This window comes from Nomascus leucogenys, chromosome 17 (assembly GCF_006542625.1).
Source record: "Nomascus leucogenys isolate Asia chromosome 17, Asia_NLE_v1, whole genome shotgun sequence".
In the NCBI taxonomy this organism is placed as follows: Eukaryota; Metazoa; Chordata; class Mammalia; order Primates; family Hylobatidae; genus Nomascus; species Nomascus leucogenys.
Genome location: NC_044397.1, coordinates 81,668,104 through 81,929,080, shown reverse-complemented (window position 1 = coordinate 81,929,080; position 260,977 = coordinate 81,668,104). Strand labels below are relative to the sequence as shown.

At 42.9% G+C, this 260,977-nt stretch overlaps 3 protein-coding genes, 2 non-coding genes and 2 pseudogenes across 13 annotated transcripts; 5 read left to right on the top strand and 2 right to left on the bottom strand.

Annotated features, from left to right (window-relative positions):
* Positions 1-24,786: 24,786 nt before the first annotated feature.
* MALSU1 (mitochondrial assembly of ribosomal large subunit 1) lies at positions 24,787-36,091 on the top strand. Its single transcript, XM_003270402.3, has 4 exons — positions 24,787-25,195; positions 26,416-26,594; positions 34,056-34,137; positions 35,539-36,091. Exons 1-4 carry the CDS (start codon positions 24,940-24,942, stop codon positions 35,727-35,729), a joined length of 708 nt encoding a protein of 235 aa, XP_003270450.1. The 5' UTR covers positions 24,787-24,939; the 3' UTR covers positions 35,730-36,091.
* A 300-nt stretch (positions 36,092-36,391) lies between these two features.
* Positions 36,392-196,365, bottom strand: IGF2BP3 (insulin like growth factor 2 mRNA binding protein 3). 2 transcript variants are annotated; one of them, XM_030796215.1, is made up of 15 exons: positions 195,811-196,365; positions 194,356-194,416; positions 143,896-143,944; positions 87,205-87,256; positions 87,049-87,112; positions 74,869-75,150; positions 71,131-71,265; positions 69,475-69,597; positions 63,796-63,931; positions 62,166-62,291; positions 45,593-45,709; positions 43,785-43,859; positions 39,695-39,826; positions 38,908-39,021; positions 36,392-38,633 (listed from the first exon to the last, which is right to left on the bottom strand). In XM_030796215.1, exons 1-15 carry the CDS (start codon positions 195,983-195,985, stop codon positions 38,535-38,537), a joined length of 1,740 nt encoding a protein of 579 aa, XP_030652075.1. In that variant the 5' UTR covers positions 195,986-196,365; the 3' UTR covers positions 36,392-38,534. The 2 variants fall into 2 exon arrangements, with proteins under 2 accessions (XP_030652075.1, XP_030652076.1); XM_030796216.1 differs by lacking the exons at positions 71,131-71,265; positions 74,869-75,150 and having other exon boundaries at positions 38,293-38,633; positions 195,811-195,985.
* On the top strand, positions 123,043-123,113 carry LOC115831065. Its single transcript, XR_004026612.1, has one exon. It is a non-coding gene; the product is annotated as a small nucleolar RNA SNORD65 (small nucleolar RNA).
* On the top strand, positions 175,713-175,777 carry LOC115831034. The gene has a single exon (XR_004026584.1). It is a non-coding gene; the product is annotated as a U7 small nuclear RNA (small nuclear RNA).
* Positions 196,366-206,536: 10,171 nt separating the features above from the next.
* LOC100592900 lies at positions 206,537-206,850 on the top strand (annotated as a pseudogene). Its single transcript, XR_001113437.2, has one exon. The product of XR_001113437.2 is annotated as a neuronal regeneration-related protein pseudogene (transcript).
* Positions 206,851-216,350: 9,500 nt separating this feature from the next.
* LOC100593232 lies at positions 216,351-217,199 on the top strand (annotated as a pseudogene).
* A 13,598-nt stretch (positions 217,200-230,797) lies between these two features.
* On the bottom strand, positions 230,798-260,758 carry TRA2A (transformer 2 alpha homolog). 7 transcript variants are annotated; one of them, XM_012496812.2, is made up of 9 exons: positions 260,506-260,758; positions 259,898-259,987; positions 250,120-250,253; positions 244,726-244,891; positions 240,677-240,865; positions 235,223-235,338; positions 232,115-232,243; positions 231,735-231,802; positions 230,798-231,565 (listed from the first exon to the last, which is right to left on the bottom strand). In XM_012496812.2, the coding sequence occupies exons 4-9, from the start codon at positions 244,756-244,758 to the stop codon at positions 231,555-231,557; spliced, it is 546 nt and encodes a 181-aa protein (XP_012352266.1). In that variant the 5' UTR covers positions 244,759-244,891; positions 250,120-250,253; positions 259,898-259,987; positions 260,506-260,758; the 3' UTR covers positions 230,798-231,554. The 7 variants fall into 7 exon arrangements, with proteins under 7 accessions (XP_012352266.1, XP_012352267.1, XP_030651981.1 ...); XM_012496813.2 differs by lacking the exon at positions 259,898-259,987 and adding an exon at positions 250,545-250,845; XM_030796121.1 differs by lacking the exon at positions 259,898-259,987 and adding an exon at positions 250,534-250,845 and having other exon boundaries at positions 260,506-260,743.
* Between the last annotated feature and the right edge of the window lie 219 nt (positions 260,759-260,977).

Genomic DNA, 260,977 nt, shown 5'->3' with positions numbered 1-260,977 from the left:
TCCAAGTAGCTGGGACTACAGGCGCCCGCCACCACGCCCGGCTAATTTTTTTGTATGTTTAGTAGAGACAGGGTTTCACCGTGGTCTTGATCTCCTGACCTCGGGATCCGCCCGCCTCGGCCTCCCAAAGTGCTGGGATTACAAGCGTGAGCCACCGCGCCTGGCCTAGTTAGTGCTTTTATATACCAGGCATGATGCTGAGTGACACTCTTGTGTATATTTCCAAATTTTTGTACAGTCGCTGTACATATTTGAAATCACATATTATGACTTTCCAAAGGATGAGGTCCCTGGTTTTTCATGGCAACTTGATCAGTAAGGATTTCACCTCTGTTTGTAACTAAAACCATCTACTATATGTTAGACATGACATTCTTTTTCTCTCCTTCCTGAAAAATAAAGTGTGGGAAGAGACAAGACCTTGGTATTGTAATTATTTTTCTGATTCATCATTTGCTTTTCAATTTCACTTACAGTTGTTTCCTTTTTTAGATGAAGGTCTCCCTATATTGTCCAAGCTGGTCTCAGACTCCTGGCCTCAAAGGATCCTCCTGCCTCAGCATCCCAAAGCACTGGGATTACAGGAATGAGCCACTGTACCCAGCCTATTTCATTTATAGTTTTTGACAAGTAAAAAGTTGTTTAACAATGTCTCATAGAGCATTGATAATCTCATAAATATTTTTTACCTAACTACATGTATATATATAGGGCTAAGCACAGTGGCTCACACCTATAATCCCAGCACTTTGGGAGGCTGAGGCAGGCAGATTGCTTAAGCTCAGTAGTTTGAGACCAGCCTGGGCAACATGATGAAACCCCATCTCTACAAAAAATACAAAAATTAGCCGGGCCTGATGGTACATGCCTGTAGTTCCAGCTACTCAGGAGGCCAAGGTGGGAGGATCACTTGAGCCCGGGAGGTCAAGGCTGCAGTGAGCCGAGATGGTGCCACTGCACTCCAGCCTAGGAAACAGAGCCAGATTCTGTCTCAAAAAAAAAAAAAAGATATATATATATATATATATATATATATATGTATGTGTGTGTACATATATATATATATCTTTCAAATATCTATATATACACACAATCACATCATATGTGAAACTTCAAATAAAAGTTTAATGTGTTAATGTATATAATCAGATCAATCTAAAATAAGAGATTTTCTATAAGCAATTGTCCTGGACTCTTTGAGTAAACAGTATCATATTAAAAATAAAGGCATGGGGTGGAATTCTAGGTCACAGTTTAGTAAACTTTTTCCATAAAGGGTTGGGTACTAAATCTCTTAGGCTTTATGGGCCACACAGTCTCGATCACAACTACTCAACTCTCTCATTGTAGCGTGAAAACAACCATAGACATTACATAAATTAAAAAGCCTGGCTGTGTTCCAGCAAAAATATGTTTACAAAAACAGGTGGTAGGCCAGATTTGGCCCATGGGACATAGTTTGCCTGTTTTACACTAATAGAGACAAAATAGACATAGCAACCAAACGCAATTTGAGAACCTACATTGGATCCTAGCTTGAGGAAAAAACAGCGATGAAAGATATTCGTGGGACAACTGGGGAAACTTGAGTACACACTGGATACCAGATGATATTATAGAATTGTTAATTTTCTTAAGGAATGGTAAACGTATTGTGGGGATTAACATTTAGTCTAGGTTCTTCATTTCCTGGATGACCTAGAGGCCAAAAAAAAATACAGCTATTTGTTCTAAAATCACTTCCAAAGAGTGTAAAATTTGCAGAACAAGAATTGAGATTTCTCCCCATTTACATGATGACTGTAGGGCCATGGTTCTCAATCAGGGGTGATTTTGCCCCCAGAGGACATTTGGCAATGTTTGGAGACATTTGTGGTTGTCACAACTAGGGTGGGATACAACTGGCATCCCGTGGTTAGAGGCCAGTAATGTTGCCCAACATCCTACAATCTACAAGACAACCACCACAACAAAGAATTATCTGGCCCGTGGAGGGCACAGTGGATCCTGCCTGTAATCCCAGCACTTTGGGAGGCTGAGGAAGGTGAATCACCTGAGCTTAGAAGTTTGAGACCAGCCTGGTCAACACAGCAAAAACCCCGTCTTTACTAAAAATACAAAAATCAGCCAGATGTGGTGCCGCATACCAGTAATTCCTGCTACTCAGGAGGCTAAGGCATGAGAATCACTTGAACCCAGGAGGCAGAGGTTGCAATGAGCTGAGATCGCACCACTGCATTCCAGCCTGGGAGACAGAAGGAGACTCTATCTCAAAAAAAAAAAAAAAAAAAAATTATCTGGCCCTGAATGTAGAACCACCCTGCTTTGTAGTGACTACTGAAGCTCTGGGCATGGATGTGAAGACAGAAGGCTTTATTTGAATCCAGTCCTGCCACTGAAGTCTGAGTAACTCTGGGCAAGTTGTTTGCCCCTTCCTGAGCCTCTCCTTTCTCAGTCTCCTCATCTGTAAAGTGGGTATGTCTGCCCTCCTTGGCTACTTCACAGGGCTGTGGTACATCCATCTGCCCGAATGAGTAGGCATGGAAGCACCCTGTTTATGGCATCGTGGTGTGTACTCCATGTGAGGCCTGAGGATGGAAGCAGTGTGGAGAGGCTGTATCATCTTTATAATGACTAGGAGGCCAAGACATTAGTACCTAAAGCAGAAAAGTAATTTCAAATTGCAGCAGAATCACCTGAAGTTTGGTTAAAACACATATTGCTGGGCCCACCCCCAGAGCTTCGAATTCACTTTTCTGGGGTGAGGCCCCTTAATGCTTTCTAACAAGTTTCCAGATAATCCTGCTGCTGCTGGGTGGAAGGAATTAACGTTGAGAAGTTTGGTCTTGAAATCCACTCTTCCCTTCCCTTATCAACAGGGGGTAGCAGAGAGCAGCAAATAGACAGTCATTCGTTGAGGAAGCAGGTCAAAATCCTCATCAAACCTCCCTCAGTTTCAATCTAACAAGTGGCAGGAGAGAGGGCTGAAATAGTGAATTATTTAGATTTATATTATCCCTATGACCCCAGCAACAAGTCATTTAACTTGTGCTGAATCACAATTTGTGAAACGGGGGAAACAACCTAAAAGATAGTGAGATGACTTTGATTAATGTTTGTTGAGAGAACTTCCAAAGAAAATTGAAATGTGTAGGTAATAAATTATTCTGGGAATTTCTTATTCTTGGGACTTTTTCTAAGTGTCTGCATTTTAAACACTTCTGACTCATTTATAAACATTTGTTGCCCTCATTGAATTTTCAATTGTTTAATAGTTTACAGGGCAATACGTTCAATGCACTCATTACATCCAGAATGTATAGCAACTTCAAACCGGAGTGACAGTGTAAGGGCAGATGAGAAGATGGTCATCCAGGGGTGATGGTGACCACATTCTGATGGGGCTTTTGGTGGTGGAAAATCCTTTAAGGTTTTTTAAAAGAATGGTTCCAAAGCTGCCGGAATAGTTATCTTAAAAAATCAGAGTTCAGGCTGGGCGCAGTGGCTCACACCTGTAATCCCAGCACTTTGGGAGGCCAAGGCGGGCAGATCACCTGAGGTCAGGAGTTCAAGACCAGCCTGGCCAACATGGTGAAACCCCGTCTCTACTAAAATTACAAAAATTAGCTGGGTATGGTGGCAGGTGGGTGTCACCCCAGCTACTTGGGAGGCTTGAGAATCGCTTGAGCCCAGGAGAAGGAGGTTGCAATGAGCTGAGAGTACACCATTGCACTACAGCCTGGGTAACAGAGTGAGGCCCTGTCTCAAAAAAAAAAAAAAAAAAAATCAGAGTTCAGCTCCCAGGAATCACCCCTTGCAGACTGATTTCAATTATTCAACTATCATTAACTGGGCACCAGTATGTCCCAAGCTCTTGTCTAAGAGAGGACTCAATAGTGACAAGAGAGACAAGGACTCTGTTCTCATAGCGCTTGGATTCCAGACTAATGTAACATGTCACCGCACAAGTGTCACTGCAGGGAAAGCGCTAAGCTCTGACCCGGAGTCCCCCATCTTGGTCAACCCCACTGGCCTCAGCTTAATCTGCAGGGACAGTTCCTCTGCTGCTTAGAACTGAACAGCCATTCCTATTGTCCTTGAAATTCTGGAATAAATTTTTTCTTTGGAGCTCTCCCATAGGCATTTTGGAATTTGGGTGCTTTAATGGTATGTTAGTATTTAACCAATTTTCATTCTATGTATAATTTTCTCACAAATGTCATGTCATCTCACTAATGAAAATGTTTCTCCAGTTTACAATGTAATTGCCATTATTAATTTCACTGTATGGGTGTGTTGTTTTGTTTTATTTTGGTTTTGAGACAGGGTCTCACTCTGTCACTCAGGCTGGAGTACAGCGGTGCGATCTCAGCTCACTACAACTTCCGCCTCCTGGGCTCAAGCGATTCTCCCACCTCAGCACCCCAGAGTAGCTAGGACCACAGGTGTGCACCACCACACCAGACTAATTTTTGTATTTTTAGTAGAGATGGGATTTTGCCATATTGGTCAGGTTGGTCTCAGACTCCTGAGCTTAAGTGATCCACCTGCCTCAACCTCCCAAAGTGCTGGGATTACAGGGATGAGCCACAATGCCTGACCCATTGTACAGGTTTTAATGATGCAAATTAAGTATCAAGATTTGGGCTTATTGAGTCCTTAATTTTAAAATGTTTATTTTTTATTTTATTTTTTGAGACAGAGTTTTGGTCTTGTCACCCAGGCTGGAGTGCAATGGCACAATCTCGGCTCACTGCAACCTCCGCCTCCCGGGTTCAAGTGATTCTCCTGCCTCAGCCTCCTGACTAGCTGGGATTACAGGTGCCTGCCACCACACCCAGCTAATTTTTGTATTTTTAGCAGACGCGGGGTTCCACCATGTTGGCCAGGCAGGTCTCGAATTCCTGACTTCAAGTGATCCACCCACCTCGGCCTCCCAAAGTGGTGGGATTACAGGCATAAGCCACCACGCCCAGCTAAAATGTTTATGAAAATAAATTCCTTTAGAGCAAAAAAAGATTAGCCATTGATGAGAATGTGGAAGAAGGATTTTGTGGCTGTGGATATGGTTTCAAAATTTGATTTTTGGAATTGAGTAGAGGAAGATAACTAGGACTTACATTGAGAGACCTGAGCCGCAGCAAGATGTCTTAGCTAGGTGACCTGAAACCAGTCATTCTCCCTTTTCTCTACTGCAGCCTCCTCATCTGCAAATTGGAGGCAAGAAGGTGGAGAGGGAAATTTAACGGGGTGAACTCTAAAGTCTCTCCAGTTTCTAATGTTCTACTGTGCAAAATGGGGAGGATAATATTACTCAGTTTCCTTATAGAGATGTCAGGAGGATTATATTCTAAATCAGGGGTTGGCAAACTGCAGTTTACCGGCCAAAGCCAGCCCTCTGCCTATTTTTGTATGGCATACAAGCTAAATATAGTTTTCATGTTTTTTAATGGTTTGAGGAAAAAATCAAAAGAAGGATACCATTTTGTGACACATAAAAATGACATAAAATTCAAATTTTGGTGTCCATAAATGAAGTTTTATTGGAACACAGCCATGTTTATTCATTACATATTGTCTCAGCTCTGCTTCTGCATTGCAACAGCAGAGCTGAGTAGTGTGACAGAGACTGCATGGCCTGGGAGCCCTAAAAATATTTACTATCTGGCTCTTTACAGAATGAGTTTGCTCATCTGTGTTCTAAAGCATGCTGGACTCCGCTTAGAACTGAATTGGGCAAACAAGATTTATTCAGAGAACTTCAATTGTGGGAGACATAATTTCCTTTCTTTTTAGATTTAAAAAAAAAAATTTTTTTTTAGGGGTTTCACCACACTGCCCAGGCTGGTCTTGAACTCCTGGGCTCAAGTGATCCACCCACTTTGGCCCTCCCAAAGTGCTGGGATTACAGGTGTGAGCCACTGCACCAGGCCAATTTTCATAATAGAGCACTTTGATCTCTTACCCTCAATTTCATGTCACATTCATTATTCTGAAGTGATGACAAATGTTGTATTATGTGCCATAGTAAGCTAAGTGTACATTGCTAATGAATTGCCATCCTGGGATGTCATAAAAGACCTTTCTGAAGAAAAAAAATTCTAAGAATCCTCTCAAGAGCTTATACAAATAGGAGAATTATAACACGAGGAAGCAAGTGATTTGGAGAGAATTTCACACATCCCCAAAAGCACCAACCATAAAGAAAAAGATTGATATATCTGATTATGTCATCATTTAAAAGTATACAAAGGGCCAGGCGCTGTGGCTCACACCTGTAATCCCAGCACTTTGGGAGGCCAAGGCGGGCGGATTGCCTGAGCTCAGGAGTTCGAGACCAGCCTGGCCAACATGGTGAAACCCTGTCTCTACTAAAATACCAAAAATTAGCCAGGTGTGGTGGTGCATGCCTGTAGTCCCAGCTACTTGGGAGGCTGAGGCAGGAGAATGGCATGAACCCGGGAGGCAGAGCTGGCAGTGAGCTGAGATCGCGCCACTGCACTCCAGCCTGGGCGACAGAGTGAGATTCCGTCTCAACCAATAATAATAATAATAAATAAAATAAAAGTATATGAAAAAGACATTACAAACTTCTTGTTTGAAGAAAAGAACCACAGAATTCTCATTCACTGCTGGTGGAAATGCAACATGGAACAACCACTTTGGAACAGTTCAGCAGTTTATAAGGTTAAATATACACATACCATAACTCCTAGGTATTTACCCAAGAGAAATAAGATATACGTTCATACAATGACCTGTACTCAAATGTTGACAATAGTGTTATTTCTAATAGCCACAAACTAGAAACAATCTTAAGTTTCCACCAACTGGAGAATAGATAAATAAATTGTGGTATATCCGTATACTGAAATACAGTCACGCTCTGCATAAGGACATTACATATATGCAACAGTGGTCCCATAAGATTATAATGGAGCTGAAAAATTCCTATTGCCTAGTATTTACAATATTATACTTTGTATCATTTATTTTAGAGTGTAGAGTGTATCACCTATTTTATAAGTAAAGTCCTTCTACTTATTAAAAAAAAAAAGTTAACTGTACACCAGCCTCAGGCAGGTCCTTCAGGAGGTATTTCAGAAGAAGGCATTGTTATTAAAACAGATGACAGTCCAGTGGGTGTTATTGCCCCTGAAGACCACCCACTGGGACAAGATGTGGAGGTGGAAGACAGTGATACCAATGACCCTGACCCTGTGTAGGCCTAGGCTAATGTGTGTGTTTGTGTCTTAGTTTTTAATAAAAAGTTTATTAAGGTCTCTTGGCATTGTGTTTTGTTTTTGTTTTTGAAATGGAGTCTCTGTTGCCCAGGCTGGAGTGCAGTGGCATGATCTTGGCTCACTGCAGCCTCCACTTCCCAGGTTCAAGTGATTCTCTTGCCTCAGCCTCCCAAGTAGCTGGGACTACAGGTATGGGCACCACACTCAGCTAATCTTTGTATTTTTAGTAGAGATGAGGTTTTGCCATGTTGGCCAGGCTGGTCTCGAACTCCTGGCCTAAAGTGATCTGCCCACCACGGCCTCCCAAAGTGCTGGGATTGTAAGTGTGAGCACTGTGCCCAGCCGCTTGATGTTGTTTTAAAAAAGTTTAAAAATAAAAAAATAAAAATCTTTAAATAGAAAAAAGCTTATAGAATAAGAATAGACTTTTATAATATTGTAATATTATTTTACAATACTTACAATATCGTAATAATTTTATTATTACAAAAGAGTCAAAAAGGACCAGTTGTGGTGGCTCATGCCTATAATCCCAGCACTTTGGGAGGCTGAGACAGGCAGATTGTTTGAGCCCAGGAATTTGAGACAAACCTGGGCAACATGGTGAGACCACATCTGTATAAAAAATACAAAAATTAGCCAGGCATGGTGACATATGCCTGTAGTCCCAGCTACTCAGGAGGCTGAGGTGGGAGGATCGATTGAGCCAAGGATGGAGAGGCTGTGCTGAGCTGTGATCACACCACTGCACTCCAGCCTGGACAACAGAGTGAGACTCTGTCTCAAAAAAAGAAAAAAAAAAAACTGTTAAGAACTGTTCTTTGGGAGGCTGAGGCAGGTGGATCACGAGGTCAGGATTTCCAGACCAGCCTGGCCACGATGGTGAAACCCCATCTCTACTAAAAATACAAAAATGAGCCGGGTGTGGTGGTGGGCACCTGTAATCCCAGCTACTCAGAGGCTGAGGCAGAGAATTGATTGAACTCAGGAGGCAGAGGTTGCAGGGGGCCAGGCTCATGCCGGTAATCCCAGCACTCTGGGAGGCCGAGGCGGGTGGATCACCTGAGGTCAGGAGTTCGAAACAAGCCTGACCAACATGGTGAAATCCCGTCTCTACTAAAAATACAAAAATTAGCTAGGTGTGGTTGTGGACACCTGTAATCCCAGCTACTCGGGAGGCTGAGACAGGAGAATCACTTGAACCCAGGAGGCGGAGTTTGCAGTGAGCCGAGATCATGCCACTGCACTCCAGCCTGGGTAATAGAGTGGGACTCTGTCTCAAAAAAAGAAAAGAAAAGAACTGTTAGGGAAATGCAAACTACCATACAATGAGACATCATTTCACACCCACCAGATTGCCAAAGATGAAAAAATATCTGACAAAATCAAGTGTTGAAAGAAAGTGCAACTTTGCTGTTGGGATTTTAAATTGAAACAATGGCTCTGGAAAACAATCTGGCATCATCTGGTGAAACTGAAGATGCACATGCCTAGGATCCAGCAATCTCACTCCTAGGTAGGTAATGCCCCCAGAGAAACCCTTGCACATGTGTTCCAGGGGACACACATAAGAATACTCAGAGCAGTAGGAGGAATAACCCAAATGTCCATCAACAGCAGAATGGGTAAATCAGTTGTGATATGCAATGGAATATGTTTTGTTTTGTTTTGTTTTTTTGAGACAGAGTCTTGCTCTGTCACCCAGGCTAGAGTGCAGTGGCGCCATCTCAGCTCACTGCAACCTCCACCTCCCGGGTTCAAGCGATTCTCCTGCCTCAGCCTCCCAAGTAGCTGGGATTACAGGCATGCACCACCACGCCTGGCTAATTTTTGTATTTTTAGTAGAGATGGGGTTTTACCATGTTGGCTAGGCTGGTCTTGAACTCCTGACCTCAAGTAATCTGCCTGCCTCAGCTCCCAAAGTGCTGGAATTACAGGCGCCCAGGTGATATGCAATGGAATATGAAGACATATTTTAGTAAAAACGAATGAGATGACAGCTATAAGCACCAAGAGAGAAGACACTCACCAACATAATGTAGACAGAAAAAAGCAAGTTGCAAAAGAATGCATACAACATGATACCATTTATATAAAGTTTTCAAACCCCAGGCTGGAGTGCAGTGGTATGATCTTGGCTCACTGCAATCTCTGCCTCCCGGGGTCAAGTGATTCTCATGCCTCAGCCTCCAGAGCAGCTGGGATTACAGGTGCCCGTCACGACACCCAGCTAATTTTTGTATTTTTAGTAGAGACAGAGTTTCACCACATTGATCAGGCTGGTCTTGAACTCCTGACCTCAAGTGATCCACCCACCTCGGCCTCCCAAACTGCTGGGATTACAGGCGTAAGCCACCCCACCTGGCCTCTGTAACATTTTATTTCTAAAGGATAAAGTAATTAACATAAAAATTCGCTGGGCTGAATTTTTAATAATTTTTTAAAAGAACAAGTTAATGACTATCTTTTCATTCCTTGTGAGTCTAAACAACCTAATATGAATAAAACGTAAACAATTCCATTCAAGGCCGAGCATAGTGGCTCATGCCCATAATCCCTGCACTTTGGGCAGCCTAGGTGGGTGGATCACCTGAGGTCAGGAGTTCGAGACCAGCCTGGTCAACATAGTGAAACCCCATCTCCACTAAAAATACAAAAATTAGCCTGGTGTAGTGGCACATGCCTCTAGTCCCAGCTACTCGGGAGGCTGAGGCAGGAGAATCGCTTGAACCCAGGAGGCAGAGGTTGCAGCGAGCCAAGATCGCACGACAAAGCGAGACTCTTTCTCAAAAAAAAAAGAAAGAAACAGTTCCATTCAAGACTGTCTAGACCTTCTTGGCCTTTTCCTGTAAAATCTACCTTCCAACTTAATGACGTTATTTCTGGTTGGTGACTGTTGGTGGCTGACTCAGAAAATTTACTTGGCCTCATCTCTAAAATGAGAAGACTGGACTTCTGCAACCCTGAAAGCTCCTAACAAGAGGTAGCCGAGAACATTTTGCACTTATGGGCTACTCGGAGGGCTACAGCAGCAAGCTTTGCTTTGGCAACAGAAGGCTGCTTCAGCAGGTGAGCTGCGTTTCAAAGCTCCCAGCTGCTGCCTTCCTTCATTTTAATGCTGTATGAAAATAGCTGCTAACCCATTGGTCCTGGGCCCCATAGATATCAAACATGTCCTGAGGGAACATTTGGCTCAAAAGCCAGTGACATTTTGATTCCACTCCCAGCCTAAGTCTTCCCTAAGCAACTCATAAGGTTATTGAGGAGAAAAATGCAAATATGTTCACCAATACCATTTCATCCCCCGAGGACTGGGTTAAAAATGCTCTTAAATCAAACTTGTCCAATCCGTGGCCCACGGGCCACCTGTGACCCAGGACAGCTTTGAATGCACCCCAACACAAATTTGTAAACTTTCTTAAAACATTTGACTTTTTTTGTGATTTTTTTAAAACTCAGCTATCATTACTGTTAGTGTATTTTATGTGTGGCCTAAGACAGTTCTTTTTCGAATGTGGCCCAGGAAAGTCAAAAGACTGGACACCCCTGTCTTAAATGATGGATTCTTACGAGACCTTTAGGTAATAAGTCCCTGTATGTTGTGTTTTTCTTAACAAAATCTCTTTTCTCGACAACATTCTTCCATAAGGCTATCAATCCAGATCTGGATTATATAGTAATGAGGCAGGAGAACAGGGAATTAGGGTAACCAAGGGTTAAGGTAGAAGCAAAAGACCAGCAGGTGCAGCCAGTTCTAGGCAAGATTGGGCAGCAGACAGGCCACATCCTCACTCCTGTGATGAGACAGAAGTTCCCGCTTCGGCCTCTGATTAAGCGCGGATGAATCTCCATTTTAGCCTCTGATTGGTCACGGGCCAATCCTTCATAGCGTGTAACCAATTGGAGCCCTCTAATGGGCACCTAGGGGTGTTACCAAATACTTTTAGCTTAATAAAAACCCTGGAAGAAGGCCGGGCGCGGTGGCTCATGCTTGTAATCCCAGCGCTTTGAGGGGCCGAGGCGGGTGGATCACGAGGTCAGGAGATCGAGACCACGGTGAAACCCCGTCTCTACTAAAAATACAATAGCCGGGCGTGGTGGCGGGTGCCTGTAGTCCCAGCTACTCGGAGAGGCTGAGGCAGGAGAATGGCGTGAACCCGGGAGGCGGAGCTTGCAGTGAGCCGAGATTGTGCCACTGCACTCCAGCCTGGGTGACAGAGCGAGACTCCGTCTCAAAAAAAAAAAAAAAAAAACCCTTGAAGAACATCATAACGGCAACTCTTCGGCCGCTTGCTCTAACCTGCTTCCGTTCTGTGAGTTGTACTTTTGCTCCAATAAGTCTGTGCTTTTCTGACCTCGTTGTTTTGTTTGTCTTTTGTTGCTTTGTGCGTTTTGTTCAACTCTGTCCAAGACACCAAGAACCTGGACCATTCACAGTCAAGACCTTCCATCCAGTAAAAGTAACGTCCTGCAAATGGTTTTCCGAACTCCCTCTCTCTCCACCCCCTCTTCCCCTCTCTCCCGCTCCGTCCCCTCTCTCCTCTCTCCGTCCCCTCTCTCTCTCCTCCCTCCTTTCCCCTCTCTCTCTCCTCCCTCCTTCCCCTCTCTCTCTCTCCTCCCTCCTTCTCCTCCCTCCCCTCCCTCCCCTCCCTCCTTCTGCTCCCTCCCCTCCCTCCTTCTCCTCTCCACTCCCTTCTCCACCCCCCTCTCCCTCTCCCTCCATCTCCTGCTCATTGCTTTCAAGGCCATCTTTTTGTTGTTGTTTTTGGACAGAGTGTCTCACTCTATCGCCCAGACTGGAGTGCAGTGGCGTGATCTCGGTTCACTGCAACCTCTGCCTTCCGGGTTCAAGTGATTCTTCTGTCTCAGCCTCTGAAATAGCTAGGACTACAGGCACGTGCCACCATACCTGGCTAATTTTTATTTTTAAAATTTATTTAGAGATGGGGTTTTGCCATGTTGCCCAGGCTAGTCTCGAACTCTTGAGCTCAGGCAATCTGCCCACCTTAGCTTCCTGAAGTGCTAGGATTATAGGCATGGGCCACTGTGCCCGGCTCAAGGCCATCTTTTTTATTTTTTTATTTTTATTTTTGAGACAGAGTCTCTTTCTGTCGCCCAGCCTGGAGTGCAATGGCGCAATCTCAGCTCACCGCAACCTCCGCCTCCCGGCTTCAAGTGATTCTCTTGTCTCAGCTCCCCGGGTAGCTGGAATTACAGGCGCACGCTACCATGCCCGGCTACTTTTTGTATTTCTTTTTTTTTTTGTAGAGATGGGGTTTCACCATGTTAGCCAGGCTGCTCTTGAACCCCTGATCTAAGGTGATATGCCCACCTCGGACTCCCAAAGTGTTGGGATTACAGGCATGAAGCCGCCGCGCCCTGCCAAGGCCATCTTTTAAAAGGTAACTTTGGAGGCTGGGCATGGTGGCTCACGCCTATAATCCCAGCACTTTGGAAGACCGAGGCGGGCAGATCACGAGGTCAAATGTTCGAGGCCAGCCTGGCCAACATGGTGAAACCCCGTTTCTTCTAAAAATACAAAAATTAGCTGGGCATGGTGGCGCATGCCTGTAATCCCAACTACTCTAGAGGCTGAGGCAGGAGAATCGCTTGAACCCAGGAGGCAGAGGTTGCAGTGAACCAAGATCACGCCACTGCACTCCAGTCTGGCTGATAGAGCTGTCTCAAAAAAAAAAGTAGCTTTGGAATTGTTGAGCCACTATTAAGAAGCCTTCAGTGCTCCCCCATCACCTACAGGGAAAATCCAAACTCTTCAGTGTGGCCTCCATGGCTGTCTGCGGTGGCGGTTGGGAAGTGCGACCTCTGTAAATACCGAGTGCCTTCGTTCATATGAGGATTTAAGTTTTGCCCTAAATCCTTCCTTACTTTGTAATGCGCCTAGAGCAACAGGAGACAGGTGTTGCAACAAAGGCCCGGGGCCCTGTACTAGGGATCACACCCTGTGTATGATGCACGTGGCTGTGTGTGGCAAGGCTGAAAAGGGTCTACAGTCCCTCTTCATCTGTGCCACCCTCCCTCTCCACCCTCAAGCCCCACCACTTCCTGTCGGAACCCTGTCATCTGGCCATTTTGATTCACTCTGTCTTGCACCGAACATGTCCCCTTCCTGCCTCCAGTCTTGGGGCTCTCACTGTTCTCTCCACGCTCCTTCTCTCCCGCCTGGCACCAAGTGCTTTCTCCTGTTTTCAACAAAATGCCTGTTGAATACCTGCTTTGTGCTGGAATCTCCAATCTTTTTGCGCACAATTGGAACAGGTTTTTTTTTTTAATTTGGGTGGTTCCCAGTGACTATGGCTGCATAACAAACATCCCCAACTTAGTGGTATAAACAACTGCTTTATTATGCTCACAGGTTCTGTGGGTGGAGGATTGGGACAGGGCACAACAGGGATGGCCCGTTTCTCCTCTACAATGTCTGAGGCCTCAGCTGAGAAAACTCAAAGCTGGGGGCTAGAATTATCCAGAAGCTTCTACACTCATGTAGAACTGGGATGAATCAAAGGCTGGGCTCGGCTGGGACTTGACCACAGCATGCATGTGGCCTCTCATACTTGTACTTCTCACTTGATGTGTTCTGAGAGTGTCCCCAGAGGGATGACTAGAGAGATCTAAGTGGGGCTGGGCATGGTGGCTCACGCCTGTAATCCCAACACTTTGGGAGGCCAAGGTGGGTGGATCCCTTGAGCCCAGGAGTTTGAGACCAGCCTGGGCAACATGATGAAACCCCATCTCTACAAAAAACTTAAACTAGTCGGGCTTGGTGGTGCAGACCTGTGGTGCCAGCTCCCAGGGAGGCTGAGGTGGAAGGATGGCTTGAGCCTGGGAGGTTGAGGCTGCTGCCGCACAGCCTTTGCAAATCTAGCCTTGGATGCCATGTAGTGTCACTTAAGCCATGTTTTATTGGTGGGAACACTCCTGAGTCCATTCAGATGTAAGGAGAGGAGACCTAGACCCCCACCCCTCAATGGGCAAAAGTGTCAAAGAATTAGGAGTTATGCTTTTAAATGGCCACAAGGCATCATTCTACTGTGGTATACACTGTTACTTAAATCCCTTATTTTTCTCCTTCAAACGTTCGTGTCGCCTTCTACGTGGTAAGCCCAGTGAAGCCAAAGCCTGGGTATTCCTGGAGTACCTACCTGGTCAGTCCCTTTCTGGGACAGAAAACCCTTCGAAGCCATCTAATTCAATTCCATCATTAAATGGTGGCTCCAAGGCAACTTGCTGATTGACTGCTATTTAAAGGCAATAAATACAAACTTTATTTTTTATTTATTTATTTTTTTGGAGATGGAGTCTCTGTTGCCCAGGCCAGAGTGCCGTGTTGTGATCTTGGCTCACCCAGGTTCAAGCGATTCTCCTGCCTCAGCCTCTTGAGTAGTTGGGACTACAGGTGTCTGCCACCACGCCCGGCTAATATTTTTATATTTTTAGTAGAGACAGGGTTTCAGCATGTTGGCCAGGCTGGTCTCAAACTCCTGACCTCAGGTGATCCGCCCGCCTTGGCCTCCCAAAGTGCTGGGATTACAGGCGTGAGCCACTGTGCCCGGCCAAACTTTAGATCTTTAGCTAAGATTTTCTTACCTGATTTACTGCTGCAAGTGGAATAGCTGTTCTAGTTAAAACTCCTGACACCCAAACCCGTCGCAGCTTCTGCAGAAGCAGATCTTGTAATCAAGTGGGTGGGGAACCTCGGACAAGCATGGCTCAAGAGCCCCAAACTGGGCTGGGCGTGGAGGCTCACGCCTGTAATCCCAGCACTTTGGGAGGCTGAGGCGGGCAGATCACGAGGCCAGGAGTTCGAGACCAGCTTGACCAACATGGTGAAACCCCATCTCTACTAAAAAAAAAAAAAAAAAAATTACAAAATTAGCTGAGCCTTGTGGCACATGCCTGTAATCGCAGAGGCAGAAGAAGAACGGCATGAACCTGGGAGGTGGAGTTTGCAGTGAGCCAAGATCGTGCCACTGCACTCCAGCCTGGGTGACAGAGCGAGACCCCGTCTCAAAAAAAAAAAAAAAAGCCCCACACTTAAACCCTGATGCTACTGGAGGATCTACTTTTGATGTGGTAACCTAGCAGAGAAGAGCAGAACCAGTGTGAAAACGAAGGCAAAGCAATGCAGAGTTCAAGTCACATTTGTGTTCTAGCAAGGCAAAAGCCTCTGCATTCGCTTTTTTTTTTTTTTTTTTTTTTTTGTAGACGGAATCTCGCTTTTTTGCCCAGGCCAGACTGCAGTGGCCTGATCTCAGCTCACTGCAAGCTCTGCCTCCTGGGTTCACGCCATTCTCCTGCCACAGCCTCCCGAGTAGCTGGGACTACAGGCATCCGTCACCATGTCCGACTAATTTTTTGTATTTTTAGTAGAGACGGGATTTCACCGTGTTAGCCAGGATGGTCTTGATCTCCTGACCCCGTGATCCACCCTCCTCGGACTCCCAAAGTGCTGGGATTACAGGCGTGAGCCACCGCGCCCGGCCTGCATTGGCTTTTTAGTCAGCTGAAAACGTATTTTCTGGAATGTTTTCCCACCGTCATTACCTGTACAGCCTAGAGCCTGAACACTTCTGGGAACACAAATTCTAGACAGAGAAAACTTGAGGAAGGGAGTTGTCCTTGAAAGAAAACACTGGCTTAGAATTCTTCTCAATTGAGGATTTTAAAAAACAGGATGACCTTGAATTGAACATCTTACAATCAGTGCAGGCCACTCTGATTCGTTCCAAACTTGGAGGTCTCATTCACAGCAGTCTCTTGGTGGGGCACATAGCAAAAATGTTGTAACAGCGGTTGTTGCTATAACATCCCCCCAGAGACTGTTTGGGTCTTAATTAGATCATAACATATTATTTCCAAACTCTAAATAGAGAACAAATAGCTTTCTTCCACATCCTTGCCAACTTTCGTCTTTTTGATATTAGCCATTCTAACAGGATGAGGGGCCGTCCCATTGTGTGGTTGTGGTTTTTTTTCCTAATTGACATAGTGTTCTGTCATTTTCCCCCAAATTGTTATTGTAGTTCTAATTTGCATTTCCCTAATGATTAGTGATGCTGAGCAGTTTTGCATGAACCTGTTGGCCATTTGTATGTCCTTTGCCCATTTTAAAAATCAAGTTTTCTTGCTATTGAGTTGCATGAGTTCCTTAAAGGGTTAATATACAAAACGCTTAGGAGATGTGTGGTTTGCAAATATTTTTCCTACTCTGTGGAGTATCTTTTCACTTTAATTATTTTGCTGTACAAAAGCTTTTTAGTTTTATGCAACCCCATTTGCCTATTTTTGCTTTTGTTGTTTGAGCATTCAAGGTCATAGCCAAAAAAGAAGAAAAAAAAAAAATCCTTGACTAGATCAGTGTTGTAGAGCAAGCTTATCCAGCTTGTGGCCCACAGGTCACATGCGGCCCAGGATGGCTTTGAATGACGCTCAACACAAATACGTAAATGATCTTAAAACATTACGAGATTTTTTAGGCCAGGCATGGTGGCTCATGTACTTTGGGAGGCCGAGGTAGGCAGATCACCTGAGGTCAGGAGTTTGAGACCAGCCTGGCCAACATGGCGAAACCCCGTGTCTACTAAAAATACAAAAATTAGCCAGGTGTGGTGGTGTGTACCTGTAGTCCCAAATAGTTGGTAGGGGCGAGATCACGCCACTGCACTCCAGCCTGGGCAACAGAGCAAGACTCTGTCTCAAAACAAACAAACAAAAAAACAAAAAAACCTGAGGTTTCTTTGTTTTTTTTTTTTTTTTAGCTCATCAGCTATCATTGGTGTTAGTGTATTGTATGTATGGCCCAAGACAATTCTTCTTCCAGTGTGGCCCTGAGAAGCCAAAAGATTGGACACCTTGTTGTAAGAGCTTTTCCACTAGGTTTTCTTGTAGCAGTTTTACAGTTTCAGGTCTTACTTCTTAAGTCTTTAACCTCTTTTAAGATTTTTTTTTCCAAGGTATAAGATAAGGGATCTGTACTTCTGATATTGTCACCTTGTTCCTGACAGTAGTAGCAGCTGTAAGCGCCAAATAATAACATAGCCTGACAGAAATGGAGTGTCCTGGCCGGGCGCAGTGGCTCACACCTGTAATCCCAGCACTTTGGGAGGCCGAGATGGGTGGATCACACGGTCAGGATTTTGAGACCAGCCTGGCCAAGATGGTGAAACCCTGTTTCTACTAAAAATACAAAAATTAGCCAGGCACGGTGGCAGGTGCCTGCAATCCCACCCTCTCGGGAGGCGGAGGCAGGAGAATCACTTGAACCTGGGAGGCGGAGGTTGCAGTGAGCCGAGATCACGCCACGGCATTCCAGCCTGGGCGACAGAGCAAGACTCTTTCTTGAAAGAAAGAAAGGAAAAGGAAAGAAAAGGAAAGAAAAAAGAACAGGAAAGAAAAAAAGGAACAGGAAAGAAAGGAAAAGGAAAGGAAAGAAAAAGGAAAGAAAGGAAAAGAAAGGCTTGTCCTTGGAAGCCACTCACACCTCACTAGGACTCAGGCTCAGACCTTTTCCCAGGGAGCTAAGGCAGCCTCTTGATATTTTAATAAGGCTGAATATGGATCAGCCTGTAGTGTTCCTGAACTCATTAGCTACACTTCTCAGAATTTCCTTGCAGTTTGGATTTGTGAAACCACCAGGCAGACAGGAGAATTGATTGGCCGCAACTGTTTTGGAATGAATGTCTATTGTCAGATGCTCTCCTGCGGTGTGACCAAAAAGTTTGGAGTAGTAAAGTCCAAGGCCAAAGTTCCAGCTTGACCTGCTCTGTGAGGTGTTCCCTCACCCCCCTAGGTGGAATTAATCACTCTCACCTACCTTCCCAGACCTTGGGGCTCCCTACTGTGGTGGAAGTGTTCCTTCAAGGGACTTGACCCCAAACCACAAGCTCCCCAAAACGCACTGGCAGAGGAGGCAGGCTTTTGTTTCTTTCCACCAACCCTCCAGAGTTCAGCAGCCAGAGGTTCCCCTCACCTGTTAATCACAATGACTCAAATCTCACAATAATTTCAAAATGGAGGAACCTCATAAAACTGGGATAAGAAAATGAAAAGCAGAAGTTTTACTGGATTGTTAGCAGAGCTGATCAAAAGAAATTGGAGACCCGTTAGAAATCAGGTTTTGGCAGAAAGAAAACAACCCAAGGTCTTATCTTATGACATAGTGGGGAGTGAGGCCGTGTCGCACCTGTGAATCAATATTTAATATCACAGTTCAGCTCCGGGGACAAAACACTTCACAGGCTGTGGTAGATATGGCAGTAAAAACCCACGGGCTTCTCCAGGGGTTGATACCGTCACTGTGGTATTCCCCTGGCCTGGTACATCACCCCACAGCACCTCCAAGTTGCATCCCTTTAGGGGTTTCCATTCCCCCCAAGTCCATTGTGAAAGGGGCCCCCTGAAGTTGGCTAATTTGGGGCCCTGTAGTCCACTCTCCTTAGCTCTGCCTCAAGACCCAAGTCTGTTCAAATAGCACCTCCCTGCAGAGACTTTCCCAGCTCGGGGGGAGAATTGCTGCTGTGTACCACAGTATGTGGGCTCTCCTCTTTCAAACACAATTACACAGTATTGATGACATTTAATCATTATCTCTCCTACTCTCTGGGAGCTCCTTGGGTACAGATACTATGTTTTGTTTTTTTATTTGTTTGTTGCCCAGGCTGGAATGCAATGGTGCCATCTCAGCTCACTGCAACCTCCGCCTCCTGGGTTCAAGTGTTTCTTTTGCCTCAACCTCTTGAGTAGCTGGGATCACAGGCACCCGCCACCATGCCTGGCTAATTTTTTGTATTTTTAGTATTGGCCAGGCAGGTCTCCAACTCCTGACCTCAAGTGATCCACCCACCTCGGCCTCCCAAGGTGCTGGGATTATAGGCATGAGCCACCACGCCCAGCTGAGACAATGTTTTATTCACCTTCCCTCTCTCTGGCCTTAGTCCAGCGCCTGGCACAGAATGTTTGTTCGCTTGAACCTTGGTGAGGCTCCTTGGGAGGGTGAGTCACAAGTCTACGCAGAGTGACCCACAACCTGCAAAGCCCACCTACCAACATCGGGTTGATGAGAGGGGACCCCAATACCAATTCCTGAGGCTGTGGGAAAAACAGTCTGGCTCTGTGACAGGGCCCAGTAATCCAAGGGGCCAATGTGAGTGTTTAGAGGCACAGCTTCAGAACACACAACGGCTGTGAAAGCTGAGGAAATGCTGCAAGGGGTGGGAGTCGCAGCCTGCACTTTGGTTCCACAAATAGACTGGAGAAATGGTGGAGGAGGGGCCTCCTCACGTGGGAACCTCCTACGGGAGAGGCTGCAAGCAGTGCTTTGGGATGCTCGCAAACCACAGGCTCGGGGCCCTGAGAAGCCAACAGCTCATCGCAGGCCTCGGTGCCCACCCCAGGCTGCTGTCCCTGCCGTTACAAGCCCAGAAGACATGCCTGGCAAACCCACACAGAACATCTGAGTGGACAGACAATACGAACCCCACAGTCCCAGGGGAGTTTGGGGTGCAGAGAGCTAGTACCTTACTCCTAGGTTTATAAAATACAAAGTCCTGTTTGTCTTCTCTTTAAAAGGATTTTGTCCTCCTTCCAATGAGATTGACAAAGTGGGGGACAAAATAATTTTGAAAATATAAATATGCAAATCCATAGTATTTATAACAGATTATAAGAGAGGTCATTTTAATCCTGGCCCTTCCTTCTGCACGGTCTCTGGAGGGCAGAACCAGTATAAAGGCAGTGGAAATCCAGGAAAAAGGATTAAGTTTACATGAGGTGGGAAGAATATTCACCAACAGCTACAGCTGCCCAGTGGTGGAATGAGCTGTTCTATGATGATGGGAAGGGTAAGCTGAGGCTGTAGGGTGAGCAGTGATTCCAACATTTTAGTTATAATGAACTTTTGTCGTAAAATGTATGGCTCTTTAAATGTCTGTTATTGAGCTGGGCATGGTGCCTGTAATCCCAGTGCTTTGGGAGGCCAAGGCAGGAGGATTCCTTGAGGACAGGAGTTTGAGACCAGCCTGGGCAACATAGCAAGGCTGTGACTCTACAAAAAGTTAAAAATTAGCCAGGCATGGTGGCATATGCCTGTAGTCCCAGCTGCTCAGGAAGCTGAGGCAGGAGAATCGCTTGAGCCCAGGAGTTCAAAGTTATAGTGAGCTATGATCATTCCACTGCCCTCCAGCCTGGGTGACAAAGAGATCCTGTCTCAAAAAAAAAAAATCATTCAGTACATGCATGACAAAGAGCTACTTGAAACTAAGCCACACTTTTAAATTTTTATTGAATTGCAATACCATCTACACCTATTTGCTGTGAGGGACATGTTTATTTGGCCCAAAGACAATGTTTGATTCACATGTGGATTTGAGGGTCCTCTGCTGTCAAAAGGGGGTTCATGGTCCACAGCTTAAGAAACACAGATGCATAATTCATGCATGGAGTAAGCAGAGGTCGGAGTGAAAAGCTTCCCAGTATCAAAACTATATAAATTTAGTCATTTATACATTATGTGCCAGTCCCGTAATGTGTGATGTTAAGGGCCCGATGGTCCAGTATGGGCACATCAGGAAGCTTGTGCAACCTCTTTCTAGTTTAGCCCTTGGGCCTTTGGCCCAGCCTGCTCTGTACTTACTCTCTGTTCTCTCTGAAGCAAGATCCTGAGGTCTGTGTGGTGTCATCTCCCAAAGTAGGCCCCTGTCTTCTCCCCAGCCCCTGGGGCTAGCTTCAGGGAAAGTGTTTGTGACTGTAGCTTCTCACCTTCCCATGAAGCCCCAGGACACACATTTGGGAACCTTTTGGCTCTGCTGCTAACACAGCAAACAAGAGGTTCCCAAATTACCACACCAGGGATGTAATTAGGGTCTGTAATCAGGAAGTCCTTGTACTAATGGACTGTAGTTAATTTACAATTCCTGACTCTCTCAGGAAGTTGCTTTTGGCTTCAATCCTCTGGCTCAGTACCCCAAAGGTAGTGATTATCAAACCCCCGCCCCCCTTCCCGTCTGATTCTGCCTTTACTAAGCAACCAAGTTCTGAAAACAACGTCCAAGCCCATGAGTAGATGGCAGTTTTGGGGGAAAGAGGGGCATTTTGCATTTCTGAGAACCTCTCTAATTCTCCTCAGGTAGGAAATATGACCTGTAAAAATGATTTTGGTCATTAACATTAAGGACATACATAGTGCTGGCAAACCTTGTCTCTGAAATCACAGATGATGAGAAACTGTTGTTTGGAATCATTTCAGTAAGAATGGAACGTCCCGGTCTTGCCTGAAGACTCGACATGGGGGTCATTTCACATCATTCCACACAAAGACACAACTTCAGCATCAATCCTCCCCGAGGGCCAGCACTCCACATTTATCTTAACTTGTATAGTTCTAAGGAACAAGGACCCTGAGTCTGTTTCTCAGCCCTGCTGCTAATCAGAATGTGATGTTCGTAGTGAAGCCTAAAATAATGTTTTTAATAGGACATGATTCTCCCCAGACCACACGACTCTTGTGAGTGACTGACCAATGACATCTCCAGCCCCTGTGAGCATTCTCCTGTCTCCTGAGCAAAGATTACTGAGAAAATTCCTAAACTTCCTTTGCTTCAGGACAGCACCCAATCCACAGCTGATACCACTTCGTTTGGTAGCTCCTTAGACTCACTGAGCATAAGCACGAGCCCTAAACAAAGCCCCTTCTAGTCCCTCTTCCTGAGCTGCTCCTCTGTCCTCCATAGCATGCAGTCTCCCTTGCTACAGCAAGTTAATAAAACTAACTTTGGACCAGGTGTGGTGGCTCACACCTGTAATCTCAGCACTTTGGGAGGCCGAGGTGGGAGGATCACGAGGTCAGGAGTTCGAGCCTAGCCTGGTCAACATGGTGAAACCCTGTCTCTATTAAAAATACAAAAAAATTAGCCGGGTGTGGTGGTGCATGCCTGTAATCTTAGCTATTCAGGAGGCTGAGACAGAAGACTTGCTTGAACCCGGGAGGCAGAGGTTGCAGTGAGCTGAGATTGCACCACTGCACTCCAGCCTCGGTGACAGAGCAAGACTCCGTCTCAGAAAAAAAACTTTGACCACACATGTGTTCCTGGTTGTCTTTTTCTGATGGGCTTTATCATAATGACTGGGTTCAAGCCATTTCCTCTCCATGAGGTCAATTGGTAGACAGATACTAATTTCCATATGATTACTACATGCCAAGCACTATGGTATATAATTTGTGCTGCATATTTTATTCAATTTTTCGAGACTCTGTGAAGAAGGTATCATTCCCTCATTTTACAGATGAGGAAACTAAGGCTCAGATTAAGAACTTCAATAGTACACTGCTAATAAACAGAAGAGGTGGAATTAAATCTAAGTCTTTTCTAGTGGGGTATCATTCAATCAAACATAATAAATGTTAAAGACATTTATGAACAAAGGGATGAGGGGTTTCTGAGGGACCATCTGAGAGAGTAGGGGGAGATACCTTAATGCTTAAGGTATGTCTTACAGAGTGAGTCTGAGTTTGTCCTATGAAAAAATGGGAAAAGGTGCTCTATAAAGAGTAGTGGCCAAGCGTGGTGGCTCACACCTGTAATCCCAACACTTTGGGAGGCTGAGGCGGGTGGATCACTTGAGATCAGGAGTTCGAGACCAGCCTGGCCAACATGGCGAAACCCCGTCTCTACTAAAAATACACAAATTAGCTGGGGGTGGTGGCACGTGCCTGTAATCACAGTTATTCGGGAGGCCGAGGCAGGAGAATTGCTTGAACCCAGGAGGCAAAGGTTGCAGTGAGCTGAGATGGTGTCACTGCACTCCAGTCTGGGTGACAGAGTGAGACTCCATCTCAAAAAAAAAGTATATGCAAAGCTTGGCATTGAAACGATATGGTGAGGTTGCCAGGCATGGTGGCTTGTGCCTGTACTCACAGCTACAGTGGGGTAGATTGCTTAAGGCCAGCAGTTTGAAACCAGCCTGGGCAACATAGAGATCCTGTCTTTAAAAAAATTAAAAACAAAAATTAGCTGGCCATGGTTCCACATGTCTGTAGTCCTAGCTAATTGGGAGGCTAAGGCAGGAGCACCACTTGAGCCCAGGAGTTTGAGGATGTAGTTAGCTATGATTGTGTGATTGTACTCCAGTCTGGGTGACAAGAGTAAGACCCCATCTCTTCAAAAAAAAAAAAAAAAAAAAAAAAGGGTATGGTGAGTTTGAAAAATAGCAAAAAGCAGATGAAGCGAAAATGATTCTAGTTGACAGAAAGGCAGCATGGAGGATGAAAAGAGTAGAAACAGACTGGAGACAGGAAAGCCAGATAGGAGGCAGTCTCTGTAATTAGGCAAGAACGAATGAGGGTTTGGACTAAGGAAGAAACAGTGGAAATGAAGACAAGAAGCTGGACTCACAGAAACATTTTGGAGGTAACATAAGCAGGATTTTGACAACAGATTCGTTTGTTGTATGAAGATCCTGGACTGAATGAAGTCCAGGGTTTGGGAGATTTGAAGGGATAATGACCCATTAAATGAGCTGGCAAATACAGGTGGTAAAGCTGGTCTGGGATGTTCAGAGAAGGGTGGGAACACGGAATGGATGCCAAAAGCTGGGAGAAACGCCAAGTTCATGCCTATGGAAAAATGGAATTGAGGATGGGGCTAAAACTGGACAGAGGAAACTTAATCTGTAATGTTTTTCTTTTTTTCAAAAATAACTTGAAGTGATTGTACATATCTGGTGTGATATACACAAATGCTTAATTTCTGTATTTTTAAAAAACTTCCCAAAATTAGTGCTTGGAATTATTTAAAATAATGTAGCAAACATTTTTGGAGTGCCTGCTATGTGTCTGGCACTGTTTCAGGCATTTGAAATATTTGCTCTCTATGAAGCCTTCCTTTCAGCAGTTAGCAGGCCTGGAGTTCAGAAGTCTGATTCTGACGTGGTCCGTAAGTGTATGACCCGGGCAAGTTGCTTCCCTGCCGCGCCCCACAACCCCCCCATCCCTCACCCGCGCCAGGGATCTATCGGAGTTCTCAAGTCCTGTGACTTAATACCGCAGCTGGCACCTCAGAATTCCTTATTCTTACAGAGCTGGTCCCCATAGTGCCGCCCCTGGGCGTAAACTCCTCCATACAGGGAGTGTCGATGATGGGCTGACCTAAGAACGGTTTCCAAATGGTCTTTACACCTCTGCCTCCCATCCCAGTCTAGTCCAGGATAACAGATTTTCCTCGTGCGATTTCAAATTTGCAAGGGAATCTTGAATATTTTTTAGTAATGAGAGAGGGTAGATTATATGTCCTAATCCCAGCCTAATCAGATTAACAGCAACTTCTGGACATTCAGTACCAGGAACTGTTTTAGGTGCTGTGGAGAGAAGAGTTAAAAATGAAACAAAAATTATTGCCTTCATGAGGCTTACATTAGTGGGCAGAGTCCAAAAAAAAAAAAGTGACAACGTAATGCGCCACTGCGACACAAAGCAAAGCAAGGTGGTCAAGCAACACCAGTTCTTTATTCCCGCACGCCCTAATCCCCAAGTAGCTCTTCCGGGTCACTGCTGTCTTCACGGGCTCCAGACTCCGCCCATGGCCCGTCCTTCAAGCCTTGACTCCGCCCACGCATCGACGTAGAATTTCCGAGCCGGGCTCCGTGAAGTGCTACCCACCCGCGACGCCGACGCGAGGCTGCTGCTATGGGGCCGGGCGGCCGTGTGGCGCGGCTGCTTGCGCCACTAATGTGGCGCAGGGCGGTTTCCTCGGTGGCGGGGCCCGCGGTTGGAGCCGAGCCCGGGCTTCGGCTGCTGGCCGTGCAGCGGCTTCCCGTAGGAGCAGCGTTCTGCCGGGCTTGCCAGACCGCAAGCTTTGTCCGCGGCCTGCACAGCGAGCCTGGGCTGGAGGAGCGGGCGGAGGGGACGGACAACGAGGGACGCCCAGAATCGGACGCGGCAGGTACGGGCGTGGAGGAGAACGAAGGCGACCCTCTCCGGGCAGTCTGGAGTCAGGTCCCAGCCAAGGTGGCTCTGGGTTCCCCTCTGTGCATTTCTCTTGGAGTCACAAAACTCCTGCACATCCAGAGCTGGAAGGGACTTCAAAGGTTGTTGGCGCCAACCTTCCTGTTTCACAGTGAAGAAACTGAGGGCAAGAGATGAACTGCAAAATCCCAGCCTCCCGGACGGCCACCTCCCACCCTTGGCATCACAGTCTCACCGTCCTCACTTCCTTTTACGCTCTTCCTAGAATCCTGGGAAATGGGTTTGTGGGGACTGTTAGGGCTTGAGGATTCTGAGGAGCCAGGGTCTGGGTGCGAAGGGGTGCGTAGGAAGCGCCAGTAGGAGATGGGTCCAAGTTAATATCCTCTAGTTATTGCTGACGTTTTTAGAAACTTAAGAATGGTAAACAGATCACATCTAAGAATGTAGAGTATGAAAGGGAGAGGCCTTAGTGGGCTTAGCTACTAGGTCCTTTGGAGTCGGCTTTAGAACTTGGGCGAGCTTTAAATTTACAGCCTGTAATACTCCAAGCTGAAGATCAGAATATCTAAATCTTTACGGGAAAAAAAATTAGATTTTTCACAGGTAACAGTTGTTAATAACCCAGTGGTTTTATATGAAAACTTGAAGGTTCAAAATAATAATTACTTAAAAATGTAGCTCTTTCAGTGACTGATCTTAGGCCACAGTAATTCTGCTAGGCCTCAGTTTCTTCATCTCAATTGAAGGTTGTGGACCAGATACTACCTAAGAGCCCTTCCAGCTCACAATTCTGTGACCCGTTATAACTGAGATTCAATTTAATATGCTCCAGGATATCATCTCCTACCCAATTTGTGGTGCTGTTTTTCTTTGCACAGCATTTCTGTGATTGTGGTGTATAAGTATTAGTCAATAGAAAGTCATTTGTCACTGATGTCTGGTTCTATTTGCATATGGTTAATAGCGAAGGATGTATAGTGGCTCTGCGTAATCTGAGCACCCTGACCATAAAAGTTGAGCGGTGCTATGATACTACTGCCCAGGTTCAGCTTCCAGGAGGCCTTTGCCCTGCTATCTGTAAAAGCACGTTGGATCTAAACACCTTCATGGAGGAACAGTCAGCTGCCAGCATCTCTGGGTGCATACAGGTCTATCTGTTTGGCCGTCCTGATACAAACAACTATTTGTGCATTTCAGATCATACTGGTCCCAAGTTTGACATCGACATGATGGTTTCACTTCTGAGGCAAGAAAATGCAAGAGACATTTGTGTGATCCAGGTTCCTCCAGAAATGAGATATACAGATTACTTTGTGATTGGTAGTGGAACTTCTACCCGACACTTACATGCCATGGCCTTCTACCTTGTGAAAATGGTAGGATGCTTTCTTTTCTCTTTTGGACCATTAACTGAGTGGAATAGTGACAGTGCATCAGGCCAAGGAGCAACACTTAGAGAGTAAACCCATCATACAAAGTTACAGAAGAAGCCCAAATTTTCAGAATTTGCATGAATTCATTTTATGTTCTCTGATAGTGAAAGATATGGGAACAAATATCCAGCGCTATTGAGTTAGGATATTTCTAATTCTTTTCTCTTGTGACCGCAAGGAAGATTTTTTTTTTTTTTTTAATTGAGATGGAGTTTTGCTCTTGTTGCCCAGGCTGGAGTGCAATGGCACGATCTCGGCTCACTGCAACCTCCGCCTCCCAGGTTCAAGTGATTCTCCTGCTTCGTCCTCCTGAGTAGCTGGGATTACAGGCATGCACCACTACGCCCAGAAAATTTTGTATTTTTAGTAGAGACAGGTTTCTCCAAGTCGGTCAGGCTGGTCTCAAACTCCTGACTTCAGGGGATCCGCCTGCCTAAAGTGCTAGGATTACTGGCATGAGCCACCACACCCAGCCGGAAGATAATATTTTATAACCTGAGGCAAGCTAGAAGACAGTATAACCAGAGGGATTTCTAGAGGCACTATCCATTGCGGTAGCCACTAGCTACATGTGCCTATTTAATTATAAATTAAAATGTAAATTCAGCCAGGTGTGGTGGCTCAAGCCTGTAATCCCAGCACTTTGGGAGGCCAAGGTGGGTGGATCACAAGGTCAAAAGATCAAGACTATCCTGGCCAACATGGTGAAATGCCGTCTCTACTAAAAATACAAAAATTAGCTGGGCGTGGTGGCATGTGCCTGTAATTCCAGCTACTCGGGGGGCTGAGGCAAGAGAATCACTTGAACCCGGGAGGTGGAGGTTGCAGTGAGCCGAGATCATGCCACTGCACTCCAACCTGGTGACAGATCCAGACTCTGTCTCAAAAAAAATAAAAATAAGATATAAATTCAGTTCTGCAGTTATATTAGCTATATTTCAAATGCTCAGTAGCCACGTGTGGCTAATGGCTACCATATGGGACGGCCATAAAGCATTTTCATAATTGTAAAACGTTCTATTAGACAGTGCTGGCCTGGAGTTTCATTCAAAGATTTGAGCATGTCCAGTGTTCCCAGGCACTGTACGGGGTATCGGGAAGGTAAGAACAAAAAAGATGTAGTCCTTGCCCTTACAGGTCTAGTTGAGGAAAGAAAGGGGGATTGTTTTCCGGTTGCACTGAATATGGATCAGTATGAGGAAGAAAGTGTACTTGGAAGCCTCTAGCTGACTCTGGTACCATTTCACAGGGCCATCATACCTTTCTTAGTCTTAGTCTGTTGAGAATTGGTCATAGAGGAGGCACTTAAGACCAAAAGAGTAGCCGAGATTGTATAGAGAAGGGTTGTAAAACAAAAAGGTGGGGCCTGTACACAAAACGCTGGTACAACATGACAGAGCAGAAGAAGATGCCAAAAACGGGGTAATTGGAGAGATAGGAAGAGAACTAGGAAAGCATAAAGGAGATATAAAGACAGCATACCAGGGTCTCTATCAGATGTAATAGTGGAATGGAGTAAGACTTAGTGACCACTGGACTTGCGGATATAAAAAGAACAGGAGGTTTTACAGAGAAGTTTCTGTGAAAGAATAAAGAAATAGAAATTGCCTTTACGAAGATTTTAGATGAGAGAAATGCAAAGGCAAGAAAGTTTTGTTGTTTGTGGTAAAATACATATAATGTAAAACCTACCATTTAATCTTTTTTTTTTTTTTTTTTGAGAGAGTCTTGCTCTGTCGCCCAGGCTGGAGTGCAGTGGCTCGATCTCAGCTCACTGCAAACTCCGCCTCCCAGGTTCAAGTGATTCTCCAGCCTAAGCCTCCTGAGTAGAGATTATAGGCACCCACCACCACGCTAGGCTGATTTTTCTATTTTTAGTAGAGATGGGGTTTCACCATGTTGGTCAGGCTGGTCTCAAACTCCTGACCACCTCGGCCTCCCAAAGTGCTGGGATTACAGGCATGAGCCACTGTGCCCAGCCCATTTAATAATTTTAAAATGTATTGTTCAGTAGCTTTAAGTACCTTCACATTGATGTGCAATCATTACCACCATCCATCCCAGAACTCTTTTCATTTTGCAAAACCGAAACTCTGAATTCATTGAACAATAACTCCCCATTTCTCCTTCCCTAGGCAGCTACCATTCTACTGCCTGTCTCTATGAATTTGACTACTTTTCAGTATCTCATAAAAGTAGAATCATAAATTTGTGACCGACTTATCTGACTTGGCATAATGTCTTCAAGGTTCATCCATGTAGTAGCATGTGCCAGAATTTCCTTCTTTCTTAAGGCTGAGTAATACTCTATCTTACGTATATACCACATTTTGTTTATCCATTTATTCATTGATGGACACTTAGATTGCCTCCACCTTTTGGCTATTGTGAATAATGTTGGTATAAATATGGGTATAGAAATACTGTTCATGAGGCTGGGCGCAGTGGCTCATGCCTGTAATCCCAGCATCTTGAGAGGCCAAGGTGGGCAGATTGCTTGAGCTCAGAAGTTTGAAACCAGCCTGGGCAACATGGTGAAACCCCATCTCTACATAAAAGACAAAAAATAAAATAAAAAATTGGCCGGGCTTGGTGGTGTGTGCCTGTAGTCCCAGCTACTCGGAATGCTGAGGTGGAGGATTGCTGGAGCCCAGGAGCTTGAGGCTGCAGTGAGCCGGGATTGTACCACTGCACTCCACCCTGGGTGACGGAGCAAGATGCTGTCTCAAAAAAAAAAACAACAAAAAAGACCAAAAAAAAAACCAAAAAACAAACCAAAAAAAGGCTGGGTTCACGCTTGTAATCCCAGCACTTTGGGAGGCCAAGGCGGGTAGTTCACCTGAGGTTAGGAGTTCAAGACCAGCCTGGCCAAAATGGTGAAACCCTGTCTCTATTAAAAATACAGTAATTAGCTGGGTGTGGTGGAGGGTGCCTGTAATCCCAGCTACTTGGGAGGCTGAGGCACGAGAATCGCTTGAACCTGGGAGGTGGAGGTTGCAGTGAGCTGAGATTGTGCCGCTGCTCTCCAGCCTGGGCAATAAGAGCGAAACTCAGTCTCAGAAAAAAAAAAAAATGTTTATGTCCTTGCTTTTAATGCTTTGAGGTATGTGCAAAGGAATGGGATTGCTGGATCATATAGTGATTCTGTTTTTAATTTTTTTTTTTCGTTCACCAGCCTAGCACAAAGCTGAATGTTTTTAATTTTTTGAGGAGCTCCTGTATTCTTTCATAGTGGCTGCACCACTTTACATTTCCTCTAGCAGTGCAGAGTTTCCAGTCTTCACATCCTCATCAACACTTCTTTTCTGGTTTTGGTAATAGCCATCCTAATGGGCCTGAAGTGACATCTCATTGTGGTTTTTATTTGTATTTCCCTAAGGATTAGTGATGTTGAGCATATTTTCTTTTGCTTATTGGCCATTTGTATATATTCTTTGAAGAAAAGTCCTTTGCTTTTTTGTTTGTTTTAAAGAGACAGTGTCTCACTTTGTTGCCCAGGCTTCAGTGCAGTGGTGTGGTCATAGCTCACTGCAGCCTGGAACTTCTGGGCTCAAGTGATCCTCTCACCTCAGCTTCCCAAGTTGCTAGGACTAGAGGAGTAGGAGTAGTCAAATTCATAGAGACAGAAAGTAGAATGGTAGGAGTTACTCCACAATGCCCAGCTAATTTATTTTTTGTAGAGACAGGGTCTCACTATATTGCCCAGACTCTTTGCCTATTTAAAATCAGGTTGTTTGTTGTTTTGTCGTTGAGTTGTAGGAGCTCTCTTTATATTCTGGATTTTTTTTTTTTTTTTTTTTTTTGAGACGGGGTCTCGCTCTTTTACCCAGGCTGGAGTGCAGTGGCGCGATCTCGGCTCACTGCAGGCTCCACCCCCCGGGGTTCACGCCATTCTCCTGCCTCAGCCTCCCGCGTAGCTGGGACTACAGGCGCCCACCACCACGCCCGGCTAATTTTTTGTATTTTTTAGTAGAGATGGGGTTTCACCGTGTTAGCCAGGATGGTCTCGATCTCCTGACCTCGTGATCTGCCCGCCTTGGCCTCCCAAAGTGCTGGGATTGCAGGCGTGAGCCACCGCGCCCGGCCTATATTCTGGATATTAACCCCTTATCAAATATGTGATTTGCAGATGTTTTCTGCCATTCTGTGGGTTGCCTTTTTACTCTTTTTAGAGTGTCCTTTGATGCATGAAAGTATTTAATTTTGGTGAAGTCCAATTTATTTTTTCTTCTGTTGCCTATGTCTTTGGTATTATATCCAATAAATAATTGCCAAACCAGTATCATGTTTTCCCTGTTTTCCTCTAAGAGTTTTATAGTTTTAGGTCTCCTGTTTAGATATTTAACCCATTTTGAGTTAGTTTTTGGAGGCGGTAAGGTTTTCCATGTGGACATTTCCTCAGCACCATTTGTTGGAAGGACTGTCCTTTGTGCATTGAATGTTCTTGGCTCCCTTGTTGAAAATCATTTGACCATATGCACAAGGGTTTATTTCTGGGCTCTGAATTCTGTTTCATCGGTCTGTATGTCTGTCTTTTTGCCAGTTTCAGACTGTTTTGTTTACTATAGCTTTGTTCTTTTTTTTTTTTTGAGACGGAGTCTCACTCTGTCGCCCAGGCTGGAGTGCAGTGGCGCCATCTCGGCTCACTGCAAGCTCCGCCTCCCAGGTTCACGCCATTCTCCTGCCTCAGCCACTCTGAGTAGCTGGGACTATAGGCGCCTGCCACTACGCCTGGCTAATTTTTTTGTATTTTTTAGTAGAGACAGGGTTTCACCGTGGTCTGGATCTCCTGACCTCGTGATCCGCCCGCCTCGGCCTCCCAAAGTGCTGGGATTACAAGTGTGAGCCACCGCGCCCAGCCCTATAGCTTTGTTCTAAGTTTTGAAATCAAGAAATACGAGACTCCAACTTTGTTCTTTTACAAGATTGTTTTGGCTATTTGGGGTTCCTTGAGAGTCCATATAACTTTTTTTTTTTTTTTGAGATGGAGTTTCGCTCTTGTTGCCCAGGCTGTAGTACAGTGACACAATCTCGGCTCACAGATTCAAGCAATTCTCCTGCCTCAGCCTCCCACGTAGCTGAGGTTACAGGCGCCCACCACCATGCCCAGCTAATTTTTTGTATTTTTAGTAGAGATGAGGTTTCACCATTTTGGCTAGGCTGGTCTTAAACTCCTAACCTCAGGTGATCCACCCGCCTTGGCCTCCCACAGTGCTGGGATTACAGGTGTGAGCCACCGTGCCCAGCCCCACATAAATTTTAGGTTGGATTTTTCTGTTTCTTCAAAAAATATTGTGATCTTGATACAAATTGCACTGAATCTGTAGACTGCATTGGGTAGTATTGGCATCTTTACAATATTGTCTTCCCATCCGTGAATATGAAGTATCTTTCCATTTACTGGCATCTTTAAGTTCTTTCAGCAGTGTTTTGTAGTCTTCAGTGTACAAGTCTTTTGCTCCTGTGGTTAAGATTATTCTGCTAGGCTGGTCACGGTGGCTCATGTCTGTAATCCCAGCACTTTGGGAGGCTGAGGCAGGCAGATCACCTGAGATCGGGAGTTCGAGACCAGCCTCACCAACATGGAGAAACCCCATCTCTACTAAAAATACAAAATTAGCCGGGCGTGGTGGTGCATGCCTGTAATCCCAGCTACTTGGGAGGCTGAGGCAGGAGAATCGCTTGAACTCAGGATGCGGAGGTTGCTGTGAGCTGAGATCACGCCATTGCACTCCAGCCTGGGCAACAAGAGCGAAACTCAAAACAAGAACGTCTCAAAGGATTATTCTGCTATCGTAAATGGAATCTTAAAAACTTTGTTTTCAGGTTGCTCATTGTTAGTGTATAGAAATACGATGGATTTTTGTGTGCTGAATTTGTTTAGTAGCCCTAACTGGGTTTTTTTTGTGGAATCTTTGGGGTTTTCTACATATGAAGTTGTATTGTCTTCAGAGATAATTTTACTTCTTCCTTTCCAATTTGGATACCTTTTTTTTTTTATTGACGAATTGCTCTGACTAGAACTTCCAATACTGTGTTGAATAGAAGTAGCAAAAGCAGACATACTTAGTCTTGTTCCTGATCTTACAGGAAAGCTTTCAGTCTCACCATTGAATATGTTAGCTGTGTGCTTTTCTTCTTACATGGCCTTTATTATGTTGAGGTAATTTCCTTTTATGCCTACTTTGTTGAGTGCTTTATTGTGAAAGCGTATTGAATTTTGTTAAATGCTTTTTCTGCGTCAGTTCAGATTATCATATAGATTTTTTCTTCATTCTGTTAATGTGGTGTTATTGCATTGATCCGTTTTTACATGTTGAACCACCTTGCATTCCAGGGATAAATCTCACTTGGTCATGGTCTATAATCCTTTTAATATGGTGCTGAGTTTGGTTTGCTAGTATTTTTGTTGAGGATTTTTGCATCAAATGTTCATCAGGGGTATTGGTCTTATGGAATGAGTTAGGAAGTGTTCCCTGCTTTTCAATTTTTGGGGGAGAATTTGAGTACTGCATTCTTGTTTAAATATTTGGTAAAACTCATCAGGGAAGCCATCTGGTCTAGGACTTTTGTTGGGAGATTTTTGATTACTGATCCAGTCCTCATACTAGTTATGGTCTGTTGAAACTTTATATTTCTTCATGATTCAGTCGGTAGGTTGTGTTTCTAGAAATCTTGCTATTTCATCTAGGTTACCCAGTTGTTTGGTGTACAGTTGCTCATAGTACTCTTACAATCCCATTTCTCTAAAATCAGTAGTGTCACTTCTTTCATTTCAGATTTTAGTTCTTTTTTCTTAGTCATTCTAAGAACCAAATCCTAGTTTCATTGATTTTGTCTTTTTCCTGCCCTAATTATCGTTTCCTTTGATTTTGGGGTGATGTATATGAGATGTCCTTTGTCTCTTGTAGCAGTTTTTACTTAATTGCCATCTTGTTTGGTATTAGTATATCTGTTTTAACAAAAGAACTGAGCACATTTATAGGATGATGGGGTCCCATTAACATGTCATGAAGGCAGATGAGGTGAAATCAGTGGCACTGAAACAACCTGGCTTTATAAACAGAAGGTAGTATCTGCAGTCTCTAAAGGTGAAGGGAAGCTGGGACGAACACAAGTGATGGATGTAGGTGGGTACCAAATGCTGACTGAGCTTAGCTTTTTCAGCCTCAGAGGCATAGTGAATGAATGGGGTGACCATCTCAGAAGGGCTGGGGCAGGAGAATTCAGGAGAGAGGTGAAGGTGAGTAAGATTTAGAGGGAGAGATAGTTTCCCTAAGTTAGTCATCACAGGGCAAAGTATAGCAATGAGAAATGAGTAAGATTAAAAAAAAAAAAGACCTTCAGCAAGAACAGGCTTCCCCCATCCCCTCTCCCTTTAATAAACCACCTGGCTTTTTTCAGTACAAACACCTGAAATGTAAACGTGACCCTCATGTTAAGATAGAAGGGAAGGACACTGATGACTGGCTGTGCGTGGATTTTGGTAAGTTATTCTGGCGTATTTTACAGGTTAACTGTTGTTACTACGCTAATCTTGAATTGTTTTCAGTTGCAAAAGGATTGAGATCAAATTGATGAATGTATTTCCAGGTAAGATTTTTGAAGTGTGTTTAAGGTAACAAAAGTTTTTTTAGTTATAATCCAGGTGGTCTTATTCACATGTAGAATTTTCACCTAAGCAAACCAAAGTACCCTAGATAATGCGCTCCCGGAGGAAGATATATACTACATGGTGTCTATCTACTAGCCACCAGATCAGGAAGATGGTGGACAACCGGATAACATAGTAGAGGCGGGAGAGATTCCTTAGTAGTGGTAGAGGAAAGTCTGGGGGCTGCGGTGCATAAATGAGATGAGGATGAGGTTATTCCAGGCACAAGAAAGGACTAGAGCAGAGGACTAGAATTTCGAAAAGATCTAACAACTTTGGGAATTAATGTGTACATAATTTCAAAGCACCTCCCAACAAGATAATATTTACAAAGGGGAAAACATAACTGTATGTCAAGAACTGAGGAATCTGAGATTTTATTCTGCTTGTAAGCTAATACGTTGTCCTGCCAGTTTTCATGGATATTGGTAAAAGACAAGACTATTAGAGAGTTAGAGACAAAGAACAGTTTATTACCACAGCAGTAGCCAGCATCCATTTTGCACTGGTTTCGTGAGCTCTGGATTCCATAGGGCAACACGGGCCAGATGACACCAGCACACAGTTGTAAAACTGGAACTCAGATGAGGGTGTCTAGGTTTTTTATAACTAGCAGAAAGCAGGCCTACTTTTGCTCTGATGGTTTCTCACTTTTGTCGCTATTAACGTTTTGGACCAGGTAATTTTGCACGTGGGGGAGGGGTGTCTCTTGTGCACGGTAGGATGTTTAGCAGCATCCTCCGTTCTCCAATTGTGACAATCAAAAATGACTCTAAACATTACCATTATTACCTAATTGAGAAATGCTGCTGTAAGCAAAGCTGCCCTTTGCCCTGGAGGGAGGCAGTATCTATCTGTTAAGAATATTCACGATACATTCTTGGATAGTCAAAACAAAAGGCAGTCAGTGTTTTTTGCACAAAAGATGTGCAGAAGTGTGTTACCCATGGAGAATTGTCACCAAAGAGAATCCTGACACCTTTAGTCCCTTCGATAAAGTTACTATCACCAGCAGTGTTATATATTGATATATGCCTCCTATAGGTACACTGAGAAAGGCATAGCATCACTTCTGTGGTATTTTTGCTGGGATGGGGTCCACAGTGATGCTAATCTGGGAACCACACTTCAGAACCACTGCTCTATTCCTAGAGTTAGCCAGTGTGTGTTGTAAGGTAAGAATAAAAGGAAATGAACTATTCCTTCATTGTATCTCTTATCTGTCCCTGATAGGCAGCATGGTGATTCATTTGATGCTTCCAGAAACCAGAGAAATCTATGAATTAGAGAAATTATGGACCCTACGTTCTTATGATGACCAGTTAGCTCAGATAGCACCTGAGACAGTACCTGAAGACTTCATTCTTGGAATAGAAGAAGATGATACTTCATCTGTGACTCCAGTGGAGTTAAAATGTGAATAAAATATTTTATGCACTGCGTTAGTCATTTCAGATTTGGATTGAGTCACTTATTGGAAAATACAGCTCCTAAAGCCCGTCTCCTTGGTTAGGCTGCTCTTAGGACAAGGCTTGTGTACCTCATGGGCACTCCTGCTAACTGGCATGCAGAGACTGTAGATAAGTGAGCTAATACCTGCAACCAAAAATCAGTACACTCTACCCAAAACTTATGACACACTGCCTTTATCCTGGAAATGTCATCAGAATTTCCTGGAGTTAGCACTGGCTCCTGTGCTTGAGTTCTCTGCTCAGATTTTTATTAATTTAGCTTAAATGTAAATCTTAACCCTGCTTAATGGAATGGCAAAAATTTTAAAAAATAATATAAAACATAGCCCACTGGTCCTATTTTTATACTTTTTCTTTGAGGTGATAATATTCTTCTAGGAGGACTTCTGTAACCCTTCCAGAATACTCCAGTAACAGAAGAAAGTAAACAAAGTGTGAGGAAAAACTCTGAAAGCTCTAGTTCTTAGTTCATATGCAAGAGTATTATCAAGGTTCACATTAAGTACCGTGGCTGGACATGGTATAACAGAAATCTGCCTAGAGTTTGAAAAACTCAAATTCAGAACATTCACATTCAACTGAAAACCAAAAATAAAACATACTACACAACAAGCTGCACCTTAATGATGAAAAAATTTATTCTGCGTCAAGGTATCTGGAAAATGAAGCTGCATTTGGGGCACATTATACATGAGGAATGATCCATATATGGTGAGTACAAAACTCAATTATAGATTTCTTAGCTAGTACCAGATACTCCAAATTACAAATGCTTAAGTAAAAGTAAAATATGATTTGCCATACTAAAAGGCTAGAAGTGAAATATGACAGAATTTAAACCAGCAGATATAAATGCAGCACCTATGTGTATATTTTTAAAAAATCAAATATTGGGGAAAAAAATCAAATACTGAGAAAAGCTCTGGCCTTAAACACATCTTACCTGAAATCCAACCAGAAAGCCAGTCCATGATTTTAGCAATTTTAATTCATTGTATGAAAAAAAAAATTATGAATGCTAGGAGAATCCAGTGACAAAAAGGGCACTTTTTTGGTTAAAACTACAAAAGAAACTTGTTTTCTGAGAACATTAAGGAAAACACTTTAAATCATTTTCAAAATGTCTAATTGATATGATCTTCAGAAAAACATCTAGTCTGTATAGAAATTCATCTTGAAATAAGAATGAGGCAGAATGATTTTTTTTAAAGGGTTATATATATAAGTCCTTTAGGTCAGTGTAACATGACTGTGATCATCCTACAAACAAAACTCAAAATCAATTCAGAGAGCAGCGTGGCCTTGGAGACCACCCACACCCAACACAATTGTACATACTGGGCTTTGCTGTCAAGGAGTGAGCAAATGAGTTCGGTATCAAAGGTCATATGTTTTCACAGTCATTCAAATTATATCCCAAAAACTTCTCTTGTATTCTCTATCTTTTGACTTTTTTTTTCAAAGAACTGATTGCACAGTATACAGAAATCCTGTTATACTTTACTAAAGGTGGTCTTTTTTTTTTTTTTTAATTTATCAGTGCTTAAAAATCTTCAAAATAGCTTAGTGAGGCTCATGACAGTGCTGGCCCCATGGAAATGTAGCCTTTTGTTGCCTTTAAACACTGTCACACCATCTATGACTGTCCCATTGGTCTGAAGTGTACTGTCAAACTAAGCATCCTGTAAGACAAGCTAAAGCTTGCTTTTTGCCAGTCAGTTGAAAGTCCTGCATCTCTTCATTGATGCACTTTCTTTAGGTATTGATAGTCAAAAGCACAAAGCATTTATTATGCATTCAATCATGTAGCTAAACAAAAAACTGAAGTCTCCTGAAGCCATTTAAACCAGCCGTTCCAAAATCTCCTGCGACCACTTTGTTAGTACCATCAAAAACTTTCCCAACTATAAATGAAAGAATAAATGATAGTGCTGCTCTCCAGATATTAGGCACTGCTCCGTATCTTTGAACATTTGATTTTACTAATAACTGTGTCAAAAGCCTCAAAAAACCCTGAAATTAATTTTCCAGCTTTACTGTCACCAGCCAGAAGTAAAATTCTTAATTTGCCTGTTAGCTGATTGCTGTTAAATTTTAAATTTATTTTTTAAAAAACGGTTGGACTTCTATCATTATAAAGTATATAAAATTTTCAAAAAAAAGGAACAATTTTGCTTTTCATTGTATTACTGAATACCTGAGGTAGTTGAGTAAAAATGCACGTTTAATACCCCTGCCAACACCATTCAGCACTTCCCTTAGGTTACTCATGTTAGTGTTAGATAAAAATAAAACTGAGAACAGTTTTTCTATGCTAATGGCTTAACATTTAAGTTCCTGTGATAATTATTCTGATCCAATTTTAACAATTGGATTTAGGAGCCATCTATTTGATGAATTTAGTGAAAGCATCATTAAGCCAATTTCTGGCATTACGGGGGAATATTAAGAAGAATTAGAATATCTGTTATACTGTGAGACTACAACAAAGGGAAGTGCAGAGCTCTTCTCTTTCCCTCCCTCCCCCACCCTTTTTTTGTTTGTTTGTTTTAAAGCTGGGTGTCATACATTTCAGAGAGCATAAAGTATACATTCTCACAGAGACAGGAGTTCAAAAGTTGCCTGGTCCTCAGAAACAACTGGCTAGGTAAAAACTTGTGCATGTGATTCTGGATAGGGGGTCGGCGCCCGTCTGTTGGTTAAGCAATCTGTCTTTGGTTTGGCATCTGCCTCTGTGGTGGGCTGTTTCCTGAGCCTTTACTTCCGTCTTGACTGAGGTGGTCCACTTTGCAGAGCCTTCTGTTGTTGGTGCTGCTTTACCTGAGTCAGAATTTCCTGAATTTTTCTCTGGGCAACCTAGAAAAGGACAGAGCTTTGAAATTCCACTTGATCAAAAGCTACTAAAAGTTATTGTACTCCTTCATTTCAACAATTTCAAATAGAAATCCATTTGATGATTAAAGATACATACTAGTCAGTTTGCTAGTAGTCTCTGAAATCACCTGCTAAAAGGGAGATGAAAAGTCTTAAGCATCAAACAACCTTAACTAATTCTATCAGGTAGGAGCACCTGAGGGAGAATTGTTTCCATGTGAGAAAGATACAAAAGCTTATTTTAGAGCCCACTTGCCTGGCAAGCATAGAAGTGACCAGTTATTTTGACAACCACTTGGTCATTCTCATCAGGTGTCTGGTCACGAGGGACAACAACTTCTGCACTTGACAAATTCTGAAGTTCATTCACCTGAAAGAGATAAATATAAATCACATTAAGTTGCGGTTTTAAAAACTTACTTCCTAAGTACTTACTGTTCGCCAGACACTGAGCTATGTATGGCTTTACAAATTTCATTTAATCCAGTGGTAATTCCATGAGGTTATTAGAATTATCCCCACTTCAAGATGATTAAGGCTCATCCAAAGAAATTGATTTGTCCAGTTATACAAGTGAATGGCAAAACCAGATTCAAATCTTGAGTCTGATTCCAAAGTGTATGTACTCAATCACTTCAAAATTATAAATAGCTTTGAAACCCACTTACAAGTTATATGTATTAAAGACTAGAAACAGTTTGCTTTTTTTCCATTACAGATGTAACGAGCTGTAGATGAAATTTTTAAAATTCCTGTTAAGTGTCTGTTCAATAAAAAGCTAAAGTTTTATCAGGAGAACGTTAAATGCCCTTTATAAATATAGGACAATCCTCTCACACAAAGTGATCTGAAAGAGATGCATTACTTTCACTAATAGCTGGCACCAACACTCAGACAGGAAACAAAAGGCAATCTTCTCCAAACCTTGGTCAAGATGGTCCTGCTTTTTATAAATTAGCCAAAATTCGGGGACTTGGAACTCCTAAGTACCTTTCAACGCTTTCCCTTTCATACCACTGCACAGGTTTTGCTGAAGTACTTGCCGTTTTGCCTCCTTTTCCAATAACTCTGCCAGCAGCAAAGGATGGCACTCTGATATGAGCTTCAAGTTTCACCTCTTCTTTAGGACTAACAAAGTTTTCTTCTTTAATTTTTCCATAAATTCTTCCCTGAGCCTACAGATGAAAACACATCCTATTAGTGTAATTCATGTATGAAATGGAAAAGGTCAGTTAACTTGAAAGATGGCCCAAATCCAAGTGGGATAGCCCTTTGCAGTGATACATCTACATTTCATAGATTGTTGAAAATAACATAGAAGAGAGCAGTTGGAAGTCCTAAAAGGTTGACAATAACTACTGCCCATCACAGTAGAGGCAACTGAATGCTTGGTGAAAGGATAAGCCATATTCTTCTGATAAAAACAGTTAAAGGCAATTAATAACCTAATAAAAATTTTTGTGGGCAAATGGCCATTTGTATTAAAATTGTGATAGGTAAAACTTCTCATGCTGGCCATGAGACATTAATTGCATTTTTCTTTCCCTTTTTTTGGAGACAGGGTCCTTCTTTGTTGTCCAGGCTGGAGTGCAATGGTGCAATCATAGCTCACTGCTGCTTCAACCTCCTGGGCTCAAGCGATCCTCCTACCTCAGCCTCCTGAGTAGCAGCTGGGACTATAGGCATGCGACACCACACCTAACTTTTTTTTTTTTTTTTTGAGACAGAGTCTTACTTTGTTGCCCAGGCTGGAGTGCAGTGGCATGATCTTGGGTCACTGCAACCCCCGCCTCCCAGGTTCAAGTGATTCCCCTGCCTCAGCCTCCTGAGTAGCTAGGACTACAGGCGCTCACCACCACACCTGGCTAATTATTTTTGCATTTTTAGTAGGCGTGGGGTTTCACCATGTTGGTAAGGCTGGTCTCGAACTCCTGACCTCAAGTGATTTGCCCACCTCAGCCTTCCAAAGTGCTAGAATTACAGGTGTGAGCCACCACGCCACTAATTTTTATAGAGATGGGGGTCTTGCTATATTGCCAGACTCATCACAAACTCCTGGGCTCAAGAGTCCTGCCTTGGCCTCCCAAAGTGTTGGTATTACCAGTGCAAACCACCACACCTGGTCACATTTTTTTTGAGCAAAACAGACAGAACTGCAGAGTCAGCTATGCCAAGCTAACTAAAAGTCAAGCTCACGTCTACATGGGCCAGTTAGAAACCTGCTGAGAAAAATGTTTTCAATTTAAATGTGTTTCATACTCTTAGAAAGGTGGTTTTTCCTTTGAGTATTTTAAAGAGGCTACAACATCAAGATAAGAACTTTTTTCTTTTTTGAGACAGAGTCTTACCCTGTCATCCAGGCTGGAGTGCAATGGTGTGATTTTGGCTTACTGCAACCTCCGACCCCTGGGTTCAAGCAATTCTCCTGCCTCAGCCTCCCGAACTAGCTGGGATTACAGGTGCCCGCCACCACACCCAGCTAATTTTTTGTTGTTATTTTAGTTGAGACAGGGATTCACCATATTGGCCAGGCTGGTCTTGAACTCCTGACCTCAGGTGATCCACCCACCTTGGCCTCGCAAAGTGCTGGGATTACGGGCATGAGCCACTCACTGTGAGCCACTCACTGTGCCCTGCCTTTTTTTTTTTTTTAAGAGACAGTCTCTTTCTCTGTGGTGTGATCTCAGCACACTGCAACCTCTGCCCCCTGGGTTCAAGTGACTCTCCTGCCTCAGCCTCCTAAGTAGCTGGGATTACAGGCACCCACAACCATGCCCGGCTAATTTTTTTATTTTTAGTAGAGATGGAGTTTTGCCATGTTGGCCAGGCTGGTCTCGAACTCCTGGACTCAAGTGATCTACCCACCTAGGCCTCTCAAAGTGCTGGGATAGCAGGCGTGGGCCACCACACCTGGCCAAGACACTTCTGATATTTAGAGTCAATACATCCTATCACCTACTGCATGCAACTATATAAACAACCTATTACATACAACCATTAGTCAGCAAAGGAGAAAGGAGCCCGAGAGTTGGTTTGACAAGCTGCCAGGGTAAACCACAAAACGCAATAGTATCCAACACATGTTCACTGATTCAGAAAGCTGAGCTCATTTTAGGGCACTACAGACAAAACAAAATTCATCTTGATACCCTATATTCCATTGATCCTTAATGCCCCAGGCCTATGATGTAGATATTACTATTACTTAACACAGTAAAAAAGACACTAGGGATATACACTATCCTCCAAAACTGAAGCTCTTGAATTTGTAAGAAAAAATATGGGGAGGAGGTTTACCATTCCTTAGATCTCTAAAATAAAACATTCATTTAGCATTGTCACCAATCACATAAATGAAATTTAACTACTATGGCTTAAGTGTTATATTTAAGTTAACTATAAAACATGAGTTTTATTAGAGAATACAGGGAAAGAACTTTGAAGTTCCTATCATATATGCATCATAGGAGTTACAGGACAGTAATTCCACTTATAAGACTAAAAGCTCAGCACCAAGGAAAGACATGTTTGTATTTATCTTTTAAGATTTCAAACTAAAAGTGACCCTGAAGGTTTGGGATAGGAAGCAGTTTTCAAAAATTCTGAGTTAAGATTTGAACTGCCTGGATCACAAGGCTGCTGTGAAGGAATAAATTTCTTCGCATGATTTTCTTTCTTCATCTAACCACCCACATCTCAAAGCACCTCCTTCATTTCCCATTCTTCCCATAAATGAAGTGAAAGCAGCTTTGGGTTTTTAGTGAAAAAATGGCCCAGAGAAAATAGAAGTCAAAGAAAGTGATTTTTTTTTGTTTGATTTAAGGGAGAGAGGTGGGGTGGGGAGAGAACTGTATGCACTGTTACTAGTTACTGTTACACTTTAAGGCTAAGAAAACTAAGGCTTGGCCAGGAGCACAGTGGCTCATGCCTGTAATCCCAGCACTTTGGGAGGCCAAGGTGGGCGGATCACTTGAGGTCAGGAGTTTGAGACCAGCATGGCCAACATGGTGAAACCCCATCTCTACTAAAAATAAATTGGCTGGGCGTGGTGGCACATGCCTGTAATTCCAGCTACTCGGGAGGCTGAGGCAGGAGAATCGCTTGAACCCAGGAGGTGGAGTTTGCAGTGAGCTGAGATCACGCCACTGCAGTCCAGCGTGGGCAAGAGAGTGAGACCCTGTCTCAAAAACAAAAAAAAAAACTACAGCTTAAGGTTAAATGGTTGTCTTCTTACACAGTCACTAAATGTTCTAAGACAAGACACCCATACTAAATTTTATGGGAGAAATCATACACGAAAGGGAATATATTTATGAATTTGGCATGGTCTTAGTCTAATTTATCCATAGTCCGTTGAATACCCCCAGCACGCTAACTTTGTGCTACCCATGTGTTAGGCACTTTTCTAAACATTTCATATATTGTGTAAACCTTAAACTACCTTAGTATGTAGGTGCTCTTATCCCTGGTTTTACAGAAAAAGGTTAAGTAACTTGCCCAATGTCATACAAGGCAAATGGCAGAGGCAGGATTTGAACTAGCAGCCTGGCTGCCAAGTCTCTGCTCTACCACTTCTCAGTAGACATTGAAAGGCACACTGCAGCCCCAAAGACCTCAAATCCCAATAAACGTGCAATGGTTCATACCAGGAAAAATGCTACAAGAGCTCCTGCCATTCCTACCTCTAAGATCCCAGGGATTAGAGAGATTTGTAGAGTCTATGGGCAGGGTCTAACGGAGATAATCCAAGGGTAAGAGGAAAAACGGGGCATTTTAATTCAAGTCTAGGCAATCTCAGGGACAGGAGGGAAAACATCTGAAAACAAGTTTCCAAGGCATATTAACCTGGCAGGTTTGTAAATTTTAAGGTCTCACCTTAGCATAGGATTACAAGCCATTGAGCAAAATTCACCTTCGAGAGACAGGTAAACCCAGCAACCAGTACAGAACTCTCAAAATTAAAGACTTTGGTTAATTCTGAAATACAATTTTGAGTGTGATTCTACTCTGCTCTTAGATAAGAATTTCCATTGACTCTTTCTGAGATTTAGACATATTTAAGGGAGACGCCAGGTTATGGACTACCTGTGCATTTGTTACCTGTGGACATAGCACATACTCTAGCGCATATACCTTGAACTGAGCCTCTGGTGGTCCAGTGATAATCACCATCCTCACTTTAGCATCTGGTGCTTCCGCTGGAGCAATCTGTAACAGACCCAACAAGAAGTTATGATACTTTCAGGTATCACTGATAGGCATCTTAGGCCAACCAGCCTAACATTTGCGTGTGACTGGCTGAAATGCAGAATTAAAGCCTTCGTGAAGGAAATTAGGGAGAGGCAGCAATTCCTGTGGGTTCACCATTTAGGCCTCCCTCCTGCATATACTATAACTTTTTTTTTTTTTTTTTTTGAGGCGGAGTCTCGCTCTGCCGCCCAGGCTGGAGTGCAGTGGCGTGATCTCGGCTCACTGCAAGCTCCGCCTCCCGGGTTCACGCCATTCTCCTGCCTCAGCCTCTCTGAGTAGCTGGGACTACAGGCGCCCGCCACCACGCCCGGCTGATTTTTTTTTTTATATTTTTAGTAGAGACAGGGTTTCACCGTGGTCTCGATCTCCTGACCTCGTGATCCGCCCGCCTCGGCCTCCCAAAGTGCTGGGATTACAAGCGTGAGCCACCGCGCCCGGCCTATACTATAACTTAAAACTCTGTGCCGGGCCCTAATGGAGACCTCCACGTGCTGTCTCTCAGCTAATCCTCACCACATCCTGATGAAGTATTACCTCCACTTCACAAACGCGGAAATGGAAGGCTGGAGAAGTTGAGTTATCTGGACCATGATCACACAGCTAACAGAGCTAGAGGGAGAGCTGGGTCTGCCTCCATTGCCTGTGTTCACTACACCAGTGGTGCTCAAAGTATGGTCCTTGGCCCACTTGCATCAGAGCTCCTTGGGCTTCCTGTGTATGCAACACACTCTAGGAGTCTCTGTACCCTAAGTTTCAAGGATACTGCACACCACATGCCTTTGTTTGTCTGAGGCAGGGTCTTACTCTGTGGCCTAGGCTGGAGTGCAGTGGTGTGATCATAGCTCACTGCAGCCTCAACCACCCAAGCTCAAGTGTTCCTCCCACCTCAGCCTCCCAAGTAGCTGGGACACAGGTGCATGCCACCATGCCTGGCTAATTAAAAAAAAAATTTTTTTTTTTTTTGTAGATATGGGGTCTCACCATGTTACACAGTCTGGTCTTCAACTCCTGGGGTCAAGCAATTTGCCTGCTTTGGCCTCCCAAAGTGCTGGGATTACAGGTGTGAGCCACCGCACCTGGCCAACCTTTATTTTCCTTAAATAAGGCATCAAAATACAGAATCTTCAGAACATACAGTTATCTATTATGGGAGACACCATTAGTTGTCCTCTGGTATGTTACCTTCTGTAGTTACAAAATGTTTAGCTGACTGTGCATAGCCTGTATTTTGCCCCTTCAACTTCTTCTGGCCAACTTCTGGGCAATGGAATATAGTTAGAAATATCCCACAGTAGCTAACAAGAAACTTCCGTAGGAGAAAAGCTCTTTATTGTGTTCTCCTCTCCTATTGGCTGGGCAACAGACCTGATTCTTGGAGCATGAATGGTGTCAATCTGGAACCATGAGGGACCAAGGCCGTACCTGGGGAAGGTGGCTTGGAAGGAACTTAGGTCCAAGGACTTGGTGGGGGCGGAGCCAACACCCAGCCCAGATGTTCACCTCCAAACTGTTTTCTGCACAGAGAAGTTAGCCTCCTTGGTGTAAGCCACTGTTGTTTGGGGTTTTCTTCATATCCTTATGTAACGCTAATAGTGTCTTCTACATTTGATTCAAATTATAAAGTGGCAAGAAGATTCATATTTCTGTAACTTACTTAAAGAACCAGAGAACCACAGCTGGTAGAACAGTACCTTAATTGAAGCTCCAGCAAAGCGAGAAAGCTGCTTGATGTGCTGGCCCTGCTTGCCGATGATGGCACCGACTGATAGAGCCGGGATAAACAGATGAACAGTCTCCGTTTCTGATTGCTGTTAGAAAAGAAAGCCAGGACACGCGTGTTTATTTGCTACAAATCAGGCTTTTGTTAACATGAGCTTTAGGATGGACACCTGCTCATGCAGTAGGACTACCAGGAAGGTTTAAGGAAAAGCTACCATAAGAAGTTGACAAGAGCTTACCTAATAGGTCAAGAAGATCTCATACAGTCATCCTGAAAACAGTGGTATTTAAAATTTCACTTTTCTCTACTGTTGCCTTAAACTTTAAAATGTCACTGAGTTATGGATTTAAAAGATATGTAGATGTCGTAAAGTTTAATCATATTAGAATAGCGAGACATGCTTGCATTAAAAATTAAGTAAGATCCCCCTGCCACTCTCAAGGTAGATTCTTAACAAGTAAATGAAATTCTGGGCTACATATCAAACACAACAGAACTCAAGGACGCCAGCTCCACACCTTATCTATGTAGGTTTCACTCCTTAAACACATACATAGTGAAGTGTTTAAGAGAAAAGCTGAATTTTGTTACGTATGACTAAACTGTATGAAACCTTACCACTGTCATTCAATAGTTATCACATGCAAGCATAGGACAGGATTAGGAGAGAGCTAGTTCACTTTAGTGGTAAGATGCCATAAGATGCTTTCCCACAGAATTCCTAATTTCTTCGTGTATAAAATGCAAAGGGGGCTGGGCACAGTGGTTCACGCCTGTAATCCCAGCACTTTGGGAGGCCAAGGCAGGTGGATCATTTGAGGTCAGGAGTTCAAGACCAGCCTGGCCAACATGGTGAAACCCTATCTCTACTAAAAAAAAAAATTAGAAAATATTTTGTAGGCTAACTCCTGAAAGGTCATTCATAAATGGATTTCATCTATGTACCTCATTCCTTCACTACTTCCCACTTCAAGCCAGTTGTGCCCTTCCTGAGTCTCTTTTCAAATACTCCTTGCAGGGATAAAGGACACATTTACTCAAGAGTTCATAGTGACTGGGCTCCTAAAAAGGCCAATTCAAGGTTCAAGGTTCAGTAATGTTACCAGTCAACTAACAGTTCTAAAGTACAGAAGCAGTACACATAATTTATGCATTTTCCACTTCGTTTACCTTCTAACAATATAGTAAGAAAAACACTTCCAAGGATAAGCTAGTTCCAAGACACATATTACAAGAAATAGTTATTGAAATGAGCCACAACTGAAGAAGCCAGTAATATGCTTTTGTTTAAAAAAAAAAAAAAAAAAAAAAAAAAAAAAAAGCCAGGCACAGTAGTTCATGCCTGTAATCCCAGCACTTTGGGAGGCCAAGGTGGGTGGATTGCTTGAGCCCAGGAGTTTGAGACCAGCCTGGGCAACATGGCAAAACCCCATCTCTTCAAAAATTACAAAAATTAGCCAGGCATGGTAGCGCTTGCCTGTGGTCCCAGATACTCAGGGGAGGCTGAGATGGGAGGATCACTTGAGCCCAGGTGGTTCAGGATGCAGTGAGCTGAGATCACACCACTGCTCTCCAACCTGGGTGAGAGTGAAACTCTGTCTCAAAAAAAAAAAAAAAGGAAAGAAGGAAAAAACCCAGTATGTATATCCAATCAGCGAATGCTTCTAGAAATATCAGAAGATATTTTGTCTTACACAACTTAGACATGAACTACTTGATAAAAACACTTTCTTGGGATTCTCTTGAATCTTAGATTCCTACTGCATAATACTATAAATTCAGCTCCCAAGTACTCAAGTTAACCCATCAGTACTGTAGTATGTATACACACAGCCATAAGACAGCTCCTAATTTCTAATTTTTTAACCTAAACACTTTTCTGAAATTCTTTTCTTTTATTGAGACAGAGTCTTGCTCTGTTGCCCAGGCTGGAGGGCAGTGGCACAATCTTGGCTCAGTGCAAGCTCTGCCTCTCAGGTTCAAGCGATTCTCCTGCCTCAGCCTCCTGAGTAGCTGGGATTACAAGTGTGTACCACCATGCCCGGCTAATTTTTGTATTTTTAGTAGAGACAGGGTTTCAACATGTTGGTCAGCCTGGTTTCAAACTCCTGACCTGGTATCTGCCCGCCTCGGCCTCCCAAAGTGCTGGGATTACAGGCGTGAGCCACCGCGCCCATCCTGAAATTCTTAAAAAGTCTCAAACAACTGCAGAGCAACAGTTTTGCTTTCAAAAATCTAGAAACTAGGTAGAAATCTTTAAAATTGTAAGCCGTTTTCAAAAATCAGCCAAAGAAAACTAACACTGGGCTCTGACAGCTTTACTAGATGTAGAAACCAATTTGTGCCATTTAATGTCAGACTACCAAATGACATCACTCTTCCCACATGGAGATCACTAGTGACACTAATGGTTCCACCTTTTTCCTGTGAGCCCAGAGCAGAGGCAAAGAGCAGAGCACTAAGCACCATAAATCCATGGAGAGATACTGATCACCAACGGCAGAACCCCACATCAGACACACAGGCCGTGCCACTCGCTTGTCCCCCAGTGCAGACTTACCAGGAGGCCATTCCGTAGGTCACAGCTTACTCGCCCTGTTTGGTAGGGATTTTAATCGTGTTTATTTAAATCTGAGAGTCTCTTTGTCTCTCTAGACTCCCACCTATGACACAGGTGAAAAATCAATCCCACTCAAAAGTAGTTGGGCTGTATCCTTTCTGCTACCTCATTTGTTTACATTTTTCAAGAAAAATCTCAACTACTATCCTCTTAAATCTTTAAAGGAAAAATCCAGTTAATTGTTTACCTTTTTTTTTTTTTTTTTTTTTGAGACAGAGTCTTGCTCTGTCTCCCAGGCTGGAGTGCAGTAGCGCAATCTTGGCTCACTGCAACCTCCACCTCCTGGGTTCAAGCGATTCTTCTGCTTCAGCCTCCTGAGTAGCTGGGATTACAGGTGTGTGCCACCATGCCCAGCTAACTTTTGTCTTTTTAGTAAAATTGGGTTTCACCATATTGGTCAGGCTGGTTTCCAACTCCTGACCTCAGGTGATCGATCCACTGCGCCTGGCCCTTAACTACTTTTTTAAAACAACTTTAAGCCTTTGGTTTCCTCTGAAGAAAATATTTTTAACAAAAACACTCCAGAAATAACAAAAGGGCTGGTTCTTTGAATATAAGTAATAACTTTTGCCTATTTTCCAATAAAATTGAAATGGGAAAGGATACCTAGATAAGAGAAAAATTAAAGTACAACAGTGTGCTAACAAATCTGAAAATATCAAGAATTCGTCTAGGAATTAGCAAGGTTAATCACAAAAACTTATACATGACCAAGTAATTTAGACCTCTACAATCAACTACCTACCTAAAGTAAGTGCTATACCCAAACAGCTTCAGTAGTTAGTTCTTTCAAGCCAAATGCTCAAGAAGAATGACAGAAGCCCAGTGAAAAGACAGACATGGAAAACCAGAAAGGTCAGGCAGACATATTCCATGAGTAAAAAAAAAATGTAGTAAAAATTTAAAACAAGAGCCGCGTGCAGTGGCTCATGCCTGTAATCCCAGCACTTTGGGAGGCCGAGGCAGGCGGATCACGAGGTCAGGTGATCGAGACCATCCTGGCTAACACAGTGAAACCCTGTCTCTACTAAAAAAACACAAAAATTAGCTGGGCATGGTGGCGGGCGCCTGTAGTCCCAGCTACTTGGGAGGCTGAGGCAGGAGAATGGCGTGAACCCCAGAGGCGGAGCTTGCAGTGAGCGGAGATCACACCATTGCACTCCAGCCTGGGCGACAGAGCAAGAGACTGTCTCAAAAAAAAAAATTAAAACAAGAAATGGCTACAATAAATAACATCCTAATTTGCTTTTTTACCTTAACTTGGATATCTTATATCACTCAAACATCCCTACTGCATTTTGACAAGAGTATTCCCTCAAATAGATATACCACAGCTGATTTCTCTCACCTACAGTGTGTGTGCAAAGTTTCCAACTTCAATGTTTCAATAAAATCTTTGTACATAAAATTTGTGTCCTGTTTGAATACCTCTATTGCAACATGTTCTTAGAAGTAGAACTGCTGAGTCAAAAAGGCCTGAACATTTAAAATTGGTAAATATTATTAAATTCCCATACAAAAAGCCCCTGCTTAGTCTACAGAATTCCAGTTATTCCATTCCAGTAGGACTCCAGTTAAGACATTTATGATACCTTTGAATATTGCCTTTGTTTTCACACAAGAGTAGTGGAGATGGGTAAAAAGCATGCTGAGATAAAAATTCAGGTTGAGGCAAAAATAACTGACAAGGGTGAGTGTATGCAGCAGCCATGTGGCAAAATCAGTTTGGGTCTCCTCTGTGTGAGGTGCTGTGCATGACCTCATTTGTACCCCACAACAGATCCAATTTCTAGAAACTAACAACATACTCATTTTAGAATTGAAAAAACTGAGCCAGAGAGGTTAAGTTATTTGCCTGAAGTCACACACCACCTGGTGGAGCCAGGATTCAAACCCGGGTTTCTCTATCTCCTAAGCCGGATTCATAAACCAGTATGAAGCTCTCAACGGGTACAAATATGCTTTAAAATATAGCCAGAGCTGCCAGGCATGGTGGCTCATGCCTGTAATCCCAGCACTTTGGGAGGGCCGAGGTGGGCGGATCACAAGGTCAGGAGTTCGAGACCAGCCTGGCCAACATAGTGAAACCCCATCTCTACTGAAAATACAAAAAATAAGCCAGGCATGGTGGCAGGCACCTGTAATCCCAGCTACTCGAGCGGCTGAGGCAGAAGAATTGCTTGAACCTCGAGGCGAAGGCTGCAGGAGCAGAGATCACACCATTGCACTCCAGCCCGGGTGACAGTACAAGACTCTGTCTCAAAAAATATATATATATAATATTTATATATTTTTATTTCTCTAGAGCTGTCAAAAATATACATGAAAGCTCTAAAGAAAAGTGCCCACTAGAACTGTCACTCGAGGGGCTGCCTTCCCCTGTCCTCTCACAAGGCCCCTGATTGGCCTTGGTATGACTTCCTGTGAGTCAAAAGAAATTTATTGCGTAGGTGGCAAAAGCTTAAACCTTTGATCATCAAAATGCTAAAAAGGGCATCCAGAGACAGTCTGCTATTTTTATTTTGAAAAATAGGGGTGGACCGAAGATTAAGAACTGAAAGCAACAACTGAAAGCAAGCAATGTTGGCCAGGCTGGTCTTGAACTCCTGACCTCAGGTGATCCGCCCGCCTTGGCCTCCCAGAGTGCTGGAATTACTCAGGTAGTTCTTTATAGCGGTGTGAAAATGGACTAATATATACTAGACATACGGTCTAGAATCATACATTGCTTTTTCTTGTTTTTTTTTGAGACGGAGTCTTGCTCTTTTGCCCAGGCTGGAGTGCAGTGGCACAATCTCGGCTCACCGCAACTGCAACCTCCGCCTCCCAAGTTCAAGCTATTCTCCTGCCTCAGCCTCCCGGATAGCTGGAATTACAGGTGCACGCCACCATGCCCGACTAATTTTTGTATTTTTTAGTAGAGATGGGGTTTCACCATGTTGGCCAGGCTGGTCTCAAACACCTGACCTCAAGTGATCCGCCCCTCAGCCTCCCAAAGGCTGCTTTATTTTTCATAAAAGTGAAAGGCATGATTTATATTAAGATGATTTCTTCCTTTCTTTAATAAATTTATTGACCATAAAATACATGTACTACCATGATGATTTGGTACCATGATGATTTGGAACTGTCTGTCAATTTTAAAAGTTTGTGCTCTTTGACTCAGAAGTTCTATTACATAAATTCTTAGAAGTATTTGTACCAAGGGACAGAAGTTTATGTTTAAAGATTTGATTGCATCATTACATGAATTGGTGAAAAATGGAAAACTGAACTTTCTGAAAATCTTTATAAAAGCACCTTCAGATATAGCAAAATAACTGTCAGGTGAAGATAAAGGAATTGAAACTTTTAAGTTTTAAGTTGCAAAGTATCTTAAACGTGCATGAGATGGGTGTGTACAGATGAGACAGAGTGAGACTCTGTCTCAAAAACAAAAACAAAAAACAAACAAACAAAGAACTACCCAAGAATGGGTAATTTATAAAGAAAAGGAGTTTAGACTCATGCCTGTAATCCTAGCACTTTGGGAGGCCAAGGTGGCTGGATCACCTGAGGTCAGGAGTTCGAGACCAAACTGGGCAACATGGTGAAACCCCGTCTCTACTGAAAATACAAAAATTAGCTGGGCATGGTGGCGTGTGCCCGTAGTCCCAGCTACTCGGGAGGCTGAGGCAGGAGAACTGCTTGAACCTGGGAGGCAGAGGTTGCAGTGCGCTGAGATTGTGCCACTGCACTCCAGCCTGGGCGACAGAGCGAAACTGTCTCAGAAAAAAAAAAGGAGTTTAATTGACTCAGTTGGCTGGGGAGGCCTCAAAAAACTTACAATCGTGGCGGAAGACAAACGGGAAACAAGGCACGTCTTACTCGGCGGCAGGAGGGAGAGAGAGAGAGAGTAAGGGATGGGGCAAGTGTCACACTTTTAAACCCTTAGATTTCATGAGAACTCAATATCACAAGAACAGCAAGGGGGAAATCTGCCCCCATGATCCAATCACCTCCCACTGACAAGTGGGAATTACAATTCAAGATGAGATTTGGGTGGGGACACAGCCAAACCATATCAACTAGTTTCCTACAAATGAAAATCACTTAAACTCTATTGTCTCTTCCTTTATATCTTCAATCCTCATCATGTACCTCTTATTTATGTAAGAGTTAACCCAAAATTCAATTCATCATCTCTAATCACCCACCCATCTCTAATCACTTGTTTCTTCAGCACCTGTATAAACAGATGTACTAAATTTGTACCATATTGTTTACAACTTGGCAAAGTTCTCTGGCATACTCCATGTTTTCTAGGATAATGTAACACACTGCAAGTATTAATATAGCTGTTAGCTAAATGAAATCTCCCTTGTGGCTATTCAGCATTTTTAGAACACATTCATCAGAAGAGGACTTGCCTTCCTACTAAACTATTATGTGGAGATTTGTGTTAGGGGCCCGTCCTGCACGGCTTGGCCAGATCACTTCTGTTTCTCTTCACCAACAAAGAACACAAAATAAAATTATTTCATTCTTCACTATTTAAGTCAGAAGAACAGCATCTCTCTTTGGAAGATACTATATAACTCACAACCCCCAGTGTGTCACACAATTACCATGTGTCATTTATCCCTTTATGGCCTTTTATATAACTGGATAGACCAACTGAATTAATGCCAACACTGACTATAAACTGTGCTCAATGTTAGCATTACTTCATCATTCTGGTCCTTGTATCAAGACCATTAAGTTAATCTTGACCATTTTTTTAAAAATTAAGGGTGGGATCTAAATATTTTATCTCACTAAGAATGTCCATATTATGTTCTTCTGAACAAAATACTTGGGGGAGGCTGGTGGTGATAAAGACCTTTTCAATGGTCAAACTAAACCTAATGTGTAACTTTCCCAGATTTACCCCACAGTATTTCGTCACAACTGTGTAATTATTTGTTTCCTGGGCTTTGTTCCAAAAAGAATTTTATGCTGCTTATAAAATACACATAATCTGGAAAGATAAAACAAAGGAGGTGAAGAAATAAGAGCATAGGGACCTGAGCACTCAAGATAAGATGAAGCCAAAAATGCTGTTATACAAATCTGGCTTTAAGCTTCCTCGCAGCTAATTTTTTAAAAAGTTAGTTGCATGATTTCCCATGACTATGAGAGAAAAACTATTCATTTACTTATTAAAAAATGACTATTCCTGGTACTGGTTTCAGAGAGCAATTCCTAAATATCCCCAGAGAACACTAATGTAGCAGCATCCTCCTCAGAGTGAAAGCCTGGCCTGAACATGCATGTGTCTTAGCCTGGAACACGTCCAAGACTGCTGCTGTGAGAAACAAAAACAAAGTTATCTTTCTGACATAGTGATGAAGGGCTGTCCATGTTCTTGTTTTGCTGATGAGAAACAACAAACCCAAAATGAAGATTAAGCATAAACTTAAGAGAAATGTTATGTGAAGCTTTGGAAAAGGAATGGTGGCCAGTAGATAAGGGTCAAAAGGACCAAAATTTAACAGAAAAAAAGGGCACATACATGAAGAATCAGTGTGTAGACTTTAAAATGTCCTATCCTAGAATGAAAACAGAAGCAACAGAACTTGTCAAATAGAAGCAGCAGAGTTAGAAGCAAACTAAGTGTTTTTCCACACCAGGAGATGCTGCCCTAGAATGACAGACAATGATGTGTACTGTTGGCAATCATGTCTTAAAGAAAAGTTGACTCATCATATGTCTGAGGCTTGGTGAAGACATTTCTGAACGTTGTCCAATTCCCTTTGCTCCAATTTCCTATCCACGAAGCATCTTCTTAACCAAAGATTACTTTTCAAGAAAATTTTCCTCTGGGAATGTAAGGCAGCTCACATAAATATGCTGTCAACTTTTGCCAATCATTAAATTGGCTCTCTGGTACACTTCATTCTTATATGGGATTCAGAATAAGCCATGAGCCGGGCGCCGTGGCTCACGCCTGTAATCCCAGCACTTTCGAAGGCTGAGGCAGGTGGATCCCTTGAGGTCAGGAGTTCGAGACCAGCTGGGCTGATATGATGAAAACCCGTCTCTACTAAAAGTACAAAAATTAGCTGGGCACGTGCCTGTAATTCCAGCTACTCAGGAGGCTGAGGCAGGAGAATCGCTTGAATCTGGGAGGTGGAGGTTACAGTGAGCCAAGATCATGACACTGCACTCCAGCCTGGGCAACAGAGCTAGACTCTGTCTCAAAAAAATAAAAAAGAAATCGAGACTAGAATAAGCCTATGCTAGAACAAACCTGTGTCAGGATTTGGACACCCCAAATAGGCAGATAATTTAAATTTTTACTTGCAAAACTCAGCAGGCAGAGCAAAAGTTATAAGCCTTTTTCACCTGAATTTAAGTCTATGAGACCTAGGTCGGAAAAGGCCCATTAGCATTACCCAGTCTTGTTACATGTTCCTTCCATTTAAGTTAAGGTCTAGTTGCGTTGTCTGAACCTTTTCTTGGATACATTCTTTGGGACTGAAGGATGTTCACAGGACATAAGCTGCTTCCCAATGGATTTCTGCCAGATGCCTATCGGCAAAACTTCCTTTGGACTTCTTGGTAGACTCTAAACTATGGCTTGAAATAACAGAAGAACAAAGCTGCTCAACTGAAAGTTTGCATAACTGGTGAAGTCTGCCAATGAGTAATTCCTAATCATCTATCGTGAAGACATACAAGTATGAGCAAACAGTAAGGTTAAGTGTATTTACTTTGTGGGGGACAAAATCTAAGACATCACAAAGGCATGGAGACATGCATGCCAGCCAACACGATCAGCCTCCAGGAACCTGGAAGGATGCCAGGGTTTCCCTTTGGCTTGTAAAATAGATACTCCTGGGTTTTTTTTTTTTTTTTTAAATGGATTTTGGTCTGGAACTGAAACTAAGTTTACTCAACTCCATGACCTGAACAAAATATTGAAGTCTTTAACGTTAAAAAAAAAAAAGGCAAAGAAAGTTTTTTGCCATAACTAGATAACCAAGGATTCTCAGAGATAATAAATGTGCACAGTGAGTTACTAACTTAGAAACTGTTTACCAACAAAAGAGTTGCACCCACCATGAGAAATCTTATGTAGGAAGACTAAGAGACTCCCTGAAACAGTCATCTGATTTTAAAAAATCCTTCCAACTCAATTTTTTTTTTTTTTGGACAGGATCTCACTCTGTCACCCAGGCTAGAGTGCAGTGGCTCAATCACAGATCACTGCAGCCTTGACCTCCCTGGGCTCAGGTGATCTTCCTACTTTAGCCTCCCAAGTAGCTGGGATAGGCAAAGGCCACCACCCCTAGCTAATCTAAAAAAGTTTTTTTTTTTTTTTTTTTTTTGGTAGAGACAGTCTCCCTATGTTGCCCAGCCTGATCTCAAGCAATCCTCTCACCTTGGCCTCCCAAAGTGCTGGGATTACAGGCATAAGCCACTGCGCCTGGCCCTTTGTTTCTTAGAGTACCTTAAGCCTAAAAAAGTGCTCATCTCTCTTGCCTCTTTCATAAGCAGAAAGCTAGCCATTTTAAGGTTACACTATCATTTTGGAGACTTCTGAGAAGACGAGGCTATCAAAACTGAAGGCAGCAGCCCTTGGGATTACTTCTGCCAACCCCACTGCATGCTGCCAAGACCATCCAGCTAAGGCGACACGCACTATGCCAATTCCAGCTCTTGCTCTGCTTCACTAGCTGCCAATTCCTTCTTCCCTACTGTTTGAGCATTTCTGAAAGGCGCGTTTCCTGTCATTTATAAACTCGAAGTTTGCCAGTTAAGTACTGCATGAGCCAGCTGCTAGGCAGGAACTAGAGACTTTTTGTCTGTTGGAAGAACCAACTCTTTGGCTCTGGGGAGACTCAACCTGGCAGGTTCTGGGAAGAAGAGAATATTGTGGGGGAATTAGTAGGCAAAGTTCTAGAATGGAATAGAGCCAAGGGATTTATCCAAAGAAGAGATGCATCATTTCTACTTTCATGCTACAAAGCAGGAATGAGAAAACATGAGTAGAGAAATGAAACAATTCTAAAAGAAAAAGGAAGTATTATATATTAAAAAAAAAAACAGATTCTTTGAAACATTTAGCCATCGAAACCTACTTCTTGACAGGCAATATACATTTAAAATAAAAGCAGAAGTTCACTGTTAACCTACTACAAGACATCAAGGATAAACGTGATCTTAGTGCGTAATCTGTGATAGCTTCAAAGGAACAGCAAGCTTCTCATCAGCAAGTATAGATACCACAATGCAGTTCAGGAACAGTTTAAAAGTGCTCAGAGCAAAATGCCTGTTGATCTTTAACTTTCTAACCCAGTTTTGTTTTTTGTTTTGTTTTTTTTAATATCATAGACCCTCACAAACATAAAATTGTATGTTGTTTTTTTTTTGTTTGTTTTTTTTTTTTTTTTTTTTGGAGACAGAGTCTTGCTTAGCCACCCAGGCAGGAGTGCAGTGGCACGATCTCGGCTCATTGCAACCTCCACCTCCTCGGCTCATCGCAACGCCTGGTCGTTATCATTGCTTCTTTTTGGCTTCACTTTTCTTGCTAAAGAATAGGCCGGCTGCAGTGGCTCACATCTGTAATCCCAGCACTTTGGGAGGCCGAGGTGGGCGGATCACTTGAGGTCAGGAATTCGAGACCAGCCTGGCAAACATGGTAAAACGCTGTCTCTACTAAAAATACAAAAATTAACCAGGCATGGTGCTGCGCGCTTCTAATCCCACCTACTCAGGAGGCTGAGGTACGAGAATCCCTTGAACCCAGGATGTGGAGTTTGCAGTGAACCGAGATTGCGCCACCACATTCCACCCTGGGTGACAGAGCAAGACTCTGTCTCCAAAAGAAAAAAAAAAAAAAAGCAATGATAAGCAAAGAAACTGGTAAAGCTTTGGGAAATTTACTGCCTTTAAAAACAATAGTTTATTTGTATTTCAAAAAGTGGTGACCACTAGGTACACAAAATAGTTAAGTATTAGTGATTTGGGTTTAGAAAAAGAACAAAGTCTAAAAATAGTGAAGGCAAAGCTATTCCAACTGAGTACTTGCAACCACCCCCCACCCCCTGCAACTTGAAGTTATATACTCAAACAACACTTGTTAAAGAATTGTTCCCCTGAACATTAAGCCAGAAGATAGCCTGACAGCTGTTTGAAAGTGGAATTTACACTAATTGTATCCAGGGACAATCTGATTTTCTGAATAATGGTGTTTTCTCTTTATTTAGATGAAAATAACCACAGGAATGAGAATCTGGAATATGGAATTTTCTCCTCCAGAATTTAGATTCTGCTTTTTGAGAGAACTTAAAAGCTTGCTTCCTCTCTCCCAGGCTCTGGGAGGCTCCTTTAACAGGCAATAGTGCCAAATCCAGTGAAGCAGACAAATAGCTGTCTCCAACATGTATTTTCCTTTTAGTAACAGACCCTGTGTTTAATGGGCACATTGCTGCCCCCACATAGGGATTGTCTCCCAGCTTCTCTTGCAGCTAGACACAGCCAGTGGTATGTTCTGGCCAACATGAGGCAAACAGAAGTATGAAAAGCTATCCTCAGGCAGTGTCCTTAAATAAGGATGCTGCCAATTTTGATCCTTTATCCTTTTTTCAGTTTGAAATGAGGTCTCACACCATGTTGCCCAGGCTGGACTGAGATTCCTGGGCTCAAGCAATCCTCCCACCTCAGCCTCCTCAGTACCTGGGACTACAGGTGTCTGTCACCACACCCAGCAATCCTTTATCCTTCTTGTTGGCTGGAAACAGACCCAACAGTTGGAGCTTGAGCAGTTATCCTGGGCCAGAGAATGGCACACAAGGCAGATAGAAGCACCAGTCCTGAAGGATATGGTGGAACCACTTCCAGCCTTGGATTGTCTACCCTTGAACTCTTCTCATGAAAAAGGAAAACTAATTTAAGCCATTTTTTTCTTCTTGTAACAATACATACCCAAACCTAATCCTGATACATGTAGTATGCCAAAATAGAGTTAGAAGGGTAAAAACAGACATATGGCAACATCCCACAGAGGTTTTTGGCATGATATTTCCTACGAGTTGGGATGGCAGGTGGTCCAGAGAGAAAGAGGTGAGTTTTTTTCACTCTTCAAAGCATAGAACAAGGTAGAAAAAGGGATATACACAACTAGTATGTATTTGTGCTTATCCTGAACTTTTTCTCCCTTGCAATTGGTACTGATAGAAAATGTTCTTTTCAACATTGAAGCGCCCCTCCAAAGACTAGTAAACATTCTTTGTAGAACAGAAGTTCTTAGCTGGACGTGATAGTGTGTGCCTGTAGTCCTAGCTACTTGGGAGTCGGAGGTGGGAGGATCACTTGCACCCAGGAGTTCAAGTCCAGCCTGGGCAACATAGTGAGTCCCCATCTCTTGAAAAGAACAGTTCCTGACAATAAACGGGTAGCAAAAAACTCCTGATGACCTTTATGAAACTACACATTTCTGAGCTTCCACCTGCTCCCACTGAGATTTTTATTTATTTAAGTGGAACATAAGTTCTTAACTAATTAAACAGTTGTTGTTAGCCTTGGCTACACGTTGGAGTCATCTAGGGAGCTTTCAAAATTGATACCTTTGCCTTACCCCTACCCCCGGGGATTTTAATTCAAATTGTCTGGGGTAATTATAATTATGGGAAAAACATTTTTTTTTTCCCCTTAAGGCAGGGAATAATTAATGCTGAACTTTACAGATTGTCAATGAATGTAAAATAAGAAATAAAAGCAGTAATATATGATTTAGGGAAATATATGATTTGGGTAAATGATTTAGGAAAATATTCAGTTATAAAGTTGAGAACTCCATTGTATCACTGCCTGGAATACACGTAGAATAAAATATCCACTGGGATTCTGCAAAGAACACAGATTGTTAAGACTGTCCATGTTGTATTCCTTTTAAGAATGTGAATTTCCTTTGCCTGTCCTTGAAACCACCAGACTGTTACATGTTTGCAGCTCTTGCCCTGTGGCAGTGTTTTTACTGTTGGCAGCTTCTGCAACTTCTGTTCTCATTTGCTCCTTCTAATTGCACCTATTTGATTTAGCTTAAATGACAGGAGAAGCAAGATGACCTATTCCAGTGACATCTTCCTTACATTTACTCTTGGCTCAACTTTTATTTAAGTAAACATCGCTGACCTCCTCCTGCCATTCTTAAAACAAAACTGCCACTGATTTAAGTCATTCAGACATTTAAGACTGTAGAAGTGCTGGAGAAATATAAGTTCTTAATATAATCTCACTTCTCTCAAAGCATTCTTAATTTTTCTAACATAGGAACCTGATACACAGAACTATACCTTAAGTCAGAAAAATGACTAAATCCAAAGAATATGCAGTCTTATCTATATATTTTAAAAATAGTTACCTACAAGTTCACTTTAGGAATTTTGGCTACTGAAGCATCCATGTAAGTGTAAAAGACTGATGTCCAAGAATGTTCTATTCTGTGACCACTTGTAATGTGAAAAGCTTTGTTGATTGGAACATGTCACCAGTATGGAGAGAAAAAAAGAGTTAAAGGGACACCTCAGTTTACAAACTGAGAATGAAACAGAGAGGTTAAGCAACCCACCCAGAGAGAAAGCTAATTTAGGGGAACCAGCAGAAATGTGGGTTAGATGCGAGCTTTCCTAGCACGGAGTTACTTCACATGATCAGCTCATTGTACCTTTTAGTAAGTGTCATTTTATACAGAAGTGTTGGGGACACACCTGCCCTAAACCAATCCTATGACACACACATAAACTAGTGGACATGTTCAAAGTTAAGTCCCTAGATGTACTCTCAGATTCCTATTTTAGGCTTATTCTCCCCTATTCCTCCTTAAACCTTTCATATTATTTAATTCTATAGAAACTAGAAATGTGTGACCTTAAAGTCTTTAGACAAAATTCTTATAGTTCAGGTTTTTTTTTTATTATACAGGTGAGAAAACAAATCCGGACCCAAGGAGTCTGACCTTCAGTGACACAAAATTGTGTCAGAGGCAGTGGGCCAGACCTGCGCTCTGACTCCAGGGTTCTTTCCACCAGTCCCCTTTAGCATCAAGGTACAAACATGCCAGCCACTTCAGGGGGCGCGTAATGAATCTATGCACATTTCTCCTGTAGCTGAAATTGTGATGGCTATCTTTCTATCTGTTACATGATTTCCAGGCCAAAACATACTAGAAATGGCAGGTGAATTGCCGGGGAGACAAGATGCTGCTGACAGTAAAGGCAGAAACACATACGGCAAGAGGGCAACTGCTTAGAACCCCTATCAGTTTGGTGGGTTCAAGGACGGGAAAAGGAAATTTTCATTTTTAAAGGGATAAAAGGGGGACAACCTGAGCCATCTGTATTTTCTGTACAATTTCAATGTCATTTTACTCTACATATTTATTCTAGGTAGTAATACAATGGAATCCCCGACCTATTCCCACCTGGACATTTCCCTAAATTGGTGTAAGAGGTATCACTCAAAATATTAAGTAAGAGAGCCAAACAAAAAGGGAGAGATGTCAAAACAAATTCATGAAGATCCTAAAATGTCACATGAATACCTCCAATTATCGATAATGCAACTGAATTATTAACTACTTTCAAAATAATTTATTCCATCAGGTGTCTGCTGTGCTGCGATTATTTTCATACCATCACTAGTCTCCTATTTCTGACCTCAAGGAAACTGCTATTCTTAAAAAGCAAGTATAAATTTTTTTTTTTTTTTCCAGACGGAGTTTCACTCTGTCGCCCAGGCTAGAGTGCAATGGCACAATCTCGGCTCACTACAACCTCTGCCTCCCAGGTTCAAGCGATTCTCCTGCCTCAGCCTCCCAAGTAGCTGGGATTACAAGCACCTGCCACCACTCCGGCTCATTTTTTGTATTTTTAGTAGAGATGGGGTTTCACCATGTTGGCCAGGCTGGTCTTGAACTCCTGACCTCGGGTGATCCTCCCGCCTCGGCCTCCCAAAGTGCTGGGATTACAGGTGTGAGCCATGGCACTTGGCCTAAGCTTTATTTCTTATATAACCTACCTCTTTACAAAATAAACATCTGCTTAATGTATGCACACGCACACACAATGTAATTGTGCACAAAACTATCTTATCTCTTTGGCTTAAAAATGTACACTCAACATGGAAAACACACATAGTCACTCCTGACCTTTCAAAGCCATTGACTTCAGGTGACAAAGATGAAAGAAGCCTTTAAAAAATCTTTTCCTTTAGTATTTAATAATTACTGGCCAGGTAATAGCTCACGCCTGTAACCCCAGCACTTTGAGAGGCCGAGGCAGGCAGACCACTGGAGGCCAGGAGTTTGAGATCAGCCTGAACAACATGGCGAAACCCTGTCTCTACTAAAAATACAAAAAAAGTAGCCGGGTGTGGTGTGGCACACACCTGTAATCCCAGTTACTCAGGAGACTGAGGCATGAGAATCATTTGAACCTGGGAGGTGAAGGTTGCAATGAGTCAAGATTGTACCACTGCATTCCAGCCTGGGCGAAAGAGTGGGACTGTGTTTCCAAAAAATTTTAAATAACCACCATGGCACATGTATACCTATGTAACAAACCTGCACATTCTGCACATGTATCCCAGAACTTAGAATAAAAAAAAAGAAAAAAGAAAAAACATTTTTTTAAATAAGAAAAACAATTACTAAGTTTCTTCCCCTGCCACCTCAAACTCCCAAACTTTTCTTGTGATGTTTGAAAACACATGTTGACAATACTGCTATCCAAAAACTGAAAAATAATCCCATGTCTACTCCACAAAGGTCCAAATAAGAAGGCTCCATCAGCAAGAACTGGAGAGCATATGATGGCATCTAAACAGATGATCACGCGGGGACCAGGTTTACATTAAGATTTTGCCCAATCACAAAGAAAGCCAAGGCCAGTTATCTTACCTCAAACTGCGGGTAGGGAGGAGTCATGGCTGAAGGGGGCCCTGAGGTGGGAGGTGGCATCCCTGAAGTGGGTGGGAACAGACCCAAGGCGTTCAGGTTTAATCCAGGAATTAAATGTGCTTGAAGCTGCAACAGTAAAAAGGCCCCTTAATTTGACAATTAAAAGAATCAAGGGAAAGTGAGCATTTTTAAGTGACAATATTCAAACTGATCTCTTGTCTAATAAATAAATGATCGTATAACTCAAAGCAGATGTTCCATGGGACTTTACTTGAGTACATTGTTTACATCTGTTTATATCCCTTGGTATTTTAAAATCTGTGTGCTTGTTTGCCCCCTCCTTGGTCCACAGCTGCATTAAGATATCTCAAGGGAAGCTTTTCTTTCCCTTATGACTAGCCCACAGGACTTAAGACAAAACTGTATTCTGCATGCTGTGGGCAAACTAAATATAGACTAAAAGTCATGTATCAGAGGTGAAGAGGTAATCAAGTAAGATTGGTTCATTGAAAAGCAAACCAGCTATTAAGAGATCTTTAGTCGTGGGGTAAAACTTAGCAACCATGGGTCTAGAGGCCTCAAAGTTGAGCCCTCTGGAAATCAGGACCCATCCCCATGTAACTACTGCAAGTAAACCTATCATTAGAATGGATATAGGAGCCAGAAAGGGGATTTTAATTTGTTTAATTTTGTAAGGGTTGAGGATGTAATGTAGACGGTGGAAGGGAGATTTGAGCGTACTTAAAAATCTTTTTAAAAGGCCTAAGGGGGTTAGATTTAATCCCAATTGATTCCAGAACATTTGAAGCAGGTTGGCAAGAAGTCATGTGGGGTGTAAAATGGCTAGCATTCTAGGCTCTTCTCACAAACACAGTATTTGCACATTTCCCTCGTCTCAGGTTTTGTGTTTCAGATGACTGGCCCAATTGAAAAAAAATTATTTTTTAAAGCCATTTACTTTAAAATTTAAGACAGGCTTTTGAAGTGTTCCATTTTCAGCACCATTTCACTGATTAAGGAATGTCAGCAATTTGCTTTAATAGCCTCAGATGCACAACACAGACTGTTTTATCAATTGAAATTCTTGTATCTCCAAGGTTTATATGGGTAACCAAGTTTTAAACCTGTAATCTTAACATTAACTTTTATATGCATTATATCTATTGTAATCCTAATAAGAATGCAAGGTAGGCAGTAGTCCCATTTTACAGATGAGTAAACTGAGGCTCAGAGAGACTGAGTAAATCATCTAAGAGAATAGAGTTGCAGCTCATAAATGGCTCAGCTGTGATTCAAATCCAGTTCATGTAACATTTCTTCTATATTAAACCCTCTCAAATTAACATTGCAAGAGAGGTACTATATTAACCTTTGTAGGTAGACACTAGCCTTACTTCAGAGAGAAGGAAGCTAAGGCTCAAATACTAAATAATTTGCTAAAGTCACAGAGACAGCAAAGCTTAATGTCAAAGTCAGTATCTTCCCTACTATCCCAGGGTACTTGTTGAGGTGCTAAAAATCAACTAGAACTACTGCTAGTGATAATGCCACAAAAGAATTCAATATTAATGCAGTTAGAAACACTGTTTTAACTATTTGTTAAAGACATGCCCTTCATAACAAAACTAACATTCATAGAAGCAATATCATTTTCATAAGACTCCCTGATTTTCTTCATGATCTCCTCCTCAGCTTTGGCACATGTCTCAACACTGCCTTTAACTGTAATGGTGCGTTCTGGATTATACAGCGTCAATTCCTGCAATCTGCAGAATGAAAAAGAAGGGAAAGAAAAAGAATGAAAATTGGAGGAAGACAGCTAATAATTCAGCCACAGATGGCAATTAAAAACAAACTGTGGAGCCTGGTAATATGTAAAAGTGAGTGGTGAAACATGATGGGAAATGAGTAAGCCCCAAAAGACGTAAATCCAAAACTGTAAAGCTGCAAGAGAGAAGAAAATACTTGCCCTCCTATTTCCTCAACTAAAGATTACTGGGTACATATAGTTCAATCAAGTCCATATTTTAAATAAAGCTTACTTCTCAACCGCTTAGAGTTGAACTATTTTCACAATTGAACAGAGAATTGAAAAATGACTGGAAAGATGTATAGTTTTTGAGGAAACCAAATACCCTAAGTACATAACCTTTCATAAGTATGTTCCTAGTCTGTATTAACCAATTCTAGGCATAATTGGCATTCTCGTGCAATTGCATTTTCTGGGTCACCAAGCAAGGAGAAAGCATGGAAATATTCCAAAAACACAAGCCAGAATTCATGTGTCTAAACTTAGTTTTTTACCAGTTTTTTTAGAATTTAGATTGAAGTAGGCTGGAAGAATATCAATCCATCTTTTTTTTTTTTTTTTTTTTTTTTTTTTGCTTTTATGTATAGTTTTATTACACACACACACACATACACACATATATATATATATATATTCCTAGACTGTGTATTTAGTTTTATATGTTGTTGAACTTTATATGCTGTTATTATACTAGTGGTGTTATACCAAAGGCATGTATATTGAAGGTATGTATCCTTCAATGACTTGCTTGCTTTTTCAATGGCTTAACATGTTTTTGAGACTCACTCATGTTGATACACATAAAGCTGTATAGTTCATTCATAGTTTTCTCTTTTGTATAGTTAGTATTCCATTATATGATATTCCACAATGAAATTATCTGTTAGATTGACAGACATTTAGGTTATTTACAGTTTTTGTTACTATAGATCATACTGCTATGATAGTCATGTCTCACAGCTGCACATTTCCAGTTTCTCCACATCTTTGCCAACACTTGTTATTTCCTGTGGTTTTTAAAATAGTAGCCATCCCAATGGGTGTGAAGTGGTATCTGTGATTTGTTTTTTGTTTTTTTTTTTTATTTTTATTTTTTTTGCATATCAAACATATTAGGAAGGTTACACATGGGAAGTCGGGGAATAGAAATGGGGGGTGGGAGTTAAAATAAGGTAGAGAGGGACTTTATGTGGATCAGTGATAGTAATTCAATCCTCTATTTGACAAAGAAGAGGGAGAAGGAAGAGGAAGAAAAAGAAAGTGGGATAAAGGATCAGAAAGGGAGGAAAATAGAAAAAATTAGAGTATGACTCCAGGGTAGACCTGTTTTGTTGTCACTGAGTTGGTTGGTTGGTTTGTCTGTTGTATTTTTCATGTTTTGCCAAGTTGGCCAGACTGGTCTCGAACTCCTAGCCCGAAGTGATCAACCCGCCTCGCCCCCCAGAGTGCCGGGACCACAGGCGTGAGCCACCACGTCCAGCCCCCACATTGCTTCTGGCCTCCATTGTAGACCTCCCAGACGGAGCGGCCGGGCAGAGGCGCTCCTCACTTCTTCCCAGACACGGGGCGGCCGGGCAGAGGCGCTCCTCACTTCCCAGACGGGGCGGCCGGGCAGAGGCGCTCCTCACTTCTTCCCGGATGGGGCGGCCGGGCAGAGGCGCTCCTCACTTCTTCCCGGACGGGGCGGCCGGGCAGAGGCGCTCCTCATTTCTTCCCGGACGGGGCGGCCGGGCAGAGGCGCTCCTCACCTCCCAGACGATAGGTGGCCGGGCAGAGGCGCTCCTCACTTCCCAGACGGGGTGGCCGGGCAGAGGCGCTCCTCACTTCCCAGACGGTGGGTGGCCGGGCAGAGGCGCTCCTCACTTCCCAGACGGTGGGTGGCCGGGCAGAGGCGCTCCTCACTTCCCAGACGGTGGGTGGCCGGGCAGAGGCGCTCCTCACTTCCCAGACGGGGCGGCCGGGCAGAGGCGCTCCTCACTTCCCAGACAGGGCGGCCGGGCAGAGGCGCTCCTCACTTCTTCCCGGATGGGGCGGCCGGGCAGAGGCGCTCCTCACTTCTTCCCGGACGGGGCGGCCGGGCAGAGGCGCTCCTCACTTCCCAGACGGGGCAGCCGGGCAGAGGCGCTCCTCACTTCTTCCCGGACGGGGCGGCCGGGCAGAGGCGCTCCTCACTTCTTCCCGGACGGGGCGGCCGGGCAGAGGCGCTCCTCACTTCTTCCTGGACGGGGCGGCCGGGCAGAGGCGCTCCTCACCTCCCAGACGATAGGTGGCTGGGCAGAGGCGCTCCTCATTTCACAGATGAGGTGGCCGGGCAGAGGCGCTCCTCACTTCCCAGACGGTGGGTGGCCGGGCAGAGGCGCTCCTCACTTCCCTGACGGGGCGGCCGGGCAGAGGCGCTCCTCACTTCCCAGACGGTGGGTGGCCGGGCAGAGGCGCTCCTCACTTCCCAGACGATGGGTGGCCGGGCAGAGGCGCTCCTCACATCCCAGACGGGGTGGCCGGGCAGAGGCGCTCCTCACTTCCCAGACAGTGGGTGGCCGGGCAGAGGCGCTCCTCACTTCCCAGACGGTGGGTGGCCGGGCAGAGGCGCTCCTCACTTCCCAGACGGTGGGTGGCCGGGCAGAGGCGCTCCTCACTTCCCAGACGGGGCGGCCGGGCAGAGGCGCTCCTCACTTCTTCCCGGACGGGGCGGCCGGGCAGAGGCGCTCCTCACTTCTTCCCGGACGGGGCGGCCGGGCAGAGGCGCTCCTCACTTCTTCCCGGACGGGGCGGCCGGGCAGAGGCGCTCCTCACTTCTTCCCGGACGGGGCGGCCGGGCAGAGGCGCTCCTCACTTCTTTCCGGATGGGGCGGCCGGGCAGGGGCGCTCCTCACTTCTTCCCAGACGGTGGGTGGCCGGGCAGAGGCGCTCCTCACTTCCCAGACGGTGGGTGGCCGGGCAGAGGCGCTCCTCACTTCCCAGACGGTGGGTGGCCGGGCAGAGGCGCTCCTCACTTCCCAGACGGTGGGTGGCCGGGCAGAGGCGCTCCTCACTTCCCAGACGGTGGGTGGCCGGGCAGAGGCGCTCCTCACTTCCCAGACGGTGGGTGGCCGGGCAGAGGCGCTCCTCACCTCCCAGACGATGGGTGGCTGGGCAGAGGTTCTCCTCAGCTCCCAGACGGGGCAGCCGGGCAGAGGCGCTCCTCACTTCTTCCCGGACGGGGCGGCCGGGCAGAGGCGCTCCTCACTTCTTCCCGGACGGGGCGGCCGGGCAGAGGCGCTCCTCACTTCTTCCCGGACGGGGCGGCCGGGCGGAGGCACTCCTCACTTCCCAGACGGGGCGGCCGGGCAGAGGTGCTCCTCACTTCCCAGACGGGGCGGCCGGGCAGAGGTACCCCTCACCTCTTCCCAGACGGGGCGGCCGGGCAGAGGCACCCCTCACCTCTTCCCAGACGGGGCGGCCGGGCAGAGGCGCTCCTCACTTCTTCCCGGATGGGGCGGCCGGGCAGAGGTGCTCCTCACTTCCCAGACGGGGCGGCCGGGCAGAGGTACCCCTCACCTCTTCCCAGACGGGGCGGCCGGGCAGAGGCACCCCTCACCTCTTCCCAGACGGGGCGGCCGGGCAGAGGCGCTCCTCACTTCTTCCCGGATGGGGCGGCCGGGCAGAGGCGCTCCCCACGTCCCAGACGGGGCGGTGGCCGGGCAGGGGCTCGGGAGGCTGAGGCGGGCAGAGCACTCGGCGTCAGGAGCTGGTGAGCAGCGTGGCCAACATGGCGACCGCGCGCCAGCAGCCAAACGAGAAAAAGCAGGCAGCGGTGGCGTGCGGCAGCAGTCCCAGGCAGTCCGCGGCGCGGGCAGCAGCGAGCTGAGTAGATTGCAGCCTGGGCCACAGAGGGAAAGAAAGAAAGAAGAAAGAAAGAAAGAAAGAAAGGAAGGAAGGAAGGAAGGAGGGAGGGAGGGAGGGAAGGAAGGAAGGAAGCCAATCCATCTTGACTAAAATTTAAAATGGTTCACCGATGGCCATTTAGATAACAAAAACGTTAGATAGTGGCAGCAATATTCAGAAACTCCCTGCGGGACCTAGGTCCTGCTGAACCTTCAAAAGCCACTGAAAATCATACCTGAAAACACTTAAGCCTATGCTGGTCAACAGCCTTGAGAGGAAAAGCAATGGGAGACATGTGCCATGGAAAACAGAACTAAGTACATAAATTGAGAGGATACGGATTATTGGTACAAATCTCCTTCATCTTCCTGAAGTTCTCATTTTCACTACTAGTAAAATGTCACAGGCTAACCTTGAGCCAGATGAATGGGAAGTTATTCCTTAATATTTTCCTCAAACTTGCTAAAAATGTAAACATTTATATAATGAAGACTATTTCTCTTAGGCTACTTTAAAAAGAAGTCTATAATTCTAATTCAGTCTCAACCTGGCCCTGCCAAGCATTTTGTATTACAGTTTTAAAAATAGCTGCTTCTAGAATAACTTTTAAGATTTTTTTCTTTTAAAACTCTCCCCTTTCTGGGGGTAAATTTAAGACAAAGTAGTATTACTTATTGTATTTACCAGTTTGTGGGGTTTTTTTCCCCCTTTCTTTACCACCAAACAGAAGTTTCCTGCTTCCTTACTACCTCCTTTGAAAACTCCTTGTACACAGACACTGTGCAGTCTTTCCCCTACCACTCTTCCTCAGTTCATCAATCTTTTCCCACATTTTTGAGTACTCTGATTGTAACTAAGAATGGCCACCCTCAGAAAAACCTTTCCATGTAATTTCAGAGCATCCACAATTCTAAGCGTGGTAGCCTGCCTCCAAGGTGATTCCCGTCACCCAGTTATCTGTAGTCCCACACATACATACCGAATAGGGCTGACTTGTGTAAACAACATTAGAAAAATGATAGAGTATAACTTCTGAGACTATGTCATAAAAGACATTGCAGTTTCCATCTTGTCAGCTGCCATGTCTTGAGAACACTCAAGCAGCTCTGCGGAGAAGCCCATGTAGGAGGAACCGAGGCCTTCTGCCAACAGCCAGCATCAACTTGTCAGCAGCATTGTGAGACCCCAAGCCAGAACCACCCAGCTAAGCTGCTCCTGCATTCCTAACCCACAAAAACTAGCTGAGCAATTAATGTTCACATTGTGTTAAGCTGTCAAATGTTGGGATAATGCATTACACGACAATGGATAATAAACTGGGTTACATAGTCCAACTTTGGGAATAAATGTCATAAAACATAGTTAAGATTGCATTTAGAAAACATGAACATAAAGCATTTGGTTCCTCCTGCCAGAAGCAGATAATGCTTTCAATACGGGTCAGAAACCTAACAGGCAGCAAGCTGTATTCGAGAAACCAGGTGTAAGCCAGGTGTAACCAGGTGTAACCAGGTGTAAGCCTGTGCCAGCACAGGCTAGCTGAAGCAGCTGTAAAGTGGGAAGCGAAGCCCAATACACAACATGCAGCTTACAGTGTTGGAAAGTTTTCTTATTCAAAAGCAAAGGGGCACTCACGGAGATATCGTGATTTTAGTGTCTGTGTCTTGCTCAATTTTTTTAAGATTTCTTCCTTCTTTACCAATAAGACGGCCAACAAAGTTATTATGAGCTAAAATCTTCAAGGGGATCTCTTCTGTGCTGTAAATAGAAAAGTGGTCATAAAATTAGGATAAGTAAACCTATTCTTGGGTAAAAAGATAATATTCACTCATTAAACATTTACTTCCTACCTACCATCTGGGAAGCACTGTGTTAGGTACAGCTTAAAACTTGCTGACAATTGGCCAGCATTCTAGCAATGCATGAATAGAAGGGGAAAAAAAATACAGAAGTTAACTTCTAAAATAGTTCTTATTTTATTCACTTCAGGAAGTATCTTCAGTGATGGAGTCTCTTACTCAAAACCATATTCCTAAACCCCTACTACCAAAACACAATGTACAAATAAAAAACAGTACCATCCAGTACAAATATATACCTGGAGATATGTGCATAATTTATAGAAGGAAACAGAAGAAACAACAGTGGTTACACTTTGGAGGAAGGGCATAAGAACAGGAAGGGGAGCTTTCACTTTTCATTTTGTAGCTTTCTGAATTTCCCAGTCATATATATATAAAACTGTTTAAAATGTCATTGCGGTTAACAGATGGTGGGCTTTTCCTTTTTTTCTTTTTTTTGAGACAGTCTCCCTCTGGAACCAGGCTGGAGTGCAGTAGTGGGATCTCGGCTCACTGCAACCTCCGCCTCCCGGGTTCAAGCCATTCTCCTGCCTCAGCCTCCCAAGTGGCTGGGACTACAGGCACGTGCCACCACGCCCAGCTAATTCTTGTATTTTTAGTAGAGATGGGGTTACACCATGTTGGCCAGGATGGTCTTGATCTCTTGACCTCATGATCCACCTGCCTCAGCCTCCCAAAGTGCTGGGATTACAGGCATGAGCCGCCGCACCGGGCCTATTTTTCTCTATACTAAAATAATTCTTTTTAAAGAATTTTTACTTTAATAATTACATTCTTATAATATGGTACCCACATATAATATTACTACAACATATTTAAAGTTCTCTACAAATTAAGGTTGGTAATGAGGTCCCCACATTAACTCCAGTGCCTTACTCTGGATTCTACTTCCAGTGCAGTGCTGTTCTGTACACTAAACGTGGTACAGAACCCAACTTTCACTCAAAGTTCCTGTGGAAGAAATAGTTAGAGTTCCCACCTGCGTTACCCAGATAAATCTCTAGTTTGCCTTAGAAGAGACTTAGGCACTTCCCCACCTCCACACTCCCTGTTGCTCCAAGATGGGGCCAGGCAGAGGACAAGAACAGAGCTCCAGTGAGCTCTGAGTAAAGGATGAGTCAAGATTTGGGGCTCCTGTCTTGGGTTAATCCAGGATACCTCCTGGTCCTAGGTTCCCCAAGTTGCCTTCTTCTATAGCTGCACTTCTCTTCCCCGTTATCACCACTCGTCTATGTTCAAATGTGAATGAAAATATTTAAATATTAAAAGACATACACTTCACGACCAAATCAACAGTGCCAACCACTGTAGCTCATCAGGATATCATTTCCCTTTGTTTGTTGGCAATTCCCAAGAATTGTGTCAGAGATATCAAAAATACAAGAGCACAAATATCAACCTCTTTCACAGGACAATCTTCTTTACTCACAATTTTATATCTTGAGCTTCCTTATGCATAATCTCCAGAATAGACTTACAAGCCGCAGAGGTGCCTTCAGGAGTAGAGAGGATAGTAATCGACTTCTCAGCAGCCCCTGCATTTTCTTTACGGTGGACATCGATTCTGATAGTGGGCACAAGCAGCGAGGAAAACGAGAGCAGTAAGCGTGTATTCACAGTGGAGTCTGTAATTACCAACTGCAAAGTCATAGGGCTTCAGGGCAAAGCAGATGACTCACTTCCCTCAAGAGCATAAACTTTCAATAAGCTGTCAACATTAATGCCTTAAGAGGCAAATTTTAATTCTAGGAACACTCCCTTTCTCATTCCTCAATCCAACCAAGCAGGGACATCTTTTCATTCTACCCAAGCTGTTTGTGCTTACAGCTTCCTTTCAGATGCCACAGAACAAATGTCTCATGACAAAGAGCCTGGATTCAATCTGCTCTAAAACAAATAGGAACTGGAGGGCATGCCAAGAGACGAGTTGGAATCCCATAAGCCAAGTTGAACTGCTTATTCTGCACAGTACATCATTCTTCATTCATTGGATGAGCAGATTTCACCAATCTGCTTCCCCTTTGCAAGGTTCTTCCCACATTTTGCCTCCTTGATAGAGGAAAGTCTGCAACGAACAGTGATAGGAATGGAACCTGGACAGATGGCAATTCTACTTCAAGAAAAGCAAGTGGCCAATAAACTCAAAATGATGTTTAATTTCACTAGTAATTATATGTCTGCCAGTTAAAAGAATGTCATTTTCTTCTAGACTTGCAAAAATTGAGATAGGAAAAATTAAATATGGGCAAGATGATCGGTAACAAGGCACACTCAACACTTTTAGTAGGAGTATAGAGCAAAACTGGTCAGCAAAATGCTGAGCACCTTGTGACTCAAGAATGGTACTTCTTGTAACATCTACTCCTGGTAACATCTACAGATATAGTCTCATACATGGGCCAAGAGTGATGTTTCTTACCCTTGGCACTACTGACTTTTTGGGCCAGATTCTTTGCTGTGGGTGGGGTGTCTTGTGCATTGTAGGAAATTTACTAACATCCCTGGCCTCTACCTACTAGATGCCAGTAGCATGCCTCTCTCTCAACTCTAACAGCCAAAAATGTCTCCAGACATTGCCAAATGTCTACGGGGGTTGGGGCAGAGAGATGATCATTTGTGGTTGAGAACCACTGGCATGGTAAAGTTCCGTTTCTAACAGATAGAAAATTAGAATTATCTAATTGCAGGAAGAGATGGTTAAATGCAGGAAGAGATGGTTAAATAACAGTATATTCCTATCATACAGATGTTTTTGAAAATGTGGTAAAATTACAGGTACCAACATAGTAAAAAGTCCTTAAGTGAAATAATGCAATTCACATCATGACATGGTTTCTTTTTTAAAGTCACAAGTTAGTAGATACAGGCAACAAATCCTATAGAGATATATCCCCAACTTACCAATAGCTACCCAGGTGAGATGAATGGTAACTTTTTAATTTACATATTTATACATTTTGAATTAAACATAAATAAGCCTGCCATTATTTAAAAAGTACAAGAAAAAAATTAGCTATTCAAAAATATGTGTTTTTGGGAAAATTAAGTATTTGTTGAGTTCCTTTGGCCACTCAAACACTTAAAGAGCTAAATAACTCATGGCCATGAGAATGACCACTTGATCATGCCAATAAAATCAAGATTTGGCTTTCATTTCCCTAAATGTTTGGTTGAAATCTGAAGATTTACCTCAAGAGTAAAAGATAAAACTAAAAATAAGGGCATGAAACAAATTAAGGGCTACCTAAAAATAACTAATAAAAAAATAGTGTCTTAGATAACAGTCCCAATCTTAGGAGTCATCTTCCCAGCTGCTGTTTCAATCCCCAGTCACTTTCAGGGATGCTTGTCTTCCAGCAACACATTAGCATCCCTCTTTGCAGTTTATTTTCACCCTTTCACTGTGCTAAGGATTACTAAGCTCCGATCCCTTGAGAGAAGGGAATGGGGCTTTGGAGATTAGACTGGCCCTCTGAGACCATTCCAGAAACAGAGGTTCTGATAATGACTAATTTCAATGTCAAGAGTTAATTAAATCCACTGGCAGAGCTCTGCAAATGAATCATCGGATATAACAAAAATTGCTTCCCTTCCCCTATCCCCATCTTCCTGCCTTAAGTAAAACAAACAGTTCAATTTAAGTCACAGCTCTTTCATCTGACAGGGAAATGAGTAGCTCGAAAAGGAACAATTCTAATCTGCTACATGACAAGGAAGGGAAGCCATATAATGAATTTCTGCAGGTAACGGTGGATCAAGGGAAGCAAGAAGCCCTTAAATTTTAAGATTAAAGCCAGGCCGACTGACTAGGTTATGGTCCAGTTGTCTTTCCCACTCCTACGTGATGAGGTCAGGGCGATTAATCTTGCATTCAGGTAACCAGCACCCAACATCTCCTGCTTCAAAGCAGGGGAAGGCAGGATCAGATGCCACTGCAGGGAGCAGGTGGGTACGGACCACCACTCAGTGCAGTTCTTTTTGGTTCTGCATGAGAAATGGGTCAGCTAGTCCAATGCAGGCATGGTGCCTATGATGAATATGCATGTCCTCTTAGGCCTGCTGGAACAAACACATAAAGTATACACAGCAGTGTAGTTCTAACTTTTAGAGAAAGATTAAGCTTATTTCCTTGGATCACATTAAAAAAAAGAATTCTCCTTTCTAAATTTAAAAGGCAAAATAATCTTGTCATTTCTGTAGCTGGCCCAAGGCTTGCACAATGGTATTTTTGGATACAACTTCTTCTTCCCAGCACACTCACAGGTTCTTCAGGGAATACGGTAGTAACAGGCTCAGAGATGTGCCTTGTAGCACATTACAGAGCTAAGTATGAGGGGAAGAGTTTGTCACCAAGCTTCTTTGGGTCAAAAAATATCCACATACTGTACAACAATATGGTTTCTAAAGCAAAACAACATATAATGCATGAGAATTGAGAATTATCTTAGACACACATGAAAGGCTTCAAACATAATTCACATATAGTCATTTTAGTCATTTGACAAATAAAAGTTCCTTCTATGTAGCAGGGCCCTGGCCTTGGCCCTGGAGCTACAGTAGTAAATAAAAACAAATAGTTCCTGCTTTCTGCTCCTGATAATTAGCTCCAACATTTGAATGGGAATATTCCAATCCCTTAAACCCCACCAATTAAAACCATCAAAAAATATCCAGAAGAAAAAGCCATTCTAATTACATGGCTTAATCACAGGAAACATTTGGACAAATAAGATGAGCAATTCTTTATTCCAGTAAGGCAAGACTGAAAAACCATCTCTGTATGGAAGCCACAAATAAAATGGACTGGACCCAGAAAATTACTTTCAAAAGCAATGAGGGCAGGTGGGGGGTAAGGGGTGGGACAGAGAACAACCTAGAAGCTGCCTTTCTGTCTTCCAGAGCCTCCCCAACCAGAAGAAGATTAGGTATCATTTGTTTTCCATTCATGTGTGAAAATCTGACGTTCCCTTTGAGACGGAGGATTAGCTCCAGATTTATATGAAATGAACACCAAGATATTGCAAGATTTTTATACACATTCCCAAGTACTGTACAAGGAGGCCTCATGGCTGTGTTCAGAAGGGCACCAAGTACCAGAACGACACACTGTTACTAAGATTCCAAGGGGAATTCTCATGAACACCCACCACACACTCAGCATACTCACTTAGACTGGGTCTGTTTGGTGATGTTCCGAATGGTAGCACCTTCTTTTCCTATGATGGCTCCAACAAATTGGGTGGGAACCAGCAGGCGCAGAGGCAAATCACATGGTTTCTGCTTGGACAGGGATCCTGGAGACCCCTGCCTTGAGGAGCCCCTCTGCCCAAGCCCCCGGCGACCTCGGGGCTGCTGCAAGGGGTTTTGCTGGGCAGCCATTTCATCAGGGATATAGGCTACTTTCAAGGTGAAATTCTCTAACTGAAATCCATTCAGTTTGTCTAGTGCTCTGAAAGTTGAAAAGCGGCAGGGGTGGGAAAAGGAATCAGTCTATATGACACATCTTTTAGCAAAGCAACACCCATCTCTTCTACTCAGCATTACTAGCTCTAAACTTCTGAGGGAAGCCCCAGCACAAGCAGTAAACCCGCAACACACATAATCCTCCCCTCCCCCACCCCGCACCACCACCACCCACACACATTTTCCTTTGAGACAGGCACAGTGGGGAAAAAGGCCACAAGTTTCCAAAGGGAACTTATGTGCCATCTCCTAATGAAAAATAGAAAAACAAAAAACATTTTGTCAAACTGTTGGTTAAGTTTAACCCATAAGGTTATTAACGGTTTAGGAATAGCTAAGCAGCAAGAGAGAAGCAAGTGGGCTTCTTGCCTTGGCAAATGTTTCCAAATCACAGTGGAAGGACATCAGAAATATATACCTCCTTCACTACACACTCTAAAATATGAAGTATTTAAAACCATTTTAAGAACCAGTGGACAAATCTCTCTAAACCATTCACAAGAGACTATCCTGAGTATTAAATTCTACCAATAACACTCAGTACCTATTATGAGCCAGTCCCTGACTTTGTGGTTTATGATCTGATTTGGGGCAAAGAGGCAGGGGTGGTGATAAACCAAAAAAAGAGTGTGCCCATTCTACCACACTATTTGGGGGAGAGTTTTTCTTTTTTTCTTTTTTTTGGAGACAGAGTCTTGCTCTGCAAAGGAGCTGTGTCACCCAGGCTGGAGTGCAGTGGAGCCATCTTGGCTCACTGCAACCTCTGCCTCCGGGGTTCAAGCGATTCTTGTGCCTCAGCCTCCTGAGTAGCTGGGATTATAGGCGTGCACCATCACGCTTGGCTAATTTTTGTATTTTCAGTAGAGATGGGGTTTCACCATGTTGGCCAGGCTGGTTTTGAACTCCTGACCTCAAGTGATCTGCTGCATTGGCCTCCCAAAGTGCTAGGATTACAGGCATGAGCTACTGTACCCAGCTTCTTTTTCATTCTTGATCTTTATTTTAACACGCAAGGAAAAGTGCCCAAATCTTGAGCATAAATCTCAGTGAATTTTCACAAGGTGAACACACACATCCAGATCCAGAACTAGAACACATCAGGGCCCCAGGAGCCCCACCAGTACCTGCTTCTGGTAGTCACTGCCCCCCTCCCCCTTGCAGACTTCTAATACCATAGATTAATTCTGCCTATTTCAAAATTTTATGTAAGTATATATGAGTATACATGATATGTATTCTCTCATATCTGGAAACTTTTAATTTATTGTAATATTCATCCAAATTGTTGTTTTCTATTTTCTGGGGTTTTTTTTTGTTTTGTTTTGTTTTGTATTCTTTTTTAGTGTGTGTGTTCTGTTTTCAGAAGGGAAAATAATAAACTGGTAGAGAGGAGATAGCCCAGATTTCATAAACATACATCTAACAATACATCCCTTTCTGACTCCACAGTGCACAACAAAATGAAAAACAAAAACAAAGAAGTCCCCACACTTCCCAGTGTCACTCAGGTTCTTTGCTCAGATTCTGTTCCAATGGCCCTGAGTTCACCTGAGGTGGGAAAGAAAAACAGGCATAAAATGGTCTCTTTCTAGTTGCTTGGTGTGGTCGTTTCCGGCTTATACACTGCTTTATTTGCAAATCTACTCTCAATTCTTACTTAAACAGAAAAAAGGGGGTGGAGTGGGAGACAGTTCTAGCACCAAAAAGGTCACTGAGGGCTAGGACCTTGAAGGCAGACCTGGGCAAGCAGACAGAGGACTCGCTGACATTCTCCGGCCCAGAATGATTCTCAGTTTCTCACTTCAGTCTTCTATCACCGTCCTGCCTTCTCTGGCACATGAATGAACTCTTATTGTAAAAGATCAGTCATGCAGAAAATAGCAAGAGGTTGCTCTGGCACCATCACCAACCCTCCAAGGCCCTTCCCAGAACTGCTGCTCACTGCAGTACTTCTACAAATGGACCAGTCCTTTCTATATGTTTACAAACACATGTATTCACGTTCAGTTCCTTCGTTAAAAGCATAATTGGGGTTGTGATGTACACTGCTCTGTGGCTTATTTTTAAACACAATGTCTTGGGATATTTCCATGTGATTTCTATGTCAGAGGGCATTCTTTTCATAAGCTTCAGAGGATGATAGCTGACACATGCCACACTTATTTTGCCAATGCCTTGATGACAGCACCTTAAGTTAATGCTGTACTTTCCTCCTGTCCCCTTTTTCTCTTAAGGGAATGTGGATTAAGGGCCCTAAAATATTTTGGTTATTTCTAAAGGAAGACAACAGCTGATATATTTTATTATTTATGGTGTATATTTGTTATAAAAAGTTGGAGTTGCAGAAGAGTCAACCAACTACAGATTCTTTCAAAACAGTTTTAATTTTTTTTTTGAAATGGACTTTTGCTCTTGTTGCCCAGGCTGGAGTGCAGTGGTGAGATCTTGGCTCACTGCAACCTCCACCTCCTGGGTTCAAGCAATTCTCCTGCCTCGGCCTCCTGAATAGCTGGGATTACAGGCGCACGCCGCCACCACCCCCAGCTAATTTTTGTATTTTCAGTAGAGATGAGTTTTGCTATGTTGGCCAGGCTGGTCTGAACTCTTGACGTCAGGTGATCCACCCACCTCGGCCTCCCAAAGTGCTGGGATTACAGGCGTGAGCCACCACACTTGGCCTTAAATGTTTTTAAAGTTGGGAATAAACAGATCACTGAAGGTTCTTTCAAAAAATCAGGAAACTTGAACCTACTGAAGGCATCAATTACATCTAGGCATAAAAGGTAGTCTAGGCTTTTTCATTATAAATGGCATATTGCCAGCTTCAGAAGAGAGTAAGTATATTTTGACTAGTAAATTAAGTCATTAGTGTTACAAAAATGGTAGATAACTTTCTTCTTGAGTGAGATAGACATATACAGATATGATTCTCCCTGGGGTAAAAGGTACACACGTCAGTTACCAGATGCTTCTATATTCTAGAACCATCTAAATAGTCACATGTATCACAAGAAACAACTTTATAACTTGGCAAAAACTAACTTCTAACTTTTATTGTGCTGCTTTAAAAAGATTTTTCTTTGTGGGGAAAAGAAAAGATTCTCTCACTGAAGAGGTCAGGTAGCCTGGGGCTCTAGTCCCCAGTGTACCTTCTGGGCCCCAGTGGCTCTAAACTCAGGCTGTTCCAGGCAGAATGCAGACAGCCACTACTGTGTGCACCTGACTGCCTAATTGCCATCTAAGCAGAGTTCCTAACCCCTCAAACCACAGTGCTCCATCCACACTCAGACACAGCTGAAAAGGTACAGGAGGAACTTAACATGTAGAATGGTGGCTTTCTCATGATTGCAGCTCCTAAATTACTGAATTTAAGTCAACTACTAGAACCTTTCTAGGCACAAAGTTTATTATTCAGCTATGTCATATGGTGATCTGCTGAGTTCATGGGGAAAAAAATTTTAGTATTTTCACCAAACCCACCATAGATGCAAGACATGAGATGAACGACTATCATAATTATTTGACACATATGTGTTCAGTTAAACAGAACTTAAAGATGTTTATCCAACATGTATATTACTCAGGATCCTGGTTTTGTTTTTTTTTTTTTTTTTTTTTTTTTTTTTTTGAGACAGAGTCTCACTTTTTTGCCCAGGCTGGAGTGCAATGACACGATCTCGGCTCACTGCTGCAACCTCCGCCTCCTTGGTTTGAGCAATTCTCCTTCCTCCTTCCAAGTAGCTGGGATTACAGGTGTGTACCACCACACCCAGCTAATTTTGTATTTTTTTTTTTTTTAAACTAGAGACGGGGTTTCACCATGTTGGTCAGGCTGGTCTCAAACTCCTGACCTCAAGTGATCCACCCGCCTCAGCCTCCCAAAGTGCTTGGATTACAAGCGTGAGCCACAGCGCCAGACCAGGATCCTGTCATCATTACTTAACTCTTTGCTCTTGGTGCTATTTTAAGGGTCGCTGAGAAGATGCTGAGTAATTTTGCCAGTTGGTAGAATTTAAATGTATTGATAAGAAGTTTACTGGGGCCAGGTGCAGTGGCTCATGCCTGTAATCTCAACACTTTGGGAGACCAAGGTGGGTGGATCACTTGAGGTCAGGAGCTCAAGACCAGCTTGGACAATATGACAAAACTCTGTCTCTACTAAAAGTACAAAAATTAGCCAGGCATGGTGGCGTGAGCCTATTAATTCCAGCTACTTGGGAGGCTGAGGCATGAGAATTGCTTGAATCTGGGAGGCAGAGGTTGCAGTGAGCCAAGATTGCCCCACTGCACCCCAGCCTAGGTGATGGAATGAGACTTTGTCTCCAAATAAAAAAAAAAAAAAAAAAAAAAAATTATTCATTGGGGTAGACCACAATTTAGAGCTAAATGGACCTCAATAGAGACAATAAGCAGTTCAACTTGAGGAAGGGGGGAAAGAGAAAGAAAAAAGGAGAAGAAATGAGACCCAGACAAGTTAAACGTACCCAAGAGTCCACACATACAGAGCTGAATAGTGGAAAAAGAATACAGACTAGAGACCAGAATTCTAGTCCAGCTTGAACATTAAATAACCACGTTATCCTCCAAAGGTCATTTTCCTGTTTGGCATTAGCCATCTCCCTATAAAACTAAAAGATTAGATTCATGGTCCTTTTCAGCTCTAAAATTTCATGCCTGGCTGGGTGCAGGAGCTCACACCTCTAATTATAGCACTCTGGAAGGCCAAGGAGGGAGGATCACTTGAGCCCAGCAGTTTGAGATCAGCCTGGGCAACATAGTGAAACCCTGTCTCTACAAAAAAAAAAAAAATTAGCTGGGTGTAGTGGCACATGCCTGTAGTCCCAGCTACTTGGGAGGCTGAGGTGGGAGGACTGCTTGAGCCCAGGAGGTTGAGGCTACATTAAGCCATGATTGTGCCACTGCACTTCCAAGTCTGCCTGGGCAACAGAATGAGAACCTGTCTCATAAAATAAAATAAATAAAATTCCATGTCTAAAAATCTCTTCTTTTTTATTCCCAGATGTCACCCTGTATATAATACAGGGTCCTCACAAAATGAGGTTTAACCCATTATTGAAAAGTCATAAATTCAATTATCTCCTTGTATGAAGAATAAGAGGTTGACAACTCAGCAATCATTATTGAAAGCCTGGGTAATATGATTTTAAGGATGTACCTTAATGAAATAAATATAGATGAAGCCCAAATGTAAGGCTTCATGACTAAATTGGTTCTAAAAACAAAACAAAACGGTATGAGCAAATACCCTAGATGATGCACAACAGAAGACGGTATAGGAAACTGTGGTGAGGATCCAACACTATGCAGAGATTAGAATCAGTATAAATACACTGAATGAAAAACCCACAAAACTCTGCAGAATGATCTTTGTAATTCTGAAAGTTATAATGCATGGGACAAAGTCTACAAAACTCTATGGCAAATTTAACAGTGGTTATCCCTGAATGGCAAAAAAATCCTTTGTCTCACTGCTTTATTTCTTTTTCCAAAATAAATCTTTTATTTATGTAATTGTTAAAGTTTAAATGGGAATTTTCTTACCTTTAGCCACTGGCCAAGTTGCTTCAAACACTTCTAAACATAACCATATTTACCTTATACAGATCTTCACAGTGATACAAAGGAACTGCAATGATAGTTTCTTTCTTTTTTTTTTTTTGAGACGGAGTCTTGCTCTGTCGCCCAGGCTGGAGTGCAGTGGCGCGATCTCGGCTCACTGCAAGCTCCGCCTCCCGGGTTCACGCCATTCTCCTGCCTCAGCCTCCAGAGTAGCTGGGACTACAGGCGCCCACCACCACGCCTGGCTAATTTTTTGTATTTTTAGTAGAGATGGGGTTTCACCATGTTAGCCAGGATGGTCTCAATCTCCTGACCTCGTGATCCACCCGCCTCGGCCTCACCAAAGTGCTGGGATTACAGGCGTGAGCCACCGTGCCCAGCCTTTTTTTTTTTTTTTTGAGATGGAGTTTTGCTCTTGTTGCCCAGGCTGGAGTGCAGTGGCACGATCTCGGCTCACTGCAACCTCTACCTCCCAGGTTCAAGCAATTCTCCTGCCTCAGAATGATAGTTTCAAAGTATGAATAAACATTCTTTTTCCCTAACAAAAATAAACATCAGAATAACCCCAAACAAAAGAAAGTATAAGAACTCAATGTCTACACATTTTCTAGGGGGTTATTTCTTTGTCACACATGACAAATCCTCTCATGAGTAATGTCTGTCCTTGACTGGCTTATCTCAACATCTCTGGAAGAGGGAAGGAAATAAGTGAGCCTCTCTTGCTCTGAGGAACAAGAAAAGGTGCATTCACTAAACACATACTTCCATTTTTAATGAAACTAATGAAATTTAAACTTGTCAAATTTTTATTTTAATAATTCAAGACTTAAGCCTAAAATGAACACATGTATTAATATTTTCTATAATATGTGTGCTATTAACCTTTGATTTATTTTAGCCACAAGGTGGCAGGAATTTCCACGTTAAATTGTGTCTTAAAGACATAGCCATATTTGAGGACTCCTCTTAAGTGACATTCATAGAGCTTTAAGTAACAGAGGCAGCTACAACCACGTTAAAACTAGCTCCCTGGCTCCTCAGCATCAGTGACCAGCCATCACTGGAAATGAAGTATACCAAACAATAACGGGGGGCAGAAGCAGCAATCAAACATGTTGGAAAAATACATAACAGCTGCTAACTTTTGAGCTCTACCTTATAGGTATTATGAAACATGTTTTGGAGGCATTATCTTAGTTTTTCTCAGTAGCCTCATTAGCTAAAGACTACAGTTATTCCCATTTTAGAAATGGGGCTGAACCGTAATAGATTAACTTGACCAAAGTCAGCTAGAAAAGTGGTGGCACACAGTCTATTCCATGCAACTGGGCTCTGGAATTGAACTCTTAACCTCCAAGCTCACTCATACTTTCACAAGTACATCAGGGTCACATAGCCTTCCAAACAACAGATGTTACAAAGAGAAAATTGAGAATTATCAGCATAGCCCTTTTACCTAAAGATTGAGCTTTGGGTGGCCTACCAAGGAAGGCATGGAGAAATGACACCAGATTGGTTTAGGCAGCAGGCTGTCATGTTTGGAGCCCATGGAGCAGGCCTACAGGGTTCATTGGAAGTCCTGGAAAGTCTGGTCCTGGAAGGCTCAAACCACTTCAAACTGCTCCAAGCAGCCCAGAACCAGTGGGTTAAACTATAAATACACGCATATATGCACAAATATTTGTTTCTCTTTAATCTTCACTTTGTAGCTGAGAAAACCAAAGCTCGGAAGTCAAGGTTACTAAGTCAGGGCTACCTGACTTTGGTGTTTACACTTTCTCTACTACACCCAATGCCTCTCAAATAAAATTAATTCTCCTCACAGAATGAAAACATATTCCATATCCCTTTTAAAAGCTTATTAAAAAACTCTGATAACAATTTTTTTAAAACTGTAACACAAAACTGAGTTTTCCACTCCTTAGATTAACTTTTTAAAATACCTCATTGCTTTCTAATTCTCTCAATCTTTGAATTCTTACAGAGGGAGTGAGAACAATATTCTTATAAGGCCACTTGACAGGCAGGAACTAAAATTAGGCAGTCCCTCTCCAAATATTCTTATTGGCAACTTTTGGTCAGTATTTAGTATTTAATAAATGTTAACTGACTGAATATTAGAACAAAGGATATGAAGACTACTTCCCTAATCAAAATGCCTAATTTATTTAAGTTACCTAATTACTAAATTACACAATTCTTAACAGCCTTTTCCTTCCTCCTTGGGATCAACGGAAGCCTACCAATCTCTTAACAACTAAGATAAAGAAATTTGAGAACACCAGTGTGTCTACATTCAGTTTGCTGTCATGGTTAGGATTCTTTTCAGCAATAATTCTACCTTGACTAGCCAGTCTACCTTTCCTGTGCTTGCAGTCTTAATGCTTTTTTTGTTGTTGTTCTTAAAGGAGGAAGGCTAAATGTCAATTACTTTATCCTTACCAAAGTTCATCTTATGCCTCTTCAAAGCTATATAGCTTATGTCTCCAACTTATGTTCTCCCATTCAACTCATTAACTATTAAATAAGCATTTTGTTTCCCTTTAGCTAATTTAAGTTTTCAAATAAGGCCACAACAACAGGCCTCTGACAATCTCCAAATATCCTTGGGTTTATCACATCATCGCATATTTTCCAACAGGGACTTGGCTCTACCAAGTATTCAGTATAAATCTTTGTAAAGTAAAACATGGCCGGGTGCAGCGGCTCACACCTGTAATCCCAGCATTTTGGGAGGCTGAGGTGGGCAGATCACTTGAGCCCACGAGTTCAAGACCAGCCTGGGCAACATGGTGAAACCCCATGTCTACAAAAAAGTACAAAAAAAAAAGACTGGCAGTCTCATAACCCAGCCTCAAAATAAATAAAAATTAAAACAATATGGCCTGCCTGCCTTCCTTCCTTCCAGTCTCATAACCCAGCCTCAAAATAAATAAAAATTAAAACAATATTTCCTTCCTTCCTTCCTTTCCTTTCTTCTCTCTCTCTCTCTCTCTCTCTCTCTCTCTCTCTCTTTCTTTCTTTCCTTCTGTGGCCCAGGCTGCAATCTACTCGACTCACTGCTGCCCGCGCCGCGGACTGACTGGGACAGCCGGCGCGCGCCACCGCTGCCTGCTTTTTCTCCTTTGACTGCAGGCGCGCGTTCGCCACGTTGGCCACGCTAGTCGCCAGCTCCTGACGCCGAGTGCTCTGCCCGCCTCAGCCTCCCGAGGTTCTGGGACTGCAGATGGAGTCTCGCTCACCCGGTGCTCGGTGTTGCCCGGGCTGGAGTGCGGTGGCGTGGTCTGGGCTCGCGGCAGCCTCTGCCTCCCAGCCGCCTGCCTTGGCCTACCAGGGTGCTGGGATTGCAGCCCCTGCCCGGCCGCCGCCCCGTCTGGGAGGTGGGGAGCGTCTCTGCCCGGCCGCCCCTCTGCCCGGCCTCCCCATCTGGGAAGTGGGGAGCGCCTCTGCCCGGCCACCCATCGTCTGGGAGGTGAGGAGCGCCTCTGCCCGGCCAACCATCGTCTGGGAATTGAGGAGCGCTTCTGCCCGGCCACCCATCGTCTGGGAGGTGAGGAGCGCCTCTGCCTGGCCGCCCCGTCTGGGAAGAAGTGAGGAGCGCCTCTGCCCGGCCACCCATCGTCTGGGAAGTGAGAAGCGCCTCTGCCCGGCCACCCATCGTCTGGGAAGTGAGGAGCGCCTCTGCCAGGCCGCCCCGTCTGGGAAGTGAGGAGCGCCTCTGCCCGGCCACCCATCGTCTGGGAAGTGAGGAGCGCCTCTGCCTGGCCACCCATCGTCTGGGAAGTGAGGAGCGCCTCTGCCCGGCCACCCATCGTCTGGGAAGTGAGGAGCGCCTCTGCCCGGCCACCTATCATCTGGGAAGAAGTGAGGAGCGTCTCTGCCTGGCCGCCCCGTGTCTGGGAAGAAGTGAGGAGCGCCTCTGCCCGGCCACCCCGTGTCTGGGAAGAAGTGAGGAGCGCCTCTGCCCGGCCGCCCCGTGTCTGGGAAGAAGTGAGGAGCGCCTCTGCCCGGCCACTCCGTCTGGGAGGTCTACCACGGAGGCCAGAAGCAATGTGGGGGCTGGACGTGGTGGCTCACGCCTGTGGTCCCGGCACTCTGGGGGGCGAGGCGGGTTGATCACTTCGGGCTAGGAGTTCGAGACCAGTCTGGCCAACTTGGTGAAACATGAAAAATACAACAGACAAACCAACCAACCAACTCAGTGACAACAAAACAGGTCTACCCTGGAGTCATACTCTAATTTTTTCTATTTTCCTCCCTTTCTGATCCTTTATCCCACTTTCTTTTTCTTCCTTTTCCTTCTCCCTCTTCTTTGTCAAATAGAGGATTGAGTTATTATCACTGATCCATATAAAGTCCCTCTCTCATTTATTTTAACTCCCACCCCCCATTTCTATTCCCCGACTTCCCATGTGTAACCTTCCTAATATGTTTGATACGCATCTTTTTGTTTGTATGTATTTTTAGAAAATGTTTATTGTTTTTGTGTGCAAAAAAAATTAATTCAAAAAAAAAAAAACCAATATGGAGCCTCTGCTTTCTCACTGCCCTCACTTTTATCCCCCATTCTAGTGAGGGTATAAAAGGTAAAATTTTCCTGGTCTTCTTACATGATACAACTAAAGAACAAAATTAGTCAAAAAAAGAAGAGAAAGAAAAATCAATTTGTTTTATGACTCATACCACAATTTCCATAATGTCCGAGACCTTATATAAATTGCCAAAAAATTTTACATTAACAAAGGATACAAACAGATGAAATACAGAATGTGTTTAAACATATTAAAAGCCTCCAGTCTCACTTATGGGAAAAGTGAAAATTAACATGAGATATCACTTTCACATACCAGATTGTCAAAGTTTGATAAAGTCCTGTGTTAGGGAGAATTGGAGAAAGATTTTCCCCCACAATGCTGATGGAAATTTAAACTATCTCAAGCTCTACAACACAATTTAAAGTGCAGTTTTACTTCTGGGAATTTATCATCTAGATACATGCTTACATACACACGACATGCAAAAACAGATTCACTACAATATTGTTCATAACTGCAAGAGACTGGAAACAACCTAAATATCCAAATTGCGATTAATCAAAGTCATGCCATATCTGTATAATCAAATACTATGTAACTATAAAAAATATATTTATATACACAAAACATTCAAATGTTATGGTATCATTTGTGTAAAAGGAGGAATACATACATGTAGCATTTGTTTTCCACATGGTTATCTCCCAAGACATGAGGTAGTTAGGGAATAATACTGGGAGGAAGATTTGTACTATGTGCATCTTCAAATCTTTTATATTTTGAACCATGTGAGTGTTATTGATTTTACAAATAAAGTTCCATTTACCTTATACACATTTCCATCTTCTTCTCAGTCTTATCTTTCCTTTCATAGTCCCTCCCGAGTGAGTACTGCCTTTAGTAACCTAGCTGAGCTCCTACTCTTGCAGCTCGTTTTACCTTTCCCCTTCAGGGCTCAGAGTCAGCCAGTGTGGTCTTTTCTTTCACCTTTCTGACACAGAGGACAGTCAGCCTGCTCCTGCCAGTATGGTATCTGGAGGTAGGTAGTTCAGGCTTCCATAGTCAGCTAACAGCCAGTGCTGTGCTACTGAGTACTTTGTATGCCATTCTTTCATGTTCATATTCTGAGCAGATCTGTTAAAGGCCATATTTGTGGGACCCCCATTTCTCTCTCTAGGGCTTAGTTTATTAGATCATTTTGGGCCTACAGAATTATCTTTTGCTAGGGGAGACTGTTTGATCTGTAAAGTATTGCCTGTTTACTGCACTGGAATATATTTTTTTCCATAAATCTAAGAGCAAATTACATTGATCCAACGTCTGCACGTTCCTAAATGACAATGGTAATCAGGTAATCAGTGAGTAAGAAGACTTAACATTTAACACTTGTTTAACACATGATCCAACTTACCAGCTTCAGATGAAATAGCAATAATATATGTGTCATACAAGAGGGGGAGAGACTTTATGTTATTTGGCAACAATACCAAGGCCCAGAGCTTCTGCAAATAGGGTGTGATTCAGTTTCATACTAGACCACTCTATTATTGGCATTAAAGATATACTGAAAATGTAATACAACTTTAACCAATGTAGATTTTTACTAGACATTCAAACTTAAAAAGAAAGGCACGATTACAGGGTCAAATTTTGTAAAATAAAGTTTCTCTCTGCCACCCACCAGCCCTTCTCAACTGAGAAATCCGCAAAATATGTTACTGTACTTAACTTAGTTATTATATATAGATTAAAAATTTCAAGCTGCTTACTGTCTAGCTTGGTCCTTACTGGAATAGGTTACATTTACAACTGCAGTTTCCGAGTCAGTGTTCACTAGAGGAAGAGAAAAACGAAGAGAATAAAAGTTAGTTTTCTTTCTACTTCCTTCCTTTTACAAATTTGAAAGCAATTCAGAAGACATGTACCTTGCTCACAGCTCTCCACCACTCCATACTGGACTAGTAAACTATCCAGCACCTATCAGGAGGGGGAGAGAAAATTATAAATTTTGAGTTTCCCAAGTTATTATCAAGGGCAGGAATATGTCTTAAAATCACTAAGTAATTGTGATGGAAAAGAGCCAAAAAAATATCAGGGGCTTTGGACTGCAGAACTAAGGGATGGATACCACAAATATCACACTCAGACTTGTCTCTTCTGCCCTCTCCTAGATCCCTGGCATTAATCTCATTTCCTATGGCTAACCAAGAACTGGCTCAGCAAAGTATGCAAAGCCACAGCCGCCTGGTTCCTGAGGCTGAAGGAGAAGGAGCATTTATTTCTCATACATACACAAACACATCATCATACTTTCTCCTTGTATACAAAGTCACTAAGACAAGGGACCAAGTTAAAAACTAAAGTTTAACGGTGCGGTGGCTCACACCTGTAATCCTAGTACTTTGGGAGGCCAAGATGGGAGCACTGCTTGAGGCCAGGAGTTCGAGACCAGCCTGGTCAATACAGTGAGAACCCTATCTCTAAAAAATAACATAAAATAAAAAGAGAAAAAAACTAAAGTTTTATCTATAAGATGTTCTTTTCCAAAGGACTTCCTTTACAGCTCTAATGGTTCTTACAGAACAAATTGCTCAAGGCAGGCTAGAAAAATGAAGACAGCACAGTGCATACTTTACCTGGAGTCGAATTTAAAGCCCAACATAAATACATAGACAGCAAAAGTGTGAAATGAAGCAAACATTTGTAAGTCTACATGGGGTTGGGAAATGTACAGTTTGAAGCTGTCTATGTTTTTACCATCTTTCCTGTAGCTGTATTATTATACTATATGCATGTTATCCAAATGGAGAGGCTGTTAGAACAGTAACTATAAGTTTATTATAATATCAACTGCAGATGTATGTCTCATCAATATAAACCAAATTCAGGTGTCCTTAGCTTCTAAGAGCTATAGCAAAACAAAGTAAGTTTCTGTAAATTATAGCAAACTACTTACTCATCAGTTTAACTACAAATTTTCTTATTTATTTATTTATTTATTTATGAGACAGGGTCTTGCTATGTCACCCAGGCTGGAGTGCAATGGCATGATCACAGCTCAGGGCAGCCTCAACCTTCTGAGTTTAAGTGATCTTCTCACCTCAGCCATCCAAGCAGCTGGCACTACAGGTGCATGCCGCCACCCTCAGCTAATTTTTAAAATTTTCTGTAGAGATGAGGTCTTACTATGTTGCCCAGGCTGGTCTCAAACTCCTGAGCTCGAGGGATCCTCCTGCCTTGGCCTCCCAAAGTGCCGGGATTACAGATGTGAGCCACTTAGCCCTAGCCTAACTGCAAAGTTAAAAAGGCGGTTCCTTGACAATGTTTTTCAGGCGCCAGGAAATAGAAAACCAATTTTATGGTAATTTACTACTAAACTTAAGCACTTTCTTTTAAAGGAAGGTTTATCTTATGTGTTACATTTTAGGCTTTTGTCTACTGTTTCCAGTTTGAAACATATAACAAGGTTTGTCTGGCGTGAGCTTTTGTTTTTAGTTTTGGGACAGGGTCTCACTGTCACCTATGCTGGACTGCAGTGGCACGACCATAGCTCACTGTAGCCTCAACCACTGGGCTCAAGCAATCCTCCCACCCCAGCTTTCTGAGTAGCCGGCACTACTGGTGCATGCCACCACACCTGGCTAATTTTTAAGTTTTTCGTAGAGATGGCGGTCTCGTTATGTTGCCCAGGCTGGTCTCAAACTCCCAGATTCAAGGGATCATCCCAGCTGGGCCTCCCCAAGTGCTGAGATTACAGGCGTGACCCAGCGCCTGGCTTGGTTTTTCTTTTAAATAAGGTTAATACCTATTTATGAGTGAAATGCCCTTTCATTTATTTTTATTTGGCAAATTTCCTTTGCATGAGGTAAATTTAATTTTTATTTGGTAAATTTCTTTTGCATGAAGTATACACACCAGAAGCATGTTAATCTTTGTCTCCGATTATAGCTATTCTTAAATCACAAAAAGACATTCAAGTATTTCATGAGTGAAGTGAATACTTCACAGGAGGAAATCCTGGTATATCTTATAGGAAGGGTACTCTGTAAAAGTGCTTGTCTGTTTTATAGGTGAATTTGCCATGTGATGTTGATCACAGACGCATTTTATAAAAGCCAAAAATTAAGAAACCTCTCACACTGCCATTCAAAGAGAAAATATACAACACATAATTCCTTAAATTAAAAACAAGGGTGGCCGGGCACAGTGGCTCATGCCTGTAATCCCAGCACTTTGGGAAGCCATGGCGGGTGGATCACCTGAGGTCAGGAGTTCGAGACCAGCCTGGCCAACATGGCAAAACCTTGTCTCTATTAAAAATACAAAAATATTGGCAGGGCACGGTGGCTCACACCTGTAATCCCAGCACTTTGGGAGGCTGAGGCGGGTGGATCACGAGGTGAGGAGTTCGAGAGCAGCCTCATCAACATGGTGAAGCCCCGTCTCTACTAAAAATAGGAAAACTAGGTGCGCATGGTGGTACACGCTTGTAGTCCCAGCTACTCAGGAGGCTGAAGCAGGAGAACTGCTTGAACCCAGGAGGCAGAGGTTGCAATGGGCTGAGATCGTGCCACTGCACTCTAGCCTGGGTGACAAAGCAAGACTCCATCTAAAAAAACAAAAGAAAAAACACAAAAAATTAGCTGGGTGTGGTGGCAGGTGCCTGTAATACCAGTTACTCGGGAGGCCAAGGCAGGAGAATTACTTGAACCTGGGAGGCGGAGATTGCAGTGAGCTGAGAGCATACCACTGCATTCTAGCCTGGGAAACAAAGCAAGACTTTGTATCCAAAAAAAAAAAAAAAAAAAGGCGGTGGGGGGAGGGGGAGCAGTGGGCAACCTACTTATTTTCTAAACAAAAATGAAATTTTTCAATACGAAAAATGTTTTACTTCATACTTAAGTCAGAATTCTAACAAATTCATTCCACCTTCACTAATGAAGTCAGGAGGAAAAGTATGTCTACCATTAAAATTTAGCTTTTAAATGAAAGCCACACTAATAGTAGAGCTTTATAGCAACTTGGATGGAGGCAGGGGTAGAGGAGGGGCTCAGGGAGTAGGAGGTAGTTGCCAATTTAATATGTTTAATTAAATAAACATCCTTCTTAATTCTTCCGAAAAGCAATTTGTTCAGTAATTAAGTATATTAGTCTCCACACAGATTACCTTATGCCACCTTAACTTTTATTACTCTTAGAGATAACACCACAAAAAATAACTTTTATTACTCTTAGAGATAAACACCTGTGATCTATAAACAATACTGACCAAACCTACGATAATGCCAAGGCAACAAATGTTCTTCAAAAGCTACAGTGCCAAAGTGATAAATATTTATATACACACACATAAAATGATAAAGGTAAATTTTTTAACTTAAAAAAAATTGGGGGACAATCCTTTCACGCTCTTCCTTTCCAAGTTAGGCCTGGTAGAATGGCTTCTACGAAGAAGGGTTGTGAGAAGAAGGGCCGCTCTGCCACCAACAAGGTGATGACCTGAGAATGCATCATCATTTACAAGGGTATCCATGGAGTGGGCTTCAAGAAGACTGCCCCTGAGCATTCAAAGAGATCTGGAAATTTGCTATGAAGGAGACGTGTTCACTGACACGAGGCTCAACAAAGTTGTCTGGGCCAAAGGAATAAGGAATGTCCTATACCATAATCTGTGAGCAGCTGTCCAGGAAATGTAATGAAAATGAAGATTCACCAAACGAGCTGTATATTTTGATTACCTATGTACCTGTTACCACTTTCAAAAATCTACAGTCAGTCAATGCTGATGAGAACTAGCCACCGATCATCAAATATGTTAAAGTTATAAAACCACACACACACACACACACACACACACACACACACACACGAAGAAATATACATTAAAATTTTCACTGCATATATTCAAAACAAAATTGCTTGTATAGTTAAACATTCTATTCCTAAGAATAGATAAATGCTATTGGTTGTCAACTTCCGTGTAAGTCTTTTTTTTTTTTTTTTTTTTTAGACAGTCTCACTCTATCACCCAGGCTGGAGTGCAATGGTGCAATCTTGGCTCACTGCAACCTCTGCCTCCCAGGTTCAAGCGATTCTCCTGCCTCAGCCTCCCAAGTAGCTGGGATTACAGGCACATGCCACTACGCCCAGCTAATTTTTGTATTTTTAGTAGAGACGGGGTTTCACCACGTTGCCCAGGCTGGTCTCGAACTCCTGACCACAAGTGATCCACCCGCCTCGGCCTCCCATAGTGATGGGATTACAGGTGTGAGCCACCACACCCGGCCCTGTGAAGTCTTTAGAAAGGTAACTAGAAACTACAATCCTGTGCACTTTTTTTAAATGGTGAGTTTTATTGTCTGTAAGTAATACTTCAACAAGCATGGCTTTAAAACAAACTATAAAAGAAAAAAAAGAAAAACCACAAACAAAAAAACCCCTCTAATCCTTAGAAGAAACAGGTGCAGAATCTATCTTGGTACCTAGCTGTGAACAAATTTAACAACACAACTTAGGAGATTTTACATAGGCCCCATAGATGGATTTCAGTGTATCTTTGATGTCTTACTCAAAGTTTCATGTACAAGGCTTGGAAGTAATGACAACAGAATAGGCAAAGGGCTGTCAATAGCCTAATAAGATTCCCAAATCTCAAAAGGATTTCCAACCCCCAAAACGACTTGCAACTGTACTATAGTAATCCCATCAATCTTAAGGCAGGCTATTATCTGAATATGCTCTTTTATATCAAGGGCTACCAAATGGTATCATGCCACTCCAGCCCACTGAACTCTCAAAGAATAAATACAACTTACGCTTGATAAGGCAAAATGTCATTTTTTTTTTTTTTTTTTTTTAAAGACAGAGTCTTACTGGAGTGCAGTGACACGATCTTGGCTCACTGCAACCTCCGCCTCCCAGGCTCAAGCCATTCTTGTGCCTCAGCTTCCTGAGTAGCTGGGATTACATGTGTGTGCCACCATGCCTGGCTACTTTTTGTATTACAGTAGAGACAAAGTTTTGCCATGTTGGCCAGGCTAGTCCTGAACTCCTGAGCTCAAGTGATTTGCCTGCCTCAGCCTCCCAAAGTGCTGGGATTACAAGTGTGAGCCACAGTGTCCGGCCGCATTTTCCTTAATTCTGCATTAAACAGGAATATAAGACAGTGTTCCTGTTACCTGTCACATAACTACTTATGTACCTGTTTTTGTCTCCTAGATTCTTGTCCCCTCTCAGTACTGCTAATCCTTCTATGTCAGCCACAAATATTTCTTTTAAACAGTCTTATTTAAAGGCAAAAAAAAAAAAAAAAAAAACCACACACACACACACAAAAAGCTTTCCACTCTATATTTCCAACACTTTCACAAGTTCCCATACCTAAATAAAATCTTAAACCAGAAAGGAAACATTTATCTATGCTTAGGTAAGTTTAAATTCCAATGACAGGGGAGGGAGGAAGGGGTATAAATGCAAAGTAAAGCCTCACAGAAAATGTCTTTCTAGAATTCCCCCCATTATGTATTTAGGACGTGAAAGCCTCAAATGTTCAGCCTTTTTTAAAAAAATGTTCATCCACGGCTGGGCGCGGTGGCTCACACCTGTAATCGCAGCACTGTGGGTGGCCGAGGTGGGTGGATCACTTGAGGTCAGGAGTTTGAGACCAGCCGGGCCAACATGGTGAAACTCCATCTCTACTAAATATGCAAAAATTAGCTGGGCATGGTGGCATGCACCTGTAGTCCCTGCTACGCGGGAGGCTGAGGCAGAAGAATCCTTGAACCCGGGAGGCAGAGGTTGCAGTGAGCTGAGATTGTACCACTGCACTCCAGCCTAGGCAACAGATAGAGACTCCATCTATTAAAAAAAAAAAAAGTTCATTCAAATGTATAAACAGTACAGAAAGAATAACATGAAAAATGCAAAGATTATCACTTCCTGAGTGTAGTGGTACAAAATTAAGATCACTCATAATAGTCTGAAGTAGAAACAACCCAAATGAATGCTTACTGACTGATGAATGGAAACAAAATGTGGTATATTTGTACAATGGAATATTATTCAACCATAAAAGGGAGGTACTTATACATGCTGCAACAGACAGACCTTGAAAGTATTATGGTTACCTTGTTAGTATAATGAAGAAAGAAAGAGAGAGAGAGAGAGAGAAAAGAAAGCATTATGCTAAGTGAAAAAAGTCACAAAAAACTACTTATTATATGATTTCATTTGTATGAAATGTCCAGAGTAGGGAACTCTACAATAGACAGAAAGTAGATTAGTGGTTTCTATGGGCTGAGGAAAGTGAAAGTGGAGGGTGACAGTTAAATGTTTCTTTTTGAGGTGATGAAGGTGTCCTAAAAATGTGGTGATGGTTGCACGTACCTATTAACATACTAGGCTGGGCGCGGTGGCTCACACCTGTAATCCCAGCACTTTGGGAGGCCAAAGCGGGCGGATCACCTGAGGTCAGGAGTTTGAGACCAGCCTGACCAACATGGAGAAGCCTTGCACCTCCTAAAAATACAAAATTAGCCGGGCATGGTTGCTCATGCCTGTAATCCCAGCTACTCGGGACACTGAGGCAGGAGAATCACTTGAACTCAGGAGGCACAGGTTGTGGTGAGCTGAGATGGCGCCATTGCACTCCAGCCTGGGCCACGAGAGTAAAACTTCGTCTCAAAAAAAAAAAAAAAAAGAAACTTAAAAAAAATTGAATTGTACACTTTAAATGGTGAATTGCATACTATGTGAATAATATCTCAATAAAGCTGTTAAAAAAATACTAAAAGCAACTTTACTAGGTAATGGCCTAGTTTTGCCTTTTAAACTTTGAAGTATTATTGATCACTTCTTGGCCTTTTGGCCAAGCATCATCCACAGAACCAGCCTAGTCTGGTTCAGCTTTGTGTGACAAAATGGTGATTTGTTCTTCAGTTGTCATGCATCCCCAGGTTGCAAGTTCTGTAACCTGAGCCTGTCCAGATGAACCACGCATGCAACCACAAGCAGAACCTAAGTGCCTGGACCGAGACAGGACCAAATTAAGAAGTGGACACCACATGACATGATCCATAATCCAATCAGATTGAGCCCTGGTATCACCTCCTGGTATGATCCAGTCAGATCACACCTCTTGGCATCACATCACTGTAAGATTCAATCAGATCATACCTCATTACCCTCTGTCTATAAAATATGTCCCAGCCCCTAGCTGGGGGAGACAGATTTGAACCTGACTGTCTCCTTGCTTGACAGTCTTACCATGAACTTTTCTCTTTACAAAAGAACCTATGCTTTGGTGTCTGGCTTTCCATTGCACATGGACAAACAGAACCAGTTTGGTTCAGTAACAGTATCATTGAAATACAGAATAAACTGCAAGAAATTTGATTCACTTTGACATTATGTATACACTCACTAAACTATCACCATCATGACAAGTTTCTTCATGCCTCTCTTCAATCTAGTAGCCTAGTTTATTGACGCATACAGAGATCACTGTATTGACCTGCAATGTGATCAGATTTTCTCAGCCACACACCAGATATATCCCCACCTCCCTCACAAAACCGGCTGTATTTCAGCTGATACCACTATGGGCGTGAGGTAGATAATTTATGTTCTGCAGATAAGCCTTCTGCTGACTGCTTATTCTTCATACCCACTGCTCAAGTCCCATCACTCCTGGGCTATCCGAACCGAGTCTGATTAGCATGCTTGCCTGTAGCCTAACACTCCATGACTATATCCTCCTGCCAGCAGTTACTATCCTTCTGTGGTTTCAAATTGCCAGTATAACTTGTCCAAACTTCAACATGGCATAAGAGGTTGTCAGTTACCTGGTACTACTTCTCTCTTCCATATATCCAATGTACTTCCCACACCTATGCTCCAGTCACGCCCTCAAAACTGGGTAAAGTGCCTCTCTTGTCATCTCCCTAATACCCGTTCTTGGAAATGAAAGCAATGTCACTTTATAATCTCTTTCCTGATCTTTATTTTCCCACTAGACTAGTGATTATTAACCATAGTGAGGTGATTGTCAGGTGTGTCACAGTAATCTAGTTTTCAGAGTCACACTACTTCCATGCTTAAGCTGGCAGGTAATTTATAATACATACGATCTTAGATTCCAAATCTTTTTTATTTGACTGTTACATTTGCCTTATGTGTTTCAGAAGATGGAACAACAATGGTGGGCATTATAGTCTGCACACCAATCTATATCCTGAAACTCTCTCTGGAAATGGGTTACTCCTTTAATGTGGCTCTAAAACAAAGCTGCACTATCCCATAAACCTCATAAGGGAAGGGGCCATGTCTTAACCTTTGAACCCAGTGCTCAGGATCTGTGATGAACAATAAAAGGTTAAAAAGGAGTCACATTATTTTTTTGTTCTACAGGGCAAAGGAAGCTAGTTCTAGGTTTTTGTTTTGTTTTTTTTTTTAAAGACAGAGTCTCGCTCTCTCGCCCAGGCTGGTGTGCAGCAGTGTGATCTCAGCTCACTGCAACCTCCACTTCCTGGGCTCAAGCCATTCTCCCACCTCAGCCTCCCGAGAAGCTGGGATTACAGGCGTGTGCCACCACGCCCAGCTAATTTTTTGTAGTTTTAGTAGAGATAGAGTTTTGCCATGCTGGCCAGGCTGGTCTCGAACTCCTGACCTCAAGTGATGTGCCCACCTCGGCCTCCCAAAATGCTGGGATTACAGGCGTGAGTCACCGCGCCCAGCCAGTTCTAGGTGTCTTTAAAAGTCCATAATAATATAAGCAAACAGATATTTGTCAGGAATTCATACAAAAGATATAGAAGTGGAACAAGCATTACAAAAATCACAGTGAGATTAAAGTATTAATAAAATGTAAAGCGGGATATTTAATGCTCACTTGCCCCAACAAACACCTTGCCAACACACACACACACGCACACAGACACACACACACACACACAGACACACACACAGACACACACCCTTCCAAGCACCAAAGCCAATGTCAGTCATTGGGGAGGGGTTTCTAGAAAGGAGTCACCTTGACTACTACTCATTGCAGCAAGAAAGGCAAAAAGTCTCCATAGAATCACCCTTAGGGATATGGAGATGAAGGGAACATCCTTCAAACAGCTCAGCACATTTTATACAAACACGAACTACTTATCTGTTATGGGCAAGATCATCTCAGGAACTGTTCTTTTACATCTATTTGTGAGAAATGGCTATATTACAAAATGAAGAACAATCTGTATTGCAGGTTCCAAATAATCATTTCCAGTTAAATATTGATATATAATTCTAAAACAAAATAAAGAAATATTCACCTTAATGTATATTTCTCTAAAATGTTAGCATCGTAATTACTTGGATAACACTCAAACCATTCCTCACACTGGTGTGAAAATGACTATCAAGTTAAGAAAGCCAGCACCACAGACCAGACCATTAATAAGATTGTAAACCATGCTGCATATCCCCTTTATCATTGAAAAGCCCCAGAGGGAAGCTCAGCCTCCATCATACCACACGGAGCAAAGCCTCCCAACTTTCTAGCCACTTTCAATGTTCACAGGTTAGATCCTCTAACATGGGAAGGAGATGGTGCTTTAGGACTCCTAGGAGTCATGTGATCAAAGCCTCAGAGAGAACAGTCCAAGTTACAATCCGGCCACACTGAAGTCACATGGAAAAACTGAATCCAGAGCTTAAGGGGCTTACATTATGTTTCTCTTCGGCAGTGCTGAGCTAGACTGATTATTTTTAATTTATTTTTTATTTTAATAGGTTTTTGGAGAATGGGTGGTATTCGTTACATGAATAAGTCTTTTTTTTTTTTTTTTTTTTTTTTTTTTGAGATGGAGTCTCACTCTGTCACCCAGGCTGGAGTGCAGTGGCACGATCTCGGCTCACCACAACCTCCGCCACCCAGGGTTCAAACTATTCTTCTGCCTCAGCCACCCAAGTAGCTGGGACTACAGGCACGTGCCACCACCCCCAGCTGATTTTTGTATTTTTAGTAGAGACGGGGTTTCGCTATGTTGGCCAGGCTGGCCTCAAACTCCTGACCTCGTGATCTGCCCGCCTTGGCCTCCCAAAGTGCTGAGATTACAGGTGTGAGCCACTGTGTCCGGCTCACATGAATAAGTTCTTTAGTGGTGATTTCTGAGATTTTGGTGTACCCATCACCCAGGTAGTGTACACTGTACCCAACGTGTACTCTTTTATACCTCACCCTCCTCCCACCCTTTCCCCCAAGCACCCAAAGTCCATTGTATCATTCTTATGCCTTCACATCCTCATAGCTTAGCTCCCACTTATGAGTGAGGGCATATGACGTTTGGTTTTCCCATTCCTGAGTTACTTCACTTAGAATAATACGGAACTAGACTGATTTTAAAAGCTGAGCAGAACAAGTCACACCTTACTATAAACTCTAAGAGACCCCTAATAAATGCCCTGAAGGCCCTGTGTTCCACTCATCCTTTAAGGCCATTCTCTCTTCTTTCCAACCACACCAGCCTTCGTTCAGTCATGAATCAGGGCTGCTAAAATTTGAATGCTTTCTGGCAGCAGCACTGTCCCAAATGCTTTATCTACTTTAACTCAAATCCACACAATCCCATGAAGCAACATTATTCCACGTTATAGATGGGTAAACTGCAGCACAGAAAAGTTCACAGTGTCAGAACTTGGACAGATAAATGCTGGAGAAATGATTCAAACTCCAGCTCACAGATTCCAGAGCCCATACTCTTAATCACTTGGTCTAATAAGTTGCCTCATTCCCTATGCAATTTAAATAAAATATAAATACACAGACAGAAATCAGTTCAATCCTTACTCGGCCATCACCTGCACCGGAAAATCAAATCTGTCCATTGGCAGGTTAAGAGCTTTATTAACTCCCATGTATCCATAGCTCATGTTCCAAGTACTAAATACTATACTTCTATACATCTCAGTCAGAAGAAGGTATTAGCCAGCATTAACTTGTGCTACATTTTACTCACAGAAATGCTCATAAAAACATTCAAAATAGTTCAACGTTAGGTGGTTTTTGAACCACCTGCTTTCAAAACAGGGACTTCCCCCCACCCCTAGAAGAAACCACTGTCGGTTTGGTGGGGTCTTTCCAGGTGTTTTTAGAAGTGTGTGTGTCACATGAAAAGACGCTCTGCACCATTAGTCATTAGGAAAATGTAAATCAAAACCACAAGGAGATACCACTTCACCTCCATTAGAATGGCTATAATTTTTTAAAAAGAAGGAAAATATGACTCAAGGGGCATCATAAAAAGAAAAAGGAAAATAAGGAGTGTTGACACGGATGTGGAAAAATCAAAACCCTCATACATTGCTGGATAAAATGGTGCAGCTGCTATGAAAAACAGTACAGCAGTTCCTCAAAAAAAATTAAAAATAGACCTACCGTATGATCCAGCAATTCCACTTCTGGGTATTGATATGGTTTGAACATTGTGTCTTCTTCGAATCTCATGCTGAAATTCGATCCCCAGTGTTAGGGATGGGGCAAGGTGGGAGGTGTTAGGGTCATGGGGGCGGACCCTTCATAAATGGCTTGGTGCCATCCTTGAGGTAACAAGTGAGTTATTGCTCTGTTAGCTCACATGAGATCTGGTTGTTTTGAAAGAGGCTGGAACTTCCTTTTCTCTCTTGCTCCCTCTCATGCCATGTGACATGTCCACTCCACTTTACCTTTCACCATGAGTAAATGCTTTCTGGGCCTCGCCAGAAGCTGAGCAGACGCTGGAGCCATGCTTGTACAGCCTGAGGAACTGTGAGCCAAATAAACCTATTTTCTTTACAAACTACCCAGCCTCAGGTATTCCTTTACAGCAACACAAATGGACTAACCAACTATACATCCAAAAGAACTGAACACAGGGACTCAAAGAAGTACTTCTACACCCATGTTCACGGGAGCATTATTCACAATAGCCAATAATTGAAAGGTGAAAGCAACCCAAGTATCCTCTGACTAATGAATGGATAAAACAAAACATGGTACATATAAACAGTCATCCCTCGGTATCTGTGAGGGATTGGTTTCAGCAGCCCCCTACCTTGGATACCAAAATTCATAGATGCTCAAGTCCCTTATATAAAAAGAGTATAGTAGAGGCTGGGCATGGTGGCTCACACCCATAATCCCAGCGCTTTGGGAGGCCAAGTTATCACTTGAAGCAAGGGATCATTTGAGGCCAAGAGTTTGAGACCAGCCTGGGCAACATAGGAAGACCCCATCTCTACAAAAATAAAAATAAGTAGCCAGATGTGGTGGTGAGTGCTTGTACTCCCAGCTACTCAGGAGGCTGAGGTGGTAGGACTGCGTGAACCCAGAGTTAGGAGGATGCAATGAGCTATGGTGATGCCACTGCACTCCACCCTGGGTGACAGAGTGAGACTCTGTCTCCAATAATGATGATGATGATAAATAAGTAAAAGTATGAAAAGAAAATGATTTGATATCAGGGGAAATTCACCCCCAATATTTCACATAGGTTCTTTTCTATATTCCCTAAGTGTCGGCCGGTCTGAGAAATAAAGGGACAGAGTACAAAAGAGAGAAATTTTAAAGCTAGGTGTCCGGGAGGAGACATCACATGTCAGCAGTTTCCGTGACAAATGTCCATGAAATCTTCACAATTTATGTTCTTCTGCCAAGGCTTCAGCCGGTCTCCCCGTTCGGGGTCCCTGACTTCCCGCAACAATTTTATATTGTGTGAATTTCTCAATTTTTAAAAAGGTATGTGTATATGCTCATATATTCACATACAAAGAGCAATATTTGTTGAGTTTTAAATTTTCACACTAGAGTGTCAAATACTGTTTTAAACATTTTACATAATCCATCTTATTTATGCCTCAGAATGTAGCAATTATCCCCATTTCATATATGAATTAACTGAGGTGGACTTTAAGTAACGTGCTTCAGTGTGACATTCCTCATCTTGCAACCCTCCCCCACCACCCCAATCTGTCATCTTGGTGATCCATCCGTCTTGGTAAATGCAAACCTTTGGAACTGCCACGTGGAACTATCTTTCTTTCATTCCACCCCCTTCAGGCATAGGGTCCCCCAACATGCCACACAGTCTGGGGGAGTCAAGCAAAGAACTAGGACAGCACTGACTGCCCAGGCCCCCTTCTAGGCTTTTCGCCTCTAAAACAAAACGCAAAGGCCAGAGAATCCTAGAAGCAAACACCAGATTTAGTAACTAGCTTACTCCTTTAGCAGAAAGGCAGGAATACCACTCCAAACAGCTACAAATTACAAGACAAAAAGGGAAAGACAGCAATTCAGAACAAAGCCTGATTACAACTCCAACATAATTCTGGTAAAATCACAGAATAAGAAGTGAATTTTCTAAATGAGGTGATAAATGTCCAAGATTGTATGGTCTCCAAAAGCAGTAGCAGACCATCCCAGATGCTGGCATTTTACCCACTACCCCTATTTAAAGTTTATTTTAAAAGTAAGAATAAAAGCAACTGGAGGAGGAGAAGAGGTAAATTCCAAAGTCAATAATGATAGGAATGTTTCCTATAAGAATTAGTCCTTCAGGTGTGCAGCAATTATCCTTCTGGCTCTGTGGGGCCTTATAATAAAATTCCTAGACTAGTTCAATAAAGGGAAAAAAGAAAACTCAGAATCTCTCACTACCGACTTACGCTATAGAATTGAATTTAGCATGAGCAATTCTCAACATCCCATCAATAGGTGCAGTTAAGAATACCAGAATACGGCTGGAGGCGCAGTTTCGCCATGTTGGCCGGGCTGGTCTCCGGCTCCTGACCTCGAGTGGTCTGCCCGCCTCGGTCTCCCAAGGTGCTGGGACTGCAGACGGAGTCTCGCTCACTCGGTGCTCGGTGCTGCCCGGGCTGGAATGCGGTGGCGTGGTCTTGGCTCGCTGCAGCCTCCACCTCCCAGCCGCCTGCCTTGGCCTCCCAGGGTGCTGGGATTGCAGCCTCTGCCCAGCCGCCACCCCGTCTAGGAAGTGAGGAGTGTCTCTGCCTGGCCGCCCATCGTCTGGGATGTGAGGAGCGCCTCTGCCCGGCCGCCCATCGTCTGGGAAGTGAGGAGCGCCTCTGCCCGGCCGCCACCCCGTCTAGGAAGTGAGGAGCGCCTCTGCCCGGCCGCCACCCCGTCTAGGAAGTGAGGAGCGCCTCTGCCCGGCCGCCAACCCGTCTAGGAAGTGAGGAGCGCCTCTGCCTGGCTGCCCCGTCTGGGAAGAAGTGAGGAGCGTCTCTGCCCGGCCGCCCCGTCTGGGAAGTGAGGAGCGCCTCTGCCAGGCCGCCCATCATCTGGGAAGTGAGGAGCGCCTCTGCCCGGCCTCCCCGTCTGGGAAGTGAGGAGCACCTCTGCCCGGCCACCCTGTCTGGGAAGAAGTGAGGAGCTCCTCTGCCCGGCCACCCCGTCTGGGAAGAAGTGAGGAGCGCCTCTGCCCAGCCGCCCCGTCTGGGAAGTGAGGAGCGCCTCTGCCCGGCCGCCCCGTCTGGGAAGTGAGGAGCGCCTCTGCCCGGCCGCCCCGTCTGGGAGGTGAGGAGTATGTCAGCCTGGCCGCCCATCGTCTGGGAGGTGAGGAGCGCCTCTGCCCGGCCGCCCATCGTCTGGGAAGCAAGGAGCGCCTCTGCCCGGCCGCCCCGTCTGGGAAGTGAGGAGTGCCTCTGCCCGGCCGCCCCGTCTGGGATGTGGGGAGTGCCTCTGCCCAGCCGCCCCATCTGGGAGGTCTACCACGGAGGCCAGAAGCAATGTGGGGGCTGGACGTGGTGGCTCACGCCTGTAGTCCCAGCACTCTGGGAGGCCGAGGCGGGTTGATCACTTGAGGCTAGGAGTTCGAGACCAGCCTGGCCAACATGGCGAAACATATGAAAAATACAACAGACAAACCAACCAACCAACCCAGCGACAACAAAACAGGTCTACCCTGGAGTCATACTCTAATTTTTTCTATTTTCCTCCCTTTCTGATCCTTTATCCCACTTTCTTATTCTTCCTCTTCCTTCTCCTCCTTCTTTGTCAAATAGAGGATTGAGTTATTATCATTGATCCATACAAAGTCCCTCTCTTATTTATTTTAATTCCCACCCCCCATTTCTATTCCCCGTCTTCCCATGTGCAACCTTCCTAATATGTTTGATATGCATCTTTTTGTTTGTATGTATTTTTAGAAAACGTTTGTTTTGTGTGCAAAAAAAAAATTAATAATAATAATAAAATGCTGTTTTCCCATTAAACAAAAAAAAGAATACCAGAATACATGAAAACACATGATTTGGTAAAACTGACTAAAATACACAAATAATTTTGGGAAAACACAGCAGCTCCACTTGCAAAAGGGCAAAGGAATCACAGCTAACAGATGCTAATATCAACATACAGCACTAACAAGGGATCTCTGGAAGAAGTCTTAAACTCTGCTGGGAGGAGTGTTACTTGAGATATTTCTCAAAATAAATTTAGCAATTAAAAAAAGCCTTGAGGCCAGGCGCACGCCTGTAATCCCAGCACTTTGAGACGCCAAGGCAGGCAGATCACCTGAGGTCCGGAGTTCGGGGCCAGCCTGGGCAACATGGTGAAACCCCATCTCTACTAAAAGTACAAAAGTTAGCCGGGCATGATGGCGGGCACTTGTAATCCCAGCTTCTCAGGTAGCTGAGGCAGGAGAATGGCTTGAACCTGGAAGGCAAAACTTGCAGTGAGCCAAGATCACACCACTGCACTTTAGCCTGGGCAACAGAGTAAGGCTCCATCTCCCAAAAAAAAAAAAAAAAGAAAGAAAGAAAGAAAGAAAGAGCCTTGAGGCTGGGCACGGTGGCTCACACCTATAATCCCAACACTTTGGGAGGCCGAGGCAGGTGGATCACTTGAGTCCAGCAATTCAAGACCATTTTGGGCAACATGGCAAGACCCCATCTCTACAAAAAATTACCTAGGAATGGTGGTGCATGCCTGTAGTCCCAGCTACATGAGAGGCTGAGGCAGGAGGATGGCTTGGCCCAGAAGGTGGAGGCTGCAATGAGCCAAGATCAGCCTGGGCAACACAGTGAAACCCCATCTCAAAGACCAAAATTAACTAATTAAATAAATAAAAAAGCCTTGAAGGCCGGGCGCGGTGGCTCACGCTTGTAATCCCAGCACTTTGGGAGGCCGAGGCGGGTGGATCACGAGGTCAGGAGATCGAGACCACGGTGAAACCCCGTCTCTACTAAAAAAATACAAAAAAAAAAAATTAGCCATTATAAACTTAAGGAGTCCAATTACATAATGCTTATGACAAAATTAAAAAAAAAACTGTGCTAAAAAGAAAAGAACAAAAAAATAAAACCTTTGTGCTTCAAAGAACACTATCAAGAAAGTGCAAAGACATAGATAATGGGAGAAAATATTTGCAAATCATATATCTGATAAGGGACTTATATCTAGAATATACAAAGAACTCTTATAACTCAACACTAAAAGGCCAAATAACCCATTTTTTATGCACAGAGGAAGTGAACAGACATTTCCTCAAAGAAGATATACAGATGACTAATAAGCACATGAAACAATGCCCGACATCATTCATCAGTAGGGTAACAGAAATCAAACTAAAGTGACTTATTTCTTCACACCCACTAGGATGGCTATAATTGAAAAGACAAATAATAACAAGTGTTTAGGCAAAGGATATAGAGAAACCAGAACCCTCAGACATTGTTGGTGGGAATGTAAAATGGTGCAGCCTCTTTGGAAAACTGTCTGGTTGTTCTTCAAAAAGTTACCATATGATCCAGCAATTCCATTCCTGGGTATACACTCAAAAGAACTGAAATTCTATGTTTACACAAAAACATGTACACCAGTGTTCAGAGCAGCATCATTCAACTGAAACAACCTAAATGTCCATCAACTGATGGATGGATAAACAGTAAGTGGTATATTCACACAATAATTATTACCCAGCCATAAAAAGGAATAAAGTACCTACTAAAATCTGGCTGCACCTTGAAAATATTATGCTAAGTGAAGGAAGCCAGACATAAAAGGCCACATAGTATATGATTCCTTTTATATTAAATGTCCATAACAGGCAAATCTAGAGACTCAGAAAGTAGATCAGTGGTTTCTAGGGCCTGGGACGAGACTGGAAGATAGGAGGGGCAAGTGACTGTTAATGGCTATAGGGTTACTTTTGGGAGTAATTAAAATGTCTTAAGATTAGTGGTGATACTTCCAAACCTTTAGAATATACTAAAAACCACTGAATTGTATGCTTCAGAAAGGTGAATTTTATGACATCAAATATAGTTCGATTTTTTTTTAAAATTAAAAGTGTTTAAAACAGGATATAAATTATACATCCAAGACCCAACCACGTTGAAAAATGTGTAATCATTAAACTGAACTATTAGTCATGGAATAATGTTGCCATTGGGAGAAAGACTTTTTCTTTTCACTTTTCAAGTTTTCTACAAGGAGTATATAATTTTAGAATCAGGAAGAAAATGAAAACAAACATCAAATCTGAATTATATTGGCCTTTAGATGGTTTCCAAAAAAAAAAAAAAAATGCCAGGAAAATAGACATTTCTCGTTTTTTTTTTTTTTTTTTTTTTTTTTTTTGAGACAGAGTCTCGCTCTGTCTCCCAGGCTGGAGTGCAGTGGTGTCATCTTGGCTCACTGTAACCTCTGCCTCCCAAGTTCAAGCAATTCTCCTGCCTCAGCCTCCTAAGAAGCTGGGATTACGGGCGTGCACCACCATGTCAGGCTAATTTTTGCCTTTTTTTTTTTTTTTTTTGAGACAGAGTCTCACTCTGTCACCAGGCTGGAGTGCAGTGGCATGATCTTGGCTTACTGCCACCTCCGCCTCCTGGGTTCAAGCCATTCTCCTGCCTCAGCCTCCCGAGTAGCTGGGACTACAGGTGCATGCCACCATGCCCAGCTAATTTTTGTATTTTTAGTAGAGACGGGGTTTCACCATGTTGACCAGGATGGTCTCCATCTCTTGACCTCGTGATTCACCCACCATGGCCTCCCAAAGTGCTGGGATTACAGGTGTGAGCCACCGTGCCTGGCCTTCTCTTCTATTCGTAAGGCTCCCCCGGGAGAGTACTGGAGAAATACAATTGAATGAGCAGAGCCAAATGTATGAATTATTTGGAGACCAGGCAGAGGAAAAAAAGATGCTTACCACACCAACTCATTGTGGCATATTGAACACACTGCTAGGACAAGGTCAGAGTTCTATGGTAGAGAGCAGACTAGTGGAGTCCCACCCTCCATTAGCATTTGTTTCCTATGATGGACATGTGTTTCATAGTAAGTTCAGCTGCTTTTGAACAATGGGTGGGCAAATTATCAGTGTTACAAATGTCCTTGAAATTCTCTCCTTCTGAAATTTATTGGTGGGGTGGAGCAGGTAGTTCTACAAGGCAAACCAAGGTTTCCCCACACCCAGTGTTGCTCTGTTTCAGCTAGTGTGTATTCAAGATAAAGGCATTTTTTGATCCCAGCCATGTTCTCTTATATCTGCTGTACTTAAAAAACTGCTTAAGTCCACAAGTACTGCTTTTGGTCCAAAATTCTATTAATCCAACTTTTCACTCAGATCCTACCCCTCAGATGTGATCCCACTTCATGTTGTTTAGAAAAGATTTGGGTACCAATTTGGATAGCACCTAGTATGAACTGGGACTAGAAGCAGGCATTCTCAAGTAATTTTAAAGGTTTTAATGAGTAACAGGGGTCCATTAATAATCAAGGAGAAGTTATGGTTGTCAGAAGACAGTTTAGTTAACTGCAAATCTTTTAGGAAATCAATTCTACAAAACAGTCAATTGCCCTCACAGAAGGTCTATTCACCAACCAAGTTCACCTGGAGTTTAAAGATATTACAAAACAAAATCTCAATTTTCTAGTCTTCAAACTGCTCCTCCCCATGTGCCTGCTTCTGTCCTCAACAGCAGGATTCCCAGAGTTGTGTCTGCAACTCGCCACTCCCAGTCCATACTTGGTTTGAAACCTATATGCTCTTATAGCTTGTATTTGGTCCCTACAAAATCTACATCCATGCATTGGCAATACATGGGGCAATTCCGTACATCTCTTATTGTTAACAAGTGAAGTCTTACACAGGTGCACTTGAGAGGTCAAGCCATGGTCAGCTAACTGGTGAGGGGTCAGGGGATGCAGAGAATTTGAATGTCAACTTCTAAGATGGGTTGGGAAAGTCTTAACTTGGTAATGTCTTTAAATATAAAAAGGCTATTTCAAAATTAATGTTCAGCCATGAATACAAAAGAATACCCACTGCATTGTGAATTTTGAGGTAAAAACCGTGGAGACTGCCCGCTATGCTTTTTTTTTTTTTTTTTTTTTTTTTTTTTTTTTTTTTTGAGATGGAGTCTCGCTCTGTCGCCCAGGCTGGAGTACAGTGGCACGATCTCAGCTCACTACAACCTCTGCCTCCCGGGTTCACGCCATTCTCCTGCCTCAGCCTCGTGAGTACTGGGACTATAAGTCCCTGCCACCACACCCAGCTAATTTTTTGTATTTTTTAGTAGAGACGGGGTTTCACTGTGCTAGCCAGGATGGTCTCGATCTCCTGACCTCATGATCCACCCGCTTCGGCCTCCCAAAGTGCTGGGATTACAGGCATGAGCCACTGTGCCCGGCCTACTGCCCACCATGCTTCTTGGGCGATGAGTGGCATCCACGCAATTTAATATGGTTCAAGACTGTCATACATTACTCTCATCCACTCCCAACTGATTCCCTACTAACTACCTTTAAACTAGAACACACTATGTCTTCTTACTTCAGGGACACAATCCCTGATCACCCCAGTGTTAGTTAACTCCCTGTACTGGGATGAATAGCACTCTTTAAAAATTCACCAGTACCTGTGAATATAGCTCTAAATCCAATGACTAATATCCTTTTAAGAGGGAAATTTGGACAGACACACACAGGGAGAACACAACATGACTACAAAGGCAGAGACTGGGAGCAGAGACGCAGCTACAAGCCAAGGAACAGAAAAGATTGGGCACAGCCACCAGAGGCTAGGAGGAAGGCTTGCCAGCACCCGATGGCAGACTTCTGGTTTCCAGAACTTCGTTTTAAGCTTCCCAGTTTGTGGAAATTAGTTACAGCAGCCCTGATAAATTAATACATCTCTCTCCCATCCTCCACAGTAAGCACCCACCTCCAACCTAACCCAGAGGCTTGTCTTTACTTTGGAAGGCCATTCACTTGTCCATGTCTAAATTAGGCTCAACTTCACGGCTGTTATCTAGAACAGGCCCTAGCCCAGAGCTATAGACTGTGAGATTCCAACACGGCCATTGGAGAAATCCCTCCTCCCAGCAGTCTCTATATGCACGCAGTAATCAGCAACCAAACACACTGGATTCTTCACACACATTATTCCACTTAGTCATCTGAACAACCTTCAAAGGCAGATATTAACCCTGTTTTCAAGATGCAAAAATTGAGTTTCAAAGAGGAAAGGCCACATGCCCAGGGGGACAGGAAATACGTGAAGGGTCAGGATTTGAACCCACACCATGTGACTCTAAAGTCAGTGCTCAATAGGCTACACCTGTTTCTCAAAAAGTCACCACCTTGTATGGAAAATGATTCTTCAAAAGCTCTTCATACCAGCAAGCGCGGAAAGTTGATAAATTTTGAAGCTGGTTGACAGGTACATGAGGATTTATTATATACTCTCTACTTGTATATGCTTATATGTTCATTAAAGTGATGGCTGATTTTAAAATTTTAAGTTAAATTTAAATTTTTTTTTTTTTTTAGATGGAGTCTCACTATGTCACCCAGGCTGGAGTGCAGTGGCATGACCTCAGCTCACTGCAACCTCCACCTCCCAGGTTCAAACAATTCTCCTGCCTCAGCCTCCTGAGTAGCTGGAATTACAGGCATGTACCACCACGCCCAGCTAATTTTTGTATTTTTAGTAGAGATGGGGTTTTGCTGTGTCGGCAAGGCTGGTCTCCAACTCCAGACCTCAAATGATCCACCCACCTCGGCCTCCCAAACTGCTGGGATTACAGGCTTGAGCCAATGCACCCGGCCTTAAAACTTAATTTTTAACGTCAAAGTCCAAAGTTTAAAATTAACAATAATCACTGGGCAAAGATGTAACATTTGCACTGTTCATTAAAACGTCACTATGTGACCTGGTGCAGTGGCTCACACCTATAATCCCAGCACCTTGGGAGGCCGAGGCAGGAGAATCACTCTAGCTCAGGAGACTAGCCTGGGCAATATAGGAAGACCCCATCTTTACAAAAAAATAAATTAGCCAGGTGTGGACCCCTGTGGTCCCAGCTATTCAGGAGGCTGAGGTGGGAGGATCACTTGAGCCCAGGAGGTTGAGGCTGCAGTGAGCCGTGATTGCAGCACTGTACTCCTGCCTGGGCAACAGAGACCCTGTTTTAAAAAAACAAAAAAACAAAAAACTTCACTATGTAATGGGCACTACACAGGTTATTATCTCTAAATACAACAAAACAGGTTAGCAGAATACAACTCCTGCATCTTTCAGAAAACACTGTGGTTTGAGTAAATGAAATTTGATCTTACCAGGTTTATTTTTTTTCTAAGATAAAGTTTCCTAGGATTTCAACTGTATCGTAAGAGAAATATTCTCTCATTGTTTAACATATTTTATAGACAGAAGCAGTAACATTGCTAAAAACAAATTCAAGCACTACATCTGTTAGAATTTTAATCATGACCAAAAGTTCAGCTAAATACAAATCCACTTATATCACAATCAGTGCATCATCTGCCATCTCAGTATCCTCCTACCATTAATTTTTATCCAATTGCTATATGCCTTATGGTAAAACAAAAATGGCCTTGCCCATTAGTGACACCTCAGACAAGTAAGTATAAAGATCAAAATTCTAGAACCCCATAACAAACTCAATACTTAAGCAAGGCTGGGTGTGGTAGCTCATGTCTGTAAATCCCAGTGCTTTGAGAGGCCAACGCAGGGGTAGGGGGGTAAAGGAGGGTAGAGATTTGCTGGAGCCTGGGAATTTCAGACCATCCTAGGCAATACAGAAAAACCTAGCTCTACCAAAAAAAAAAAAAAAAAAAAAAAAAAATCAATCATCTAGGTGCAGTGGCTTGCACCTACAGATGCAGCTTCTTGGGAGGCTGAGGCAGGAGGATCATTTGAGCCCAGGAAATAGAGGTGGCAGTGAGCTATGATGGCGCCATTGCACTCCAGCCTGGGTGACAGAGCAAGAATGTCTCAAAACAAACACACCTAAGCAAAGCCATGTGTGGAAACAATATAACTACATAGATTATTTTGATAAACTAGTCTTTAATACTAATTATTCAAATACGGTGAATAGTGATGGAAGTGTAGCACAAAAATCAGGACACATCTGATGGGATTTAGATGTTTACATGCAGGCTAACAAGCAAGTATATGAATAACTTTTACAAGTCAATAATAAAGACAAATAATCCATTAACAGATTGGAAAAATGTCTACTCAGATTATTTGTCTAAGAAGATATACTACAAATGCTCAATAAACACATGAAAAGATGCTTGATATCATTAGTCATCAGGGAAATGCAAACGAAAACCACAAGAGGATACCACTTTACACCCAGTAGGCTATAATCAAAAAGTCAGACCATACCAAGTGTTTGCAAAGAAAATGAAGAGATTAGAACCATCTTATACCGCTGGCAAGAATGTAAAATGGTGCAGCCACTTTGGATAACAGTCTGCCAATTTCTCAAAATGTTAAACACAAAGTTACTATGTGACTCTGCAATTGAATTCCTAGAAACATACCCAAGAAAAATGAAAACACATGTTCACACAAGAAATTGTACACTAATGTACATAGAAGCATTACTATAGTCAAAAAGTGGAAACAACCAAAATGTCCATGGACTGACGAATGGATAAACAACGTGGTATATTTATGCAGTGGAGTATTACTCAGCAATAAAAAGAATGAAGTCTGGAGCCAGGCGCGGTGGCTCACGCCTGTAATCCCAGCACTTTGGGAGGCCGAGGCGGGCAGATCACGAGGTCAGGAGATCGAGACCATCCTGGCTAACACGGTGAGACCCCGTCTCTACTAAAAATACAAAAATTTAGTCGGGCGTGCTGGCGGGTGCCTGTAGTCCCAGCTACTCGGGAGGCTGAGGCAGGACAATGGCGTGAACCTGGGAGGAGGAGGTTGCAGTGAGCCGAGATCACGCCACTGCACTCCAGCCTGGGCGACAGAGCAAGACTCCATCTCAACAACAACAACAAAAAGAATAAAGTCTGGATACAGGCAACAACATTGAAGAACCTTATAAACACTTTCCTAAGTGAAAGAAGCCAGACACAAAAGACCACATATTATATGACTGCATTTACATGAAATGCCCAGAATACGGAAATATAGAAAGATCAGCAGATGCTTAGGACTAAGTGGGGTGGGGTGATGGGGATTCAGTGGGGGGAAAGAACAGGAGAGCAATATCTGAAGGGTGCAGAATTTGAGGTGATAAAAATATTCTAAAATTAATTGTGGTAGTATGTATTTGTGAATACACTAAAAACCACTGAATTGTACACTTCAAATGGGTGAATTGTATGGTATATAAATTGTATCTCAAAGCAGTTTAACAAAGTCCTATTTATGAGACTGGAAACAATTTATACAACCCAAACAAAAGATATATTAGTCTTTTCCAATTATGCAGCCCTTTAAAAAGAACCGCCATAAATGGATCTTTATAAAACACCTGGTAGGCACTGGGTGAGGTGGCTCATACCTGTAATCCCAGCACTTTGGGAGGCAGAGGCAGGCAGGTTACTTGAACCCAGGAGTTCAAGACCAGCCTGGGCAACATGGCTAAACCCCGTCTCTACAAAAAATATAAAAATTAGCTGGGTGTGGTGGTGCATGCCTGTGGTTCCACCTACTCAGGAGGTGGAGGTGGGAGGATCACTTGAGCCTCAGAGGCAAAGGTTGTAGTGAGCCAAGATCATAACACTGTACTCCAGCCTGGGTGACAGAGTGAGACTCTATCTCAAAACAAAACAAAGAAATCCTACCTGGTAGGTTAGGTGTATTAAATTAATTTTCAACTTACAATATTTTCAACTTATAATGGGATTATCAGGACCATAACCCCATTATAAGTTGATAAGCCATCTGTAAAATCAAACATTAATGCCTTTCTTATGGAAATTAAATTTTGGCAGTAACCAAATAGTATCTGGGAGTTTCTCTTTATCGAAGTGTTTCAATTAATAAATGAAAGAATAATAGAATTGGAAAATGACCTTTTTGCCTCCCTTTATGAAATAATGGAGCTCGCAAATCTATGGCTGCTAACATTACAAAAAGAGAAAACCAACTATGTACTTCCTGACAGAAGTCTATACTACCATCTATGAAGTATTCTTGCTTAAAGAGAAAGAGGGGAACTGGAAGGGAGGGAGAAAGAAAGTGAATCTGAATATGCCCAGATCTACTGTGGTTCTCAATCTTGGCAGCACAGTACAATCACCTGAGGAGCTAAAAATACTGATGCCTGGATCCTAAGACTAGAAATTCAAATTAGTATGAGACATAACCTGGACATTAGAATTTTTAAAATTTAAGGTTGAGATCACTGCTCTAAATCTAACCACCAATTCACAAGAATCCAGAAGACTCAGGAACAGGAACATGTACTGTACTTCAAGGATGAAGTCAGCCAACCTAAACATGACAGGATAAGAGTTTCTTCAGCCAATGGGGTAGGGGGTAGGGGGTAGGGGGTAGGGGGTAGGGGGTAGGGGGTAGGGGGTAGGGGGTAGGGGGTAGATAAAAAAAGGAATGGGAACCTAAAAGTCAAGAGTCTTAAATCAACTAACTGCAAAATATAAACCTCATTTGGATTCCCCGTACCGCCCATCTTTTTTTTTTTTTTTTTTTTTTTTTAAGAAAGAGAGACAGGGTCTCGCCACATTGCCCAAAGCTGGTCTCAAATGCCTGGGCTGAAGCAGCTGTCTTGCCTCAGCTTCCCAAAGCGCTGGGATTACGGCGTGAGCCACCATGTCCAGCCTATTTGGATCCTAATACAATTTTTCAAATGTGAACCAACTAAGATATCTGAACAGACTTCATGGTTTATGAGAATTTTTTATATGTGATGATATTGATTTTTTAAAGCCTATATCTTTTAGAGATACATGCTGAAATAATTTCTAATGAAATTACTTATCTAAAATTTATTTCAAATTATCTGATAGAGAGAGGTGGGATAGATATAGAGAAAATGAGATTGGCCTTAAGCTGATAATTGAAGTTAGGGGATAGGTACAGGGGGAGATTTATTATACTATTCTCTCTACATTTGTAAATGCTTAAAAATTATCCATTTCATAAAGTTTTTAAAATGTGAAATACTGGCCAGGCGTGCTGGCTCACACCTCTAATCCCAGCCCTTTGGGAGGCCAAGGCGGATGGAGTGCCTGAGCCATTGTCCAATAAAAGGAACCAAAGCTCCTTAGACAAATAGCTATTTCAAGGACTGAAGCAGGAATTCTACAAGATAATCCTGAAATATCTTGTAATGCCAGAAAGTACGCACTCAAAAAGGAAAAACCAATCGCAACCAAGCAACAAAAAACCACCACACACAGAAACACACAATGATGGAGTGACCAAAGGGACACAGGAGCCCCCAACAGCCAAAGCTGGAACACCAGAACAGCAAAATAGCTGAAGTAGTATTAGACTATAGCCCAGAGTACAAAATAAATATCCACAAGCCAAATGACTGAACAAATAGGGAAGATTGAACAGCTCTCCAAGGAGAGAAATTCCAAATAATTTATGTAGACGGTCCACCCTCAAGGAGATACAGCGTAATTCTCCACTCCTTAAGTGTAGGCTGTGCAAAGTATTGGCAGGGAGGGGTGGTGGTGCAAACTAACATATACTGTTTCATCCAGGTGATCAAGGTTAACATCAGTGGGCTGGGCATGGTGGCTCACACCCACAATCCCAGCACTTTGGAGGCCAAGGCAAGTGGATCACCTGAGGTCAGGAGTTCGAGACCAGCCTGGTCAATATGGTGAAACCCCATCTCTCCTAAAAATACAAAAATTAAACAGGCATGGTGGCAAGCACCTGTAATCCCAGCTACTGGGGACGCTGAGGCAGGAGAATTGCTTGAACCTGGGAGGTGGAGGTTGCAGTGAGTCGAGATCATGTCACTGCACTCCTGCCTGGCAACACAGCAAGACTCCGTCAAAAAAAAAAAAGAAAGAAAAAGGAAGGAAGGAAGGAAGGTATGTAGGCAGGTTGGTTAACATCAACATCAGTGGTAAGTCATATTGATTGTATGTGCTCTTGATAAAATGAGAATGACATTTTATCTGAAGTCTTCCTCCTAGAAAGTCCATAAACCCAGTCTAATAATGGGAAAAACTTCACACAAGTTCCAACTGAGGGTCATTTGACAAAATACCTGATCAATATTCCTGAAAACTGTCCAGATCATCAATAAGAAGGAGAGTTTAAGAAACTGCCACAGTCAGTCAAGAGGAGCCTAAGGAAACATGACAATGAAATAGTGTCCCAGACAGGATCATGGAACAGATAAAGGATATTAGGTAAGAACTAAGGAAATCTGAGTAACAATATGGAATTTGGTTTACTATAAACCATGAAATAATAATTTGGTTCTTTAATTGTGACAAATGTGCCATACTCAAGTATTATGTTAATAACAGAGAAGACTGGGTCTAGGGTGTGTGGGAACTCTACACTATCTGTAGTAAACCTATGGCTATTCTACAATTTGTTTCAAATTATCTGATTTAAATTATCTGATTTTAAAAAAGGAACAAAGCAATGATAACCTGCTACAATACCCATGAACATTGAGAGCATTATACTAAGCAAAAGAAGCCACTAGGTATGTGAATATCTCAATAAAGTTATTATAAACACACACACATACTCACACAATGAGATACTACACACCTATGGCAAGGATGCAGAGACATTTTAGAATGGCTAAAATTAAACCACCAAGTGTTGTCAGGGACTGGACCTGCTGGTGAGAATATAAAGTGGCACAACTACTGTGGAAAAGTTTAGAATTTTTTTTTTTTTCTGAGACGGAGTCTCGCTCTGTCGCCCAGGCTGGATGGAGTGCAGTGGTGTGATCTCGGCTCACTGCAAGCTCCGCCTCCCGGGTTCACACCATTCTCCTGCCTCAGCCTCCCGAGTAGCTGGGACTACAGGTGCCCGCCACCACGCCTGGCTAATTTTTTGTTTTAGTAGAGACGGGGTTTCACCGTGTTAGCCGGGATGGTCTCAATCTCCTGACCTCAAGATCCGCCCGCCTCGGCCTCCCAACGTGCTGGGATTACAGGCTTGAGCCACTGTGCCCGGCCTAGAATTTTTTAAAAACATTAAATATATGATCCTGTTATTCCACCCCTGTGTATGTGCCTGAGAGAAATGAATATAACAGGAAGAAAAACTTTCTCCTTTATCAACTTAGGTTCAGTAATTGAGGGCCTACGTATTCAACTGACAATGCACAGATGAACAGGAGAAAAAAACCAAAACTTTTTCATATGCTTATGGAAGTGCACAAAAGCAGTATTCTAAACAGCTAAAAAAGGGAGTTTACAAACTCAATTAAGTGAGGAAAAAGGATATGGGAGAAGAGGCTTCTATGGGAAAAAAAATGGGTTTCAAGGGGAATAGGAGATAAATTTTGTGGTAATATTTGTTTATGCAGATGAGAGTGGTCTTCTCCATCTTTTTTTTTTTTTTTTTTTTTTTTTCCAGGCCAAGAACATTCCCAGTGAGAGGGGATTTTTAGCAGCCTCATTCCCAGAAGTTTCTGCCTTTAGTTAAAGTAAGGAATTTCTGATTAGGCTTCTTTCTGCATCTGTTGAATCTCAAATGTCTGTAGTTTAAAATAATCTTCATACTATCTCTGGAGGTTACAAGTGGGTCCTCACAAAAGCAAACATCCATATAGAGATCTACACATAAATGTTCACAGCACCTTTACCTGTAGTAGTTAAAAACTGGAAACAGCCCAAATGTTCATCAACAGGTAAACAAGTAAATTGTAGTATATCTACACAACAAACCACTACTCAGCTATGAAAGGGAATGAGCTATTGACTCACGCATCATAGGTAAATCTTAATGGTTTCACATGTGTACATGTATGTTAAAACTTATCAAAATGTGCACTTTAAAGATGCGTTTATGTCCATCATACTTCAATAAAGCTGTTTTTTAAAAGGACCTACTAATTCGACGATTTAAGTTGTTATAAATCAGAACCAAAGTGAGAATTATTCCCTTTTTTTTTTTTTTTTTAAATTGAGACAGAGTCTCACTCTGTTGCCCAGGCTGGAGTGCAGTGGCACTATCTCAGTTCACTACAACCTCCATCTCCCAGGTTCAAGTGATTCTCCTGCCTCAGCCTCCCGAGTAGGTGGGATTACAGGCACATGCCACTACACCCGCCCAATTTTTGTATTTTTTAGTACAGAAGGGGTTTCACCATATTGGCCAGGCTGTTCTCAAACTCATGCATGACCTGGTGATCCGCCCACCTCAGCCTCCCAAAGTGCTGGGATTTACAGGGGTGAGCCACCATACCCCACTAACTCCCAGTGTTTAATGTGTGAAAAGGCTTAAGGTTTAAGTGAGAAAAAAGCAGGAAATTACATGCAATATATTCAGTACTTTTTTTTTTTTTAAATTACAAGACTACACAGATGGGAAAAAGAAATTGGATGATAAATCTTTAATCAACACATTGTAACTGTTTGCCCAAAAAGTGTGAAGAATATCAGACATACACAGTTGGAGAAAAGAAGCCATGAATAGAACTGAGAGTCAAAAATAAATGGTCAGGCTGGGTGTGGTAGCTCATGCTCATAATACCAGCACTTTGGGAGACCAAGTCAGGAGGATCCCTTGAGGTCAAGAGTTCAAGACCAGCCTGGGCAACATAGCGAGATCCCGTCTGTAAAAAAAAAAAAAAAAAAAAAATTAGCTGGGCGTGGTGGTACCCATCTGTAGTCCCAGCTACTTGGGAGACTGGAAGGTCAAGGCTGCAGTGAGCCATGATTGAGCCAGTACACTCCAGCCTGGGCAACAGAGTGAGACCGTCTCTAAAATACACACACACACACCCCCTTGGACTATTGGTCAAAGATAGGCAAATATGCCAAGTGAAATAATGATGCTAGTTTTTGCAGACAAAATTGGCTAATATTTTGAATTATGTTAACATGAAGTATGATAGGCAAATATGCCAAGTGAAATAATGGTGCTAGTTTTTGCAGACAAAATTGGCTAATATTTTGAATTATGTTAGCATGAAGTATGCTGGGGAGGATATGGAAAAACAATGTCTTGTCCATTAGTGGGGGAAGTATAAAACAACATAGAATTTCTATAAAAGTTTTGTTAATATCAAATAGCCTAAAAATTCACTCTGATCTAATTCAATTTGTGTGTATACCTGCATAGAAGTATGAAAGGTAATATGCCAAGATATTTTTGAACTTTACTTTCCAAATTTTATTCAATGAGCCTGTATTACTTATAATGGGGAAGAAGTATATTTAAGTCATTCTTTAACTGAGGCTTGTGAAAAGAAAAAAAAATCAGTTTGAAACCAAAATACCAACTAAACAAGCGTAGATCTGTCCGTTGACTGACCAAGACAAGAATACAAATGAAGCCACTGAGCTACAGGAAAGCAAAGAGTGCCGCTAGATTAGGGTAAACCACCAGAGCTCTGTTAAGAGTAGCTGGTGGGAAGATTCAGAGAGCAGGGCAACCCCACTCCAGGACCTCCCACTCTGGCACATGAATGAAATCCCTCACATGCCAGCTAGAATTAAATACAAAACCTGTAACAGCACAACCACCTTTACCCCCTTTTCTCCCTCTTCATAGCTTGTGTATAGGCAGCACAGGAATGCCAAGACCACAACTGTACAGCACACAACTTTCATTTTTGAAAAGACAGCTAAAAACGTTACAGCTGTTTTTGTCACCTTGGATTTATTGTTGCTTTTTTTTTTTTTTTTTTTTTTTTTTGAGACAGAGTCTCGCTCTGTTGCCCAGGCTGGGGTGCAGTGGCATGATCTCGGCTCAATGCAACGTCCGCCTCCTGGGTTCAAGCAATTCTCCTGCCTCAGCCTCCTGAGTGGCTGGGATCACAGGCACCCGCCACCACGCCAGCTAATTTTTTGTATTTTTAGTAGAGACGGGGTTTAGCCATGTTAGCCAGGGTAGTCTTGAACGCCTGGCCTCAAGTGATCTGCCCGTCTTGGCCTCCCAAAGTGCTGGGATTACAGGCGTGAGCCACCGCGCCCAGCTTTTTTTTTTTTTTTTTTTTTTTTTTTTTAAGACAGATTCTTACTCTGTCACCCAGGCTAGAGTGCAGTGGCACGATCTTGGCTCACTGCAACCTCCACCCCCTGGGTTCAAGCGATTCTTGTGCCTCAGCCTCCTGAGTAGCTGGGATTACAGGCGCGTGCCACCACACCCAGCTAATTTTTATATTTTTAGTAGAGACGGGGTTTAGCCACGTTTGCCAGGCTGGTCTCGAATTCCTGACCTCAAATGATCTGCCTGCCTCAGCCTCCCAAAGTGCTGAGATTACAGGTGTGAGCCACTGTGCCCGGACTTGTCATTGCCTTTTAAAATCTCAGTTGTATGGTTACTGACATAGCCGCAACCCATCCATGACACTCTCGCTTTCCAGGTGTGCAAGGACAGCTTTAACAGCTGTAATGGGTTTAGACACTCAGACTTTCTGATCTATTCCTGGAAGCCAGTGCTGATTAATTTTTAACTTCTTTGGAACTAAGCCCCAAAAAAGACATGAAACTAGGACTTATATTACAATGACTAAGGTACTACAGACATCTACTTAGAATCAAGTATCACCAAAGAAAGGCAGAATAACCTGAGAAATGTTTCATCCAAAAGACTGCAAATGAAAAAGTCTTATTAAAATGATAAAAAGCACTGATCACTGTCTGTAGACAGGCCCAGTACACACCCTAGTTGAATAATTTGTAACACAGAAGGTAGAATGGCAAGATCAAAATGAGTAAGAACTTGAGACAAGGAGAACATTCACTTGTTTTTACGAGTGAACGTTCATGAACCACTACTTTTAGGCCTTACTCTTCAATGCATTTAGTTCAAGAAACAATAAGTAAATTGCTAAGCATCTGAAACAAAACTGAAAATTGAACAACCCAGCAAGTCTCATTATTAGCTCTTCTAGGATATTAATGACATAAAAGATAATGCACCCAGATTAAAACGCACAATACTGGTATCACCTGCTACACACCCTAACCAACATAGCTAACCTACAGAAAGTATTTAAGTAAGTGGTAAAGGAGAGACTGCTCTTCTCTGCATTCACAAATGTTGTAAACTGATGGCCAGTACTGCCCACAGTATGGCAGACATGGCCAAAATGAGGGCAGAACCATCAGTCCCTTCCTCACTAACCCTGATGAACCAAGACTTCCTCAAGCTTAGCTAAGCCTCAAATGAGAAAGGCAACACTTTCTGCCAACATGTCAGAGTGCTGGATAGCACAAAGGCTGACCTCAAGAAAAGGCTGATTCAGTAAGTAGTGCTGTCACAAATGGAAAACCATTTGGAGGAAAAAAAAAAAAAAAGACAAGGACAGCTAATCATTCCATATATACATACATACACACACACACACACACACACACACACATATGCACATATATACACACATATATATACACACACACACAAAATATACAACTATTAATGATAGTTACCTCTGAATGGTAGGATTTTAAGTCCTTTTTTCTGTGTTCTAAAGTGAACACACTTTTTTTTGTTTGTTTGTTTTTGGAAACAGGGTCTTGCTGCTCTGTCACCCAGGCCACAGTACGATGGCATGATCAGGGCTCACTGCAGCTTCGATCTCCCAGGCTCAAGGGATACTCCCACCTCAGCCTCCCAAGTAGCTGGGATTATAGACGTGGGCCACCACGCCTGGCAAATTATTGTACTTTTTTTAAGAGATGGGGTTTTATCATGTTGCCCAGGCTGATCTTGAACTCTTGGGCTCAAGAAATCCTCCCACCTTGGCCTCCCAAAGTGCTGCGATTACAGGCATGAGCCACTGTGCCAAAAACATTTCTAATTTAAAAAATTAAAGTGAGTGGCACATAACTCCCAGTGGCTATAAGGTGGCCACTGGTCAATTTCTTAGGAGTTCCTAGAGGACACTCTGATATCTGACTTCCTTAGGGGACACTCAGCAAGTCTCATTAGCTTCCTTGGAATTAACCCACCTTTGCTTCTGTGATCAAAGAGAACTTGCTTTCATCCAACTCAAGACGTCTTCTGCCCGCTGGAGTGGCCTTCCAGAAGGACCCTTTCCCTGCAGAACTGTGCTATCACCTCACCAATGATCACCCAGAATGGTCCTTCATGCTAGTACCAGGCAACATGGTTAAATCAGACACCTCGTTCACAAAAGCCTCCCTCCCACACATACCTTGTAACATGTAAATCAATAATAAGTTATTATTAATAACTAAAAGCTAGTTCAATCGTAATCAATGATCATCTCGTGCCTAAGGAATATGGGCATGTGATCTTCTATTCACTGAACAAATGTCAACGAATGTCAAGGACAGCTAAGATTCCGCCCTGCAATAAGCACAGTTTAGACCTGTATCGAGTACTATGCTCAATTCTGAACCCTACTCTAAGGGACTCAGAAACCGTGCCCCCAAAGGGAAACAGGCTGAGAGGGGTCAGTGGAGGGGAATCTGGGAGGGACAGATGAGTGGTCTGGAGAGTTTCTCAGACGATAGACCATTTGAATGTGCTCTCTTCACACATTGGGAGAATTTTTATATTCTCAAAGGAGCTAAAATAAACATGGAAGTTGAAATGAATAGGCTCTTAAAAGATCATCTAGCCCAAGGGGGGCAATCATGTTCACTTTGCATGCCAACTGCAAACAACTGGTTGTGATTATCCACAGCCTGTGTGAGAAGGATTCTGCGGCCAAATCTAGGATCAGTGAGAAGAGTCTCTCCTTGAGAGTCCCTCCTGCTGCGGAAGGAAGGAGGCTGAACAAGTACCGTGGATTCCCAGCAGTGATCTTCACCAATGGACTGGATACTTAAGAGGCCAGTCGAGTTATTAGGGGGTACACAAATCCATAATGCTTTCAAGACTTTCTGATAAGGCAAATAAACAGTAATTCCTACACTTGTGTATACCATAATCTTTTAGACAGGTATAGGGGTTGTGTGATTAAAAAAAATTATTAGTGTTACAGGTTTCTAAAGGTAATCTAGTTCACACAACAAGGTCTTTCAGCTACAGACACACCTGCACGACTTAAAAAATCTACTTCCCAAAATGATAAAGCTATTTATAATCAACAAGACTTTTTAAAATATCTACTTTGGGAGGCCAAGGCAAGCTAAGTGTATGAGCCCAGGAGTTGGAGACCGGCCTGAACAACATGGCGAAACCCTGTCTCTATAAAAAATACAAAATTTAGCCAGGTGTGGTGGCACGTACCTGTAGCCCCAGCTACTCGGGAAGCTGAGGTAGCAGGATCATTTCAGCCTGGAAGATCGAGGCTGCAGTGAGCTGTGATCATGCCACTGTACTCCAGCCTGGGTGACAGAGGGAGACCCTGTCTCCCCTGCCCCTACCCTCCCCCAAAACAACAACGAACCATGAGAGAAAAATAAAGCCAGGAAAAATTAAGATTGAAAATAAATTGGTATGAAGTTAGTGGTGAAGTTAAATATTCTAAAAATATATAGCAGAGGTGACCCTTAAACTCAGTAGCAGACAACACCAAGGCAAACACAGTCAGTGAGAAATTATGCAGGCTCCATCATGCGTGCTACAAAGCTGTCTCTGGTAGCCAAGGGAAGCATACAAGCAAAGGTCCTCTTTTTAAACATTAATTAAACAGCACGTCAGAATAGAATTCCTACCATACAGAAACAAAGCTGTGACAAAAGAAAGGTTTGCTTGTGTTTAGTTAAGCAAGAAAGAAATTAACACGATGAAGCCATGTCCTTTATGGGAAAGATACCATGTAAATTATCTGAAGTCAGAAATATTTGTTCAGCTGGGCAACTTCAAGTAGTGGTAAACAATACTGGAATACTGGAAGTGCACAGAACATGCTCAGAACTGATGGGCATCAGATTTGCTGAGAAAGGAGAACATGGAGTAATGATGGGTGTAAGCTCAGAGGAGCTTAGCATTAATCTACCCTAATGAGGCTGGCATCTGGGGGCACAGCCTGCTCAATTTCACAGCCATAAGGAGCAGCCCTCACTGATGCTTCTGACTTCTTTGTGACTCATTTTTTCAACACTAAAGTCTGAGGTTTTCCTTAAAATTTTTTTAATAAGAAATTAAACTTCCCCCAAAATAGAAAGCTGAATATTATGATCAACTACTATTAGAAAGCCTAACCAAAACAACCTGAACTACTTAAAACAAGTAACCAGATCAAGATAAAACACCCGCAATATACCGTCCAAAACATCTGATCCCTGCTAGTGAAGGGCCAACACAGCTGGTGCCAAGATTTCCATTTGCCGCCACCAAAAAATAAAAAAATAACACAAAGAAACAAAAAAAGAAAACAATTTTTTAACAACTTCAGTGATTTCTGCATCAATAAAACTCAATGACCTCGGGCCAAGTGCAGTGGCTGACACCTATAATCCCAGCACTTTGGGAGGCTGAGGCAGGAGGATAGCTTGAACCCAGGAATTTGAGACCAGCCTGGGCAATATGGTGAGACCCCATCTCTACCACCCCCCCACAAAAAAAAAGAAAAACAATTAACTGAAAAACCAACAGGGCAGACACAGTGGCTCACACCTGTAATCCCAGCATTTTGGGAGGCTGTGGCAGGAGAATCACTTGAGGTCAGGAGTTCGTGACCAGCCTGGCCAACATGGTAAAACCCTGTCTCTACTAAAAATACAACAATTAGCTGGGCGTGGTGGCAGGTACCTGTAATCCCAGCTACTCAGGAGGCTGAGGCAGGAGAACTGCTTGAACCTGGGAGGCAGAGGTTGCAGTGAGCCGAGATCACTGCACTCCAGCCTGGGCAACAGAGCGAGACTCCATCTCAAAAAAAGAAGAAAATAACAAAAATACAAACCTCAATGACCCGAGACAACAAATTTATGTCCTATTTTCTTATACCCACCCCCCTACCCCACCCCTACACAAAAAAATCCAGTGAGTTATTTTTTTTTTTTAACCCAATAACCCATTACAGAGTTGAAAAAATTCCCAACCAATACCCTTTCAGTGAGTGAATACTGACCAGCAAGTCCACGCCAGCCATTGTTCTGGGTCTTTGATAACATGGGAGGACAGAGCCCTACCCACCTTAGCTCTGGTGGGAGAAATAGACACAAGTCAGAAGACAATTAAATATAAAGAGCTGGCTTGGGGGTGGGGGCAGGGAGGGGTGCACACCTATAGCCCCAGCACTTTGGGAGGCAAAGGAGGGAGGATCGCTTTAGCCCAGGAGTTTGATGCAGCAGTCAGCTATGATCTCACCACTGCACTGGGCGACAGAGAAGACTCTGACTTCTGAAATATGTACTTACACACACACACACACACACACACACACACACACAGTGCTAAGTCAAATAATGAAATCACCCAAAATAGCTGGAATTACTGGCAGATTGTGTAGCAATAAACCTAGTTTTCTGAGGAAAAAAAAAATACATGAGAGAATGCAAGCCTACACGTTAAGTGCTACCATAGTGTTAAGTATGGGAGAAATACAGGAGAGATGTCTAATCCAAGTGTGGTAGGAATGATGTCTAAATTGAGGGCTAAATAATTGGTGAGAATCAAGAAAGATGGAAAGGATCCAGAACAAAGTAAGACTGTTGGGGGGAAAAAAAAGAGCAAATGGATTCTTGGCAAAGAAAACATATGCAAAAAGTCCTGAAGCTAAGAGAAGGATGGGGTTGAGGAAGTAAAGTACTTCACAGTACTGGAGCATACAGCATGTGAATTTCAGCCAAAGGACAAATGCCTCCAAGAAAAGTTAATTCACAGTGCAGCAGGGCGAGGCACTTGTCTTGTTTGCTGGTTCTCACATTGACTCTGAAAGGACTTTTTTTGTTAATCCCATTTTCACAGATGGGAAAGGGACTCTGTGTGGTTGTCACTTTTATCCAAAGTCTCAGAGCCAGTAAGAAGCTGCCCTCAAAGTCCCTACACCCTGTCTTTCCATTCGACCATTCTGGGGTTCAGACCCAGAAACCCCATACCTCTGCCTTATATTTTAATGAAAAGTATGTCTCCAGGTTTATGCGGAGAATAACCAAGACCTCAGAAACATTTAGTGAAAATCAGAGCTAGGAGGAATCTGTTTTTTTGCGAGTCCAGAGAAGCTGACTTGGATAAGACATCAAAGTTGTCTTGTGCAGCAAATTCTCCTCCGGCACATAGTAGGCACTCTGATAAATTCAAAAAGGCTTCTAAGAAGAGGCAGAAGCAAGGACAGGGAAGGAGCTCAGCTCCACAGCTCAGGGAGGGTGACAGAATGGCCTAAGGCCCAGGAAAGCACTGTGTTGTCAACTGTCAGTGTCAAGCCTGAGACAGGAGCCATGAACTAGCACCATCTCGGCTCTGATGTTGAACTGCAGCCGTCTCCTCTAAGGTCTCAAACTGGCCTTACACCACCACATGCCTCCTTCTATCACCTAATTGGCCAAACACCATGCCTCCTTCGACACCTAACTGGCCTTACACCAACACATGCCTTCTTCTATCTTGTCATCTCATAATAGGAATGCTGCATCCCCTACATGAAATGACAAAATGTATTCTGCATAGAAATCCCTCTAGGTACTGAAGAACTTTATCTTAATGTATTTCACCACTGAGTATTTAGAGTCCCCACTCTCAAGGTTGTGGTCCTATTACCATTTATTTGACACTTGAGTGCTGACTACACTGGTGGTAAATTGAATAATGGTCCCAAATATATCTACCTCCTAATGCTTAAAACCTAGGAGTGTTACCTTATATGGCAAAAGGGACTTTGCAGGTATAACTATCTTGAGGTGGAGATACTATATGGGATTACCTGGGTGAGCCTTATGTAATCATGGATCCTTACAAAAGGGGCGAGAGAGGAGGGAAAGTCAGAGAGAAGGCAATGTGAGGACAGAAGCAGAGGCTGAAGTGGCATACTTTGAAAGAGAAAACCATGAGAGCCAAGGACAGCCAGGCACTAGAACCTGGGAAAGGCAAGCAAACGGATTCTCCCCTAAGACTTCCAGAGGGAGCCAGTTCTCATGACAACCTTGACTTTAACCCACAGAGACTGACTTCAGACTCCTGGCTTCTAGAACAAAAATTAATTTCTGTTGCTTTAAACCACCAAGTTTGTGATTAATTTGTTACAGCAGCATAGGAAACTAATACCTATTCTTATTTTATGTTAGCATGTAAATTTTCTATACCATCACTCATATTGAATTGCTCTAAAATTATCCACCTCTCCTCCACCTAAAAAAAGTGAAACAATATTGATCAGTAAAACAAAAGCAGAATGTTGACTATTATTAAGGTCGGTAGATGGGGGGTTAAGTATACTATTTTCTCAATGTGTGTACGTTTGAAAACTCCCAAAGTACAGGGTTTAAAAAGTCACTTTAAAATTCCTAAGAAAGGAAGCACATTTCTACACCATCTCCCACTGAGCCATATGAGCCAGTTTTTTTTCCCCAACATTGGAACAAGTTGTCACATCTTTAGTTCAATGCCACACCAGGTCCTTGGCTACTGGATAAGGGACACATGGTACAAAAAGTTTGCATCCTTAAACATGTTCTCAGTACATCTAAGAGGCACACAGGAGCTGAGCAACTAAAGAAACATTTGTGTTTCCCATATCTTGTTTCTCCAGGATAGTAAATCATGCATTAAAACAATGTGCAAAAGTTTTCCAAAGTATTACATTACTTTTTGCTGATCACAAATAGGCAAATGCATCTAAGATGATCTGATTTCTAATGCAATTCAACTCTGTGAAAGTCTAAGACAAAATATTAGGTTGGTACAAAAGTAACCGGAGTTTTTGCCATTAAAAGTAGTATCTCTAAGCTATATAATAAGCAGGTGGTTTTGGACTTAGAGAGCCACAGCTGACCTTATCCTGCTCCTCCAGGGTAACATTTTGAGGACAATGCTATCAGAGGTTCTTCACCGCCTAAGTACTGTCTGCCACACCAACATTACAACCCAAAGGGGCCATTCTGACTAAGGCTGACCCAGCCTCAGAAAGCAAGGCACGTGATAAAATCACATCCTTCAATCTGGCTGTACTTGTTACACCCACTGAAAATTAAGAAATACCTAGATGCCCAAGAATTTCCATTTCACATGAGAACAACTTCAAAAACCACCTCATGACTGTGTGTGTGGATCCAACCATAAATACCTACACAAGCACACACCAAAGCCAACCATATGCATCGCAGCGTAATGACCGTGTGTAAAATGAGTCAGCTGGAAGAGCAGAAGTATTTAAGATGCTGTCAAAACCCTACTTTTTTGAGATGGAGCCTCGCTCTGTGGCCTAGGCTAGAGTGCAGAGGCACGATCTTGGCCCACTGCAGTATCCACCTCCTGGGTTCAAGTAATTCACGTGCCTCAGCCTCCCAAATAGCTGGGATTACAAGCACGTGCCACTACACAAGGCTAATTTTTGTATTTTTAGCAGAGACGGGGGTTTCACCATGTTGCCCAGGTTTGCAAGGCTCACGCTTGTAATCCCAGCACTTTGGGAGGCCGAGGCGGGCGGATCACGAGGTCAGGAGATCGAGACCACGGTGAAACCCCATCTCTACTAAAAATACAAAAAATTAGCCGGGCGTGGTGGCGGGCGCCTGTAGTCCCAGCTACTCGGAGAGGCTGAGGCAGGAGAATGGCGTGAACCCAGGAGGTGGAGCTTGCAGTGAGCCGAGATTGCGCCACTGCACTCCAGCCCGGGCGACAGAGCGAGACTCCGTCTCAAAAACAAAAAAAAAGATTCAGTCACTGTGGCCGAGTAGTGGGACCCCTTCCCAGCAGTACTTGCCTTCACACAGACCCACTAGAGGAACAGTTGCAGGCCCCCTGCTGAGGGGGTTCACCATCAGCATCACCAGCATGAACTGCCAGGAGTCTGATAACTCAGGACCCTTCCTGCCTTGTATTAGGAATTGTCTTCCATCATTCAAACTCACAGTACAAAAAATACAGCAGGAAGTCTTCTGAAATTAAGGTTTGAAAAGTCACTGCTATGCCGGGCACAGTGGCTCACGCCTGTAATTTCAGCACTTCGGGAGGCCAAGGCAGGTAGATCACTTGAGGTCAGGAGTTCAAGACCAGCCTGGCCATCACGGTGAAACCCTGTCTCTACTAAAAATACAAAAATTAGCTGGGTGTGGTGGCAGTCACCTGTAATCCCAGCTACTCGACAGGCTGAGGCAGGAGAATCGCTTAAACCCAGGAGGTAAAGGTTGCAGTGAGCCAAGATTGCGCCACTGCACTCCAGCCTGGGTGACAGAACGAGACTTGTCTCCAAAAAAAAAAGCCACTGCTTCCCTAGGGATTGGCATGAAGCAAAATGCAGTCTAGGCTGGGCACGGTGGCTGAAGCCTGTAAGCCTGTAATCCCAGCAATTTGGTTGGCCGAGACAGGTGGATCACCTGAGGTCTTGAGGTCAGGAATTCAAGACCAGCCTGGCCAACATGGCAAAACCCCATCTCTACTAAAATTATGAAAATTAGCCAGGCATGGTGGCGTGTCCCTGAAGTCCCAGCTACTTGGGAGGCTGAGGCATGAGTATCTCTTGAACCCAGGAGGCAGAGGCTGCAGTGAGCCGAGATTGCACCACTGCACTCCAGCCTGGGTGAAAGAACAAGACTCTGTCTCAAAAAAAAAAACAACAACAACAACAACAAAACCACAGTCTAAGTCCAAAACCACCTGCTTAATACATAGCTCAGAGATATTTTTAGACTTTTAGAGTCGAGTTGTATTAGAAATCAGATCATCTAAGATGGATTTACCTGTATGGGATCAGCAAAAGTAACATATACTTTGCAGAACTTTTGCACACTTGTACTGCATGACTTCCTATCCATAAGTATATAAAGCTAAGAAGAAATAAACAACTTGAGTTATGCCTGTTAAACTACTTTGCAAATTTTATCATGGATAAAAAGAGACTGCTGATGGTAAAGGCAGTTAAGTTCATTTCCATCATTAAATGATAATTTTTATAGAAAGCGATACTTATGCAAAACAAAGGAGGTTATGGGAGTAAAACATTTCAGCATTTGGCCAGGAAGAGGGGAACTTACACCTTCCATGGGAAAGTATTTTAGGAACATACCGTCATTTTGGGTGACTGTGGGAAGAGAAAGAGTGAGATGAAGATAGAGACCATATCATGACAAGACAAACTTCTAAGTGGAGATTAAGCATTTACAAATTTTTACAGCAAACTGACAAGAATTTTATGTCTGTTGAATCTAATAATAAAAATCAGCTCGTCTTTTGGCTGACTTTAAAATTTCATTGTAATAATTTATTTTCATTGTATTTTACAAAAAAGTCAGTCATCAATTAGAAATTGAAAAATAACTGGTCCTTCAACACAGCTGAGGAAGGAATGATTTAGAACAGTAATTCTCAATGAAGAAACCTTCACCCCTTAAGGAAGTGGTTTTAGAAATCTGTGGATCCTTTGGGATTAGGAAAAGGGTCCTTCACTAATATTTGTTAGACACAGACTAGGTATGTCACACATCCTGAAGTGTGCAGTACAGCTTCACACAATAAAGAGAGGTGGCCTCATGTCCTGCACAGCCTTTGAAGGTCCTTGATATTCAGATACAGGGGAAACCCATTTATCTGACCCTATAACCTGACAAAATATTTATTGCTCAGTTTTCATATATACCATATCTTCCAAAACTGTACCATGTAAATCAAGATACTATTATATTTTGGTCTGCTTATCACTAGAGAAAACCACTAAACTGAGAGCACACAACTTTGCATTGCCTGTATATTATTCCTGTCTCAACATCAGTATTGGTCCACTGAGGATTATTCTACATATGGTACAAGCACTTGGCTATTTCATTATGCCTAGACTCTGATCATGCCTAAGTATTTATGTACTAAATTTTTTTGTATAAATAATTTTTATGTCTCCTTTCTGGTATTACTAGGACATTATATTGATTTTTAAATTATATATATATATAAGTGGGTTATATTTTCTGTGAATTTCACTTCAGGATTGTAATTGGGACATTACATAGGAGGAAATTATAGATCTCAATAAAACACTGATGAAATTGGTGCTAAAAGTCATAAATGCATAAGTGAACTTGCAGGAGATATTAGAAGTCATCCTTATTTCCACGTTTGAGATGACAGAAGTATATACAGTTTAGATACAGTAGCAGCTAAAAAAGGAGGTTCTGCCTAGTTTAAATCCTAATTCAGCCAATGGTAGCTGCAAGACCTTGGCAAGTTTTTCCATTTCCCAATTACTTTGTTGTTTTTAAAAATAAGAATAGCACTATTCCCTTCTATATCTAGGGTTGGCTCTAAGAATATAACAAGAGAATCCATCTAGAGAGGTACTTGCCAGGCACGGTGGCTCATGACTGTAATCCCAACACTTTGGGAGGTCAAGGGAGGAGGATCGCTTAAGCTCAGGAGTTTGAGACCAGCCTGGGCAATGTAGCAAGACCCTGTTTGTACAAAAAAAAATTTTTTTCTTTAAATTAATGGGGCACAGTGGTATGTGCCTGTAGTCCTAGCTACTCGGGAGGCTGAGGCAGGAGGACTGCTTGAGCCCAGGAGGAGTTTAAGGCTGCAGTGAGTAGTGATCATGCCACCTCACTCCAGCCTGGGTGACAGAGTCTTGAAAAAATCAAATGAAAAAAAAAGAGGTTCGCATATTGCTGTGCTCATAATCAGCACAACCCACATGTGTGATATTAAGTTAATCTAAAACCCAAAGGCAGAGTACTAAAGAGAAGGAAATGAGCTAAGAATATGAGAGTAGGCATAAAAATGAGTGAAAGATAGACAAATCAAATATAGGCCTTCTTTTAAAAAGAAATCTGAAATATCAGACATTATCATTAGCCAGAGTAAGCTAATTAAACAATTTTAATCTTTGTATATATACCTGGACACATGTGAGAGTCTAGGAGTAGTGGACACAAAACAAGAAAAGAAATCCAGCAAGATAAACACAGAAATCTCTATCTGGGTTGATAGTCAAGCTTTGAAAAGCATCATATACCCTCAATTCAACCAACACTTAACTTACTGAGCACCACCTTTGTCTACCAGATTGGAATAAAAAACTGAGGAAAAGTATCTGAATATATACAACAGACATCTAGGCAAGATCGCAGTAAATTATAGCCTTTCTCATCCCCACATGGAAAGTAATACTGAATAGTAATTACTGAATAGTAATATTGTGTTTTGAGTAAGACAAAGTAGGCCATTCAGGAAATCAAAATACAGCAGGGGGGTGGGGGTGGGGATGGCCTTAGTACTGAGAAAACTCTTGCTTTTCTGGTTGCTGATAATAAAATTAGAAACAGCATTAACAGTGCCCTGTCATTGGTTTACTGTTCTAAAACCCTACCAGGAGACTTTGCCCTCTCCAGTCTTAACCTTGTATATTTTGTTCATTAAAACTGGAGGTAGAAAGATAGGAAAAGAGCAACAAGTGAAGGTTTTTATATACTTAAATTTAAAATGATGAGCACTGCATACACATCTCTAGTGGTGAGTCACATGGAAAAACTGAACACGCATTTAAGAGGGTAAAGTCCTGTTCAGTCTTAATTCAACCAAACGTTATCTACAAGAATAAACTTAAAAGCAAATTACTTATGAGTAGTTACTCTGTTCTTGAGAAATAAAAGATTCAAATTCACCTCTTTTGAAATTTAAAAGGCACCAAAAAACAATATTCAAAGCAACAACTTAAACTTTAGTTCCAGGTTCTAGATCCAGAAAAATTTCAATAAGCACAACCCACCTTGTTTCTCCCACTGAAAGCAGTTAAAAAATCTGGACAGAAAGTATCAAACAATAATTTGAAGACTCAAAGTAAAGATAGCAGATAGACTGGGAACTCTATAGTACTACAGAAGCTGAAGTGATTTGCTTCTTTTTTTCCCTCTGCTATGCCCCAGCTTAGACTCAGCGGCAAAAAACTTGCAAGTTGTTAGTGGATACAGATAGATCTTAGGAGAAGCCTTGTAGTTTTGGCTGGAGAAGCAAGAAAGGGGAACCGGGCCGCACAGCAGAAGGTGAGAGGAGGTGAGCAGGCCTAACTGCCTGAGCTCCGCCTCCTGTCAGATGAGCAATGGCAGCGTTAGATTCTCATGGAAGTGCGTACCCTATTGTGAACTGCGCACACGAGGGATCTAGGTTGCATACTCCTTATGAGATTCTAACCAATGCCTGATGATCTGAGGTAGAAGTTTCCATCCCGAAACCACGCCCCTTCCCCGACCATGGAAAAATTGTCTTCTATGAAACCAGTCCCTGGTGCCAAAAACGTTGGGGATCACTGATCTAAAACACTGATGGAGGGAAGAAGCTATAGTTCCAAGGGGATGGGTTGAACCTGTTTGCTTCTTTTCCTTCTGTTTGCCTCTCGTTAGCCCTGGACATGTATACAGTTACAGGAAGTGCACAACCACGCAAGGTATCTAAGGCCCTTGCTTTTCTGATTGGAGAATCAAAAAGGGAAGCCTCAGGGAAACCAAATACTAGTCAAATTGTGTCTGGAATTGTTTCCTTCCGGTGGGTTCTGGGTCGCTGACTTCAAGAACGAAGCCGCGGACCCCTGCGGTGAGTGTTACAGTTCTTAAAGATGGTGGGTGCGTCTGGAGTTTGTTCCTTCAGATGTTCAGATGTGTCCAGAGTTTCTTCCTTCCAGTGGGTTCGTGGTCTTGCTGACTTCAGGAGTGAAGCACAGACCTTCGCAGTGAGTGTTACAGCTCTTAAAGGTGGCGTGTCCGGAGTTGTTTGTTCCTCCCAGTGGGTTCCTGGTCTCTGTGAATTCAGGAGTGAAGCCACAGACCTTCGCAGTGTTACAGCTCTTAAAGGTAGTGTGGACCCAAAGAGTGAGCAGCAGCAAGATTTACTGTGAAGAGCAAAAGAACACAGCTTCCACAGCATGAAAGGGGACCCGGCGGGTTGCCGCTGCTGGCCTGGGTGGCCAACTTTTATTCCCTTATTTGGCCCCACCCACATTCTGCTGATTGGTCCATTTTACAGAGTGCTGATTGGTCTGTTTTCAAACCTTCAGCTAGACACAGAGCACTGACTGGTGCGTTTTTACAGAGTGCTGATTGGTGTGTTTACAAACCTTTAGCTAGACACAGAGTGCTGACTGGTGTGTTTACAATCCTTTAGCTAAACAGAAAAGTTCTCCAAGTCCCCACCTGACCCAGAAGCCCAGCTGGCTTCACCTCTCAAAATCATGGAGACAGAGAAGCTCATTCAGCTTTAACATCACGAAGTTATTAGAAATCAATAAAACAGATAAACCTCTGCAAGGCTGATGAAGATTTTAAGAGACAGAACACAAAAATTACTAGTATCAGAATTAAAAAGTGGAGATATCACTAGAGACCCCACAGACATTAAAGGATAAGAGAATACCACAAAGCTTTATGCAACTTGTCCATGATGATGTAAAGTTATTAAAAAAAAAAAAAGAAAAAAAGAAACAACCTGGATGAAATTGACCAATTCTTTGAACACTGCGAACGACCCAAGATGAAATAACTTGAAGAACACTATAATTACTTAAGATATTGAATTTGAGCGTAAGAAAAAAAAAAAAAAAAAAGGGCTGGGTGCAGTGGTTCAACACCTGTAATCCCAGCACTTTGGGAGGCCAAGACAAATGGATCACCTGAGGTCGGGAGTTCAAGACCAGCCTGACCAACATGGAGAAACCCCGTCTCTACTAAAAATGCAAAAATTAGCTGGGCATGGTGGCGCATGTCTGTAATCCCAGCTACTTGGGAGGCCGAGGCAGGAGAATCACTTGAACCTAGGAGGTGGAGGTTTTGATGAGCCAAGATTGGGCCATTGCACTCCAGCCTGGGTAACAAGAGCAAAACTCCGTCTCAAAAAAAAAAAAACAAAAAAAAAAAAAAAAAAAAAAAAAAACTTCTGAGAGAAAATGTTCAAGTGGTTTCACAGGTGAATTCTATCAAACACTTAAAGAAATATCACCAATTCAGCACAATCACTTCCAGAAAACATAAGCATGTTTCCCAACACATTTTAAGGCTGGTTATCCTGATAACAAAATCAATGGCAATAAAAAAAAACATAAAACTACCGACCAATATCCTTCATGAGCAGAGACACAGTAAGTCCTCAACAAAAATGTTAGCAAATTAAACCAAGCAATATCTTAAAAGAATAAAATACCACAATAAAGTGAAATTTATCATAGGAATGCAGGGTTGGTTCAACATTTGCGGGGGTGGGGGGGGGAGGTCAATGTAATTCATTCATTTACAGCCTAAAAACTACATGATAATATCAATTCATGCAGAAAAAGCATTTGAAACAATCCAACATTCACCATCATATAGATTGTCAACAAACTAGAAACAGAAGGCAATGTCTTCAACCTGATAAAGAGTATCTACAAAAAACCCACAGCTAACATTTTATGTAATGATGAAAGACAATGTTTTCTCACAAAAATTGAGGAAGGGTAAGGATGTCAACTCTTATTGGAGGTCCTAGACAGTACATTACAGCAATAAAAGAAAAGGCATACAGACTATAAAGGAATAAAACTATGCCCATTTGAATACATAATTGTCTAAGTAGACAATCCCAGGCAATCTATTAAAAAATAAAAAAACTTTCAGAACTAGTAAGTTTAGCAATGTCAAAGGATATAAGGTCAACACACAAAAACTTAAAATATTTCTACATACTAAAAACAAGTGGAAGTCAAAACTTAAAAAATAATATTCACCTACTATTTAGAAAAAAAAAACAAAGTAACAAGTGTTAGAGTGGATGTGGAGAAATTAGAACACACTTGGGCACTGTTGGTAGAAATGTAAAACGGTACAGCTGCTATGGAAAACAGTATGGCAATTCCTGAAATAATTAAAAACATAATTGCTGTAACATCTTTTTCACTGGTTTATTCAAGGAGAGGAAAAGAAGAATTGCTATAACATCCAGCAATCCCACTTCTAGGTACATACCCAAAAGAACTGACAGCAGAGTCTCAAAGAGATATTTGTTCACCTACATTCCCGGTGGCACTGATCACAATAGCCAAAAGGTAGAAGCAACCCATGTGCCCATGGACAGAAGAATAAACAAAATGTAGAATACACAGACAAAGGAATACTACACTTAGCTTTCAAAAGAAAATTCTGACACATACTACAAAAGTGGTCCCCAATTATTTTCGCACCAGGGACTGGTTTCATGGAAGACAATTTTTCCACGGACAGAGAGTGGGGATGGGGGGATGGCTTCAGGATGAAACTGTTCCACCTCAGATCATCAGGCATTAAGATTCTCCTAAGGAGTGAGCAACCTAGATCCCTCAACATGTGCAGTTCACAATAGGGTATGCATTCCTATGAGAATCTAATGCCGTCACTGATCTGTCAGGAGGCGAAGCTTAGGCAGTAATGCTAGCTCACTTGCCATTCACCTCCTGTGGTACAGCCCAGTTCCTAACAGGCCACAGACGGCACAAGTCTGAGGCCTGGGGGTTAGGGACCCCTGTGCTACAACATGGGTGAACAGCATACTAAGTGAAATAAGCCAGTCATATAAAAAGACAACTTAGTAAAGTTGATAATTATTCCAAAAGGGTTTTTTTGTTGTTAACTTATTGCAATCCCAATAAACATCCCAGCAGAATTTTTGTGTATAGACTTGCTGGTTCCAAAATACATGTAGAAAAGCAAAGTAACGACAATAGCCACAATTCTGAAAAACAATAAAGTTGAAGGAATAATACTACTCAATTTTAAGACTTATAATATAAAGATACAGTAACCAAGAAAGTGTAGTAGCAAAGGGACAGACACATAAATCAATGGGAGAAAAGAGTCCAGAAACAGACCCACACAAATATGGTCAATTGATTTGTAACAAAAGTGTAAGGCAAATTCAATGGAAAAGGAACAATATTTTCAATTTATGGTGTTAGAATGAGACATCTACATGCAAAAAATAAAACCACGGCCTGTGAAGCATACATTACATAAAAATTAACTCAAAATGCACCATAGGCTTAAGACAACGGGAGAAAACCTTCATAACTTTGATTTAGGCAAAAAGTTTTTAGACAGGACACCAAAAATACTATTCATAAAATGAGATTGGCAGAAATGAATACACTGAACTTCATTAAAATTTAAAATTTTTGGCCTGGTGCAGTGGTTCAAGCCTCTAATCCCAGCACTTTGGGAGGCCAAGATGGGTTGATCACCTGAGGTCAGGAGTTTGAGACCAGCCTGGCCAACATGGTGAAACCCATCTCTACTAAAAATACAAAAATTAGCCAGGCATGTTGGTGGGCAACTGTAATCCCAGCTACCCAGGAGGCTGAGACATGGGAATCGCTTGAACCCAGGAGGCAGAGGTTGCAGTGAGCCGAGATCGCACCATTGCACTCCAGCCTGGGTGACAGAGCGACACTCCATCTTAAAAAAATTTTTTTAATAAAGATGCAAAAGAAAACAAAATAGCCAGGTGTGGTGGTGCACACCTGTAGTCCCAGCTACTAGGGAGGCTGAGATGGGAGAATCACGTGAGCCTGGGAAGTCAAGGCTGCAGTGAACTGTGATTGCACCACTGCACTCCAGCCTGGGCAATAGGAGTCAAGATTCTGTCTCAATCAACTGATAAAGGACATGATGACCTTTAAGATGATCATATCCAGAAAAACGACAGAAGCACAGGACAAAAGTCCAGGCAGCATAGCACAAAGGACATGGGGTAAACATGGAGGGAGCAGGGTGGGGTCAGAAATGCTTGCCTCATACACCATTCATATATACCGCTTGTAGAGAACTCTGGTATTCCCCCTGCACACCCATCACCAGATTACTTCTAATGATGTAAAGTCTGGCCCATCCCAGAGCAGCCATGCATGAAGAACTCTACTGTCCACAGTTCTTTAAACAGAGAACTTTACTAATAACTTCCCCAAGGAAGTTCATTCATCACTCATAACCATGTATTACTTCCAGACCTGGGGAGGATCCAGTTTCTATTGGCTTCACTGTCAAGCTTTTCAGAGGCATGTTGAAACCAAGTGATAATAACTAGAAGAAACAGGAACAACCCTTTGGGAGGAAGTTTTCTGTTGGAGCAACCTGACTGAGAGTAGACACTAACACTTTCCAGCTGCATGATCCTGGACAAGCTACTTCACCTCTCTGTACCACCACTGCCTTATCTGTAAAGTGGGGACATGGGACTGCTGTGAAGATTAAAACGTGTTAATTCAGTGCCCGGCACATAAGTGCCTAGTAAATGTCAGCTACTTATTGGCCGAGTGCTCAAAGTCAGGCCACTGAGAGGAAGAAAGGCACCTACCAAGAACACACAGTTTATCTGCTATTTATTTAGAACTCCAAGCTATCTGCTATAACGGCAACCTTTAAACTGGTTATTTCTAATATTTAATATCTGACTCCCATTACTTCTTCTTGCTCAGCTCATGGATAATCTCAACATCACTGTTTCTACAGATGGTTTCTTCTGTTGAGTTAAAGCACCTCACGGTGTTAGCTTTATGTTGCCAATTACACTTAAAATGCTTCTCATCCAGGCACAGTGACTCATGCCCATAATCCCAGCACTTTGGGAGGCCGAAGTGGGTGGATCACCTCAGGTCAGGAGTTCAAGACCAGCCTGGTCAACATGGTGAAACCCTGTCTCTACTAAAAATACAAAAATTATCTGGGCGTGGTGGCACACGCCTGTAATCCCAGCTACTCAGGAGGCTGAGGCGGAGAATGGCTTGAACCCAGGAGGCGGAGATTGTAGTGAGCAGAGATCACGCCACTGCACTCTAGCCTGGGCAACAAGTGTGAAATGCTGTCTCAAAAAATAAGTAAATAAAATGCTTCTCAAATTTCTATTTGACATTAATTCCTGTATCCATATGGACCAAGTAGCACCTAACACAGCACCAAAAACAATCAGCAGTTGGACAAAAGATGAACGACAGTTCCTGTATTTAAAGATGCCAACATCCAGCAGGGATGTCACCTAACTCACTCCGTGGTCCCTGCCTACTCTCTTCCCCAGGAAGTCATCTACCTCCCCAAAAACCTCAAGACAGCTTTCCACTTCTCAGCACACGTTCATCCACGGCTTACAGTGGGGTCTGTCTGAGCTATTTTACATTAACTATGGTATTGTTTTGTTTTTCCTCCATACTAGATAACATGGCATCACTAGTTTTCCACTTACCGATTTCTTCACTACTTTCCCACTTATTTCTTTCTCTTTTCTTTTTTTTTTTTTTTTTTTTAGTAGAGTCTCGCCTAGGAGTACAGTGGCACAATCTCAGCTCACTGCAACCTCTGCATCCTAGGCTGAAGCAATTTTTGTGCCTCGGCCTCCTGAGTAGCTAAGATTACAGGCATGTGCTACCATGCCTGCCTAATTTTTGTATTTACAGTAGAGATAGGGTTTTGCCATGTTGGCCGGGCTGGTCTCGAACTCCTGGCTTCAAGTGATTTGCCTGCCTCAGCCTCCCAAAGTGCTGGGATTACAGGCCTGAGCTACCATACCAGGCCTACTTGTTTCTTCCAAATAAAGATTACTTGGTTTCCCTTCTTTGACCAGAGCCTCACTTAATACTCATCTTCCCAGATCAATTAAGTCCAGGAAAAAAATCAAATATGCAAGCGTTGAAGTAAAACCAAGAAACATTCTGAATTTTCTAGCAAGACTGTGATTTTAAAGTTATGTATTCCCCATAAGTACCCGTCAGATCACGTATTCAAATCTTTGCCGGGAAAACAGTCATTCCAGTCATGAGTGATGTGGGGGCCCCACCAGCATGGAGAACCTGGTGATGCAGGTGACTAACTGTAGCATAGGCTGTTTCCCCACACAGTAAACATAGGGAAATACTGTTTCACCTTCCTCATCAGCCCCCAAAATGACAACCTTCCTTGCCCTTTCCTCTAGGACCACTTCATTTATCTAATGTCTTCCTTTACATAAGGTCTTATGCTTCACTTCAGGGAAGGTGCCCCCAGCTTTGGGCATTTTTTGAGTACTTATTAGGAGTTTTGATTCTTTTGATTGGAGAGTGGTTTCAAGAAAATAACATTAGGAGAAACTGAGAAATCCTTTCCTTAGACTCTGGCTTTTTTTTTTTTTTTGAGACAGAGTCTCACTTTGTCACCCAGGCTGGAGTGCAGTGGTGCGATCTTGGCTCACTGCAACCTCCGCCTCCTGGGTTCAAGAGGTTCTCCTGACTCAGCCTCTTGAGTAGCTGGGATTACAATCCTGTGCCACCATGTCCGGCTAATTTCTGTATTTTTTAGTAAAGATGGGGTTTCTCCATGTTGGCCAGGCTGGTCTCGATCTCCTGACCTCAAGAGACCCACCTGCCTTGGCCTCCCAAAGTGCTGAGATTACAGGTGTGAGTCACCACAACTGGCCCCACTTACTGTGTATTTTTTACATACAAAAAGACATTCCTGCCGGCACGGTGGCTCACGCCTGTAATCCCAGCACTTTGGGAGGCTGAGATGGACAGATCACTTGAGGTCAGGAGTTCGAGACCAGCCTGGTCAACATGGTGAAACCCTGTCTCTACTAAAAATACAAAACTCAGCCGGGTGTGGTGGCAGGCACCTGTAATCCCAGCTACTCAGGAGGCTGAGGCAGGAGAACTGCTTGAACCCAGGAGGCGGAGGGTGCAGTGAGCCGAGGTCGCATCACTGCACTCTAGCCTTGGTGAAAGAGCAAGACTCCATCTCAAAAACCAAACAATAACAATAACAAAAAGACATTCCTTAAATTTAGAAAATGGAGCCCACTTGAGAAATTGAGTAGGCAAAAGAAAAAATATCTAAAGGTGTTTAACGTCAAGTACTCCACTAAGGCTTTCTCCCAAAGCCCTACCCTTATCCATTTAAGGAAGGGCTCTCAAATCCTCCTCCTAATGTATGCCTCCCTTGTGGCATCTGAACATCCACATCGTTGTCTGCTGGGACTGTCTCTGTAGAGGAACCCTTCCAGTCTGGTCACACTGAGTCTATTCTTCAGGTACCTCAGGCAAAACAGTGACGGATGGATGAGAAACCATTTTCCCTTATTTCTCTGCTATATTCCATACACTTGGGAGAAAACAAACCTACCTAATTCTCTAGCAGTGAGTCCTTCAAAAAGTTAGTCTGTAATCCCAGCACTTTGGGAGGCCAAGGTAGGCAGATCACAAGGTCAAGAGATCGAGACCATCCTGGCTAACACTGTGAAACCCCGTCTCTACTAAAAATACAAAAAATTAGCTGGGCGTGGTGGCGCACACCTGTAGTCCCAGCTACTCAGGAGGCTGAGGCAGGAGAATCACTTGAACCCAGGAGGCGGAAATTAGAGTGAGCCGAGATTGCGCCACTGCACTCCAGCCTGGGTGACAGAGCGAGACTCTGTCTCAAAAAAAAAAAAAAAAAAAAAAAAAAAAAAAAAAAAAAGTTAGTCTCCCAGTATCTTCATCTGCCATAAACATTTAGCAGAATCCAGTGCCCACCCATAAATGCCTTATCATCATCTAAAACTAAGTGGTTAGAAACTGTTTAAACCTGCTTGACACAGCATGTAAGATATGCGGTCCAGAGAACTTGAGGAATCCCCTTCTGATCATTTAGTAGTATATGGTGGAATACAGATAATATAAATAATAAAGATCTAACAGTAATAGAAAGGTAACACTCTAGCTACAGATCTTACAAAACACCAAATGTCACAAGCGTTTCTGCTGTGGTCCCAGATTCTGTCACCTCTTCAGTGACTTCACAGAATCTGGCTTACAAGATGACTCCTAGAATTGGGGGAAGAGGTTGTTTTACTTCAAGGTTAGAGGTTTGCCTTGATATTAAGCTCTCAGTGCCATCAGACAGACAGCGTATATGAGGTATTAGGGCAAACAAAGAAAAATAAGCTCTCAGTTCCAAATGTACTTCTCAGCTTTGTGATGCTGGGTCTAGGACTCTGGACTCTAATCTCTCCTTTGCCAGCTGTTACCTGTTAGTTTCTGCCAATAGAAGGCACCAGAGGGGTACTAGAAAGCAGGAGTCAGGATAGAGATGACATGATCTTGCCCATCTGTCAGTCGGCATCCCCACACCCACAGGTCCCGTCCATCAGTCGACATCAGCAGGCCCTGTCCCTCAGTCAGCATCCCCGCATCCGCAGGTCCCTGTCCATCAGTCGGCATCACCACATCCACAAGTCCCTCTCTGTCAGTCAGCATCACCGCATCCGCAGGTCCCCATCCGTCAGTCAGCATCACTGCATCTGCAGGTCCCGTCCTTCAGTTGGTATCACCGCATCACCAGGTCCTGTCCATCAGTTAGCATCACCCCATCCGCAGGTCCCCATCTGTCAGTCGGCTTCACCACATCAGCAGGTCCCATCCGTCAGTCGGCTTCAATGCAACACCAGGTCCTGTCCGTCACTCGGCATCAATGCATCACCAAGTCCCTACCCATCAGTCGGCATCAACGCATCACCAAGTCCCTACCCATCAGTCGGCATCCCCGCATCACCAAGTCCCCGTACGTCAGTCGGCATCACCGCATCCGCAGGTCCTCGTTCATCAGCTTCACTGCATCCGCAGGTCCTGTCCATCAGTGAGTATCACCGCATCACCAGGTCCCTGTCCATCAGTCGGCATCACCGCATCACCAGGTCCCCGTCCATCAGTCGGCATCACCGCATCTCCAGGTCCCGTCAGTCAGTTGGCCTCACTGCATCAGCATCCCGTCTGTCAGTTGGCATCACCGCATCACCAGGTCCCGTCAGTCAGTCGGTATCACTGCATCACCAGGTCCCGTCTGTCAGTCGGCATCACCGCATCCGCAGGTCCCCCTCCGTCAGTCAGCATCACTGCATCCGCAGGTCCCCGTCCGTCAGTCGGCATCATCACATCTACAGGTCCCATCCATCAGTCAGCATCACCACATCCGTAGGTCCCTGTCTGTCAGCTGGCATCACTGAATCGGCAGTTGGTTACAGCCTCTAGCTCCTCTGGACACTCTGAACAAGATGTATAACTCTTCTCTCCTCTCCACATCCCAGGCGTCAGCCATAGCCAAGGAGCTCCCATTGCTCAGAAATCTAAGTCTCAGGTGCTCAGGGCTCTTCCCTCCAAGTCTCTAGGATACAAAACCTCAACTTCCTCTTTGGCCTTCCAACCCTCAGGTTGTGGCTGCTCCTTACAGTCACTACTCTGGATTCTCTTTGTTCTTTCGCCTTTCAGCACCTGTGTGATTCTCCCTGGTGAAATACCGAGTATGTTATCTGTGCTCCTGCCTGGATCTCACTGAGACAAGCACAAAACCTAAGGCTGAGAGCTGGTGAATTTGTTGTTGTTCTTATTATATCATAGCTAAAACATATTGTGTACTTATATGTACCAAGCACTGTTTTAAAGGCTTTATCATGCATAATCCTATTTAATGCTCAAAGCAACCCAATGAGGGGGCCACCATCAGCACCTCTTGTTAGAAACGAGGAAAATGAGGCTCAAAAAATTTTAAAAACCTGTTCAGAGATCCCATAACTAGATCACACAATGAGAAAGTAGTGGAGCTAGGACATAATTCCAAGTCTGACCTCAAGGCTGCCCCATTTCCTGCAAAAAATAAAAATAAATAAATAAAATACAACTATAAGGCTTTTTAGGTGCTCCATGCTGCTTCACAGGGCTATTTACATTGCTCACAAAGAACTTACTATAGTGCTTTTTTGTTATCCTCTTGAGTCTTACTCTGTAACAGGCCCCTTCCTTTTTTCACCCCACTGCTCCTCTAGCAAAACAGGATGTCCTGTGGAATATCCCATATTTAGGATATGGCTAGTTGTTTCTTTGATGCATCATTTAATTTGTCCCTCTATCTTCTGTATTTCTTGTAAACTCAAAGTTAGATTAAGACTGAAGCCAGTTGAACCTATTTAGATAAGACTATTTCCTCTGTGGTGACATGTACATTCTACTGCATCAAAGTAGAAGGCACATAATGTCCAGTCATTCCACTTTCAGTGATTCTAAGATTAATCAGGGACTCAATGCCTAATCTTCCATTATAAAAATTGTCCAGAACTGCAAAATTATCACTGTTTATGATAAGGCTTTGGTACAAAACAAGCGGCATACCCAGCGTGAATAAATAAAACATATACAGGCTGGGTACAGTGGCTCACGCCCGTAATCCCAGCACTTTGGGAGGCCGAGGCGGGTGGATAACCTGAGGTCAGGAGTTTGAGACCAGCCTGACCAACATGGTAAAATCCCATCTCTACTAAAAATACAAAAAATTAGCCAGGCATGGTTGGAGGATGCCTGTAATCCCAGTTGCTTGGGAGGCTGAGGCAGGAGAATCACCTGAACCTGGGAGGTGGAGGTTGCAGTCAGCCAAGATTGCACCATTCCACTCCAGCCTGGGCAACAAGAGCGAAACTCCATCTCAAATAAACAAACAAACAAAACATACAAAGTGACCCTTCTCCAAAAGGAAATAGTGTTCCCTCAAGTCTTTAAGGAAAGAAACACCTAACAACAGAAGCCCATCTTATTCCTAACGAACTCTCAATAAAATTGTTTTTGTTGATCAATATGTAAATAATCATTAAATTTTTAAAGGGAGTCAAAGGTGAAGAATTCCAAAGTCTAGTTCCAAGCATCAGTATGTGCTCTTGCTTAATTAACTTTATCTTGCGTGCCCATATTTGCCCATTTGAAAACAGAGATAATCCACTAACTTGACACTACCTCAAAGGACAATGAGGAGAGTAAAGTGAAATACAAAAATTAAGAAAAGTTAGATATGGCAAATACTCAGAATAAGGGAAAATGCAATAAACTAAAAGCTAAACTCTCTAAATTTGAAGAGATTATGAATGAATTAAAAGGAAACTCTGCCCATAGCAGATATGCTAGTACTCTAATAATTCACTTAAACTTGGTTTCTACCACTTGGCTATTTCATAGAAAGCTACATTATACTAGATGTAGCTCCTGAACAAAAAAAATCATATTAAATTACATTTTAAATCATATTTAATATGGCTCATCTTAAAATAAGGGGATCAAACTAGTAATCTTGCTATTACAACACTTGAGGACCTATCCCCCAAGCTACTGAATTCCCTAAATGTTAATCTAAAACAGGAACGTGTAAAAAGTTTAATCTTATAACCCACCGTTTCCATCTATAAAGTATATTTCTAGTGCATTATATAACTTGCAATATATTCAGCATATACCAAAAACCAACCCCTTCCTGCAAAGTTTAATCTCAATAATACTATTTTGAAGATAAATATTCTCAGCACAAATCACTTGTGACCAACTGAGAAACCTTGGAGAATCAGACTTAGATCAACTTCCCTCAACTTCCCACCAAACTAACCTTTTAACTAAACTTTGCATTTTGATGGGGGTTATGATTTAGTGACTCATCAAATGTCATTTTAGAAGACTAGTCTAAAACACACAAAACTAGTTACTCTTGATTTTTTTTTATATTAGAAATACAGAAAAGCTAAGCAGTTTCTTTGCACCACCCTCTCCAAGGTGGGTTTTAAGAACTTTCAGATTCCATTGTCTGAAGAGTCAAAAGACATTTTCTTTTATCCCTTCAACTACTGGTGTCTCAAGTTCTCACCATGACATCATTATTATGCTTTGGAAATTGCTGACACAGGCTATTCAATTGTGCTAAATAGTTTGTGTTTATGCATATTACACAATCAGTGCAGTGCCACCATCTGAGCAAAAGGAAGCAGAATAACATTATAAAGTAAAAGCACAAAATAGCAGGTATTTGTCTTTTTAAAACTTTGCCAAGATAGGAACTTCATATTTAAATACAACTGGCAAACTCATCAGAAAGAACTGAAATCAACAAAATCCCGTTGGGAAGGGACTGAATAAGAAAGATTACCCAGTTACCCAAGACTATATTTCAATTTTTGGTTTCTTATCCCAAAGAGCAGATTTTTAAAAGATATACTGTGCCCTTACGAAGAAAAACCCACACCAAGGCACAGGTCATAAGAGAAGAATTTTATGTTCTAGCACACCCAAGAGTTGAGGAAAGGAGAAAAAGCTTTGAAAAAACTAACAGCAATAGGCTTCCATACTTAGATCTTAATTTTAAATATAGAAATTCTTACCTCCCACTGTAAATGAGGCGGGATATTTCGTATCTGAAGTTTCCGAATCCTGCAGAAGAATTAAAATGTTTTTTAAAAGAAAAAAGAAACATAAAAGCAAAACAATAATAGCCAACATGGAAGTTCAGAAACTACTTAAAATATTAACTCTATATTAATTACAAACCAGTATCTATTAAGAAAATACAGCCCAAGAAGGAAAAGCAAAGAAGCAAAGTCATAAAATGCATAGACACCATTTGGAGATCCAGCATTTATTGGACTGTTATGACTTATTTTAAAAGCCACTAAAATTGGCAGATAGAATGTTTAAAACACACTTATCTGATAACTACATTCTAAGTTCAAATCCTTTAGCTTCAAATTAGGCATCCCAGGACACAAATAAGGCCTTAGTCCAGGTGATCTTACTCTGACCGTCACAGCTAAGGAGTCCATGGATAAAATTCAGGGAAATAAAAATGAGGTGTGGGTGGGAGGAAATTACACATTTATCTTCACTATCCCCTAAATGAAATTTAACACGTCCTTCAATTATGAATGCTGGCACTAAACCACGGAATTACAGTACTTGTCATTTTGACATCAATATAAATCAGATATTTTCATACCACATTAGACTGTTGGAGATCTTTATCATCTATACTCATTACTGTGAAACTTAGATGTGTTGCTAGAACTTGTTGCTTATTATATTAAGCAGCTATCACTAAGTTTTAACATTCTGCTAACTACATTTCAAATTAATTGGTTTCCTTTGTAATCCTACGTATTTTATGCATTGTAAAACATCCTGAGGCCAGGCACAGTGGCTCATGCCTGTAATCCCAACAGTTTGGGTGGCCGAGGCAGGTGGATCACTTGAGGTCTGGAGTTCAGGACCAGACTGGCCAACATGGTGAAACCCCTTCTCTACTAAAATTACAAAAAAATTAGCTGGGCATGGTGGCAGGTGCCTGCAGTCCCAGCTACTCCAGAGGCTGAGGCAGGAGAATCGCTTGAACCTGGGAGGCGCAGGTTGCGGTGAGCCAAGATTGCTTCACAGCACTGCAGCCTGGGCGACAGAGCAAGACTCCATCTCAAAAAAATAAAAAATAAGACATACTGAAACGTAAGAAGAGATCCATACGTTTCAGACTGCTAAAGGAGTGCACAGTACAGAAAATGTTAAGAATCAGCACCTTAGTTCAAATGTCTCCCTACACATGTATATATGTATGTATAAGGGAAGGAAGAGGGTGACACATATGACACAACTGCATGTTAATTGTATGAGACTATACCATAGAAGTCACATGCCAGTCACCTCCTTTGAAGGAGGAAGAATTTATAGTCAACTAGCTATTAAAAACAAAATAAAACAAAAACTAGCAATTGAGCTTGACATCTCAAGTGAAATAAATTACTTAACTTCCAAAATTAGAACTATAGGACAGGCCTTGTGGCTCATGCCTATAATCCCAGCACTTTAGGAGGATCACTTGAGCCCAGGAGTTCCAGACCAGCCTGGACAACATAGCCAAACCTCATCTCTACAAAAATCTTTTAAAAAATTTTTTAAACTAGCTGGGCATGGTGTTGCATGCTTGTAGTACCAGCTACTCAGGAGACTGAGATGGAAGGATTGCTTCAGACCAGGAGTTCAAAGCTACAGTGAACTGTGACTGCACCACTGCAATCCAGCCTGGACAACAGAGTGACACCCTGTCTCAAAAAGAAAAGAGAAGAAAAAAGAAAAATAAAAAATAGAAAAAAACAGAACTATAGTGAACTTCTCTTTCCAGGTCAAATAATCCACAATTTTGAAGTATCTGAGGAAAACACCAGTTTAGTCTAGATTCATAACCTAGTTTAGTCCTTTGCCTCTTCCCTTTCCCCAAAAGGGTGAGAACAAACAAATACCACAGCTGCCATTGATCCCTTCGAGAACATCAAAGAAAACCTAGATTAACTAAACTCAGGTACATCCTGTCTACAATCATAAAATGGAGGAGGGAAGGAAGAGAAGCACTTTTACATTATTTTCATGACAAAGTAAAAGCACAGTCATCAGGGTAAAATATACCAAAGAGATAAAAGAGAATGCCAGTTTAAGAGAAAAAAAAATCCAAACTATAGCTAGTATAAGTTTACAGACAAAATGCCAGTTTGGGATTTGTTTCAAAATAACTCATGTGGTAATAACTCTTAAAGCTTCAGGACAGGTACCTCTCTGCTTTTATGTAAGTTTTATATTTTCTTTTTCTTTTTTGGTGTGTGACAAGAGTCTCGCCCTGTTGCCCACGCCGGAATTCAGTGGCACAATCTCAGCTCACTGCAGCCTCCGCCTCCCAGGTTCAGGCAATTCTCCCACCTCAGCCTCCTGTGTAGCTCGGATTGCAGGCATGCGCCATCACACCCAGCTAATTATTGTATTTTTAGTAGAGACGGGGTTTCACCATGTTGACCAGGCTGGTCTCAAACTCCTGACCTCAAGTGATCCGCCCACCTCGGCCTCCCAGAGTGCTGGGATTACAGGCGTGAGCCACTGTGCCTGGCAGTATTTTCTATAAAAGGTTTAAAAAATATACCCTAATAAAAAGATTTATAATTCATAGATTTCACAACTGTTATATGTTGCTTCAGTTAAAAGAAAAGTTGCAGCCAGACACAGTGGCTCACACCTGTGATCCCAGCACTTTGGGAGGCTGGGGTGGGCGGATCACCTGAGGTCAGAAGTTCGAGACCAGCCTGATCAACATGGAGAAACCCCATCTCTACTAAAAACACAAAATTAGCTGGGCATGGTGGCACATGCCTGTAATCCCGGCTACTCGGGAGGCTGAGGCAGGAGAATTGCTTGAACCCAGGAGGCAGAGTTTGTGGTGAGCCAAGATTGCGCCACTGCACTCCACCCTGGGTGACAGAGCGAGACTCCATCTCAAAAAAAAAAAAAAAAAAAAAAAAAAAAAGTGCTCACACTGTATTTACCTGACTAATGAGGGTATGATTTACTACATATATGCAAGTACTAATCTGGTTTTTTGTTTGTTTTTGTTCTGTTTTGAGATGGAGTCTCACTCTGTCGCCCAGGCTGGAGTGCAGTGGCGCAGTCTTAGCTCACTGCAACCTCTGCCTCCCGGGCTCAAGGGATTCTCCTGCCTCTTCCTCCCAAATAGCTGGGACTACAGGTGCATGCCAACCACATCCAGCTAGTTTTTTATAGAGATGGTGGTCTCGCTATGTTGTCCAGGTTTCTCTTGAACTTCTGGGCTCAAGCAGTCCTTCTATCTTGACCTCCCCAAAGTGCTGGGATTATAGGTGTGAGCCACCATGCCTGGCCCTATTCTGTTTTAATCAAGTATCTAACACAGTAAGGATTAGCAGCAGTGTTAAGAAACTAAGTATTCACCTCCACTGGCCTCATTTTGGAGGGTGTATATATTACCAAAAAATTTTCCCAAAAGTACACACGTAAATATACATACAGATTTCAGGTTAATTAGCATGTGATCATACATATTACAAAAATAAATATCCACTTCACAAAGAGGATACTATCTTTTGTTTATTAAGAGTAATCCAGGCAGTACACAGTGGCTCATGCCTGTAATCCCAGCCCTTTGGGGGGCCAAGGTGGGAGGAGTGCTTAAGGCCAGGGGTAAAATTAGCCTGGCGTGGTGGCACACGCCTGTAGTCCTAGATACTCAGGATGCTGAGGTGGGAGAATCATATATGCCCAGGAGTTTAAAGTTTCAATGAGCTATAATCATGCCACTGTACTCCAGCCTGGGCAACGGATTGAGACCCTGTCTCACACACACACACACAAAGAAATCCATTTGCCATGTTTTCCCAAGGACTTTTTAAGAATCTCATACTCAAGGATCCCACGGATTTTCTACCCACTCTTCAAAACGTACATCCAACACCCATTTAATTATTGGAAGTTTGGATGTTACTCCAGAATAATTATTTCCCTTAAATGATTTTCTCATTTCCCTTACCTGATACTCTTGTTTCATTTTAGACAAACATCTGAGTTATTTTTATGCAGTGTTTTGCTTTGTTTTTCAGATGGGAGTCTCGCTCTCTCACCCAGGCTGGAGTACAGTAGCGCAATCTCGGCTCACTGCAACCTCTGCCTCCCAGGTTCAAGCAATTCTCCTGCCTCAGCTTTCCTAGTAGGTGGGATTATTAGATGCCCACTAACTTTAGTAAAGATGGAGTTTCACCATGTTGGCCAGGCTGGTCTCAAACATCTGATCTCAAGTGATCTGCCAGCCTCAGCCTCCCGAAGCGCTGGGACTGCAGGCGTGAGCTGCCGCGCCCGGCCCTGCAGTTAAGTGTTTGATATCTAGAATTGTTCTTTCCCATTTGCTCAGTAACTAATCTTAAACTGTGTGACATTTACCTCTGGCTCCTAACCTCGTGCTCTGCTCTTATCAGTACAAGAGCCAAAAGTCTTAACATTAACAGGAACGAACCAAAGGCATGAATTATAATCATCCAGCACAGATAAATACAAACTTCTGGCATGGAAAGAACTGGAGAAAAATCTATCTCAGTCAGCTATACAATTAAAATACTCTACTGCTTCTTTGGTCATGTTCCATCTGAGATTTGAGAATTAGTTTATATTTGGGTTTGATTCTAAATACTTACAAATCAAGAAAAGGTATTAATATTTTAATAGAGTATTTCTATCATATTGATTACCAAGTCACTAAAGTTCAATTTAACTATCAGCAAATAAATTAGTGTTTCACCACCTCCTAAAACATACATAAATACATAGGATGCACACTTCATAACAACAGGGACTAATTAGGTTATCTTGTTTGTTGCTGCATTCAGAGCCTGAACAGTGCATGGCATCTGATAAGCATTCAATTGATAGTTAAAATGTTACACTATATGGCAGAGGGGGGGAATGACTCACAGAACCACCATCCAGAAACTAACACTTCGAATGATTTCCTTATAGCTTATAAAGGGACGGAGAAAAACAACTGCCACACATTTCTGAGAATGGAAAAAAAAAACCCAAAATACTGAATTATTTAAGCACTTGCATTAATTTTAAAAATTCAGGCCAGGCACAGTGGCTCACACCTGTAATCCCAGGACTCTGGGAGGCCAAGGTGGGCGGATCACGAGGTCAGAAGTTCGAGACCAGCCTGATCAACATGGTGAAACCTCGTCTCTACTAAAAACATAAAAATTAGCTGGGTGTAGTGGTATGCACCTGCAATCCCAGCTACTCAGGAGGCTGAGGCAGCAGAATTGCTTGAACCCGGGAGGCGGAGGTTGCAGTGAGCCAAGACTGCACCACTGCACTCCAGCCTAGGCAACAGAGTGAGACTCCATCTCAAAAAAAAAAAATTTTTCAACACAATTTAAGGGTTCCCCACCAGAGGGGAAATAGGGTAAATTTTAGTTCTCAGGCTAATAGATTAAAAATTTAAAGGCCAGGCACAGTGGCTCAAGCCTGTAATCCCAGCACTTTGGGAGGCTGAGGTGGGGGGATCATGAGGTCAGGAGTTCAAGACCAGCTTGGCCAAGATGGTGAAATCCCATCTCTACTAAAAATACAAAAATTAGCTGGGCAGTGGCAGGCACCTGTAATCTCAGCTACTCGGGAGGCTGAGGCAGGAGTATCGCTTGAACCCAGGAGGCGGACATTGCAGTGAGCCGAGATCGCACCATTGCACTCTAGCCTGGGCAACAAAGCAAGACTCCGTCTCAAAAATAAATAAATAAATAAAAAATTTTAAAACTGCCCACGCTGCTAGAAATATTACTTACTATGAAAATTCAATCATTATTTATTAAAAGCATGTTTAATTATAAAAGAAAGAGTCAATGGTAGGCCCGGCAGGGTAGCTCACGCCTGTAAACCCAGCACTTTGGGAGAACTGCCTGAAACCAGGAGTTCCAGACCACCTTGGGCAACAAAATGAGACCGCCCACACCGGCCCTGCCTATCTACAAAAAAATCAAAATTAAAATTAATTTTTAAGAGCCAATAGAGCAGCTCATGTAGACTCTGAAAGGCATCTTGAAGATCTTTAGTAATCGATGAAACTGATTTAAGTTGATTTTATAGAAATGTTCAAATTGTCACCAATTAGAGAAAGTGAGCCTCCAAATACCCATCACCTATTTCAATTAACCAGTATGATAATCTGATCTTGTTTATTCTATACCCACACCTGTACCAAGTCCCCCTTACATAGCATGCTATGCTGAACTACTCCAGTAAACAACAATGAAAAATAAGGAGCTTTATTTCAACATAACCACAACAGCATTATTGCTCCTAGAAGTGATTAGCAAAAATTCCTCATTATTAGATATCCACTAAGTGTTTATTTCCAATTGCTAATAACTATCTTTTTACATGAGGTTTGTTCGTATCAAGATGCCAACAAGATATACACATGCATACAGCTGATATGCTGATATATAATCTTAGGTCTATTTAATACAAGAGTTTCCCCTCACTGTTTTCTTCACATTTATGTTGAAGAAAAACCAGTTGATACGCTGATATATAATCTTAGGTCTATTTAATACAAGAGTTTCCCCTCACTATTTTCTTCACATTTCTTCACATTTATGTCCAAAGTCATAAAATCCTACAAGATTACTCATTCTGGATTTTACTCACTGCATCCCCCTTTGTATCATTTTAATAATTGTTTATTATATAGAATTAGGTATATAATAATGTATTTTTTCTAAGAGACGGGATCTTGCTCTATTGCCTAGACTGGAGAGCAGTGGTACAATCACCTCACTGCAGACTCAAACCCCTGGGACTCAAGTGATCCTACCATCACAGCCTTCTGAGTAGCTGGGACCGCAGGCATATGCTACCACGCCCAGCTAAATTTGTTGTAGAGATGGGGGTCTCGCTACATTCCCCAGGCTGGTCTCGAACTCCTGGCCTCAAGCAATCCTCCTGCCTTGGCCTCAATAATGTATAATTTATTTATACACATAAGACATCTATGAACCCACCTCCAATAATTAGAAGATAATTGAAGATAATTGCATGCTTCTCCCCCAACCCTCCTCCTCCCAGAATATAATTATCACCCCTAATTTTTTATTCTCATGCTTTGATTTACAACAGTTAGCTGTTAAAACTGACTTTTTTAGCCGGGCATAGTGGTGCATGCCTGTAGTCCCAGCTACTTGGGAGGCCAAGGCAGGAGGATCATCTGAGCCCTAGGGAGGTCGAGGCTGCAGTGAGTGGTGGTGGTGGTACCACTGCACTCCAGCCTGGGCAACAGGGTGAGATCCTATCTCAAAAAACAAGCAAAAAAACCCTAACTTTTAAAAAGTAGACAAAATGGTGCCAGCAGTCCTTAAAAATGACCAAAATTGGCTGGGTGCAGTGGCTCGCGCCTGTAATCCCAGCACTTTGGGAGGCTGAGGCAGGCGGATCACCTGAGGTCAGCAGTTCGAGACCAGCCTGGCCAACATCGTGAAAACCCATCTGTACTGAAAACACAAAAATTAGCCAGGCATGGCGGCACAGGCCTGTAATCCCAGCTAATTGGGAGGCTGAGGCAGGAGAATCACTTGAACTCAGAGGTTGCAGCAAGCTGAGACCGTGCCATTGCACTCCAGTCTGGGCAGTAAAAGCAAAACTCGGTCTCAAAAAAAAAAAAAAAAAAAAGGGGGGGGGGCGGCCAAAATTGCCAGAAATGGTTGGGGGGAAAAAATTTAATGAGCAAAACTTAATACTCTCTAGTCAGTACTCAAATTTTCCTGATTAAAAAATATCTTAACAACTGGTATGTTCAAATCAGTATTCAGATAAGATCTATATGTGGCATTTGCTTGATTATGACTCTAGTCTTATAACCTAAATGTTGCCCTTTTTCTTGCAACTTATTTGGATAAAAAACCAAAAACCTAAAATGCTGTCATTTGTCCTTGAGTTTCTCACTACCTGGAGTTTGCTAGTGACACTCCTGTAATAGTGTTTAATACATTCCTCTGTTCCCTATAAAGTTGTAGTTAGATCCAAAGGCTCAACTTGGTTTCTCTTGTTTCGTATTTGAGAGAGGCAATATTCCATAGGGAGTGTTCTGTACTTCCATGGGAGTTGTTACCTCTGATATCTTTCTACGATGTTGGCAGCTACTAGTGATCACTGCCTAAATCCACTGTTTCATTCAAGGTTGAAAACCATGATTTTCTCATTCTATCATGCCTTCTGTGTTTTTTAGCCAGAGTTATTCCATAAAGATCAAGTGTCCCTCATCAAATATTTGGATGCTCTGAAGCATACTAAGTATAGTAAAGACAGAACAAATACTTTATTCTTTCTCTTCTGCAGCAGATGGTTTTGTGCTCCTTATCACATCACCTGACTCATCACTGTGGTAGACAATCAATCCCACACACATTTCAGTTGTCTCACTTCTTTCCACCCAAAAGCACACACCTTACACAAGGCTGCTTCTTTATCTCAGGGCTTTCTCCAAAGCCTCTAGAGTACAGAAGCAGCCCAGAAACATTGCACAGAGAAAATCCTTAAGAAGAACATGCATAAATATAGGTATATGAGGGTGGGGGCAGGGAGCTCCAATTTTTCAGATGGATAAACCTGGGAGGCATTCTATGAATTTCTTGGAGGTCTCGTTTCCCTATAGGAAACTCAATAAAATATCTATCATTGGCTTTTCCTAACTCCCCAGTTAATTCTCCCCCTTCCCTCACTTCTTCTTGAAATCATCTCCAAAATAAATCAACTTTGGCAAATCCCTGTTTCAATCTCTGCTTTAAGAGGAGTCCAGGCTGGGCACAGTGGCTCACATCTGTAATCCCAACACTTTGGGAGACCAAGGTGGAAGGATCGCTTGATGCCACGGCAACATAGCAAGACCTTGTCTCTACAAAAAAATTAAAAACTAAAAAATTTTGCTGGGTGTGATGGCTCACGCCTGTAATCCCAGCACTTTGGGAGGCGGAGGTGGGCGGATCACCTGAGGTCCAGAGTTCGAGAACAGCCTGGCCAACATGGCAAAACCCCATCTCTACTAAAAATAGAAAAATTAGGCCAGGCACAGTGGCTCACGCCTGTAATCCCAGCACTTCAGGAGGCTGAGGAGGGTGGCTCACGAGGTCAGGAGTTCAAGACCAGCCTAGCCAAGATGGTGAAATCCCATCTCTACTAAAAATATAAAAAATTAGCTGGGCGTGGTGGCAGGCATCTGTAATCCCAGCTACTCAGGAGGCTGAGGCAGAGAATTGCTTGAACCCAGGAGGCGGAGGTTGTAGTGAGCTGAGATCGCACCACTGCACTCCAGCCTGGGTGACAAGGCAAGACTCCATCTGAAAAAAAAAAAAAAAAAAAGAAACCCCCAAAAAAAACAAAAACCAATAATTAACTGGGTGTGGTGGTACACACCTGTAATCCCAGCTACTTAGGAGGCTGAAGCAGGAGGATCATCACTTGAACTCAGTAGGTGGAGGCTGCAGTGAGCCAAGATCATGCCACTGCACTCCAGCCTTAGAGACAGAGTGAGACTCCATCTCAAAAAAAAGAAAAAAAAAAAACAAAGCCAGAAGCAGTGGCTCATGCCTGTAATCCCAGCACTTTGGGACGCCAAGGCAGGTGGATCACGAGGTCAGGAGATCGAGACTATCCTGGCTAACACGGTGAAACCCCATCTCTACTAAAAAGTACAAAAAATTAGCCAAGCATGGTGGCAAGCGCCTATAGTCCCAGCTACTCAGGAGGCTGAGGCAGGAGAATCGCTTGAACTCGGGAGGCGGAGGTTGCAGTGAGCTGAGATCGCACCACTGCACTCCAGCCTGGGCGACAGAGAGAGACTCTGTCTCAAAAAAAAAAAAAAATTTATTGGCTTATCTTTGATGCTGTATAAAAGAAAAAAATATATATATTTAAAAATTAATGGGCATGGTGGTACATACCTGTAGTCCCAGCTACTTGGGAGGCTGAGGTGGGAAGACCACTTGGGCCCAAGAAGTTGTGAGGCTACAGTAAGCTATGACTACGCCACTGCACTCCAGCCTGGGCAACAGAGCAAGCCTCTTTTTCTTTTTTTCTTCTTTTTTAGGGGAAAAAAAAAAGGAGTCCAAAGATATTATTTCAAGTTTTTCAGAATAACATATTAGGGACCTGACATTGCCCAAAGACAATCAAATATTTCATTCCTTCAGTATCATTATTAATTCAGAGTCATACATATTTTGCTTGTATCAATCTTTTTTGATGCTCAAATTCTCCCATCTTTGGCCAGCAAAACGGCCTCTTCATGTTGGCTCCTTCATCTTTTGATGTGACTCCAATAATATTTGTGAGCACTTCTGCTTTCTGTTATGATGTGATACTCTAGGTTTAGCTTGTATGTTTCTTGCCTCCATCTATAATCAGCCTTATTAGCATGGATCCTTGATCTCTTTTAGTCAGAAAAAGTACAGAGAGACTACAATCTGGTCACTAGAGGCACTCATTAGATTAGTCATTGCTTCCAAGCCAGAGCTAGAAAATACACTTGGAAAGAAAATAAACCATGGGTTCATACTGATTATTTCCAACTCAGATTTTGGATGACTGGAATTTCACAGAAAGTCTCTTATATTTGCATATTTTCTTCCACTAAAAAATCTGACAAAAGATAGAAATAAGAACAAAAAAAAAGTGCTTTATGTTTATTATCTCATTTAACCCTCAGAGTTGGCATTTTACAGATTAGGAAACAAAGGCAGAAGTAATTTAATTTGTCTGAATACACACACAGCTACTGCGTGGCAGGGTCAGGATATATATTTGAGCATTCTGGCCCCAGATTCTATCCTCCTAACCATACTCTATTTGGTCTTACTGATTTCACTTATAATCTAACCAACAGCATAACCATATCAAATAACTTCAGAAAAAAGTACAGATTGCACATGAAATTCAAAAGATAAAAATATATGCTAATCCTAAGCAATATTTTCCCTTTACACCTTAGCTTTAAACCACAATAACTTACATATGGAGACTCAATACTGAAATTAAGTGGACAAGCTTACATATTAATACCAAGAAAGAAGGAAGAGAGGAAAGGCAACTATGAGGAAAACACAACTACTCGGTTGTCTCAAGGTATTACAAAGATTATATACACAGGCACTTCAGGTACTTCTGAAGCTAGTCATATCAAGTCAAGTCCCAATGCAAGACACAAAACTGTATTAGACCTGCAACCTTTCATCCAAATTACCTGTAAGTCCTGGATGCACCTTTATCTTATTCCTCTGGAAAAGGCTCTGTCTCAGCCCCTTCCTTCTACCAACACTTACATACAAATCAAGTGGGAATCACTGCTTCCCTACTTTATAAGACAGATACTGATATAATGCTGCTAACACCAGCTGATGACAGAAGGAGAAAACCAAGTCTAACTTGTAACATGTTCTTCTTTGCCTTTTTTTTTTTTTTTTTTTTGAGATAGAATCTCGCTGTCACCCAGGCTGGAGTGCAGTGGCGTGATCTCGGCTCACTGTAACCTCCGCCTCCCGGGTTCAAGCAATTCTCCTGCCTCAGCTTCCCCAGTAGCTGGGATTACAGGCGCGCGCCACCATGCCCAGCTAATTTTTTGTATTTTTAGTAGAGACGGGGTTTCACCATGCTGGCCAGGCTGGTCTCGAACTCCTGACCTCGTGATCCACCTGCCTCGGCCTCCCAAAGTGCTGGGATTACAGGCAGGAGACACTGCGCCCAGCTGCCTTATTTCTAATGCAAAAAAACTGGAACGCAAGGTTCGGATTTGGACTGGTATTTTCAAGTAAAAAGCCAAGCCTTGTGACTCAAAGCAGTCTAGTGTGGGCTTTCCAACCCGCCACTTGGTGGCACTCTGTACCGGCTGCAAATTTTCATTCCAGCTGTGCCGAACTAAACCTACGTCCAAAGAGGACTTCGTTCAGCCTGGCTAATTTCAATATGGCTATATTGTAATTACACCTATTCTTTCTTGGTTTATACAGTTAAGAATTAGCTCTTTAAAAGGTCAACCTCAATTTTCAAGAAGTTTAATACTGTACTCCAAGTAAATACTTGGGAAAATTATCAGTCTTACATTCCTGGTCTAAGTGTCAACTGGCATAACTCTGCTCATTGCTGACTTGGCAGTGTCTTATCCTCTAACTCAACAATTATCTTTCTTACACCATTTCCTTAGGTAAAGTTGTAATATGCTCAAAGGCTTAGCTGTCTGTAAATAGGGAGAACTAGGAAGAACTTAGAGGTCCAGGAAAAAGGGATTCAATTACAATACACAGAATGAAATCTCACAGAGACATTATAAATATGAAAGAATATTAATGAAGACATGCGCTTATGACACTGTTCACTGAAAAAAGTGCATCACTAAAAGAGAACATGGAATATGATCTCATTTTAAAATATGTGTTTTTATCACAAAAAGAACATTCCAACCAGGAACAAAATGTACGTATCTGTACATACACACATACACATGAACATTAACAGAAATAAGGAAGAGAGAACATTAAGATACTGACTGTGACGAGCCCTGGCTGGTAGAATCATCTGCAGTTTTCCACTTCTTCTAGCTTTTGTGTTTTATAAAATGAACTTTACTAGTTGTTGAGGGAAAAATAAGCTATTGTTTCTAGCCAGCAGCATAATATCAGAATGAACCAAGAGGAAAACAATTCTAGATTCCAACAGTTCTAACTAGCTCTGTGACATCAGTTCTCCCTCCCCCTATAAAATTCCTACAGATTTTATAGTCTAGCAGAAGAAACTAGATATTTTAGGTAAGTCTTAACTAAGTATCTGTAAAAGTGGAAAGGAGGAGACATGACTTAGGAGTAAACACAGGTAGACCCAGGTCAAAAATCCCTATGAAAGATGGAATTGCATCTAGTGGATTGACAGAGGTCACTCTAAAGAAAAGCATACTTCCTGCAACAGTTAAAAAGAATGCCAGATTCTAGTGAACTGAACAGGAGGAAGGAAGGGGAAAAAAAAAAAAAAAAAAAGATTACAAGGTCCTCTACACTATAAAAGTAAAGAAATGTCCTTCAAGTATGGTCTGAGAACCACCTATGTTAGAATCACCACAAGGGACTAACTAAAATGCAGATTCCAGGGCCCCAAAACAGACTTAAATCATAATTTCTGGGGGTGGGGCAGGGGAACTTGGCCCCTCCCCCGCCAACCCACACACACATTCTCTCTCTCTCTCTCTCATGGATTGGTGGCCACTGTGGTATAGTTAACAGGGCGAGTCTCAAAGAGCAAAATTACTTGTTTTATTCACTGTTGCACATTCCACTGGTTAACAGATTGCTTAGCTCATCTCAGGCAATTATTCAATATTACTTAAACAATGAGCAAGGGAACAAAGTCTCTTAACATCACAGTTCTGAGAATCTAAACATGGTTTTTTCCATCATCCCCAGCTCCCAGATCTCCATGGTAACAGCTATGTTTTAGTCCCGTTAACTAAAAGAGGTATATTTTATCTTTTACATTTGCACACGTTATCTCCATCTATACAGAACAGAGTCTGACAGCCAGACGTGCATAGATGAAAACTTGACTGACGCCATGAGTATGCACTGGAAGAGTCCAAAAAAGACAATGTTTTTCTACATACTCTCTTACTACTATTGTTTGCTTGCATTTACACACTGTCATGTCTTTCTTTTAGAAGATTAAATGTTCCTTGAAGAAACATAGTCAAAGTTTTTATACATCCTTAGGATATGTGCAAGTTAGGAAAACCTAACACTGTTCGAAAGACAACTGATACAGCCACACATCATCACACTGGGCCTTTGCTTTACTTCTTAATGTGACTACTAGAAGGGCACACACATCTTAATGTAGAATGTCAAACAGGAAAAAAACAAACAAACAAAACAGGGCACAAACTAATCCTTGATCCCTAAATAACCAAAGATTTGTATGGTTTTCATACTGAGATTTTAACTAAATAAATGTGCTTCATTTTTTAATTTTTTTTTTTTTTTTTTTTGGAGAGAGGGTCTCGCTGTTGCTCAGACTGGAGTGCAAACGGCACGATCTCTGCTCTCATTGCAGCCTAAACCTCTGAGGTTCATGAGATCCTCCTGTCTCAGCCCCTCAAGTAGCTGGGACTACAGGCATGCGCTACCGCGCCTGGCTAATTTTTGTATTTTTCATAGAGCTGCGGTTTCACCATGTTGCCCAGACTGGTCTTGAACTCCTGGGCTCAAGCAATCCACTTGCCTTGGCCTACCAAACTGCTAGGATTACAGGCATGAGCCACTGCACCCAGCCTGTAAATGTGCCTTTAAACTAAAAAGTCATCACCAGTATTACAACCACAGAAACACACACAGTTGAACAGTTACTATTTAAATAAAAGCCTCATTGCCTGTATGACCTAAAAGCATAGCTCTTTCAAAAGTCTTAATATTAACACAACAGAGTAAATTGTACATATCTTCCTTAAAAATTAGAGTGGTAACAAGGGAATAAAGAACTTGGATATAAAACCTCTAATATGCTTGAGTCGCATTGAAAATTAATTATTCCCATATTTTTCCATAGCTAAAACTAGTTTTATAAATATCATTACATTTTTTTCCAGCAACAAGATATTTTTAAACAGTGATTTTAGAAAGCGTACATCTTAAGCTGCTCTGTCCAATAAAGAAGTCACTAGCCACATGTGTCGAACTACTTGAAATGTGGCTAGTCTGAATTGTTCTGTAAGGATAAAATACATAGAGATGTTGAAGATTCAATACCAAAAAAAACAAAATTTCTCAACAATTTATTATACTGTTACATTTTAGATATATTAGGTTGTATATAATAACTAATTTTTTTTTTTTTTTGAGACAGGGTTTTGCTCTCTCGCCCAAACTGTAGTGGCATGACCATAGCTCACTGCAGCCTCTTGGGCTCAAGCAATTCTCCCACCTCAGCCTCCCAGTCAGCTAGGATACAGGCACACATCACCACACTGGGCCTTTGTTCTACTTAATGTGGCTATTAAAAGGTTAAAATCATATATATTTATTTCATGTATTTCTATTGAACAGAGCTTATCTAAAACTAATTGATTAAATTTAATTTGTTTGTCAAGGAAATTTGAAGAACAATCAAGAAAAAGTTTTAGGCCTGGTGCAGTGGCTTACGCCTATAAACCCAGCACTTTGGGAGGCCGAGGTGGGAGGATCATCTGAGGTCAAGAGTTCAAGACCAGCCTGGCCAACATGGCAAAACCCCATCTCTGCTAAAAATACAAAAATTAGCCAGGCATCATGGTGGCATGTGCTTGTAATCCCAGCTACTTGGGAGGCTGGGGCAGGAGAATTGCTTAAACCTGGAAGGCGGAGGTTACAGTGAGACAAGATTGTGCCACTGCACTCCAGCCTGGGTGACAGAGTGAGACTCTGTCTGGAAAAATTAAAATTAAAAAACAAAAAAAAAAGAAAAAGTTTTATATGGAATACTTATTTTCCACATAAAAGTAACCATCACTAAAACTGTACCTGCAAGAAGAGGTGTTTTAAGATTACTAAACTTTTAAAACCACTGTATTTTGAATACGGGGTATGTCTACATTAACAGTTTTTATTTCATATTACTGCTAAGTGGATGTGGTTCTTAGACAAGGTAGAACCTTGGGTTTGTTTTTGTTCGTGGGAAAGTTGCAGTTGATCATTATCAAATTATATACCACCTTCTCATCAACTTTAGAAACTATAATAATCTCACCACCCCAAAGCTTGAAGACTGTTTCCCAGAGGTAGAGTTATACAGCCAGACTTGTTTATATTTCTATTTTTAATGTTTTCTACAAGTAGGCAAAGAAAATAAGCAAGTAATTGTGTTCAAGAAACTCAGTATGAGAATTCTCAGTTCCACGCACTCTGAGAACTCAACAAAAGGTTGACAAGTTTGATCTAAATATTTCTGCCTGACATTCCTCATCCTAGGTAACTCAACCCTTTCTATTCTCCCAAGATACAATTTCACTAGGCTTTGTAGATAACCCTCCTCCTAGCAGAAAGCATAATGCAAATGCAATGCTACATTACCAGTCTCCAACAGCAGCAAATCGTTCCTGCTTACTAAGCTCTTTTTCCTTCTAGTGAGATAGAATAGATATGTTTCCCACACTTAAGGACAAACAAGTTAAAAAAAAACTTTCACCTAAGTGCAACATGCTTCCCCAACTACATCAATATTTTCCCAAATTTGAACTCAGTCACATTAATCCGTCATTTCCTTGAATGAATAAAACCTTGGCCAAAGTATTAAAATTTTCCCGTTTCTCACCTATGACATATTTGCCAATTAAACACAAAAATCCTGAAAATGGGCCAGGCGTGGTAGCTCCTGCCTGTAACCCCAGCACTTTGGGAGGCCGAGGCAGGTGGATCACAAGGTCAGGAGATGAGACCATCCTGGCTAACATGGTGAAACCCCATCTCTACTAAAAGTACAAAAATTAGCCAGGTGTGGTGGCAGACACCTGTAGTCCCAGCTACTCAGGAGGCTGAGGCAGGAGAATTGCTTGAACCCGGGAGACAGAGGTTGCAGTGAACCAAGATCGCGCAATTGCACTCCAGCCCGGGCAACAGAGCAAGACTCTGTCTCAAAAAAAAACAAGAAAAATCCTGAAAATGATGAAGTCTCTAGACCTATCATGTCCTCCGAGAACAGAATTACACATAAAAATACACCACAAAAATACTGTCAGCAACATCCAGACCTGGGAAACTCTCCAACACAAACATCTAAGGTTTTTTTGTTTTGTTTTGTTTTTGTTTTTTCTTTGAGACGGAGTTTCGCTCTGTCGCCCAGGCTGGAGTGCAGGGGCATGATCTCACAGTTCACCACAACCTCCACCTCCTGGGTTCAAGCAATTCTCCTGCTTCGGCCTCCCGAGTAGCTGGGATTACAGGCGCCCACCACCACGCCCGGCTAATGTTTTTGTATTTTTAGTAAAGACAAGGTTTCACCATGTTGGCCAGGATGGTCTCGATCTCCTGACCTTGTGATCCGCCCGCCTCTGCCTCCTAAAGTGCTGGGATTACAGGCGTGAGCCACCGCGCCCGGCCTTTTTGTCTTTGTTTTTTGAGACAGTCTCGCTCTGTAGCCCAGGCTGGAGGGCAGTGGTGCGATCTCAGGTCACTGTAACCTCCACTTCCCAGGTTCAAGCGATTCTTGTGCCTCAGCCTCCCGAGTCATTGGAATTACAGGCGTGTGCCACCATGCCTGGCTAATATTGTATTTTTAGTAGAGACGGGGTTTTACCATGTTGGCCAGGCTGGTCTGGAATTCCTGACCTCAAGTGATCCACCCGCCTCAGCCTCCCAAAGTACTGGGATCACAGGCATGAGCCACCATGCCCGGCCAACATCTAAATTTTTTAACAAATAAATTTCAAAGTGGAAAAAAAGGAGGGGGGAATCCTTGACATTAAGTAAAACAAACTTCAGACCTATCAACTAATCATAATGGAAGAAACTTATTTAAATCCCAATTCAAATACAATGGAAAAAACTAATCAGGAAAATTGGAATATTTAACATCAGTGATTAAGTGTCATGTTTTTTAATATGTAATGATATTGTCTATGCTTTTTAAAAGTCTGTCTTGTAGAGATACATGCTGAAGAATTAGGAATGTAAAAAGCTTGCTGTCTTCAATTTGTTTTGAAATAATTTGGGGAGGTGTGGCACTGAGGCACAGAGATGAATCAAAGCCAATCATCATTTGGTGATTCTTGAAGCTAGGTGATCAGTATAGGAGGATTTATTATACCATTATCTCCACTGTGGTACTTTTAAAATTTCCACTGTTTTTCCCTATTCTCTTAAATCTAGAAGTCACCATCTACACAAATGTTAAATTCCATTAAAATCAAACTCTGGGCTTGTTAGTACCAAGAAGAAGGAAGTTTTAAGAGACATATAATTTAACTTTACATGACTATCTGGTAGTAAAGAGATGTTAAATACTTTTCATGCACATAACTTGGGATGACATTAGCATTTCCTATACCACAAAAAAACTAGAATTTTCTAAGATTGTTGCATTAGACAGTGTTAAATGTCCTTCCTTTGCCTAGGAAAGTACATTTGGATTTATTTTGCTGCAATAACTATAGTATAACTTCAAATATAGGATACTGGCCCGGCCCGGTGGCTCACGCCTATAATCCCAGCACTTTGGGAGGCCGAGGCAGGTGGATTACCTGAGGTCAGGAGTTCAAGACCAGCCTGGCCAACCGGGTGAAACCCCGTCTCTACTAAAAATACAAAACTTAGCCAGGCGTGGTGGTGGTGTGTGCCTGTAGTCCCAGCCTATTTGGAGGCTGAGGCAGGAGAATGGCTTGAACCCCCGAGGCAGACGCTGCAGTAAGCCGAGATCGCGCAACTGCACTCCAGCCTGGGAGACAGAGCCAGACCCTGTCTCAAAAAAAAAACAAAATGAAAAAGCAAATACAGGATACTTTTTAAACTTTGTTCTATAACTTAATGTATATTAATAAAATTATCGGCCAGGCGTGGTGGCTCATGCCTGTAATCCCAGCATTTTGGGAGGCTGAGGTGGGTGGATCACCTGAGGTCAGGAGTTCGAGACCAGTCTGGCCCATGTGGTGAAACCCCCATCTCTACTAAAAATACCAAAACTAGCCAGGCGTGGTGGCAGGCACCTGTAATCCCAGCTACTCGGGGGGCTGATGCAGGAGAATCTCTTAAACCTGGGAGGCGGAGGTTGCAGTGAGCAGAGATGGCACCATTGCACTCCAGCCTGGGGGACAAGAGCGAGACTTCGTTTCAAAAATAAATAAATAAATAAATAAAACTATCTGGACTATCCACTTAAATGAAATCCTTTGTTACATTAAGACAATTCTGCACAATTCACATTTATGCCAATTCTGATAGAAGCAGAAGAGCTACATCTTCTAGCCAGCAAAACAAAGTCATTAACATACAGGAAGCTTAATCATTTCCAGATTATTTCTGCCACAACTGCAATTTAACAATAAACTTTAAGATTTCACCAATATTGAGAACAAAAGTAAATATTCAGTGACTCCTTATGGGTAAAGCCATACCAAGTATTTGAAATACATTTCCACTGTACCCTTACACCAAACAAGTGAGGTCAATTTAAGACTCCCATTTTACAGATTAAGGAAACAGCCTCAAAGGATTATTTTAAACAAAGTCAGAAAGCAAGTCAACAAAAAGCCAAATTCAAACTCCTACCTCCAATGTCCACGCTACGTCTACCTTTATCTTAGATGTATACTATTTGGCTTCTGTGTAAATAAAACTCACTTACACAGATATTCAGGAAAATTGTTCAATATAATCACAACATGAATCCCAATCTCCTGGAGGAAACACTAGAAATTATCAAACTTACTTTCAAATTTTAATTTTTTTGAGACAGAGTCTCACTCTGTTGCCCAGGCAGAAGTGCAGCGCCACGATCTCGTCTCACTGCAACCTCCGCCTCCCAGGTTCAAGTGATTCTCCTGTCTCAGTCTCCCAAGTAGCTGAGATTACAGGCACCCACCACCATGCCTGGCTAATTTTTGTATTTTTCGTAGAGACGAGGTTTCTCCTTGTTAGCCAGGCTGGTCTTGAATTCCTGAGCTTAAGTAATCCGCCCCCCTTGGCCTTCCCAAAGTGCTGGAATTACAGGCATGAACCACCAAGGCACTACACTGGGCCACATACAAATTTTATAAAGGAGACTCAAGGTCACATCAACATAGATCATTTCAAGCCAAATATCCAAACTCAGCCACCATCTAAGATAAATAAGGCAAATAAGTACACTAACTGACAATAAAAGATCCAATGCATATGATGTTTCACGAAGTTCCCTTTGACCAGCCTGGGCAACATAGCAAGATTGACTCTATTTTTAAAAAATTTTTTAATTCCTTTCTACCAGGAAGTCATTTCAAGCACCCCACAAGCTTATAATGGTTGTTAGGCTGATAAAATAATCTTTAAAAATTTAGTTAAATAAATTTAGTTATAATAACCCTAGTTGTGGTCCTTTAAAACTTCGGTAACTATGTCACACTTCCGGTTAAATTACATTCTCAGAAAAGATGACAGATTTTCAGTAGCAATAATGGTAAAATCTACTTAATAAACTCATAAGACTGAGATGCTAAAAAAATTCAATGATTCTACTTTCCACCATTATAGCTGTTAAAAATGTTACATATTTTTCAATTTCAATTTAAAAAGTTACATGTTTAGGCCAGGCATGGTGGCTGACACCTGTAATCCTAACATTTTGGGAGGCTGAAGTAGAATCACTTCAGTCCAGGAGCTAAAGACCAGCCTGGGCAACAAAGTGAGACCTCATCTCAACAAGAATTTTTAAAACTAGCTGGGCACAGTGACATGTACCTGTAGTCCCAGCTACTCAGAAGGCTGAGGCAAGAGAATCTCTTAAGTCCAGGAGTTTGAGGCTGCAGTGAGCTATGATACCACCACTGCACTCCGGGCTGGGGACAGAGACGTTGCCTCCAAATAAAAAATAAAATAAAAAGTGACATGTTTGGACAGGCGCGGTGGCTCACGCCTGTAATCCCAGCACTTTGGGATGCCGAGGTGGGCAGATCACGAAGTCAGGAGATCAAGACCATCCTGGTGAACACGGTGAAACCCCGTCTCTACTAAAAATACAAAAAAAAAAAAATTAGTCGGGTGTGGTGGCGGGCGCCTGTAGTCCCAGCTACTGGGGAGGCTGAGGCAGGAGAATGGCGTGAGTTGGGGGCAGAGCTTGCAGTGAGCCGAGATCGCGCCACTGCACTCCAGCCTGGGAGACGGCAAGACTCAGTCTCAAAAAAAAAAAAAAAAAATGACGTTTAAACTCTGTCCCTTATGATAATGTAGGTTGTGATATCATGCTTATAATCAGTGTGATTACACAACACACACTACCCCTATGAATTTAACACGTAACCAACCAATCTCACAGAGAATACAAGTCTCTCAAAGGAAGAAAAACTCTTGGTCTCCTTTCCAATGTTGATATAATTGGTCAAAACGTTTAACATAAACAAAGAAACTGAGGTGGGTGGGGGCACCAAGCACCAAAGATAGAAACAAATGGCTCTCACCTTTGCATAATACCCACACTCAACAGTACCTAGAGCACATATACCTGCCCTCGGGCTTTCTCTGTAACAGAACCACAAAAATTTACAATGGCCCTTTCCTCTCTGCCAAACCTTCTAGCTCTTTTTTGAAAGCTTTACAATTAGTTGAGCGAGGTGGCTCACACCTGTAATCACAGCACTTTGGGAGGCCGAGGCGGGTGGATCACGAGGTCAGGAGATCAAGACCATCCTGGCTAATACAGTGAAACCCCGTCTCTACTAAAAATACAAAAAATTAGCTGGGCGTGGTGGCAAGCGCCTGTAGTCCCAGCTACTCGGGAGGCTGAGGCAGGAGAATCGCTGGAACCCGGGAGGCAGAGGTTGCAGTGAGCCGAGATCACGCCACTGCACTCCAGCCTGGGCAACAGAGCAGAAATTGTTTAGTTATTTAAAAAAAAAAAAAAAAAAAAATTAGCTGGGCATGGTGGCGCATGCCCTCAATCCCAGTTACTGCAGAGGCCAAGACGGGAGAATCACTTCAACCCAGGAGGCAGAGGTTGCAGTGAGCCGAGATCGTGCCACTGCACTCCAGCCTGGGCAACAGAGAGAGATTCTGTTTCAAAACAAAGCTTTATAATTTGAAAAATCATCATAAATTAAATCTGTTATTAACAATCTGTATAGGGTATTACACTTTAGTGGGATGGGCCTTAACACCTTGTAAAAATGTTGAAATCAGTGTTTTGGAAATGCATAAGCTTTAAAAATGTGTTACACAGCCAAGTACTTTAACAACTGCCTGAAACAGACTAGTAGAAACAAGTGCAAATATAAGCTATCCGGACAGACTGTCTATTGGGGGAGCGGCACACCAGGACTCCAATGACCCCTAACCACCAGCCACCTGTCCACATATCAGGTCATTTTTATTTTTACACAGGCTCTACTAGGGCTAGAGAAGGACCAAAGTCAAAGTTTTAGCTTTTTTCTAAGAGGTCCCACATCATATACATACACAAATTTAAGCCTACTCTACTGACGATTAAACCTTGAACACAAGAATACAGTATCAGTTACAAGCATTTGGGATTCTGAATCCCTTCTCTATAGATTTATCTATCAGACATCATTTAAATAGTTATTTGCCCCTATGTTTACAACTTTAGGTATCCTGGGACTTGGGAAGGCTTTAAATACATAAATAACTTAAAAATTAGTTGCAGAATCCTACAAGCAGAAAAGAATAGGAAATAATATACTTGAAGTATTTTTTGGTTTACCATTTCAAGAGCCTATATATTCAGAGTCATGACAGTTATGAGACTGAATAAATAGCATCAAAACCACCAGATGTGATTTACTTCTAACAAGACACACATCTTAAGGTGGGAGGATCGCTTGAGGCCAGGAGTTCAAGGCCAGCCTGGGCAATATAGTGAGATCACATCTCTACAAAAAATAAAGACACATATGTTAAGACAAGGCACAGTGGTTCACATCTGTAATCCCAGCACTTTGGGAGGCCAAGGTGGGCGGATCATGAGGTCAAGAGATCGAGACCATCCTGGCCAACATGGTGAAACCCCATCTCTACTAAAAATACAAAAATTAGCTGGGCTTGGTGGTACACGCCTGTAGTCTCAGCTACTCGGGAGGCTGAGGCAGGAGAATCGCTTGAACCCGGAAGGCGGAGGTTGCAGTGAGCTGAGATCGCACCACTGCACTCCAGCCTGGGGACAAGAGTGAGACTCCATCTCTTTAAAAAAAAAAAAAAAAAAAAAAAGACACACATGTTAAAATTCTGTACATTTAGGAAAAAAAAAAAAGACTTGCAGAACCTTACCTGCTCCCACCTCTACCAGAAATTGCAAATTACCTAATCAGAGAGTGTGAAAACTCAGTCCAGCTAAGCATTTAAAGTGACTGCCAATTATGACAGTGGTTAAAAACATTATACTTGTATCATTCACATAAATCTGTTTTTAAATTGAATAAGATTACTATGAAATGTTAATTTTTCTGGCTAGGCAGGGTGGTTCATGCCTGTAATCCCAGCACTTTGGGAGGCAGAGGCGGGTGGATCACCTGAGGTCGGCAGTTCAAGACCAGCCTGGCCAACATGGAGAAACCCTGTCTCTACTAAAAATACAAAAAAATTAGCTGGGCGTGGTGGCACATGCCTGTAATCCCAGCTACTCGGGAGGCTGAGGCATGAGAATCACTTGAACCTGGGAGGCAGAGGCTGCAGTGAGCCAAGATCGTGCCATTGCACTCCAGCCTGGGCAACAAGAGTAAAACTCTGTCTCAAGAAATTTTTTTAAAAAGTTAATTTTTCTCTTTCAAAATTGTAAGTTAATGTTTTTCTGTCTCCCGAGCACCTGGGCATAATGGTTGTCATTGGCAGGGCTCAAAACATAAGTTGAAAGAAAATGAAACTTCAAATAAGCAATGGAAATCAAACTGCAAACATCAACAACATTAAAATGTAATCCCTTAAGGCAGATTTATCAGTTGTGTACGGATTAATGTCATCTCAGGTTTTATGCAAGGTCAATAATATAGAATAACATTCTATTTTTTTTTTTCAGATGGAGTCTGGCTCTGTGGCCCAGGCTGGAGTACAGTGGCCTGATCTGAGCTCAGTGCAACCACCGTAGCCCGGGTTCAAGCAATTATCTTGCCTCAGCCTCCCGAGTAGCTGGGATTACAGGCGCCCACTACCACGCCCAGGTAATTTTTGTATTTTCAGTAGAGACAGGGTTTCGCCATGTTGATCAGGCTGGTCTCGAACTCCTGACCTCAGGTGACCCACCCACCTCGGCCTCCCAAAGGGCTGGGATTACAAGCTTAAGCTACCGAGCCCAGTCTGTTTTCTTCATTTTTAAAATAACAAGAAATAACATATTATAATCACTTTGCAGAGACCAATCTCTAGATTTTAAGGAGTTACAGTTTCAATTTTAATTTATAAATATTCATTTAGATGTTTTGATGTTATTTTACTAAAATGTCCATCTAGTCCTTTGATAAATTCAGAGATTTATGGTGGCAGTATGTAAACCAAATTAAAATGTACCATAAAACCAGGTAACTAGAATTTTATGTTTAATCAAAGCATTTGGAAGCAGTTTAGTGAAATTTCAGTATCTTAAATTATACTGTCATTAAACTTATTTTGAAAAAGTTAAATAGTAATACTGAAACACAAATCGTCCACAACCAAAAGTAAAATATATCAATCAGATCTACATATTTAAACACTACAGTGATTTTTTTTTTTTTTTTTTTTTGAGACTGTGTCTTGCTCTGTCACCCAGGCTGGAGTGCAGTGGTGCGATCTTGGCTCACTGCAAACTCCGCCTCCCGGGTTCAAGCAATTCTCCTGTCTCAGCCTCCCAGGTAGCTGGGATTACAGGCATGTGCCACCACTCCCAGCTAATTTTGTATTTTTAGTAGAGACAGGGTTTCTTCATCTTGATCAGGCTGGTCTCGAACTCCCGACCTCAGGTGATTCACCTGCCTCGGCCTCCCAAAGTGCTGGGATTACAGGCATGAGCCACCGCGCCTGGCCTATTTTTGTATATTTTAGTAGAGATGGGGTTTCACCATACTGACCAGCCTGGCCAACATTGGGAAACCCCATCTCTACTGAAAACACAAAAATTAGCCAGGTGTGGTGGCATGCACCTGTAATCCCAGCTACGTGAGATGGGAGGCTGAGGCAGGGGAATCTCTTGAACCTGGAAGGCAGAGGTTGCAGTGAGCTGAGATCACACCACTGCACACTCCAGCCTGGGCTACAGAGCGAGATTCCATCTCAAAAATAATAATAATAATAAGCAAAAATAAAAAATAAAATATACAAGATTTTCTGGGCTGGGCGCAGTGGCTCACGCCTATAATCTCAGCACTTTGGGAGGCCGAGGAGGGTGGATCACGAGGTCAGGAGATTGAGACCATCCTGGCTAACACGGTGAAACCCCGTCTCTACTAAAAATACAGAAAATTCGTCAGGCATGGTGGCACACGCCTGTAATCCCGGCTACTTGGGAGGCTGAGGCAGGAGAATCACTTGAGCCCAGGAGGCGGAGGCTGCAGTGAGCCGAGATCGTGCCACTGCATTCCTGCCTGGGAAACAGAGGGGGACTTCGCCTCAAAAAAAAAAAAAAACCACCATTAGAATTAAGTTTAGAGCACTGAACAAGTTCCAGTTAATACAATGTGTCATGCATATGCTATCTAAAAAGACTGCTCTGAGGTTTTCAGAGGTTTGGGGGTTTTCTTTTTTTATTTTTGGTTAAACATTGCACAACACATTTCTTCTTTCCATCATAATTGGGGTAAACCACATGCTGGAGTTTCCTGAAAATCAGAAAAATCTTTAACAAGTACTAATAATGAAACCTAAGATATTATTAATATCCTATTAATGACAAGATGTTTAAATAGGTTATAATGTATTATTGGCCCACATATGGGTGAATATACTTTACTCCTAAATCAAGTCCACTACTTTAATAGTATTTAACATATCACATTACTGCAATTACTCCCTATCTCACGTTCCAAAGAACCTTTAAAATTGCTTTTTAGGTCAGGTGCAGGGGCTCACACCTGTAATCCCAGCACTTTGGGAGGCCAAAGCGAATGGATCACTTGAGGCCAGGAGTTCAAGACCATCCTGGCCATCATGGTGAAACCCCCATCTCTACTAAAAAATACGAAAATTAGCTGAGCATGGTGGTAGGTGCTGGTAATCCCAGCTACTTGGGAGGCTGAGGCATGAGAATCGCTTGAACCTGGGAGGTGGAGGTTGCGGTGGGCTCAGATTGCAACACTGCACTCCAGCCTGGGTGACAGAGCAAGACTCTGTCTCAAAAAAAAAAAAAAAAAATTGCTTTTTAAAACAGTGAGGTGGTTGGGTTCGGTGGCTCATGCTGGTAATCCCGGCAATCTGAGGCCGAAGCAGGAGGATCACTTAACGCCAGGAGTTGGAGACCAGTTTGAGCAACAGAGTTCCCATCTCTACTAAAAATTTAAAAAGAAAGCAATTAACCAGGTGTGGTCTCAGCTCCTCAGGAGGCTAAGGTGGAAGGATCACTTCAGTCCAGAATTTAGAGGCTGCACTGAGCTATGATTATACCAGTATAATCATTCCAGCCTGGGCGGCAGAGTGAGACCCTGTCTCTAAAAAACAACAATAAACACAACAAAATAGTAAGGTGTGGTGCTAAGTCGTATTTTTTCTAAAAAAGCATACGTTCACAGATGCTCACATATACATGTAAATTTTCCCTAAAGGAACACAATAAGCTGCACAATAGTTGCATTTGAGGAAGGAGAAAAATAAATTATCATTTAAATTTTGCCATGTGCGCTATTTTTCTAAAACCTTCCAAGCTTTTTAATTAATTTAGGAAAAATTACTTTTACTTAGTTCCTGTGGGTGTTTTGTATACAGTATAACTAAGTATTACTTAGTTCCTATGGGTGTTTTGTATACAGTATAGAGTATTACTTAGTATAACTAAGTAAAACTGCTTTTACTTAGTTCCTGTGGGTGTTTTGTACACAGAAAATAGTTTAAGATTCCCTTAGATTTCTTTCGGTATGTACATTATTCATCAAGAGACCTAAGAATAAATAGGAACACTGAAGAAGCGTGTAACAATGCTTTACCAATATTGTTATAGATAGCACATCAAAATGCCAGAGACTGGGGAAAAATGCATGATCATGAGCTAAAGTTAGACTGGTATGGAAAAAATAACCTGCAGGTGATTAACAATTACCGTAAGTGACATATACAACATACAATAGTTATGTTTAAGTAGAGGGAAGTATCTGAATTTAAGGCAATGCATCATGTATATGAACAATGACCTTATTTTCACTAGTTGTAAGATATCCCCAGAAAAGTATTAGATTTATTACATTTAGGTAGATAAGTCTGTAGTAAGTAAGTATAAAGCTGCTCGTCTAAAATGAAGCACAAAACAAATTAAAAGAAAAAAATAAAATGAAGCACAAGCAAAGATTTCATCTTTGAAATTAGATGATCATAATCTTTGGACATTAGATGGTCATAATCATCTTTCCCTCTGTGCTGAATCATTGCCTTCAGAATACCACCACCATGTTAATACACTCGCCTTTAAAAAACCTCACTTCCACAGTCTGAGCAACAAAATAACAACTGTAACATGTTATAATCTATGCAATAAGATTCCATGAGTCTAATATTAATATAAACAAAGTAAATTGGGGAAAGTAAAGTTTATTCCAAATAATAAATGTAGATGCCCAGCATGGTGGCTCACACCTGTAATCCCAGCACTTTGGGAGACCAAGGTGGGTGGATTACCCGAAGTCAGGAGTTTGAGACCAGCCTGACCAACATGGTGAAACCTCGTCTCTACTAAAAATACAAAAAATTAGCCGGGCATGGTGGCAGGCACCTGTAATCCCAACTATTCGGGAGGCAGGAGAATCACTTGAGCCCAGGAGGCAGAGGTGGCAGTGAGCCCAGATCGCACCACTGCACTGCTGCCTGGGCGACAGAGCAAGACTCCATCTTAAACAAAATAAAAAACAAATAATAAACATAGAAAAAATAAACAGAAGTAGAAAGCCACCATTTGACAGCCACTATAGTAGCAGTGACAGTTGCTGACAAGAATCATCAATGGGTGCTAAAATTAGTGAAAGTATTGAGAGACAGAATCTTTACATTGTCTCAAAATATCTCCCCACGAAGTTCTTATTACAAAAGAAAAAAATAGTAACTTTACCCTGAAGAAGCCTGGCAGACACTACTTAACCAATTGGTCAAAGTTACCACCACTACTGAAACAAAAATCAACAAACACCATGTGCCTCTAGATGAGGTGCACTGAAAGCGATATCACTTCTGAGGAATTCCATCAAAAATGCCTCACCTGGTGCCAGGCACGGTGGCTCACGCCTGTAATCCTAGCACTTTGGGAGGCTGAGGCAGGATGATCACTTGAGGTCAGGAGTTCAAGACCAGCCTGCCCAACATGGTGAAACCTCGTCTCTACCAAAAACACAAAAAATTAGTGAAGTGCGGTGGTGGGCACCTGTAATCCCAGCTACTTGGGAGGCTGAGGGAGAATCGCTTGAACCTGGGAGGCAGAGGTTGCTGTGAGCCGAGATCGCACCACTGAACTCCAGCCTGGTCGACAGAGTGAGACTCTGACACACATACACACACACACACAAAGCCTCACCTGATGCTAACCATGGGAGACATCAGATAAACCCATATTGAGGGGCATTCCACAAAATAAACAAACAAAAAACTAGCTTATACTCCTCAAAACCAGGAAAGTCATTAAATCAAATGAAGGATTACAGGTCACTCATGCCTGTAATCCCAGCACTTAGGAGGCCAAGGCAGGCAGATCACTTGGGGCCAGGAGTTTGACACCAGCCTGGCCAACATGGTAAAACCCCGTCTCTACTAAAAATACAAAAAAATTAGCCAGGCATGGGGTGTGTGCCTGTAATCCCAGCTACTCGGGAGGCTGAGGAATGAGAATTGCTTCAATCTGGGTGCGGAGGTTGCAGTGAGCCGAGATCCCACCACTGCACTCCAGCCTAGACAACAGAGCAAGACTCTGTCTCGGAAAACAACAACAACAACAACAACAACAAAAAATGAAGACCAAGGAACTGTCCCAGATTAAAAGAAACCAAACAGGCTGGGCATAGGGACTCACACCAGCAATCTCAGCACTTGGGGAGGCTGGAATTTGGCAGGCAGATCTACCTGAGCTCAGGAGTTCGAGACCAGGCTGGTCAAAACAGTGAGCTCCTGATTCTACAAATAAAATTTAAAAATTAGCCAGGCATGATGGTGTGTGCCTGTAGACTCGGCTACTCAGGAGACTGAGGTGGGAGGATCCCTTGAGTCCAGGAGTTCGAGTTGCAGTGAGCCATGGTCACAGCACTGCTCTCCAGCCTGAGTGACAGAGCAAGCCTGGCTCAAAAATAAAAATAAAAAAAGACAAGAACCTATCCAGTGATAAAAGTCAGCCAGTTATTTTCTACATTTAACTAATATTTACCCAGGGCAAGGAAAGCTGTCTGAAACATGTCAGAGGCTGGACTCTCCATTTGGTCATCCTTAAAAATACAGTGAGTGACCACAAGGTTCCAGCCTCAAAATGTAAACTGTCAGAAGAAATGTTGATGGGGTCCTGAAATCATTATTAGATTTTGTTAAAGTTTTAGGAATAACAGAAGGAAACAAATGCTATTCATTTCCTTAGGCACAACCTGGTGTCAACATGTAGGGTTCACTTCAGTTTGAAGAACTTAAGTGTATTGGTAGATGCCCAGATGTCCAAATTCATTTCATCCTCCTCATGTGTATTTGTTTTCAGCAGTCCTTAACTATTTATTCTAAATACTTATCTTTTCAAAAATACATTTTAGAGACAGGGTCTCACTCTGTTGCTCAGGCTAGAGGGCAGTAGCACAATCACAGCTCACTGCAGCTCACTGGGCTCAAGCAATCCTCCCACCTCAGCCTCCCAAGTAGCTGGGACTACAGGCATGCACCATCACACTCAGCTAAATTTTTATTTTTTGTAGAGATGGGGGTCTCACTATGTTGCCCAGGCTGGTTTTTTTGTTTTTTTGTTTTTTGTTTTTGAGGCAGAGTCTCATTCTATCACCCAGGCTGGAGTGCACTGACCTGATCTCGGCTCAGTGCAGCCTCCACCTCCTGGGTTCAAACGATTCTCATGCCTCAGCCTCCTGAGGAGCTGGGACCACAGGCCACAACACCACACCTGGCTAATTCTTTTGTATTTTTAGTAGAGATGGGGTTTCACCATGTTGGTCAAGCTGGTCTCGATCTCCTGACCTCAAGGTATCTGCCCGCCTTGGCCTCCCAAAGTGCTGGAATTACAGGCGTGAGCCACTGCATCCAGCCACCCAGCCTGGTCTTGAACTCCTGGGCTCAAGCAATCCCCCGGGCTGCAGTTTCCCAAAGTGCTGGGATTACAAGCGTGAGACATCACACCTGGCAATATTTTATCTTTCATACACTTAGATTTTTCTTCTTTTTGTTTAGAATTTGGCATTTTTTCATTTGCTTCTCTTCCTATACCGATTTATTATCTTTTTTTTTTCCAAACTGACTTCCCTATCGAGGCTAATATGCCATGGAATTGCATAAAATCCTCACTTGCTCTTGTTATGATGTAAATACATATTCACCAGAATACCTGATACAGGCTGGGCGCGGTGGCTCACGCCTGTAATCCCAGCACTTTGGGAGACCGAGGTGGGCAGATCACGAGGTCAAGATATCAAGACCATCCTGGCTAACACGGTGAAACCCCGTCTCTACTAAAAATACAAAAAATTAGTTGGGCGTGGTGGTGGGCGTCTGTAGTTCCAGCTACTCAGGAGGCTGAGGCAGGAGAATGGCCTGAAACCGGGAGGCGGAGCTTGCAGTGAGCCGAGATTGCACCACTGCACTCCAGCCTGGAACAGAGCGAGACTCCGTCTGAAAAAAAAAAAAAAAATACCTGGTACAATTTTTTTTTTTTTTTTTTTTTTTTTTTTTTTTTTTGAGAGAGTCTTACTCTGTCGCCCTGGCTGGAGTGCAGTGGCGCAATCTTGGGTCTCTGCAAACCTCCGTCTCCCAGGCTCAAGAGATTCTCGTGCCTCAGCCTCCTGAGTAGCTGGGACCACAGGTGTGCGCTACCACACCCGGCTCATTTTTTGTATTTTTAGTAGAGATGGGGGTGGTTTAACTCTATTGGCCAGGCTGGTCTCGAACTCCCGAACTCAAGTGATCCATGTGGCCACCTCAGCCTCCCAAAGTTCTGCGATTACAGGCATGAGCCATCAAACCCAGCCACCTGATCTAATTTCAAACCATACATTAGAGTGGAGCAACCATTCTCAAAGTATGGTATAAAGAATCCCTGACACAGTTTTAGGAGGTCCAAGAAGTTAATACTATTTTCCTAATAACACTAAGATGTTATTTGCCTTTTCTGCTGTGTTGTATTTGCACTGATAGAGCAAAAGCAATGATGAGTAAAGCTGCTGGTCCTTAGCATGAAGCAACGCAGTGGCACCGAACTGTACTAGTAGTCACTGTATTCTTCTCTGGCATTTGCAGCAAAGAATTATGCAAACTGTTTAAAAATGTCCTAATCTCAATCCTTCAGTATACATCCTTTTATGATCTGTATGAAGAAAAGGGAAGTATGCATAAAGCACTTCTGCTACCTATCCTGGTTGTCTGCACAAAGAGCACTATGCAGTTGTTTGAGTTGCAAGACGAACCAGTCAAGCACCGTTTCTACCTGAAGAACTACAAGCAAAATGTAGTTACTTAAAAGCTTGAGTATCTGGCAGATACTTTCTCAAAAAGGAATAAAATGAGTCTGTCACTTCAGGTAAAATGATTTTCCTGAAGTATCTGTTGCCAAATGACTAAATTTGAGCTTTTAAGTAAAAAGTAGTATTTTGAAAAACTTCTATCTATTACCAATGAGCTTTGACAGCCTCCCAATCCTCGTGGATAAAGATCCTTTCAAAGTATAAGAGAATCAATGGATTCTTTTTTTGTAACAAGTACAAAAAAAATTCACTGATATGATTTCAGATTCCACGTTGAAACTAGACTTTAAAAAAACTACCACTTGGTGTTACAGCTCTTTTAGAATTTGTCCAGCAGGTGGTTTTCCGGTCTTTACCAGTAAGCCCCCACCCCCGCACCTCCGCAAAAAAGCTACCACTTGTAGCTGGGTGCAGTGGCTCACGCCTGTAATCCCAACACTTTGGGGAGGCCAAGGCACAAGGATCACTTGAAGCCCAGGAGTTCAAGACCAATCTGCACAACACAGTGAGATCCTGCCTCAATTTAAATTTAAAAAGGAATTTTTTTTTTTAACTACCACTTGTCATATTTTGATATAGGACCAAAGAATATCTGTAATTATTTATACTCCCTTCCTTTTCTAACTACATATCTATATGTGGCTGGATCTTCTTCATATACTTCAATCAAAGCAATACGTGACAACAAACTGAATGCAGTAGTGGTTACCAGTTTCCAGTTGCCTCTTAGGCCAAAGAAACTTACAAAAATGAAAAACAGTTCTCTTTTATAAGAGTGTTTTAGGGCCGGACACGGTGGCTCATGCCTCTAATCCCAGTACTTTGGGAGGCTGAGGTGGGCGGATCACTTGAGGTCAGGGGTTTGGGAACAGCCAACATGGTGAAACCTAGTCTCTACTAGAAATACAAAAACTAGTCAGGCGTGGTGGTGCACGCCTGTAGTCCCAGCTACTCGGGAAGCTGAGGCAGGAGAATCGCTTGAACCCAGAAGCGGGGGCTGCAGTGAGCTGAGATTGCATCACTGCACTCCAGCCTGGGTGCCAGAGCAAGACTGTCTCAAAAAAGAGTTTTTTATTTAAAATTTTATATTAACATGTAATGGGTTTTTTATAAAACCTCTATCATTCCAGGAGGCTGAGGCAGGAGAATCGCTTGAACCCAGGAGGTGGAGGTTGCAGTGAGACGAGATTGCACCATTGAACTCCACCTTGAGCAACAATAGCTAACCTCCATCTCAAAAACAAAACAAAACAAAACAAACCTCTATCATTCCTTATAACTGCTACAAAATACGCCACATAATATATTGTTAGGGCTGGGCACGGTGGTTCACGCCTGTAATCACAACACTTTCAGAGGCCAAGGCAAGCAGATCATTTGAGGTCAGGAGCTCGAGACCAGCCTGGCCAATGTGGTGAAACCCTGTCCTACTAAAAATACAAAAATTAGCCTGGTATGGTGGCAGGCGCCTATAATCTCAGCTACTCAGGAAGCTAAGGCAGGAGAATCACTTGAACACGGGAGGCAGAGGCTGCAGTGAACCAAGATTATACCACTGCACTCCAGCCTGGGTGACAGAGCAAGAAAAAAAAAAAAAGGAATATATGGTTAGAATAGGGTATTTTTTTTTTTTTTTGAGACAGAGTCTCCCACTGTCACCAAGGCTGGAGCACAGTGGCGTGATATCAGCTCACTGCAAGCTCTGCCTCCTGGGTCCACGCCATCCTCTTGCCTCAGCCTCCTGAGTAGCTGGGACTACAGGCACCCGCCACCACGCCCACCTAATTTTTTGTTTTTAGTAGAGATGGGGTTTCACCGTGTTAGCCAGGACGGTCTCAATCTCCTAACCTCGTGATCTGCCTGCCTCGGCCTCCCCAAGTGCTGGAATTACGGGTGTGAGCCACCACACCTGGCCAGAATAGGGTATGTTTTATTTTGATGGCCATTTAGGTTATTTCCTATTTTTAACTATTAAACAATACGGAAAAAACACATGTCTTTTTGCCAACTATGTCTTTGTAATACAATACTACAAGTGAAATTGCTGTTATGGAGAAAGGCATTAAACATGCCTCAAAGTTACAAATAGTTGAACATTATTTTAAAGTGCTTATTCTTTCCCTTTAAACATGGGTTCCACCAGGCGTGGTGGCTCACACCTGTAATCCTAACACTTTGGGAGGCTAAGACGGGTGAATCACGAGGTCGGGAGTTCAAGACCAGCCTGGCCGACATGGTGAAACTCCATCTCTATTAAAAATACAAAAAATTAGCTGGGCCATGTGGCGGGCACCTGTAATCCCAGCTACTCAGGAGGCTGAGGCAAGAGAATCACTTGAACCCAGGAGGCAGAGGTTGCAGTGAGCCGAGATCGTGCCATTGCACTCCAGCCTGGGCAACAGTGTGAGACTCATCTCAAAAAAAAAAAAAGGGGGGGGGAGTGGGGCCGGGCGCAGTGGCTCACACCTATAATCCCAGCACTTTGGGAGGCCGAGGCAGGCGGATAATGAGGTCAGAAGATCGAGACCATCCTGGCCAACATGGCGAAATCCCATCTCTACCAAAAATACAAAAATTAGCTGGGCATGGTGGTGCACACCTGTAGTCCCAGCTACTCTGGAGGCCGAGGCAGGAGAATCGCTTGAACCTGAGAGGTGGAGGTTGTAGTGAGCCGAGATCATGCCACTGCAATCCAGCCTGGTGACAGAGCTAGACTCCGTCTCAAAAAAAAAAAAAAAAAAAAAAAAAAAAAAAAAAACCACGGGTTCACCAGGCGCAGTGGCTCACTCCTGTATACCCAGCATTTTAGGAGGCTGAGGCAGGCAGATCACTTGAGGTCAGGAGTTCAAGACCAGCCTGGTCAACATGGTGAATCCCCTGTCTCTACTAAAAATACAAAAATTAGCTGGGTACGGTGGCACCAGCCTGTAATCCCAGCTACTCGGGAGGCTGAGGCGCGAGAATCCCTTACCCGGCAGGCAGAGGTTGTAGCGAGCAGAAGGTTGCAGTGAGCCGAGATCGCGCCACTGCACTTCAGCCTGGGTGACAGAGCAAGACTGTCTCAAACAAACAAACAAAAAAACAGGATGGTCTCCCAAAGTGCTGGAATCACAAGCATGAGCCAAACACCTCGGCCTTAAAGCACTTTTAAACAAGAAGAAAAAAGGAAGGACTCTCAGTATTGTCTTCCTTTACAAAAATTCCCCTTCTACAACTCAAAGATAGGCAATTGCAAAATGTCCCAAACAGTAAAATTAGAGCTAGAGATCTTTTTTGCTTGAAAAGTAGACAATAGTGTTAGTTTCGGATTATCTGTACAATACAGTTAAAATGTGACGTTTAATATAGTATAAACTAAGAATTCTGTGTTTTACAGACTCCCACCTACTAGAGATCCTTTTTACCAATTCCTGCTTGGCGATTTGGATGGAGCTCTTTTACAATATTGTACAATATTGCTGATTAAAACTGTGCTTACAGATTACACAAAGCCATGAGGACTGGGTTGTTTTCCATGACACTTAGTTGAAAGGTATTCTCATTTTAAGTTCTAATAGATACTGCCAAATAGCGTGCCAAGAAGTCTTTGCCAATTTACTCTTTAGCTATATGAGTGGCCATGCCTCCACAACCTTGCCAACACCAGATACAGCCAATCTTATTCATTTTTCTCCAACCTCATAGGCAGAAAATGTCATTACAGTTGGCACTTCCCTAATAACTAGTTAGATTAGGGTGTTTTTTTGTTTTGCTGTTGTTGTTCTTTGAAACAGGATCTCACTCTATCGCCCAGCTTGGAATGCAGTGGTGCAAACCTGGGCTCAAGCCATCCCCCCGCCTCAGCCCCCCGGTTAACTGGGACTACAGGCACGCACCACCATGCCTGGTTAATTTTTGTTATTTTTTGCAGGGACGGGGTTTCGCCATGTTGCCCAGGCTGGTCTCAAACTCCTGAGCTCAAGCGATTCACCCACCTTGGTCTCCCCAAGTGCTGGGATTACAGGCATGAACCACCGTGCCCAGCCTAGATTGGGTATCTTTTTGTACACAGATTGACTCTTCAGCTATCCCCTTCTGAACTGCCACTTCTCATCCTTCGTTCATTTTTAAACTGTTTCTACCTCTTTGGAATTAGGAATTCATCTCCTGGTCTATTATTTCCTTTAAGTATGATCTCTCTTAAGATAATTCCATAACTAAACACATTTTAGGGATTCTAAGATCCATGCACCTAGATATAAAGCAACAATTCTTAACTTATTCACAGTGCATAACCCATATTTTACAAAGAAATGTGAAACACTCCTATGTCTCTGTATATATGAAACATAAACCATAAACCATGGGGTCATACAGGAATAGGCACATCCATCCCTCATTTTCCACTGCCACATGGTAAATACACAAACTTATTAGTGAGACAGTATCACTTTAGTACCAGATAATCCAAGAAGTCCTTTACAGACATTATCATTTAATTCCCAACAACCCTCTGCAATAGGTCTTATTACCCTCATTTACAGATTTTAAAAACAGAAATCTCAGAGTTTAATCAGTTTGCACAAGATCACAGGGCTAAACAAAGGTTCCTACTGAGGCCTGTGTAACTCCAAGCAAGATGCCACTGGCCCACCCTACCACTGTGCTGTACTGCTGTCCCCAACTTTAGGTGGTAGTACGTGCACACAGAAATGTCTATCACATTTTTCTCCAAAGGTTCATTACATCACTTGGGATGTCTTTAACAAAAATCATATAATACCAGGAGCTTTAACCAGCACCATTGATTGTCTTGCCACAGCTAACCTTAAAAAAATAACATGGGCTCAGTCAACCTTATTATAAGATTCCTAGTCCTGTATCACAATTTGCCTTAATTACCCTCTCAGAGGATATCCTAAGAACAGCTGTGAACTCCATGAAATGTTTTGTGAGCATAGCCAGTCCCATGCTTATGAAGTACTGAAGAGGCAAAAAAAAAGTTCAATGGGATCTCTGGTGAGCATTTTCCAAAATTAACCTAGGCATCAGTCTTCCATGATAATCCCAAATCAGCATTTGCTAAATGGCATGAACTACTTAGCTCCTAAAGTTAAACACATGAAGAATGAGAATAATGCAGTCACTCCATCATGCATGCAGGCTGCTCTAGCTGCCCTCTCCGCTCAGCCTCAATCACCATTCTGCCTCACACTCCAGCCTCTTTAATCTCAAACAGCTTGTATAGTTCCCACACACACCCCAGGATGTTTCACACTTACATGACGTGGCTCCTGCTGTCCCTTCTGCCTCTTCCCTCCTGGGTGCACACGGTTATTTGCCTCTGCCTATTTTCACATTCCTCTCTGAATGTATTTCTCACTGGTAACAACCAGGCTAAGCCTAATAATGCCCCCTCCTCCTATGTTTCTGGGGCATCTCACATATACCCTATGACATATTCACAACTTCTCTTTACTTGGAGAGATTTTAACCCACCTTTAAGATCACTGCCACAGTGAGCCACTATTACTGTTGAAAAATAAAAAGACTGCCACCCAGGAATCAGACAGAACAAAGTGAAAGCCACTGTACTCCATGTCTTTCTTCAGGACAAGGGTCTTACTACCTTTATTTTATTTTATTTTATTTTTGGAGACTGAGTCTCCCTCTGTTGCCCAGGCTGGAGTGCGGTGGCGCAATCTCGACTCACTGCAAGCTCCGCCTCCCGGATTCGAGCCACTCTCCCGCCTCAGCCTCCTGAGTAGCTGGGACTACAGGCGCCCGCCACAACGCCCGGCTAATTTTTTGTATTTTTTTTTTTTTGAGACAGAGTGTCGCTTTGTCGCCCAGGCTGGAGTGCAGTGGCGCCGTCTCGGCTCACTGCAAGCTCCGCCTCCCGGGTTCACGCCATTCTCCTGCCTCAGCCTCTCCGAGTAGCTGGGACTACAGGCGCCCGCCACCACGCCCGGCTAATTTTTTATATTTTTTAGTAGAGACGGGGTTTCACCGTGGTCTCGATCTCCTGACCTCGTGATCCGCCCGCCTCGGCCTCCCAAAGTGCTGGGATTACAAGCGTGAGCCACCGTGCCCGGCCAATTTTTTGTATTTTTAGTAGAGACGGGGTTTCACTGTATTAGCCAGGATGGTCTCGATCTCCTGATCTCGTGATCCATCCGCCTCGGGCTCCGAAAGTGCTGGGATTACAGGCATGAGCCACCGCGCCCGGCCGGGTCTTACTCTTCTTTCTAGCCCCTGAAACCTAGCATAGAATCAACTATGAGCACAGGCACTTAATCTATGTTTGTTAAACTAAAAATTTACATAAGATATTAAGTCATTTCAGAAACTCAAAAAATGCAAAAATAGGTAAACTCGCATACAAGAAATACAGAAACTAAAAATTTCAACTGTACTTACTCTCCAAAGAAAAAGCGAGAGCTTCTCCATTTTTTGCAAAACCAGCTGGAAAAAAAAAAAAAAACACATCTGGGGAGAGCTCAGTCACTTCTCAACCAGCATTTTTTTTTTTTTTTTAACCACTATTACCACAGGTTCTCTTAACTAGATTCTCTCATTATCTGCCCTGCTAGGACCAAAAGCTGAGAAGCACCTTCTTTTGGAAGCTAATTCTTAATCAAATTCCTTCTCAAAATGTGGACCTTCTTGAAGTTTCCTCCGCAAGAAACTACTGTTAGTTTCTGAGGTGGGATGCAAAATGTAAGGTGCTAAGTACGGGAGAGCATGAGTCCTAGACATCTTAGCTATAAGGTATCAGAACTCCATCTTTACAGCTTTTTACTTAATTTTTATATACAAGGGGCACAAATGAAATGGGCAAAGACTTGTCAGAGATAGCACATCCATGGTAGAAGAGTGTGTTCCTACAATTATGTGGTCCTCCATGTTTCATGAGATTTCTTAATCAAACGGTCTCACTGCACGCTTCATTGAAAGAAGCTCTTTGTTGTCAAACTTATAACGAATCATGTCAACATAAGAAATTTAGTTTTGAGGCCGGGCGCAGTGGCTCACACCCGTAATCCCAGCACTGTGGGAGGCCACGGCGAGGGGATCACGAGGTCAAGAGATCCAGACCATCTTGGCCAACCAACATGGTGAAAACCCGTCTCTACTAAAAATACAAAAATTAGCTGGGCGTAGTGGCACACGCCTGTAGTCGCAGCTACTCGGGAGGCTGAGGTAGGAGAATCCCTTGAATCCAGGAGGCAGAGGTTGCACTGAGCCAAGATCGTGCCACTGCACTCCAGCCCAGTCGACAGAGCAAGACTCTGTCTCAAAAAACAAAAACAAAGAAGAAATTTAGTTTTAGGTTTTTCAGAGAGCTTTCAAATTTAAATGTCCACATCTTGTGACATAACAATTCCCAGTTTAATAATTTATGTCATAAAAATTCTCAACCAGGTGCTGGGTGCAATGACTCACTCAGGTACTCCCAGCACTTTGGGAGGCTAAGGCAGGAGGATCACTTGAGCTCAGGAGTTCGAGACCAGCCTGGCCAACATGGCAAAACTCCGTCTCTACCAAAAAATACAAAAATTAGCCAGGCGTGGTGGCACACACCTGTAATCCCAGCTGCTCAGGAGGCTGAAGCATGAGAATCCCTTGAACCCGGCAGGCAGAGGTTTCAGTGAGCAGAGATCGCGCCACTGCACTCCAGCCTGGGCGAGACCAAGACCAATTTTTTTTTTAAAATTTAAAAGCTTCTCAACAAGAAGTCTGATGGCATACACGTAGGTACACTTGAATAAAGTTACTATGAAAAGGATGGCTAAATTATTGCACACCTATGCTGAACAATGCATCTGTTGGTTAAAAAAGAGAACTATCTGTACCTACATTGAAGATTCTTCAGGATACATTATTTAGTAAAAGCACAAATTATAAACAGTATGATTTCATTATTATATTCAAAGATGTTTGTGGACACATGCATAGAGCTTCTAGAAAATATATTCAGTAGGCCAGGCGCGGTGGCTCACGCCTGTAATCCCAGCACTTTGGGAGGCCGAGGCGGGCGGATCACGAGGTCAGGAGATCGAGACCATCCTGGCTAACACAGTGAAACCCCGTCTCTACTAAAAATACAAAAAAAGAAAAAATTAGCCGGGCGAGGTGGCGGGCACCTGTAGTCCCAGCTACTCGGGAGGCTGAGGCAGGAGAATGGCGTGAACCCCGGGGGGGCGGAGCCTGCAGTGAGCAGAGATTGCGCCATTGTACTCCAGCCTGGGCGACAGCGAGACTCTGTCTCAAAAAAAAAAGAAAATATATTCAGTAAGTAAGCCCTGGGAACTACTAGAGAGAGTGAGGATTGAAAAACATTTTTCACATTTTATGTATTTTGAATTAATCTGAATGTGCACATATGTAAAAATTATCAACCTGTTTAATATTTATACAATCTGTTGTATCTATGTTGTATCTGAACAAAAAAGGTAATACATGCTCATTGTAAATTAAAAACACACCACCCACAGATTATTACTTGAATCCACATCCCAAAAGAGAACAAAGATCTTCCATGTTTCTGTTATCACCATCAAATCTATTTACCTCCATCCAGCTTCCCCATCTGAATCTCAAGGAGAAAAATACAACGGCTTCCATTGGAATGACTACTGGGTGACGTTGTATTCATCCTTTATACACATTGTCCAACAGGATCCTATGAAGCATCATTTCCATTCTAACCTCCCAAGACCTCAAATTCCTCATCCTCAAAGCTACATCATGCATTTAGTAAGTGGCGCTGGAAATCAAGCCCAGATCTAGACCTCATATCCCACACAACAAACCCAGATCTAGACCTCATATCCCACATCCTGCTGGCTTTTCCCTTCAGTTCAACAAGGACACATATGGCAAGCAACCAGTCTCCTCATCGAGAGGTTTCAGCACAGTTTCTCCTTCCTGCACTCTTCTGTTCCTCAGCAGTATCTCACATTCAAGACATTTTTTTCTGCAAGTCAGGGTCATACCAAACTTGATAACAAGCTGAGGCAGGCACTGTAGACTCCAATCCAGATACCTCTACCTCTTGCAATCTAAGAACACATCCCCAGGAACCACAATCAGCCTCCTGAGACAAAGCCGTGACATCTACCTCTCCATGCCCTCTGCCCTAACCTCCTATCTCCTTAGGCCCCTCTCCAACTTCTCCGCAATCCACTTATATTAAGATGAAGCTACTAAAAAACACATTGAAACAAAAAAAGTCTCATTTTTCTGTCTTAAAACAGGATATCCATGTTTTTATTCTATAATAAGCCCCGGGGCACAGACTACCTGTATACTAGTCTTTTTCCTAAAGAAAGAAGATAAATCAACCCTTCAAAAAAGCCAAACAAGATTTCTGTACTCAGAGAAGGCAAGAAATAGGACATCTCTGCTCTGACTTGCCACTGCAAACATGAATGGGCTCTTGTGCAAGCTACTTTGAGGATTTGGACAACTTAAATGGGAGGGATGAAGTCAGGCAGAGTTGCAGCACCTGGCAATGGGTTCCCGTGATTATCTGGAGGGCCTCGGGCAGGTTGCTTCTACCAGGGTTCTGTGGAGAATCCTTTGGTAAAGCATCTATTGTGCTGTCTCATTTTTATTAGTTTTCCTTTCTTATAATATTTAAATACATCCTGGAAGTAGTACTCTATTGATCAAAGGACTTGCATAGACAGCAGAAAAGTCTTGAAAGGAGTTATTCAGAACAAGTCACCTATCTCAAAATCAACTGATCTAACATATCACCCAGTTTTTGATTAATAGTTTTGGTCACTATTGTGACCAAAGACAGGATTCATAATTGGGGAAGCATGCTACTTTACCAAGGACCAGATTTTTTTAAATATAAAAATGAGGGAATTTAGCTCCTCCCAAAAGATTTCCTGTATTTTAGCAAAAGTTTTATGAACAAAATGGAAGGAATACTTAATTTATGCTAGTGTCCTAAAATAACCAGATAAAGGTATTTTAAACCTGGCTCATGATATCCATAAATGTTTTGGCTAACAGTTTCAACCTCTGCTTGTCAAATCACGCATTTAGACCACCATAGAAGAACTGGACTTGCGGCCAGGTGTGGTGACTCACGCCTGTAATTCCAGCACTTTGGGAGGCCGAGGCGGGCAAATCACGAGGTCTGGAGGTCGAGACCAGCCTGGCCAACATGGCGAAACCCCATCTCTACTAAAAATACAAAAATTAGCTGGGTGTGGTGGTGTGTGCCTATAATCTCAGTTACTCGGGAGGCTGAGGCAGGAGAATCACTTGAACCTGGGAGGAGGAGGTTGCAGTGAGCTGAGATCGTACCGTTGCACTTCAGCCTGGGCAACAGAGTGAGATTCTGACTCAAAAAAAAAAAAAAAAGAGAGAAGAACTGGACTTGGTCTACACTCTTTTGGAACCTAAGATAGGTTCAGACAATTCCCCCAATGTTATAAGAAAGCAGAATGAATTTGTAAGAAAGTGAAGGCCAGGCACAGTAGTTCACATCTGTAATCCCAGCACTTTGGGAGGCCGAAGTGGGAGGACTGCTTGAGCCAAGGAGTTCAAGACTAACCTGAGTAACACAGCAAGACATTCGTCTCTACTAAAAATTAAAAAAAAAAATTAGCCAGGCAAGGAGGCATGTGCCTGTAGGTACCTGTAGTCTACACCTGTGATTACTGCACTCCAGCCTGGGCAACAGAGCGAGACCCTGTCTAAAAAAAAAAAAAAAAAAAAAAAAAAAAGTGAGTTCACACTCACCAGAAATGTTAAAAAACTGCAAGAGTAGATCAACTGGCCGGGAGCAGTGGCTCACATCTGTAGTCCCAGCACTTTGGGAGGCTGAGGTGGGCAGATTACCCGAAGTCATGAGTTCGAGACCAGCCTGGCTAACATGGTGAAACCCTGTCTCTACTAAATATACAAAAAAATCAACCAGACGTGGTGGCGGGTGCCTGTAATCCCAGCTACTCAGGAGGCTGAAGCAGGAGAATCACTTGAACTCAGGAGGCAGAGGTTGCAAGTGAGCCAAGATCGCCATTGCACTCCAGCCTGGGCGACAAGAGTGAAACTCCATCTCAAAAAAAAAAAAAGAGTCGATCAATCATCGTTTTTCACAAACAAGCCTTGTCCATTGAGTCGGAGGCTCTACTAAGGAGATTCTTCCATCTCTAACAGATACGTAAGTACTCAGATATTTCTAGAAACTAAAAAAATGCCAGGCACGGTGGCTCACGCCTGTAATCCCAGCACTTTGGGAGGCCGAGGCAGGCGGATCACCTGAGGTCAGGGGTTCAAGACCATTCTGACCAACATGGTAAAACCTGTCTCTACTAAAAACTACAAAAATCAACTGGGCATGGTGGTGCGCACCTGTGGTCCCAGCTACTTGGGAGGCTGTGGCAGGAGGATCTCTTGAACCCGGGAGGTGGAGACTGCAGTGAGCCAAGATTGCACCACTGTACTCCAGCCTGGCAACAGAGCAAGACTCTATCTCAAAAAATAAATAAAAAACTAAGAAAATGAACAAAAATTGAATAAATGAATTCTGAAAGAAAGGTTATATCCCAGGTTACTCCAAAATTTGTAAATCGTTCTCCTTCTGTTTACAGCAGAGCCAGAAGGCCGAGATTTAACACCACCCCCACTCACTTATTCATCCATCTATATCACTCTCGGTGGTATTCTACACAGCTGATTACACCCTCCTTCTCCACAGGCTTTCTTCATTTATCTCCCAGAAACAGTTTGCCCTGCTTGCTTTCTTCTACTTTACTGTCCTTCCTCACCCTCCTTTGCTGGTCTTTCCTTCATCCTACAGCCATAGGCTCAGTCCCTTGATGATCGTGTCCAATTCCATGGTTTCAAACGCCACAAGCTAATCAAGTCCCCAGATGTCACTTCTACGTCCTATCTCCCCGAGTTCCAAATTGATATATCTGCCTACTAACCTTCTTCACTTAAATTTCTAGTAAGTATCAAAACCATATCGAAACCAAAGTTCCTGTTTTCTACCCAAGAATCTGCTCCTCTCCCAATATTCTCCATTTTGGTAAATGGCACCATCTTCCACCCAGTTACTCTGGCCAAAAAATCTTGTCATTCTTCACTTTTCTGATACTCCTCAGCTAATCCATCAGCAAATCCTGTTGGCTGTTCCTTACAGCTATATGGAGAATAGCCACGACTCATTACCTCCAAAGTTAGTAACATCATCTCCTGCCAGAATATTACAACAGTGCTAAATACAATTTTCAGGTATTTTCTGTTGCAAGCATTTTGAAACCACTACTCCACCCTTCCTTCAATTTGTGGAAGATGACGTACAAAGATAGTCACCATCAATTCCTCTCTCTTGGTACATGATGCCACTCTACCAACTAAAGAGAGAGTCTATTTCCATACCTCCCCTGAATCTGAGCTGGCCTGATGACTTGCCTTAATCAATAGAATGTGACAGAAGTAACGTGCCAATTCTGAGCCCAGCCTTAAAGAAGACTAGCAGCTTCCATTTTCACTTAGGGTAAGATCAGTCAACTCTGCCAGGAAAAAAAAACTCCAGCTTCTTCTGAATCATTTGAAGAAAGGTTACAAGGATGGCCAGTTACATAGCAAAGCTTCCCTGGTCCTTTTAGCCCAGTTTAGTAATGAACCTGAGTGACACATGTGGATCAGAAACCACCACCTAACAAAGAATGAGAAAGAATAAATTGTTCTGAGCCACTAAGTTTTGGGGTGGTTTGTTTATGCAGCAATAGATAACTGATATATATACCATGACCACAACAGAATCAGCTCCCTAAACAACTAATGATAATGCAATAATGCCAGACATTCTAAAGACTTACGCTCCTTTCAGCTTATAGTTCAATAGATTCCTCTAAGAATATTTCTTTCTTTTTTTTTTTTTTTTTTTTTTTTTTTTTGAGACAGAGTCTTGCTCTGTCTCTCAGGCTGGAGTGCAGTAGTGCGATCTTGGCTCACTGTAAGCTCCGCCTCCCAGGTTCACGCCATTCTCTCCTGCCTCAGCCTCCCGAGTAGCTGGGACTACAGGTGCCTACCACCAGGCCCGGCTAATTTTTTGTATTTTTAGTAGAGACGGGTTTTCACCGTGTTAGCCAGGATGGTCTCGATCTCCTGACCTCATGATCTGCCTGCCTCGGCCTCCCAAAGTGCTGGGATTACAGACGTGAGCCACCGCGCCTGGCCCAAGAATATTTCTACAATAACTTTAAACTATTTCCTAATCAAGTTATATGGTCTCAGGATAATTCTCTAAAATATCTATAGTTTATGTACTATATATTCCCCTTCAGGGCAATAAAATTCACAGAATATGTCAATATTTATAACTGTGTTTATTTACCAATACTGAATACTTGCCAAACAGCAATTTCAGACCATGATAAATTACACCCTTAATTTTAATGGAACACTCAAAACTGCGTATGCTTGCCACCAACCAGCCTTCAAGCAAAATTCTGGCAGTCCAAGCCAATTTGTAACATCAGATTTATGGGGCTGAGATCTTAAGAATACCAATCCTACCCCTTGGTCATTGCTACCACACTGCCACCTCCTGTCTTATGACTCTGGAAGCTTGAATCAGAGGCAACAGTCGATAAAGGAAACTCAGCTAAGAATAGCACAGCTAACCATCTTGTCTTTCCGCCTCTCCTTCCTCCCAGACCAAACTAACCACCAGAGTTACTGAATGGATAACTCACACCTTCCAAAAATTAGTTATTGCTAGAAAAGTTGCTGCCTGGATGCTGCTAAAAACAATTATAATGGAGTCACTTCAAATACATGAAGGTAGTTTGACAGCTTCACTTTAAGACAAAATCCCAACCCTATAACCACACATTAACTAAACTTGTGTCGCTCATAATAGTTTCAAAGCATGGCAAAGATCATTTCCCCCTTGCTGACTGCATGAAAGAGGTACACAGGCAAAAACAACAGAGCTACAGAAAAAAAAATTTAAGTCAAGCTCCTTACAGGAAAAACCCCAGATCTCTGTAATTCCAGAAGGTATTTTTAAGCCTTAGCTGATAACCTATTTATTTTGAGCACAATGGCAAAACCTCAGAACAAAATACTATATACCCCTTGTAGTTTATCATAATGGCATCTGGCCTGAAAAGAGAATGTAACTGATCACGCAAATCAAAAGGAAAGCCAGAAACAGAAGCCAAGATTCTAGATTTCCACTGGCTCCAGGCACATGTCATGTTTCTATAACATCTTCCTCAGGGTTACTGTGGACAGCCATACAGTAGAAGCTACTTATCAACATGCATCTAATTTTTTTAAACTCTTATTAATATCAAAGTAAGAAATCTTTCAAGATCTCTGAATTTGTTTTGAGAAAATATGAAATTAGGAAAAAAAATCTTTTCAGCTACAACCACTTAGGACGCTGATCTTAAACTGAGCACTCCAAAGATAACCTAGTTTATAATTATTTAACCAGTCAACAAAGTTTCCTAACATTCAGAACCTCAAGTCTCTGCATGTGTGAGAAACTTTCCCGAATCACAAGATTCACCTAAGTCACACACTGATAAGGAAGGAGTACCACTGCTATTCATACCTGTGTTTAAACGTTCTACATTAAAAACAGCTTTTGTTGTCCTAAGACTTTGAAGTCGGAGGCAGCATTGAAGGGTCATGTGCCCTGGCTAATGGGCACGTTGCTGGTCATGACAGTAGCCTATTCTATCCTTAATACCTATTAAAATGCAACACTAGCTTTTAAATAGCCACTTAAAGTAAGATACATTTAAAACCCCGATGACTTTTATAAGTTCTATCCAATTTACATTTTAAACACAAGACTAATATGGAAATAAGCTCTTCACTTTCTTTTTTGCATTTTCCCCCAATTTTACTGTGGTAAATACATATAAAATTTACCATCTTAATCACTTTTAAGAGTGCAATTCAATGGTGTTAAATACACTCACAGTGTTGGGCAACTATCACTGTTTTCTTTTTTAAGGAAACAAAAAAGAATGTTTGAGCTTAGGTACCACAGTTTATGGTGGTGCATGCCTGTAATCCCAGCTGCTAGGGGGGCTGTGGCAGAAGGATCGCTTGAACCCGGGAGGCAGAGGTTGCAGTGAGCCGAGATCGTGCCACTGCACTCCAGCCTGGGCAACAGAGTGAGACTCCATCTCAAAAAAAAAAAAAAAAAAAAAAAAAAAATCCTACCCTAAAAGGAAGAAAAAAATAAAGGATCCTGCCTAGAAAAATATTAACTATAATATGCTATTATTTTTTCTCCTTTCTTCAAATGTATTTTTTGCTACACATAATCCTAAACAATGCCAACAGCTAAATCATGAGGAAGTTTAATAAAAATATGCTTAGGTTCTTCATCACATAGGAGGCAGCAAAACAACAAAAAGGTTAGGTTCTAAAAAACAGAACATATGAAGAATTATTTTCATAATTTAAAAAAGTAATGGAAATTGAACTAAAACCACCATCCTCTCAGTTCCCCAGTGTCAGCAATTTTCCTCTTCCCTCTCCCATGCCCAACAGCCCACAACATAACAAAAAAGGACATCAGTGCTATTTACATAATCACATAGGGGCACAAACAAGGCCCCACAGGATACCAGCAGCTCTTCCAACCAAACTCAGCTACAACATTTCCAAGTACCAACTATTTTCCACACCCACCCTTACCTCCAAGGTGGAGGGAAAAAAAGTTGAGCCTATACTTCGGAGTCAAAGTCTTCATGTTCTGTATCTTTTATATTTAGAATAGAAAGTGCAACACTATCACAGATATCCAGTGCAATCTTCTCTTTAGTTCAGATGCAGGAGACTTCAATGTCTGTAAAGTAACTGCTATAATCTGCCCCAACTGAGGGGTATCTGAATGCAGAAAAGCCACATTCCTTCCACATTCCCTTGAGACCTCAGTAATTGGGAGCTAAGCTTGGTCTGAACCAAATTCAACCTTACTCCTTCCTGAAAGGGTCCCCCCCAAGCTCCACTGGAAGTCAAAGCCAGGCCAGCCTGCCAAGCCTCCAATCACCTCCTGGGCCTGCTCCCGTTTAGTCAGTGCAAGCCCATTCATCCATCTCAGCGTGCATTCTCCAGCACCAGGTTCCTGACATGCCTTGTATATCAAGTATAAAGGTCACTGCTGCACATGTGGGTGTGCCTGCCTCAGATGCCCACATGATGATGGGATGGAATGAAATGACTGCTAAGCAGAAAGAACTCCACCCTAAAGTCCAGCAGGCTTGGCAAGGATTGGTTTGTGGCATTCAACTATCAGAGCAACCCCCGTCAGTCAGTACAACCTCTTGACCTTCCCTTAGGTGCTGGGCATGTGGTCACCCTGATGCCTTCTCTGCCTGCTTCCAGAGCCTATGAAAATGGTGGAACAGTCCAGATACGGGAAACTGCATCACAGCTCCAAGGGTCAGTTAAAATAATTGTAATACAGATTTCCAGAGGCAGAGAAAAAAGGTTTTTTTTTTTTTTTTTTTTTTTTTTTTTTTTTGAGGTAGAGTTTCAGGCTCTTGTTCAGGCTGGAGTGAAGTGGCACGATGGCTCACTGCAACTTCCACCTCCCCAGTTCAAGCAATTCTCCTGCCTCAGCCTCCCGAGTAGCTGGGTGGGATTACAGGCACCCACTACCACGCCCAGCTAATTTTTGTATTTTTAGTAGAGACTGGGTTTCACCATGTTGGCCAGGCTGGTCTTGAACTTCTGACCTCAGGCGATCCACCCACCTGGCCTCCCAAAGTGCTGGGATTACAGGAGTGAGCCACTGCGCCCTGCCAAAGGCTCTACTTTTAAGACATTTCAACACAAGCAAGGAACATGATTGTTCTATCAGCAAAAAAAATCTCCAATGTTCTCATCCCTGTTTACTTTGTAAGATAGTACTGCATCATTTAAAATCCTGAGCATTTTAATGAACTTGAAAATTTAATCTACATTGTTAAAAATGAACTTGAAAAATGAACTTGAAAATTTAATCTACATTGCTAATAAACTGAAGATACATTGATAAATACTTGCTGTCACTGGTGACATCTTACCTTATGTGCTTTCCTAAAGGGGAACTCCTGTTTATTATAAAGTAACAAGTAACTAAGTATATAAATGCTTTTGGACTAAGCAAAAGCCTTTAAGAATAAAACAGGCAGTTGTTACCAGGTAATGTTTTTAAATTAATCCCCTACACCTGGGGAGAAATTCCCATCAGTTAGCAAAAGAAAAGCAGCAGGGGAAGGCACAGTAATCTGTATTTACATGTAGCTCAATGAATTGTAAAAATCCAAAACATTTCATTTTTAAATTTAGAAACTCTCTCAAATGTTAAAATGCCAGTCCTTGAGGCACAACCATTTGCTTATTTATTCAACATTTTAACAAAATTAAGACATACTGACCAAACATAATAACAACTAGAATTTGCAAAATGGGCTTATGTTTTTTTCCTAACCAATTCAGGCTATGGCTTTAAGCTTCTTTTTAGGGGAATATTACTTCTCCCTTGATTTTCAATTCTTGTTAAACTAAGCTCAATTTATATGAAAATGTGACCCCTACCAAAATTCCCAACTAGAACTATATCTATCCGGTCACTCAAATCCCTTTCAATTATCTTAATGAAATTTAAGTATGAGAACAAGAAAAATCCAAACCAACTCATCCTTAAAAACAAGATTTGTGAAAATGCTTTGCCTGGGAAGAGAGCTGAAATCTACACAGGCATACAGATAAGATGTTTTGTAGCCATCTATTTCTGCACAGCACCAAAGAAATGCATAGCAAACCCTCCTGCTCTCCAGCACACACACTCTCACCAATATCTAACCAGATACACGCAGCCCTGATTTAAATTAACTTTCAGCTTATTGTTTGGCTCAGGTTGGGAGTTGGGGGGATGGGAGAGGGGCAGGCAGAAACCCTAACCCCACCTTGCAAAACCCAGAAAGGCTTAGAGGCCCACCCCGGTGCGACTGGGAGGGAGCAGTGCCTTTCCAATTGGAGTTGGAGCCAGAACCTATGGTGTGAGTTGGCTGAAGGTTTTAAAAAACAAAACAAAACAAAAAAATAGAGCCGGAATCCGGCCTGCTCTAGCGAAAGAAAAGGAGTCTGCACTGCTCCATAAGGCTTCATAAGAAAAAGAAAAAGGGAAAGAGCCATGTCTCCAAAATGCTTCAGAGGCTAAAACAGTCTGCAAACATTCTGTAAAGCGACATCCTACACACATGATCTCGGAGACGAGAAATCCCACCTCCTTAAGTAGTACAAATCTTCCTGTCTTCATCTTTTGGTGGTTGTAAGCAAAAATGTACCCAGGAGGAGTGGGGTGGAAAGCGGGGAGACAAAGGTGCTGATTGCAGGAACCTGTAGAACTTTGGAGTGACTCAAAGGCACTTCTGGGCCAGAGAGGCCCCGGCGTTTACGCACGCGTTCCAATACCCCTGGCGAGCTCACAGGGCAGAGGCAAATTCCTCTCCAGTCGGCCGCGCCCACGGCCTCCTAACCCCGGACAGGGAAGGAAAGGAGGGACCCCCGCGTGTCCGCAGCTGCTTTCGCCTCTCCTGCTCCTGGAGGGGTGGGAGAATCATCCGCTGCTTCCCAAGCCCTGCAGACCCCCCAAACTGCTTGTTGGCACCCATTTCCCGTAGGAGTAATTTGACCCGCTCTGACCAAGGACATTCAGCTGTGAGCTTTCGAGAGATTTTGTAACCAATAACCATAATCCCACGGCAGAGGCCACAGACAAGCTTTCAATTCCTACCCAGCATCATCAACACACACACCCCCACCATAAACTTAAAAGCAAGCAAGGGGAAAAGACCGGAACACCACGCCACACGGCAGCTGGGTAAGCACCAGAGGACAAGAAGTTCTCAGCTGAGTCTCTCCACCCAATAACGGAGTGAGAACAGAATCGGGGGAAACAGAAGCAGCAGCTCACCTTTGCCTTTTTGGGACCGAGTGCTCAACTTCTATGGGTTTCCCGTGCAGTTCTATTTTACCTGCGGACACACAAGAAGTGAGACGGTCGGCCGAGTTCAGCGGCTCTCCCTGCCCGAAAGACCCGCACAGCCCAAGCGGCGACACAAATGGCCTCCTGAGGCCCCCGAAGGGCCCCCGAGGCCCGGACGCGGCTCCAGGCGGAGGGAGAAGCCGACCCCCTCGAGCGGCGTGGGCATTTAACTCGCAGATGATTGGGGAGCAGGGTCCGCTGGCGGGCCCACTACTTGGGTATCAGTCCAGTCTCCAAGCCTCCCCCACCCACCCCTGGGGGCCACCAACACCACGAGGCCCGCAAGAGGGACGCGGCCCACCCTCTCACCGCCCTGGACACGCTCCACAGGACTGACTCGGGGCAGGGGGCTCCCCTGGCTTTCTTCAGGAGGGGGCGCCCTGGCCCTGCCCTCTGCTTCAGCCCAGACCCGCGGGGAACACTCAGCGGTGGGCTTGGGGAGGACAGGGAGTGGCGGGAAAGGGTCGGGGACGGCAGGGGAGACCAAGAACGGGAGAACTGGCAGAGGCGCAGCTCGGCACAGGCTGAACCAGGCGCGAAGAACGGCAAGGCGCCCGCACCAAGTCTGAGTTGATTAAAAGGGAAGCCGAAAGGCACGGGGCTCCCACGGGGACCCCAGCGCAGCCTTCCCCCTGGGCGTCCTGCTCCGCCCGGCATCGTCCCTCGCCCTGGCGGAGCCATACCCGGAGGCCGCAGCCCCGCGCCAGGGCCCGGAGAGCGGCGGGCGGCCAGTGCGTGGCGGCGACTCCCTTCCAAGCGACCAGCCGCCCCCGCCCACCTGCCCCTATCGCTCGTCGGACCGGGGGAGATGGAACGGGGAAACCCGGCACACACTATCTCCTCCCGCAGGGTGGGGAGGAAGCGCGGGGCCGCCTGTGCGAGGCACCAGCCCCGCGGTCTCACTCGGCAGCAGGGTCGAGGCCACTTTCCGTTCTCCACGGCCGGGGGTTTCGGGGCGCAGCACAGACAGCGCCATAGATAACGACCGAGGAAAGCAGGAAGGAACGAGGCACAGGCGGGCATTCTAGCTCGGCCCCCAAGGCCCAGCGTGCCGGGGCCTGGAGCCCGCGCCTGGGCCCGGGCGGGGCGCCGGGGGAGCGCGTCTCCCGCAGCCCCGCGCCCCCCTTAGCCAGCGCCGGGGCTTTCTTGACAGCGCGTCCGCCCTCACCCAGCAAACCCCGGCCGGGGAAGCAAAACCGCGGGCCGGAGTGGGAGCCGGAGCTGAGGAGAGCCCCGGCCCCCACGCGCGTGGGTGTGGGCGCTCAGGCCTCACCCCCGCTGCCCCAGCGCGCCGGGCCTGGGGCCCGCGGAGCCACCCGGTGGGTATGGGCGGGCGGTGCAGGGCTGGGGCGAGAGCCCGGGTGGGGCCAGGCCCGGGCCCACCTGAAAGCGCCTCGATGGCCTTGAGGGCCCAGCTCTCGTCCGGGCAGTCCACGAACGCGTAGCCAGTCTTCACCAGGAAGGGTCCCGACACCGGGATCTTGGCGTCCTTGAAGATACTTTCTAGGTCCGAGGGGGCGGCGTTCTCGCTGAGGTTTCCGATATACAGTTTGTTCATTGTGAAGAGTGGTTGTTTAAAAAAATTAACGAGAAAAACGAAAAATTAAAACCACCCACGGTGATGGATGGATCCAGCTGGTTTTATTCCCCTCGTCTTCTCGCCTTTAAAATACACAAACACAGTAAGAACCAAGCACAAGAACGAGGAGCGAAAAATCAGATCCGAGGCTTGTTTTTTCCTTGTCTAGATATGTTTTAAAAGAGAAAGAAAAGAAAAAGCCTAGCTACAACCCAAACGCATCCACCAGTCTTCCTAAGTCTTAGGAGGAGGCGGGATTAGCAAGAGAAAGGAGGAGGAGGAGGGGAAAAAAACTACTTTTTGTCTCTTCCTTCCCAACCCCTTTGGCTTCGGCCAGCGGACTGTGAAAATATCACACTACGTGAGGCAGGCGCCGCCTCCCCATAAAAAACCCAGAAGGGTGACTGGCAGGAGGGAGGGGAGAGGAGGAGGAGGAGGAGGGAGGAAGGCGCAGGAGGCGGAAAAAAATCCGCTCCGAGTGTCCGGCTTTTTGAATGAGCCACGTGTTCAAACTACAAATCAACGTCTCACGTGAGGAATCCCAGAGCCTCAATTAGAGTGGGTTTCGGAGAAAAAAAAGCGAGCGAGAGGAAGAGGGGGAGGGGAAACGAGATTGGGAGAGGGACTCTGAGAAGGGGGAGGAGGAAGAAGGAAAATGCTAAAGGAACCGCAGCCGGCACCAAGCGGGGCGCTGACGGTCACAACTCGAGTTTGTAAAGGGTTATCTGGTCTGGGCGGATCCTGGGAGGGAGGGCTGGAATATTGATTTTTTTTTTTAAATGAGGAAATGGGTAGAGGTACTAACAGGCAGTTCCTCAGCTCTAGTTACCGTAGTTTTAATCATTCGATTTTTCAAAATAGATTATTAACAACAAAACCAGAGTCACAATCCCGAACTGGCCTGGTGGCTTTAATGGCATTAGAAGTGTAACCCCAGCAAAGCCGCAGGCACGTTTCTAAGGCTGGCAGGGACGGAAACCCTGCGAAGAGGGGTGGGGGAGTGGGTGAGGGGGGCAGGGGGTGGGGGCAAGACAGGCGGGCGACGCGCCCTACCCTGTGCGCCCTTCTCGGGCCCCGGGCACCGCGCGAGTGGGGGTGGCCCGGGCCCGGAGTGGTGGGGGATGGGATCCCGCAGCGTCCTGGGCGGGTGTCTGGGCGACACCTCCTCCGCCTCCGCCTGCGCTCGCGGTGGCTCTCGGCTTCGCGTTTGCCATTGGTTGCGCGATTCAGAAAAGGCTCCAGGATAAATGAGGCCGGGGGCGGGCTTGGCCACTGGTGGGGGAGGGGAGTGCAGGGGCGGAGGTTTCTGGCTAGGGACTGGGGTCGTCGGGGGCCTGGGCCGCTGGAAGAGAGAAGTCAAAGTGGGAAAAGTCGGTAAAGGGAAACCCTCTCTTCCTGTAGTTTTTAAAGGGGGAGGAGTGGAGTAGGCTGGTACTTTTATTTAAGTAATTTTAGTTGGAGAACTTGAGACTTAAAACTGGAAGACCGTCCTGCATTACCCCTAGGTGGTATTCGCATTTGAAAAATTGTTCGAGTCTCTTTCTGCCTCTTTTCTGCCTGGATTTGGCCATGAGAGCCATACATAATTTTCTCTATATGTAATGAGTACAATGGTGGTTGTCTGGGGAGGATTTGGGCCCGGTGGAGCCTTTGTGGGCCAACAAAATGTGAACTGGAGACGAGCAATACGGAAACGAAGGCAGGGCTGGGGTTCTAGTGGAAATCTCCAACTGTCGTTTAAAGATTGTGTACTCCACTCAAAGGTTTCATTTGCACCAGATACTTGTGTGTTTTTAACAGGTATATTTTTAAAAGGTATTGTATGGAAAAGATATAAAATTCTAATGTTTTAAGTGAAAAATTCTATATAACATGAAAATATAGACAAGAATCTTTAATGACTTGGTACTCTTACTGGTAGAAAAAAGGCATCCTGAATAGAAGAAATATTATGATTTACATTGGAAACATCTTCGGTAATTAATTGATACAAGCTTGCCTCTCTGTCAAAACCATTGTTAGCATTTTAAAATGTGTATTTTTCATTTAAAAGATGAATGGTAGACTTAAACATGGGAATTGTTGCATGATATAAAGAGTATTTACATTTTGTCTTTTAAAGGGAACTTACTTAGTAATTTTGTATTAAGAAACCGGAAGGTGTCAGATCATCCATTTTAAATGCAACTGTTCTTTCTTACAGGTTTTTCTTTCCTGCCAAGCGAATCCAACATTTTAAACGTAAACACGCTTTCACAATAATTTCATTCACGTTTAATTTAATGAAATGTTGTTACTTTATAAAATAGGGGGACAGACGTGTTTTTGTGTTACAGTATTTGGAAGTGAATTAAGAGCTCAGCCTTGTAAGAACGTTTTGGTAAAATTTCTCTTTAAGTTTATGGTTAGGTTTAACTTTTTAAAAGCATTTTTTTCTTTTTTTTTAATATAACTTTAGTTCTAAAAAAGAAATGTATTCTTTCTTTTGGCCTCTGTGGTATGCAAAATGGAAACATCAAAAATTATGGATTTATTTTAAATGTACCTGTTGTAGAACAAAAGCCATTCGGAGAAATGTTCTTCATTCATTCATTTGCTAATATTTGCACTTCTCAATACCACTGTAAATTTTACAACCTGTTGATCATGTAACACTTTTAGTAATTTTTCATAAAAACAAATTGTGTCTGTTCAGGTTGCTTCCAAAATCAATTGAACCATGGCTTCTGGGTTGACTGTATTTGCTCGTATTCAAACTGAGACCTAAGGAAATATCTACTTCTAAAGCATGGAATAAATTGTTTATTTTCCATAAATACTAGTCCCTGCTTATCTGGCACTATCAAACAAATCTAACAGCTGGAATTTAAAACAAGTGTGTGCTTTGATGAAATATGTTCCTGGGACTCCTGTTAACCTAATCTTTGTATTATTGTAACAAACTGGATAGTCCATCTAGGACCTTAAAAACATACGTGAGTAATATAAGCTCAGACATTAAAGAGAGAGGTGGATACAGTCCACTCCACTTCCAGTCTTCCAAGCATTTAAGGGCTGAGTCAAAAGATCTTAGGTCTTGCACTAGCACTTCAAGTACAAAGATACCTTTGGTGAATTTTCAAGAATGAATATAAAATCAATTTAACTTCCAGTTTTTTTTTTTAATGAATCTCACACAAATTAACTGGTTATAGGCTACTTCAGCTTCTTCCTGAAGCAGTTGTAGCTCCTAATTAATGTGAACTCCACGAAGAAAGAACTCCCACCATTGTATGTGCTTTGGGATGCGGCTGAGTCTTTCCAATTGCGGTCTGTTTACTCTTTGGACAGCTGCATCTCCTCCTTATCTGCTGAACTGAGGACTGTACAAATGTTTCTTGTGGGTCAGTGTAATATTAAAGAATAGCTATGTTTAGAAGGCCAGTTACCGTTGCTGTACCCACACGTCAGGGGCAAAGGCTGAGTGGGCAGATGGGGGGAAGGGGCTGCCCCCCCCTCCTCACGCCCGGCTTGGGACCAGCCTGGAGTCTCAAGCCGAAACCCTTCACGCGGGTGGGCACACAATGCCCGGCGTGTCGCCTGGGCCTCCTCGGAGGTGCTTTAACAGGCTCTTGCGCTTTTGAACGGCCCTCCTGGACTCTGATCTGTTTAAACTAGAGGCGTTAATAAGTGATAACCTGGATCTGCCCTCCCTGGAAGCTGCCTGCACATATCTTATTGTTTAAAATAAATAAAAATGGTGCCCCGGGAGAGAAGATGGGGTTGTTTCCTTTTTCCTCTGGCTCTGCCCCGAGAAAGAGGGCGGGATCCTCACAGCTCACGCTGGGGAGGGTCTTTCGTCGGCCGCCGGCTCGCCTCGGAGGGCCTGGACCACTGGACCGCCCTTCCCCGGGGCCCTGCCGCGGGACCGCGGGCTTCTGGCTCCTCCTGGGGCTGCGTCCGTGTGCGCGGAGCCGTGTGGCCGGGGCCCTCGCCGCGCCACCCCACCTGAGTCCGCCCGCCAGCGCTGGGACGCACGGGGCAGCGTGGGTTTGGCGGCCCTCCCGCACCTCTGGTCTCAGTTGCCTGTGTGCGCGAGGGGTTCCATAGGGCTCAGGGATGCTTGGTACCCACGGGGGAGAATCCCTCGCCGAACCCTGCGGGTCTGCCTGGGGTGGGGCGGGCCGCGAGACTGGCGCGCAAAAGCGGCTCCAAGGCGGGGCTCCCGCGCTCCCCGGGGCCGGCTTGCCGAGTCCAAGTTGAGCAACCGGCGTCGAGAGAGACACCGCCCCTGCTACGGGCGGGGGCCTCTCCTCGCTCCCGATTGGCTGACGGGGGGAACCTATCGCCGTCGGCCGCCTCCGCCAGAGCGGTTTGCTGGTTTCCATTCATTGGCCCCGGAGCCGCCCCTGGATTTCCATCTTTTGTGGCGCGAAAATAACCCTTTGCTCCCTCGTTGGTTTTGTTGAGGTTGAGGCATGGGACTGTGTTCCCCTCTGCTCGCTCTCGTTTTTCCTGCCCTTTAACAGCTCGCCCCCAGCCCCAACCCCCAAGGAGGAAAGAGGGAGGTAACGCTGAGGATGGGTGGAAAGCAGTTCTGCGTCCGTGGGTGGAGCCCGCCCCTTGGCTGACCGCATGGTGCCCGCACGGTCCCCTCCCTTCCCCCAGCGTCCAGCGCCCGGAGGTTCTGGATTTGCGCCATGCTCAGCAGCTGGAGTCACATCTTCGTTTCCCTACCCATTTCCAACATCTTAGAGTTTATACGTCCTTTTTTACTTAAAACAACTACAACCAACCATGTTCTCAGGTGCCATAACTTTTCTGGGCTTCTAGAGAAATCGGCTCGCCCTGCCCCCTCCCTTCCTAAACCCCTTTGTGGTCCACAGGGTTGTTTTAAGCAAAATCAAACAACCCCTCCAAAAAAAGCAAACGAAAAATTCCGGGTAAAATCAACTATGCTGAGACCACGTTTTCGTTGAAGCTGCCCTAAGACCAATGAAGCTGAGACCGACCTTCAAGGATTAACGATTTCTGTAGCTGAAATGTTTTCATTTCACTGACGTTTGGTGGAGACGGTGAGAAAAAATAAATATGAATTTGACTTGGAAAAGCACAAAACAAACGAAATAATCGTATTTAATTTGATTAACTGAAAAGGCAAACAGCCACAGTGGTGTATTCTAGGTACTGGTGTCTTTGGTGAGTTTGTAATTATATAAATAAATTGCTGTTGGTTTCATCAAAAACACAGATCAGAACTCTGGCCATGACAAAAAAAGAAGGAAGTATAAATTTGTTTGGTACATCTAATTTCATAACAGACTTTACCAACCTTTCATTATCTGGAGAAAAGGAAATGTACCAGTTAAGAATATAAGTTAATTTGTTTGCAGATAATTGTTCATTTTTTATCTTGACAAAATACTCTATTTGGTTAAAAACGGTAAAATGATAATTCAGTAAATATTTAAAACTTTGAGAGAATTGGTTTAAATCAGGGAGTTCAAAGATTTTCTCTGTGTTGTTTACTCTTAGTGATGTTACATCTTGTGATGTTACATCTTCCTCTGTGTGCTTTTGAAAAAATTATTAGTTCTGTGTTAATCTCTAAAAACTAAAGTAACATAAATTGCCATGTACCAAAATTTTAAAACAAATTTTAACAACTGAATTGGTTAGTAAAGAAAAACTACTTTAAAATAGAAGTAATCATTAAACATATTTTATTTGCATTGGTATAATTCAACTACATTTCACTGATGTGGTTGATAGTATTTTTGAACTTGTCATGTAAAATTATTCATCACAAACATTAGAATAACTTAGAAATGGTTTGAGTTGAGTAAATTAAAACTTAAGCACTGAATTTGTAGTATGCAGAAGATTATAGAGTTAATAATTTAGATAATCCTTTATCACCTAAGAAATTTAAATTGTGAAGATATGATTATTTGTGAAATGATTCTAGGTTGGAATTTATATATTCAATTATTTTTATATTTTGGAAATGATACAATAGAAAACTATTGAGGAATTTATTAGAGAAAATTGTAATTGTAAAAAAAAAAAGTTAAAATTAATCATTTAGACAAGCCAAAACTAAAACCTGGGATATTTTTTAATGTTTTCTCAAAATCAAAGATTTATACAATCAATATTTTTTAAAAACAAACAAAAAACTGTTCTGCTTGAGAGAAACTGATTTTTTAAATTTTCAACTACTAAGTCAGGAATTGAAATTTTTATCTGGTAAACATTATGCATAGTTGTTAAAGTAGTAGATAAGCATGAGTACTTTTATTGGAATTATATCTTGTATTAATACTACTTCACTTAGGTGAAAACTTTAAAATACTCATTCTTCTGAAGAGTGGGTGGGAAGGATGAGACCTTCAATAAAGACTCTTTGGTGATTAGTGTGTACATATGTATTTGCAGACCAGCCATAGAAAAGAGGGTAGGCATTTGTTTAATAGGGGGAGGGGTCTGGGGAAACTGGAAAGATTTGAGTATTTAATCTTGTTTCTTGGTTGCAACTCATTTATCCTGCAGGTTTCCTTGCTCAGTGTGGAAGGAAGAGGGTAGAGAGAGAATGTATTAACTAATGGTGTAAAATGGGAAAGTAATCCATGCATGAAATCCCACTGGAAAGAACAGTAAGAACCTACTCTCCCCACTAAAATAATCTGCAAACAAAGCACATGCTGAGGTTATAGCTAGTTTTCAGCACTCTCTAACACCTACATTTAAAAGACACATGCTAGGTTGCTGTGTTCATATTTGGACCCTTTGTTTTCTTGACCATTTCTATTCCAGAAACTAATTCCAAAAATCTCAGGAATTAAAGGTTCTTTAATAAAACAGCAGATCTCATGACATGTATTTATATACACATTAACTCTTTCTAGGCAATCTTTAAGGTAAATTGATGAATGCCTCATGCTATCTATAAATGTAAAGTTAATTTTTAGATGTACTAAGGCAGAATAAATTTTACAATTCCTTACTTGCAAGATGATAATAGATCATTACCATTTCCATTTGGATTGATTAAAATTCATTCCTTCTTTATATTAGTTTACATTTTGGTCCTAAGCTGCTCTCTAGCATCATGATCCTAGCTTTAAAGAGGGAAACAGCAGGCTAAGTGAGGGGTTTCTGGTTTTTGGTTCTATTTCAAAAATCTCAGCTGAAGTTCATAAAGAATCTGAAAGCATAAGATAAAGTAGAGAAAAACAAAATTTAATCATCTTTCTCAAAATCTACACTATAAAAAAATTTGTCCTGAAATTCCTGCCTAACATACTTCTATTGAAACATTAACTTCTTTTTTTTATACATAGAGGATTGTTTAAATATAAACACATGTATATTCTTAATCTATGTATATTCTTAATCCCCAATGTGATTGTTGGCACTATCACATTGGGGATTAAGAATACACAGAGAGAGAGAGAGAGAGAATTTTTCTTGCTTTTTCTCAACTGACTTAAATTTAGTGATCAATTATTTCTAAGTTGACAATACTAGTGCCTTCTTAAGGCAAAATTTTGTTTGAACTGAGGTTTAATTTAATACCAATAATTGGACCTGATTGATAATTTCCAATTCTTGATTGATTTTGTTTTGGCGGGTGGGGGAGGGGTCTTGTGTCATTCATTGAAGCAGTTTTTCTGTTTTTTTAATTATTTTTTATTTGTAGGGTAAACTATTCATATATTATTTGTAACTTAAAATATTTTTCCTAGCACTTTCCAAGACTTGAAGAATAAAAGTAACTAAATCTTACTTGTAAGATTTGAATAAAGACTTTTAAAATTGTGTACAATTTAATATAAATAAATATGAAATATTTTGTGTTTTAATCATCCATTAAGCTGAAATAACTGCATGGTCCCTTTTTTATAAGTAGCGTAAATCTAATCTAGCTATTAGAAATATAATTCATAAAAAAGATACCAACGAAGTAACAATTCATAAAAGCCAAAAAAATCAGTTTTTGTTATAACAGAAATAGATACTGTTTCTGTCATCTGGTGAACATTTTGTTATTAGACAATTAAGTACAGAATGACATTACCGTGGTTTGTTTTCGTTTGTTCAAAATTGCCTAGAATTTTGTTCCTTGACTCTGTTACTGTATATCTGATGGTAATTTGTTTGCCTTTGTATTTCTTTGCTACCGAGATTCAAATAATATCTTTGCTTTTCATTTAAATAAATATAAAAAGCCAAATAGAAAATAAACTAAAGCATCAAAAGTGTTAGTGTAGTACACTGTAAGTGCTTATTTCTGCAACCATAGTGATATATTCAAATTTTATTTTAATCCCAAGTCAATATAGTGACTTTTTAAAAAATATTAAATTGAATTTTGTTTTAAATATTAATTAAGCAAAAAAAAAGTCAAGTAGATGTTTTAATTCAATGAAATAGACAATAGGGCGAAAGGTAACATTACTCTGTTCCCTCAACAACAACAGATCTTCCAGTTGAGGGCAGTTTTGTCGGATATGGAATGCACTCGGTGTGTGCATTTGGACATGTGAATATATGCACATATTTCTGCTGAGAAGCCCTTTAGAGAGATTAGTGAAGGAGCAAAGCAAGATAGAACTTGTGTTCAAATTCTGAGGTTGCAGGTTAAAACAAGCAAGGCAAGCACTACTTTTAAAGTGTTTTCTTAACCGTCAAAATAGTTCAGTATGATGTCTTTAAAGCTGGGGAGATGAGACTAACAAAACAGTATAGACTGAACTGAAATTATGATGTTACTAGTATATCACCATTAGAACTTACATCATATAAATGTGTTTTCCATTTTATGTCTTTCTATAACTTGTTTTCTATTTAAAATATACGTAGTTAGTATTATACATATAAGACATCCATCAACATTATTAAAACATGAACGTAACCAGTTTAAAAATTGGTAGAAGTAATACGGGTGACATATTTTGAAGTTAAATTTATCTCGAAAATATGAAGTTATCACAAATCCTTTCTGTTGGATTGTTCTACCACTTTTTTTTGTGTACATTATCCATAATAGATACATTAATCAAAATAAGCAGTGTTATTTGAGAAATTGTCTCTATAAAAAAAAGAGCCAAAGATAGATACTGGTCTGTTCTTGTCGTGAAAACAACAATGGTTTTTGAAACTTAAATAAGGAGAGAAAACTTAGATTTAAGTGAAGTGTGGGTCCTGTTATTTACTGTCTTTATTGGGGGTTAGGAGAGCTGAGATTAAACTGTAATGTTGCTTCAGGAATGACTACCAACAAAGTTTTAAGTTGCTATAAATGAAGAATGTTGTTTCAATCAAATGATAGCCCCTTCCTGTTATTCTTTAAAATAATTATTTCCTTGTTTATTAAATATCCTTAAATTGTTTCATTGCAAAGTGAGGGGGAGTCATATTGTATTAGGATAACCAAACATTTTAACACTTTGAGCCTCTAAATGGATGAAGAATGCCCATTGCTTTTTAAACAAACCAAAACCAAAACAAAAAAAAGTTTATCTTTGTTACAATAAGTGATGCATTTATCTTCTTTCTTTACCTATGGCAATGTTCTGCTAACATAGTAATAAGCTGAGTTACTCTCTTTATGTGGCAATTATTAGAAATAAATATATTACAGTGAAGCACAGAGAGGATATATAAGCAAAAAAAAAAAAAAATACCAGATTTATGGAACTCTGGATTAAGCTAAAATTTAGAGTATCTTCTTACAACCAAATCCAGTGATCAAGCTTATAGTCTTTAAAACCTGTAACAAAGTAAAAACTTGAAAGTATTGTTAATATGCAGTTATTACTAATTATGATAAAAATCTATTTGTGGTTTCGTTTAATGTAACTTTATATAATGTAAAATACAATTATTTTGTTTTTAAAGGTTTTTTCCCATGTTTCTTTTGAGTAAATTCAAAAACTTGAAAGTTAAACTGAGCCGAGCGCAGTGACTCATGCCTGTAATCCCAGCACTTTGGGAGGCTGAGGCAGGTGGATCACAAGGTCAGGAGATTGAGACCAGCCTGGCCAATATGGTGAAATCCCGTCTCTACTAAAAATACAAAAATCAGCTGGGTGTGGTGGCACGCACCTGTAGTCCCAGCTACTTGGGAGGCTGAGGCAGGAGAATTGCTTGAACCTGGGAAGCGGAGGTTGCAGTGAGCCATGTTTGTGCCACTGCACTCCAGCCTGGGCAACAGAGCGAGACTCCATCTCAAAAAAAAAAAAAAGTTAAACTATTAAACTGAAAGTTAAACTGTTAAAATTGTTTTATAAAAATCAGATATCTGGGGATTAAAATATGGTCCTTTTCTAACTTTTCCATGAAAGCTTGGAATATAACCTATTAAAAGCTAACTGACAGCCGGGCGCGGTGGCTCACGCCTGTAATCCCAGCACTTTGGGAGGCCGAGGCAGTCGGATCGCCTGAGGTCAGGAGTTTGAGACCAGCCTGGCCAACATGTTGAAACCCTGTCTCGCCCTCCCCCCTCAAGCTATTTTTCTAGCATGTTGCCCTTTTTCAACTACATTTGTGTTTCAGGTGTAGAGAGGAGAGTGAACAGGGAGTGGGGCTTTTGTCTGTTGGTCTCCCTGGACTGAAGAGAGGGAGAATAGAAGCCCAAGACTAAGATTCTCAAAATGGTTTATTACCCAGAACTCTTTGTCTGGGTCAGTCAAGAACCATTTCCAAACAAGGACATGGAGGGAAGGATTCCTAAGGGAAGACTTCCTGTCCCAAAGGAAGTGAACCACAAGAAGAACGATGAGACAAACGCTGCCTCCCTGACTCCACTGGGCAGCAGTGAACTCCACTCCCCAAGAATCAGTTACCTCCACATTTTTTAATCGTTAACACCTCCATTTATATTACATATGGTGTATGGATATTGATGAGGTCATGGTATCATATATGGGATTTTTTTTCTTGTTAATCATCAAGTATAAGAAGAAACTATGGGACTCTGAGCCTTGCTTTAGAGAATTTACAGTGGACAAATAGGTATCATCAAACCAGTTTTTAATCATTCTGACCCAAGCGAAAACGCTCAGAATTTCACACTGTGAATCCACGTTTACAACCCTTACAGGTGGGCCTTCAGGCCTGGTTCACTACAACGATGTCTTCCACAGCTCAAACTCCCACCGCGCTCACACAACCGGTCCGCTCCTGCCTTTTCACTCACACAGCTCCCGACTGCTGCTTGCAGAGGCTGAGGGTCCCCCCCCGCTTTTTTTTTCATTTAGATGTAACAAACCTAGTAGTTTATGTTCATAATTGTCTGTGTATCTCTATATTTTATCCATGTACTCTTTTGGTGTATAGAAGTAGTTTGAAACTCATTGTTTCCTTGTGGTAAGTGACCGAGATGCTGCCACAGGACCTGAGACACTGATGAATGGTGCTATTTTGGACTTTCAACATGCTCCTTGGTGAGGTAGCTCTGATGGGGTTATTTTTTATTTCCATGTTGTAAGAAGGTGTTGGTACTCTGTTTCCCTGAATGTTGTTCTCTAGACTGGATTGACTTGTTTTCCTTGTGTCTTTAGTGTGGCTTTCTTCCTCAGTGTTGTAGGTTGAGCGAATGCTACCAGAGTGTGAGAGACGATTGTCTCGTTGGCTGGCACCCACGGACATGCAGTCACAGTAGTGGGATCAATCACAAAATCGTAATTTACTTACCAAATCTCTTCCTTTCTATAGCCTCGCCTGCCTGACTTAGAGAAAGAAAAGCAATAATTTTACAGGCATTTTGAGGTGTCTCTTTGGGTTCTTTCTGTTTGAAAGGATATTTGTGGAAAAAAAAAGAGCAAAACCTTTTTAAATAAATTCCCCCTGAAAAAAACCCAAAACACTGGCATCTGAGTAGGAATATGAAAATGACACCTTTTCCAAATATTACATTGGAAAACAATGTCTTTACAAAATCATAATACTTTTTTAAAAGGCAGAGCATTCTTTTTTTGGCAATTTTGATAAGCAAGGTGTAGATTTACATTTTTGTCCTTGCTCCCAACAAAATGGATAAACAAAAATAAAATACCATCTACTCATGGAATGTTGTGTTAGCCAGTCTGAAAGCCCACCTTAATTTTTATGTAACTGTCTTTTAGCTCTTCGTTTGATAGGGCAGGCCTTGTTCTGAACTGTTTCGCTTCTGACTGTTAAATACCAATGACGCATGCACTGCACTTCTTCGTTTTCTTCTTGCTCCCCCATTGGCCTGAGTTTCTTGTGCATTCCTCCTCTCCCTCCTTCGTTAAAATAGGTATATCAGCTGTGTAAATAGAGCAAGAAAACAGTATTCTGCATCTGTGGCATTTTTGTAGAGTTGCAGTTGTGTACTGCTGAAAATGCAGGCTTTTGTAACAGTGTGATCTGTACTGATGCACTCATGACAAGTACCCAATGTATTTTAGCTATTTTAGTAGTATTTGGTCAATAAATATGCAAGCTGTAAGGTAAAAAAAAAAAAAAAAAAAAAAAAAAGAACTCCGTCTCTACTGAAAGTACAAAAATTAGCTGGGCGTGGTGGCACGCACCTGTAGTCCCAGCTACTTAGGAGGCTGAGGCAGGAGAATTGCTTGAACCTGGGAAGCGGAGGTTGCCGTGAGCCGAGATCACGCCACTGCAAAAAGCTCATAAAACAAGTTTTGCTGATTTAAAAAAAAAAATCTTACAGGTAATGTAAGGACACTGGAGATTTTGATTATATATATATGTAGCTGATTAGAGGTTGGGTATTCCAACAAATTCATTTTGAAAACAACGCATTTGAAGAAAATTGCCACTTCGGCATTATCAAAGTGATTCTGCAATGTAAAATGAAGTAATAGACTCTGGATTTTGAATCCTGCTATGGACATACTGATATAAATATGCAAATACAGTCTTGTTTTCAAAAGCCGGGATAGAGTGCATGTTAAGTCAAGAAATCAGACTCTGTGACGTAAAGGGAAGTCAAAGTGTTTAAAGCACTTGTAACTGGAAAAGAACGCATAACTGGAAGGTATCTTCCAGTTACATCTACTATAGTAAATAGTACATCCATTATAGTAAATAGTTACAATTTCTCTAAAATATAATTTGGTAGTTAAGATTTTATCTTTGGAAGTGTATGCTTTTAGCACTTTTTATTTATAAAGAGAGAGATTGAGGCAATGTGTGTTACAGCCTAGTACTAGAAGACTCAAAGTGGGAAGATACGATATTTACCCCTTTTGTTTGTTTCTGAGACAGAGCCTCCCTCCATAGCCCATGTTGGGATATAGTGACTTGAACACAACTCACTGCAGCTGTGAACTACTTGACTTAATCCTCCCACCTCAGCCTCCTGAGTAGCTGGGACTACAAGGCATGCACCACCATGCCCAGCTAACTTTCTTTTTCTTTTTAATACAATGTCTCATTATATTGCTCAGGCTGGTCTTGAACTCCTAGGCCCAAATGATCCTCTTGCCTCAGCCTCCCAAAGTGCTGGGATTACAGGTGTGAGTCACCACAACTGGCCCTATTTATATATATTCCAAATTCTTAGATACTTTGGATAAGGAAGTTTGGTGTTTGTTTGTTTTCTGTTTAATAAGTAGGGGATTGTACAGTCTCTTTTACATGACTTTCTTTTTTTTTTTTTTTTTCTTTTACATGACTTTCAATTGAACTTGTTTCATAAAGATGTTTCTATAATTTGAAGGTGCCAGGTGCGGTCGTTCACGCTGGTAATCCCAACACTTTGGGAGGCTGAGGCAGGCGGATCGCGAGGTCAGGAGATCAAGAGCATCCTAGCTAACACAGGTGAAACCCCGTCTCTACTAAAAATATAAAAAATTAGCCGGGTGTAGTGGTGGGCGCCTGTGGTCCCAGCTACTGGGGAGGCTGAGGCAGGAGAATGGCGTGAACCCGGGAGGTGGAGCTTGCAGTGAGCCGAGATCGCTCCACTACACTCCAGTCTGGGCGACAGAGCGAGACTCCGTCTAAAAAAAAGATAATAATAATAATGATAATAATAATTTGAAGACTAGACAGATTATTAGGGATCTACTAGATACCGATTTTACCATTGAGGCCAAGGAAGGTCAATGCAGGCAGACACAGCTAGTTCGGTGGCAGGACCAAGATGGGTTTATCGCCGAAGGACATCATTGAACAACGCAAGGGAGTAGTAGTAATAGTATGTTTTTCCTATTTTTGGTGACAAGAAAACAGACCCAAGGTGAGGTTTGCCCAGACACAAAATCATTACCTTTTTAAATAAGATGCCTACATTTATGCTTACCAGGGGTTCCGCATGTTATGGAAAGCTTAAGGTTGAAAGTCTTGATGGTGGAGGAGACCTTGAAAAAAATCACCTGCTTCACCTCAGTAACTTCAGTCAGGATCTCATTTAAACTGTTGCAAACAGATAAAATCAGTTCAATAAAAGGCTGCTAGGGAAGAAATCCCATGATTTATTTAGCCTGTGATCCCTCTCCTGTCTCTCAAAAGCTTGATTCAAGGCCCAGCTATATCAGAATTGCTAGGTGACAAGGAATCTGCTTTCTTTTTTTGTCTTAGACAAGATCTCACTATGTCACTATGTTGCCCAGGCTGGTCTCAAACTCCTGGCCTCAGGTAGTCCTCCTGCCTTGGCCTCCCAAAGTGCTGGAATTACAGTTCTGAGCCTCCGTGCCTGGCCAAGAAATCTGCTTTAACAGTCACCTCACACACTCCTAGTGGTAAGGTAAATTCTTCCTTATATCAAACTTGAAAAATGTTATGCTCTGGTTTACTCCAAATTACCAATTGACAGGGTTGAATTTTATCTTATTTTTGCTTCAGTGAAATATCGGAGGCTGGGCATGGTGCCTCATGCCTGTAGTCCCAGCATTTTGAGAGGCCAAGACAGGAGGATCGCTTGAGCTCAGGAGTTGGAGACCGGCCTGGCCAACATGGTGAAACCCTATCTCTACCAAAGTACAAAAATTAGCTGGGCATCGTGCTGCGCATCTGTAGTCCCAGCTACTCAGGAGGCTGAGGTAGGAGGATTGCTTGAGCCCGGGAGTTTGAGGCTGCAGTGAGCCGAGATTGAGCTACTACACTCCAGCCTAGGGGACAGAGCAAGACCCTGTCTCAAAAAAAAAAAGGAAAAAGGGCACATGTCATCAGGACTTCCTGGGGCTGGGACTTCACAGGCAGCAGGCATCCTTAAATTTCAAAAATGTATTTTAAAAAAGGGGAAAAAAAAGAAAAATACCAGGGGGTGGAGGGACTGTGTATTACTATTTAATATTTCTTACCTAAGTTCACATGAAGCACAAGGGTCTGATTCTGACAGAAGGAAATCTTTTATGAAAATGTATTGTTGGCCAGGCACGGTGGCTCACGCCTGTAATCCCAGCACTTTGGGAGGCTAAGGCAGGCAGATAACCCGAGGTCAGGAGTTCAAGACCAGCCTGGCCACAACTGGCGAAACCCTGTCTCTACTAACAGTACAAAAATTAGCCGGGCGTCGTGGCAGGCACCTGTAATCCCAGCTACTCAGGAGGCTGAGGCAGGAGAATCGCTTGAACCCAGGAGGTGGGGATTGCAGTGAGCTGAGATGGTGCCACTGCACTCCAGCCTGGACAACAAGAACAAGACTCCGTTTCAAAAGAAAAAGAAAATGTATTGTTTTACTTGGATTGTTGAGACAAATTTCTTACATTTGTCCAGGATGTCGGCTTGTGTTAATGGCTGGCATTAATAAAGGATTCCTTTACAAGGGATAGTTTTTTCTTTTCTTTTCTTTTTCTGCTTTCCCCACAAACTATTCCTTGGGACTCCCCCAACTCCTATCTCCTAAGGAGTTGAAGAACCACTGAGGGAATTGCAAGCCCAAGCTCTCACCCCTAACTAGATACATGAACTGAAAAGTAAGACGGTCACAGTTCTTGGCTGTGCCTTTGAATTAGAAGCTGCTTTTCAATAACTTCATTTACCTGTCAATCGGTTTGTCTTCCTTCCTAAACTGTGGATGCTGCCCTGGTGCCTGTTTTGTGTGTGCGTAGCTGATGTTGCTGTTGCCCCGAGCAGTTTTCTTCACCTCCCGGGCCTTTGTTTCCACAGCTGTAAAAAGACTTAAACTACTTCTACAACCCTTTATCTTTTTCATCCCACGAGAGCACTGAGTAGTTTTCAACAGGTATTTGTGGAATTTAGTTTTCAGAAAAAGGACTAAGACTGGGAATATCGATAAAATGAATGGACCAGTTTAGAAAGTTCTATAAAATGCGAGAGAGAAAGGGATGATTGCTTGACACTGGAAAATAACGCAGGGAGGGATATTTTGTGTCTATATAACCAGGATCAGAGACAGAGAGAAGGAAAGAAAAATTTACTCAAATAACATAGCTAGGTAACTGTTTGCAGGGAAAGCAGAAAAAAAAAAAAAAATCTATCCCCTGTAAAGGAATCCCTTACTGGCCGGGCGCAGTGGCTCACGCCTCAAATCTCAGCACTTTGGGAGGCCGAGGTGGATGGATCATTTGAGGTGAGGAGTTTGAGATCAGCTTGGCCAACATGGTGAAACTTTGTCTCTACTAAAAAAAAAAAAAAAAATTAGCCAGGAGTGGCCGGGTGCAGTGGCTCACGCCTATAATCCCAGCACTTTGGGAGGCTGAGGAGGGCGGATCATGAGGTCAGGAGATCGAGACCAGCCTGGCTAACACGGTGAAACCCCATCTCTACTAAAAATACAAAAAATTATCGGGGCGTGGTGGCAGGCGCCTGTAGTCCTGGCTACTCGGGAGGCTGAGGCAGGAGAATGGCGTGAACCTGGGAGGCGGAGCTGGCAGTGAGCCGAGATCACGCCACTGCCGTCTAGCCTGGGCGACAGAGCGAGACTCCATCTCAAAAAAAAAAAAAAATTAGCCAGACATGGTAGTGGGCGCCTGTAATCCCAGCTAATCGGGAGGCCGAGGCAGGAGAATCACTTGAACCCAGGAGACAGAGGTTGCAGTGAGCCGAGACTGGGGCCACTGCACTCCAGCCTGGGTGACAGAGCGAGACTCTGTCTAAACAACAAAAAAAGGCCAGGCACGGTGACTCACGCCTATAATCCCAGCACTTTGGGAGGCCGAGGCAGACGGATCACTTGAGGTTGGGAGCTCGAGACCAGCCTGGCCAACATGGCAAAACCTCATCTCTACTAAAATACAAAAAGTTAGCTGGGTATGGTGGTGCGCACCTGTAATCCCAGGTACTTGGGAGGCTGAGGCAGGAGAATCACTTGAACCTGGGAGGCGGAGGTTGCAGTGAGCTGAGATTGTGCCACTGTACTCCAGCCTGGCAACACAGAGGTTGCAATGAACCGACACGGTGCCACTGCACTCCAGCCTGGGCGACAGAGTGAGACTCTGTCTCAAAAAAAAGAAAAGAAAAAGAAAAAATCATTTCCTCCTCTGATTTCAAACTTGTTTTTTTTTTTGAGATGGAGTCTCGCTCTGTTGCCCAGGCTGGAGTGTGGTGGAGCAATCTTGGCTCACTGCAACCTCCATCTCCTGGGTTCAAGGGATTCTCCTGCCTCCACGTCCCAAGTAGCTGGGACTACACGCGCATGCCACCACACCCGGTTTATTTTTGTATTTTTGGTTGAGACGGGGTTTCGCTATGTTGGCCAGGCTGGTCTCGATCTCCTGACCTCATGATCTTCCCGCCTCGGCCTCCCAAAGTGCTGGGATTACAGGCATAAGCCACTGCGCCCGACCTAGATTTCAGAATTTTAAAGTGTGAATTTGATATAGCACTTTGTTTATTGCAAAATATTTATCATTTAAAAAGATTTTCACACTTGTCTCTTCTATTGGAGTCTAAACCGATTAGCAAGGTCTGATTTATCTTTGTATATAAGTAAACTGCATGAAGGCAGAGTTTTTTTGGTTTATGTTGTTCACTGCCACTTTCCCAATAACTTAAATTGTGCTTGGCCCATAGTAAATACTCAGTAAATATTTGTTGAATGAATGTATGATACTGCCTAACATCCAGCCTTCCATGCTGCAAGTTGTCAGTACACATTGTTGATCATACAAATGTTGGAGTTTTTTTGTGCAAATACATTCTCCACCCCACCCCTTAAAAGGCATGTGGTGACCTCGTTTGAAACAACAACAGCAACAACAAAAACCCGGTTACTTTGGGATTGAGAATATAGACCAATTTTTCAGAACTAAAATATCTTGAAGCTTTATGGTTTCAATTATCTAAGGGTGATGAAAAGCTTTGGTCATAATTCAGTATCAGTACATCCATGTCAGATACAGCATCATGAACTTCTATTACTTCATATATGGACTACCCTTTAAGAAATAATAATAGGCCGGGCGCGGTGGCTCAAGCCTGTAATCCCAGCGCTTTGGGATTACATATATATATATATACATACATATATATATACATATATAATATGTATATATTATATATTTATATATACATATTGTATGTATATAAATACATATTATATGTATATAAATATATACATATTGTATGTATATAAATATATACATATTGTATGTATATAAATATATACATATTGTATGTATATAAATATATACATATTGTATGTATATAAATATATACATACAATATGTATATAAATTGTATACATATGTACATATACATATTAACAAATATATATATACACATATATGTATATTATGCATATTATATATACACATATATGTATATTTATTATACATATTATATATACATATACATATTATTAACATGAGGTTTTTACGATGTTCTATTTGAAGAGAAGAAATGGCAAAATTGGCCTGAAAAAGAACAATCTGTAATCTAAACTCCTTGAACAGTAATTTTCGGGTTGAAAAGTAGAGTTCGGCTGGGCACCGTGGCTCACTCCTGTAATCCCAGCACTTTGGGAGGCCGAGGTGGGTGGATCACCTGAGGTCGGGAGTTCGAGGCCAGCCTGACCAACAATGGAGAAACCCTGTCTCTACTAAAAATACAAAAATTTAGCCGGGCATGGTTGGCGGATGCCTGTAATCCCAGCTACTCGGGAGACTGAGGCAGGAGAATCACTTGAACCCAGGAGGCGGAGGTTGCGGTGAGCCGAGATCGCGCCATTGCACTCCAAGCCGGGCAACAAGAACGAAACTCCCTTGGCCGGGCGCGGTGGCTCACGCTTGTAATCCCAGCACTTTGGGAGGCCAAGGCGGGCGGATCACGAGGTCAGGAGATCGAGACCACGGTGAAACCCCGTCTCTACTAAAAATACAAAAAATTAGCCGGGCGCGGTGGCGGGCGCCTGTAGTCCCAGCTACTCGGAGAGGCTGAGGCAGGAGAATGGCGTGAACCCGGGAGGCGGAGCTTGCAGTGAGCCGAGATCGCTCCACTACACTCCAGTCTGGGCTACAGAGCGAGACTCCGTCTCAAAAAGAAAAAAAGAACGAAACTCCCTCTTTTTTTTTTTTTTTTTTTTGAGACAGAGTCTCGCTCTGTCGCCCCGGCTGGAGTGCAGTGGCGCGATCTCGGCTCACTGCAAGCTCCGCCTCCCGGGTTCACGCCATTCTCCTGCCTCAGCCTCCCCAGTAGCTGGGACTACAGGAGCCCGCTACCACGCCCGGCTAATTTTTTTGTATTTTTAGTACAGATGGGGTTTCACTGCGTTAGCCAGGTTGGTCTCAATCTCCTGACCTCGTGATCTGCCCCCCTCGGCCTCCCAAAGTGCTGGGATTACAGGCGTGATCTCATTTAATTATTAAGTGAAATTCTAGGAAGTTACAGTACATTTATTTCACCTTCTATTTTAAAAGAACTAGAATTCCAGATAGCAAAATATATGTTTTGGTTATTATGGGATACTTTCGTTTGTTTGTTTGTTTGTTTGTTTGTTTTTAGATGGGGGCTGGCTGTGTTGCCCAGGCTGGCCTCAAACTCCTGGGCTCAAGCAATCCTTCCACTTCAGCCTCCTGAGTAGCTGGGATTACAGAGACACAACACCACATCAGGCTGGGATCCTTCATTCTTACATTTATTTCATGATGGGTCACATGAAATAGTTAACACTATTCAAAGTGTAGTGAAATGTCATAAGGTTTCATTGTGCTGTTAGCTAATTAGGTAACAACAACAACAAAAGATTTATATAATCCCTAGATTGTAAAAATTGTGACTATAGCAGATATATTTTTCTGTAAAGACACGAATGTGCTGCTTCTCCGAGAAAACACCAAATGGCGGACGACGCCTGTGCAGCGGGCGGGGGCGGGAGGGCGGGGTGGGGGTGGGCGCTGGAGGCCCCAGGGGCCCTGGGAAGGGGAACCGATGTGGCTTCCGCTGAGGGTTTCGGCAGTGGCATCCGGGTCCGGGGTCACGGCCGTGGATGGGGCCGGGACCGGGGTCGCGGCCGTGGATGGGGCAGGGGCCAAGACCGCGGAGTTCGCGGAGGCAAGGCCGAGGATAAGGAGCGGATGCCCGTCACCAAGCTCGGCCGCCTGGCCAAGGACATGAAGATCAAGTCCCTGGAGGAGATTTATCTCTTCTCCCTGCCCATCAAGGAATCTGAGATCATTGACTTTTTCCTGGGGGCCTCTCTCAAGGACGAGGTTTTGAAGATTATGCCGTTGCGGAAGCAGACCCGCGCCGGCCAGCGCACCAGGTTCAAGACGTTTGTTGCCATCGGGGACTACAATGGCCACGTTGGTCGGGTTGAAGTGCTCCATGGAGGTGGCCGCCGCCATCGGTGGGGCCATCATCCTGACCAAGCTCTCCATTGTCCCCGTGCGCAGAGGCTACTCGGGGAACAAGATCGGCAAGCTCCACACCGTCCCTTGCAAGGTGACAGGCCGCTGCGGCTCTGTGCTGGTGCGCCTCAACCGCGCCCAGGGGCACTGGCATCGTCTCAGCGCCTGTGCCCAAGAAGCTGCTCATGATGGCTGGATCTATGACTGCTACACCTCAGCCAGGGGCTGCACTGCCACTCTGGGCAACTTCGCCAAGGCCACCTTGGATGCCATCTCTAAGATCTACAGCTATCTGATCCCCTGAAGGACCTCTGGAAGGAGACTGTATTCACCAAGTCTCCCTATCAGGAATTCACTGACCACCTCGCCAAGACCCACACCAGAGTCTCCGTGCAGAGGACCCGGGCTCCAGCTGTGACTACAACATAGGGTTTTTATACAAGAAAAATAAAGTGAATTAAGCCTGTTACTGTCAAAAAAAAAAAAAAAAAAAAGACATGAATGTACTGGGTATGATTCGAACTGGATTTGTTTCAAGCCTACAAGTCTCTCTCTGATAAGTGTCATCAAAAAACACTGGGTGAAATAATGTTTACCTACTTATTTATTCAACACATATTTATACCCAAAGGGAGTCTTGTGGAGGATAGAGATGGATGTATACTGTGGGTCCTTGCCTGCCCCTTGAGAGGCAGCCTATAAATGCCATTCATGTTATTCTTAAAAGTGTGGAAAAGTACCCAAGATGCTCTTAGCTTTCTTCCTCCTCCTCCTCCTTCCTCTTCCTCCTCCTCCTCCTACTTCTTCCCCTCCCTCCCTGGCTCCCTCCCTCCCTCCTCTCTCCCTCTCTTCCTCCCTCCCTTCCTTCCTTCCTGGCTAATCAAGTGAAGCAGTGGGAGTGGAGAAGGAATGAAGAAATCTATAACTGGTTGTGATCAATTAGTTGTAAACACCACTGCATTCAGACAGGCCCTTAGTTTTCTTTAATGCCTCATTTTAAAGCTTTTGTTTAGGAATGTATCTAAATCTTTTTTTTTCTTTTTGAGACAGAGTCTTGCTCTTGTCACCCAGGCTGGAGTGCAGTGGCACGATCTCGGCTCACTGCAGCCTCTGCCTCCCGGGTTCAAGCGATTCTCCTGCCTCAGCCTCCAGAGTACTTGGGATTGTAGGCACCCGCCACCAAACTTGGCTAATTTTTGCATTTTTAGTAGAGACGGGGTTTCTCCATGTTGGCCAGGCTGGTCTTAAACTCCTGACCTCAGGTGATCCGCCCACTTCGGCCTCCCAAAATGTTGAGATTACAGGCATAAGCCACCGTGCCCAGCCAGGAACACCTTTTAGAATCTGATGGAACCACTTAATTCTCCTTAGAAAAAATACACACAAGGCTGGGGGCAGTGGTTCATGCCTGTAATCCCAGCACTTTGGGAGGCTGAGGCAGGTGGATCACTTGAGGTCAGGAGCTTGAGACTAGCCTGGCCAACATGGAGAAACTCCATCTGTACTAAAAATACAAAAATTAGCCAGGTGTGGTGGCGGGCGCCTACAATCCCAGGTACTCTGGAGGCTGAGGCAGGAGAATCGCTTGAACCCGGGAGGCAGAGGTTGCAGTGAGCCGAGATGGCGCCACTGCACTCCAGCCTAGACGACAGAGCGAGACCCTGTCTCAAAAAAGAAAAGAAAGGAAAAAAAAAAAAAACACAAATGCAAGCACATCAAGTTCTGAATATATGTTCAAAGGGTTATGATCTCTCTTAAAGTTTATCCATTACCTCCTAGCCATGGACCCTAGGTTAAAACCCATTTCCTTAAACTAGGTACTCTAAAGAATATCTTATTTTAGAGGGGATGCAATCATTAGATAGAAAGTTACATTAGACAATTTTAAGACATTACTCAACCTAGAGATAGCTACCTTACTAAAAAGAAAAAAAAGCAGAAAGATTGACTACGTTTTTTTTTTGGTTTGTTTGTTTTTGAGACAGAGTCTTGCTCTGTTGCCCAGCCTGGAGTGCAGTGATGTGATCTCAGCTCACCTCAACCTCTGCCTCCTGGGTTCAAGCAGTTCTTCTGCCTCAGCCACCTGGAGTAGCTGGGATTACAGGGGCGTACCACCACACCTGGCTAATTTGTTTTCTGTAGAGATGGGTTTCACCATGTCGGCGAGGCTGGTCTCAAACTCCTGACCTCAGGTGTTTCACCCGCCTCAGCCTCCCAGAGTGCTGGGATTTCAGGCATAAACCACCGCACCCAGCCCAATAAATAACTTTTGGCAATCTTCCCACACCTTAAAATTAACTTTAATTGTATTTTACTATGGAAATTGTAGAGTATTTTCTAAATCTCTCTATAGACTAAAGGCCATAGAATGAAAATTGTTTCACTAAAGGCCGTAGAATGAAAATTGTTTCACTAAATAAAATTTTGGTTACGGCCAGGTGCGGTGGCTCACTCCTGTAATCCCAGCACTTTGGGAGTCTGAGGTGGACGGATCACAAGGTCAGGAGTTCAAGACCAGCCTGGCCAATATGGTGAAACCCTGTCTCTACTAAAAATACAACAGTTAGCCGGGCGTGGTGGCGAGCGCCTGTAGTCGCAGCTACTGGGGAGGCTGAGGTAGGAGAATCACTTGAACCTGGGAGGCGGAGATTGCAGTGAGCTGAGATCATGCCACTACACTCCAGCCTGGGTGACAGAGCAAGACTCCATCTCAAAAAATAAATAAATAAATAAAAATAAAAATTTGGTTAGCACTTTGTTTTCTCATGACACACGTCTGTCACCTAAAGGAACAGTAGGCTGGGTAAGTGGCTCACACCTATAATCCTAACACTTTGGGAGGCCAAAACAGGAGGATGGCTTGAAACCAGGACCAGTCTGGGTGACATAGAAAGACCCCGTCACTACAAAAAAATTGAACAATTAGCTGAGAGTGGTGGCAGCACCTGTAGTCCCAGCAACTCCGAAGGCTGAAGAAGGGGGATGGATTGAGCCCAGGAGTTAGAGGCTGCAGTGTTTTGTTTTTGTTTTGAGACGGGGTCTTGCTCTGTCACCCAGGCTGGAGTGCAATGGCACCATCTCGGCTCACTGCAGCATCCAATTCCTGGGTTCAAGTAATTCTCCCACCTCAGCCTCCCGAGTAGCTGGGATTACAGAGGTGCACCACCATGCCTGGCTAACTTTTGCATTTTTAGTAGAAACAGGGTTTCACCACGTTGGCCAGGCTGGTGTCAAACTCTTGACCTCAGGTGATCCACCCACCTCGGCCTCCCAAAGTGTTTGCATTACAGGTGTGAGCCACCATGCTCAGCTGAGGCTGCAGTGTTATGATCACACCACTGCATTCCAGCCTGGGCAACAGAGCGAAACCTTGTCTCCCAATAAATAAATAAAAGTAGAGTAAGCCTTAGTTTACGGAGGGCTTAATTTAGTTACCTTTTACTTAAAACAGAATTTAACATTCTTTTTTTACACCAATTAAGTCTGTCTTGAAAGTCAATTTATAGAATTGACTTAAATATACTCGGTACTAAAGAAGTTCTAAGAATAACTTATATGGAAAGATTTCTGCTTTGTAGCTGTCAAAGTAGATTACAAATTAATGGATCCTTTATTGGACTTGTACTACAGAAAAAAAAATGATGTAAACCCTGTGTACATTTAATCAAAACATTATAATATTACTCTCAAAGTGGTGGATTTTTTTGTATTCAAAGGAAGATTTTGTTTAAAAAAAGTCAATTTTATGTGTATTAACTAAACCTCAATAAACCTGATTTTAAAGAGGGGCATAGCTGGGTCCGGTGGCTCATGCCTGTAATCTCAGCACTTTGGAAGGCCGAGGCAGATGCGTCACTTGAGTCCAGGAGTTTGAGACCAGCCTGGGCAACATGGTGAAACCCTGACTCTACAAAAAATATATGAAAATGAGCTGGGTGTGGTGGCACACGTCTATAGTCCCAGCTACTTGGGAGACTGAGGCAGGAGGATCAATTAAGCCTGAGAGGTGGAGGCTGCAGTGAGCAGAGATCCCACCACTGTACTCCAGCCTGGGCAGAGAAAGACACAGTCTCAAAAAAAGAAAAAAGGGAGGGGAATAGCCAGGCGCAGTGGCTCACGCCCTGTAATCCCAGGACTTTGGGAGGCCAAGGCCGGTGGATCACCTGAGATCAGGAGTTCAAGACAAGCCTGGCCAACATGGTGAAACCCCATCTCTACAAAAATACAAAAATTAGGTGGGCATGGTGGTGTGTGCCTATAATCCCAGCTACTCGGGAGGCTGAGGCAGGAGAATTGCTTGAACCCAGGAGGCGGAGGTTGCAGTGAGCTAAGATTGTGCCACTGCACACCAGCCTGGGCAACAGAGCAAGACTCTTCTCAAAAAAAAAAAAAAAATTGGAGGGGGATAGAAGAATGGCTAACAAATGATTGTATAATTCCCTACAATTGAAAATGAAATTATTTTTCAAATCATGTTTTAAAAAGAGTTTTATAAATGGCTGGGTGTGGTGGCTCATGCCTGTAATCCCAGCACATTGGGAGGCTGAGGCTGAAGCATCACCTAAGTTCAGGAGTTCAAGATCAGCCTGGCCAACATGGTGAAACCCCATCTCTACTAAAAATGCAAAAATTAGCCGGACGTGGTGGCACGTGCCTATAATTCCAGCTACTCAGGAGGCTGAGGTGGGAGAATCACTTGAACCTAGAGGGCAGAGGTTGCAGTGAGCTGAGATTACACCACTGTACTCCAGCCTGGGCAACAGAGCGAGACTCTGTCTCAAAAAAAGAATTTAAAAAGAAAAACCCCAGATCATGGCTTGTATTTAGTTATCATGTCTTTTTCAGTCTCCTTTAATCTGAAATATTCCTGTCTTTAACTTTTATAATATTGAAATTTTTTAAGCTCCCAAGTCAGTTATTTTATAGACTGCTTCTCAATTGGGGGTATCTGATATTTTTCTGATTATAGCAGTGATTATACTTATTTTTTGTGAAATATCACCAATGTCTTTAGTGCATCAGGAAGCACATAATATCCATTATTCCCATTACTGATGATATTGACTTTAATCACATGGTTTGATATGCCAGGTTTCTCCAGTGTAAAATTACAGTTTTTTTGTTTGGTTTTTGTTTTTTGTTTTTTTTTTTGGAGATGGAGTCTGGCTCTGTCACCCAGGCTGGAGTGCAGTGGCGCGATCTTGGCTTACTGCAACCCATCTCCCAGGTTCAAGCAATTCTGCCTCAGCCTCCTGAGTAGCTGGGACTACAGGGGCATGCTGCCATGCCTGGCTAATTTTTTTTTATATTTTTAGTAGAGACAGGGTTTCACTGTGTTGCCCAGGCTGGTTTCAAACTCCTGAACTCAGGCAATCCACCTGCCTCAGCCTCCCAAAGTGCTGGGATTACAGGTGTGAGCCACCACGCCCGGCCTATTCCTGAAATTTTTATGTACTAGTTTTAGTACCCATCAGAGTCTTGCCTTATCAACTATTATTATCATGGTTGCCAAATAACATATAGTTTTTTTACATTTATATATTAACCCACCTATAATTTGTATTGTTGTAATATTGTATGAGGCAAGAGTCTAAATCTATTTTCTTCCAAATAGCCATATACCATCCTTTATTGATTTGTCATTTTTCCATAAAAATAAAATGCTACCTTTATCCTTTATGTATGTTTTCTTTCCTTTTTTGAGACAGGGTCTCATTCTGTCAGCTAGGCTGGAGTGCAGTGGCACAACCACGGCTCACTGCAGCCTGGATCTCCCAGGCTCAACTTACACCTCAGCCTCCTAAGTAGCTAGGCTACAGGTATGCACCACCAAACCAAGTAATTTTTTATTTTTTGTAGAGATGGGGATCTCAGTATGTTGTCCAGGCTAGTCTTGAACTCCTGGGCTCAAGTGATCCTCCTGCATCAGCCTCCCAAAGTGCTGGGATTACAGGCATAAGCCACCATGCCCAGTCCATGTAAGTTTTCATAGGTACTTAGATCTAGTCTGGACTCTATTCCTGATTGTTTATTCATTTCTAAGTACATTCTTCCATGTGATCTTTGGAACTATTTCATTGAACTCCCCGCCCCCAGCCCCAAATCTTGTAGGGACTACTATAAACTGTTTAATAAGACTTTCCCCTTCTATGTGGGAATTTGGCCTTTCATTAAATTTCTAGTTGCTTCTCTGGCACCCTGATAAGGCTAGTATGTCAACTATGTTACAACATTGCTTGTGGTAAAAGTGATTTGACTGGTAAATTGCGTCTTCACTGAGAGAAACTAAAGTATCCAATGGAGACACTACATCTTAAATGCAATGACATCATGGGCATATGTCTCAGGAAGCTTGGAAGCTATGCCTGTGGGTAACGGGTCATAAAACTTTTAAAACCAGGTGTCTCGTGCACTTGTGTGATGTGGATCTCACATCTCAGACCTAAGTTGTATTGCTGTGTGAACTGCTACAAGGATCCCTGTGGAATGCCTGGCACTGCCCTACTTGCTGCTTCCTATCCTGTATTTTTCTAAGTGAATATGCCAAATGTGGACTAATGGTTTTCTAAGTCTGAATGTTTAAGACACCCTGCTGAACACAGCATTCTCACTGTAACTCCGTGAAGTGTACAATAATATACATTTGAAGGTAAGGACTGAAATATTTATAGTACTAGGTTTTCCCATTCAGTAATATGAATTCAGGATACATACATAAAAGACAACAAATGTTTTTCATTTTCTTCATTTAAGCTTTGCATTTTAATAACAAATTTAATAATTTGTTATTAAAAAATAGTATAAACTCTAAATTACCTTAAGAACAACCAAAACAACAAAAAAAGTTGTTTTATTAAAAGTTTGATTACAAATATATGTGTATGCCTTTACAAAGGTTTGAAACTTTGCCTACATTCATTGTTGAAGGAAATGCTAAATTTCAGCTGGAAGTTTGTGAAAATAATGTATCAATAGCTTTGTTAGAGTATTTGAAAATAAATCCAGCTGGGCGCGGTGGCTCACATCTGCAATCCCAGCAATTTGGGAAGCTGAGGTGGGCGGATCACAAGGTCAAGAGATGGAGACCATCCTGGCCAAATGGTGAAACCCCATCTCTACTAAAAATACAAAAAAAGTAGCTGGGCGTGGTAGCGCGCGCCTGTAGTCCCAAGCTACTCGGGAGGCTGAGGCAGGAGAATCGCTTGAACCCGGAAGGCAGAGGTTGCAGTGAGCTGAGATCGCGCCACTGTGCTCCAGCCTGGGCCTGGCGACAGAGTGAGACTCCATCTCAAAAAAAGAATATAAATCCATATCCCTTTTAAGTTTTAAAAAAAGAACATTTTCCATTGTGACTTTTTTTCTTTTTTTTTTTTGAGACAGAGTTTCACTCGTTACCCAGGCTGGAGTGCAATGGCGTAATCTCAGCTCACTGCAACCACCACCTCCCGGGTTCAAGCAATTCTCCTGCCTCAGCCTCCCGAGTAGCTGGGATTACAGGCATGCGCCACCACACCCAGATAATTTTGTATTTTTAGTAGAGACCGGGTTTCTCCATGTTGGTCAGGCTGGTCTTGAACTCCCGAGCCTGGGTGATCTGCCTGCCTCGGCCTCCCGAAGTGCTGGGATTACAGGCGTGAGCCACCACGCCCGGCCTATTGTGACATGTTTGCACTTGATATTCTTGTGAATATCAAATAGAATGCTTAACTTATCTGACATTATCAGGGATCCCAGTGTTCCATATCAATGAATTTTCTTTATTTGGAGACAGAGTCTCGCTCTGTTGCCTAGGCTGGAGTGCAGTGGCACGATCTTTACTTACTGCAACTTCCGCCTCCCGGGTTCAAGCCATTCTCCTGCCTCAGCCTCCCAAGTAGTTGGGACCACAGGCGCATGCTACCACAGCCGGCTAATTTTTTGTATTTTTAGTAGAGACAGGGTTTCATCGTGTTAGCCAGAATGGTCTCGATTTCCTGACCTCGTGATCCGCCTGCCTTGGCCTCTCAAAGAGTTGGGATTACAGGCATGAGCCACCGCACACCACCACAAATGAATTTTCAAGGTGACTTGAGCACCAACACTTCAATGATAATTATATTAAACTGCCATTTTTCTTCCCTCATTACATAGATTACTAAAAGTGATTTTTAACCTTTGTTAGGGTTGTCACGATTATTTTCAGCCTAGATCCCTTCTGTCACACTGCCCTTACACTTTAGCTCTTTAAATTACTCTTCTGTCCTCATTCACTTATGCAAATATTTATTGGACATCTACTCCATGCCAGGCACCATTCTGCGCAGTAGTCACAAAGCAAGGAAATTACCTCATTGGTTACTTAATCATTTTACAACTTTCAAATTGCAGAGTATACCAGGAACAGTTATGTAGCACCAAACTACATATATGTGGATTTTTTTTTTTTGCTATACATACTTGAAACTATACCCATTAAACATTAACTCCCCATTTCCTCTCTCTGTGTATTCTTTGAATTTTTCCTAATGATTGCAGCCATACTCAGTAACAGTCTAAAACTAGTACCTCAATTACCCATGTATCCATTCACTCACCTCTGAGGGGTGAATAGGATAGTCATTTTAAAATAATTTTGTGTTGTAAGTAATTGAGTATATAAGCTTATTTTCCTTTGTATAACTCCATCTTTTTTTTTTTTTTTTTGAGACAGAGTCTGGCTCTATCGCCCAGGCTGGAGTGCAGTGGCGCCATCTTGGCTCACTGCAACCTCCGTCTCCTGGGTTCAAGCAATTTTCCTGTCTCAGCCTCCCAAGTAGCTGGGACTACAGGCACCTGCCACCATGCCCGGCTAATTTTTGTATTTTTAGTAGAGACGGGGTTTCACCTTGTTGGTTAGGTTGGTCTCGAACTCCTGACCCCAGGTGATCCACCAGTCTCGGCCTCCCAAAGTGCTGGGGTTACGGACATGAGCCACTGCGCCTGGTAACCCCATATTTTTTTTTAAATAAAAAAAGGCCTCCCGCACATTTATTTATTTCAGATGGAGTCTTGCTCTGTTGCCCAGGTTAGAATGCAGTGGCACGATCTCAGCTCACTGCAACCTCTGCCTCCTGAGTTCAGGTGATTCTCCTGCCTCAGCCTCCTGAGTAGCTGGGATTACAGGCGTCCCCAACCATGCCCAGCTGATTTTCGTATTTTTTAGTAGAGACAGGGTCTCGCCACGTTGGCCAGGCTGGTCTCGAACTCCTGACCTCAGGTGATCTGCCAACCTTGACTTCCCAAAGTGCTGGGATTACAGGCGTGAGCCACTACGCCCAGCCTGGTGTATATTTTTTTTTTTTTGAGACTGAGTCTTGCTCTGTCTCCCAGGCTGGAGTGCAGTGGCGCGATCTCGGCTCACTGCAAGCTCTGCCTCCTGGGTTCATGCCATTCTCCTGCCTCAGCCTCCCGAGTAACTAGGACTATAGGACTACAGGCACCCGCCACCACGCCCAGCTAGTTTTTTGTATTTTTAGTAGAGACGGGGTTTCACCATGTTAGCCAGGATGGTCTCGATCTCCTGACCTTGTGATCCACCTGCCTCAGCTTCCCAAAGTACTGAGATTATAGGCGTGAGCCCGGCCCCTGGCGTATATTCTTATAGATCTTATTCTATGCACAAGATAATAATTTAAAAGCCAAATACTTTGCTGGACGTGGTGGCTCACACCTGTAATCCCAACACTTTTCGAGGCTGAGGGAGGTCAATTTGTTTGAGCCCAGGAGTTTGAGACCAGCCAGGGAAACATGGCAAAGCCTCTTCTCTACAAAAAAATACAAAAATTAGCCAGGCAGGGAGGGGTGCGCCTGTAGTCCCAGCTACTTGGGAGGCTGAAGTGGGAGAATTGCTTGAGTCAGGCAGTCGAGGCTGCAGTGAGCTGTGATCGCACCACTGCACTCCAGCCTGGGTGACAGAGTGAGACCCTGTCTCAACACAAAAACACCAGAACGTTTCACCCAAGTGTTTCTGGGAAGACAGACTGCAGGTTTTTTAGATTTTTTTTTAGGGCTCCAGGACCTAAATAAGATTAAGTGGGAACCACGGTTGTAAGAAGTCACAGAACCAACAGCAGCAGTTTTTCTTACCCGCCAGTTGAAAACACATATCTTTTTTTTTCGAGATGCAGTTTTGCTCTTGTTGCCCAGGCTGGAGTACAATGGCATGATCTCAGCTCACTGTAACCTCTGCCTCCCAGGTTTAAGAGATTCTCCTGCCTCAGCCTCCCAAGTAGCTGGAAATAAAGGTGTCCGCCACCATGCCCAGCTAATTTTTTTTGTATTTTTAGTAGAGACGGGGTTTCACCATGTTGGCAAGGCTGGTCTTGAACTCCTGACCTCAGGTGATCCACTCACCTCAGCCTCCCAGAGTGCTGGGATTACAGGTGTGAGCCACAGTGCCCAGCACACTTAGATCTTAATAGTAAACAGAAAAAGTGGAGGTCCAGAAATATCTAAGCTTTTATTTCTATTTTGAGTAGTTATGCTCAAAATAACTTTCTGCCTCAGCGTCCCAAGTAGTTGTGACTACAGGTGCACACTACTGAGCTCAGCTCCCTAGTCACAAAATATACTTAAAAAGGACAAGACTTTCAAACAGTAAGCTTTTTTTTTTTTTTTTTGAGATGGAGTCTTGCTCTGTTGCCCAGGCTGGAGTACAGTGGTGCTCTCTGCTCACTGCAACCTCTGCCTCCCAGGTTCAAGTGATTCTCCTGCCTCAGCCTCCTGAGTAGGTGGGAGTACAGGCGCATGCCACCGTCCCTGGCTAATTTTTGTATTTTTAGTAGAGACTGGGTTTCACCATGTTGGCCAGGTGAGTCTCAAACTCCTTACCTCAGGTGGATCCACCTGCCTCGGCCCCGCAAAGCACTAGGATTACAGGCATAAGCCACCATGCCCAGCCCAAAAGGTTAAGCTTTTTTTTGGTTCTGTTTTGTTTTCTGAGACGGAGTCTCACTCTGTTGCCCAGGCTGGAGTGCAGTGGTGCGATCTCAGCTCACTGCAAGCTCCGCCACTCTGGTTGAGGCCATTCTCCTGCCTCAGCCTCCCAAGTAGCTGGGATTACAGGCACTTGCCACCATGCCTGGCTAATTTTTGAATTTTTAGTAGAGATGGGGTTTCTCCATGTTGGTCAGGCTGGTCTTGAACTCCCGACCTCAGGTGATCCAGCCGCCCTGGCCTCCCAAGTGCTGGGATTACAGGCGTGAGCCACCGTACCCAGCCTACTGTCTTTATTAAGACTGTCTTCCAGGCTGGGCGTGGTGGCTCACGCCTGTAATCCCAGCACTTTGGGAGGCCGAGGCGGGCGATCACCTGAGGTCGGGAGTTCAAGACCAGCCTGACCAACATGGAGGAACCTCATCTCTACCAAAAATATAAAATTAGCTGGGGTGGTGGCGCATGCCTGTAATCCCAGCTACTTGGGAGGCTGAGGCAGGAGAATTGCTTGCACCTGGGAGACAGAGTTGCGGTGAGCTGAGATCAGCCTGGGCAACAAGAGCGAAACTACATCTCAAAAAAAACAAACAGGCTGCGCGCAGTGGCTCACGCCTGTAATCCCAGCACTTTGGGAGGCCGAGGCAGGTGGATCACAAGGTCAAGAGATTGAGACCATCCTGGCTAACACGGTGAAACCCTGTCTCTACTAAAAATACACACACACACAAAAATTAGGCAGGCATGGTGGAGGGCGCCTGTAGTCCCAGCTACCAGGGAGGCTGAGGCAGGAGAATGGCGTGAACCCGGGAGGCAGAGCTTGCAGTGAGGCGAGATTGCGCCACTGCACTCCAGCCTGGCTGACAGAGTGAGACTCCGTCTCAAAAACAGAAACAAACAAACAAAAAACCTGTCTTCCAGATTGCGGCTAATGTTTTCAGTGTTGATACACTGCTTAAGTCTATTCACAGGCACAATCGTAATAGCACACTGCAGCCTTGAATTCCTGGCCTCAAGCAATCTTCCTGCCTCAGTGTTCCAAGTAGCTGTGACCACAGGTGCACTCGACTGCGCTCGGTTCCCTAGTTGCAAAATTTAATTACTTAAAATAATTTTAAAATAATAAATGTATTATTTAAAAAGGACAAGTCTTTCAAAAAGTAAGCTTTTAAATAAAGATGTCTAGCTGGGCATGGTGGCTCATGCCCATAATCCCAGCACTGTGGGAGGCCAAGGTGGGAGGATGGCTTCAGCCTGGGAGGCAGAGGTTGCAGTGAGCCAAGAACACACCACTGAACTCCAGCCTGGGTGACAGAGACCCTGTTTCAAACAGAACAAAAGATGTCTGAGGCTTCAATCCCCTAATACCTTTTCTTTCGAGACCACTTTGGCCAGGCTGGTCTCGAACTCCTGACCTCAAGTGATCCACCTGCTCAACCTCTGAAACTGCTGGAATTACAGGCATGAGCCATGACGTCTGGCCCTAACCCCCCTACCCGCCCCTTATTTTTTTTGGAGATGGAGTCTCACTCTTACCCAGGCTGGACTGCAGTGGTGTGATCTCGGCTCACTGCATCCTCCACCTCCCGGGTTCAAGCGATTCTCCTGCCTCTGCCTCCTGAGTAGTTGTGATTACAGGTGCGTGCCACCACACCCGGCTACTTTTTGTATTTTTAGTAGAGACAGGGTTTCACCACGTTGGCCAGTCTGGTCTTGAACTCCTGAGCTCAGGTGATCTGTCCACCTCGGCCTCCCAAAGTGCTGGGATTACAGGCATGAGCCACCAAGCCTGGCCCCTAACACCATTTTTTTGTAGAGTCTCGCTCTGTCGCCCAGGCTGGAATACAGTGGGGTGATCTCGGCTCACTGCAAGCTCCGTCTCCCGGGTTCACACCATTCTCCTGCCTCAGCCTCCTGAGTAGCTGGGACTACAGGCGCCCACCACCACACCTGGGCTAATTTTTTTGTATTTTTAGTAGAGACGGGGTTTCACCGTTAGCCAGGATGGTCTCAATCTCCTGACTTCATGATCCGCCCGCTTCGGCCTCCCAAAGTGCTGGGATTACAGGCGTGAGCCACTGCGCCTGGCTGCCTAACACGTTTTTTTAAAGGTCACTTGAAACACCCTCTTCTTTCACATTACAGTCATTTATGTGTGTTTCCTACTGGAATATATTCAGACTTCTTAAGGTATTAGCTACCTATAGGCCAGGAGCGGTGGCTCACGCCTGTAATCCCAGCAATTTGGGAGGCGAGGCGGGTGGATCACGAGGTCAGGAGATAGAGACCATCCTGGCTAACATGGTGAAACCCCTCTACTAAAAATACAAAAAATCAGCCGGGCGTGGTGGTGGGTGCCTGTAGTCCCAGCTACTTGGGAGGCTGAGGCAGGACAATGGCATCAACCAGAGAGGTGGAGCTTGCAGTGAGCCGAGATCGCACCACTGCACTCCATCCTGGGTGACAGAGTGAGACTCTGTCTCAGAAAAAAAATAAAAATTAAAAATAAAAATAAAAAAGGCCGGGTGCCGTGGCTCACATCTGGAATCCCAGCACTTTGGGAGGCCGAGGCAGGTGGATCACGAGGTCAGGAGATCAAGACCATCCTGGCTAACATGGTGAAACCCCGTCTCTACTAAATATACAAAAAATTAGCTGGGCGTGGTGGCGGGCGCCTGTAGTCCCAGCTACTAGGGAGGCTGAAGCAGGAAAATGGTGTGAACCCGGAAGGCGGAGCTTGCAGTGAGCCAAGATGGCACCAACCACTGCACTCCAGCCTGGGGGACAGAGCAAGACTCCGTCTCAAAAAAAAAAAAAAAAAAGGTATTAGCTACCTATCTTTCCTTCAGCATGGTGCTAGTACTGAATATTCTCAATATTTACAATTTGGTCTCCCTCAAAAGAGAAAAACAAGGGTTTTAAAAGAACCAAAGAAAAGACAAGGAATAACATTCTAGTGTAAGAAAAAATATTTTTAAAAATGAGAAATATTGGGAAATTAAAACTCAGGATGGGTAAACTTTCGTATAAATATGCACTGGGGGGATGTGAGGGAAAAGGAAGGACCAGTTCCTCAATCAATCATATTTCTCCATTGTACCACAATAAAGAGACAATCCCATTTTCAAAGAAATTAGCTTTTATTTGAGACTACTTTTCCCCACATGTATCTTTTAAGAATTCTATGCTATATGATAACCTGCTTATCCACTGTCCCAATACCAAAATTTCTAACAGCAAATTATACAACTGCTCTAGGTAATAAATAAGGGTTGTCCTTCACTGATTAAGGGAATAAACTTCAATAAATTTAACAACAACAAAAAAAATCACACTTTAGTTTTTAAGTTTTAACAGATGTATTTCAAATACAGCATGTTTTACAGTTCACAAGCTTTTCATCTCAAAAAAAAAACTTTCAACTACCTGACTGTTCCATTCCACCCCAGACAAACCTGACATGACTGAACTACTTCATGTGTTACTTTCCCGAAAATAAAGTTAAAAAAAAAAAAAAGAGCTCATGATAAATGCAGATCTCTAATACACTATCTAACACAAAAGAAGCTTTAAAAAGACAGTTTCTTTCCTTATTTGATTAGCTAGAAGTTTATCTAGGTAAAAGCAAAAAAATTTACAAAGCATAACATTGGGATTCTTTTTATACTCAAGATGTTTAACTGCTCAAAATGACAATTACATCTTTAAGAGTATAATAAAAGGGGTGGAAAACAGCAACACAATTGACAAAAGTGTAGATGCTAAATAAACCAAAGTGTTTTTCTTAAGGAGTAGGAAGAATCCAAAGCTTGGGGACATCTCAGAATTGAAAAGAAAATAAAGAGGGAAAAAAGTCCTTAATTGCAACCATTCCGTTATCAATAGCGTCCTAAAAGAGAAAAAGCAAAAAAAAAAAAAAAAGTTAACAATTATAGTTTAATTTGCCTCATATTTTTCCAACTATTAACTGCCACCTTCCACCTTATACTCTAATATTCTAAAGTAAGCCATTAATTAGAAATGAGGTTTTTAATGCTAAAAAAGCAAAGTTCACATACTTGGGCTGTAGGAACGAGATCTTGATCGTGATCTATATCGACTATAATATGGAGAAGGTGATCGTCTTCTGTAAGAAATGAAAGATTACTTAGCATACTATATAATCACTCCACTGAGGCAGATTAAAATAAAAATTCCTCATCATTCAAAATAACAATGTACCGAAGGTGATAACTACCTAAGTTCTCTTTGTGCCAATAAGAAAAGTATATAGCACAAAAAAATACTGGCATATACAGATTGCTAACTTCTGTTCCCAAAGCATCATATATAATCTATTTTAAAAATCAAGTTTTTATTCATATGTATCCAACATAAAAGTGCGAAGTAACACTACTATCATCTAATTTAGAACAGAAAGCTCAAGTTAAAACATTACCTGTACCGGTAATCATAGTCTTCATATCTGTCATACCCACGATCATATCCTCTATCATAGTAAGAATCTCGACGTCTGCCACCACCTCCACCTCCACCGCCGCCGCCTCCTCCACCACCACCACCACTACTGCATAAAAATGTAAAAATTCTGCATTAGTGTGAATGACTACTTTCCAGGACACTTTAATACAAACTGAATGGCTTAAAAAAGAGAAAAGTGAGAAAGAACATCCCTTTCATGAGAAATTGCCTCCGTATCTCATTTTACTGACTCCTATGGTATTCTGGTTTGCCTTATTCAACTACATACATAACCAAGGGCTCCACAAAACTCTCAAAACTCTTAACTGCTCTTCTACTAATGCACTGCTCAAATCAAAATCTTTTCAACAAATTGAAATGATGAAGCACTGTGTGGAGCAGCAGTATAAAAATGCTAAGATGCATCCCTACTGCTAAATGAGACTGGTAAATAAATAAATAAATGAATAAAAGGTGTATCCCTGTGACTAAAAGGCAATAAACACCAAGAATTTTAAAGTAACTAACTCTGGACACCAAAGAGAATACCAAGGAATGACTATATTCCTTCTTTTATTCCCAAGAAATACCTCTGTGAATACTGCCTTTGGTTGTATATTTTATTTATTTTTTTGAGACGGAGTCTTGCTCTGTCGCCCAGGCTGGAGTGCAGTGGTGTGATCTCGGCTCACTGCAAGCTCCACCTCCCGGGTTCATGCCATTCTCCTGCCTCAGCCTCCTGAGTAGCTGGGACTACAGGCGCCTGCCACCACACCCAGCTAATTTTTTGTATTTTTAGTAGAGACAGGGTTTCACCGTGGTCCTGATCTCGTGATCCACCCGCCTCGGCCTCCCAAAGTGCTGGGATTACAGGTGTGAGCCGCTGCACCCGGCCAATGAATATTGTGAGCCAGCCAGGAGGGTTGTATATTTAAAAACATTATCAAAACCCCTACTTACGTTTTTTTCTTTTTTGAGGAAAAGTCTCACTCTGTCGCCCAGGCTCACTGCAACCTCCGCCTCCCAAGTTCAAGTGATTCCTGTGCCTCAGCTCCCGAGTAGCTGGGATTACAGGCATGTACCACCACATCCGGCTAATTTTTGTATTCTTTTTTAGTAGAAGCAGGGTTTTGCCATGTTGCCCAGGATGGTCTTGAACTCCCAGCCTCAAGTGATCTGCCTGCCTCAGCCTCCCAAAGTGCTGAGATTACAGGTGTGAGTCACTACACATCAGACTGGGGTACAATGGCTAATGCCTGTAATCTCAGCACTGGGAAGTCAAGGTGGGTGAATCCCTTGAGCCCAGGTGTTCAAGACCCACCCCGGGAATGTAATGAGACCTCTCTAAGAGAGCCTTTCTCTCTTTAAAACAAAAAAACTAGCATGGTGGCATGCACATGCAGTCCCAGCTATTTTGGAGGCTGAGGTGGGAGGATTGCTATGGCCCAGGAAGAAGATGCAGCGAGCCAAAGTTGCTCACAAGGTGCTACACGTTCTTTTTATAACCTACCCCCAATCTTATTCTTTTGCTTATGAGGCGCAACATCACTGTAAACTCTGCTTCTCAGGCTGAAGCAATCCTCCCACTTCAGCCTCCTGAGTAGCTAGGACTACAGGTGCCTGCTACCACGCCCAGCTAATTTTTGTATGTTTTTAGGAGAGATGGGATTTCACCATGTTGTCCAGGCTGGTCACACACTCCTGGGCTCAAGTGATCCATCCACCTTGACTTCCCAGTGCTGGGATTATTGGTGTTGAGCCACTGTGCCCAGCCTACTGTGGAATCTTTTAATATGTTTAACAAATGCTAAAATCAATAAAATCTGTCTTATACACACAGACTTCCCCAGGTCACGTAAGAACAAAAAGAGGGATGGGTGTGGTGCCTCATGCCTGTAATCCCAGCACTTTGGGAGGCCGAGGCAGGCAGATCACGAGGTCAGGAGATTGAGACACCATCCCGGCTAACACGGTGAAACCCCGTCTCTACTAAAAATACAAAAAATTAGCCGGGCGCAGTGGCGGGCACCTGTAGTCCCAGCTACTTGGAAGGCTGAGGCAGAAGAATGCCGTGAACCTGGGAGACAGAGCTTGCAGTGAGCCGAGATCGCGCCACTGGACTTCAGCGTGGGCGACAGAGCAAGACTCCACCTCAAAAAAAAAAAAAAAAAAAAAAAAGAAAACAAACAAAAAAACAAAAAAAGAGAATCAGTATTTAAACAGCAAATGATATTTTTCTAGTATTCCATAATTTTTCTCCTTGTACAGTACAAAGAGCTGAGCCAGGTTTGGGGGAAAAAAAAAAAGCCAGGATGTACTTTTGATAGTTTTAATTTATCCTGTTCCTCAAACATAGATGTGTAAAAATAAAAAGACTGGCTGGCCGGGTGTGGTGGCTCACACCTGTAATCCCAGCACTTTGGGAGGCCGAGGCGGGTGGATCACGAGGTCGGGAGATCAAGACCATCCTGGCTAACACAACAGTGAAACCCCGTCTCTACTAAAAATACAAAAAAAAAAAAAAAAAAAAAAAAAAAACACTGGCTGAGGCAGGTGGATTGCTTGAGCCCACGAGTTCAAGACTGGCCTGTACAACATAGTGAAATCTTATCTCTAAAACACAAAACCAACAAACAAAAAAAAAAACGTATTTAACTTTCAACTCTATCCTGCCACGGTGGCTCACACCTGCAATCCCACACTTTGGGAGGCCAAGGCGAGCAGATCACTTCAGCCCAGAATTTCAAGACCAGCCTGGGCAACAAGGCAAAATCCTACATGGCAAAACCCCATCTCTACAAAAAACACAAAAATTAGCTGGGCGTGGTGGCACGTGCCTATAGTCCCAGCTAATTGGGAGGCTGAGGTGGGAGGACTGCTTGACCCAGGAAGCAGAGGTTGCAGTGAGCTGAGATGGCGCCACAGCAGCCCAGCCTGGGCCACAGAGTGAGACCATGTATGTTCCAAACCCAACCCCCTTGCCAAAATCAATTCTAATTATAGGAAAAAAGTTTCTCAGTAATCAAAATTTTGCACATATTTCTGGTGGATTTCATAGTTTAGCTTAGGAAACTTGAACTCTTACTGAGTTGGTCTGCCCATGTAGATGCCTGGTGTTGGTGTGTGCGCTCTCTTGGTGATAGAATAATCCACCCGAATTCTTCTACCATCCAGCTCCATTCCATTTGCCCTTTCCATAGCCTAGAAAGAATAGGCACAAAAAGTCATGTATAATTCACCAGTCTTGAAGTAATCATTACTTAAAATTAAGCACAAAGTACATGTAATCCAAATAAACTCCTGATTTTGAAAATGACAGCAGTGTAGCTTGTACAGGGCATTGTGTAGACAATTCTAGACCTCAACAACGTCCAGAACACATTTTAATTTACTCAGCAGAAAGAGTAGTTAATAAACTTTCCCAAATAATTTTCCAGTTCTGGTTCAATTCCCATTCCCCACTCCATGAGATCAGCAAAGAATAGTTAACAAACTTTCCTAAATAATTTTCCAGTTCTGGTTCAATTCCCATTCCCCACTCCATGAGATCAACAGGGGAGCGGAGACTGAAGTCTTTTCAAGCTAAACTTCTTGTAGGTTGCCCAGGTAGACTGCCACTTCATACTTTCTAGTCTCCAGCGATTTCACTTACAAAGACTGATTTCAGAACATTAAAAAGGGTTTGCTAAGCTTTATACACGTTCTTTTTATAACCTGCCCCCAATCTTATTCTTTAGTTTGCAGTCTAGTATACTGATTAAGACTCAGTGAGCAACCAAGAAGAAATGATATAAACAGACAAGAACAAATTTATGGTAATGCCTTTCAGCCTTTTACTGAGACTGAACTAATAAAAGTGTAATAAACTAATAAAAACTACACAATTTTTATGTATCCACAAATATTTCCCCGTAAGAGTGCCCCATAAACTAAACATCATTAAAAAAAGGGGGGGGTTCTCACTCCATTGCCCAGGCTGGCAGTGACAAGATCATAGTTCACTGTGGCCTCAAACTTCTCAGCTTATGCAATCCTCCAGCCTTAGTCTCCTAAGTAGCTAGGACCACAGGTTTGTGCCACCATGCTTGGCTAATTAAAACAAAAATTCTTGATAGAGAAGGGGTCTAAACAGTATTCCATTCAATGGATTGCATTTTATTATTTATGAGATCAAGTTTCGTTCTTGTTGCACAGGCTGGAGTGCAATGGCATGACCTCGGTTCACTGCAGCCTCTGCCTCCCGGGTTCAAGCTATTCTCCTGCCTCAGCCTCCCAAGTAGCTGGGACTACAGGCATGAGCCACCATGCCCAGCTAATTTTTTGTATTTTTAGTAGAGATGGGGTTTCGCCAGGATGGTCTCGATCTCTTGACCTCGTGATCCGCCCACCTCGGCCTCCCAAAGTGCTGGGATTACGAGCGTAAGCCACCACGCCTGGCCTGCATGCATTTATTTTTGTAGAGACAAGATCTCGATATGTTGCCCAGGCTGGTCTCCTGACTCGTGGCCTCGAGGGACCTTCCCACCTCAGCCTCCCAAATAGCATGAGCCACCTTGCACAGCCTAATTCTTGAAGATAAGAGATGTCTCTTTGGTCTCTTTGAAAAGACCTCAGAGTATTATTTGTTGCTGGGACAATTTTTTTTCCTTTTCTCTCACACACATATATATATTTGTAGAGACCAAGTCTCCCTATGTTTCCCCAGGCTGGTCTCAAACTCCTGGGCTCAAGTAAATCCTCTTCCCAAAGTGCTGGGATTAGAGGCATGAGCCACCACACCCGGTCCAATTTTTAAAAAGAACTTTACATCACATAAATGTCTGCAAAAGCAAAGCTGCAACAAATTGAACACATCTTCCATTTGAAGTTCCAAAAATCAAAATTCTCTAAGTTGATCTCCCCCCACCCCATCCTAAGCACCCCCCCAAAAAACACACACAAAATCTGTAAGTACTTCTTACTAAAACAGGGTGAGGAGCTTCTATTATTATCTTCACCATATGCACATTAATAACTTTGACACTTCAGTGAAATTTTCAGAATCAGGGAAAAGTTAGTCAAAAAGGAATACAAATTTTAAAAAGATTTTAAAAATCACTTTAGGCCGGGCACAATGGCTCACACCTGTACTCCCAAGCACTTTGGGAGGCCAAGATGGGTGGATCATGAGGTGTCAAGAGATCAAGACCATCCCGACCAACATGGTGAAACCCCATCTCTACTAAAAATACAAAAATTAGCTGGGTGTGGTGGCATGCACCTGTAGTCCCAGCTACTCGGGAGGCTGAGGCAGAATTGCCTGAACCCGGGAGGCAGAGGTTGCAGTGAGCCAAGATTGTGCCACTGCCCTCCAGCCTGGCAACGGAGCAAGACTCCGTCTCAAAAAAAAAAGAAAAATCACTTTAGCCAAGTGAAGTGGCTCATGCCTGTAATCCTGGCACTTTGGGGAGGCCAAGGAGGGCAGATCGCTTGAGGTCCAGAGTTTGAGGCTAGCCTGGGCAATGGGGCAAAACCCCGTCTCTACCAAAAAAATACAAAAATTAGCCAGGCATGGTGGTGCACACCTGTTGTCCCAGCTACTCGGGAGGCTAAGGTGGGAGGATCACTTGAGCCTGGGAGGCGGAAGTTGCAGTGAGCTGAGATCGTGCCACCACACTCCAGCCTAGGCGACAGGGCAAAGAGCAAGACCTCATCTCCAAAAAAAAACCAAAACCAAAAACAAACAAACAACAACAACAAAAAAAGAAAAAAATCACATCACTTCGGATTGCCTGTCCCTAAAGACTGGAGGCAGTCTCAGCCATAGAGAAGAAACCATACAACATGCCTGTGTTAGCTGAGAATTCAGCCTGGGCAACCGAAAAGAGAAACTGCGATTTAGCTGACAAGCCTAGTCATCCCGCTCCTTAAGTAACATACTGTCACCTAGTGAACTAAAAGGAACTTCTAACCCTGCCACTAAGTAACTGCTCCTGTCTTTAAAGTTGCCAGTTAAGCTTTTTTTTTTTTTTCTTTTTGAAATGAAGTGGAGTCTCACTCTGTTGCCCAGGCTGGGGTGAAGTGGCACAAACTTAGCTCACTACAACCTCTGCCTCCCAGGTTCAAGCAATTCTCCTGCCTCAGCCTCCCAAGTAGCTTGGGATTACAGGTGCTTGCCACAATGCCTGGCTAATTTTTGTATTTTTAGTAGAGACGGGGTTTCACCATGTTGGCCAGGCTGGTCTTGAACTCCTGACCTCAGGTGATCCACCCACCTCAGCCTCCCGAAGTGCTGGGCTTACAAGGTGCGAGCCACTATGCCCGGCCTGCCATTTTAGTTTTATCCAGAAGTGGAAGGGGGGAGGTGGAATCAAGAGATAAACACGTTTCACATTAAAAAATAATAATAAAAAAAATTAAACTGTTCTGGCTTGCATTTTGCAACTTTTACTTCAGCTCAGATATCCTAGTATTTCTAAACTGATAACCTGTATCTCTTGAGAAAAGGAACATATAAATCACAAATATGTAACAGTAAAAAAAAAAAAAGTCATAATACTGACAAATTAAGGTATTAAACTGCCTGTGACATAAATGACTTAAAAATTAAAGTACTAGTTTGTTAAGAGTTATCCGGGGTTTCTCAACCTTAGCACTATTGACATTTTGAACCTGATTCCATGTTATGGGGTGCCAGCTTGTGTACTGTATGGTTATTTAGCAGTGTTCCTGGCTTCTACCCACCAGATGCCAAGAACTTACTGTTTTTGAAAGATAGCCTGACTTGGCCAGGCGCGGTGGCTCACGCCTGTAATCCCAACACCTTGGGAGGCTGAGGCAGGCAGATCACGAGGTCAAGAGATTGAGATCATCCTGGCTAACAAAGTGAAACCCCGCCTCTATTAAAAATACAAAAAATTAGCTGGATGTGGTGGCGGGTGCCTGTAGTCCTAGCTACACGGGAGGCTGAGGCAGGAGAATGGCATGAACCCGGGAGGTGGAGCTTGCAGTGAGCTGAGATCGCGCCACTGCACTCCAGCCTGGGCGACAGACCAAGACTCCGTCTCAAAAAAAAAAAAAAGAAAAAAAAAAGAAAAATAGCCTGATTATTAAGGTCTAATAAAACTTCCAGATATATACGAATATATATATTTTAATTTAAAAGATAGAAGGTCTAATAAAACTAAAAGTACTGAGCTTCAAATTCCTTAAAATGCAATTTTCTAAATCAATTACTATCAACTTTTAGTAGAATAAGTAAGCCTAGGCCAGGTATGGTGGCTCACATCAGTAATTCTAGTACCTTGGGAGGCCAAGGCAGGAGGAACAGTTCAGGCCAGGAGTTGTTCCGAGACCAGCCTAAGCAACACAGCAACACTCCCTGCAAAAACTTAAAGCAAGCCTACCACTTCCTTTATAATATCTAACATGTTAGAATAGCACTATTTCAAATCATTGACATTGATTCGTTCATTGTGTTAGGCAAGTTAAGAACAGCACTAAAAAATTATCAATTCTTTCCATGTACTATTTTTCAATTATTGAACAGACTGATAAATGAACATTTAGAGAATAGAAAAACAAGTTCCTTCCTCACTATAGACACAAAATTAAACATATCAAACCTAAACATCACAGAATTACTTTTTAAAAGTTAATGTAATCATCTGTTTGGAGCATCGTTATGGCTTCTTCAAAAGAGAACACTTACACATACTTTTTCCATTAATTTAAACACATATAGCTCACTTTACACAGCCAGATTTCAACTAGGATATGCCTATAGCAGAGAGCATAACCAAAAAAAGTGAAACTGTGGTCACTCCAATTGTTAACACTGAGAAGCAGAGTTTGAATCAGGTCAAAATTAGAAAGGACACAACAGGCCATGTATGATGGCTCATGCCTGTAAACCCAGCATTCTGGGAGGATCACTTGAGGCCAGGAGTTCGAGATAAGCCTGGGCAACGTAGTGAGACCTCATTTCTACAACAAAAAATTATCTGGGCATGGTGGCCCACACTTGTAGTCTCTGCTACTCAGGAGGCTGAGGTAGGAAGACTGCTTGAGCCCAGGAGGTCGAGGCTGCACTCCAGCCTGGGCAACAGAGCAAAATCAGCAAGATCCTATCTTTTTTTTTTTTTTTCTGAGACGGAGTCTCGCTCTGTTGCCCAGGCTGGAGTGCAGTGGCGCCATCTTGGCTCACTGTAAGCTCCACCTCCTGGGTTCGCACCATTCTCCTGCCTCAGCCTCCAGAGTAGCTGGGACTACAAGTGCCCGCCACCACGCCTGGCTAATTGTTCGTATTTTTAGCAGAGACGGGGTTTCACCGTGTTAGCCAGGATGGTCTCGATCTCCTGACCTCGTGATCCACCCGCCTTGGTCTCCCAAAGTGCTGGGATTACAGGCATGAGCCTCCGCGCCTGGCCGCAAGATCCTATCTTTATTAAAAAAAAAAAAGAAAGAAAGAAAAAAGGATGCCATGTTTACAGAAAGAAAAGTCTGTTAACTTTTCACACTAATTCAGTACTATAATCAGGCATATAAAAGACAAATTTACCTCCTTTGAGTCATCTATTCTCTCAAAATACACAAATGCAAATCCTCGAGATCGCCCAGTTCGCTGATCATAAACCACATTGACACCACTCAATGGTCCATATCGAGAAAATACTTCACGAAGATCTCTCTCTGTTGTGTACAAACTGAGGCCAAACACTCCAAGGCAAGTGTTGGGATCTGGATTTGCCTATTGAATAAAAATATTATTTAAAACTCCAAATTAAAATCAAAATTAAAGAAACACAGAAATACTTTCTTTAGAACACCTCATCTAATACACAATCAATATATTGTTTCTAGTAATTTGGAGATAAGATTTTAAGAGAACTAGAGCAGATGAGCTATATTTTACAATTCACAGTACACCCAAGGCCTTCTTTGGGATATGCTTTCTGTCTATAGCCTGAATTAAAATGTTCTTACTCTCCAGCCCAGCAATGTTCATAATGTATCCTAAAAATCTTGTAATCCCAGCCTTTGGGGAGGCGAGGTGGGTGGATCACCTGAGGTTAGGAGTTCGAGACCAGCCTGGCCAACATGGTGAAACCCCATCTCTACTAAAAATACAAAAATTAGCCGGGCATGGTGGCGGGCGCCTGTAATCCCAGCTACTCCAGAGGCTGAGGCAGGAGAATCGCTTGAATCCGGAGATGGAGGTTGCAGTGAACCAAGATCGCGCCATCGCACTCCAGCCTAGGCGACGAGAGTGTTAGAAATGTTTGTTTCTCGGTGTTGTAAAGAAATAGCACTTGAACATCCACTTTTTTAGTAAGGCCATTTTTATTTTCTGTAGAAAGGGTACATTTGTCAGCAGTTTTGTCACAAGAGTACACTGAACAAAGGAGACAGGGTCATTTATAATCTGACGTGTCTACCTTACTGTTGTGTTTGTTTTTTATTGGCTAGAATGGGACTTCACATTCTGTATTTGTCTTGATTGGCTAGTAACTTAGAACTTTTTTTTTTTTTTTTTTTTTTTTTTTTTTTTTTTTGAGACAGGGTCTCGCTCTTTCACCCAGCCCGGAGTGCAGTGGCGCAATCTCGGCTCACTGCAAGCTCCGCCTCCCGGGTTCACGCCATTCTCCTGCCTCAGCCCCCCGAGTAGCTGGGACTACAGGCGCCCGCCACTGCGCCTGGCTAATTTTTTGTGTTTTTAGTAGAGACGGGGTTTCACCGTGTTAGCCAGGATGGTCGCAGTCTGATCTTGTGATCCACCCTCCTCGGCCTCCCAAAGTGCTGGGATTACAGGCGTGAGCCACCGCGCCCGACCGTAACTTAGAACTTTTTAAAAGAGGCAAAGGCAGAGGAGAACAAAGGAAGGAGGAAGTAACTTGTGGAATGTTGAGAAAGGTAAAAACACCTTTAAATAAGGAAGAGGAACAGGCTATGACCTAATGCTTGTTTGGACCAGTATAAGCATGTTAGGGCAAATATTTAGGCTAAATTGTGGGAGCTAAGAACATAAAGTACATTGACTTTTTTATTACGGCTAGTAGATTTTTTTTTTTTTTTTTTTTTTTTTTGAGATGGAGTTTCACTCTTGTTGCCCAGGCTGGAGGGCAATGGTGCGATCTTGGCTCACCTCAACCTCCACCTCCCGAGGTCAAGCCATTCTCCTGCCTCAGCCTCCCAAGTAGATGGGATTACAGGCATGCACCACCACCCCCAGCTAATTTTGTATTTTTTAGTAGAGATGGGGTCTCTCCATGTTGGTCAGCCTGGTCTCGAACTCCCAACCTCAGGTGATCCACCCCACCCGGCCTAGCAGATATTTAAGAATGTTAGCACAGGTCTTTGAATAAATTTTGCTTCCAAGAGAAGTTATTATTATTTACTTCTAATTAGATGGGGAAGAAAATCTCTCTGAAGAAACTTTACTTTTTATAAGAGCGAAACTCCATCTCAAAAAAAAAAGTATCCTCAGTTTAATACCATCTTTCTAGTTTATTCAAATGCTTTACATCCCTTACAGATTTGTACTTAATCTGACTTCATCTGTAATTGTTGATTTAGACCCTCTCTCCTCCACTTTTTTTTTTTTCTGAGACAGGGTCTCATTCTCTTGCCCAAGCTGGAGTTCAGCGGCCTGATCATGGCTCACTGCAGCCTTGGCCTCCTTGGGCTCAGGGAATCCTCCCATCTCAGCCTCCCAAGTAGTTGGGATTACAGGCGTGAGCCAATATGCCTGGCCCATTTTCATTCTTTAGCAAGGATATTCTTTCAGTGTTCCCACAATCCAGATTTTAGAAATAAATTTACAGATTTCAAAACATTAAATGACATGCTCCACCACAGTTTAAGTTAGTATCCTGTGGGAGAAGCACAGTACAGCATGCAAACATGCTCTACAAACTTTAGAGCCCGGCTGCTTAGTTGAAACCTAGACTGCCAGTTAGCAAAAACTAAACCAAAACCAAAACTCCTTCAATGTCATACATCCAAGACTCAATTTCTTTTATCTATAACATAACTTGCCTCACAGAAATGTTAAGAGCTTTAAGTGTACTGAATAAAAGTGTTAGCTATGATTACTACAAAGTTTTTAATATTTCTTTGACCCCCTTACGCCATCATAAAACTTTGAACATATCCCAGTATTCCCAACTCAGCTTATGCTTTTCACTTGAATTCTTGGAACATATTTCTTTCTTTTTTTCTTTTTTTTTTTTTTTTTTTTGAGACGGAGTCTCGCTCTGTCACCCAGGCTGATCTTGGCTCACTGCAAGCTCTGCCTCCCGGGTTCACACCATTCTCCTGCCTCAGCCTCCCGAGTAGCTGGGACTACAGGCGTCCGCCACCGTGCCCAGCTAATTTTTTGTATTTTTAGTACAGACGGGGTTTCACCGTGGTCTCGATCTCCTGACCTCGTGATCCACCCGCCTTGGCCTCCCAAAGTGCTGGGATTACAGGCGTGAGCCACTGCACCTGGCCGGAACATATTTCTTCCCAAATTTCATCTCCTTTTTTTTTTTTTTTTGAGACAGAGTCTCACTCTGTCTCCCAGGCCAGACTGGAATACAGTGGCACAATCTCGGCTCACTGCAACCTCTGCTTCCCGGGGTTCAAGGTATTCTCCAGCCTCAGCCTCTCAAGTAGTTGGGATTACAGGTGTAAGCCACCACGCCCGGCTAATTTCTGTATTTTTAGCAGAGATGGGGTTTCACCATGTTGGCCAGGCTGGTCTTGAACTCCTGACCTCAGTTGATCCACCCCCTTTGGCCTCCCAAAGTGCTGGGATTACAGGTGTGAGCCACCACGCCCAGCCTTCATCTCCTTTTTACTCAAACGTCATGAAAAGAAAAATATACTCCTGGCCAGGCACGTTAGCTCACACCTGTAACCTCAGCACTTTGGGAGGCCAAGGCAGGTGGATCACCTGAGGTCAGGAGTTCGAGACCAGATGGGCCAACATGGTGAAACCCCATTTCTTTTTTTTCTTTTTTTTTTGAGACGGAGTCTCGCTCTGTCGCCCAGGCTGGAGTGCAGTGGCGCAATCTCGGCTCGCTGCAAGCTCCGCCTCCCGGGTTCACGCCATTCTCCTGCCTCAGCCTCTCCGAGTAGCTGGGACTACAGGTGCCCGCCACCATGCCTGGCTAATTTTTTTGTATTTTTAGTAGAGACGGGGTTTCACCGTGGTCTCGATCTCCTGACCTTGTGATCCGCCCGCCTCGGCCTCCCAAGAAACCCTGTTTCTAAAAATACAAAAATTAGCCAGGTGTGGTGGCGCACACCTGCAACCCCAGCTATTCAGGAGGCTAAGGCTGCAGTGAGTCGAAATTGCACCCCTGCACTCCAGCCTGGGAGACAGAGTAAGACTTTGTCTAAAAAAAGGAAAATATACTTCCTTTGCATTCTTTGTCATAAAACATGGTAAGCTTACGAAAGATGGTGGCATTTCCTTTACTCTGAAAGCTAAAGCAGCTTATTAAGGATGTTTCCAGAGTATCACTTCTAAACAATGGCCAAGCTCCCCTAAAAGCAAGATATGCCATGACTAAACACAGGAAAGAGAAAATAAGTCTTCATTAACTTTTATAAACCACATACCCTGCTGCCAGTATGTCTTCTCCGGTTAGACATTGGAGAATGGCTTCGGCTCCTTCGCCGCCGGTATTCTGGTGTATATGATCTACTTCGAGATCGTCTCCTATGAGAGTGAGAGTGGGATCTGGATCGAGTGTAACGTCTATGAGAATGTCTCCTTGACCTCGACCTTTGAGAGAAATACATTTAGGTAAAAATACTGAAACAAAATGGCTAAAGTCCCTCCCTCTCCCAAGGAGGTATACATATATCCCTAATTATTTTCAGGTCCTTCTTCCTTGTTTCTGAGGAAAGGATATTCTTCCTCTGGTTCACTTAAGTCACTACATCTTCCACTCTGGTCTCAGTCAAGCCCCTCTACATTCACCCTTTTCACCTAACCTTACAAAAATGTTAAGGTCCCATCTTCTTTTTAAAAAAAACAAAAAACAAAAACCCAACTATTGCTATAAAATAAAATCCTGGCTGGGTGCGGTGGCTCATGCCTGTAATCCCAGCACTCTGGGAGGCCGAGGTGAGTAGATCACGAGGTCAGGAGATCAAGACCATCCTGGCCAACATGTTGGAACCTCATCTCTACTAAAAATACAAAAATTAGCCAGGCGTGGTGGCAGGCACCTGTAATTCCAGCTACTTGGGAGGCTGAGGCAGGAGAATCACTTGAACCCAGGAAGTGGAGGTTGCAAGCCGAGATTGTGCCACTGCACTCCAGCATGGTGACAGAATGAGACCCTGTCTCAAATAAATAAATAAATAAAATCCTTTGATTCTTAGCTAAGTGCAGTGACGTGTGCTTCTGTTCCCAGCTACACAGAAAGATGAAGCAAGAAAAATCACTTGGGGCCGGGCATGGTGGCTCCTGCCTGTAATCCCAGCAACTTGGGAGGCCAAGGTGAGTGGATCATGAGGTCAGGAGATCAAGACCATCCTGGCTAACATGGTGAAACCCCTCTACTAAAAATACAAAAAATTAGCCGGGCGTGGTGGCGGGTGCCTGTAGCCCCAGCTACTCGGGAGGCTGAGGCAGGAAATGGCGTGAACCCGGGAGGCGGAGCTTGCAGTGGGCCAAGATTGTGCCACTGCACTCCAGCCTGGGCGACAGAGCGAGACTCCACCTCAAAAAAAAGAAAAAAAGAAAGAAAAATCACTTGGGCCCAGGAGGACAAGTCTAGTCCAGGCAACATAGCAAGACTCCACATTTCTCTTTAAAAAGAAACAAAAACAAAACAAAACAAAAAAACAGACGGGGCGCAGTGGCTCACACCTGTAATCCCAGCACTTTGGGAGGCCGAGGCAGGCAGATCACGAGGTCAAGAGATAGAGACCATCCTCGCTAACATGGTGAAACCCTGTCTCTACTAAAAATACAAAAATTAGCTGGGCGTGGTGGTGCATGCCTGTAATTCCAGCTACTTGGGAGGCTGAGGCAGGAGAATCGCTTGAACCCGGGAGGTGGAGGTTGCAGTGAGCCGAGATCGTGCCACTTGCACTCCAGCCTGGGAACATGAGTGAAACTCTGTCTCAAAAAACAAACAAAATCCTTTTTGATTTTCTGCTACTTTCTCCATATAGTTATTTGTCGCCCAGGCTGGAGTGCAGTGGCGTGATCTCAGCTCACTGCAACCTCTCTCTCCCAGGCTCAAGAAATTCTTCCACCTCAGCTTCCCAGACTAGGACTACAGGCATGCACCACCATGCCTGGCTAATTTTTATATTTTTTTGTAGTGACGGGGTTTCGCCATGTTGCCCAGGCTGGTCTTGAAGTCCTGTTCAAGAAATTTGCCCACCTCGACCTCCCCAATTAAACCAGTGTGCCTGGGCCATAAAGTTCTACATTCCCCTCTCTGCTAAGTATCATTTCCATTTCCAATCCTTCTTTAGCCTGCTGCAATCTAGTATCTGCTAAACTAATTCAACAACCACCTAAATGCCCATCAAAACTGATAACATTTCTTTTTTTTTTTTGAGACAGAGTCTCACTTCTTCACCCAGGCTGGAGTGCAATGGCACAATCTCAGCTCACTGCAACCTCCGCCTTCCGGGTTCAAGTGATTCTCCTGCCTCAGCCTCCCAAGTAGCTGGGATTACAGGCACTTGCCAGCATGCCCGGCTAATTTTTGCGTTTTTAGTAGAGACAGGGTTTCACCATGTTGGCCAGATTGGTCTCGAACTCCTGACCTTGTGATCCACCCACCTCGGCCTCCCAAAGCGCTGGGATTACAGGCATGAGCCACCGTGCCTGGCCCAAAACTGGTAACATTTCTGAGTCTTCATTTCTTGTTTCTTCTTTTTTTCTTCTTCTTCTTGAGACAGAATCTCACTCTGTCACCCAGACTGGAGTGTGCAGTGGCCTGATCTTAGCTCACTGCAACCTCCACTTCCTGGGTTCAAGCGATTCTCCTATCTCAGCCTCCCGAGTTCCTGGGAACAGGCCTGTGCCACCACACCTGGCAAATTTTTTGTACTTTTAGTAGAGACGGGGTCTCAACATGTTGGCCAGGATGGTCTCGAACTCCTGACCTCAAGTGATCCACCCCTCCTTGTGCTCCCAAAGTGCTGGGGTTATAGGCATGAGCCACCACACTCAGCCTAAGCCTTTACTTATTGATGCTTTCTGTAACATTTCACTTGTCTACTCTGCTTTTCTAGTTCCCAGTTGCTCTAATTCCCAGTTGCTTGCAGTCCTTTCTTTGCCTGTAAGACTAATCTGACAGGCCAGGCATGGTGGCTCACGCCTGTAATCCTAGCCCTTTGGGAGGCCAAGGCAGGCAGATCATAAGGTCAGGAGATCAAGACCATCGTGGCCAACATGATAAAACCCTGTCTCTATTAAAAATACAAAAAATTAGCTGGGTGTTGGTGGCACGTGCCTGTAATCCTGTGCCAGCTACTCGGGAGGCTGAGGCAAGAGAATCACTTGAAATCGGGAGGAGGACATTGCAGTGAGCCGAGATCAGGCCACTGTACTCCAGCCTGGCGACAGAGTGAGACTCTGTCTTCAAAAAAAAGACTTACTCAACAAATTCTTACCTACCATTCACATGACCCACCCTTAACTAAACTGACACAGACCAGCAGTGATGACAGTCATATAAAATACCTTCTATACAGTACTCAATGAACCCAGGAGGTGGAGGTTGCAGTGAGCCAAGATCGCAGCACTGCACTCCAGCCTGGGAAACAGAGCAAGACTCCATCTCAAAAAACAAACAAACAAACAAACAAACAAAACAAAAAACTCTTCAAGAGTCTCTACTTTTTTTCAGCTCAATAATAACCCATTGTTGATACTGCTAACTATCCTCAGTAATTCCCTACTTGAACCAGATCACTAATTTTCTGTTAACTAAGTAATCAAGCAAAATTTTTTTGCATAATTTTACAAAGTGAGGATGTGGAATACAGGAATAAAACTAATGAGGAAAGACCTTATGAAACACAATAGGTGAACAATAATGCTAGAAGAGTTGATATTTCCCATTTTAACTAGCACCAATTTACAGTTCCAATTTTTAAAATGAGAAAAAAAAAAGAAAACCCTTAATTTAAAACATCAATTATTACTTTTAAACAGCAATGAAAGTGAGACAATAAAATTCTTCCAGCTGGGCGCAGTGGCTCACACCTGTAATCCCAACACTTTGGGAGGCCGAGGTGGGCAGATCACCTGAGGCAGGAGTACAAGACCAGCCTGGCCAACATGGTGAAACTCCTCTCTACTAAAAATACAAAAAATTAGCCAGGTGCCTGTGATCCCAGCTACTCGGGAGGCTGAGGCAGGAGAACTGCTTGAACCCGGGAGGTGGAGGTTGCAGTGTGCCAAGATCGTGCCACTGCACTGCAGTCTGGGCAACAGAGCAAGACTCCATCTCAAAAAAAAAAAAAAAAAAAAAAAAAACAACAAACAAACAAACAAAAAACAAACAAACAAACAAACAAACTCTTCAAGAGTCTATTTTTTTTAATCAGACAGTGACAACATAAAAAAATTAAGAGTAAGGGAATAATAGATATGTGAGTAACTTAATGTTCTCAGGTGACAATCAAATGAGACAGGAGAAAAACGTTCTAGGCTGAAGGCGGCAAATGCAATGGCCCTAAAGCAAAAACATGCTCCTTTCTATTTCTATGCTCAAATTCTAGCCAGTGCTATTCTGCACATAATAAATTTAATAACTGAGTAGTAAGTAATCAAGCACTGGGCTAGACCCTTGCTGTAGCAGCAAACAGCATGGTTGCTAACCCCAAGAAAAGGACAGCCTTTTAACTGATTTTTCTGTCTCATGACCCTTTGCAAGTAGACTATTCAAAGACGTAAAATCTATCCCTCCACCTAAGAAATGACAGTGACGTAAGCTAACTGGTCAGGCTGTTTTAAAACTTTTTTTTTTTTTAAAGAAAGAGTCTGTCTCTGTCACCCAGGGTGGAGTGCACTGGTGCTATCTCTTGGTTCACTGCAACCTCCGCCTCCTGGGTTCAAGCGATTCTCCTGCCTAGGCCTCCCAGGTAGCTGGGACTACAGGTGCCCACCACCACGCCCAGCTAATTTTTGTATTTCTAGTACAGGCAGGGTTTCACCATGTTGCCCAGACGGGTCTAAAACTCCTGACCTCAAGTTATCTATCCACCTCGGCCTCCCAAAGTGTTGGTATTACAGGCGTGAGCCACTGCACCCAGCCTGTCTTAAAACTTTTTATCCCACTTCAGTATACCTGGGGCATTTCACAGTGAACTTTGCATTGGTTCACTATTGTATTTCTGTTGTCCATGGTGGTGGGACTCCGAATCAGCTAAGGACTTTTCTGCCCAATTACATCTGACCAGAGCTCTAGCCTGGACAGAGTCAGAATCTTCAGATAAAAATCTAGCTGGAATGTAAATCCTAAAAATGTTTCTCAATCGTTCTGACCAACCAGCATAGCATACACACAAAACTTTCTCTGCACTAAATTACATGTGAGACTCCAATGCAGAAAACCGCCTTTTTGTTGTGCAAATATTGTTGGCATAGAAACCAGACACTAATTATCAAATGCCAAAAACATTTAAATCGATGGCTATATACACATAATTTGTATTGGTTGCAACTATCCAATATATTAATTGGGCTGGGAGATGATTTTAGTATTAGTTTCTTATTTTTTCAGAGACAGGGTTTCCCTGGCACCCAGGCTGTGGTGCAGTGGTGCAATCAATGCAGCCTGGAACTCCTGGGCTGAAGCCATACTTCCAAGTCTTTGTCTGGGATATAGTATTCATTTACAAACAGCAGTCTGCGAAAAACTACTTCATAATTTTGAGTCTTTTGTGAAATTTCTACACAAAATGCAGCCAACAACCGCTTTGTCCTCAAAAACCCCAGAAGAATATTTTAAGTATTATCTTAAACACACTTACCTGGATTTTGATCTTGATCGAGAATGGGATTCAGAGTGTTTGGAAACCCTTGATGGACTACGAGATCCTGACCTGCTCTCCGATTTTACACGAGCAGGAGTTCCCGTTGGAGATTTTGACTGAGAGCGAGACTCCTAACAAAGAAGACAGTATTACAAATGGCACTGGTCATGTAGATGCCTAACACCTAACATTTAAAGTACCGTAATTATTTATATTGATTGCTCCTGAAAAACAAATGGTTAGGCAACACCCTCCAGAAAAAATTTCAGCTCAATAATAACCCATTGTTAATACTGCTAACTGTCCTCAATAATTCCCTACTTGAACCAGATCACCAATTCTCTATTAACTAAGTAATCATGCAAATTCATCTACAACTTGATCATACAGACACTGGAACATAAACCATACATTTACTTAACCTAGGACCCATTCATTCTTCCAGATTCTTTTAATTCTACTTCACTCTTGCTTTCTACTTCTCTTCATTCTTCATTGAGTTTTTCATTTTTCATACTTCGTGTATTCTTCCCCAATTCAAACAATTCAAAATAGCCTTAAAAAAATATTCAAGTGCTTCTATCTGACCAATCTTCTGTTCAATTTTTTCCCCCATTCAATTTTAATTTTCTGATCTTTAATACTTTTCATTAGCCTTCTTTTATCTTGATTTATCTTCCACATTCTTGGAAAAAACTCTTCAATTTCTTCACGAACATTAACCTTAATGGAAAAAGAACATTTAGTATATTTAAGCACGTGGGGATTATAAAACTCTGCTGGAGTTCAGAATGTTATCTACCAAATGGAAAAGCCAGCAGGTAAAGTGCAAGTAACTAGTTTATTAAAAAAAAAAAAAAACAAAAAAAAAAAACAATTTTATAGTCTTTAAAATTGTTCAAAACTCTAGTTTCTAACAAAGAGAATTTACTAAATTTCTCTAAATGTTTTTTTAACCATACTCTTCACCCTCCTCCCATGTTTCATTCTAGTTCCTAAAATGTGAGCAATTTTAATATAATTCAAACATAAATCTAACAACTATAATTTCCCCCCACCTAAGTGTTAAATTTTCACTACTTTATAATCTGAAGATTCTTAAAAATAAGCTTTCACTAAGTCATGCTAAGAAATCAAGATATAGTTAGAGCAAGGCATCCCAGGCTGAAATATTTGTACACACCTATCTAAACTCACCCATAGCACATGTCAAGGTTCAAATAAGTCAAAAAGAAAAAATCAGTAAAATTATACCTTCTCCCAACTTTGACCACTATCTTTGCTCATTCTGACTTAAAATATGTTCTGAAGACAAACATACTGAAAAAACTAATAAGCATGAAATTCTTAAAATTTCCCATTAGCTTATTAATTCCTGATATACACATTTTTGCAACCATATCACTTTAAAATGCTCTATTATCCATGAAATACCACAATGTGCAAGAAGGTACAAAATTTATATCATGGTCTTTTTCTTTGATTCCATCTCTTTTGAATTATGTTCCGTTTTTACATAATTTATGCATTTATGTATACTGGTACTCCCTTCAGTGACTATATTCTATATCCAAAAAGTGATTGGTTTCTGAAAAAATTGGGTGTAAATCAAAGCATTCCAAATAAAATAACTTACTGATCATAAGCTTGTATTTTTTAACTGGACAGATATGAGGCACTTATGATCAAAACAGGATGGACAGCTTGGTTTCCATGTCCAGTTAAGCCTTGATTATCAGTGTAAATAATTATCTCAATTTCACAGAAGTAATTTCACACCAATTTATTTATGCCTTAAGACTATCACGCAACTCAGACAGCTTTCTGAAAACTTTTCCTTTGCTTCAAGTTTAATGTCAAGACTTATTTATCAAGAACTGTACTAATGCCACCTGGTCATTTTCTTTCAGATAAAAACAAAACTGAAAAACACAGCTCCCTTTCGGCTCAATACCAACCTTTCCCGTTTAGCTACCAGCAAGTCTTTCACTGCATCTCAGATACTCTAAACCACTCAACAGATGTCTGGAGCAAGCATAGCAATCTGGGCTTTTTCATTCACTGAAACTATGAAAGCAGCATATTCAGTATCTTATAAAAAAAAAGGCATGGCTAATTTGCTTGTAATTTAAGTTTCACAGACTGGTTCATTAACCATACTCATAAGAGTATCTTCCCCTCTTCTCTTTTGGCTTTCCTTTCTACAAAACAGACCCTATGACATAACATCCATTTATGCTACTGTTGAATAGCAATAGCTGGATTATTATCTACGAACATTGCTACAGTCCTTCTCATACATACACAGGAGGCTTTGCTCCGTAAAACACTACAATTCTTTAATTTTACTAGGATGGAAATAAAAACCTTTTATTAAACAAGATAATTCAGTAACATCTTAAAATTCAAATTTTAAATCCCAGTTTTGGAGTACCAACAAAGCATTACAGTATGATAGAATGTCTTTTTAAAAGATGTTAGGTTATTTATTTTAAGAAGGAGGAGTCTCATTCTGTCACCCAGGCTGGAGTGTAATGGTGTGATCTAGGCTCACTGCAACCTCCACCTCCTGTGTTCAAGTGACTCTCCTGTCTCAGCCTCCTGAGTAGCCGGGGTGCACCACCTTGCCTGGCTAATTTTTTTTTTTTTTTTTTTTTGAGACGGAGTCTCGCTCTGTCACCCAGGATGGAGTGCAGTGGCGTGATCTTGACTCACTGCAAGCTCCGTCTCCCGGGTTCACACCATTCTCCTGCCTCAGCCTCCCAAGTAGCTGGGACTACAGGCGCCCGCCATCACACCCGGCTAATTTTTTGTACATTTAGTAGAGACAGGGTTTCACCATGTTAGCCAGGATGGTCTCGATCTCCTGACCTTGTGATCCACCTGCCTCAGCCTCCCAAAGTGCTGGGATTACAGGCGTGAGCCACCGCGCCCGGCACCTGGCTAATTTTGTATTTTTAATAGAGATGGGGTTTTCCCATGTTGGCCAGGCTGGTCTCAAACTCCTGACCTCTAGTGATCTGCCCGCCTCGGCCTCCCAAAGTGCTGGGATTACAGGCGAGAGCCACCGTGCCCGGCCAACTTCAGATTTATTTTAAAAGAAGCTTTGCTTTTTATTATCAAAGGTGTCACAAATACCTAACCTCTTTTGTTGTCTGCCCTTCTTTCTTTTAATCTCAGAGGAAATCTCAGTCTGCACAAATTTCTTCATGGAAACATCTAAGTTTAAAACAGTCCTCCTGGCTATCTCTAACTCCTGGCTACAAAGTTGTCACTATGATTTTAACTATTTTTTTTTTTTTTGAGATGGAGTCTTGCTCTGTAGCCCAGGCTGGAGTGCAGTGGTGCCTGATCCAGCTCACTGCAACCTCCGCCTCCCGGGTTCAAGTGATTCTCCTGCCTTAGCCTCCTGAGTAGCTCGGCTTACAGGTGCACACCATCACACCCAGCTAATTTTTGTGTTTTTAGTAGAGATAGGGTTTCACTATGTTGGCCAGGCTGGTCTCGATCTCCTGACTCCTTGATCTGCCCGCCTTGGCCTCCCAAAGTGCTGGGATTATAGGTGTGAGCCACCACACCCAGCTTCATTTTAACTTTCAAAAACAACTTACACACTTATATTAACAAATCAGTAACTATTAGTAAACTTAACTGGAAGAATAAACTGCCAAGTATATAATTATTTAGAAATAAAGTAACATTTCTCAAAAGCTGTTACCAAATAAATGCCACCTTCACTGAACTCTGGCATTAGGAATCAGGCTATGATAAGTCCTTTATATAAAGAGGACAAATGCTAGGCTAATCCCTTTCTCTCTGACTCGTCTTCATTATGAAATAATTTCAACTTTTTCTCAAAGAAATTCATAAAACTATCCACAATTTGGAAAATGAATTGAAATTGCAAACAAAAAAGATTGCTGGGAATGGGTGGTATCTGCCCTGTTTCACTAGACTACTTGTTCTTAAAGCTGTCCAGTCAAGGAATCCTACCATTTCCTCAGCAATCTGGCTCCTGCATCCAATAACCATTAAAAATACACTGCCCAGTTTAAATGGGCAGATTAATAACTCAACTCGTATCATGAATTTTAACATTAGTCTTAAATAGGCCTCCAGTCTATCTTATATGCTATAAAGCAGAAGCCAGGCAGAAAAGTTCTTCTCACAGCACAACCTGCTTTAACAGGTTTTTGTTTTGATGTTTATTTGCTTGTTTGGTTTTTCTGTCACCCAGGCTGGAGTGCAGTGGCACAATCTTCTCATCGCAACCTCCAACTCCTGGGTTCAAGCAATTCTGCCTCAGCCTCCTGGGTAGCTGGGATTACAGGCACCCGCCATCACACCTGGCTAACTTTTGTATTTTATTTTAGTAGAGACGGGGTTTCACCACGTTGGCCAGGCTGGCCTCGAACTCCTGACCTCAAGCGATCCACCCGCCTCGGCCTCGCAAAGTGCTGGGATTACAGGCATGAGCCACCGCAACCGGCCTGCTTGTTTCAACTATTCTTTATTATCAAGATGCCCCTGCTGCTGGTTGAAGGAAATGGCCAAAAATTAAAAGGAGGGAACTAACTAAAACACTAAGAAAGTATTATAGTGTATCCAATACAAGCTGGTCAAGAATTGTCTTTCTGTGTTAAAACAGAGTTGTATTTTACACACCGTGAATAACCACAATAACCATGTACTATTCTTTTAATCAGGAAAAGGGTTATTGTATACATGTACATAATGTTGCGGAACATGAACAATTCCTACAGCAAGCAATAACTGCAGTCTTTTAATACAGCCTGTGTCATACTATAAAAAGAAATTCCAACACAATATATATATATATGTGCTATCCATTAAAATAAATAAACTATTAAATGCTATACTGTAACTTACTCTAACATTAAGGCCAGGCAAATTCTATGCCATTTAATAGTGCCAAATTTACTTAAGTCCAAGTCTATGAGTATAAGCTTGTAAAACAGACTTACTCAAAATGTATTTTCTGCTACTTTATGACACTGGAGCTCTATTTCCATAGATACACACTAGTGCATTCAGGAAAATCACAAGTACCCAAAAAGAAGGGAAATGTACCGAAATTATTCAAATACTTTACAATATTCATCTTACTACTTACTAAAGAACTTCTCTAGGACTTGTAAAAAACCTGTATTTACTCAACCTCAGCCTATAGAAAGAACAGTTCTGCTTCCTTCCTCTTGGGTATGGGAGAATACTTTTACAGACCCCCATGAAGTTAAAGCAACACTTCCATTCTCTTCTTAAACCATAACTGCTATTAGAACAAATCCCTTAAAAAGAAGATAGCGACTGCTCATATTAAATTGAGACAATAATTTCCCTTCTTTTAAATGCAGCATGCCTATGTGGTCTTCATCTGCAAAGACTCAAACATATTCTAATACTGTATGTTTGCTTATTCTCTAAAGTTTAGAAGTCTTATCATAAATAAATGATTTAGTAACTGACACTCACATATAATCAAATTTAAACTCATGCCATTAATTGTGAAATTACCTGTAAAATTTATAATCTTTTGTACAAATTTTAAACGTGGTTAATAAGTCTCCCAGCTTATATATCGTGATCAATTGTAATGTTCAAAAAGCTAATGTGTAAGTGGTAATTTCAAAGGTAGAAAAAACAAGTTTGTTTATAAGGACTAATGTGATTTAACATTATGTTCTAATCTTCTGGTGTTATACAGTATTTATGAATCTTGGTAAGTCAGATGATAGGGTCCTGGTTTCAAGGAAAAATCACAACTTTTCTTTATGTATCAGTCAGGCCTAGTCACTCCATCTTTGGTGAAAGTCATGGGACAGTAAGGATTATATATAACTATATATAGCAGTAACTTAAAAGGAGGGAAGGGAAACCATATTTCCCTTTATTATTCTCCTCTCAACTTTTCTTCAGTGTATACAATCTTTCCCTCATCTAGTTGTTACTATTTTTTCACCTCCATGCCTGTCTTGCTAAATTTGTGAGGACGTATGAACAAATAGCAATCAGTTTTAATTCATTAGCACATGAATACACATCTTTTAGTGATCTAATGGATGAGCACCCACTGATACTATCAAAGAAAGTTTTCTGCCAGTCAAGTTCTAGGAAACTACTATGCTGATTATTGATGATATTTCACACTTGTTGTAATACACATGCTACATCATAGGTTAAAGAGTTTGGTTGATTTACAAAATTAAGCCCACAAAGTGTTTTCCAAACCACACATCCCTAAATATTTAAATCCCTGGACATTCTTTCAGATCTCAAGGTTCTATATTCCATTTAATGAGTGGTACAAAGTATAAGCCTCTATGACAGACCTGTAAAATTAGTTATGCACTGTGGGTATAATTACTTGTGCTGCTCCTTTTCAAAATCTTGCCCTCTACTTATATTGAGCAGATCAGCATCCTTCAGTGAAAGAACCTCAAATATAAAAATTTGAGATTTTAATTTTTTTTAAGTTTACAAATTCTTTGCTTAAATGGAAGGGGGGAGGAGAACAATTGAAAGCATTAAAATCAGATAAATCATAGTACTTAAATTTAGGAAAATAGATTAAACCCAAGACTCTCTTAGGTTAACACTATCCCTACTATAAGAAAGAAAGCTTTACCCTTATGTAAGGTCAATTTAATGATACATGGAATTAAATTGCTAAAGGCGCTGAATAAGCAAAATGCTATGACATCTCTCACATTTATCTTAAAATTTCATACACAAAAAAATTTTAAGCCCAATTTAAAAGTTCTCTGTGTTTTTTTTTTTTTTTTTTTTTTGAGACGCAGTCTCGCTCTATTGCCAGGCTGGAGTGCAGTGGCCAATCTCGGCTCACTGCAACCTCCGCCTCCTGGGTTCAAGTGATTCTCTGCCTCAACCTCCAGAGTAGCTGGGACTACAGATGCGCGCCACCACGCCCAGCTAATTTTTGTATTTTCAGTAGAGACGGGATTTCACCATATTGGCCAGGATGGTCTCCATCTCTTGACCTTGTGATCCGCCCGCCTCAGCCTCCCAAAGCGCTGGGATTACAGGCGGGAGCCACCGCGCCGGCCTTGTTTTTAAACAAGCCAGTCACAGACCTGGGTTTTGAATGAGTAGTCATCATCCCTATCATTCTCAGATTTCAGAAAAGGACCCTCCGCCCATTTCTTCTATTCTTTAACAAAAAATCTATACACACAAAACTTTTAATTCCAAATTGGTACAGATAAATTTGTTTGCCCTTTTTTTTTTTGAGACAAGAGTCTCCTCTGTCGCCCAGGCTGGAGTGCAGTGATGCGATCTCGGCTCACTGCAACCTCTGCCTCCCGTGTTTAAGCAATTCTCCCACCTCAGCCTCCTAAGTAGCTAGGATTACAGGCATGTGCCACTCCGCCGGGCCTGTAGGAGTCTCTCAAAAATATTCCAGCTACTCAAGAAGCCAGAACAAATCCTGAAAAGGAGGCATGAATAAGCGGTATTTTTCCTCTTCAACTGTAGAAAACATAAATAGCTCTGGAATTACAAGATAGGTCCCTAACAATAAGGAATCATTAATCTCTATTATCAACACTGGACTGCTGTATGAAAATTGCACATTTTTATAAAGGACAGTTCTTAAAATCTTAGGGGTAGAGGTGTAAAATGTTAAGAAAAGATTTCCATTCCCCTTAATTTCTATGAAGGGCATTAACATTTTTTGAGCTCAAAATCCGAATTTTAGTTGAAGCTGTATTGAGGCAAACAACTCATTACTTTTATCAAGACATGCAAAGCCACCGCTTAAGTGCTACCTTCACTCCCAGCTCCAAAGGACATCTCCACTTAAAATTGCTTTAATGGACCTATGTATTTACTTATTTTTGAGACAAGAGTCTCACTCTGTTGCCCAGACTGGAGTGCAGTGGCACAATTCCACCTCCCAGGTTCAAGTAATTCTCCTGCCTCAGCCTCCCAAGTAGCTGGGATTATAGGCGCACGCCACCACGCCCGGCTAATTTTGTATTTTTAGTAGAGACAGGGTTTCACCACGTTGGGCAGGCTGGTTTCGAACTCCTAACCTCAAGTAATCCACCCGCCTCGGCCTCCCAAATTGTTGGGATTACAGGCGTGAGCCACTGCGCCCGGCCAGAAACGATTTTAAAAAGGACATCTCCAGACAAGCTTCTAGCATCGTTCTAATTCTTTAATCAATTACAAATAAAGCCTATTATCTCATCCTATAAAAACTAAAAGACAAAACATAAAAAGATACAACAGGTGAGCCTACAAGCACTAGTTGATTTATACTAAAATACACTTAGGTACCACTTGTGAAAAAAATATTTCCTATGACCACAAAGGGCCGTAAGAGGGCCCTTTATTTCTATTAAATAAATCTTTAATGCCTACATATATTTTAGCTTAAAAGTGGGTGGGAATCTTTTTCTTTTCTTTTTTTTTTTTTTGGAGACGGGAGTCTCACTCTGTCGCCCAGGCTGGTAGGTGGGAATTTTAACATGTTACTTTCTTAGGAGGGAAAAGTGACAATTGTCGGCAACTTACTCCTTTCCTAGACTTGATGATAAATTAAAAAAAAAAAAAGCAAGCAAACAAGGTCCCTCCAGTAGTCCTCTTCACTCCCCGCAAACCAAACCAAACATCAACCCCCCAATTTTTTTAAATAATGAAAGTTAACTGAAGGAATGTATGGACAGCAAAATTTCTATCGATAATTACTCAACATTTTCAAAACAAGAACCATTTTACAACAACTATCATATATGTTTATCGCATGATTTTAGAAAGTTCTGTTGGGGCAATCAATACACCATCCTAAAAAACGAGCAGGTTCAATTTTCATTGTTTCCATGCTCCAAACTTCGTAAAAAAATTCCAATCAAAAGAATTAAAGGCAACTTTTTTAGTCTACTGGGTAACTATTATAGTCTATTGCTTTAAATCTCTTTCCTCAAAGAGAACTAAAGCCTAAACTGACCTTCTGATTTGACTTTTTGGTTCTAGATGTTTATATCATGAACTCCCAATAAGCACAAAATTCGCCCTTCAGCACACACCTCAAGTGTTTTTATGTGCTTCCCCTAGTGACTAGAATAAACATCAACACAACAGCCCAGAACGTGTTGCATGGGGCTTTTGTTTTCTTTCCAGGGTTTCACACGAACTGACTTCTACTAACTCACTTCTACAATTCCCTCTGTAGGGTAAACTTTGGAAATGAAACTGACAAGCGTTCCAGTACATTTAAGCTGGGGATAACGTATTCTTTGTGATGTTTATATTTCTCCGACCCCAAATATATTAATAAAAACTTTCTTCTGAGCCCTCTTCGGTGGGGGATAGGGTGAGAAGAGAAATGGGAGAGGGCCCGTTAATTTTCAGGTCATCTTTTAAGTTACAGAACGGTATATACTGACGAGTTATCTTAAAAATACTGAGCCAATGAATTTGTTCAGTTATGTAAGATTAAAGAAAGACAGATTTTTTTTTTTTTTTTTACCGTGAAAACCTGTAAAGGAGTGGTCAGTTTTTAGATGAAAGGTCATAGGAAGAAGAGCATTAAAAGTTGAGATATAAAGAATAAAGAAGAGAAAAAACCCAACATCGAGGAATTAGGAAAATAAGGCGTGATAGCATTTCCACATTCATTTCGAAGTGAAAGGAAAGTCGAAGGGACATTAAGGGAAAAGGGCTCCTTGCGTAGTTTTCCCCTCACAGCTCTCGTCTTAAGAACGCTTAAGGGTCGGTGCGGTCGTTGACTAACCACTTCATTAGGCTCGTCCCACCTTCAACCTCAAGGCTTTCGCCTTTATAGACGCAACGCCGCCGGTTCCAACAGAGACGCGGCCGCTCACTGCAATAGAGAGCCAAGGAGACACAGGCCCCAGCTAGTCCCACGCCAGCTTCTCCCCGCCCGGAAAACAGCCCCGCGCACTTTCGACCCCGAGACCCTCTACGATGCTCGGGGTCGCCAGAAATGCCACCGCAGGAAGCACCTACCACTATCCGGACGGAGGGGAGCTCCCTGCCGCCTCCTCCCGCCCAACCGCGACGGGGACCCACACCTCGGAGCAGACATAAGGAAGCCTCAGGGGTGGGGAGAAGGGAGGGAGCAATGCGGGGGCGGGGAGGGAAGACGACCCAGAAGTCCAGGTATCAATCAGCCTCCAAAAAGGGAGGAGGGGTGTTATCCGTGGTGTTTGGGGAAGGAGTGGAACCCAGAAGCCATCTTGGGATGGGAGGAAGCAATCGCGATGGCTCCAGAGGTTGCTCCTCGCGGGACTACCCGCAACCCCGCCCGACCGCGCTTGTTCCCGTGAAACCCCGAGCATTGGGCCGCCGCCTAGACGGCTCCCGTGGCTTTGTACTCACTCTGCCCTCGAAGTTGTTCTCCTCTACATCACTCATGTCGACAAGGCGCTCCCCAGAACTAAATAAGAGACAAGTCTCGGCTCGAGGGCCGACGGCCTAATTAACCCGCTGACTGGACCGTGGGGAAGAGGAAAGAGTCGGCAACCGCAACCGCTCCACTCCACTCCCACTCGGTCGCAGGCTCCAGCAAAATGGCGCCGGCGCCGCCAGAAATCTCCTGGCCTCCTCAGAGCACGACGTAAAGGGGGCGGGCGTCTCTGTGACGTCACGAGGCTCCACCTCCCGCGAAGCTTTGTGTCGGCTGGGCCTGGCGGGAGGGTGGAGGTTGGCGGGTGGCCTGCGCTGTCAGCCTGGGCGCCTTGGAATCGCGGTCCCGTGCTGTCCTCCAAACTTCAGACTCACCTCGGACGCGTCAACCTCTTTGAAGACTTTTCAGTCACCAGATGAGCCTTATATGACCTTAGCCCCTTTA

Coding starts and splice junctions, on each gene's coding strand:
- TRA2A (XM_003270403.2), bottom strand. CDS start 260,541: ATGAGTGATGTAGAGGAGAACAACTTCGAGGGCAGA. Junction 250,254..260,505: donor AGAACAACTTCGAGGGCAGA/GTGAGTACAAAG, acceptor CTTCTTTGTTAG/GAGTCTCGCTCTCAGTCAAA. Junction 235,339..240,676: donor GAATAGATGACTCAAAGGAG/GTAAATTTGTCT, acceptor TATTCTTTCTAG/GCTATGGAAAGGGCAAATGG.
- IGF2BP3 (XM_030796215.1), bottom strand. CDS start 195,985: ATGAACAAACTGTATATCGGAAACCTCAGCGAGAACGCCGCCCCCTCG. Junction 87,113..87,204: donor GGTGGAGAGCTGTGAGCAAG/GTACATGTCTTC, acceptor CTCTTCCTCTAG/TGAACACTGACTCGGAAACT. Junction 39,022..39,694: donor TTGGAAAAGGAGGCAAAACG/GCAAGTACTTCA, acceptor TATCTCTTTCAG/GTGAATGAACTTCAGAATTT.
- MALSU1 (XM_003270402.3), top strand. CDS start 24,940: ATGGGGCCGGGCGGCCGTGTGGCGCGGCTGCTTGCGCCACTAATGTGG. Junction 26,595..34,055: donor CCTTCTACCTTGTGAAAATG/GTAGGATGCTTT, acceptor GGCTTTTTTCAG/TACAAACACCTGAAATGTAA. Junction 34,138..35,538: donor CTGGCTGTGCGTGGATTTTG/GTAAGTTATTCT, acceptor TGTCCCTGATAG/GCAGCATGGTGATTCATTTG.